Source organism: Saccopteryx bilineata, chromosome 1 (assembly GCF_036850765.1).
Source record: "Saccopteryx bilineata isolate mSacBil1 chromosome 1, mSacBil1_pri_phased_curated, whole genome shotgun sequence".
In the NCBI taxonomy this organism is placed as follows: domain Eukaryota; kingdom Metazoa; phylum Chordata; class Mammalia; order Chiroptera; family Emballonuridae; genus Saccopteryx; species Saccopteryx bilineata.
In genome coordinates, this window is record NC_089490.1 from 333,576,769 (window position 1) to 333,818,659 (window position 241,891).

The 241,891-nt window shown below is 44.1% G+C and overlaps 2 protein-coding genes and 2 pseudogenes across 2 annotated transcripts; all 4 read left to right on the forward strand.

Annotated features, from left to right (window-relative positions):
• The first annotated feature begins 5,690 nt into the window (after positions 1 to 5,690).
• ME3 (malic enzyme 3) lies at positions 5,691 to 232,965 on the forward strand. Its single transcript, XM_066248600.1, has 15 exons — positions 5,691 to 5,843; positions 6,199 to 6,396; positions 114,282 to 114,415; positions 115,841 to 115,990; positions 146,570 to 146,645; positions 156,041 to 156,202; positions 168,299 to 168,402; positions 201,063 to 201,172; positions 223,989 to 224,086; positions 224,374 to 224,487; positions 226,173 to 226,278; positions 226,878 to 227,020; positions 227,554 to 227,727; positions 231,239 to 231,337; positions 232,723 to 232,965. The coding sequence occupies exons 2-15, from the start codon at positions 6,214 to 6,216 to the stop codon at positions 232,882 to 232,884; spliced, it is 1,815 nt and encodes a 604-aa protein (XP_066104697.1). The 5' UTR covers positions 5,691 to 5,843; positions 6,199 to 6,213; the 3' UTR covers positions 232,885 to 232,965.
• LOC136320530 (polyubiquitin) lies at positions 71,727 to 72,354 on the forward strand. Its single transcript, XM_066253694.1, has one exon. The coding sequence runs from the start codon at positions 71,811 to 71,813 to the stop codon at positions 72,270 to 72,272; it is 462 nt and encodes a 153-aa protein (XP_066109791.1). The 5' UTR covers positions 71,727 to 71,810; the 3' UTR covers positions 72,273 to 72,354.
• LOC136320172 (protein cornichon homolog 1 pseudogene) lies at positions 173,140 to 173,740 on the forward strand (annotated as a pseudogene).
• On the forward strand, positions 218,671 to 219,717 carry LOC136316634 (succinate dehydrogenase [ubiquinone] iron-sulfur subunit, mitochondrial-like; annotated as a pseudogene).
• Positions 232,966 to 241,891: the final 8,926 nt, after the last annotated feature.

A 241,891-nucleotide genomic window follows, 5' to 3' on the forward strand; every position in this document is an offset into this window, starting at 1 on the left:
CTTTCTAACTCAGGACTCTCTCTGCCACTTTGTCCTTCCCTATTCAGGTAGATCAGACTCAGTTCAGTGGCATTTGTCATACACAAATCTGTGCTAGGTATTATGTAAGATACAGGGCTGACGAGTCACAGTGAGCATGATGGTTGAAGGCAGATAAGACTGTGTATTTGGTGCTCACCCCTACCAGGCCCGGCTTAACCCTTAGTGTCCGGGTGACAACCATGATCCCTGGTGCCTGAGTTTAAATCCTAACCCCACTTCAGATGAGTTATTTAACTTTTCCAGGTTTTGTTTCCTCATCTGTAAAATGGGGCTAATAATGGTACCACCCTGTATCAGGCAGAGTCCAGTCAAGAAAACCAGACCACATTATGTATACTTCAACAAAAAGTACTAAATAGAAAGATCTGGTTTTGCAGAAGCGAGGGCCCTTAATAGGAAGGGAGTGCTGAGGCCAGCACAGACTGTAACCATCGGAAGCAGCTCCCATCTCTAAGGCTGGAGGAAGGAAGGGAAGAAGCTGGGACCATCGGAAGCTGGACACGTGCAGGAAGAGACCTGCTGCTAAATTCGTGGGACCTGGTGAAGCTGGTTCTAAAATGTGGAGGAAGCTGGGGCCAATGGCTGACGGCGGCTGCAGGGCTGTGGCTGGGTCCAGGAAATACCGAAATAATAGCATGCAGACAGGAAGGAATCTCCCCTCTCCAGCCTTTGCTCTTCCTCTAGGGACCCTACTGGCATAAATTAACAGGAAATCTGCTGCCAAAGAACTGGTTTGCAGAGTCCAAGCTCCAGTAGGAAACCAGAGTATAGAAAGGTGTATCTGGAGCTGAAATACCTTAACAACCAGCTCAGTGTTTCATAAAAAATGTTATAAGGCTAAATGAGTTAATATTTATAACTCCCTAAAATAGTGCCTGGCATGTGGTAAGTGCATTATAATGCACTTTTAAGAAAACAAATAAATACATTAACCCACCAAGAACTCATGTGGGAAGTAAATGGGAATCCCAGTTTTATCCATGAAGATGATGAAGTTTCAAGAGGTCACATAAAATGTCTAAGGTCACACAAACTCATCACTGGTGAAGTGAGGACTGTCGGAATTCGAAGCTGTTGTTTTTAACCTCTGAGAGCCCCTTTGAGGCTGAGAGAAAACAAGCACATAAATCAATCACTTCACGGAGAGACAGACTGTAAAAGTGCAACCAGAGAGGTACAGAGTGTGGGGAGCCTGTGGGAGGGCGAACGAGCTGCTGGGGAAGCTGGAGAGAGGCCGTGCTGGAGGATGCGGTGTCTGAGCGGAGTCGTGAAGGGAGGACAGGGCTGCAACAGGCAGGTGCCCGGAGCAGAGCAAACAGCTGGAGCAAAGGCCAGAGTGCAAGGCATGTATCGGAGTGGTGAGTACATGGACAAGGAGGAGACAAATGTTCTTCATCACGCTCCTTTGGTGTAGACAAATAATAGAGTTGAAGTATCTCCAAATAGTAGCATCAGTGTGAGTTAAAGCAGTTGTTTTCAACCTTCTTACACTTGGGGACTCTTGAAAATAGGGGACCACTAAGGCAGAAATTACCCTGAGCATAAACAAATTCAATTCAGATCATTGGGTCTATAATCTTCATACAACATCAGGGTCGTTAACTCTTTTGTGGACCAGCATTAAATTTCTGGTGGACTGGTGGTTGAAAAATAGAGTTAAAGAGTTCTTTTAGGGCAAACATGAATACAAATGTTGTGGGGAAAAGTATACATTTGTGAACAAATAGTATTAACCAAAAAAAAAAAAAAATGAATTTTTAATGTATCTCCTTTTTATAAGCCCATATGTTGGGTCATTAAAATATGCTTATAGAAAGCAAATATTCTTTTTTGAAGATAACCAAACTCTAAAACTCTAACTTGAAGCTACTTAAATACCTTTTTAACAATGTACAATATTTGATTTCAATCAAGTCCACTCCTTGAAAGGCTATAAATCAAATTTTATTTGTACCAGTTTTAATTTAATACAGTGAGTGTATTCTTGGTACCAGGCACTGTCCCAGGTACTGGAGGTGCATTGACTTGTAAATTGTGGTTCCAGTCCTCAGGGAACTCCACCTAGCGGGGCAACAGATAGATATGCAAATCTCTGAAATCAGAATCGTAAAACAAAGATACCCAGTGGATTGGGAATGTGGAAACTCCGGGCAGAGAGGGTAAGAATGGGATTCCTTTCCTGCCACCCCAGCTAGCAGTGTTACGACGATGGCAGAAGTCAGTAAGTGGGATGTAAAGGAAGAGAGGCCACGATGAATCACGGAGACTCATTAGTTCTACCTAGTGCTGGACCAGACCACAGGGCTGACTAGCTAAGGAAGTTAAAGTTGGAGAAGGAAAAAGTTCTGGAACATTTTCATGACTCTGAACCTGGCCTCTCTAATCCTATATTCTGTTCCAAAAGTAAGGACGTTGTCATGAAACCAGAGATAAACCACATGTGTCAAAAATAATAGTTAACAGTTTCTTAGCATCCATTCCATGCCAAACACTTTAATATAAAATGAGTACCATATCAAGACTCGTGGTTACTGGTCCCCAAGAATCATTCTCTCCTTCCTTTTAGTAATAGGCCCTGCCACGGAGCTTTAGTAGCAAGTATGCACGCCTTACCCTCTAGAGACAATAGTTTCCAGGCTCTCTTGCAGCTTGATGTGATCTTGTGACTTAGTTTTCGCCAACGGAACGTGAGTAGAAGTAATAGTGTGTGCTACTTCCACATCACTTCCGTAAAGGAGACTCGCTTGTCCTCTCCTTCCTCTTTCCCTTTCCTCACTGGATGGGATGCTGATGTGCTATTAGTGCTTCTGTGGAGAGCAGGACACAGCCTGGATAAGAACCTGGGTCCCTGGATAGCTCAACAGAGCAGTCGCCTCCTCTTGCTCCTGCTCTCTGCTGCTGCACCTGCACCTGCCTTTAGCAACTTTCCTTTACTGTGGCCAAAGATTAAACACACACAAAAGAAAATTAGTATCGTTAGAATTATGTCTGGTTTAAGAGAATATAGTTCACAGGTGGGGACATGCAAGAGACTCATACATAAACTGTATGAGCTTTAGTGAATAGATTGTATAAAAATTACATTGGCTTGTTTGGGAAACTTTGTTGTTTACATTGTAGTTTCTAGCTGAATTTTAAATGACTTAAAGCAGGGGTCTCCAAACTTTTTACACAGGGGGCCAGTTCACTGTCCCTCAGACCATTGGAGGGCCGGACTATAAAAAAAACTATGAACAAATCCCTATGCACACTGCACATATCTTATTTTAAAGTAAAAAAACAAAACAAAACGGGAACAAATACAATATTTAAAATAAAGAACAAGTAAATTTAAATCAACAAACTGACCAGTATTTCAATGGGAACTATGCTCCTCTCACTGACCACCAATGAAAGAGGTGCCCCTTCCGGAAGTGCTGCAAGGCCGGATAAATGGCCTCAGGGGGCTGCATGTGGCCCGCGGGCCGTAGTTTGGTTAAAGGTTACCCATTAAATTGTCCTCCAGGTGAGAGAGAGGTCATTGTATCGATCAAAGGCAGATTCATTCAACAAATAGTTTTTGACAATTTGCTATGTGCCAGGTACCAAAGATGGAACACACACACACACACACACACACACACACATACACACACACACACACACATAATCTCCACTCTCAGGATGTTTGTCAACTGGTAGGAAGACGTGCAGATATAAAACAGTATTGGGAGAAAAATATCAGTTAATACTCTTGGTTGCGAGCAACCAAAAACCTGACTCAAACTGTTTAAGAAAAAAAAAAGATTATTTATGGGCTTATATAAACATACAGTTGCCCTGGCCGGTTGGCTCAGCGGTAGAGCGTCGGCCTAGCGTGCGGAGGACCCGGGTTCGATTCCCGGCCAGGGCACACAGGAGAAGCGCCCATTTGCTTCTCCATCCCCCCCCCCTTCCTTCCTCTCTGTCTCTCTCTTCCCCTCCCGCAGCCAAGGCTCCATTGGAGCAAAGATGGCCCCGGGCGCTGGGGATGGCTCTGTGGCCTCTGCCTCAGGCGCTAGAGTGGCTCTGGTTGCAACATGGCGACGCCCAGGATGGGCAGAGCATCGCCCCCTGGTGGGCAGAGCTTCGCCCCATGGTGGGCGTGCCGGGTGGATCCCGGTCGGGCGTATGCGGGAGTCTGTCTGACTGTCTCTCCCTGTTTCCAGCTTCAGAAAAATGCAAAAAAAAAAAAAAACCCAAACAAACAAACAAACAAAAATACAGTTCAAGAATAAAACTGACTTCAGTCATTTGAACCCTGGGAATTAGAACCTCCATGGGTAGACCTAGAAATCTGTATTTAGCCTACCCCATCCCCCCACAAGATAATTTTAATTATGTTTTGAAAACCACTGTTTTATATAGATTGTCAGAGCTGCAAATTGGTGATTGGGCTGGAAAGGGGAGAGACTGAAGGAGGAGACAGTCACTCCTGAGGTAGAGGAGGGGATCCTGATTCCAAACTGGGGTAGTCCTGAGCAATGCCATATCCACCGTGTACTTAGAACAGGGCCACAGTGTGTTCTGAAAGCTGCTTGAATGGGGAGGTTCAAAGAGGAGTCAGCAGAGAATGATCCCATCTGTCTGGTAGTCAGTTTGAGGGTTTACAGTCTATGAAAGTGGCTGTCACTTCCCTTAATTCTTCCAACAGCTATTTATTGTGTGACTATGTATCAAATACGGAGCTAAGCAATACAGAGATTATAAGCAAAGAGCCTTTCCTCATGAAGTTCATATTCTAGGGAGAGACAGACAATAAACAACTAGAAAAATCAGTTAATATTGGCTGTGCTGAGTCCATTGAACAGAAAAACCCTTCACAGTATAGTCCCTAGTACAGGCCAACACTGGATAAAGGGGAGGACAGGACTTTTAGTTGACAACTTAGTGGAAACCTGGGAGAATGAGCATTCCAAGTAGAGGCAACAGCATGTGCAAAGGCCCTGAGGTGGGAAGGGCCTGAATAGGGTGGAAACACAGGAAGGAACAAGTGTGGCTAAAACTCAGTGAGAGTGAGAAGAGAAAGTAGTGAAATGAACCTGAAAAGTTAGTAGGAGCCAGGCTATGGGATAACCTGTAGGTACCAGAAAGAGGGGATTTTATTCTACACACAATGAAATGTTAGCTTTAAAATGAAGCTTCTGGCTACCATGTGGACAAAGTATAAAATTAAATTCAGGACTAGATGGACACAAGGAACCTGTCTGGCCTCAACAATCCATGGCAGGCTCCACAGGGCCCCTAAGGACCCCAAAGATGGAATGTTCCATACCACTGCTGTTCAGTCCCATAGCTACTGTGTCCAAGTGGCTCTTGAGCATGTGAAATGTGGCTAGTATAGAGCCATGTGTGGCTCATGGCTTTTGTACTGGATAACACAAAGCGACACTGAGCACCGAGTGTCTGAGGATTGCTATTCCGAATCCCGGAGCCAGGACCCTCCCGAACAGAGGGAGAGTCAGAGGGTAAACGCTTCCTAAATGCTAATCCTCTCAAAGCATACAGCTTCTTAAGAGAGAGAGGCTTCGGGAGACAACGTTCTGAGCTTCACTACGTCTTTGCGGGGATTGGGGGCACGCGCAGAGGGCTATGAGGAGCTCCACGCGCGTTCTCAGGGGAAGTCCCGCACTACGAATAGAGGTTTCCAGAACGCGCGAGCCTCGCGCTCTCGCTGCTGCCGGTGCGGTCCAGCCCCCCCGCGGGAGAGAAAGGGCCGCAGCACCCTGCCCCGCCCGCCCCGCAGCCGGGCCGCGAGGACATCACCTTCGGGCGCAGCGCAGGTGGGCAGAGGATAAAGGGGACCGAGGCGAGCCACCGAGCGGGGTTGCAGGTTCAGGGGCTCCTCGCCGCGCAGTCTCTTCTTTCCGGGGGCTGAGCGGGGGTGGCGCGCCTGTCACCGCACAGATCTGCCTGCCGGCTGCTTTCGCTTTGCCGGGCGAGTGGCCAGGCCTGCGCGCCGCACGCCTGGACAGCAGCGCAGGTGGCCGCAGAGGAGGGCGGGGCCGGCGCCTTTAACCCTTCGGGACCCCCAGCCCTCTTCCCAGGACGTGTCGGGACCGCAGGCACGGTGCCCGGCAGCGCGCGCGGCCTGCCTGGCGTGAAGGCGCCCTGACCTTGGTTTATCCTCGGTGCCAGGTTTGCTCCAGGACCATGGGCGCCGCTCTGGGCACGGGCCCGAGGCTGGCTCTCCTGCCCAGCCGGGCCTGCGGCGCCATCCCGCGTTGGGCGCCCTCCGCACCCGCCCGATGCAGCCACTCCAAGCCCGGCCCGGTGCGCCCTGTGCCCCTGAAGAAGCGAGGATACGATGTCACCAGGAACCCGCATCTCAACAAGGTAACGGTCCTCGAAGGTAGCTCGGCCTAAGCCGGGATCCTGGGCCTGGGGCGCATCTTCCCAGGCGCTCTTGCAGCGATTTTCCATTTTTGCTCTGTAGGGGCTTGACTTAACTCGGTTTGGGTTTTTCCCCAACCCCTCTAATGCTTAGAAGGAGGTGATCAGTAACGCAGGGAGCCCAGTTTCTCCTGTGAGAACAGTGTAGACTGGGTTAAGGTCCTTGTCGCCAATCTGACCTGGTGTCAGATCTCCCCTTGACACATACTAATACTCTTGATCTTAGGCAGTTCCTCTAACCTGTCAGTCCATGCTTCCTTACCTGTAAAGGAGAAACAGTTGTCTCAGAACTGTTCTGACATTTAAAGAGAAAATGGAGGTAGAATTCCTTGCACAGTTACTGGCACCCAGTGAGAACTAATGTCAGCTGACGTTATTATTACTCTGAGAAAAAGATTAATGTGAAAGCAGGGACAGGAAAGTCTAGAATTATAGAATCTTTAGACCTTGAAGGGTCATCAAAGATCCTAATTCAAACCTCTGCTTTTACAGATGAGAAAATAAGACAAAGGGAACTTGCCCAAGGTCACCAACTAGTTACTTCTGGCAGCTCTGCCACTGGAATCCAGATTTGGATCTCTGGTGCTTTAGTCAAGTTCAGCCCACTGCTAATGTGGTGCTTAAAAGCACACACATTTGTTTCTGGGAATAGAGTTGGGTAGCCCTGGTTCAGATGATTGAGCTGAGAAAGACGGAACAATATTAAAACCCAGGAAGCAAGAAGGCTGGATTTTGACGCCTGTCACCCTACACCTTCTCAAATTAAATTTTTCTGAGGTTCAATTTTTTTTTTTTTTTGCTTGAAAGGGGAATTATGATAGACCCACCATTTCTACTTTATTTGGTTTTTGTGACAATCAAATGAATTGCTGAATTTGATATAATAGTTTAAATTATATAAACCCCTTGGTAAGCAATTACTGCAAAATAAAATTTTTAATAATTTCTTTGTCTCAGGATTGGGAATTCAAATGAGGAAAAGGTGTTTTACAGAAACAGAAACAATTATGTAGATACTAAGTAATGTGATTGTGAGAAAAATCTTTCTTTCAAACTCTACCTATCACACTAACTCCCTGCCTTCCCCACAAAAGACTCTACATCTTTTGTATATTCCTACCTGGAAATATTTAAGGTGTTTCACAAATTTGAATTTCTTTGGTAGAAATTATAGAAAATTAATTAGCTTAAGTAAATAAAATGTGCCTTTTAACTAAAACTATCTAGAGGAGGGTTGCAGGCAAAGCTTGATCCAGCAGCCCAGATGGCATTCCGCAGGATGACAGTTTTCTTTGGAACTCTGCTCTGCTTCTGCAATGTTAGCTTCATCCTCAGGCCCCATCCAGTAGAGTCTTTCACTTCAGTGCTGCCATAGTTTCACATCTCCTGTTCCACACCATCCAGGGAGAGACAGACACTTTCTTTTGGTAGCTTCTGTAGAAAAGATATTTTCTCTGAAGCCTCAGAAAAATTATCCTTCCGTCTCATTGACTCTGATTGAATTTCCTTCCTATTCCCAAACCAATCACCATAAGTTAGGCCAGACAGGGCCCACCCCTGGAGTTAAAGATAGAATTTGAGGTAAGGCCACCCACACTAACACTAACTGATTTAGAATAAAGGAGATGTGCTTCCCCCACAGTAAACTGATATGCTGTCATCAGAAGAAAGGATGGATGCTGGAAGGCAAAACAATAAATTCCCACTGTAGAGTCCAATCATTTCGACAATAATTGCCTTAGAAGTACTGGCATATTATTAATCAGCACTTAATGCTTTGTGAATAGTTAAAAATATAAAAGAAGGGCTCAAATGTCTGGGTGATTTTTTTTTTTAGCCTTAGGCTTATAGATCCCTAAAAGCTCTCTTGTCCCTGTCCCTTTTTCCTTCTAAATGATATAAAAGGGACATTGTCCATAAATTTAGAGGACTTTAGATTTCATGATGTTAAAAATAGTTGGATATCGCTAAAGTCAGTTGATGTCAATCTGGAGTGAAGAGGGTATCTAGGGCGGTGCCAGGAAAGCCCGCTGGTGTCTCATTCACCCTTGGGAGGGAGGGAAAGCAATGGAACAGCAGCACATCCTGGCAGCTGCTGTGAATGCTTTCCACTCCCTCCTCGTGCCAGCCTCTTGCTGTCCTGCTGACCTCCAGCACTCAGTCTCCAAGGAAGGCTTGAAGCCTGATGCTGTCCCTCAGCCACGTGGGGAGAATTACCGAATTAAACAGGATAACTGAGTTTATCATTGAGAAAGCAAGAGAAGGGTTGCTATGAAAGGGTGCTGTGTTTAGTGGGCGGGTCTGTGGGTAGTATTTTGTTCTGCAAGACTGAACTCCTCCAGGGCAGGGACTGATTTTATGCATTTGTGTCCGGCAGGATGCAGTTCTGAAGAATTCAGCAAGGGCATGGACATGTAAATTAACATACATTCTTGGAATGTGTTCACTAGATTTGTATCCCATTTTTGACAAACCAGAAAAGAGATTTAATTTGAAGGTTGAGGGAAGAGGACTGTCAGGAGGTAGGGTTCTCTGGGAGAGGAAGAGCCGCTGAACAGCCCATTCCTGGCTACTGTTGAGCAATGACAGAGTTTTGTCGTGCCCTTGCCGTGGGCTCTGTGAGGAACCTTAGGTGCTTCTTGGTCTATCCCACTCACTGCTACAAGGGTCATGGGCGAGAGCCCCTGTGGAATCGTTATGAAAACTGTGAAATGCTAAATATTTGATGATCATGACAATTCCCAAAGTCAGTGTTCCAAGAGCCCTTAGACATTGCTCTAGCCCGGAACTGTTCAGACTACAGGTCACCAACTGTGGGAACAGGAACTTAACTTAAATGGCTCTAATCAGCATTTTTATTTTAAATAAATGGATTAAAATAGAATAAAAACTAGTAAATGTACTGAAACTAATAAAAATAAGTATTATACCAGATCAGCAGGTAAAATGCTGATTTTCACTGTGGTTTGTAATAAAAATGTTTTTGAAAAATGTCATTTCCATTCATCATCTTATTTTCAGATAAAGAGACAGGCTAAGAAGGTCATGTGACTCTGCAGAGATTGTCATTGGTTGCAGAAGTGGGCAGAAGCTAATTTTAAGTCCACCATGTGGTAAAGACAACTCTCATTCATAATCTGCTTGGGCTGATGTAGGCATATAACCAATGATGACAGAAGAGGAACTAGATCAGGGGTCTCAAACTCAACTCAGCATGTGGGCCGCAGAGCAAGATCACAGCCATTCGGCGGGCCGCACTAGGTCTACAAAAGGCAACTGTTACGCAACACTTTTCTCACTGCAGTTGAAAACAAAAAAAAATCAGTACAACAAGCACAATCGTACATGCAGTTTACTCAGTGTCACAAAATGACCAGAAACTGTAGTTTGCATCACAACTGCTGTTAACTAAGCTAATATCTAGCTAGGATGCTAGAGAAATGAAAAATACAAGTAGGCCCCTAGGCTTACTTAATTTTAAATTTTTTTTATTTATTTATTCATTTTTAGAGAGGAGAGAGAGAAACAGAGAGAGAGAAGGGGGGAGGAGCTGGAAGCATCAACTCCCACATGTGCCCTGACCAGGCAAGCCCTGGCTTTCGAACCGGCAATCTCAGCATTTCCAGGTCGATGCTTTATCCACTGCGCCACCACAGGTCAGGCTAGGCTTACTTAATTTTATCCAAAATATTTTGAACTTCGTGGATTAGTCTGTGGGCCGCACAAAATTGTTCGGCGGGCCGCGAGTTTGAGACCCCTGAACTAGATGATTCTGAGTTCCCTTCAGGAATCATTCAAAGTCACCAATACATCAACTTCTATTTCTTTTTTTTTTTTTTTTTTTTACTAATATTCTGCCTTTCTTCTGAACTTTATGTAATGACTTCTTCTAATGTTCATGTAGATGGTGGCAACAGATTGATTACATATTACAGGATATCAGTTATATTTTACTTAAATTAAACAGGCAACTGTCAACCCTATTGTATAGGGATATCTTCATAGGCAGGTATCATGCCTGTTCTATTAATGTAGGAAGTAGGCCCTTAAAAGGCACCTGACTTCAGTTTACTTATAACCTCTCTTGGGAAGGGCTATCCTATTTCCGTTCCCCATATTAAGTGTGAGTCCCCTCTTGTTTGCCAGTGCTTCCTCTTGGCACTGAGCCCCCTGTTATAATGGCTGTTTAGTCTGTCTTCCATACCAGACCCTGAGCACCTTAAGGACAGACACATGACACTCTCTCTGCCTGACTTGAGACGCTCAATAAATATTAGCAGTTTATGACCCCTTTCCCCTGAACTTGATTAACTAATGCTACTACTTTACAGTTAGCCTAGTGTTCTTTTTGCCTAGAGAAATGATTACAATTGAGCCACTGGTGGAAATGCACTTATTAGACCCAAATCTTCCCAGACTTCAGAGCATTTCACCGATGGGGTGTGTGATCTTCCCGAGTGTGTCAGCCTTCTTTTTTGACCCACATGCCAACAATAATTTTTTGCCATAAAGTTCCACTGACTCTTCACTTGTAATTTTTAATCTCTTGATCTTCGTAGTCATGGAAAAAATGAATAATAGGGGTACTTAGTCAAGTCATTGTGATTAAGGACCAGCACATTTCATGCAGAAACTGCAGATCACTGCTGGTGACCACCTACCCTCTGATTGATCAAAAGAGAAGCAATGGATTATTAGGTAAACAGTTTTATAACCAGCAGTGTACTCTAGATTTGAGCCTCTTGTGCATTGACTCAAGGCACCGAAGCTCAAATATCGTTCAGGTATTTTAAGAATGAACAAGTGGAGGCAGGTTACAATAATTACTTTCCTGTCGAATACTGTCCTGGCTTTAATGGAATTGATAACATTCGGTATTAGAGCATTGTACTTGGAACAGCCAGAAGAACTTGTATTAGTTAGGCTAAAGGTTAGGCAACTGTAATAACATGAATGCCAAATACAGAGGCTTAAAAAGATAAAAGTGTATTTCTGTCTTATAAACAAGTCTGGGTAGACAGTTGCAGGTTGGTATGAGGCTGGATTTGTTGCTTGCCCTCCTCAGTGTGCCTTAACATTTCATCGTCCAAGTTGACTTCTGTAGCCTTTGCTATTAGTTCCCTACAAAAGCCAGTGGAAAAGAGAAATGCCTTTGAAGGGCACAAATTGGATGTTGCAAATATCACTTCCATTCACATCTGATTGGCTGGAATTTGGTCAGATGCCACACCTAGCTGCAAGAGAACCTGAGAAATGTAACCTTTAGCAGGCCACCATGTACTCAGCTTAAAGTTCTACCTACACTGCTCACAAAACTTAGGGGATATTTTATTGTTTCATATTAAGGAAAGAGAGAATGGATATTGAGGAACTGCCACAAAATGTTTATGTAAAAGTTTAATTTTTTTTACTGTCAATTTTACTCCAACCTTTAAAATCCATCAATTTTTCTACATCCCTATTACCACCAGCCCTGTTCACTCCTTCATCATCTTTTGTCTAGATTATGCAGGGGCCTCCTCACTGGTCTTCCATCTTCCAGTCTTGTTTCTTTCAACCCGCTGCTCTGTGTCTGTTAACCCTACCTTGAGAGGCTAAACCCTTGCACACATCCCTAACTACTCTCTTTCTTTCAGACCTCATATCTAATCCACCAGATAACCATGTTGCTCTCTCTTAAGACTAGACCTGGAATCCAAGCCCTGCTCAGCATGGGTCCCACTCTGTCCCAAGCCACAGACACTTTCTGCTAGATGCCTGCAGCAGACTCTGAGCTGTTCTCCTTGCTTCCCCTCTGCTCCTCTCATTTACTCTCCACATAGTAGCCAGTACGATCTTTTTTAAACCAAATTTGATCATGTCACTCTTATGCTCAAAACCCTGTGAAGTCAGAATCCTTACAGCACCTTGCAAGATCTTTCTGACCTCACCTTTGCTACTCCTCAGCCTCGACCGTTGCCCAAACCAGTCTGGCCTCCTCGCTGTGTCTCAAACACTCTAAGCATACTCCTACCTACAAACTTTGCACTGGCTGTTTAGTCTTCCTAGAACACATATCTGCTAAATAGCCATGTGGTTAACTCCCTCACCTTCTTCAAGGTTTCTCACTTTCTCATTGAGACTTATTCTTACCACCACCTGTGAAGCTGTAAATACTACTTTCAACCTTCTTGGTCACCCTTAACATGGTCTACTCTCTGCCATAGTAATTAATACTTCCTAATATACTGTTTAATTTTCTTACTTATTATGTCTCTTGTTTATTGTTTGTATTTCCCCACTATACTGTAAGCTCCAGATAGGCAGGGGTTTCTGTCTTTTTGTTCATTGATCTATCTGACATACTTAGAACAGTGGCTGGCTCATGGTTGGCGCTCAGTAAACAGGTACTGGATGAGTGAATTATTCAGAGAGATACCTGCTGGGACTCCTTCCTATCATCCCTCCCCTTCATCAAAGCCCCCCTTCTTTCACCATGGTGCCTCCCCTCCCCCAGAGACCCCCTCTGTGGAGTTGATATGCCCAGGACCACTTCTATCTGAACTGTGGATAAATCTCAAATCAGCCCTCTGTGTGCCCAGAGGCCCACTTTCGAGTAAAGATTGGAAGAACACAACTCAGATGTTCACTCTTTGTTATTTCCAGTTTTACCACCATTAAACCAAGCCCAGTGGAAGAAAGAGGACCTATTCAGGAGATGCAAATGGTGACTTGGAGGCAGAAATGGGAGAGGACATTCTTGAGGCTCATAGAAAAAAACAAAGGCTAGATGTGTAGGGAGTGGAGCAGAGAGGTAGGAGACCCCACTCTGTCAGCATCCCCAACTTCCTAGAACTCCCCTCCTTTACTCTGAATTCCTGGAGTCCCAATCCCTGCTCTGAACCCCTCTGATTCCATTGTCCTAAAGAACCACTACTTAAAACAAGGGAAGCCATTTTATGGACTGAGTGTCCCCCCCTCCCCAATTCATATGTTGAAACCCTACCACCCAATATGATGGTATTTAGCAGTGGGATCTTCGGGAGGTAATTTGATCCTAAGGGTAGAGCCCTCATGATGGGATTGGTGCCTTTTAAGAGATAGGAGAGCACTCCCTCTCCCTTTCTGCCACGTTAGAAAATGGCCACCTGCAAACCGGAAGATAGCCCTTGCTAGCAACTGAATTGGCTAGCTAGCACCTTGATCTTGGACTTCCAGCCTCCAAACTGTGAGAAGTAAATTTCTGTTGTTTAAGCTTCTCAGTCTCTGGCATTTCGTCACAGCAGCCCAAGAGGACTAAGACAGCAGACCAGGAAGCGCTTCATCTCCCTGGGGTTAGGAAGTTGAGGAAGAGCAGGACAGGTGCCAGAAGCTCAGGAGATAGGTTCGCCACTCCTGGAACCCAGAGGTGATGCTCAGAGAGTGTTTTCTCATCAACATGTCGTTGTGAACAGTAGTCGAATCGATCTCCAAAGACAGTATATTATTATGTGTCAGATTAGCATTTATGTGATCATTGTTTCAGAAACGCTGGCTTGTGTTTATGAATGCTTAATTCAAAATGCAAAATGCTGAGTGGAATCTATAACCATGAGTGTTACTGCAAAAATATGCAACTGTAAAAAGACTTGGAAGTGAAAGTGTGGATAGGATTGTGTTAGGGCAGCGGCATCCTGGGAGATATTTATTTCCTCTTTATATAATTTTCTTTAATGTTTTCTTGCCTTTTTTGATTTTAGGTTACAGTTTCTTTTGGGAATTAAGTTTCTAGAGCCAACTAAACATTCAGACCAACTTTTGCAAGCTGACCTTTCCGCAACACAGGGGTGATATTCTTATCCTATGGAAATTCCCCTAAAATAGTGTTATTTTAAGGGAATAGCTGCATATAATTAGCTATTTTTCCAGAGGTGATATGTTTAGATTCATGTAATAAAACATTAACATAGGAACTTGCTGCCTGTTCTAAAAAGAGTTGTAAACAACAATCTCTTGATTATGTAAGCGGCAGTGTGGAGGGCAGGTCCCATACAGAAATACATGTTGTCTGACTCAGACTTGGGCTGGCTGACATCTAAGCCAGTCTGAGTCTGGGCTCTCTGTGGATACTCTTTCAGGTTCATCTGTTTCTAGCTTCTCTTGGTCTTCTTGGGCTTTTGTAGGCTCTGGGAGTTATGACTGCATTTTACTTTGCATTTTTGTCATTTCTATCAAAGATTTCTTTTATTGTCTACCCTCTTCTTTGCAAATGCCAGTCTCATAGTGAGGGGGTGGGGAAAGGCCTGATTCATACAGTCATTGCAAAGGGGTCACTAATGTGCAGCACTTCTGTTTGCAAAGGCATGGGTTATAGTCAGCTTCAAAACCTTCACTTTGATGTGGAGAAAGTACATTGGGAAATCCTTTGGAGTGGTGTCTGACTGCCTCTCTGACGCAGAGTACAAAAGATGCTCTATGATTGTGCGATGAAAATCTGAGGTCTATCCTACAATTGGGATGCTGAGGTCAGTGGTTAAAAGCATGCATTCATTCTGTACCCAAATGGTTGCCTAGCAGCCTGGTTAAAACACAGCTCTAACCAAAAGGACAGAGTAAAGAGTAAAATGTATTCAGTCATTTGAGGAGAGGGATTTTTGATGGAAAGATCATCAGCTTTTGAGGAACTTGAATAAGAGAAAATCAAAGCTGCATTTGCTTTTAAAAGTGATATTGAAAGCTAGCGGGACCGTAGGGGATAAGGTTGAATGATGAGCAACTTGAGAATATTATTTTTTGAAAGCATTTTGTCTGGGTTCTATATTGTTGTTTGGTAGTAGATCTCCATGAAGCTCGTTGCGTGTTTGAAACATACTCCCCATGATGTGGAACGCTGGAGAAGGCAGACTGTTAGTTTCTGGGTTTTGCTTTACTTGGTTCTTTCACAAAACAGAAAAGGGAGCCAATGCCTACACAAGGCGGCATCCCTTCTGAGTTACTGAGCTGTCCGGTGACTCCCCCACAGGAGAAAGGCTGCCGGGAACCCTGATGACTAAGGTGGAGCTGGGTCTCCTCTCCCAGCAGGCAGTCTCCGTTACCCTTCCCCGGTATCTGAGGGAGGTGTTGAGGATTCCAACCCAGATTCCCGTCACACTGAATTTCCTGCAGTAGCAGAATGCCTTGTAGAGGGAATTCAAATTATGTGATAAGAGTTAGTATTTTTTTTAGGATATACAAGGTACCAGTAATTGTTCTAAGCAGTTTTTATACCTTAACTAATTTAATACAATCTTTTCAAGAACACTGTGATATTACAGATGGGAAATCTGAGGGTCAGGGAGGTTAGCTACTTCCCCTAGGCCATACAGCTCATAGTAGCAGAGCTGGGTCTTGGACCCAGACCGCCTGGTTTTAGGGCCCACATCTTAGTCCCCAGTGCTCTCCTGTCACTCCCTATGTGCAAGTGCCCTCTGACTGGACACTAATGCCTGGAGCCTGGTGTGCTGGAGCCTGGCTAAGTACGAAGGGGGACATGCCCTGCTGCAGCCCTCTGATGGACTGTTCCATCCACTACTTTTAGAATCAGAATCTGGGAGTTGGAGAGAACTTTAAAGATCTCTAGATGCCTTCTCTTCACCCTTTTTAAATACCTGTAATTCTCCCAAGACTCATTTGTTTATTTATCAAATTTATTCAGTAGACATTAGCTGAGTACTGATTACATTTTAGGCAGTGAAAACCCAATGGTGAAAACATTTCTTTTGCCTTCAAGAAGCTTACGTGTAAGAGGGATGGAGGTGGGTGCAGTTGGTAGGGATTTCAATTCAGTAGGTTGGTATAAGGAGAGGAGCATAGGCTCCAGTGGGCGTGTGGAGTGGAAATGCTTCCCGTACAGTGCTGTGGGCACTGACATGGATGGACGGACAGATGGATGGATGGATGAAAGAGGAGGACTTGGCAGAGGTAGGTACTGAAGGAGAAGCTGGCTGTATCAAACCATGAAAGGCAATGGCTTGTTCTGAGAACAGCCACTGTTTGTGCAGAAACTGAATAACAGACCTATACCCTATACAGTGCCCATTTTCAGAGAGCTAAATAGTAGTATAAAACCTCTAATTCTACAGATAGAGTCAATGATGGATCTCCAGTAGTGTGACATGTTCTTTGATTTTGGTCTTTTCCTTGCTTTTGTGTTGCACTGCAGGGGTCAACATTCCCAATAGGTTCACTTATCAAAATTTTTGGTACACTTGAGGGCTCAGCTCTCCAAGGACACCACTGCCACACTGCCTTCCTCATAGTGCCACATGGAAGTGACTCATTCATTCTCTGCCCCTCTGGCGTTTAGCTTGTCCCATGTTGTGGACGTGTGTCTCCATCTTGATGCCGTCCTCAGAGCCAGGACCCCATCTTAGGCACTGCAGGGCCAGCACAAAGCCTTCTTCACAGCAAAGGCTCCATAAAATCAGTTACATGAATCCCTTCCACACACACCCCCTACCCCGGACAGACCAGAAACCGCTGTGGTGAAGACTGCCAACACACATCCCCATCTGCTGTCTCTTTCATTTTATATAAATCTAAATTACACTTCGATCTCTCCATGAACCTTGAAGAATTTTGAAAGCTGAGATACATATTTTATTTTGGTCATATACATTACAGGAACTCACTTCCTTGAAAGAGTTTTCTGCTCTGATGCTGTCCCAGATGCCTGTGATCTAAAGAATAGCACCTTTATGAGATGGTTTATTCTCATTCTTGAGGCTTCTTTAAAGACATGAGCTTTAGACCTACTACAACCAGCAACAGGCTGGAGGACTATGGAGGTGAAGGAAAGTACTCAGCTGGAACTGAATGTGTGACCTACTACACACACACACACACACACACACACACACACACACACACACGTACCGCCGCAGCCCATGTCCAGGCATAGGCAACAGAGAACACTGGCTGTGATGTAGGGTTTTGGGGATCAGAAGAGCCCCAAGTTCTAGTACCAACTCTGCCATTCACTAGATTTGGGATCTTTGAAAGGCCACTTCGTTTTTCTAAACCTTAGTTTCCTCATCTGTGAATGGGATTGATAATAAAATGTCCCTACTTCATAGGGTGCTATAATGATCAAATGAAATAATGTATGTAAAGCACATTGTAAGTGTGTTTGCTCCATTCTTAACACAATGCGAAGCCCTGTGAACTGTAGAAGAAGTCACAGACATGGTAGGGCTTAGGCCTCATGCTTGCCCTCATACAGCTTTCAGTCCAGAAGGGAAGGGGAGGACTCAGGGAACCAAAATCATTCTCTATGAGCGTGAACATATCTGATTTTGGCACAGACCTGACAAGAGGCGAAAGTCAGGGAAGAAGCAGGTTGGCTGGAGACTTCAGTAGTAATGTTCCCATACTTGATAGAGTTGAAGGATAATCTAAACTTTGTCTGGAAGAAACTTAAATATATCATAACTGCAGAAAACACAAGTACCGTTTGAAGAGCTGGTATTTTGGGAAGTTGAGTCTGCTGCTGAAGGGAGTGGCCACCATTGTACCCGGCAGGAATCTCAGGATTTTGCACCCAATGTTTTGACACATTCTAACCAAGGTTTTTAAAACTTATGCTGGAAAACATATCCAAATTTAGCCAGATCTGTTTCCCTCCCCACCCCCTACCTGCCTGTCTGTCTATCTAACTGTCTGTCTATCTATCTATCTATCTATCTATCTATCTATTATCTATCTATAATCACTATGACACTCCAAATTTTATGAGATTATGATAGCGAAACAGCAAGGCAATAGAATGTCTGCTGTGGTAGTTTAGCATCAAAGTTAAAATGTTGCTGTAAAGCCAGCTAAATAGGGCATGCTGACCCCTTCACTGAGCAAGGAGTTTAAGATAGTCTTGCACTCTCTATATACTCTGCCATGGGTAATTAATAAATACTTGCCTATGTACATTTTTTTTATTTTTTAATTTCATTTAGAAAATTAACATTAACATGGTGACACTGATCAATATGTGTACAATTTAAATAAGCATCTCTCCTCTGTTAGAACTCAGAACGAGCCTTCACTAAGAGACCATTATGAAGTCATCTTGTCCAGCCCTTTGTCTTTGGGCAGATAATATCCTGACATGTTACCAGCATTTTACAGATAAGGTTTCAGAGACCCAAAGAGATGGAATGTCCTGCCCAGGAAGTGAGCTGTGGAGGCTGACTTTGGCCCTCTTTGGGTGGTGGTCGTCTCTTAGACCCACGCTGCTTGCCCTCTGGAAATAGTACCCGAGTCCGTCTCAGTCGACAAGCAGGGTGCTTTGAGTCTCTCCGTAGGAAGGAGGTGCTTTAATATGGAGCACTGCTGAGCACTGCAGACCTGAGCCCCTGCGAGCACAGCTCTTGCTGCCACTCCGATGTGTCCATTCCTGATGAATGGGCATGCTCCTGACTCCCAGCCTCCTGTCAGGTTTTCTATTTTTTCTCTGCAGTAACATGATCTTGAAGACAGTCCGTAAGCCATTTGACAGAGAGCTCAGCCCTCCTGTCATACTCTCCCTTCTTATCTCTTTTATTTTTGGTCTCTTCCAGCCCATAATTACTTGTTTTGACTGGCGAAATCACTTCAGGTCACAGGACAGCAAAGAGCAATGCGGTTGCCACCTGATAGAGCAGGAGTAAAGATAGATGCGGTGGAGAAAAACCTGTTAACAGCCATTTTTAGAAAGAGGCTTTACAATCTGCTCGTCAGAGCTGAAAGATTTCCCCTGTTCTCACGCTCCAGAAGCTGACAGCAGCTTCCGCTCACATCCGAGACGCCTGAGAATCGGTCTCACCACGCCTGCGGAGGTGATGGCGTAGGCGCCGGTTGGGCAGCCGGCGAGGTGGTGCCAGGAGGACCTGCCAAGCGGAGGGAAAGCCCTGCCTCCAGTAACCAGCCTCAGCCGCAGGCTCTTGAGTCATCTCAGCTGTTCTTTAGTTAACTGAGCTGCTCAGTGTTCTGTGACCTTCTACCAGGCAAATGCACACAGAGTCAGCTGCCTCCTCTGGGACTCATAATTGCTAGAATAATATTAGAAATAATAATAATACTTATATAATGCTTACTATGCTAGGTACTTTTACAGTGCTTTACATGTATTATTCCCAAGCAGAGAAAAACCTGTAGAGAAAATAAGCAGAAAATACTGCTCTCTCATCTCCTGTTTCCATGGCCTCCTCCTCTTTGTAGATATTTTTACAAGACACCCTGAGCATCTTCATAGTAGCCCTAGGCTTCTTAGGGCTGCAACTAAGTGGACCTTTTCACTGTACAGAGTTCTGTTTTCTGTCCTAGATCTTATCTCTTCTTTACTTACTTCTCTGCCTTCTCATCTATCCACCCATCCTTCCTTCCTTCCTTCCATCCATCCATCCAATATTGATTGAGCACCTGTTCTCTAGCAGGCACTGTTAGGTGTTGAGAATAACATAGTAAACATGACAGTTATGACTCTTCCCTTTATTGAGTCTATAATCTAGTGAGAAAGACAGTAAGTATACAAACAAATTTATACAGATGTGTTAGTGGTAGAGAAGAAATAAACAGGGTACAGTGTAAGAGAATAACAGGGTCTACTTCATCACAACAGAAGACCTCTTCAGAGGTGATATTTGAGAAGAGACCTAAGGAAAGAGGAGACAGCTGGGAGAAAAGGCAAGTGAGAGTGCTTTGGGGGAGAGAATAGCACATGCAGAGCCTGGAGGCGGCAGGCAGCTTGGCTAGCAGGTTCTGGAAACTGACAACAGGCAGTCCAATAGGAGTGTAATGAGCAAGGTGCGGCAACTGCCTTAAATCAGGAGAGAGTTCAGGGGTCTTAATTTTGTATAGTGGGGCCTTGTAGTCTGTGGGATGTGGGCTCAGTTTTAGTCTCTGAAAAATAGGACACTATTACAGTAAGTCCCCGAGTTATAAACATCTGACTTACCTACAACTCAAATTTACGAACAAAGTGCCATAAGGGCTATTGGTAATGGCTACTGGTAATCATCTGCAGTTGGACATCAGTGAAAATGATGTCATAGAGTTAGTTAGTCAACTCCACGGCAAAGAACTAACCAATGAAGACCTTATGGAAGTAGAGCAGCAGATGATAGCATTTAGGGAAGAAAACAGAGACCTAGAAACTCCAGAAGAAAAAAACTTTTCCACAAAAGACTTAGTTGATGCTTTTCATCTCATTGAAGCAGGAATGGCAAAGTTGGATGAACAAGATCCTGATACAGAGAGGTTCACTGAAATTTACTGTACAGTTACGGAAGGCCTGAGACGCTCGCTACAGGGCCATTTATGATGAGAAAAAGAAAAGCTCTGTACAAACCTCCCTTGATGCCTACTTCAAGAAACTGACTCCAGCAGCAGAATCAAACCCTGACTCTAACACCTGTTCCAGCCTCTCCAAGAAGTCCATCATCTCGTATCCAAGATTATTTAAGGTTTTATTTTAAAATGTATTTATATGCACAGAAAGGTAAAAAATAAATACTTGTTAAAACAAACATCTGAGTTGCATTTACTAGGTAGATGTACCTGTTCCAATTTACATACAAATTCAACTTAAGAACAAACCTACAGAACCCTGGGTGGTTGGCTCAGTGGATAAAGCATTGGTTTGGTGTGTGGACATCCCAGGCTCGATCCCTGGTCAGGGCACAAATGAGAAGTGACCATCTGCTTCTCTTCCCCTCCACCTCCCCCTTTTCTCTCTCTTCCCTCTTGTAGCCAGTGGCTTAATTGGTCCAAGTGTCGGCTTCAGGTGCTGAGGATAACTCCGTTGGTTTGAGTGTGAGCCTTTGGCACTGTGGATAGCTCAGTTGATTCAAGCATCAGTCCCAGATGGAGATTGCTGGGTGGATCTCCGTCAGGGTACATGTGAGAGTCTGTCTCTCTATCTCTTCTCCTTTCACTTAAAAAAAAAAAAACCCACAAAAAAACAACCTACAGAACTTATCTTGTTTGTAACCTGAGGACTGACTATAAAGGGTTCAAAGCAAGGAGGTGATTTGATTTACATGAATGAAAGATGTCTCTGGCTGCCATGTGAAGCACAGATCGGAGAGGCAAGAGTGGAAGTGGGGAGACCAGTGAGAGACTACAATTCTCACATGCTACAACGGGCATGTGAGGTGGTGGCTGGGGTCTGGGAGGTGTTGGGGCAGAGGAGAGAAAGGTTGGATTGGAAATAGAGTTTGAGGGTAGAATGGACAACATGTGTCTCTGTGTCCTCCCTTAGATGCAACAGAATTCGGTCTATATTTTCTGCTGCTGTGCCTTGCCCCCTTCACACAGGTACCACCAGTGTTCATTGCAATTTATCCCTATCCTTCTTCAGCATACCTCACAGGAATAAGAAAACAGAATGTTTGTGTTTTACCTTTGGCTCTTATGACATGCTTCCCAATTGGTCATCCCATTTGATCCTCACAGAAAACCTTGTAAAGCAGGCATCATTACCTTTGTTTTTACGGGAAGACCCTAGGGCCTAGAGAGGCTAAATTAGCTGCCCATGGCCTCCCAGACAGTAAGAGACAGCAGCGAGACTCAATCCAGATTCCCTAGGACCATTCACTGGTTTATCCAGCAGACATCTACTGAGTGCCTGCTGTATTTCAAGCACTCTTCTAGGTGTGAAAAATAGAACTAAATCAGTCGTGGTCTTTGCTCAAAAGGAAATTAGCCCTGTGAGTAGTACGAACGTTCATGTATGTACTTGTGCCTCCTGACCATCCAGAGTACAATCGATTTATTTTAAAAATGTGTAAGGCAACATTAAAAAAGGCAAATGTATGTTTTTCTTGTTTCCATAAATTGGTTATCACACAATCATGATTTTAAGTTAATAAAACTGTAACTGAAACTAATTTTATTTTTAAAAAAACCAAAACTCACTCCCAGGGGTCAGCGAGCATGAAAAAACTCACTACTCGCGGGGTTAAGTGTTCAGAGGACGAGATAGACTTGCAAGCTTATAAATGTAATAAAGTATTATAGGTTTTATACAGTATTATATTAAAGGTATGTTATTAATAATGTCCAAGGAATTTTTACCTTGGTGGGAGAAAAAAGGGTGAGCTTTCTTAAAATGGGTGATCTTTGATTCTTATATTAAATTACATAAATAATGTATTACATAAAGAAAAAGAAAAATCTACTCTGACTTCTCTCCTGAGATAACTACTTATTAGCCTTGGTGTGTCAGTGCTAAGACCTAACAGATCTATAGGGATTCCCTGGGCAGAAGAGGTGGGAGAAAGATATTCCAAGCAAATATAGCAAAACTGCATGGTATGCGAGGAACCGGAACCGTGGGTGGTTGTTAGGAGCCCAGAGTGTGTGGAGTAACAGGCGGGAGAGCAAGGCAGCGGTCAGACATGGATGAGAGTCTGGGGCTGCTCTTTACCTGGGTGAAGAGTTTGACCTTAGTCCTGAACATGAGGGGGGCACTGGGAAGTGACACTATGGGATTTGAGCTGTAGACAGACCATTCTGGCTCCAGGGAGGGGACAAGATCAGATTCAGGGAAAATAAGAAGGAATTCAGTTACCATTAGGAAGATGAGGAAGACCTGATATGTCTGATATAGTGAGATAGACACAGATAGATATGAGAAGTGGTAAGGAAGTGGAAGTTGTGTCCCAGAATTCCTTGGGCTCCATAATAGCAGCAATAGGAGTTCAGACTTATTGTCAATATTCTAAAAATGAAAGAAAGAAAGAAAGAAAGAAAGAAAGAAAGAAAGAAAGAAAGAAAGAAAAGAGAAAGAAAGAGAGAGAGCAAGAACGAAAGAGAAAAACCTACTGGGAACCTTATATTAATCCATCACAAATTTACACAGCTTAACCTTGGTCTTTGCCTAGAATTAAACAAAGTAAAACTATTAACACCGTTTCTCTCATACAAGTATCAGAACTTCTTCTTGGCAGTTAGTTGTGTCTTAAACATTGGAAAATAAATTATTACAAATGCCAGATTTTCAGCACATGAAATTTCTTAAGGGGTACTTTGGGACTGGTGAAAACGTGAGGATTTACTGACTTGGGCTGTCTTTATTTGAAGTGTTTATTGTGAATATTGGGGTTGTTGGTCTCTAACTAGCCGTTCTTATTCTGGTTCTGTTTGCACAAAGCAGCATGGTATTAATTTTATCCTCCACAGTGGAGAGAAGGTGCAGCCTCACTGAGTACATGGTCACGTTAGCAGGCATTTTTGTCCTAATGTGGACATCGCCCAGCCTCCTATGCAGAAACTGACATCTTTGCTCCCATCACAAAGCCCTATTGAAGCTCACGGGACTTCCTTCTTCTGTGTGTTTCCTCAGTCTCCTGGAAAAACAATAATTCTTTCCATTGAAAATAGAAAGAATGTTCATAGTTTAGAAAGTACTATGTTTTCTATATGAGAACTTCCTCCTTTTGGTTTTGTTTTTCTTTCCTTCCTCTCTTTTTATGGGAAGACCCAAGTGGAATAGTACTAAGGATTTGAAGTTCATGCAATATGAACCTTTCACAGATTTGGCCCACCCTGGGTAAAGTGTTACTTTCTCTATGAGATTGAATTCTATTACCTTTCTCTTTGCCGAGTCCTGGCTTGTCTTATGAACATGACACTGGAGAGGGAAAACAGAACCATCAGAAGTTTGCAGGAATGATTTTGTTGGCTAATTCAACACAATATCAGCTGCTTGTCTAGGTAAAAAGCTCTTTAAAACAACATTTTTAAGGTGAAGTTTTCATAGAATTAACACCAAGAATACCGTAGTAAGGACACTCATTTTTTCATACATTTTTTATGTCATCTGGGCAGGATCATCTAGTCATGAAGCTACTGACATCATAGAAAGTTTGATAAAAACAAATTTTCCAAAATGCAATTTCTTGGGAAGCTAGGTCTTACAGTTCTTACAGAATTGTGTAAGAATCTTTGGTTTTGTTCCATGGGTTTCTCAAGTCTTTGATCCTGGGTAACTCTGTGTAGTAAACTGCAGTGGTCATCTTTAATTCAACAGAATAAATTTTCGTAATGGGTCTTAACACTGTAAACATTTTCTAATATTGCAGCTTCAAAGAAGGAAGACTGTAAACACATTTGCATCCATTTAGCTGATGGTTTGTAGAGCTGAGAGACTCTTTAGGTGTCTATATTCCATGGGGGGAGGGGGGAGCATTTATTTTTTTGGCTTCGCCTCTGAAGTAGTTCCCATCAGCCCACTCAGAAAGTGCTACATTAGCATCCTTGGTCAAATAACCTTTTCTGAGGTATTCCCTTTGGTTCTTGTGTTTTAATTCTCTTTTCTGTCTTAAATGGTTTTATTAATTTTACTGTTGCTTTTTTGTTTTCCCTATCAAGTGAGTGAAAAAACTTTTCTTAATTTCTTTTCTACTTAGTGTCAGGACCTGCTATTTAGCCCATCAAGGTTGCATAAGGGTTACTAACAACTGTAATTCAAGATATTATGCATTAATTCTTTTGAGGTATATTACTATGTGCCTTTCATTGGCCCCAATGAAACAGAGACCAGATTATGTGTGCTCCCTAATTGATGACTGGTGTTCACCTTCAGGGTGTATGTGTGTCAGAAACATTTTATTCGGTGCAACATCCCAGGGGTGAGTCCTGGGGGCTGAATGGAAAGGGAGGGTGTATCCTGGAATATCAGTGGTGGAAACACCAAACCAAGAAAGAGAAAAGAAAACCTGAATGAGGAAGTGGGCCAGTGATGGAGCTCAAAAAGAACTGGGGTTGTGTGTCATGTTGACGAGCATAATTAGAGGTGTAACATGGCAGATGGGAAGGGATGTGAAGAGCGAGAATTGAGATGAGGTCTGAGACCATTCAGGATCAGAACAAACGACTGCTGGGTAACCACGGAGCTTACTGTTTTGGTGGGTCTTGACATCTCTTAAGGAGGTAGTGCGGCTCCTTAAGAAAACCAGACTGAGCCCTGGCCGGTTGGCTCAGTGGTAGAGCGTCGGCCTAGCGTGCGGAGGACCCGGGTTCGATTCCTGGCCAGGGCACACAGGAGAAGCGCCCATTTGCTTCTCCACCCCTCCGCCGTGCTTTCCTCTCTGTCTCTCTCTTCCCCTCCCGCAGCCAAGGCTCCATTGGAGCAGAGATGGCCCGGGCGCTGGGGATGGCTCTGTGGCCTCTGCCTCAGGCGCTAGAGTGGCTCTGGTCGCAACATGGCGACGCCCAGGATGGGCAGAGCATCGCCCCCTGGTGGGCAGAGCCTCGCCCCTAGTGGGCGTGCCGGGTGGATCCCGGTTGGGCGCATGCGGGAGTCTGTCTGACTGTCTCTCCCTGTTTCCAGCTTCAGAAAAATGAAAGAAAAAAAAAAAAAAGAAAACCAGACTGAGCTGGATAGCTGCAGCCTACCCAGTCGGTGCCAGAAGCCTGTGTCATTTAAGTACATGGTAGTCACACATTAAAGCTGATGTCCCAAACACTGGGATCACAGACACACACCTCTGCAGACCATAGCAGTTGCCTTATTCTGCTGTAACCTGAAGGATATTGGGGCCCTTGAGGTTCAAGGAAATAGAACCCACGGGGCTTCTAGCTTGGGAAACTCCATACTCCCTTTATTTCCATTACTGCAATGGCCTTTAGTACCAGAAGTTAATATGCTCTGTGGATATCCACCAAACCTGAATTCCCTGTTGCAGGATCCAGTGTACCAGAGGATGTCATTACAGGAGTCTTGCCTAAGCATCAAAATATCATCGTGCAGTCTTGAGTTTGTTGTCTCTTCTTTCTATGTCAAGGACCTCTCGAATGGTTATCCCTTAACTGTACCCCACTCTTAGTAGTAAAGGAATGGTGGAACCTGGGGCAGAAATTTGAAGGTGGCCAAGGTTTGGTCTTGAGGCCAAACATCAGTTCTGGCCTCATGCCCACTCTCTCTTCCTAATAGTAAGTGTTCAGGTCACATGCCCAGAAGAGGGTTCTGACTCCCATCAGCTCCACGCATTCAGCCCTCTCCCACCTCCATCTGACCACACCCTGCCCTCGGTCACCTGCTGATGCCCAGCACAGTTAGAGGACTGTGTTCCAATTGCCTGCCCATCTTAGAGAGCACATGCCTCTTAGAGCAAAACTACTACATTCAGATTTCTTTCACTTTTCAGTTCTCAGCTTTAATATGGAGCTTCAGGTTTATTCCACTATGCATTTCAGTTTCTAGAAAATAGAGGATATTTCTGTTCAAGACATCATTGAGGTCAGCATACCTGAGTTTATAAATAATTTTTTTCCTATTAGAGAAAGTTAGCTTTGAATCTGAACCCAACAGAAAGCTCAGGCCCAGGATTCTAGGACAGAAATCACCACACAAGGGTGTCCTACGAGCCCTTTCTTAGAAGTTGTCCTTTGTGTGCTGAAATGGGAGCTAGGATACATGCTGTGTGCCAGCAGCGATCGGTCATGGGCATGCGTGGGGGAGGGGGTGTTTATTCTTGGGATAAATATTTGGGTGGGAAGTGTTTCAAGATGCTCAACATGGATTGTAAATAAAACCATTTTGCTATGATTTAATCACTTCTTATTTCCTTGTAGGATCTTGAGAAAGCAGATTGTGTACATTAGGGTGCCTCCGCTCATCCATTTCCATTGAGTAAACCTGCTAGAGGAAAAGGCATTACATCTCCCATCCTTCTTTAGACTCAGGTGAGGATAGAAATCTCATTATTGAAAAGAACAAAAAATAAAATCAAAGAACAAAATTTTACAGGAAACCATTAATCACTGAGACAGGAATACTCTGCCTGATATAATGAAAAGAACATAGATCAGGCAGGAGACCTCAGACAGAAACTGAGCGGCCCTCCTTCTCCGCGGCGGGGCCTGGAGGACTGAACCGCACCAGCTCCGAGCTTCTGTTTCTCGGGCGTTGGAGTCGGTGGCTTCCTAGGTTCCTTCCCTTCTAACTGTCTCCGGACATAAGAATGGGCAATGTGAGAGCGACTTCCTCAGGGGCTCTCCAGGCAGCTATGGAGCTGTAGCCGTTCATAGTTCTGCTAGGAGACAAGCAAGGGAGTCTAAGTACAAGAAAAGAAGCTCAGGCTTTGGAATTCAAAGGACATAGGTCTGCACCCTGCGCCTGCCCCTTACTGGCTGTGTGATCTCAGGAAGCTACCTGATCATTCTTCCCTGCAGTCTCCTGTCTACTGAGGTTAACAATTCCCACCTTAAAGGTCATTTAGAGGATTAAAACAAATAATATATGTATGTCTAAAGTGCTTCCTTACCCCAGTATCTGTTCCTTAGCTGCCTTCCCCTTTTACCAATGTTGACATTATGTTAGTCAGCATTCAAGAAATTTGAAAAATAATGTGTCATCCACCCTCAAACTTCCTTCCACAAGAGCTTCTGTTTTTTTTCCCAGCAAGAGCTTTTGTTTTACCAAAGGCATGTTAAATATTACTGTTTCCTTCAGTGAGTTCTGTGGGTTGTGATTGTTTTTCATGTTTATAAAAATCAATAGTAAGCGCTGCTCTCCCTCTCTCTGCTGTAATTGCCACGTTAACGTGAAGGACTGATTGCACAAAGGACTGCAGCTGCCCTGCCTCTGTCCCCATGGCCGGGTGTGCTGTGTGGCATCCAGGCACACAGCACTCCCTGTACTTACAGCGTTTGGGAGGAAGCGTCCAGAACCGCAACCTCACAGGCAGTGTTTAATCACCTCAATCTCTGGGTTTGAGGTTAGTCTGGAAATAAAAGGCCATTTGGGTTTACCACAGCGGAGAAAGAAGAAGATAGGGTATGTTTGAGGTAACCCCAGAGGGGGCAGTCAAGCCTGGGGCCCCCTGGGGAGCTGGAAGCCAGGTGTGATTCATGCCAGGGTGTTTCAGCAAAGACAGGACAGCTGGTTTTGTGCGTGTGCATGTGCATGCATACTTCTGCATCACATCTTTTCTCTTCTGGATATTTCTTTTTCTTTCTTTCTTTCTTTCTTTTTTTTTTAATTAAGTGAGAGGCGGGGAGGCAGAGACAAACTCCTGCATGTGCCCTGACCAGGATCCACCCAGCAAGCCCATTAGGCGGGGCAATGCTCTGCCCATCTGGGGCTGCTGCTCTGTTGCTTGGCAACTGAGCTTTTTTTAGTGCCTGAGATTGAGGCCATGGAGCCATCCTCTGTGCCCTGGACCAACTTTGCTGGAACCATTTGAGCTATGACTATGGGAGGGGAAAAGAGAGAGAGATAGAGGTGGGGAGGGGTGGAGAAGCAGATGGTCACTTCTTCTGTGTGCCCTGACTGGTAATAAAACCTGGGACTTCCACATGCCTGGCCAATACTCTACCACTGAGCCAACTGGCCAGGGCCTCATCTGGATAATTCTATAGCCTCTTTACTGCCTTATCTCCAATCTCATCTACCTCCAATTCAACTTCTACTCCAACTCCCACCAGATGAAATTTTTGAAAACATGGACACTCCCTTCTTAGAAAGCTTTGTGGCTTCCTCACACCTATCCTAGGAAGTTCAGACTCCTTAGCCCCAGATCAAAGGCCCCTCTATGGGGACTCTCAGTCTAGCTAAGCTTCTTCATCTCTCCTCCCAGCCATGTGCCCTGTGCAACCTGCAGCACACTCCGTCCAGTGCTCATACACATAGCAGGCTGTCTGTCTTTCCAGGTCCTTGTGCCTGCTAATTTCTTCTCCCTCTTAACTGTGACAGCACTAATGTCACTTCCTCTGGACATCCTCCCTGACAGCCCCAGACCAAATACAGGCTTTTCCCATTGCATCTCCGTGTTTATTCCACTGCCACGGCTCTCTTATCACACTGCTGTGATGGAGGGTTTTTGTTTTGTTTTGTTTTGGCTTTGCTTTTATTTTTACCTTACTTACTGTATAGGACTCCCTACAGACAATGCCTGTTCTTTTCATTTTTGTAGCCCCAAGAGTCTGGCATGGTGCTTCACACACATAGCAGATGCTTCATAATATTTATTGAGTGAGTTCATGAAGACTCACTAAATGTGCATGAATAGATATTAGCTATGGATAAGACGCAGCCACTGTTACTCTTGCAATCCAAGACTGGATAGAGACACCAGTAGTCGTTTGCTCTTTTTGGAGTTCATTTTTTATGTCTTTTATTCTTTATGTAGACACAATAACAAAGGTGAGTAAACAGCAAATCCTCAGACACATATCTTGAGCTTCTCATCTCCTCCACTGAGCCACTCCTGTGGTGTCATGGCATCTGAAAGCCAAAGGCCTCACTGTGTAACTACAAGCGAGGCACTTAAGGAAAAATAGAAGCTAACATTTTAAGGGGCACTTTTCTCATTGAATCCCCACAACACCCTTTGAGGTAGTCATTTATCAGGTTTTTTTTAGGATGAAGAAACTGAGAATCTGAGAAGTTAAGTGTCTTGCCCAAGATCACACACAGAGCAAGCAGAAAAACCAGGGTCCATGTGCAGCTTTGATTCTCAGACTTGTGCATGTTCTACTTGACTGCTCTATTCTCTCTGAATCTCAGCGTCCCCATATGCAGCCTCACAGGATTGTTGGGGGTGGGGAGAGGAAGCAATGGCGGCTGAGCAGGTGCTCTGCAGGTTGCCACGTGTCTCTGGGTGTGAGGAGTGCAGTTACTCCGGCCTTCCCTCTGGGTGATGCCCCCACCCCAACCCAGTGCTGGCACAGTGGGCAGGTGATGCCCAGCCACTCCACTCCAGCCCAGGCCATGACCTTGATCCCTGTCTTTATGAGTGTTTGATTAATGGTAGGCAGCATCCTCAAAGCACTTCACAATCATTGTCTCATTGTATGCTCATAAAAACCCTATAAAGCAAATTCCATACTACTGTAATTAGTTCCACTTTATAGATAAGAAAAGCTGAGGTGCGGAGAACTTACTAGCCATCCCAAAAGACTTACAGGGAATTAAACCCAGTCTCAGGGCAGACCGCCCCTCCCTGGCCTCTCCCACCAGCTGTCTTCACCACTACACGGAACTGCCCTCTGTTCCTTCAGGGAGAGGCCCAGGTTTCCCCCCCCCCCCCCCCGTGACCTCGGTGGGCTGGTGAGAGGTCTCTGCCATCTCTGCCTGACACTGTGGGAACTTTAGTCCTGAATCTTTCTGGAACCTGTGAAAGGCCAGGTGAAAGAAAGCAACCCAAAGGAACCAGAAGGGAAACAATCAAGTCAAAAGACCAGGCTTCTGATCCTGGCTCTGCCACTTCACTAGCTTATATTGGTCCCTCAACCTCTCTGAGCCTGTTTCCTTACCCGTAAAATGGAAATAACGATATTATTCAATTGTTCTGGGAAATGACACAAGTGCTCTGCAGTCTGTGAATTCCCAGTCTTGGTCAGCTCAGGCTGCTACAGCAAAATACCATACATTGGGGGTTCAACCAACAGACAGTATTTCTCACAGTTCTAGAGGCTGGAAGTCTAAGGTCAGGGCACCAGCATGATCGGATTCCGGTGGGAGCCTGCTTCCTGGCTTGCAGGTGGCCACCTTCACACTGTGGGCTCATGTGGCCTTTCCTGGGTGCATGTGACCATGGGGATCAAGAGCTCTGGTGTCTCATCCTCATCTTATAAGGATACTAATCTAAGCATGAGAATCCTCCCACTCAACCTCATCTTAACCTTTTTATCTCCCAAAGGCCCACCTCCAAATACCATCACATTGGGGGTTAGGACTTCAACATATGAATTTGAGAGAGGGACACAAACATAACAGGCCTCAACTTGCAAACATTCATTATCATGATGTTAATGAGGAGGACGAAGGGGTCTATAAGACCAGTCACCTTCCAGTGTGGGGGACATATTAAGGGCACCTGCACAGCCCTCATGCCTCAAATACATGAGCAGTCCCTAGTTTTCTAAGTGCCTGGTGACATTGAGAATGGAGGAAAGGTTCATTCTCACCCTTCAAGAATTGCCTTAGAGAATTCTTTCTGAATTAACATTTACTGTTTCTTATCATCAATCACAGTTTCAGTTTGTCCTAAGAGAGCAAGCCAAGGATAGTGTTCAAAGGAACCTGCCAAAAGGCTTCCCTGAGAGACAACAATGGACAAACCAGCAGCTATCAATGCCCCTCATTTTTTTTTTTTTAGGATAAAAAACAAAACAGACAAACACAAAACTTAGAACCATTTTCCAGCCCATGAATGCGATCCTCTCTAACCCGAGCCTTCATGCACCATAGACAATGTCCCGTCTCAGGGGCCTGAGACTAAAATACTACCAGTCAACCTTTCTTGTTTGGATAATTTACTTTCAAAGACACAATCATTTCTTTCAAATCAAAAGCCACAACTTTGCTGAGAGACATGTCAGCACTGGATCTGACTGTGAGCTAAGAAAATGGGAAGCCTAATGTCTACGGGTCAGGCTGCCGCCAAGCTGACAGGATGCAGGCGTAGAGCCTCAGAGCGGCTCAGGCTGCCGGGGGATTAGGAGTCAGGAGAGCCCGCCTGGCAGGGGTGGAGGTGACTCACTGGGGACTCACATGTAGAAACATGTGCCCCAAGCTCTGGCTCCCATGCTCCCTGGTTCATTTAGGGGGATTTGAATTGGGGCCCTCACATCTGACTGACCAGGTGGAGACTTCCTGAACATATCCCTCAGGTGTTCCACCTCCTCCTCCCTCTTCTCTTCCTCTTCCTCCTTTTCCTTCCTCCTTTCTTTCCTCATGCCCAAGATTGCTGTGTGTTGCAGTGGAAAAAGAGGGGTGTATTTTGGGTGGGATTTGGGGACTGAATCAATGGACTATATTAGGGTCAATGGAGCATAAACATGAGAAGGAAATTCTGGTTCCTTCTCATTCCTCCACTTTGGACTCCAGAGGCCGGGTGGCGGCAGAGTCTGTGCAGTGAGGTGAACTGATGGCCCTGCTGCTGTCTCAGCCCTGCCACTGAAGGTGTGCCCGTCATTTAACCCTTCTGAGTCCCAGGCTCCCCATCTGGATGGTGGGATGCAACCTCACAGGATCACCGTGAGAACCCAGTGAGATGATAAAGAAAAATGGCTTGAAAATTTTATGTTAGCCTGAATTTCTGTTAGTACATACATTAGTTACACCATCAATTACCAGTCATAACACTTTCTGTGTGCCAAGTACTGGTCTCAGCATTTTGCATGTATTAACTCTTTTATATCTCATTACAGCTTTAGGAAGTAAGTACTACTATTATTCCCATTTTACAGAATTTGAATCTGAGGCACAGAGTTAAGAAACTTGTTTAAGGTCACGCAGTGAGTAGGTGGTGGAGCTGTGATTCACATCAGAGCACTCTAGCTCCAGAGTTTCTGCTTGTAACCACTCTTCCGTGAACACTAGCCACAATCTTACAGAAAGAAATAGCATGGGTCCTGGTAGAGTGGATGATGCCTCACTCCTGTCGGTGCTATTCCTTTGCTTCCCTTTGTCCAGTGGCCTCAGTCTTCTCTACGGGGAGCTGCCCGGGCTCCATGAAGCCCCACTGTATCTGCCACATCACTGAGATCTATTCCATCTCTGAGATTCTAAGCTGTCTCAGCTGAAATTCACCTGCTGCTGCCTCTTCCGCCAGACACTCAGGATAGGCACCTCTGTGCTGTTGGCTTCTTCTGTCCCTGGCCTCCCCGCTCATGTGTCCCCTCTCCCAAAGTCCTGTTGACTTTTTCTTCTCAGTGTACCTCTCACTTTTGCATTTCTGGTGCCACTGTCCCAGTCCAGCTCTCATTGCATATTGCCTGTCACAGCACCCTCCTGACCGCTTGCTGCTCTTCTCCCACTTCAGTGGGCCACACACGCTGCCGTGGCCAGCTTTTGAAGATTTTTCTCTGTCATACATTGTCCTGTTTGGAAAGTTGCCTGACAAATAAAACCAGTGGTGGGATTTTTTTTTTTTAAATAATTTTATTTTTTTAATGGGGCAACATCAATAAATCAGGATACATATATTCAAAGATAACAAGTCCAGGTTATCTTGTCATTCACTTATGTTGCATACCCATCACCCAAAGTCAGATTGTCCTCTGTTACCTTCTATCTAGTTTTCTTTGTGCCCCTCCCCCTCCCCCTTTCCCTCTCCCTCTCCCTCCTCCCCCCGTAACCACCACAGTCTTATCAATGTCTCTTAGTTTCACTTTTATGTCCCACCTATGTATGGAATAATGCAGTTCCTGGCTTTTTCTGATTTATTTCACTTCGTATAATGTTATCAAGATCCCACCATTTTGCTGTAAACGATCCGATGTCATCATTTCTTATGGCTGAGTAGTATTCCATAGTGTATATGTGCCACATCTTCTTTATCCAGTCATCAATTGACAGGCTTTTTGGTTGTTTCCATGTCCTGGCCACTGTGAACAGTGCTGCAATGAACATGGGGCTGCATGTGTCTTTACGTATCAATGTTTCTGAGTTTTTGGGGTATATACCCAGTAGAGGGATTGCTGGGTCATAAGGTAGTTCTATTTTCAGTTTTTTGAGGAACCACCATACTTTCTTCCATAATGGTTGTACTACTTTACATTCCCACCAACAGTGTATGAGGGTTCCTTTTTCTCCACAGCCTCTCCAACATTTGCTATAACCTGTCTTGTTAATAATAGCTAATCTAACAGGTGTGAGGTGGTCAGTGGTGGGATTTAAATAATTTAACAACCAGTTCTCTGCCCTAATGGCCATTTTAACTATTAAAAAGAACAATATTCCAAAGGTAGTTTATTATTTCACACATTTAATACTTAAATAAGAACACTAAAAGAGGTACACAAAACTAGATTATGTTTTAAGAAAAAGTTTTAAAGTATTTTTTTTCTTAAGTGAGAAGCAAAGAGGCAGAAAGAATCCCACCTAGCAAACCCCCTAATGGGGTAAGGCTCTGCCCGTCTGAAGCTGTTGCTCTGTTGCTCAGCAACCAAGCTATTTTAGCACCTGAGGTGAGGCCATAGAGCCATTCTCAGCACTCAGGGCCAACTTGTTCCAACTGAGCCATGGCTGTGAGAGGGGAAGAGAGAGAGAGAGAGAGAAAGAGAGAGAGAGAGAGAGAGAGAGAGAAAGAAAGAAAAAGAAGGAAGAGGGGGAAGGAGTAGAGAAGCAGATGGTCACTTCTCCTGTGTGCCCTGACCAGGAATCAAACTCAGAACATCTACATGCCTGGAAATGCTCTACTACTGAGCCAACCAGCCAGGACAAGTTTTAAAATATTAATGAAAAATTATTAAATAATACCTAACAAAAAACAATAATACTGTTATTTAAGATATTTCCAATGACAGCTTGTCACCCCCCTGGTTGTTTGGCACCTTTTCTCTTTATGTTATATGTTTATTTACTGAAGTAACAAATGTGAGGGAATTAAAATGTAGTATTTCATCAGAGGTATAATGAGTTTTATGAAATGAATAAATATCGCAAACATAGTTCCATCAAATTCTTTTTCATCTATGGATGGAATGAACATTACTACAGGCACTTAGAATACACTGTTGCACAGATGAACATTAAAAAAGAGTAAGGAATAGACCTGTGGTGGCGCAGTGGATAAAGCGTCGACCTGGAAATGCTGAGGTCGCCGGTTCGAAACCCTGGGCTTGCCTGGTCAAGGCACATATGGGAGTTGATGCTTCCAGCTCCTCCCCCCGTCTCTCTCTCCTCTCTCTCTGTCTCTCTCTCCCCCCCTCTCTCTTCTCTAAAAATGAATAAATAAAAATTAAAAAAAAAAGAGTAAGGAATGTAAATCTGTGATTTCCACATCGGGCAGCTGCCTAGGCACCCACCTTAGAACCCTGATTACAAGTGCCATTTTAACAACTGGTTCGTTGCAACTCAACAAAATATTGGGCATTGGTTCTGCTGAACTGGTATGAACTGGCTGAACCCCACCAGTGAATAAAACCCAACCTCCTTAGCCAGTTGTTTAGGTCTCCAGTGATCTGACCTTTACAGCCTGGCTCCCCTATTGCTTTCCTTCAGACATGCTATGACCCAGGAAAACACAGCTCCTCATTCTTCCTAAAAGTGCCTTCATTCCTGCCTTTTTGCCTTTGTTCAAGCCATTCCACCTCCAGAAAGGACCTCTTCCAACAACCACCCATCTTCACTTATGCCAGGGAAACCCTAAGGCCCATGGCAGATACTTCTTATGAAATCATTCATGATACATCAGAGAGACATACTCTCTTCCTCCTCTGGTTGTCTCTAGCACCATTTTGCCCTCTGGCCTGGAGAAGAGCATGTATTTGGGTTTCAGATCAACCTGGATTTGTATCCCAGATATCTGTGCAAATACCTTCTTCTTTCTCAGTTCTGTCCCTCCCAGTGAGGTCTCCACATCCTATCTGGTCCCCTTTTATTTCTCTTAATACGTTTCTCCTCCATGCTCTTATTTTCTAGTTATTTAACAAAATGGTATTTAACAACAAGGGCTCAAGCCAGCTGATGTGGGTTCAAACTCTGGTTTCGCCTCCCCCAACTATGTGACTTTGGGAAAATTGTCTAAGCATGTTGTGTTTAGTTTCCTGATCTATCAAATAGAGTCAATAATAGTACCCCTCCTGTGGTTATGAGAGTAAAAGGATTTCATATCGTGAATGTCTCAGTACAGTGCCTGGCACAAGGTAGGAGACTAAATTTCTATTTCTTCCTGGTCACATCTCTCCTGTGTGTCAACAAGCCACTGGACACCATAAAGCCACTTTATACTTTAAAGAGAGGAGTTTCGGTGGTCAAGAAAATAAGAAACCAAACCCTCAGCCAGGCCACACAATGCTCAATGGTGACTCAGTGGTCATTACTGGCATGCATAGCAGAGACCCACAGCAGTCCTCTGTGGGAACCCGCGACATCCTGACTCTGCGTCCCTGAGCCCAGGGGCTTGTGTGGTGCTCGGGAGGAGGGTGACTAAGTGTTGCCATTCGGCTGTGGTGACTGACTCATGAATGAGAGGGTTGAGCGATGGGGACCCTTAAAGCCCATGGCTCCTGGTTTGTGTCCCATAAGTACATACTTACCCCAGGGATTGGGGTTTTCATGGAGGAATGATGCCCAAGAGGGGTTCATGTGACTTCCCAGCACCCTGGTTACCCTGAAGGAAACCTCCTGCATTTACCGTCACTCACACCTCCCGTGCCACCCATTTCTGCCCTTGGTCTCCTCGGTACCCTTTGTAGTGAGTCCGCAGGTTGTCACGGAGGATTGATGCGTGTGGTGCTGGAAGGAGCCTTGAGGATGTGGCGCGGGCGGCTCCTCACTTTGCAGACACGGAGAGCATGCCCCAGGGGAAGCGGGATAGTTAGCAGTACAGGCAGGAACCCTAAGGACTGAGTTCCAAATCTGTGTTCTTTTCGGGAAACCTCATCAAGGTGAACAGATGGCTCTGCTTGACTGTGGTGTGAGGAATAGGCAGAAGCAGGTACAGGCGAGCAAGTCTCAGGTACACAGCTGAGCAGAGCCCACTGTGCCTGGCTCCACTGGGCTGTCTGGTTTTGCTTCTTAGCTCCTCCATTTACTGTCCCCCAGAAAGTGGGGATGCCATGTGAAGCAGCCCTTCTGGGAAGGCACTCTTCTCAGACTCTGCACCCCGGCCCCGTGTGTCCCTTGAACACATCTCTTTCCACGGTATCCAGGTCACACCACCATCATCTTGGTGTCAGGCCAGCAGAAGCCAGAATCGCGGCCATTGTGGGGCCCTGATCAAGGGGCTTATCCTCTTGGAGCCTCTGTCTCTTCCTCTTCGATCTTCCACATTAAAGATGAAATGAAATCACTTACAGCCAGTCCTCAGACCTCTGTTTGGCATAGAATAGGCACCCAGTGTCCAGCACCTGTTATTTTCCATTGCTAGTTATCTTTACATCTTTCTCTCAGATTGTCCTTATTATGCCCCTGGTTCTGGATGAACCACAATCACCTAAGGAGCCCTGTAGATCCGATATGAAGCTGGGGAGTGTTTGAAAACTTCACCGAGGAGATGCTGATGTGGATTTGAATTTGGAAACGCAGAGCCCCCTTGCTGCCCACACAAGGGGACGCTCTCACGGGTGTTGCTCTGGTTCTTCCATATTTTTTCATTCCCTGCAAAGTAAAGGCAGTTTGGTGGGTGGGCTGGCCTTGGCTTTGAGAAACCAACTGAGGTCTCTGATTTTTCTGTCCCTCTTAGTGAGCTGCTTCTCACCAGGACACTGATGGGCAGCGAAGGGGGCTATGTCCACTTAGGAGGCAGGAGAGCACAGAGACTGAAGACACTGGGCCTCTGGACGGGAAAGCCCCATGTTCAAATTCAGATTCTCTCATTTACTGACTGGTGACCTTGGGCAACTTGCTTCATCTCTTCAACCCAAGCCCCAGGACCACTGAGGTCTAGCCACTTGCTAAGCACTTTGTTCTACCCAGTACTTGCAATTCCATGTATAGCACCTCCCCACCAAACCAGCTGTTCTCTGGCCTCCCGTCTCCTGGGGCCTCAGTGATCTGGGCTCACCTGTGACGTGGTCTGTCCTCCTCGGCATCTGCCCCGTTCAGGCCCTTGCTGCTGTCCCTGCCACCTGTTGGAACCGAGACATCCACGAGCACCCTCTAACCCCTCACAGTCTCTTGCTCTGCCCTTTTCAAGTTCCCAGCGGCCAGAGAACCGTCTCCTTCAGGGGCTCTTGGTTAACTCTCACCTCCTCTGAAATGTCCCCTGCTTCCCTGGCGCCTGCAGACCCTGCAGCACTGCACAGACACCAACCCAGCCTGAAAAATACCGACTCAGGTCTCTGCCAGACTACTCACTTATTAATATGATTATTCAAGAAATAACAGTTTCTGAGCAGAAACGCTGGAAGTTGGTATTCTGAGAAGACACCAAGGAGCGTGTTTTCGCTAGGCCACAGGCCTGATTTGATCCAATCTGCTTCATCCTGTTGATTTTTCCTGGCATTTGGATTTGTTTAAGGTAACCACTGCCGGAGATTTGGTTTGCGCTTAAAGCTGTGATGTTGCTTTGGGGTTTGAAAGTTTGTATGTAAAGCAACTAGTCTCTGTTTAAACCTTTGTCTGTTTCTCGGAAATCCAGAGACAATGCAATGCATAGCATTACGAGGGTCCCAGGTGAGTCACTGGGCACAAAATTCACTTGGGCAGCCAGCTCAGACATCTGAAGTGGGAGGCCCGTGCCTGCAGAGTCTGGGTGCATTCGCAAATCACTCTTCAAGCAAGTGTTCCCATCAGGGGCTCGTGATCAGAAACCCATACTTGTGCTCAGTGGTGGGATTCAAATAATTTAACAGCTGGATCTCTGCCCTAATGACCATTTTAAGTATAAAAAAAAGATATACCAAAAGGTAGTTTATTATTTTATGCATTTAATACTTAAGAACAATAAAAGAGGTATACAAAACTAGATTATAAGAGTTTTAAAATATTAATTAAAATATTAAATAATATCTGACAAAAACAATAAAACTATTATTTAAGATATTTCCATATTCTTGATTTGCATCCTCACTTGCAATTGTTTTCACCTATGAACAGAATGAACATTACTATGGGCGCTTAGAATACGCTGTTGTGCAGATGATGTTAAAAAAAGAGTAAGGAATGTAAATTTATAATTTCCACATTGGGCAGCTGCCCAGGCACCCACCTTAGAGAGAACCTTGATTACAAATGCCATTTTACCAACTGGTTCGCCAAACTCAACAAAAAAAAAATGGTATGGGTTCTGCCGAACCGGTGCAAATGGGCTGAATCCCACCACTGCTTGTGCTGCTTGCTCTCTTTTCCTTTATTAATAACAGAGGTGGGTCAAGGTGGCTCAGCCCTCTGCTCATGTACTATTAGCATGGCCTTGGAACACTCGTCGTCAAAAGAACTCTTTTGGGAAACCCTGTACAGAAAACAGATAAAAGCAATGAAAGGTTTATTGGGAGGATTTAGATCTTCATGAGAGGAAGTCATTGTCTGCAGGCCCTTTGAAGTTCCCCAGGTTCTGGAGCTCTGAGACCAGTGCCCTGTGTGGGCGTTATTCAGATGCAGTGTTTTCTTCTGTGTGTCTCATCTAGCCTCATTGTTATGGTTCAGGTCTAGCAGAATTAAATCTTGACAGTTCAAATTTAGATTGTTATTCACATCCAACTTCAATCACAATTTCTCTCTCATCGAAGATGGCTAGGGAGGCCCCTGGCAGCAGCGGGTGCCTGGTAGCCCAGCCAGCAGGGTAATAACTGTTAGCCACCTTATTAGGTAAGAATGACTGCTTCACTCAAAACCTCAGACAACCATGGCCTGTGTCAGGCGGGCCACATTTGACTTCTGGAAGCACCACGGAAAATGCAGGACTCAGCAGACACCAGGACACTAAGAACTGACTTTTGGTTTGGAAGATAGTGGTAGACTGGCTGACATTTTTTCTATTAGAGAGGGATACTAAAGCTTTAAGTGGTTCATTTTTATATAGCGCCTAAGGCACCAAGAGAGATGAAGGCAATTGTAACCAGTGTTCTAGTAGGTAACGAAAATCTGGTGATCTTTATGCATTGGGAGGGAGGAGTCTTGTCTAAAGCTTGATACTTGGTCAACCTGCTTTCTTCAGTTTAAGAGAGGATCCCTCAGTTTTTAAAAACCATTGTAAAGTTAATTGTCTTCTTTAAGAAAACAAATAGATAAGTACAAGCCCTGAATCTCTCTCTTGAAGAGCATTTTGAAGCCCCATAGACAAAGCCATACCTCTGGGAATAGTCCAGCTGCTTTCAATGTTATGACAAAGGAATACAAGTCCAGGGACATGAACTCGTGATGCTAGACGTTCTCATGACCCCTGTGAGAAAGATGTTGGGCTCCAGTTTCCAGGTCTGGGTTTTCTTTCTCCCAAAGACAAATCATCAGTCAGTTCCCACTGAATTCTCTGTATCACCAGTTAACTGTCAGAGGAGCAGGGGCATGCATGTGGCTCACAGGCTTCTCTCCACAGAGACTGCTTAATTGGGTGGGTTAATATAAGACCTTGAGGAAGAAAAGTGGACTGGCTCTGTGCTTGGGGCGAATCAGATGACAACCACAGTCACCTTCTTTGTTTGGTTTTTCTATCCCTTACTTTCCAGTGGGAAATACCAGATCCAGAGGTCCGTCTCCATGTGAAGTTCCTTCTGAATTGTTATAGAGCCCTCTGTAAGAATGTGAAACCAGGGCTCAGGGGTCCCATCATTGCATTCAGTGGAGGGGTTGGAACTCTGGTCTGCATAAATTCAGTCTGAATTTCCATCTCCTGTCTTGATTACCTAACCTATTACCTAAAAAGCACCTAGGATCTTAGGCGGGCAACCAGAACAGAACCATTATTAAGAGCTTCCAGGCAGAACTAATCTCTAGATCAAGAGCTATTGTCGCCTGACCTGTGGTGGCGCAGTGGATAAAGCATCGACTTGGAAATGCTGAGGTCGCCGGTTCAAAACCCTGGGCTTGTCTGGTCAAGGCACATATGGGAGTTGATGCTTCCTGCTCCTCCCCCCTTCTCTCTCTCTGTCTCTCTCCCTCTCTGTCTCTCTCTCTCCCTCTCTCTCTCCTCTCTAAAAGTGAATAAATAAAAAAAAAAGAAAAAAAACTATTGTCAAATAGTCTGCGTCCCCAAACTACGGCCCGCGGGCCACATGCGGCCCCCTGAGGCCATTTATCCGGCCCCCTGCCGCACTTCCAAAAGGGGCACCTCTTTCATTGGTGGTCAGTGAGAGGAGCACTGTATGTGGTGGCCCTCCAATGGTCTGAGGGACAGTGAACTGGCCCCCTGTGTAAAAAGTTTGGGGACCCCTGGCTTGCCAAAGTCAGGGACAGATCCATTATAGGACACTGGTTCTCAATCTTGACTGCACCATATAATTAGTTGATGAATTTCTTAAAATACTAATGACAGACCCTACCTCCAGATACTCTGATAAAACATGTCTGCTGTAAAACATGTCTGCACATCAGAATTTTTAAGAACTCCCCAGGTGATTCTAATATACAGCCAAAATTAAAACCCACAGGCAGCAATGGTATTTTGGAATGGGAGGTTGGAGCTGCCTAAATATCTTCTGTGCCAAGGGCAGGACCCAGAAGGCTGGAGATGGCTGGAGACGGGGTCGGGCAGTAGAGTTTAGCTGAGGCTGGGCACCAAACTGTCACACTAAATGCCCATTGTAATCACTGTAAGAGCCTAAGGGTTGACTCTGTGTGCTGACTTATTAATGTTTCATGTACTTAAATCTGAACACATGAAATGGATTATAAGCTCCCTTGGAGTTTAAAATGCCAGTACCCAAAAGACATCTACCATCTTCCCCATTATATGCTATGCCCTGGAGGGTAGCGCTTACAGTTATTCTTCTTGATAGTTCCAGGCTGCAGAGCACAGGGCCTAGCATGTGGTGACTGGACACAGAGAGCATGGTGGGGGCACATTAGCCAGAGGCATGGCCATCCCTGGACTGGTCACATTTTTGTGTTAATTCATCCCAGAGGCAATTGGGAATGTGCTTAGGCATGATGTAACTGATGCCACCCTTCTTGGAGTCCACAGGCCTCCTGCCACAAGGATAGCCTCGTGCGCTTTGCCTCTGGTGCAGGGGCACAGGCTTCCGCCGTGCCGTCAGTGCAGGGCTGGCGAGAACGGCGTTGGCAGAAAAGCCTTAAGGAGATTCTCTGGATCTTGAGGGCTGTGATTTTGAGGTTGATACTAAATCCTTCAGAGTGAGGAGCAGAGGGCAGACTTCCCAAGTCAGCAGAAAAGTTGCCAAGAACGTGCTTGCCAAATGGCTGATTTGCCAAACATACATGATTCTCAGAACCTTGGTAATTTCACTCTGTGTCTGATTGAAAAATCACACTTGTGGTCTTGGGCAAGGCAATAATAATAATAAAAAAATGCACTTAATATTTGTATGCATATAGGCAGAGAAATGTTCCATTTGAAAAAGTCATCCTTCCAAAGTTGAAAATCACCAAGGGCAAGCAAATTTGGTCCCATTTTTGTCAGAAGGATTCAGCATTCATCCTTGTAGCCGTGATGCAGAAAAGACACAGAAGTTGCACACTAACATGTACTGTGCCTCCACCTAGACAAGCTGTTTTGTAAAGGATAGATCATGCTTACCACACTGTATGCTACCCATGAAGATAGTTTCAAAATACATACGTGAACCTTTAACCCATCTGCTGAATACCTTCAGTGGCTTACTTTCCAGAGCTCTTAGAATAGAATCCCTGATCCTTGATGTGATCTCCAAGGTCTTGCCTGTGTTGGCCCCACGCTGCCCATGGCCTCTCTGCTCCAAACACAGCAGCTCTCAAGCGAGCCCGGCTCCCTCCCCGTCAGGGCACTCACACGTGTACTTCCTTCTCTGGAACACCCCTCTCCACTCTCCACCCCACAGCCTCCAGTTGTTCTTTACCCATTGGTTCCAACTCTTCCTTCAGATCCCAAAGAAAGTATATCAGTCAGGGTCCAGGCAGGAAACTGAAACCCTGTTAGTGTTTTAACTGGGGGGGGGGGGGGATACAATATAACAAATTATTAAATAAGGGCCAAGTTATTAACTAGGTAACTAAAGGAGTGAAAAGAAACCTCTAAGCTGAGGTCCAAAACTATAGTCCATGGACCAAATCCAGCTCGTGACCTTTGGTGTTTGGATGACCAGTGAGCTCAGAATGCTTTTTACATTTGCTAAGGGTTGTTAGGGGGGAAAAACAACAAAGATCGTATGTGGCCCACAAAATTTGAAATATTTGCTCTCTGGCCCTTTACAGAAAATGTTTGCCATCTGCTGTAAGGCACACAGCTGTCGCAAATGTGGGATGCAGCTACCACCTCTGTGGGAACAAAAGTTGGAATTATTAAAACTTAGAAACTTAGAGCGTCAGACTGGGATATGGAGGACCCAGGTTCGAGACCCCGAGGTCGCCAGCTTGAGCATGGGCTCATCTGGTTTGAGCAAGGCTCACCAGCTTGAGCGCAAGGTCACTGGCTCCAGCATGGGGTCACTTGGTCTGCTATAGCCCCCTGGTCAAGGTACATATGAGAAATCAATCAATGAACAACTAAGGAACCGCAACGAAGAATTGATGTTTCTCAGCTCCCTCCCCTCCGGTCTCTCTGTCCCTCCCTCTGACTCTCTCTCTGTCTCTGTCAAAATAAATAAATAAATAAATAAATAAATAAATAAATAAATAATATATTTTAAAAAATAAATTAAAACTTAGAAACTTGACAAAGGAGCCCACAGGACTGAGACCCAGACCCTGAAGTGGGGTGACAAAGCTGGCTTGTCAAAGGGTAGTAGAAAAACTGTACCGTCAACCAAGCTGCTGTCACAGGAAGGAGCTGCTGCTGCACCAAGTGACAAAGCATGGATGTGCCGCCCGTGGGCACTGAAGCCCACAGGCCACCCAGGCTGTCCATCTCTCTCCTTCGCACCCTCCTGGTAGAGCCCAACATAAAGGCTGTTTGCAGAGCAAACTTGTGCTTTGCCCCCAAATCACAACACAGACTATAGAGGTGCCCTCTGTCTGTCTTTATTGCACTTTGTGTCTTTTCTCCTTAGCAACTTCCTACAATTATTCATGATAATAGCAAGCACTATTGTAGCACTTACTATGTGCCAACACAGTTCTAAATATTTTTCAAGATGTAATCCTCACAGCAGCCCCTGTGGAGATAGATACTCATATCCCCACTGTACAGATAATGAAACTGAGGCAGGGAGACGCAAAATAACCTAGTCAAGGTTATACTCAACTAAGTAAGAAAAAACCAGACTGTGAATTAGTTTTGCTCCAGGACTGTGTTCTTTACCCACTGCTGCCCCTCATTTTGAGTTTGACGTTTGTGAATCTTGACTCAGTGTGTGTCTTCCTCATGGGACTCATTCATGAGGGCTGGCCCTAAGTGCCTTCCTACTGACCACGGGGTCCCCAGTGCCTGTCATCCACAGGTGGATGAGTAAATGGACGAGCAGTCAGAGTCACAGAAAGTTAGCCCACAGTGAGCTGTCAGAGCTGAAATTCAAACCCAGATCTGTTTGATTCCAGGCCCATACTTTTCCCATCATGAGCTGGCAAACATGGGCTCTCCAGCCAGTGACACAGGAGGCTTCGAGGATGGCCCGGAGGCACTGTAAATGCACCACTGTTCTCTGTACTTAAACAAATGATAGTGTTCCTTGTGGCTGCGGAGTTATGCAGAATGTGTGACCAGCTCCATTTCTTGATCGGGCTGCATGAGAGGAACCACCGTGCTCTGTAAATCGTCACCAAACCCAGGGAGCTGGGTCATCTAGCAGAGCTTTCTCACGCACGTTCTGTGTTAACTAACAGTCACGTCTGGTGAGGAGTTTGGCATAAGGGTAGGGATTCTTGTGCTTTTTATTCCATATACTATCCAAGTACTTGGATTTCTTTTATAATGAGCATACTAAAGAAAAAAAAATTTTTTAATACTGGGGAAAAAAAAAAAAGCGCTTCTTCTGGCAAATTTGAACAAATTTGAATGGTGTTTATGGCTTCAGGACAATGTTTTTGCCCCTTAGCATGTCCTAGTCTCCTGTCTGCCCCTGTGGTCTTGCCTTCTCTCTACCCTATGTGGTTCCAATAGTTGCCAGGCTCCACATGCTGCATTTTCTCTTCTCTCTGTGCCTTTTGTGTCCACTCCAAGTAGAGCCAACATCCCCGTAATGCTGTGAGAGGCACTCCACGACCTGGCCTTCAGCGCAGCCCATTCGCCTGTCTTCTGTCTCATGCCAGAGTAGAAGTCAGAGGAACCGGAGGGGTTAACAGAGAAAGGCAGCAGAGCAGTAGATTTCAGAAACTTCTATTCATTCATTTAACCTTGCAACCAACAACTAAAATGTAACCAGCGTAATCAAACTTAGTCAGTTTTCTGTGCTAGTTATCTCAGATATTCCTATGACAGTAGCAGCTCCAGAAACTGTATTAGGTGTGGCATAGAGCAATAGCCAGGAGGAGGGAAATAAGGGAATGGCCTCAAAGCTGTCTTTGTATGGTAAGCATATTGTTTTTAATTGATTCTATGTTTGTTGGGCTAGAAGGATCTGTCAGAGAATCCACAGAGTTCACAGCCACTGCTAGTGAAACTATATAGATGCTAGATCTCTGCTGGTAAAAACAGAAACAAGCTTGATTGAGAGTAAGAAAAATAGAGACTGAAGGGTTCTAGGGAGGTCAGACAGATGCAGTCAGTGGGACGCAGGCAGGCCGTGGGGGATGCTGGCACCAGGGGCTGGGAAGCTCTCAGCCAACTCCAGTTTCTCTTCTCTCATCACCAATAAGCCAACTTCTTTTATTTCTCAATTTCTCCTTGTACGAAACATGGCTGCCCCACAGCTCCCAAATTTGTATTAAACTTCCAGCCTCAAAGAGAAACAAACTCAGCCATCTGTTGGTCTCAATAGTAAATTATGAGAGAAGGAATGGATTGGTCCAGCTTGAGTCAGGTGACCACTCCTGGTCTAATCAGTGGCTTAGAAGGAAGGTGTCACATTGTCACACTGCACATCATGGCTGCTAGAGGATAGGCAGGCACATGCTTGGGGATAGGGATGATTTTGAGCTGGACAGACATTCCAAAGATGTCTACTATACAGTGGTACCTTGAGATACGAGCAGATCAACATATAATTTTTTAAGATACAAGCTGCGACTTGGTCCATAATTTTGTTTGAGATCCGAGCAAAATTCTGAAATATGAGTCATGATTCGGAAAGCTGCCGCTAGTTGGCACACGGGTCCAGTATCGGCAGCACAGCACCAGCATCTCGATTTTCTCACGTTTTACCCGCAGAATCAAGTCAAAGCTCGAGTGCTGTACTTGTTCTTGCATCACTTTTGCATTTTTTACAAACTGTTTTTGTGTGTTATCATGGGGCCGAAGAAAGTGAGTGTAAAGGACAGTGGTGAGAAGAAGAGAATGATGTCAATAGAAGTAAAGCAAGAAATAATAGAAAAACATGAGCGTGGTGTACGGGTGATTGAACTGACAAGGCTGTACGATCGCAATATATCTACAATTTGTGCCATCCTTAAACAAAAGGATGCCATCAAAAGCACAAATCCAGCTAAAGGAACTACAATTCTGTCCCAATTAAGGACAAATATTCACAAAGAAATGGAGAAGCTTCTGCTGGTGTGGGTGAAAGAGAAAGAGTTGGCAAGAGATACAGTGATGGAGACTGTAATATGCAAAAAGACACGTATTATTTATGGCGACTTGAAGAAGAAAGAACCATCAACCTCAAAAGAGGCAGCAGAGGATACGTTTAAGGCAAGTCATGGCTGGTTTGAAAATTTCAAGTAGAGATCTGGCATCCACTCGGTGGTGAGGCATGGTGAAGCTGCGAGTGCTGACGTTAAGGCAGCTGAGGAGTACATTGCACGTTTTGCTTCACTTATTGCAAAGGAAGGCTACATCCTCCAACACGTGTTCAACTGTGATGAAACAGGATTGTTTTGGAAAAAAATGCCCCAGAGGACTTTCATCACTGCAGAGGAGGAGAAGCTGCCAGGCTATAAACCCATGAAGGACCATCTGACCCTTGCATTGTGTGCAAATGCTAGCGGTGACTGTAAAGTAAAGCCACTGCTAGTCTAGTGTATCATTCTGAAAATCCTGGAGCCTTTAAGACTCACAAGATTCTTAAAGAAAAACTGCAGATTATGTGGTGTGCCAATGCTAAGGCATGGGTTACACGGCAGTTTTTTATTGGATGGGTAAATCTCATCTTTAGTCCTGCAGTGAAGAAATATATTCAAGAAAATAAACTCCTAGCCCTGGCCGCTTGGCTCAGCAGTAGAGCGTCGGCCTGGCGTGCGGGGGACCCGGGTTCGATTCCCAGCCAGGGCACATAGGAGAGGCGCCCATTTGCTTCTCCACCCCCACCCCCTCCTTCCCCTCTGTCTCTCTCTTCCCCTCCCGCAGCCGAGGCTCCATTGGAGCAAGGATGGCCCGGGTGCTGGGGATGGCTCCTTGGCCTCTGCCCCAGGCGCTAGAGTGGCTCTGGTCACGGTGGAGCGATGCCCTGGAGGGGCAGAGCATTGCCCCCTGGGGGGCAGAGCGGTCGCCCCTGATGGGCATGCCGGGTGGATCCTGGTCGGGCGCATGTGGGAGTCTGTCTGTCTCTCCCCGTTTCCAGCTTCAGAAAAAATACAAAAATAAAAATAAAAATAAAAAAAATAAACTCCTAATGAAAGCATTTTTAATCCTTGAAAATACTCCAGCCCACCCACCTGGTCTTGAAGATGACATTCTTGATGAGTTCAAATTTGTGAAAGTCCTCTACCTCCCACCCAACATGACTTCAATCTTGCAACCTATGGATCAGCAGGTCATTTCCAACTTTAAAAAACTTTACACAAAGCACTTGTTCTGCTGCTGCTTTGAGATGACTGAGAATACAAATCTAACCCTTCGAGAGTTTTGGAAAGATCATTACAACATTGTGATATGTTTATGCATTATTGACTTAGCATGGCAAGAGGTTACAAGAAGAACCTTGAACTCGGCACGGAAAAGTTATGGCCTGATGTTGTTGCAGACAGAGACTTCAAAGGATTCGAACCAGAGACTGAGACCAGTAGAAGCATTGGAGGAGATTGTGTCCCTCAGAAAGTCAGTGGGTCTGGAGGTAGATGAGGGTGATATAAACGAGCTCGTTGAGGAACATGAGGAGGAACTCTCAACTGAGGAGTTGAAAGAGCTACAGATGATGCAACAAATGGAGCTTCTGTAAGAGATTAGTAGTGAGGAGGAGGTAGAGTTGGAGGAAGTGATTTCTACAGGTGAAATTAAAGACATGCTGGCAATGTGGGAGAAGCTTTCAAGTTTCATTGAAAAGAAACACCCAGAAAAAGTTTCAACTGGTTGTGCTTCAGCACTTTTTAATGACACTTGTTTGTCACATTTCCGTAACATTTTTAAAGGCAGGCAAAAGCAAACCTCTTTGGATAGATTTTTATTCAAAAGTCCTGCAAGTGAAAGTGCCGAAAGTACAGCCAAAGAGGCAAAAACAGGTGAGGATTAAATGAAAAATACGTAATGTTAAGCTTAGGTTAAGTTTATAGTTAAGAAAGTGCATTATTTACAATTAAGTTTTTGTGGTTTCATTTTAAGTAAAGAAAGTGCAGTTTTAGTTTTGTTTAAAGTAAAGAAAATGCAGTTTTAGTTTACATTTAGTGTTAAGAAAGTGCAGTTTTAGTTTACGTGTCTACAGTGCCTGCATCCCTTCCTCCCTCCCTCCTCCTCCACCATTCACCTCTGTTAGCCGCACTCGTTTGTCTCCAAGGTAAGAATACAGTGCTAAATAACACTTTTTTCTTTATTTCATATATTTTGTTATGCATTGGTAAAGTATACATGTTGTGTTTCTTAATTAAAAACATGTCTTTTTTTTATAATTTGAGATGGTTTGGGGATGGTTCACAGGGCTGGAATGGATTGAATCTACTTCATTTATTTTAAATGGGAGAAATTTGTTTGATATATGAGTTGACTGACTTATGAGCTCGGTTACAGAACGAATTAAACTTGTATCTCAAGGCACCACTGTATTAAGAAAAAAGGCAATTATAACTCGCAGAGGGGAAATATATGTTCACAATACATTTGGACACACAGAGAATGCTTGATAACTGCTTGCTTTGGAAGGACCCTCAGAGGCACCTTGAAATGATCTACTGATTGAGTTGTGAATTAAGCTGTTATTTCTATATAGTACCTTGGTTAATTGCCTTTTGACTTGCTGGTCACATCAAAAGTATGAAATAAAAAATAATAATAGCCAAAGACTTACATAGCACCATGATAAACCAGACCCTGTTCTAAGGACTTTACTTTCTGTTAATTTATTTAAAACAATCTTCACAACAATGCCATGAATAGGTACTATTATTTTTATTTTATTGATGCGGCATGAAGAAGTGACATCATTCACCCCGGATCACATTGTCAATGGAGGTGGAATTCAGTCTAGCTTCAGAACCCCTGCTTTCAGAGGGAATGAGATGGGAAGAGCTGAGAGCTCTATCCAAAAACAAAGCTGGAACAACACTCTGTGATCAGCTCTCTCTTGGTTGATGATGGCAGCCGGAGCCAGGAACAGGAGAAGCTGCAGGAAACAATGAGATGAGAGACAAGAAAATATCAAAAATATGGCTGGAAGGAGTGAGAGACTAGACAGAGAAGGGGGTGTGAGGATGTGAGGACAGTGTGAAGGAGGAAAACCATAGAACAGAACTGGCAAAATGAAAGGAAATACCATCTCGGTGCTTGTCAAATTGTGGTCCAGAGACTTCCTTAATTCGTAATAAAAATGCAGTTGCATGGACTCCACTCTGGACTGAATCAGAAATCTATCAGATATACCAGAAATCCACATGTTTTAACAAACACTGTTAGGTATTCTCATTTCATAAGAGCACTTAGTGAACAGCAAACGGTTTTATGAACCCCAGGACCCTAGATATGACAGTATCTTCCTTTGATGTGTACACAATGGTAGAGAAGTGTGCAATACATTTTGTAATGACTTCTATTAATAGGAGGATCTAAAATGAGAGCAAAAAATGCTGTGTTTTAATTCTAGCTCTGTCACAATATAGCAGCGTGACCATTAGCCAACACTTAAATTTTCTGCATTCTAAGATTTCTCCTCTATCAAGGAGATAGATTAAACTGGCTCAATAAAAGATATCTGAAATATGTTCTTTCACTCACGTCCTCAACATGTCCTGCAACATTCCACACTCTCCTCTGGCCATAGTAGACATTATTGCTCAATGGTGACCCTTCCCGCTGAGCTGTGATGTGGCTATCTAGTGTATTTCACGCAGCACTCCAGGCTCCCTTTATCTTAAGATAGCTTAAAGTTGACTTCTGGTTGAAACTTACTTGTTACCTATAGACTGAATGACCCACAAAGCTTCTGTAAGCTCTGAAAATTTATAGCTCTCTAAAGGATAAAAGTAACTTTATTTTTTGCTTTAAAGGGTTTCTTTTCATTTATATAAAAATTCATTTGACAAATATTTTAATATTTAATAGTTTGATATTCTGATTTTTTTGTCTTCAGCAGACATTTCTTTTTCTAATTATTTTAATATAGATTGTAATTATAATTAAATGCTGCTTGTCTTGAAAAACTTCTAAATCTTCATTATTAAATTATGCTAAGATGTTTGACGAACTTGACCTTTCTTACACATACGTTTTAGGTCAGCTTGAATTTGAACCTATCCTTATTCACAAAATACAAGTTCAAAGTTTAAGAATTTTAGATTTTAAAATAACGGGTGGGTTGACGGTGGGATGAGTTTTGAAGAAAGCCCTGAATTAAAAGGACTTTAGGAAAAACACATAAATAAAAACTTTCTAATGTGATAAAATCAGCCCTAGACTGTTGATTACTCAAAAGAAATTCTCGTGACAGTTGTAAATAATTATGAGTTGTGAATTTTTGCTTAAGAATTCTGAGAATCATGCTTACCAATTAGCCAAGACTAAGGGTGGGGGAGGTTTTAAAAATATGATGCACTTGACCCTTATTGTTCTTGAGGCCCATGAATCTGTGCCAATTAAAACATTGTTTTTCTTTCCATTGGCACTGGGTTGAAATTGTTGAAAATGATGATTTCTCTTTATTTATTAACCTCAAAGAACATTGTGTCAAGATGGGAAATGAATATTTCAAGAAGGCAAATAACTTCCCAAAGCAATTATGGAGAAATTTGGAGTTGGCCTGAATAGATGGGCTTTAATATTCTGATCTGGACTTAATACAGAAACATTTTGGTTCTGGACAATTTATTGTGAGGCCTGGAAGAGTTTCTTGGACATTAACTGTGCCCTGGACCCAAACCCAAACCTACTTCCAAGGACGCCTAGTCAGGAGCTTGGACTATGCTGCATTACTTAACCAATCACAAGGCCTGAGAAATCTCAGACTTTGATGGGAAAATATACCAGACAAGTGTCCCCTAGGTCAGATGGAGCCCATTATATAAAACCTCAGGAAATTAGACTGAGGTTCTAGAGGGCAGAGAGGTTGGCTGAACTAGCAAAATGTTTGGATTATAAAATATTTGACCAGAAAGAAATGTATTATATTAAGATACACAAATGGCTGGAACTAACTCCTCAACGTGTATCACCAGATGGGGCTGTCCGTAAGATGACTCCTTTGTAAGCGGCAGAATCAGTGTGTAAATGAATGGTGTGATCAGCTTCCTTAAATGGATGTTCCCTTGCATGTGGCCAACCCCTGTGACTATATTGCACTGTGCAAAGTTCCGTGCATAAAGACCGACATATTAGAAAACAAAAGACATATATATATTGTGACATATAAGAAAGGACCCTTAAAAAAAGGAAAAAAAGAAAGGACCCTAAAAAGAGGCAGTATGACACAGCTAACAGTGGTCGCTGATGCCTTAAATTTATGCTTAAACTTTCATAACTTGAGTTGGTTCATCTGTAAAATGGATCCATGGCCTCTACCCCATCTACCTCACAAGGAAAATTTCTTGGCTACAAGGCCCTACTTGCTTGTCCTCTCCCAGGCCAGCGTCAGATCCTCCTGGTCTTCTTCTTGCTCCTGCCACTCTGACCAGTGCTTTACCTCTGACCTGCTTGCTTTACTGGCTTTGTTGTGCTTTGCCCTCTGCTTTGAACCTGGTTCCTCCCAATAGCTGGTTGGCAAACTCCCTCACATCCTTCAAGTCTCCCCTTTTCAGAGGCCAATGTTGACCAACCTCGTCAGTGCCATGAACTGCTTTCTCCCCATGTCACACTCTAGACCTTTCATATCCCATTTGACTCTTCTTCCTTAGCACTGTCACTAACACACTTTTTTGCTAACTTGTGATGTTTATTACTTATCTATATCCTTTAAGGTAAAACCTTTGTGTCAGTTTTTTTTTTTAATTAATGTTGCACCTAGGACAGTGACTGACACCAAGAACATTTTTTAATGAATATTTAAATGAATATTTTTTTAATGAATAAATGAAAAGTAAGCAGCCAAACAAGCAGAAAAGCTTATTAAACACAATTCATTTGATTTATTCTGAGGGCACTGCTAGAGTCCCTTTCCTAAAGCTTTTGGCTCTTATTTTTAGATCTCATCCCAACTAGTAGGCTCTCTGGTTCCCTAGTTCACAATTATATTAGAAAAGAGAGTGGCCTGAAAGATGGCAACATAGCAGCAGCTAGAAGTCATTGCTGACACTTTGACAGTAAGAGAAGAGATTGAAGCCCTGGCCACTTGGCTCAGTGGATAGAGCGTTGGCCCAGCATGCAGTGGTCCGGGGTTTGATCCCCAGTCAGGGCACACATGAGAAGCAACCATCTGCTTCTCTTCCCCTCCCTTTCTGCCTTCTCTGTCTCTTCCCCTCTTGCAGCCAGTAGCTTGATTGATCCAAACATTGGTCCCGGGTGCAGAGGATAGCTCAGTTGGTCCAAGCGTTGGCCCCAGACAGGGTTACTGGGTGGATCCTGGTCTGGGCAAATGTGGGAGTCTGTTTCACTATCTCCCCTCCTCTCACTTAAAAAAAAGGAGAGAGAGAGAGGAGATTGAAAACTTAAAAAGCTTCGGAATGATAAGATCACATGTGTCTGAGACCATTTTGTGAAGGCAGAGAGCCTCAGGACTTCAGTCATATGAAATGATATGCAGTTAATGATTATAGTCATTAAGGTAAAATCGAATCATGTTTATTAAGCTACTTAGAAGAAGGTAGGAATGTTATACAGTGCAGTTAATAAACCATTTATTGACCTTCTATGAGGTGCCAGGCACTGTACTCAGTGCTAGAGATTTAAAGGAAGATATGTGTTTATAGTCTAGGGCAAGAGTAGTCAACCTTTTTATACCTACTGCCCACTTTTGTATCTCTGTTAGTAGTAAAATTTTCTAACCACCCACCGGTTCCACAATAATGGTGATTCATAAAGTAGGGAAGTAACTTTACTTTATAAATTTATAAAGCAGAGTTACAGCAAGTTAAAGCATATAATAATAATTACCAAGTACTTTATGTCAAATTTTCACTAAGTTTGGCAGAATAAATCTTTATGAAACAACTTACTATAGTTAAATCTATCTTTTTATTTATACTTTGGTTGCTCCACTACTGCCCACCATGAAAACTGGAAAGCCCACTGGTGGGCAGTAGGGACCAGGTTGACTACCACTGGTCTAGGGCATGAAAGAGATATTGTAAACAACTTTATCTTTAAATTTTGTCCAAAAAATTGCAGTTTCAGCACTTCATAAGGAATGATTAATTACACTGGAAAATATACTTTATATGGAACAACTCATTCCCTGGATTAATGATTCATTGCTATGAATTATTGTGAATCCCAAAGTTAGAAGAGCATTAGTCAACTAATCAGGGGCTGACACCAAAGGAATAAATTTGCTTCCCTAATTAATGTATGGTAATTAATCCAAACTCTTCCTTCTCTCCACTTCCAAGAGGTATTATGTTGACAAGTAAGGCAAAATTTGGCAACCAGAAGGAAGCTGACATTAGTTAGTGTCATAGTTTCAACACTCAATTTCATATTCGATTATGCAGTTTGAGTGATATTTTATAATTTTCATATGAGTACATTTTTACCAACAAGATGGCAAATTTCTTAACATTAGAAACAAGGACACAAATGTGACCAGGTCAGTGCTGTGTGTGTTCAGACTTAGATTTAGCTAATATTTATTTATTGTCTCCTATATGCATGCTTGTGCAAGGAATATTTCACGTTATCTCATTTAACTCTTACATTGTCTCTCAAAGAATCTTCTGATGGAGATATTATTATAACAATTTTTGGAGTGAGAAAACAGAAGCTAAGTGATTTGTGTTAAGTAAATTTATGATCCTATATTTTGTAGTAAAATTCAATTCAAGTCCTGGACGTCAAGGCCAGTGATGTTGAACAATGGGCTTTAGCCATGCCCATCCTAAGTCTTCCACCGAAGTTAGTTTAAGGTCACTTCAGAATATTTTTTAGATTTTTGGTTATTTATTTTCCTTTTGTCATTTGGACCCTAACTTGTAGATCAACTTTCACATCTGCGCTACAGCTTGGCACCCAAAATAGAAATTTTCTATGTGATAAAGCCAGAGTGTATTTTTCTTTATCTTTTGGTTATTATTTTTCTACTCACATAGTTTGTGGTAAAATTATTTTCCTTAGACTTTCATACTAAAATAATTTGCCTTTGGATAGAGGCCAAGCCCTGACCATTTTCAGTTCTCTACAAGATTATTTTGCTAGGCAGTGCTAGTGAAAGAATTTTCACGTCTTACAATGGGCATCTATAAATTGGTTATTTTGGGCAATCAATGCTAGAATGTCATCTATTTTCAAAACCTTGTATCTTCTACACCTACCCTCATGAAACAACTCAGTAACTACACAGAAAGCAAGTGCAATGACCCAAAAGTCCATACCAGTTACCATTTCCAGATTTATGTAACAGTTTGTTTCCTTTGCTTTGAGTTTGAAATTTTAATGAAGCTGTTTAATTTTCCACATTTTACATATCTGTGGCTAAAAATTCCTTCTTAGCTTACAGGAAAATAAGAATTGGAAAGAACCCTCAAAGTTAATAAAATAATCCCGTGGCTTACATCTGCCAAGCACCCATCTTGTGCCAGAACTAATGCAGAGTTCTTTATCTGCATTATAATGGTTAAGGCTGACAACCCTGTGTGGTAGGTAGTTTTCTTCATAAAACATAGATGAACCTACACTCAAAGAAATCATTTCTGTAAGATCACTCAGCTATAATAAATGCCAGATCCAGGACTCAAAAACCAAATCAGACTGGCTCCAGAACACTTGTTCTTCATCTTTTTGAAAATAGACTTTTATTTTGGAATATTTTAAATTTTCAGAGAAGTTACAAAGATAGTACCTCTCACCCAGTTTCCACTCGTGTTAACATCTTACACTTCTGTGGTACGTTCGTCAAAACTAAGCAATTGATGACAGTACTGTTAACTAAACTCCAGACTTTATGCAGGTTTCATCATTTTTTCCACTACGGTCCCTTTTCTATTCCAGGATCCAGTCCAGGGTACCACATTGTATTTGGTTACACTGCTCCACTCCCATATCTGTCTACTCTATGGAAGTTTCTCAGTCTTTCCTAATTTTTCATGACCTTGAAAATCTTGAAAAGTAGTGGCCAGGTATTTTGTAGAAGGTCCCCCAAGTAAGTTTGTCAGATGTTTTTTCATGGTTAGAATAGGGTTATGAGTTTTCAATATTGCAGAGATAGAACCCTTGTTGAAAACTACTTCCTGATACTGTGTCATCTATATTATAAGTGGACAGAGTATTTATATTTACCATTCTATCAAAAAATAAACTATAGCTTTAGTGTGAATTTGAACAAGTAAAACTATCCTTATTTGCTGATGATATGATACTGTACATAGAAAACCCTAAAGTCACAGTCAAAAAACTACTAAACCTGATTAAATTAATTCAGCAAGGTGGCAGGATGTAAAATTAATATTCAGAAATCAGTGGCATTTTTATACACCAACAATGATCTGTCTGAAAGAGAAATTAAGAAAACAATCCCCTTCACTATTGCAAGAAAAATTAAAATAAAATACCTAGGAGTAAATTAACTAAGGAGGTTGAAGACTTGTTCTCAGAAAATTATATTATAAAACATTGATAAAAGAAATCAGAGAATATACAAACAAGTGGAAGCATATACCGTGCTTATGGTTAGGAAGAATAAACATCATTAAAATGTCTATATTACCCAAAGCAATTTATAAATTCAATGCAATTCCTATTAAAATACCAATGACATACTTCAAAGATATAGAACACATATTTCAAAAACTCATATGGAACCATAAAAGAACATGAATAGCCTCAGCAATCTTGAAAATAAAGAATAAAGTGGGAGGTATCACACTTCCTGATATCAAGTTATACTACAAGGCCATTGTACTCAAAACAGCCTGGTACTGGCATAAGAACAGGCATATAGATCAATGGAACAGAACAGAGAACCCAGAAATAAACCCGCACCTTTATGGACAAATGATATTTGACAAAGGAAGTAATAGCATACAATGGCGTAAAGACAGTTTCTTTAATAAATGGTGTTGGGAGAACTAAACAACTACCTACTTAAAAAAAAATGAAACTAGACCACCAACTTACACCATTCACAAAAATAAATTCAAAATGAATAAAGACTTAAATGTAAGTCGTGAAACCATAAGCATCCTAGAAGAAAACATAGGCAGTAAGCTCTGTGACATCACTTGCAGCAATATATTTGCTGATTTTTCTCCATGGGCAAGGGAAATAAAAGACAAGATAAACAAATGGACTATATCAAACTAAAAAGCTTTTGCACAGCTAAAGACGATATGAACAAAATAAAAAGACAAACCACACAATGGGAGAACATATTCGACAATATTTCTGATAAGGGGTTAATAACCAAAATTTATAAAGAACTTGTAAAACTCAACACCAGGAAGATAAACAATCCAATCAAAAAATGCACAGAAGAAATGAATAGATACTTCTTCAAAGAGGTCATACAGATGGCCAATAGGCATATGAAAAAATGCTCAACATCACTAATCATTAGAGAAATGCAAATTACAACCACAATGAGATATCACCTCACACTAGTCAGAATGGCTCTAATTAACAAAAGAACACGTAATAAGTGCTGGTGAGGATGTGGAGAAAAGGGAACCCTCATGCACTGCTGGTGGGAATGCAGACTGGTGCAGCCACTGTGGAAAACAGTATGGAGATTCCTCAAAAAATTTAAAATGGAACTGCCTTTTGACCCAGCCATCCCACTTTTAGGAATATATCCCAAGAACACCATAGCACTGTTCCAAAAGGAGAAATGCACCCCCATGTTTATGACAGCATTGTTCACAATAGCCAAGATCTGGAAACAGCCCAAGTGTTCGTCAGTGGACAAGTGGATTAAAAAGCAGTGGTACAGCCCTGGCCGGTTGGCTCAGTGGTAGAGTGTCGGCCTGGCATGCAGAAGTCCCGGGTTTGATTCCCGGCCAGGGCATACAGGAGAAGCGCCCATCTGCTTTCCTTCCTCCCCTTTCCTTCCTCTCTGTCTCTCTCTTCCCCTACCGCAGCCAAGGCTCCATTGGAGCAAAAAGATGGCCCGGGCGCTGGGGATGGCTCCTTGGCCTCTGCCCCAGGCGCTAGAGTGGCTCTGGTCGCGGCAGAGCAATGCCCCAGAGGGGCAGAGCATCGCCCCCTGGTGGGCAGAGCGTCGCCCCCTAGTGGGCATGCCAGGTGGATCCCGGTCAGGCGCATGCGGGAGTCTGTCTGACTGTCTCTCCCCATTTCTAGCTTCGGAAAAAATACAAAAAAAAAAAAAAGCAGTGGTACATATACACAATGGAATACTATGGGGCCATGAAAAAGAAGGAAATCTTACCTTTTGTGACAACATGGATGGACTGGAAACTATTATAGATATTAAATGAAATAAGTAAGCCAGGCAGAGAAAGAAAAATATCATATGACCTCACTCATTTGCAATCCAATGAACAATATGAACTAAAGAACAGAATAGAGACAGAGGCAAGATCAATGGATCCAGAGGGAAAGTGGACAGAGGGAAAGGGGATGAAAGGATGGGATCAGAAAAGGGAAAGATATTGGTGAAATTATACACACATAACACAACGTTATAGAGAGCAGAAAAGCTAATCCTGGAGGGAAAGGGGGAGGGCGTTGGGGGAAGGAGAGAAAGGAGGGTGTTGTGGGGAACATGGGAGGGGTATGTATTTGGGGGGACACTAGAATCTATGTAAACACAATAAATTAATATTTTTTTAAAATGATGTTTATAAAAGATGGGTAATATATAGTATAGACAATATTTAGTGGAAAAAGCAAGCTACAACATTGCATGTTTGTTACAGTCACAGCTAACAATATAGGCATTGTTCATAAACGTCCAGAAGAAAAATACCCAAATGTCAACAGCGATTGGTCTTTGCATGGTGGGATTATAAATTTTACTTTCTTCTACTTTTTCATACATTCCATGCAACTAAGATGTTTGTTTTGCTGTGTTTAGAAAAATCTCTTCAAAGGAGTATACGCTTAAACCACTACAAGAACATTTTGTGATTTTTAAGAGGTGTTTACACAGAAGAATCCTTGAAAACAAGACAGATGAATTAGGCCTCATTCTGTTCCTAACCCTAAGCCATAGGTCAGGATGCTAACATCCTCTGAGTACGGGAGTTAACAAGAGGCAGGAGGTACCCCACCACTTCCCACCTCATACCACCATCAACACCCACATACACACACTCCCCGACCTCAGCAGCCCTCCCAAGGTAAGGTGCATACCCATAGCAGCCTAACTCTAGACTGAGACAGAGGTGGATACTTACTGGCTCTGTGATCTTGAATCAAGAAGCAGTATAAAGAAGTGGTTAAGTGAAGTCCCACTACCTGGATTTAAACCTGGGCAGGTTATTTAAATCTCTGTGCTTCCATTTTCTCATCTATTAAATGGGAATACTAACAGTATATTTCTTTTGAGATTTGGGGGAAGACAAAATAAGTTAATACATGCCTGGCACTTAGTAGGTACTCGATACGTGGTATTAAATATGGTGGCTTATAGCTGAACATTACTTTCTATTTAATAGGGATTTGAGAATCCTCTACTAAATGGTTTCTCAGGTAATCTCTAGCTCTAAAACATTATGTTTCCAATTATCTAGAGGCTACAGCTTCTCAAACTATGATTTTGAAAAATATGTGTAGGGTCCAAATCCAGCCAGAAGAATTGTATATGAATTCCAGCTTTGACTTCCGAGAGTCAAGAAGCATGTCCCAAAAGGACCTCCATCTGAAGGCCATAGCTGTTGATTTTTCATGCTGGATTTTATATATATATATATATATATATTATACAGACTTTTTAAATATGGTTTTGCCAGAGTGGCAGTATTCTTACAGCCAAAAACCCTAAACGTTCCCTCGAGGTCACATGCGACATGATTTAACATTTTAGGTGTTTTATAAAGATGTAGCACATTAATTCATTCATTTGAAAAGGTAAGTGCTATGGAACTAGGAGTGCCAAACCCTTAATATTTAATACAATATTAAGAATAATAGAAAGAGAAGTGCCTTGCCTGTTCATGTGAGTGGATACAGAGAAGCTATTGAAAAGCTTAATTTCCAGAGCACTTAATTCAGGAAAGTGTTTGGCAAGTGAAGTGAGTATTTGGGTTTGAGAACGTAGCTTGAGGAGACTACAAAAAACACCCTTAGGCATATGGTTGGTGACCATGGCCAAGACGCTGGGAAGACAGGGAACTGAGGTCCAAAGTAAGAGCACTCTGAGAATTGGTTGTTCTTGCTTTGGGAGGGAGCCTTTGATGCCCAGCCTGGCCCACTGAGGACCCAAACAGAAAGAAAATCAGGTCCCGGGTCTGCTCAGATGGACCAAGGGGGGTCTTGGATTCACAGCAAGGACGTAACCCAGCCTCTGTGTTTTGGATTTAAATTAATCCCAAATCAGCTTAATTTAAGAGAGGATGTTTTAATCTCGTTGAAGTGAGTTTATAACTTTTACATGAGTAGTGGAAATACTATTTGCCCCATCTCTGGTGGTATAATTGTCACTGAAGCAAGGAACACCTGGGTTTGAATTCCAGATTCAAAATTTATTAGCTGTAAGACTGGGGCAAATTGCTTAAGCTGTCTGTTCCCAAGTTCCTCTTTATAGGTGCTGGGAAGCTTCTGTGAGATGCTATTTCAAAGTGCTGAGCACAGAGCTAGGCACATAGTGAACATCCAATAAATGGTAGCCATGGCTATATTGTCCTTGATCCTGACAACAACTCTGTGAGGTGGTGGCTGTGCTGGTCCCTGTTCTAAAGATGGGGAGCCTGAGGTTTAGAGAAACTGAGTAGTTTGTCCAAGATCAGACATATAGAAGCAGAGGAAGAGCCAACATTCAAAGCTCCATCTTCACACTTAACTTTAAGGTTTTCCGATTGCCAGACAAGTCAATGCCTTCCTCTGAATGTAGCACCAATGAGCTGTTCCTATCAGTCAAACAGCAAGTGCATTTTGAGCAGCTGCTTCTCTTTGCATGTGCACTTGGGAAACCAAGGAGTAACAACACTTGCCCCAGAGGCTCTGGCAAAGTGATGCAGGCTCCGAGTTTCGCTGTCCCTGATTCTGATCCAGACTACAGCAGTTAAATGGCCAGTGAGATCAGGTCAGCAGTGTGGCCAGGTATGTGAGTCCCCATAATTACAGGTAGTTGTGGGGGGAGGCTGAAGTACAATGTTCAGAACAGTGTCTGGGAAGTCTGCTTGGCTTGCTGCAGTATCTGGAGCTTGGGGCAGTCCAGAACCAATACCACAGCTTGCTGAAACTGGACATCTGAGGTCTTGCACTGCACCCTAGCCTTTCTGATCAATAGTTGATTCAGTTTTGTTCAGCAGAACACTTACCCCTTATTGTCCACCAGTCACTGTCTGGGTTTCGAGTTGCAGCAAGTCCTCATCATACTTCCCAAAACTCAAAAGCAGGCAGTCTGTCATCATTATTCATGCTCATGAACACAGATGCCCACATCCCCACCAATCTGCCTTAGAGTAGCAAACAAACCTCTCCCATGCAATCTGAAAGAGAACCTTAGGATGCCAGTGGGTTCAATCATTTCCAGGCACCCCTGGCCACCTCCGGCAGAGAGGCTCCCAGTTCCCCAGCTACATAAAGAGGGCCAAGTTGATATCGGAGTCACCAAGCCCAGGGTCTGAGCCCCTCAGGCTGGACCTCCCCAGGGAACCTTGGAATGGAAAATGAAATGTCTTTGTAACACTCTGAGTTCCGTTGCACTTTCCTTGTCTGTGCACAGATCCTGCACTCAGTATACACACCAGTTTTCACACTTGCTGGTCCTACCCTTCATGTTTAGGTCCATTTTAAATGTCCCTATCTGTACAGTATCAGGAGCAAGGTTTCTTTCCTTTGAACCACTAAGGTATTTGTCTTCTTCTATTGATCACTTTTGTTACTATGAAATATTTCAGACATAGAAAAAGTATATATATAAAGAAGAGCTATGTGCCAGTCATCCATCTTGAGAAATGAAACATTCTAAATACATTTAATGCCTGACCTGTGGTGGCGCAGTGGATAAAGCGTCAACCTGGAAACGCTGAGGTTGCCGGTTCAAAACCCTGGGCTTGCCTGGTCAAGGCACATATGGGAGTTGATGCTTCCTGCTCCTCCCCTCTTCTCTCTCTCTCTCTCTCTCCCCCCTCTCTATAATGAATAAATAAAATCTTTAAAAAAATAAATAAATAGATTTAATGTCCACTCTATTCTCCTCCCTGATCACTTTCCCCTGCCTTTTGCCACCCCAATGTAATCATTGTAATAAATTTGGTGTTAGTGATTCCCATGCATGCTTTAATACTTATATTCTTAAATTATATAGTATTTTTGTATATGTTTAAACATCTTAGCAATCATATCAAAATAGGTATCCTTCTTCAACTTCCTCATTTCTATTATGGGTTTGGTGATAGTACCTATGCTCAAAATGTTATTGTAGGCCTGACCTGTGGTGGCGCAGTGGATAAAGCATCGACCTGGAAATGCTGAGGTCACCGATTCGAAACCCTGGGCTTGCAGGCCTGGTCAAGGCACATATGGGAGTTGATGCTTCCAGCTCCTCCCCCCCCCTTCTTTCTCTCTGTCTCTCCTCTCTCTCTTTCTGTCTCTCCCTCTCCTCTCTAAAATGAATAAATAAAAAAAAAAGGTTATTGTAAAGACTGAGTTAATACATACAAAGCACATAAAATAGTGACTGGAAATTAATGTGTTAAATAGATGTTAGCTATATTTTTTTCCACTTATCCATGTTATACATTTAGACCACTGATTTTAATCATTATATCTATATATAAAACATTTTATTGTATCAGTAAACTTAAATGTAACTTCTCCGTGACCTGTTGATGAGCATTTAGTTGTTCCAAGGTTTTGCTATTAGAAACAGTTTTGCAATCAGCATTCTTGTACATGTCTCCTTGTACATGGGCAAGTTTTTCTAAATTATATGAGAAAGTGGAATTGCTGGCATGTATCTTCAATATATCTTAAGTCACCTCTGACAAGTATTATAATGGTCTGTGTTTGTGTATGTGTGTATGCACACATGTGCATGCATGCACACAAATCTTTTATTCATAACAGATTGTAAACTCTTAGCAGACAGGCCTAATGACATTTAATCATTCATTGATTCTTTTAGCAAATATGTATTCAGCTCCCAGTATGGGCAACATGCTGTTCTAGGTGACAGGATACAAAAATTAAATGCCATGAATTGTCCCCCAGGGTCTCTGTACTCTGGAAGACACACTCAAGACACATGTGGTTAGACTGGTGGTTATTTCAGAGGGGAAGGTTTTCACTGATTATTCGAGATGAGCCAGGTATTGTATGTACACTCTCAGTCAAACCCTTCATTGATGACACTTCTTATTAATTGGGTGCCTGGGACTAGTGGTTAATCTTGACTCCAGTTTCTTCTGATGAGAAAGCACTATTTTATTATGTTAAGAGCACCTACCACATTTCCAGTCCCGGTGTCACATGTACGAACTGCATGAACTTGTACAAAGGATTTAACTTCACTAAGTTCCTGCTTCCTAGTCTGGAAATGGTACTAATAATATTGTCTATCTAAAAGGGGCTTGTGAAGATTACGTAAGAAAATGAATTAGAGTATCAAGTGCAGTGATTGGCACAAAATATATATGCTCAACAACTGGTGGCACAGTGATCATGTTGAATAGGTCATCCACTAACCTTTTAGAAATCAGCACAGCCCTGGTCAGTTGGCTCAGCGGTAGAGCGTCGGCCTAGCGTGCGGAGGACCCGGGTTCGATTTTCGGCCAGGGCACACAGGAGAAGCGCCCATTTGCTTCTCCACCCCTCCACCGCGCTTTCCTCTCTGTCTCTCTCTTCCCCTCCCGCAGCCAAGGCTCCATTGGAGCAGAGATGGCCCGGGCGCTGGGCATGGCTCTGTGGCCTCTGCCTCAGGCGCTAGAGTGGCTCTGGTCGCAAAATGGCGACCCCCAGGATGGGCAGAGCATCGCCCCCTGGTGGGCAGAGCGTCGCCCCTGGTGGGCGTGCCGGGTGGATCCCTGTCGGGCGCATGCGGGAGTCTGTCTGACTGTCTCTCCCTGTTTCCAGCTTCAGAAAAAAATAAAAAAATAAAAAAAAAATAAAAATAAAAATAAATAGAAATCAGCACAGTGGGAAATTTTTAAGATATTTTTGCTTTCCTCTTTGCACTGTGAACCATCAGCCTATTTACCTATGCTGACATTTTAAAATATTACAAGTTACTACTTCTTCTATATGAATGCATATTCCTGATATATTTGATCTCAGCCTTTCTTTAGAGAATGGGAGTACTTTGTTTTGCTTTCTAAATTTTTTCATCTGCTTTGGCTCTAATGAACAGAAAGAACTGATAACTCGCTGTGTTCCTTTTCATTCCCCTCTGCACCCTGGGTTCAGCTTCCAACCCATGAGCTCTGCCAGCAGCTGCACAATTGAACCTCTAGAGGGAGCTTAGCAAGTATTTGAGTCCATTGTTCTGCCTGCCTTTGGGCAAAACTGCCTTTAAACCATAACTGAAAATATCCCTATTGTGAATGGATCCTCAGAGAAAAATTCCAGTATGATTTTCCAAAATAGATTCAGACGCTGCCCAGATTGCTTCTATGACATGCATCTTTCATTTCACCAGAATTGGGTTTCGTTTCAGAATGGTCTCCAGCTCCCCACTGTGGCCCCTCCTAGGAATTTTTCCTAAATTAAGCAAGCGTGCCGGGGCTCCGAGAGACACAGAGGCCCTATCATTTGGGTGCCTCTTTGTCCTTCTGCAAGAAATAGGCATAACATTTCACAAATAATGAGCTTCAGCTGAACTGTAATCTGCTCCATCTATTGCAGAATGTTTAGAATTCATCTTGTCTCTCTAAGGAATACCTTCTGTTATTGATACTTTTCTGGATTTGTAACCTTATATTTAAGGCGTGTACTGCTTCTGCTTGAATTAATCAGTTCTGAATAAAATGTATTTCTATTCCCTCCAAACAACAGACTACTGTCAAACACTTGGGAAATAACCTGGTAGGCATATTTGGCTTGCAGGTACAGACACAATCCTCTTCCTATATGCCAGAAAGAATGATTCTGGGACCTGCATCTCCTTTAAAACAGAAAGGAGAAGAGAGTTCTCAAGTATTAATGGCCATCAGTAGAATGGGGAGGAGACATATTCTGCATCTGTACAGGGCTGACAAAGACATATAAGAAGAATTTATTGCAAAATCAACTTTTGTTCAATGTAAAGAAAAACTTTTTTTAAAAAAAATGCTGATATCTCCATGTCTTGAAGTGCTATACTGGAAGCTGAAAAAAAAGTCTCTCAAAGATGTTACAGAAGGGGGTGGCAAGAAGGACCAGCTGAAAATATCTTGTGAGAAGGACTTACTTTCCTTGTTGGCCTTTTTATAATGATATTGACTTTGGGGGGATATTTTTCTCCTATAGTGAAATACTATTTTTCTCTCTGGTGTTATACAGTACTATGGAGTCAGAAAGGAAGGATGCGTGCAGTGGGACACAAGAGAGGAAGTGATTAAGGAAGGTTTCCTACCCCTGAGATCATTGAAGGAAGTTAGGGAAAGTTGGGGGCTTCCAAGGCAAAGGTATGAAAAGATAAAATGTCTTGGTTATTCAAGACATGTTTTCTGGAATGCCTTGACTTATTACCATAAGGTTCAGAGTTAATACCATAAGACAGGGGTCAGGAAGCTTTTTGGCTGAGAGAGCCATGAACGCCACATATTTTAAAATGTAATTCAGTGAGAGCCATACAATGACCCCTGTATGTTATGCATTATCCAATAAAAATTTGGTGTTGTCCCCGAGGACAGCTGTGATTGGCTCCAGCCACCTGCAACCATGAACATGAGCGGTAGGAAATGAATGGATTGTAATACATGAGAATGTTTTATATTTTTAATGTTATTTTTTTTTATTAAAGATTTGTCTGTGAGCCAGATGCAGCCATCAAAAGAGCCACATTTGGCTCACAAGTCATAGGTTCCCAACCTCTGCCATAAGAAGTAAAGGTTAATACGTCGAGGTGATATTCAAAATATTTATTGACCTTTATGCCATGATATAAGCCTGTACTCCATAATTCAAAATGAAGGCCAGACACTTTACACAGCTGGTGGATATATCAGCCCAACGAACACATCTGAAATTTTGACCAGAATATCCCAACTAAGGAGTAGCAAATCATATCTGCAATTTTTTTTTCATTTTTTAGAGAGGAGAGAGAGAGACAGAGAGGGAGAGAGAGGAGAGAGAGAGAGAGAGAGAGAGAGAGAGAGAGAGAGAAGGGAGGACGAGCTAGAAGCATCAACTCCCATCTATGCCTTGACCAGGCAAGCCCAGGGTTTCGAACTGGCGACCTCAGCATTTCCAGGTCGACGCTTTATCCACTGCACCACCACAGGCCAGGCCATATCTGCAATTTTGAAATATCACTCTAGGAAGAGGATGGATAGCAAAAGTTCTTAATGATTGTGAATGTGATGAGTTGAATAGGATTTATTCAGCAAGTTTCAAGAAGCAATGCTACATTAAACCCTAAATCCAGCTATGAAAAATAAGCCTATCCTTCAGTCCAGAACAACAACAAAACCTACAACTTGCTAAAACGAAAACCAAGTTGTTGGATTACAAGAAATGTAACCCTATCTCCTTCTCTTGTTGTTGGTGCCAGACTGGTTTTCAGGCAAAGCCTAGTTTGGCATTGATTCAGAGCGAATTTGCTGAAAACAGCAACTTCACATGTTGATATTTCTTTCTCCCGGTGACACATGAATCAGAAAAAGAAGTAGGGATGATTAAGACAGGGAGGATAAGCATCAGATAATCCAAAGCCAGACAAATGACCTCCAAGTCAAAACCAGCCAACCAACCAAAGTCACCCTGTCACTCCACCCAAAGTGTCTTCCTTCACTTTCCGTACAGGGAGAGTCATCAGCACTGTGGACTACAAGTCATTTCCAAGGGGGTAATAATGAATGTTTCCATCATCCCCGTGTGGCAACATGAGGCCTGAGCAGCATTTGGTGGACATTGGTCACTGGGGTTGTCGGGGATATTTTGGGGGACTGTCAAGCTCATAGGGCACAAAGGGAAGTCTGGAATGTGAGAGCACGAAGAGGACCCTGAAATAGCTTCACTTAAGGCTCATCACTGGTGGATTATTTAGGGTCAACGCCAGGGTTTCACATGAATGGCACTTGTGTGTGTGGCTATAAATGGCCAGAGACACTCCCTTCCCTTTGCTGTCTACAAAGAGAACCTTAATGAGGCATATCTGAGCTCTCTCCCCAAACTCCAGCTCAATCTAGCATGTCAAGGAACTGAAGGGCATGAGCCTCAGTCTCCTCCTCTATAAAATCAATCTTCATTGAACTTATGGAATTGCTGTTACATTCACATAAGATACTAGGCTGTGGTGGACAAATTGATCATTGCTGTGTAAGGGTCACATCGCATTGTTATTGTCATTCCCAAATGAGCTCAGACAGCATTGAGGAGGGAGAAGAAGTGGAGTCTTCCCACTGCAACGTGGAGTGGACTCTCAGATTCTTCCATAAGAGGGACACGTGTGGGCTTCCAAGCTCTTAGAAAATTTGTGCAGTGGAGAAATAGCCAAACCCTTCTGGGCAGTTGTGGGAACACCAGGGGTCAGGGAGAAGAGACAAACTCAGGGAAGAGAAAAATCATTGAAAGGGTCCTGGAGGAATATATTTGAATTAAAAAGACTCCTGGCTTTGGAGTCATGTGGTCTGGGTTTGGACCCCAGCTAGCTCCTCCCTCTCTGGCTGTGTGATTCCAGAATATTACTTGCCCATTCCATCTGTAAAGCAGGCATGAGTTTTACAGGCCTATTTTTAAAGTGTTGTTACAAAGATTTAAAATAAGGTCTTTTAATTGAGCCAAAAATAATAAATATCAATAAATAATGACTATTACTAAAGACCACTGACTTCAGTGTAATTCAACAAAAAAATACGTGTTCATGCAAATATATCACTTGTATGTGGAATCAAAAAATAAAAAGTTGAACTCATAGAAACAGAGTAATAAAGTGGTTGCCAGAAGCTGAGGGATAGAAGTAGAGAGAGTACAAATTGCAGTTATAAAGGAATATGGCTGAGGACCTAATGTATAGCATGGTGGCTGTAGTTGATAACATTACTGTATAAGTGAAATTTGCTGAGAGTAGAACTTAAGTGTTCTCTCACACACACAAAAATGTAAACGTGTGAAGGGAATCCTTTCACAATATATAGGCATATCAAATTATCACATTGTATACTTTAAATATATTACAGTTTTGTCAATTATGCCTCAATGAAGCTGAAAAAAAAAATACATGTTCATAGTGGAAATGCCTGCTCATGGACTGTCAGGGCTTGAAGAAATCCTGTGTTCACCTAATTCACAGATGAGGAAGCTGAAGCCCAGAGAGGGTGGCTCAGGGTCACACAGCTATTGGTGACAAAGTTGAGCCTCCAACAAAAGTCTTCAAAAGCCAGAGTAATTCTTTCCTCATCATATCCCTAAAATACTTCCCAGGACTGGGATGCGCCCCTTAGATCCCATGACTGAGAAGCACATGCAGCCTTCCGAATGCTTGTGCCGCAGAGTGTGCAGATGCTCCGAAGGGCAGCAGACGGGGTGCAGGCTGGAAACCAGATTGGCATGGCCAGGCCTGGGACCCTGTGGGTCACAGCTGGGGGATGGGGGAGACAGAAAAGCCAGATCACCAAGTCTCTTTTTGAAGATGGGAAGCCACTGTAGGGTTGTAGAGGGCAGAATAAAACAGTCAGACCTGTGTCTAAGAAAACTTATTCTAGCAGTGCTCTGAGGATACTATTTGGCTTTGCTCAGGAAAACACCACCAGTACAGAGTATAACAGTTTACAAAGTGTGTGTGTGTGTGTGTGTGTGTGTGTGTGTGTGTGTGAGAGAGAGAGAGAGAGAGAGAGAGAGAGAACAAGACAACCCTTGGAGAAAGATAAGGCAGGTACCCATCCTTTGGACAAGCAAAACCAAGGGTCATATGTGAAGCAGTCTGTCTGAGCCTAACTGGCCATGATGAGGCTGGCTCAATCTCAGCCCCTTGCCCACTGCACCACACTGGGTTACATATGGTCTGCGCATGTCAGTCATTAAAGTCTCCAGCTAAAGTAAAATACATTGAGAACAGAGAACATTAGATGCTTTTAATATATTACTAATTTTTTCTGCTACAAACCACAAAGTTTAATAACAAATCGTTTATAAGAAATGTTAACAAATGTAGTTTTCCACAACAAACACTTAAAGTTTCAAGGCTGTAAGACAACAGTACTTAGAAATATTAAACAAACTTTTTAATATCAAAAGAAATCTCGATTTGTGTCAGCTGTTGCCCAAATTACCCATACTTTCTGTGTCATGTTTTTTTCATCTATAAAATGAGAAGAACAATACTATCTGGCCCTGGCTGGGTACCTAATTTGGTTAGAGTGTTGTCCTGATATACCAAGATTGCGGGTTTGATCCCCAATCAGGGCATATATAAGAATCAACCAATGAATGCACAACTAAATGAAACAATAAATCAATGTTTCTCTCTCTTTCTGCCTTCCTCTCTCTCTAAAATCAATAAATAAAATTTTAAAAAGAACTTCATAAAAAAGAAAAAGATTTAAAAGTGCTTGTAATAATAATACATGCCTCATTTAATTGTTGAGAGGATTAAATGAGTTAAGAGATGTAAATCTATTTACATCAATGTAAAACTATTTATGTCTGTATACGTTTACATTCATGTCATGTTTATATGTGTTCACATTTATACGATATATAAATTTCCTACTTTTATCCAGTTCTAAACTGTTTCTCAACAAAACAAGAAGTTATAATATGCAGAGAGCACTGGTTTTAGGGGGAAACACAGTGCTTTTTTCTTTCCTGGGAGCAGCTCCTTTGCAGCAAGGGATACTGTCTTGCTCAGAGGCATTTTCCATGTAGGTATGAAATGCTCACACTGAAAGGTCATGCTGGGTCTGCGGCTACACATGGTCCACTGAATGTACCTCAGGGAGTTGGGAAGGGGTAGACATGGAGCTGGCTGCGGGCCTGTTCTCGATGCATTTCTAGTGTTCCCCCCTCCCAGTCCAGCAGCAAGATATGTGGCTGCCGTGGTCAGGTCCCCACTTTCCCTCACGGTCCTTTGGAATGGTCAGGTGGCCCCATGCTAGCTACAGGGGAAACTGGGAGATATGCAGAAATATACAGACTATCTCATCAGCTACTGTTTCTACCACACTGGTCTGGGAGAATTTAAAGAACTCTGAGTCAGCAGTTCATTGCTGGTTCTACCTTTTAAACTTGTTTCTTAGAATTGAATTTCAGTTTTTCATTCTAATTCCACATACTTGGACCCCGTGGTGACATCCCTACAGTAGTTAGTACCTTGGGTCTTATGAACTCAAGTCCTGCCACTGAAAGGCAATTCATGAGTCTGGATCCTGGCTAGCTGCTGCTTACCTAATCTGCTCACTACCCCTCTAGTACCTGATGTCAGATTCCCTGTTCTACACATAGCACCTGTCTGTCTGGGCCTCTGCCTTCTGTTAGATTTGTCAGCTAGACTTTCTCTGGCTCTCTGTTGCCAGAACCTTCCCTCTGTTGCCTGTTACTTGCTTTCTGTGGCCTGTTCTCAACAGCCTGGTCCACTCTGGTTTAACTCTATTATTATCTAAGACCTGATTCTGACAAGGAAAAAACATAAAGAAAAAGGAGAAAAGATACCATGAAAGGAAAGCAGAAGAGAGAGGCAGAGTGATATTATAAATGAACATTACACTTAGAATGAGGTCCAAGTCTAATCTCTGCCATTTTCTGCCTATAAAACCTCAGCCAAGTCACTGAACCTTTCAGAAACTTTAGTTTCTTCATCTGTAATTGAAAGAGGCAGGTCAGATGACCATTACAGTTCCCCTTAAAGTTTCGTAGACTTTTGAGAGTAAGGAATAAGAAGGCTGAAGCATAAGCACTGACTGGGAGGTATTATGGGCTGCATTTTGAGTGAGAACTACTTAAGAGTATCAGTCCTTCTGTTTAAACATTTTCCTGGGCTTTACTAAGTAAAGCCTGAAACCTGGACCTTCAAAATGGAGAAAGAAAGGAGTTGGCTTTAAATATATTTCATCTGGCTATGATGAAAGTATTAAAATTGCACAAGTAAGAAACATATAGGGCACTTCACAGCCTGCTCATTTTTGCACTAGCTGGAAGAGACTGAAATACAGTACGTTCTCAAATTAAAGAAACTCCTTGTCAAAGACCCCTCAATCCATCTGGTTATCATTATTAAAGCATTATGGGGTACATGTGCTTTCCATAGGAAAAAAAATGAATAATCCCTTCAAATATGTAATTTCATAGGTTTTGAAATATGAAGGCAACTGGTAAGGGAGCTATCAAAGCAGTCTGAGGTCCAGTGTGAGTTGTCAGGGGGAAATATAAGAGAATTTTCAACAACTGACGGTTCTACTGATTCTAATGCCAAGGCCTAGTATTGTTAGAATGCTTCTTGGAATTCCTAAAGACTGTTGTTCATTGTATGGAGGCATCTGAACCCAAAAGATAAACTCCGAACCACCTGGACCATATTAGAGTGTCTGGGACCTGGAAGGTGTAGAGAGAGGCCCACCCAGATGTGCCCTCAACACAAGTACCCGCCCAAAGCACCGCACAGCTGAGAACTTCTGTTCCGCTGGCAGTGGCACTTGATTTCAAGAGCACTGTGCCCAGGGGCAGCCTGGCCTCTGAATACACCAACCTTAACAAGGAAACATTTGTCTTTAAGATACAGTAGAAAGAGTGAGGAATTCGGATGACCCTTGACTTGAGCCAGATCCAGGCCACCAGCCCTCTCATTTGTACGGTTTGTGACCCTGGGCCAGCACAGTGCCTGGTTCATAGGAGACACTTAGTAAATTCCTCTTGACCTGAACCACTGAACCAGGGCGATTACTTTCTTGATTTGATCATCAGCTTCTGTCTTATAAGATAGTGTTTAAGAACAGTGGCTTTAAAGGCATAACAATACAGAGGCGACTGGCGTTTGCTGCGGTGGCTTGTTTGCTGTTGTTGGAGCCACTCGACGTGGGCGGGCTAGGCGTTCGTTAGCAGGTCAAAATGCAGATTTTTGTGAAGACCCTGACCGGCAAGACCATCACCCTGGAGGTGGAGCCCAGTGACACCATCAAGAATGTGAAGGCCAAGATCCAGGATAAGGAAGGCATCCCCCCTGACCAGCAGCGGCTCATCTTTGCAGGCAAGCAGCTGGAAGATGGCCGCACTCTTTCTGATTACAACATCCAGAAAGAGTCTACCCTGCACCTGGTTCTGCGCCTGAGGGGTGGAATGCAGATCTTTGTGAAGACCCTCACTGGCAAGACCATCACCCTGGAGGTGGAGCCCAGCGACACCATCGAGAATGTGAAGGCCAAGATCCAGGATAAGGAGGGCATCCCCCCTGACCAGCAGTGGCTCATCTTTGCAGGCAAGCAGCTGGAAGATGGCCGCACTCTTTCTGATTACAACATCCAGAAAGAGTCCACCCTGCACCTGGTTCTACGCCTGAGGGGTGGCTGTTAATTCTTCAGTTTTGCTTTCATAGTGCCCAGTGATGACATTACTCTGCATTCTAGCTGTTTGCCCCAATTTAAGTTTAGAAATCACCATTTCAGTAATAGCTAAACCTGTTCAAAAAATAGATGCAGAAAAGGCTTTTGATAAAATACAACACAATTTTATGTTTAAGACTCTCAACAAAATGGGTATAGAAGGAAAATATCTCAACATGATAAAGGCCATATATGATAAACCATCAGCCAACATCATATTAAACGGCATAAAACTGAGGACTTTCTACCTTAAATCAGGAACAAGACAGGGTTGTCCACTCTCTCCACTCTTATTCAACGTGGTGCTAGAAGTTCTGGCCAGAGCAATCAGACAAGACAAAGAAATAAAAGGCATCCATATCGGAAAAGAAGAAGTAAAGCTATCACTTTTTGCTGATGATATGATCCTATACATCGAAAACCCGAAGGACTCCACAAAAAGATTATTAGAAACAATAAACCAATACAGTAAGGTCGCAGGATACAAAATTAACATACAAAAGTCCATAGCCTTTCTATATGCCAACAATGAAATATTAGAAAACGAACTCAAAAAAATAATCCCCTTCACGATTGCAACAAAAAAAATAAAATACCTAGGAATAAACATAACAAAGAACGTAAAGGACCTATATAATGAAAATTACAAAGCATTGTTAAGGGAAATCGAAAAAGATACAATGAGATGGAAAAATATTCCTTGTTCTTGGATAGGAAGAATAAATATAATCAAAATGGCCATATTACCCAAAGCAATATACAAATTTAATGCAATTCCCATCAAAATGCCTATGAGATTTTTTAAAGAAATGGAACAAAAAATCATCAGATTTATATGGAACTATAAAAAACCCCGAATAGCCAAAACAATCCTAAGGAAAAAGAATGAAGCTGGGGGCATTACAATACCTGACTTTAAACTATATTATAGGGCCACGATAATCAAAACAGCATGGTATTGGCAGAAAAATAGACACTCAGACCAATGGAACAGAATAGAAAGCCCAGAAATAAAACCACATATATATGGTCAAATAATCTTTGATAAAGGGGCCAACAACATACAATGGAGAAAAGAAAGCCTCTTCAACAAATGGTGTTGGGAAAACTGGAAAGCCACATGCAAAAGAATGAAACTCGACTATAGCCTGTCCCCGTGTACTAAAATTAATTCAAAATGGATCAAAGACCTAAATATAAGACCTGAAACAATAAAGTACATAGAAGAAGACATAGGTACTAAAATCATGGACCTGGGTTTTAAAGAACATTTTATGAACTTGACTCCAATGGCAAGAGAAGTGAAGGCAAAGATAAATGAATGGGACTACATCAGAATTAAAAGTTTTTGCTCAGCAAGAGAAACTGATATAAAAATAAACAGACAGCCAACTAAATGGGAAATGATATTTTCAAACAACAGCTCAGATAAGGGCCTAATATCCAAAATTTACAAAGAACTCATAAAACTCAACAACAAACAAACAAACAATCCAATAAAAAAATGGGAAGAGGACATGAACAGACACTTCTCCCAGGAAGAGATACAAATGGCCAACAGATATATGAAAAGATGCTCAGCTTCATTAGTTATTAGAGAAATGCAAATCAAAACTACAATGAGATACCACCTCACTCCTGTTAGATTAGCTATTATCAACAAGACGGGTAATAGCAAATGCTGGAGAGGCTGTGGAGAAAAAGGAACCCTCATTCACTGTTGGTGGGACTGTAAAGTAGTACAACTATTATGGAGGAAAGTATGGTGGTTCCTCAAAAAACTGCAAATAGAACTACCTTATGACCCAGCAATCCCTCTACTGGGTATATACCCCAAAACCTCAGAAACATTGATACGTGAAGACACATGTAGCCCCATGTTCATTGCAGCACTGTTCACAGTGGCGAAGACATGGAAACAACCAAAAAGCCCTTCAACAGAAGACTGGATAAAGAAGATGTGGCACATATACACTATGGAATACTACTCAGCCATAAGAAATGATGACATCAGATCATTTACAGCAAAATGGTGGGATCTTGATAACATTATAGGGAGTGAAATAAGTAAATCAGAAAAAAACAAGAACTACATGATTCCATACATTGGTGGAACATAAAAATGAGACTAAGAGACATGGACAAGAGTGTGGTGGTTACCAGGGGTGGGGGGAGGGAGGACATGGGAGGGAGGGAGGGAGAGAGTTAGGGGGAGGGGGAGGGGCACAGAGAACTAGATAGAGGGTGGCGGAGGACAATCTGACTTTGGGCGAGGGGTACGCAACATAATTTAATGACAAAATAACCTAGACATATTTCTTTGAATATATGTACCCTGATTTATTAATGTCATCCCATTACCATTAATAAAAATTTATTTAAAAAAAAAAAAGGCATAACAATTGGGATCGGATCCTGACTTTACAAATATTTAACCTCTCTTTGCCTCAGTTTTTTCATTTCACAGATGGAGCCTAAGTGCTGAAAACAGTGCCTGATACATAGTTAGCACTATATATTTACTTATTATAAAGAGAATATTCTGAAATTTTCTAGCACGTGATAAATACTCCAAAAATACTATATATAATATTTTCATTTTCTTTATTTTTTACTTATGTTTTATTTACTTATTTTATCTATTTTCATACATATTCTAGGCCCCTGTCAGAGTCTTTACACCCTCCAATAGCCTCCATGAAAAATTAAAAAAAAAACTCCCTTCAGCTGATCAAGTGCTTTCATGAGACAATCTCATTTGACCCTGACTTCAGCCCCCACTCCTGCAGAGGTCCCGTTTCCTGGCTTGTTCTGGCTGACCCCACAAGGGGGGTTGGCGTTCGGATGGAGAGACTTACTACTGACGTCTCTGAGACACATCAGGTCTCAACAGCATTTTCTGCTACCTTCAAGGGCTACTTTGCAAGGTGTGGGAGGTGATTCTGTTGTTGCCATTGCTGATGTTGGTGGGGGTTTGTTTTCTCACTGGGAGTAAAACAACTTTGAAACTTCTCATTTGGAGGAATTTAAATGTCTCTTCAGTTTACTTGTGTTTTGTTAGGTGGTGAATAACACATGGGGAGAGAAATGGAAGGGGCTAAATCCTTAAGGAATGCAACCTCCTCATTGAACGTTATGAAATTGAAAAACAAAATAAACCATTACACGCAGAGTGCTGGTGAAAATGCAGTAGGATGACTATATACTGCTAGTGGGGTTGGAAGTTGCCCCAGCCTTTCTGAAAGTGATTTGGCAATATACCTAAAGGAACTTAAAATTGTTTATATAGTAGTCCCCACCCCCTTATCTGATGTTTCACTTTCCACGGTTTTGGTTATCTGCGGTCAACCATCATCCAAAAATATAAAATAGAAAATTCCAGATAAATAATTCATAAGTTTTAAATTGTGTGCTGTTCGGAGCAGCATGATGAAATCTCGTGGCTTCCTGCCTCAGCCGTGAATCCTGCCTTTGCCCCTTCTGTAAACGCTGTGTTTGCTCCCCGCCTGCTAGTCATTCAGTGGCCGCCTCTGTTCTCAGAGCACTGTGCTGGGAACACAGTGCTTGTTCAAGTTACCCTTATTTTACTTCATAATGGCCTCATGGTGCAAAGAGCAGTGATGCTAGCAAGTCAGATAACCAAAGAGAAGCCTAAAGCACTTCCTTTAACATATATAGGGTTTGGTACCATCTTTGGTTTCAGGCATTCCCTGGGAGTCTCAGAACATATTCCTAACAGGTAAGGGAGGCCTACTGTAGTAACCTTCATGAAGGCAGGGATATTTTGTTTGCTTTAAATTTTTTTTTCTTATTAATGTATTATCAGTTTAAAATATTGTGCAGTTCCTAGTGTGTGTTCATTAAAGATTTGTTGAATAAATGAGTCATCAGTTTCTTAAGTCCACTTACAGTATTTCAATCTAAAAAAAATACATAAATGCAAACAAAGTTTATGTGTGCTCATCACAGCATAATTTATAATAGTGAAAGTTTGAAAAAAAAAGAAAGTTTGGAAACAATTATGCAAAATGTTTCTATTACAGTTTTTCAGTGTTTTTTAGTTTTTTAATGGTATGTCAGGTTGAGGTTTTAGTATATGAAAATGCTTATCATATAATTTTAAATAGGGATAAAAAAGAAGAGAATGAAATTTCTATACAGCATAATCCCAATTTTGTCTAAACAAAGATTTTTTAGCACAAAATAAATATTAGAAGAAAATAAACAAAATGATATAATGGTTATCTCTGAATGATGAGAATAAGAATAATTTTTATTTAATTTTTAACTTTTTAGAATGTATAATAAAATAAAATACTTAGGAATAAACATAACAAAGAATGTAAAGGACTTATATAATGAAAACTATAAACCATTGTTAAGGGAAATTGAAAAAGATATAATGAGATGGAAGAATATACCTTGTTCTTGGCTAGGAAGAATAAATATAATCAAGATGGCTATATTACCCAAAGCAATATACAAATTCAATGCAATTCCCATCAAACTTCCAATGACGTTTTTTAAAGAAATAGAGCAAAAAATCATCAGATTTATATGGAACTATAAAAAACCCCGAATAGCCAAAGCAATCCTAAAGAAAAAGAATGAAGCTGGGGGCATTATAATACCTGACTTCAAACTCTATTATAGGGCCACGACAATCAAAACAGCATGGTATTGGCAGAAAAATAGACACTCAGACCAATGGAACAGAATAGAAAGTCCAGAAATAAAACCACATATATATAGTCAAATAATTTTTGATAAAGGGGCCAAGAACACACAATGGAGAAAAGAAAGCCTCTTCAATAAATGGTGCTGGGAAAACTGGAAAGCCACATGCAAAAGAATGAAACTGGACTACAGTCTCTCCCCCTGTACAAAAATTAACTCAAAATGGATCAAAGATCTAAACATAAGACCTGAAACAATTAAGTACATAGAAGAAGACATAGGTACTCAACTCATGGACCTGGGTTTTAAAGAGCATTTTATGAATTTGACTCCAATGGCAAGAGAAGTGAAGGCAAAAATTAATGAATGGGACTACATCAGACTAAGAAGTTTTTGCTCAGCAAGAGAAACTGATAACAAAATAAACAGAAAGCCAACTAAATGGAAAATGATATTTTCAAACAACAGCTCAGATAAGGGCCTAATATCCAAAATATACAAAGAACTCATAAAACTCAACAACAAACAAACAAACAATCCCATAAAAAAATGGGAAGAGGATATGAACAGACACTTCTCCCAGGAAGAAGTACAAATGGCCAACAGATATATGAAAAGATGCTCATCTTCTTTAGCTATTAGAGAAATGCAAATCAAAACAGCAATGAGATACCACCTCACACCTGTTCGATTAGCTATTATTAGCAAGTCAGGTAATAGCAAATGTTGGAGAGGCTGTGGAGAAAAAGGAACCCTCATACACTGTTGGTGGGAATGTAAAGTAGTACAACCATTATGGAAGAAAGTATGGTGGTTCCTCAAAAAACTGCAAATAGAACTACCTTATGACCCAGCAATCCCTCTACTGGGTATATACCCCCAAAACTCAGAAACATTGATACGTAAAGACACATGCAGCCCCATGTTCATTGCAGCATTGTTCACAGTGGCCAGGACATGGAAACAACCAAAAAGCCCGTCAATAGATGACTGGATAAAGAAGATGTGGCACATATACACTATGGAATACTACTCAGCCATAAGAAATGATGACATCGGAACATTTACAGCAAAATGGTGGGATCTTGATAACATGATACGAAGTGAAATAAGTAAATCAGAAAAAAACAGGAACTGCATTATTCCATACGTAGGTGGGACATAAAAGTGAAACTAAGAGACATTGATAAGAGTGTGGTGGTTACGGGGGGGAGGGGGGAATGGGGGAGGGAAAGGGGGAGGGGGAGGGGCACAAAGAAAACAAGATAGAAGGTGACAGAGGACAATCTGACTTTGGGTGACGGGTATGCATCATAATTGAACCACAAGATACCCTGGACTTGTTATCTTTGAATATATGTATCCTGATTTATTGATGTCACCCCATTAAAAAAATAAAATTATTTAAAAAAAAAAAAAGAATGTATAATAAGTATATATTACTTTGTTTTTCAACAAATTGGATTGTACATGTTATACAATCCTTATTAAACTTAGAATCAGAGGGAGCCAGGCTTGTGACCCAACTCTGCAACTTGCTGGTTGTGCGCTGACATTCTGAAGACTCTGTGGGACTCGTACGATATACGATATGGAAGTGTTGTTTTGCAAAATATTAAGCATGAAGCCAAACTATGAAATGGTAGCTTTCATAGCAAAGTGTTGTGGCAAGGTGGCACTTCTGAGAAAGTTGTCCAGAGTTTCATAAGAGCCTTTTCTAATGGATGTAAAAATTCCCAACAAGTTGGGAATGACGTTGTCAGTTCCTGGAGGGAGGACCCTGTGTGTTTTCCACAGTACAATACCTGGCATTTTGCAGGTGCTTGCTAACTTTCACTGTGGGAGTATAGAAGGGTTAAGGAATTGCTGATCTGCTGCGTTAATTTGTCAGAGTAACGGTGAACTGTAACACTGGTGTACAGCATGAGTCATTTTTCTGGCAGTGAGCCTAACCTCTCACCATCATCTCCACACAATTCCTTTGTTCCCTCTTCATACATAATCACACTGAATCCTCATAGAACCCTGTGCAAAGGGGTCTGTATTATGCATGGTTTATAGATGAGGAAGCTGAGGCCAATGGAAGATTAAACAGATTGCCTAAGGCCACATACTTAAGTAACCATTGGAGCCAGGGTTCAAATTCAGGTCTCCTTGGCACCTACATTCTGTGCTCTCCCCCCTCACTGGGCTTCATTCCATGGGAGTGACGAGGTGTTGTGTGTTCTGCTGGTCTTGCTGAATGTGGAGGCTTCCTGAAATATTCCAGGCAGTCCTTTTCTAACCTTTTCTCTTGTTGCTAGCCAGAAACAAAGAAAACTCAACATCTCCAAATCTGGATAGGAGTTAGGTAAAATGCTCCTTTGTTACTGGGTTTAGTAAGAACCCTTAGATAAATGGCTTATCTCAGATATAGAGACTGAGCAAGCTACATCCATGAAAGCCATGTCTTCCCATTGGTTACCATGAGATTCCCTATGTTTGCCTAATTAGGGGCACAGGCCTCTCACTTCTTTCTCCTTAGATTTAGTAATGAAGTAACCACAGCTGGGGAAGTGCTCCTTGACCTCTCCAATAGCCTTTGCCTCTTGAAGATGGATTCCATTTATATTGTTCTTCCAAGTGGTATTTATTCAACAAAGCTCAGCAGTTATCTTGGTATAAGGGGGATATTCTCCCAACGCCTAAGAAACCAGCTCTGAGCCTATGCCAATAGCTGGGTATTGTAAGCTTTGTGAACCAATTGACTGGTTCTTTAGACAAAAGCAGCAGTCCACCGTTGGTAATAACCCAGTGCCATTCTTGTTCAAGAAATTGAATTCCCTGGACTTACATGCCCATTCGTTGTCATGGTGCTTGTGGTTGTAATAATGGAATAGGCCGGTGGATAAACTGGGCTGGCCGGAGAAATAAAAAAAGGGAACATGGTCCCAGATCCCAGCCTTTGTTTATCCTGCCCAGGTGGGTTCAGGCAGGCTTGGGCTGGGAGAGATTTTGTTCATGGAGGCATGTTCATCTACTCGAGTTGACATAACAGCACACCATAGACAGGGTGGCTTAAACAGAAATTTATTTCCTCACAATTCTGAAGTCTAGAAGTCCAAGATCAAGATGTTGGCAGATTTGGTTTCTTTAGAGTCCTCTCTGACTTGCAGATGGCCAGATGTTTCCTTGTGTCTCATTTCAACTCTCTCTGTCTGTTGTTTGTGTCCTAATCTCCTCTTTTTCAAGGACATCAGTCATAGTGGATTAAGGCCCACTGTAATGACCCCATTTTAATTTAATTACCTCTTTGAAAGCCCTAGCTCCAAATACAGTCATATTCTGAGGTATTAGGGGTTACGATTTTAACACATGAATTTGGGGGTGAACACAATTTAGTCGATAACAAGAGACCTACAGAGAATCAGAATTGAACAATCACTTGCCACAGTCCAAACCCTGTGGGCTAATGTTGGCAGCTCCTCCATGCTTGGGCCCAGGGCGCTAATCAACTCCAGGAGAGGAAAAGCATCACAGAGATAGTGAAGACCCCAGCACAGAGGCCTAAGCAGTGCTGAGGAACAGAAATGGGGGCTGGCCCCGTCTCCCAGGCTTGAAGCATCCAAGGCCTATACGTCTTCTGCCTTCCCCACATAATACACAGGAACATCATGTCTTGCTCTCTCTCCCTCTGAAATGTATGTTGGAGTTGTCCCTTCTCTTCTACACATTTCTGCCCTGGAGTAAAGTATCTTCCTCCTTCATAAGGATGGTAGTCACAGCCTATCACTGCCTCGTAGCCTCCAGCCTCCCCTCCTCCCTGGTCTTCCACTCAGCTACCAACAGGCTCTTTAATGAGAAGGTTGAATGGTACTTGTCACCTGATGACCTTCCTCATTGCTTATAGGATAATTTGCATTCCTTAACATGCCTCATGAGACCATGAGTCAAAACCTTCAGTGGTTCCCCAGTGACTCCAGGGTAATATAATTAACTTGCAACCTGGTCAGCCCTATCCCTCCAGCCTGACTGCCTAATGTATCCCACCCCTCAGCCCACCCCAGATGGTCTAGCTCCCAGATCTCCGCCTCTTCCCTCAGGCACCACAGGCCTGCTCTGCTTGAAGAACTTTCCTGCCGCTAGGTTTGAAGAACTGTTCAAAGGCAAGGTCTAATTTAAATGTCACTTTTCTGGGAAGCCTTCCCCCTGCTCTTCCCCACACTCAAGGAGAACTGTTTTCTCCCTACTCTGTGACCCTGTAGCACTAGATACATTGCTGTGTCTGTGCTTAAGATCTTGAATTGTTTCCTTTTCTTCACTTTAACACTAGGATGTGAGCTCTTTAACAAATGAACTTCCTCTTCTCCAGCTCTGTCTCTCCACTGCTCCACACAGCCCCACGTGTAGCAGGTAGTCAAGAGACAGATGCTAGGTGAGTGAAGAGATGAAGTCATGGGTGTCTCTTCATAACTTTGTTGGTGATCTAACAGGCATTATGCTGTGACATTATCAGGTAGTCACAGAATATAAAAGCTGGAAGAGACCTAAGGGGGAAAAATTTCTAGCTGTTGGGCAGATAAAATATATTATGCTCACTTTGTTAAAGATAGCACTGCCCACTTGGAGGCCATTGCCCAGGTGATATTAATGTGTGTTGGGGGCGGGCTGTGGGCAGGCAGGATCCTTGTAGCCTGGGGCTTGGTTTTAGGACTAAGCCTTTCCCACCCTTTTTGATGTGGGATGGTACAATCCTATCATGCCTCAGAAAGTAGAGACTTCCCTATTTTGTATATTGGATTAAAGGTTTGGATTTCTACACTATAAAATAGGGGCAGAACTGGAGCTTGCACTTTTGGTTCCTGAGATTAGCATGAGAGAGCAGAGAGAGCACAGCAGAGAGCAGAGAGAGGCCGTGGAGGAGGCCAGGAGAAGCAGCCAAGATGGCGGAGTGTTGAGTGAGAGGCCAGTTAGAGCAGAGTTTGTACAGGGAGAAGAAAGGAAATGGGGAACAGAGGTGAATAAGTCTGGTGAGCTTGAAACCTTTGATTCTAGGAAACTCAGATAAGTCAGTAGCTTTGTGAGCACTGAATGCGAGTGGGTTTTGGAGCCCAGTGTGTATTTTTTACTTGCCTGCCGGGTGCAAGCTAGAATTAAAGATGGCGGCCCACCAGTTTTTGGTTCCGTTGTTTCTTTACTGACTGTCCGAATCCAATGTGAACCTGCATGGGCCAGGCTGCTGTGATGGTGGCCCTGGCTACTGGCTTTACACTAGCGTAGTATCTTTCAAACAGTTCTCTCATTATCAGGTAGTCTGATGTTGTCCTTTTCAAATTTGAGTGGGGAACACTTCCTTAATAGTGTCCATGACCAACCTGTGTGCAGCAGCATGTCTGTCTGCTCTGGGCTGAGCCAACAGTTTGAGACAGTCCGCAGAAGTGCTATACAGTGCAGTGTAAGTTACGTCAGAAATAGACAGGAGAAAATGGATCTAGAGGCAGAGGCTAAACACACCACTTGCCTCAAGAGTCCCCACATGCCCCCTGTGTGATGGGGCAGCGCACACGGACACATGGAGGCCAAGCATGGCAGCTTCACGGTCTGAGCTCTGGTCCTAGTAGAACACACCGTGGCTACTTAGCAAGTGAATTCCCTTATTCGTGTTATTCCTCCTGCAACCTCCCAAGAACAAGATGCAGAAAAATGTTCTAACACTGGTCAAAGCCGAAAAGATACAAGTACTTACCCAGCACAGAACTTAAAAGCTGGAAGAGACCCAAGGGGAAAAATTTCTAGCATAGGATCTTTCAAACAGTTCTCTCAGCCATAGAACCTTTTATTCGAAATCTCAAATAAGGAAATGTAATGTGTAAAGCAGGTGAATATCATGATAGCTGGGTTAAACTATAGTGGGGAAGCAAGGCAGGCCTTATTCCCATGACACTCCCCATGTGACACCTCTGGAATCAACCTCTGAGGACCGAGCAGAGTCTCTAAACTTTGAATTGTCATTGCTAATCCAGTTGCCAAACCACGGAGACCAATATTCATTCATTGTCAGTCAGTCAATCAGTCGGTCATATTCTCTCTCTTTCCTTCTCTCTCCCTCCCTTTGTCCAAACATTTATTACACTTCTACTACAAGCCCAACACTAAGGTAAAAGAAAGACCTAGTACCTGCCTTAATGGGCAGAGAAACTTGTAAACAAACACTTGCTGTAAATCTGACCAATATATTCAGAGCTCAGGGCTGGGCAGGTGACAGTGAGGTAACAAAGAAAGGAAAGGGTAATTGATTTTCCAGCCCATGACAGAAATAAGGTTCCCTGATGCCCACGCCAGTGATAGTCATTCCCTACCCCACTGGTGCTGCAGGAATAAAGGGGAGCTTTCCTGCAAAGCGCCCAGGCCTCCGGCTCAGCTGCTTAGCCGTTACCCCAGCAGTGCCTGTGCAGAGGGCACGAGCAGCTGGCCCAGGAGGGAGGGCGGGCAGGGGGAGGAAACCTCTCTGCAGCGCCCAGGACCCACAGCTGCTGCTCCACAATGAGCAGGGCCAGAGCCTCAGCCCGATTCTTTTGTCTGGGGCCACTGGGGAGTTTGGAAAGCCTTTGTGCCCAGAGGTCTTTAAATAACGTTTTCACTCATGAGTAAACCTGGGAAAACCCAGGCTCCCTTTCAATAGAAAGGAACTGAGCCCATTAGAGAAGGAGGAACCCTCCCCTCCCCTTCACAGTTACTGGGTGGACAGGCGGCGGTGGAGAGGGCCAGGCCGCTGCTCTCAGTAGCCACATTCCAGGCCCCATTTGGGTCCACCATCTTTCCCTTCACACAGCTGAGTTCTGGGACAATGCCTTACCCACCCTGTAGTTGGACGTGTTTGCACTTTCTGCTCAGGAACCAAAGGTTTGAGACTGAGATATGTGACCTGCAGTCATTTTCTACTGGGTCTCCTTTGACTTAGGAGCCCGCAGCAGACAGGAACTTCGTCTCTTGCCATGGTTTCCTTGGTGCTCTATTTGTGTTTGCGTGGGCTGGAGATAATACCTACTGTCAGTGAGAGCCCCTGAAGATTTCTAAAATAAGTACTTATAGCGTGTGGAGGACCCGGGTTTGATTCCCGGCCAGGGCACACAGGAGAAACGCCCATTTGCTTCTCCACCCCTCCGCCACGCTTTCCTCTCTGTCTCTCTCTTCCCCTCCCTCAGCCAAGGCTCCATTGGAGCAAAGATGGCCCGGGCGCTGGGGATGGCTCCTTGGCCTCTGCCCCAGGCGCTAGAGTGGCTCTGGTCGCAACATGGTGACGCCCAGGATGGGCAGAGCATCGCCCCCTGGTGGGCAGAGCGTCGCCCCATGGTGGGTGTGCCGGGTGGATCCCGGTCGGGCGCATGCGGGAGTCTGTCTGACTGTCTCTCCCTGTTTCCAGCTTCAGAAAAAATGAAAAAAATAAATAAATAAATAAATAAATAAATAAATAAAATAAGTACTTAGTATATACTAGCAAGCAGTCCTGGTTACATTACTTTGACTGAAAGAAATTTGGAAAAGCAGGCTGCTAATCAATGTGTGTGAAGGGTGCGTTCTGGCTCCCCAGGTTATTATATTGGCAATTATTGTGATACTGTTTGTGTAATTCTCCCTCTCCTTCTGATCTGCAAGCACTGCCATGGCCCAGCTCCAGCACAATGCTGGCACATAGTAGGGCACACAGCAAATATGCTGAATGAATACACGGATGACCATATACGATCTTCCGATGACCTTGTGGCATTGGTATCAACCCATTTTACAGATCCATAAATTGAGTTTCTGAGAAGTTGAGTAACTTGCTTAAGGCCACACAGCCAGTCATTAACTGAGACAATATTACCTAGAGCTTTCCAAACAAATGCTTTTTTATACTTGAACCTGAAGGCACCCCTTTAAGGAAAAATAAATAAATAAAAACCAGAAAAGAGAAGAAATCCTTTTTCTCAGTGCTCTAGGAACAACTCTTGTTCTGCCTTCTTTCTAGGTGAGAGAGACAGCTTATTCTCTTATAATTATAATTGAATGTCCTATATGCTTGCTAACACAAGCGGTGAGTGTAGGCCTTTTTTATGTAGTGTGTGTGTGTGTGTGTGTGTGTGTGTGTGTGATTCTCATTATAAGAATAAAAACATTTGCGGAAGAGGAAGAAGGTGTAGACTGGAATAGTCATGAAGGGCGTTATTCTGGGGCTAAGATTTGAGTTAGGCCTTGGGGATGAGTATGCCTTACCCAGAGGGCTGAGGCTGAACTCTGCAGGGTCAATGTGAGCCAAAGTTAGAGGCAACAACGAAGGCAAAGAGGCCTACTTGTCTAGAACAGAGACGAACAGAGACCGTGCCTTGGACCACTTAAAAGCCTACAGAAGCTCCCTAAGCTCCGCCTCCCAGCTGGACCCTGAAGCCTTCCATGACTGGGGTCCGCCTGCCGCCTGCTTTTCCACGCCTCTGGCCTCATCACCCACCACTGCTCTGCCCAGTGGCCCCACTGGAACAAGCGGCACTGGCCTCAAGCAGCAGGTTCCCCGGGCCTCTGCCTCGTTGTGCATGCAGATCCTTCTTCCTAGACTCATTGGCCCCTCGGCAGAACTGCTACTTGATGTCAGCTTAGATAGGACCTCCTTTGCAAAACCCTCCCATCCACCTCCTTTGTAACTCCAAGCAGTGAGCCCCTTTCTTCACACTTCCAATCCCTTTTTTATTTGCATCTGTTTCTCTAACAAACTTTCATGTGTGTGCACCCTGGCCCCTGACCCAGCCTTCCATTCTCACCCTGTATCCCACTTGGATTTCAGGAATAATGACCTTCCCTTATATTTTCAATCCCTTCTAGAACAGTCTCTTCAACTCTAGCTGTTAACTAAATCCCACTTCATCACAGGTTGACTGCGTCTTCCAAACCCCTCTCCTATTTCTGTTTACAGTCCTCCACCCTCCAAGTCAGGACATAGGTGGATGATATCCTTTCATCTCCCAAGGCCACTTTTAGAACTCTTCCATCCTTTCTTAAAATACACTTCACAGCAACAAAGTCTGCTTCTCTGCTCCTTTTCTAAGAGTTGTGCTACTTAGAGATACTGACCTTTTCTACTTCTCATCACTGTTACTTACCACCTTTCATTCACTGAGGACCTTGGCATCAGCTTATAGATGTTCCCCACCCTAGTCCTGCCATCATCTTGGATGAGTTCAGCATCAATATGGCTGGATTCTCCAACATTCTGGCCTCTCCCAACTGGAATAATTTTTCTCTGCATTCCCTTCATCTACTCCCAGAGTCACGCCCTGGACCTTGGCATTGTGTTAAATTCCTCTGTGTGAGAAATCATAGAATCATCGTCATCAGTGATTCTAACACACTCTGACCAGAGATGCTGCCTGATCAGCTCTGCCCTCTGAACTCACTGCAGTTCTAGCCCATTCGGCCCTCTCTTTGCCCATCTATTTACCTGCTCCAGACATCGCTCCTGTCCTATAATCTAATCCAGACCTACTTGGATTCTATGATCCACCATTCTCACTACTCCTGACAGTAACCACACCTTTTTGCTCCAATATCTTTTTACTGCACTCTCTTGAGAAAAATCACAACCCTGAATAAACCCAGTGTTTGCTTTCTCCGTGCCTGTGGCAGGCAGCCAAGCCACACTGGAGGAAACATGCAAGAGAAAAAAAGTGTACAACTATACACTATGATCACCAACCTCAACTGGAGCTCGTAGCAAAGCCCAGAAACTTCATATGTTTCTCAGAGCACCTTGCTCTCACCCCTCCCCAATAACCCCCTCCTTCAGACTTCTCCACTCTGACATCTCTGCCCCTCACTCCCAGCAGATAACTTCCTCAGCGAGCCTGCAGATGCACAGCACCTCTGCATGTCCATCCCACCTCCCCTCGTGTTGCAGCAGCAGAGATGGTCTCCCCCATTCACAGCTGGCCCCTCGGCCTGCACTCTGGCTCCCATTCTCTCCCTTCCCGAGGAATCAATCTACATGCTCAAGTCTCTCCACCTCAAACCACTCCTCTTTGTAGCCAAACTTCTTGGAAGAGTTGTGTGCATTTGCTGTTTCTATTTCCTAAGCTCCTGTTCTCTCTTCAAAACCACTCTGGTCTAGCGGTAGCTGACAGAGACCCTCGGCTTGCGGAATCCAGTGGACTGTTTTCAGTCCTCATATTACTTGACCTTTCAGAGAAATTCAGCAGTGTTGACCACTCCTTCCTTTCCTGAAACATTTATCCTCCTTGGCCACCGCGTGACCACCCATCTTCTGGTTCCCCTCCCGTTTCTCAGCTGCCTCTTCTCACTCTCCTCCGTGGGTTTATCCTCCTTGTTCTAGCCTTGAAGTGCTGGAGTTTCTCAGATTTCAGACCTAGACACTTTCCTCACTCTGAACTTTCTCCATAGAGTTTCAGTGACCACAAATGCATTTGCTAACAATTTTCAAATTCATCCTCTAGCCCTTACTCCGTAAGACCCAGACTTACAGATATCCAGCTGCCTACTTACACCTCTGGATGGATGTCTCAAAGACTATCAAACTCAATTTGTATAAAGTTCAATTTAAGAGGCAGTCCTCTCATTCCTTCCCCTCCCCTCAAAAATTCTGGGCCTCATTGCTTAGTGTCCCATCTCAGTGATCCATCCAGTTATGATGACCATGATTCTTGACCCCTCTCTCCCTCAACCTCCACATCTCATACATCACCGGGTCTTGTGCGTCTTATCGCCTTCATAAATCTCTTACTCTTCTTATCTCCACCTTCACGCCACCGTCCTAGTCCAAGCTCCAGTACTTTAACCTGGAAAGTAAAGTTTGCAGGAAACTCCTAAAGCACCAGCACATTCTTACTGCCCTCCAAAAATTCCTCTCACTGTAGTCAAAGTGATCTTTTGCAAAAAATTAAAGATAGAAATAAATAATTTTAAAAAAAGCACAAAGTGAATTATGTTTCTATTGTTTAACCCTTTGAGTAGTATGAACATTCGTGTATATCCTTGTGCCTCTTAACCATCCAGAGTATGAGTGATTTATTTTTAAAATGTGTAAGGCAACATTTAAAAAAGGCAAATGTATTTTCTTCTTGTTTCCATAAATTAGTTATCAAACAAATATGATTTTAAGTTAATAAAACTGGAACTGGAACTAATTTTATTTTTTTGAAAAAAAAAAAACAAATTCACTCTCGGGGTCAGCGAGCATGAAAAAAACTCACTACTCAAAGGATTAAAACCTTTCAGTGGGTTCCCATTGCCCTGACGCTGAAAACCTAAGTCCTTAACAAAGTCACCCACACACTGCCCAGTCTTGGTCCTGCCTATGCTTCTTCCCCCTCTGAGCCTTCCAACACGCCATTCTTCTGCACTTAACAATGCTTCTCTGCTCTGCTCTACTGGGGCACTTGGCCTAATCAACTCTATTTATCTTTCCTATCTTATCTCAAATGTTGCTTCCTTAAGGAAGGCTCTCCTAACGGCCCTCCCTCCATAGGAAGCCACATCAGAGCTCCCAGTTCCTCTGCATCTGCCTTGTAGCATTTCTTATCATGAAATAATTACTTGGGCAATTATTTAATAACTGCGTTTCCTACTGGGATGTGAACTTTTTTTCACAGCTATATCCCCACTCTCTAGCTTATCACCTTGCACAAAGATAAGTGCTCAACGATTTTTTGTCAAATGAATAGTATTGCCTTGTTTTGTAACTTTGTTTGACATATAATCTTGTCTTATAGCATCTGTAATATGAGACTCAGGCTTTTTCATCTCTTTCAGTTGCACCTAGAATTGTGCATGTCACACAGTACAGCTAGTTGAATGAATGAATGAATGAGTGATGAATGAATGAATGATGAATGAATGAATGATGAATGATTAGATTGAGAAAGTAGAGTGGGCTAGATGGTAGACAGCTCAACAGAGACAGCAGTAAGAAAAGCATTCTTTAAGCCTTGGGTTATCTGGTTTGCATTAACTTGCAGCCATAAAAATGCTTCAGAGATTTGCTTCCTGTAAAAAGCCAGTCTCTCATTTTGACTGCTAACAAAAATTTAACTGCTCCTAACACCTAGCTACTTAAATTGAAGCTTCTACTCTCCCTTTCTCCCCTTACAATGCAGAATAACAAGGAAATCCCTTTGTTTCTGCCTCTGTGGAAATAACGCAGCTTCTGTCTTCTCCAGTTGGCATGGCAGCCAGCTGTTTTTCCCTTTGTTATACACTCCCCCAGCCTGGACTGTCGTGGAGGTTTTCCACTGGGGACAGAGAGCAGTCTTGCTACCTGCCACATACATGCATAATGCTTAGTAACATCATTGTGCTTTGGCAGTATAAAGTCTTCACGTTTTAAGGCAATAACATGAATAGATAACTATTAAATATATTATAAATTATAATATATTAAATAGAAGTAGTTTTCCTTCATGTCATTGCTGCTCATTTAAAAAGATACATCTTTATGAATAAATCAGCATCCACCCACCCCTTTCTTAGGAAATTCTGCTAACTGAGTATCTATTAAGATGTTTTCCAATGACAATATACTCATCTCTACTCCTGAATTTGTGTGTTTTGGGTTAGAGTTTGAGCAAAACTTTTATCTGCCCTGTGGTGCAGTTTCTCATAATCAGCAGGAGCACAGCTGAAAAGCTCTGGCTCTGCTGTAAGAGCATTTACAGGTTGAGGACCAGAACTTGAATTTTAAACTGGTAACCAGGTGCTCCTGATGTATGCTGCATTTTGAGAATCAGGATACTTAAATGGAAGTCTAAGTCAATGACCTTTTCAACCTTCAGTGCGCTAGAGATCAGCAACAGCACAAAAGGGCATTCTGAGCCGAGGAACCAGCAGTTGCATACCCTGAGGCACGAAAATGCCTGCTTCCTCTGGGAATGGGAAAGGAGTTTGCTATGTTGAAGGCTACCCAGGGATGTTGGCAGAAGATGAAGCCAAAAATGACGCACAGCTTATGAAAACCCTTGCAGGCTTTAATAAAGGTGTTTTGTATTAGGAAGTAAAATGATCAAATTTGGTCTTTGGAAAATGTCAGTCTGGCAGAAGTTCTAAAAGGTGTGTCCCAGGGGCAAGACAATGAGAGTGTGGGGAGGGAAGGGTAAGACTAGTGTCCAGTTCTAGTGGAACCATTAGTTTATTAGCAGACTAGGGTATTAGCAGATGTTGGTTTTGAAGAGAACACAACATTGAGAATGAGGAAAATAGATAACAGGAAGAAATTAGAATTACTCAGGAGTGAGAAAATCAACTGGACTTAGCAATGACTGTGTGTTTGGGTTGAGTTGTGAGGAGTCCAGGGTCCTCTTAAGTTTCTAATGGGCCAGTGGGTGGTACCATTGTTGAATGGAGGATGCAGGAGGAGGTGTTGGCAGGGACGATGAGTTTGGTTTGGGGCATGTAGTGCTTTGACAGGCCTATGAGACATGTAGATGGGGATGCCTAGGGAGCAGATAGATATATGCATCTGGAATTAAAATGATTCTGGGGATATAATGCAAAGTATTGCTCTTGCTTACCACCAACTGCTTAATTTAATATAACAACAGCTGACAGTTAGTGAGTACTTACTGAGCACCAGGCAACCTGTTGCACATAACACACATTATGAAGTAGGTACTATTATCATCCCATTTTACAGAGGAGGAATATGAAGCTTGAAAAGTTAGGCAACGTACCCAGAGTCAGCACTGGGAATCACAATGGCTATCTGACTCCATCACTCATAATCATTATCCTATGCTACAATGTTTCTCAAAATATTTGAACCACAACCTGCAGTTAAAAGTACACTTTACATCACAAGACACTAGACATACATACACATTAGGAATGTGTTCACACACACACACACACACACACACACACACACAGGCACCTGAGCCACAGTTTAGCAAAACAGAACTTGCCCTTACTAATGTGATGCAGCCTGATACGTTCTCTCAAGTTTATCTCACTTTCCAAAATGTTGGCTGCTCCCTTTAAATTGATTTCACAGCCAATTCTATTGGGTTTAACAAAACCGCTCTGTTTTATTCTCCAGGACAAAACATTTCATTTCTATTTCCAGCCCTTGTCATTTCCCCAGCTTTGGGGAGAGAATACGAGATGCTGCTGCTTGCTTCTTTCTTTTCCTTCAGGAGAAGGTCTTAAAGGGAAAAGTAGGATAAGATCAGCCAGGAAACACTCCCTTCGGTAGACTGATCATATCTTGTCTTTAATGTGGCTGACAAAGATGACTGGAGAACGTTCAGAACCACAACAAAGAGAGCAATGCACAACAGTGCCTGCAAAATAGTGACGACGAGTGGGGACTTCGGCAGCACACAGACCTGAGCTCATATTCCAACTCTGCAACTTATTAACTGTATGATCTTGGGCCGATGCTTGACTTCAGAAAGATGTTGTGGAAAGATAAAATTAAAATAGTGCATTGGCTCATTCAACACCTACCACAGGTCTGTTCCTTAGTAGGCACTAAAAAAATAGTATTAACAGCTTTATCAATTTAATGTAACTTATAAAGTATAGACTAATCTACAAATTGTTCATCTGTAAAAGAAAATTAAAGTTTTCAGACTACTCGATAATGACCCAATCAGTCAATGATATATTTATTTAATCAATATTAATTGAAAACAAGCTATTAGTAGGTCATTTAAAGGAGACTTTAAATATTGACTTTATCATAGGATATAGGTTTTAGAAGAGCCTGTAGCTAAATGTCACTAAATATAACCTTGGACATAAAGTTGTTTATTTTGAGACATTTGGAGGAAAGGTCACCCTGCAGGTCTCTGAATGTCAACATCACTTCCTTCAGGGTAGACAGGATAATTCTAGAATAGCCAAGCCACATGTGCAGGAATTCCAGTGACCTTTCAGAAAATCCTCAACAGAAAAGCGCTATTGGATTAAGTGCATGCGATTCTGACCCATATAGATTGTTGAGCTAATCATGTTTATGAAATAGGAAAATTTTTGGAAGACTCTCAAATTCATTTAAGTGCCAGAATTAGATTATATCTCAGGAGGGAATAAAGAAACAATTTATTGTTGATTATTAGACTAAGCACTGGTAAAGAGATAAACTCGTGTGTTTGGAGGTTCTACATTTCCCTTTCCCATTCTTTTAATACAAGTCTAATTTTATAAAAGGAAATACAGTTCTAAAAGCATTCCTAGTCTTGAACTTTTAACTTTCAGCCCAGTCCCTTTTGAGTTTCTCTCATTAGTTTTTATTTCCAGTTAAAATTTGTTGCACACTTACCCTTAGGTTTCAAGTATATGGTATCCCAACTGTGAGTATCAAGGAAGATGAATAGAATGGATAGAAGGTAGAATAGAGGTTAGAGGCGGAAGAATTATCAGGATGAGAAGCACGAGGTTTAGGAATCCTTGTGTTTCTCACTGTATCTCCATCTGGTAGGAACCTGCCCAGCTGTGTTTATTAAGTGCCTCAGATGTGCCAGCCACTATCTGGGCACACCACTCAGGGGAAATTCTCATGGCAACCTTTTGAAATAGGTATTACTACCTTCATTCCATGGATGTGGAAATTGAGGATCAGAGAAGTTAAGGGAGTTTCCAGGACCATACAACTATTGAAGGCAGAACCACAATTTTAATCCAGGACCAGCGACTTCAAAGCCGGATCTCCCTCTTCCATAGCCTATCATGGGCACATCTGCCCTGAAAACCTGAACTCCAGCAAAAGTAGCACTGGTGTTATTTTGCTGAGCACTCCAGCCTGCCAGGCACCAAACTAGCCTGCATAATTCTAAATTAATTTCCAGAAATAAAAAGTGGAAAGGACACTGATCTGGATGAAAAGATCACTGGACTGGGACTCCATGGGCAGAGATCTCTCATTGTGTGTCCAGTGGCTGGTACATGGCTAGTCCTCAAAACGTACCTATTAAATGAGTGATATTGTAAATGAATTAATGAACCAACAATTTGTAATGGAATTCCAGGTTCAAGTCCCATTTCTGAAACTTTCTAGGGCCTTGATTTTAGACAAATTATTAAACTCTCTGAGCCTCAGCATTACTGTCTGTGAAATGGGCCTGACACTTCCACAGCCTACTCCTCAGGGCAGTGATTCCTAAACTCTACTGTAGCTTATGATCACTTGTGAACCTGTAAAATCTCATCCAGGCTTCTAGCCCCAGAATTCTGACTTAATGGGGGTGAGGCATGACCTGAGCATTTATTTATCAGCTACTTAAGTGGTTCTAATAGCTAGGAAAGTTTGGGAACCACTGTTATAAGGATATTCTTTTTGTTTGGGTGAAATTGTCAAATATAACAAAGGAAATAAAACTGCTTTGTGAAAACCTTTTTTAAAAAGGCAGTTAAGTATAAATGGTTGTTATAAAATCAGTCCAAAATGACTCTGAACCTAGAACTTCTACTTCCTGATGTCACAACAGAGGAGGAGATCGGTTACCCTTTTGTCCCATTGGCCGCATCGGTCATTCTGCCTCCGGGTGAGAAAGGCCTCCCTCCTGGTTCACCTGACCAGGTGGCAGAGGTCAAGGCCCAGGAGAAGGAGAACTGGGTTAGCATCAGGGCTGGAACAGATTAACAGTGATCTGCTGGACAGTTGTCCTGTCAAATGAACTTGTTCTTCGCCAGTCTCCCTTCCAGTTCTGGCACCCCACCCACTCAACTGCACGCACAGGCATGCACGTACAATTCCTATTCGGAGACCCTCCCAACGTGTCTGTTTGTTTTATTCCTCCTGGTCATAGTTCACTTTTTTGACCCAACCCCCCCGGCTGGGCCCATCAAAGAGCTGTTGTGTTGTTGGAGGAAGGAAGAGGTACTCCCCTGTCCTCAACCGCTCCCCTGCCTGTCACCTTCCTCTACCGTCACCCTGTTGCGGTTCAGCTGACTTAGAGGGCCTTCACGGTGCCAAGAACAATATTATTTAATTTTTAAATAATAGTCTCCTGGGAAGAGAGGGTCATGAAGCATTCAAATCGCTGCGGGGAATTTTGCCAAGAGAATGATTCATAAGCCTTCCAACTATCCACCTCTGTTCCCTTGTTCCGTTAGGACAAAACCCTAGAGTTGCCAAGTATTTCAGGAGCAGATTCTTTCGTTTCTCTTCCATGTTGGTCCTTATCCAACAACTTTTCATAAAATGGCAGAACAATTGAAATAGTCATTATTCTCACATGCTTTTGGGAAGCATGTCCTAGCCACATGCCCTCAGCGTGTTGTTAACACATCTGAGTCTTAATTTCCAATTCTATAAACAGGGATAATACCACCGTCTCGGTTTAGGATCAACTGACATAAACCATAGGAGAAACAATAAAGCAGTAAAAATATGGAAGTTGTGCTAAGAAAAAGGGACTGTAGTTCATTTAGGCATAGTCCCTGTCCTTAAACAACATATTGTCATAAAGGGAAAAGAGACAAAAGGAAATAAACACTATAAATTGCTATGAAACTGCAATAAACTTTCTACCACATCTTTGATGTTACAAGGAGATCTCAATATAGAAGCTGTCGTTTGATGGACAACCACCGGAAAAGGCAGCAGACTCAGAGGTGAAGTAATTTCCCCAGAACCACACAACCAGAAAATGGAGGAACTAATGTAGAACTTCATCTTCCGATTTCCATTCACTCCCTGAGACTGGCTGTGTGAGCGCAGCACCTCTGTGTGCTGGTTGTTATACCCCGGAAGGAAAATTGAACTGTGTCTCTCCCTAGAACGAGAGCTTTCGTGTACACCATAGATGGAAAGATCAGAGGCATCCTCCATACATTTGCAGCCACAGCACCAAAGCCCAGTCTTTGAGCCCAAATCTGGTTTAGGGTTGGTTCTGGACAGTAATGAGCAGTGTGTCATCCACTCCCCTTTTGGGAATTTACGATGTGTTTCTGGATCTGTAATTTTGCACCTGATCACTGAAGTATGTCTGGAAGGAAGGTCGTTCTCAGCTAAGACTTGTGTTTCTCAGAACCCCATATATCTACCCCAGGAGTGTGCTTAGGGGCTCTCATAAACCTGGGGTTCAGTGAGAGAACAACAGCTACAGTAATCCCACTTCCTGTCTCCAACCAAAGTCCACGTCATCATCACCCTAGCTCATAAAAATCCCAGTCGTGAAGTACTATGCAAAAAGAGCAGGAAATGCCTTCCGGTCTCCTAACAGCTAATCAGCTTTAATTGTGCTGTCTCGGAGCTGACTGCCCACAGCTCCGGCTACTCTCTGTTGCAGCAACTGATTGATGGAGGAAGTTGCTTACAGCATAAGCAGTCAGTTCAGAGCATGACGTAATGATGGTGGAACAGAAGGCCATTACTTAACACGTGTGTTCATTAATCCTTCCAGTAATGAGGCTCCCTGTGTGTGGTGAACCATGTACATAATCACAGAGGTAAAACACACCTGTTTGCAGATGGGCTGACCAACCTGGCACTGATACAGAGGATCACTCAGCAGTGGCTGAACCATTAAGGTAACTGGCTCTGTTTGGAGAAGCAGAATAACTTTATCTCTAATCAAATAAAAGCCAACTCAGTCAGCAACCTGTTTAATATATTAACTTGCAGGGACAGTTGAACGCAAAGGGAAGAGTGTGCATTTTGGGAGCAAATGGACCTGGGTTCTACTTGTTCTTCCATCAACTTGCTCTGACCTTGGGCACATGTCTTAACCCCCTGGGCCCAGTTTCCTAGTCCATAGAGTTGGGATAATAATCACAGGATGATTAACTCAGGGCTGCCGTGAACACTAGAGATGGCAAGTATAAAGTGCCTGTCCCAGTGCCTGGTCCAGCCCAGCGGGTGCTCAGTACAAGGTGCTGTTTCCGCTATTACTGATGATGTTAATATTGCGCTACAACCTGTGTTAGGTGCTTCAGAGTGTCTGCTTCCCACTACCCCAAGGTTACAACCTAGTAAGTAATGCTCAAAAAATCAAACAGGAAACACATTTCATGTGCTCAACTTGATGACACGGAGAAAAGGGGGAGAGCTGTGTGAAATGGGGTGTCTTAGAAGAAGAGGCCTTGGCTGTGGACTGGAAGATGGTGGAGGGAGGTGGTCAGAGCATGGTGGGCAGGGGCATTAATGTGAGTCAAAGCACGGCAGCCAGAAAGAGTGCTAGTGGGGAACGGGGAGAGTGCCCGGGCTGCAGAGGCAGGAGCCTGGCACAGTCACGGACAAGCAGTTACAGTGGGGAACGGGGAGAGTGCCCGGGCTGCAGAGGCAGGAGCCTGGCACAGTAACGGCAAGCAGTTACAGTGGGGAACCAGGAGAGTGCCCGGGCTGCAGAGGCAGGAGCCTGGCACAGTCACGGCAAGCAGTTACAGTGGGGAACGGGGAGAGTGCCGGGCTGTAGAGGCAGGAGCCTGGCACAGTCACGGCAAGCAGTTACAGTGGGGAACGGGGAGAGTGCATGGTGCACAGGCTGCAGAGGCAGGAGCCTGGCACAGTCATGGCAAGCAGTTACACTTGGTGTGGTGACGTCACTTCACCCCTGTTTCTTCCATCCCCTCCTGCCAGACTAGCACCTGACTACCCTTCAGGCCTTATCTCCAACATCTCCTAATGAGCTCTCTTGTGCCACCTTGACCTGTGACCAAAACAGTAATGGTAATAAGGAGAACCGCTGACGTTCATTGAGGACTTCTATGTGCCGACACCTGTGCTGAGCATTTCACAGGCCTTATTTCATTTAATCCTGCAACATGTGAAATGGGCAACACTCCATTTTATAGGTGAGAGAAGTGGCCTCCCCAAGGCGGAGGCCCAGGATCACCTTTCGATGTCAATCCACATGTCTTGTCTAAGAGACTCATGAGGGTGGTGACCAGCACTGTTCCTTTTGGGGACTCCAGTGCTTAATTAACAAGGTAGGCCTGGCACTCAGAAGGAACTCATAAATGCTTGTGAATGAATGAGAAGATAGTGTCATGCGCACAGCAGGGCTTTGGATCCAGAGGCACCAGGCAGATCACCAAGCGGGGCTGGGGACCTCCCCTCAGCAAAGCTCCCTCATAGGAACAAGGAGTTAGGAACCCGGGGGTCTCTGAACAGCAAGAGGCTGGGGCAGGGGCTCAGCCTGGTGGACTTTCTGTCTCTGAGCCCTGCCATTTGATGGTGGGACCTATTCAGATATCTCTTCTTTCATGTCAGTACAATTTCTCCTGGGAACCTGGGCAATGCTCAGTCCACCAGTAGAGTTCTGTGACTGGGACAGAGATGATCACTCAGGGAAGGTGATTAGGTAAAGTTGGGGACGGCAGTTAAATGATAAACACTGGTACAGCATTAAAGCAGTCCCAGGCCTTGATGCAAGAGGAGGGTCTTGAGGCCACCTACCTTGCCAGACCTTAACCCACGGGTTGTTGGGTCTCTGGGAGGCCCAAAGGTTTCCTGGGAGAAGCTGGAGCTGGTTGAGAGGAACATTTGGCGGGGGGAGTGGTCAGAGCAGTGGTTGTATAACAAAACATTTCCAAAAGAGTAATAACTGGAAGGGCCCTACTGGTGTGCTCTGAATACCACTAGGATATGAAGTTGAAGTATAACTAAGAGAATTGGCCATTTTTCAGCCCTGGCCAGTTGGCTCAATGGATAGAGCATTAGCCCAACATATGGATGTCCTAGGTTCGATTCCCAGTCAGGGTATGCTTCTTCCCTTCCATCTCCTCCTTCTCTCCCTCTTCCCCTCCCTCAGCCAGTGGCTCAATTGGTCCAAGCATTAGCCCCAAATGCTGAGGATAGCTTGATTGGTCTGACCGTTGGCCTTAGACATTAAACTTAGATTAGTTGATCTGAGCATCAGCCCCAGATAGGAGCTGCTGGGTGAATCCTAGTTGGGAAGTGTGAGGGAGTCTGTCTCACTGTCTTCCATCCTCTTGCTTAAAAAACAACAAGAATAAAAATAAAAAAAGAATGAGCCATTTTTCAAAAGCCACTTGTCCTATTTTGAGGTCTTTGTTAAAACTAGATAATATGTATATATTCATAACTATTTAACTAGGCACACAGAAACTATAATTTCTCAATGTGCTAAGAATGAATAAGGACCCCACTGTCAATTTCTCCATGTTGTACACCAGGGGTCCCCAAACTACAGCCCGAGGGCCACATGCGGCCCCCTGAGGCCATTTATCCGGCCCCCGCGGCACTTCTGGAAGGGGCACCTCTTTCATTGGTGGTCAGTGAGAGGAGCATAGTTCCCACTGAAATATTGGTCAGTTTGTTGATTTAAATTTACTTGTTCTTTATTTTAAATATTGTATTTGTTCCCGTTTTGTTTTGTTTTTTTACTTTAAAATAAGATATGTGCAGTGTGCATAGGGATTTGTTCATAGTTTTTTTATAGTCCGGCCCTCCAACGGTCTGAGAGACAGTGAACTGGCCCCCTGTGTAAAAAGTTTGGGGACCCCTGTTGTACACTCTATTTTTACCCTTGAACTCCTGGTATGCTTATGGGAATTATAAATTTTTGATATACAGACGAAGAGCTGAGTGTCAATTAGCAGGTTGTCTTTTCTTTTGTAGAGAACTGTGAGTTCTAATACTTTCTCCCTGCAGCCTAGTGAATCCCCTTGTGCCTGCCCTATTTCGGAGGCCATGGTACAGCAAAAGTGCCAGAGTTACTGTTCTACGAACATGTAACTATGAAGTACCCTTAACATTCACTTCAGAATGAAAAGAAGCTTCTAGTGGTATTTTTTTTTTAATCCCTGAAATTACCAGTTGCTAAATGGTCATACTTTTTCCTCAAATACAGAAGTAATTGGTGGGAGTCAGCCAAGAGAAATATATACTTAGCACTGTAGAGAGAATCAAATTTCTACAAAAAGCCACAGGGGTCATTAACAAAGATGATGTCATCATTACATTCCTGGGCCTCCCTGGGATCCCCAGGGCCAAGGAGACACGGCCACAGTCTTCACCAAGCCGGCGAGCAGTTTCCTGCTCCACAGTGTCTGGTGAAAGTGCCCAGTCTCCAGGGTGAGAAGGTTTCCTGCGAAGGGACCAGCGACCTCTGTTTGCACCATGCTTGCAAAGCTGGCGGCCAGCACAGGGGATTTGTGAACTGGTGACTTTGGGCTTCGATGAAGAAAAAGGTTGGCATTTTCTGTGTGGAGAGTACTTTAAGAAGTCTCTGTGAGTCAGACTTTCAATCAGGGTCGAGCCTATCTTAGGAAGAGTGAGATTTCTTACGGTTCCAGCAGTCCTTCTGAGAGGAGGAAAGATTCTTCAGGATTTTCTTAAGCTGACTCATTATTTTACAAAAACACAAGAGGAGCCTGGTATTTGTAGTTTTAGAGAGCCCCAAGTTCCGAAACAAAGAGGAAATTGGAAGCAGTAACCAAGCAGCCTCTTTTATTCACTTTTTTTCCCTCCTTCTTTCTTTCCCACTCTTTTCTCACCACCTGCCATCCCAACTCACATTTTCTAATGTCCATCTCACCAAGATCTTGGCAGGGTGACCACTGGAGTGGCAGGGATGCCTCCTGGGATCAAATCTCAGTTCTGCCCCTTACCTCTAGTCAAAGAAATCATCAGGAAAAGAAATGACCACACCAAATATACTTATTAATTATTAAATCAGTAGCTTCCTGGTTTAAGAAACAGTAAAATTGGGGTGATAGCTTTGCAACTTTAGGAGCATTACCTAACCTCTCCTGCTTAACCTTTCACCTGTAAAATGGAGGTTGTGAAACCTCCCACAATGGGGTTGTAAGGAAACTAGAGAGTAACATATTTCCCCATGTATAAGACGCGCCCATGTATAAGGCGCCCCTTAATTTGGGGGTCCAAAACTTGAAAAAAAATGTACAGTATTACATAAAGTTATTGAACTCAAGTTTTATTCATCATAAAATTCATACAACTCCTCATCACTGGTAAAACTCCCATCCATTAGCTTGTCGTCATCTGTATCTGATGACGAATCACTGTCTTCAACAATGAGCACAAAAACTAGCACGAAAAAAGTGGGAAATGCAAGTAAAAAAATCTCAAACCACTGTATAAAATGCACCCAGTTTTTAAACCCCTACTTTTTCGGGAAAAGGTGCATCTTATACAAAACATGGGAAACACGGTAAAGTCAGGTATTCATCAGACTCCCTTCCTTAGAACTGATCCTAACAACTACTCTGAGGTGGGGGTGATCAATATATGGGCTTGATCTCCTTGTCATTATCTAACTCCCTGTAAAGGAGTTTGTAATCATTGTAGATAAGATAGTCCGCAGCTGGTGGGGAATGAGGGGAGCTTTCGTGCCCCTCCCTTTTCAGCTTCCCCTCCCCAAGGGAGCCTGGGGGAAGCTACATCCCATCAGCATCATTTAGGTCCACTTCCCACCCACATAGCCTTCTTCACTGCTAGGAGGAACCTGGAATTACTGGGGGCTCATTAACAAGTGTAGCCTCAGGTATCAACCGGGTCATATTAACAGTGTTAGTTTAATTCATTTGATAGTAGTTAGTTAATTGGTTGGTTGGTTGGTTGGTTGGTTGGTTAAAAACTGTTCTCAGCCCCCTGCATAATCCACCCATGAGAACTCTGGTCCCTTTCTTGTTGATGTCCACACCCAGGGAGCCAGTCGGGGGCTGGCCACTGTCTCCATGGCCAGGGCCCTCCGCAAGAAAGCTGAGGAGGCTGAGGCAGAGCCGCCTGAGTTCTACTCAGAAAAGGACTGCTTTTCACTGTGTGTTGCACCTTATCGTTTTGGGATAAAGGTGTGGCAGCTTGTGTCCCCATGTCTCACAGTGTTCTTAATGAGGACAGTTCCTGCTACTTCTGCCAGCAGACATTGTCCCCACAGGGCTTCACTGGGCCAGGAAACAGATTCCATGACATCCTCCTTATTCCCCTCTCTCCTGCCAGTGCTCAAACCAGAAATGCTGTTCTGTGCAAGACACTGACGAGAGAATAAAAAGACAAGCCACGTACTAGGAAAAATACTTACACAACATGCGTCTGATACAGGACTTATATTCAAAACATGCCAAGAATTCTTCTAAGACAGTTTTATTGAGCTATAATTCACATACCACACAATTCACCCACTTAAAGTGTCTAATCCATGTTGGTAATATAGTGGTGAGCATAGTTGCCTTCCAAAATATATAATTCGGTGGTTTTGAGTGTTAAATACATTAACTTTTTTAAGCTATGGAAAAGTATATATCACAAAATTTTCAATTTTAAGTTAACTGTACAATTTAGTGGCATTAAGTCCATGCCACTAAATTGTGCCACGGTCCACAAGTGTGCAATCATCACCATTATCCATTTCCAAAACTTTTTCATTGTCCCAAATAGAAAGTTTGTAGCCATGAAGCAATAACTCACCAATCCTCCCACCCCCTGACTAATATTCTCTAATCTACTTTTTGTCTCTATGAGTTTGCCTATTCTAATTATTTTATATAAGTAGAATTATACAATATTTGTCCTTTCATATCTGGCATATTTCTTTTTTAATTTTTATTAATTTTTAATTTATTGTGTTTACATGAATTCAAGTGTCCCACTGAATATAACTCCCTCACTCCCCACCCATGTCCATTTTTATACCCCCTTTGCCACCCTCCCCTTAACTCCCTCCCCCCTTCCCTCTAGGATTTGCTGTCCTGTTATCTATATCTCTGTGTTATGTATATATAGTTTCACTAATTCCTTTACCTTCTCTGACCCCATCCCCCCATCCCTCTTCCCTTTGACAGCTGTCCTCTGCTCCCTGTGACCCCGCCTCTGCCTCTATTTCGTTTCTCGGTTCACTTTGTTTGTTAGATTCCACATACATGTGAGATCATATGATATTTTTATTCTCTGCCTGGCTTATTTCACTTAGCATAATCAACTCCAGGTCCATCCATGCTGTCACAAAAGGTAAGGTTTCCTCCTTTTTCGCAGCCACATAGTTTTCCATTGAGTATATGTACCATAGCTTTTTAATTCACTCATCCACTGATGGACATTTGGGCTGTTTCCAGATCTTGGCTATTGTAAACAATGTTGCAATAAACATGGGGGTGCATATCTTCTTTTGAATCAGTGATTTGATATTCTTAGGATATATTCCTAGAAGTGGAATAGCTGGGTCAAAAGGCAGTTTCATTTTTAATTTTTTGAGGAATCCAATCCATGCAGTTCTCCACAGTGGCTGCACCAGTCTGCATTCCCACCAGCAGTGAAGAAGGGTTCCCTTTTCTCCACAGCCTCACCAGCACTTATTGTGTGTTGTTTTGTTAATGAGCACCATTCTGACAGGTGTGAGGTGATATCTCATTGTGGTTTTCACTTGCATTTTTCTGACGATTAGTGACATTGAACATTTTTTCATTTGCCTATTGGCCATTTGTATTGGGTTGGGGAATAAGTTCGTAGCGTTTTTATATTTTCTTTTATTTTACAACGATTTGTTTGCTGTTTGGCAAAGGGTAAGTATTCATTCGATAAAACTCTTTCTGCTCTACAAAACTATGTTAATTGTATTTTTGAGTTATTTAATTTTTTATTAGTTTTGAGGCTTAGAAATGGAATACCCAGGAGGCAAAAATCAACATTTTCGACACCTGCTCTTCTTTGCTTTTCATCGAGATCAAAAAGCTGCCGAAGCAGCCCGGGACATTTGCGACGTGTATGGAGAAGGTGTCATAGGCGAGTCTACAGCACGGAAATGGTTTGCAAAGTTCAAAAATGGCGACTTTGACGTCGATGACACGTGCTGCAGCCGAAGGCCTTCTGAATTCGATGAAGAACTGGGAAATGCTCGAAAAGAATGCCACGGTCAACAAGGAGCTCTACATTGCCCAGCTACACCGCGTGAATGAGGCTATTCGACTGAAAAGACCTGATCGACATGGTCAAACCATACTCCTTCATGACAACGCCAGGCCCCATGTTGCACAAGTCGTCAAAGCCGCACTCCAAGAGCTCGAATGGGAGGTCCTTCAGCATCCGCCGTATTCTCCAGACCTTGCACCGACCGATTACCATCTTTTCCACTCCCTGTCAAACCATATGAAGGGTGTTACCTTCGATAACAAAGAGGTCCTTAAAAACTGGCTCAACAACTTCTTTGACACCAGACCAGGCGATTTTTGGCGGAACAGCATCAACAAATTGGTCAAGAGGTGGGAAGAGGTTGTAAACAGCAACAGCGAATATATAATTGATTAACTTATTGATATAATTATTGTTTTTTGTTTAAATAAAAGTCTTCGGTAAAAACGCTACAAACTTATTCCCCAACCCAATATGTCCTCTTTGGAGAAGTGTCTATTCAGTTATTTTGCCCATTTTTTAATTGGATTGTTTACCTTCCTGATGTTGAGTTTTAATAGTTCTTTATAAATTTTGGTTATTAACCCCTTATCAGATATATTGACAAATATGACCTCCAATTGTGTGGGTTGTCTTTTTATTTTGTTCATGGTGACTTTTGCTGTGCAAAAGCTTTTTAATTTGATATAGTCCCATTTGTTCATCCTGTCCTTTATTTCACTTGCCCGTGGAGATAAAAATATTGCTATTAGAGATATCAGAGAGTTTACTGCCTATGTTTTCTTCCAAGATGTTTATGGTTTAATGACTTACATTTAAGTCTCTTATCCATTTTAAGTTTATTTTTGTGAGTGGTGTAAGTTGGTGGTTTAGTTTCATTTTTTTATAGGTAGTTGTGCAATTTTCCCAACACCATTTATTAAAAAGACTGTTTTTACTCCATTGTATACTCTTACGTCCTTTGTCAAATATCAATTGACCATAAGGTGTGGGTTTATTTCTGGGTTCTCTGTTCTGTTCCATTGATCTGTATGCCTGTTTTTATGCCAGTACCAACCTGTTTTGAGTACAATGGCCTTGTAGTATAACTTGATATCAGAAAGTGTAATACCTCCCATTTTAGTCTTCATTTTCAAGATTGCTGAGGCTATTCATGTTCTTTTTTGGTCCATATAAATTTTTGTGATATTTGTTCTATATCTTTGAAGTATGTCATTGGTTTTTAATAGGAATTGCATTGAATTTATAGATTGCTTTGGGTAATATAGACATTTTAATGATGTTTATTCTTCCTATGCATAAACATGGTATATGCTTCCACTTGTTGGTATCTTCTTTGATTTCTTTTATCCATGTTTTATAATTTTCCAAGTACAAGTTCTTTACCTCCTTGGTTAAATTTACTCCTAGATATTTTACTTTATTTTTTGTTGCAATAGTGAAGAGGATTATTTCCATAATTTCCTTTTCAGACAGTTTATTGTCGGTGTATAAAAGTGCCACTGATTTCTGAATATTAATTTTATATCCTGCCACCTTGCCGAATTTATTTATCAGGTATAGTAGACCTTAGGGTTTTCTATGTACAGTAACATGTCATCAACAAATTATGATAGTTTTACTTCTTTTCCAATTTGGATTCCTTTTATTTCTTCTTGTTGTCTGATTGCTGTGGCTAGGACTTTCAGAACTATGTTGAATAAGAGTGGTGAAAGGGGGCACCCTTGCCTTGTTCCTGATCTTAAGGGGATTGCTTTTAATTTTTGCCCATTAATTATGATGTTGGTGCAATGAGATACCACCTCACACCTGTTCGATTAGCTATTATTAACAAGACAGGTAATAGCAAATGTTGGAGAGGCTGTGGAGAAAAAGGAACCCTCATACACTGTTGGTGGGAATGTAAAGTAGTACAACCATTATGGAAGAAAGTATGGTGGTTCCTCAAAAAACTGCAAATAGAACTACCTTATGACCCAGCAATCCCTCTACTGGGTATATACCCCCAAAACTCAGAAACATTGATACGTAAAGACACATGCAGCCCCATGTTCATTGCAGCATTGTTCACAGTGGCCAGGACATGGAAACAACCAAAAAGCCCATCAATAGATGACTGGATAAAGAAGATGTGGCACATATACACTATGGAATACTACTCAGCCATAAGAAGTGATGACATCAGAACATTTACAGCAAAATGGTGGGTTCTTGATAACATGATACAAAGCGAAATAAGTAAATCAGAAAAAAACAGGAACTGCATTATTCCATACGTAGGTGGGACATAAAAGTGAAACTAAGAGACATTGATAAGAGTGTGGTGGTTACAGGGGGGAGGGGGGAATGGGGTAGGGAAAGGGGGAGGGGGAGGGGCACAAAGAAAACAAGATAGAAGGTGACAGAGGACAATCTGACTTTGGGTGATGGGTATGCAACATAATTGAATGACAAGATAACCTGGACTTGTTATCTTTGAATATATGTATCTTGATTTATTGATGTCACCCCATTAAAAAAATAAAATTATTATAAAAAAAATTATGATGTTGGCTGTGGGTTTGTCATAGATGGCCTCTATCATGTTGAGATATGTTTCCTGTATTCCCACTTTGCTGAGAGTTTTGATCATAAATGGGTGCTGGATTTTATCAAATGCTTTTTCTGCATCTATTGATATTATCATGTGATTTTTCTCCTTCCTTTTGTTTATGTGATGAAGCACATTGATTGATTTGTGAATATTGTGCAGCCTTGCCTCCCCAGAATAAATCTCACTTGATCATGATGTATGATTTTTTTTCATGTATTGCTGGATCCAGTTTGCTAACATTTTGTTGAAAATTTTAGCACCTAAATTCATCAGGGATATTGGCCTATGGTTTTCTTTATATATAGTGTCTTTACCTGGTTTTGGAATGAGGATTCTTCTTGCCTCATAAAAGGAGCTTAGAAGTCTTCCCTCCTCCTGAATTTTTTGAAATAGCTTGAGAAAGATAGATGTTCTTCTTTGAATATTTGGTAAAATTCTCCTGTGAAGCCATTTGGTCTAGGACTTTTTTGCTGGGAGTTTTTTGATAACTGTTTCAATTTTATTTGCTGTAAGCAGTCTGTTTAGGTTTTCTTATTCTTCCAGATTGAGTTTTGGAAGATTATATGTTTCTAGAAATTTATCCATTTCACCTAGATTGTCCAATTTTTTGGCATACAGATCATCATAGTATTTTCTTACAAGCCTTTGTATTTCTGTGGTGTCAGTTGTTAGTTCTCCATTCTCACTTCTAATTTTGTTTATTTGAGTCCTCTCTTTTTCTTTTCTTGGTGAGTCTGATTAAAAGTTCATCAATCTTGTTTACCTTTTCAAAGAACCAGCTCTTGGTTTCATTGCTCCTCTGTATTATTTCTTTAGCTTCTGTGTCATTTATTTCTGCTCTGATCTTTATTATTTCCTTCCTTCTACTAGCTCTGGGATTTATTTGTTGTTCTTTTTCTAGTTCTTTTAGATGCAGAGTAAAGTTGTTTATTTGAGCTTTTTCTAGCTTCTTAAGGTATGCCTGTAATGCTATGAACTTCCCTCTTAGGACTGCTTTTGCTGTGTTCCATAAATTTTGAGTTGTTTGTTCATTTTTATTTCTTTTCAAGAAAATTTTTTATTTCTGCCTTGATCTCATTGTTAACCCATTCGTTATTTAATAACATGCTATTTAGCCTCCAAGTGTTTGAGTGTTTTTCAGTTTTTCTATTGTAGTTGATTTTTAGTTTCATGTCATTGTGATCAGAGAAGATGCTTGATATGATTTCAATCTTCTTAAATTTATTGAGACTTGTTTTGTGTCCTAACATGTGGTCTATCCTAGAGAATGTACCATGAGCACTTGAAAAGAATGTATATTCTGCTGCTTTGGGGTAAAAGATTCTGAAGATATCTATTAAATCCAGTTAATCTAGTGTGTCATTTAAGGCCGCTGTTTGTTTGTTAATTTTCTGTCGGGAGGATCTATCTATTGATGTTAATGAGGTATTAAAATCCCCTACTAAACATATGTATATAATAGTATTGCTGTTGATCTCACCCTTTATGTCCATCAAAATCTGCTTTATATATTTAGGTGCTCTTATATTAGACAAATAGATATTTACAATGGTTATATCTTCTTTTTGGATTGTTCCCCTTATCATTATGTAGTGACCTTCTTTATCCCTTACTATAGTCTTTGTTTTAAAGTCTATTTTGTCAGATATAAGTATTGCTACCCCAGCTTTATTTTCATTTCCATTTGCGTGAAATTTTTTTTTTCATTTCTTCACTTTTAGTCTATGTGTATCTTTTGTTCTGAGGTGGGTCTGTTGTAGACAGCACATGTACAGGTCCTGTTTTTTTATCCATGCAGCTACCCTATGTCTTTTAATTGGAGCATTTAATCCATTTACATTTAAGGTTATTATTGATATGTAGTTTATTGCCATTTTATTCTTTAAATCTACAATTCCTTTTTTCTCGATTTTTTTTCCTTTGCTCTTTTTACAGCAGGCCCCTTAACATTTTTTTGCAGTACTGGTTTGGTTGTAATGAATTCCTTGAGTGTGGTTTATTTGTTTGTTTGTTTTTTTGTCTGAGAAGCTTTTTATTTCTTCTTCAATTTCAAATGATAGCCATGCTGGATAAAAGAAGTCTTGGTTGTAAGTTCTTGCTTTCCATCACTTTGAATATTTCTTGCCAATCCCTTCTGGCCTCAAGTGTTTCTGTTAAGAAGTCAAATGTCATCCTTAAGGGGGCTCCTCTGTAGGTAATTAACTGCTTTTCTTTTGCCTCTTTTAGTAGTCTTTCTTTGTCTCTTAATTTTGACACTTTAATTACATTGTGTCTGGCTGTAGACCTCCTTGGGTTCCTCTTTAAAGGAACTCTCTGTGCTTCTTGAACTTGTGTGACTTTTTCCTTCATCAATTTAGGGAAATTTTTAGCTATGATTTCTTCAAACAGGTTCTCTATTCCTTGTTCATTCTCTTCTTCTTCCGGAACCCATATGATGAGGATGTTGTTTCTCTTCATGTTGACACAGAGCTCTCTTAGAGTTTCCTCAGACTTTTTGAACCTCTTTTCTTTTTGCTGCTCTGCTTCCATGCTTTCATTTATCTTGTCCTCTAAATCACTGATTCAATCCTCTGCTTCATCCAGCCTGCTATTAATTTCTTCTAGTGCAGCCTTCATTTCTGATATGGTATTTGTCATTTATGATTGGTTCTTTTTTATGATTTCAATGTCCTTTTTGATGCTTGCTATGTCTTTATTAATGTGTTCATTATGTCCATCCATTGTTGCTCTAAGATCCTTGAGCATCCTAAAAATCATTGTTTTAAACTCTGCATCTGGTATTTTGGTTCCTTCCATCTCATTCAGTTATTTTTCTGGGGATTTCTCTTGTTGATTCACTTGGGCTGCATTTCCCTGTCTGCCCATTTTGTCTGTGTATTAGGTAGTTCTGTTTGACTTTGAAATTTTTGTGTGGCCTTTATGAAGAAGATGGGCTCGGTGGTACTGCCCTCCAGGCCACTTATTTTGCTTGTTCTAGGAATGCTTCTTGAGGCTACTATTTTCCCTTTTGTTGTATGTGAGTACTGGATGCAGTTGGTCTTTTAGTGGGTACAATTATCCCTTCGGGCTGGCTGGCTCTAAGGGTCAACCTTGATTATGTGTATTACACACTGTGCAATGTCTGTCCTGTTGAGTGTATTTATTCTCCACAGTGTCTGGTGCTTGCTAGACTCCACCTTTGGGTATGCTGCTTGTATAGGGAGTTGATTCTAGGGTTGGTGCTATCTGCCACCCACTAGTGTTGGCTCTAGCTCTTCTTGGGTTGGCATCAGCTGTTTGTAACTCACTGTGAGCTACCAGTCTGCAACTACTGCACTTTTTGCTGTTTGTGTCTGCTTTTTCTGTGTCTGGGTACTGTGAGAGAGGCCCACTTTTGTATAAGGATCAGCTTCCTCTTGCTTAGAGATGACAACAGCTCCATAAAAGCCCCATGCTCTGTAAGATTTGTCTCCACTTTTCAGCTTCTCCTGTTCCTCTTGCAGCTGCCTGGTCTTCCCACACAGTCTTCTGTATTAAGACTGTAGTGTGGGCTCAGATTGGCTTCACCCAAGCAAGCCCTCTACAGGCTGCACATTTGGTGGATTAGGGCAGCTGAGGTTGTGAATACAACATTTGTAGGACCCCCTACTTCAGGAGTCTCTTGGTCAGGAGTTCAGTACAGGGAATGTGGCCCCTACTCAAGAGCTTGATCCCTCAGCCACTGCTGGAGGATTTTATCTCTCCCCAACAAGGTGAGCAGTAATTTCAGACTGAGTGTGGCCGACAGTCCCCTCTGCAGAAGTTCTTTCAGCTGTTGAGACCTCGGTTTCAGAAAGGAAGACTGAGAGACTCCCATCCTGGGGCTGACTGTGGCCCTCCTGAAGGTGGCTAAGCCCCTCGACCAGATCCAACAATAGACTCACAGGGACCCATACTATATATGTCTGTGTTCCAAGCCTCTCTCCCTTCCCCCTGTGAAATCTAGCCTAGCAGGACAGGATATCCGATACTCAGGCCAGCTGACTGTGAAGTCCACCTTATCCAATGCACATGAGCTGCTGTGCTGGTGCTGATCACAGAGAGTGGAACTTGCCTTAGCTGCACCCAGTGTGAGGAGCTTTTCCTTAGGATAGCACTGTAGCAAGGGTTGTTAGGTCCTAAACCAATGCTTTCTGCAGCTGGCCCCTGGATGTGCCAGCCCTGGGTCTTCCAAGCAGGAACCCAGCACTGGCCAGTAGGAGACATTGTCTGTGCATGACTCGCCCTCAGCAACCTTCTTGGAGCTACAAGCAATTCAGGGTTTATGGCTACTACCTTTGCTGGGCCCAGGTGTACATGGAAATACCAGCTGCACACCTAGGCTGGCTTTTACCCAATCTGGACCTGGGGGAAAGTCTGCTCAAACAGCCAAGTTTCCCTGAGTCTCGCCTCCTGCAGCCTGTCTGCTGGCTGCATGTTGGGCTCAGCTGTTGAAAAAACCTCTGCTAGAATCTAGAGCCTGTGGCAATTCAGCAATTCAGAAGGGTAGTGGGTGGGCTCTGCCCCTTGGCCCCAGATGTCAGTCTGTCCAAACTTTTTGGCCACCTCAGTAAGGTGTGGGCCCAGGAGTCCAGTGAGTGTGGCCTCTGAGACCCAGAGATGTGGTCTGCCCCCTCTCTGGACAGTTTCAGCTGAGTCTCTTGTGAATTGGAAGCAGTCACAGACTTGGGAGAGTGTGGGTGGGGGGAGCTCCAGTCTCAACACCAGAAAACTGAGTCACTGAAGCACCCCCTACTTCAGGGGTCTCAAACTCAACTCAGCATGTGGGCCGCAGACCAAGATCACAGCCGTTCGGCGGGCCGCACTAGGTCTACAAAAGGCAACTGTTACGCAACACTTTTCTCACTGCAGTTGAAAACAAAAAAAAAATCAGTACAACAAGCACAATCGTACATGCAGTTTACTCAGTGTCACAAAACGACCAGACACTGTAGTTCGCATCACAACTGCTGTTAACTAAGCTAATACCTAGCTAGGATGCTAGAGAAATGAAAAATACAAGTAGGCCCCTAGGCTTACTTAATTTTATCCAAAATATTTTGAACTTCGTGGATTAGTCTGCGGGCCGCACAAAATTGTTCAGCGGGCCGCATGTGGCCCGTGGGCCGCGAGTTTGAGACCCCTGCCCTACTTCCTGGCCTCTCAGAATGACCCGTCGCCATCCCTGGGGTAGGAGAGACTCCCAACAGTGGAGCAGCTGCTTTTTCCAGGCTGATGCCACTCAGAGGGGATTACTCCACCCAAAAAAGATGGCAACTGCAGCACTGGGGAATGATTCAGAATAGGGGTTCTGGTGGCCATCTCCCAAATGTCTCTCCCTGGCCCTCCAACTTTACACTCTTCTCCTGCAACTCCAGTCCTCTCAGCTCTCCCCCACCAGAGCCCCAGTTAAATGGCTGTGAGCAAGGTTTTCTGCGCAGGACTCTTTAAAACAGAGTCTGCGTCAGAGAGGTATGTCTCTTTCTCACAGACAGAGACCCGGCTCTTTTCACAGCTATATGCTGTCTGGGCTCCTCTTCTAGGCTGGGGCTCTGGTCCTGGGGCTGAGGACCCACACCTCTCAGGGCAACCCTCCCCACCATGAGAGTCCCTCAGACAGCCACTCGCTCCTGGGAGCAGGGCAGCCCTTTCCATGTCTCTGCCCTTCCTACCAGCCTCAGTGTGGCTTCTTCTGTGATCCTTGGTTATAGATTCCTTTTAGTTTAGTCCAAAATTGGTTTTTTAAGGTGATGTTCTTAAATTAAGTTGTAATCCAATTTGGTCCTGGGAGGTGGCAGTTGGAACATCCACCTACTCTGTTGCCATCTTTCTTCTCTTGGAATCCTGGCATATTTCATTTAGCATAATTTTTCAGGGTTCATCTATATAATAGCATATATCAAAAAAAATTCACTTCTTTAAATTTGAATAAATTTTTTTCGTACATATATATGTTTTGTTTATCCTTCATATGTTGGTGGATACCTAGTTGATTCCACCTTTTGGCTGTTGTGAATAATGCTGCACTGAACGTCAGCAGACAAGTGTCTGTTCAAGTCCTTGCTTTCAATTCCTTTGGGTGCATGCCTAGGAATGGAATTGTTGGCATCATATAGTAAGCCTCTCTTTAGTTTTTTGAGTAACCACTAAAATATTTTTCCATAGAGGCTGTAACACTTTACATTCCTACCAGTAATGTATAAGGGTTTCAATATCTCCACATCACCACCAAAACTTATTTACTGTTTTTTTTTTCAATTACAGCCATCATAGTATGTGTGAAATAATATCTCATTGTAGTTTTGATATGCATTTCCCTAACAGCTAATGGTGCTGAGCATTTTTCACGTGCTATTGGCCTTTTGTGAATCTTCTTTAAAGAAGTATCTATTTGAGTCACACCCCTCTCTTTTTAATTGTTTTTTTCTTATGTTGAGTTATAGCAGTTATTTATAGATTTTGTATATTATATCCTTACCAAATGTATGATTTCTAAATATTTTCTCCCATTCTGTAGGTTTCATTTTCACTTTGAGATTGTCCTCTTATGCACAAAATTTTTTAGATAAAGCCAATTTATCTAATTTTTCCTTTGTAGTTGGTTCTTTTGGTGTCATAGCTAAGCATCCATTGCCAAATCCGAGGTCAAGAAGGTTTACGCCTATGTTTTCTTCTAAGAGTTTTATGGTTTTGGCTCTTATAGTTAGGTCATTGATTAATTACAGGTTAATTATTTTTATGTGAAGTGGGGTCCAACTTTATTTATTCATTTTTTGTTTGTTTGTTTGTATGCATGTGGAAATCCAGCCATACCAGCACTAACTCTTGAGAAAGACTATTCTTCACCTTAAGTGCTATTGCTAAATGACAGAAGGTCTAGATGATCTTGATTATATGACATTCTGGAAAAGGAAAAATTGTAGAGATACTAAGGGGAAAAAAGAGAGAAAGAAATCTCATTAGTTGGCAAAGGTTTCGGGAAGGAAGGAGAGATGAATAAGTAAGGCACATGGGATTTTTAGAGCAGTGGAGCTTTTTGTATAGCACTGTAATGGTAGATACGTGACTCAATGTGTTTGTCAAAACTCATAGAACTTTATGGTATAAAGAATGGATGTTAATATATCCAGATTTTTAAAACTCATTCAATAGGTTGGAGGATCCCATGAAGGAATGCAGACCATGACAAGGAATCTAACTGTATTACAAATCTGTGATACGACCTCAGCGAAGAGGGTGGAAGGAAAAATGATGGCCTAAGCAACTTTGAAAATGAGTGAAGTTTGTAAGACTAAAGATCAAAGGAACTGCACATAAGCAATGTACTTGAGTTTATAAAGTTGTTTCCATTGTGGTACAGGTTAACAATTTTGATGTCACTATATGTGTATACTGGAACTGAATAATTAAATAGCAGCTAGTGGGACCTAGGTCTGTCAGTGTTGGTGTGAGAATTTACAGCTTAGCCAAGTGATGAGGCCAGAATATCCACGTGATAATGAATTAGAGTTAGAGACATTAGTAAAAACTTACATTCAGCTTAATATATAATATAGATTTCTTTTCTTGCTGCCAGCTGAGAGGGACTAGAAACAATAAAACCCCAGTAGTAGGAAGAACAAGTAAGAAGTAGAGCCCAGATCTTGGTTTCTAATACCATGCCCCAAAAAAGAAATCAAACCTCTGAAAAAATGGCTGATTGTACACTGGGGCAGATAGTATCCAAGATGAGCCTGGAGCATGTTTTGTGGCAGATAAAGAAAGAAATAGAGTAAAAAGGAAAAAAAGAGATAAGGAAGGAAGGAAGGCTAGGTGGGAGGAAAGGGAAAAAGGAAAAAAGAAAAGGAGAAATAGAAAAATGGAAGGAATGAAAAAATATCATGGAAGTATGTCAAAGGGACACAGGAGCCAACTAAGAGTTCCCGATGACCTATTGGATAGAAAGATTGAGCAACAAAATCAATAAAGCAATATTGGGTTATAACCCAAAGTATAAAATAAATATCCTTGAGTCCATTCTAATATAAATAAATGATTGAATAAATAAATGAATGGGAGAGGAGAGACAAATCTTCCATGTAGAACTCTTCCAAACAATGAGTAACTTACACTGGAGAAACCTGACAAGCACTAATTCAGCCAAATGATCAAGGTCAATATCTCAATATCAACAGTGATAAATCAAATTGATAATATGTACCTTGATCTAATGTCATGTAAATGACACTTCATTCTGTGGTATTCCTCAAAAGAGAAAGGAGAAAAGAAAAAAGAAAGAAAGAAATATTATCCCAGCCTAATCATGAAAAAAAAAATCAGACAAATTTTAGTAGAGGGGTATAACTCTCAAGGGCATCAGAAACAAGAAAAGTCTGAAAAACTGCCAGAGAAGGCCTAAGGAGGCATGAGTAGTAAGTGTGATGTGGGACCCTGGACAGGCTGCTGGAAGAAAAAAGGGCATCGGGTAAAAACCAAGGAAATCTGAATAAACCATGGACTTATACTTAATAATAATGTATCACTGTTGGTTCATGAACTCTAACAAATGTACCGTAATGATGTAAGATATTAACAGTGGGGAAACTGGGTGAGGGGATCCACGGCAACTCTCCATACCATCTTCTCAATTTTTCTATAAAGGTTAAAGTGTTCAAAAAATAAAAATAAATTTAAAACAACAGAAATAAGCCAAAATGCTGATAAGGTAGGTATTTTCCCCGTTTCTCCAGGAGGAGGATGCTGAAGTGCAGGACAAAGTAGCTGGCACAGATGCCCGGCTACTTAAATGTTAGAGGCAAGCTGGAGTCCAGGGTCCTTTCTGTTGGTCACAGTGACTGTTGCCCGTCTGTGGATGGGGCCTGGTCTGCTTCTTGGTTTCCGGCATGTCTGTTAAGTGTGGGTTTTTTTCTTGCTCCCCCCAGGGCATGGCCTTTACACTTGAAGAAAGGATGCAACTTGGAATCCATGGCCTAATCCCGCCCTGCTTCCTGAGCCAGGACATCCAGCTCCTCCGGATCATGAGATACTACGAGCGGCAGCAGAGTGACCTGGACAAGTCAGTGCCTGAAGTTTGCTGTCCGAGCCTGAGCCCTGGGCTCAGCTGTTCCTTGTGGTTGGCAGAGTGTTTTCTGTCTGCTCTCCAGCTGGGAAAGGCTGAGTGAGGGTTTTTCCAAGAAATTCCAGACCTAGCCCTGCCTTCCAACAGGTTGATGATATATCTCCCTGAGGGACAGGGCTTGCTGTGATCGAGGCAGTCAACAAGTCCTGGGAGAACTGGGATAATAGCCAGTGGAATCTGGGAGGACCTCTGGGAAGTGGTGGGACCTGAGTCAGTCCCAAAAGCACCGATAGGACTTCAGCAGACAGCCATGGGTTCACAGATGGCATTTCACTCAGGGGGAAAAGTGAAGTAAAGACGTAGGGGCAGGTGTGTTGAGGAAGTGGTGCATTGGCCCAGGTTCCTAGAACAAGAGGAACGTGGTAGAGAAGAGGGAAGATGGACAGGGACACCTTGGGAAGCACCTGCTATGCCATATGTTGGAGGCTTATGGGAAACAGTTGATAATCCTGCCACCCTTCTGGGTTCTCCTCAGTAGGTACATAGACATGAAGAACCAAATGGGAATGACAGGGTCAGCTTGACTTTAATAAGGTAGAGACCCCCCAAGTCACATGGCAAAACCAGGATTTGAACACAGGTCATTTGATCCAAAGTCTGTGCTTTTAACAACTCTGCTGCACTACATTTAAGAGGCATCAGAGTTAATGCTACAAGACTAGACTGTAGTACTAGAACAAATTCAAATCATCATTTCCTCTTAATAGCGGAAGTTACTTAGATTACCTGGGTCAGAATGCTGCTATGCTGTTTCATTCATTAATGTCCACGTATAATAACGTAAATAACCATCTTAGCACAGTGGTTGAGAGCAGAGGTGGATTAAGGTCGGTTGAAGCTCCAGGTGCAGAAGAAAATATTAGGCCCCTTGTCATTAGAAAAAAGTATAAAGTTGGGGTCTTGTGGGGCCCTTCAGAAGTCCAGGCCCAGGGTGGGGTGCGCGTCTGGTGTGCCCGCTGTTAAATCCCTACGTCTGGTTGAGAGCACAGATTCTGGGGTCAGATTGCTTAGCTTCAAATGCCTACTCTGCCACCTTGGATGAGTTACTTCAGTTCTCTGTGCTTTGGTCTCCTTTGTCTCTCAAGTAGCAAGATTTGTAATACTTACCTCACAAGTTGTTGGGAATTTTAAATGAGTTCATGTAAAATACTTAGAACAGGACCTACACCAAGTATAATAACAAGCACCATAGGCAGGTAATATTCTTCACATTTCATAGAGAATGAGACCCCTGCTTGAGGAAATGGGTGGTTTTCCTGTGAACGTGGCACAGTCGGAGCCCTGGGGCTTTGCATGAGCAACCTCCCCTGGGCCACATATGCTGCTCATGTGAACAGCTTGGCTCTTGTCTCCCTTCCCAAGGTACATCATCCTCATGACACTCCAAGATCGGAATGAGAAGCTCTTCTACCGCGTGCTGACATCAGATGTGGAGAAATTCATGCCTATCGTGTATACGCCCACCGTGGGGCTGGCCTGTCAGCACTATGGCCTGACCTTCCGCAGGCCCCGGTGAGCCATCTGGGGGCCAGGGCTCAGGGTGGGTGTGGGTCTCAGAGAGGAAACAATTCGTTCTGCTGCCCTTGCTTTATTGAGACTGGAGACTACATCCTGATCAGGCCAGCAGCCCAATAAGGACACACTTGATTTTAAGCACATTGCTCAGGAAAATGACCCCATGCATAAGCCAAGATAGGAGCTGAGACTATCTAGCAAGAGGAGAACAGAACTTCTGCACTTTAGAAAAAATAATGTGTTATCCAGAGTTGGCTTGAGAGGCATTTCAGGTTTTTTTTCTCATTATCTACCTAACATCTCCCCCACTACCCCCTACGTCTCTGGTCCTCTCCGAAGAACCTGCAGCTCTGTTGCCAGTTTGGGCCAATGAATAATGGAGTGTTAGATAGCAAAGACTGAATTCTTTTGCTGACTCAAAACACCAGTATTCCTTCCTTTGGGCTTGACTCAGATTCCACTTAAAATATCTTTTATTAGGCAAAAATTTGGCTTGACATTTTCTTTTAGAGCCAAAGAATTTGGGGGCAATTTTCCAAAGAGATTGCTTGTTTGTTTTTTCTTTTCACGGTGAGTTCAGAATATTCATATAAAATAAAAAGGGGGAAATGAGAGCATTTTCAGAAGTTCCTCAGTGTGAGGTGCCTGGTAATTATCAATATATAAGCTAGCACTAACGATACAGGAACTGTCAGGGTTTATTATATGTAATGGGAACATTGTTTTAGTCTGTGTTAGAATATGTAAATACACGCTGCATGCCTGGTACACAGATGTGTCATTAACATTTATAGAGAATGTTAAAGTGTTTATAAATCATGTGCTATATGAGGAACATGTAATCATGGATCTAGAACATCTTTTGTTAATTTGGAGAAAGCGTCCTCCAGTTCTGAAACCGACCTTCGGGATGAGCGCTGCACCCAATCACAGCACCCCAGCCAGTTCTTGTCCTGTCCTGGTCCTGCTGTTACCATTGGCAGAGGACATTGTGTCAGGTCTTGTCTTGATGGGGGTGTCCAGCCGTACAAGCAGACATGTCCTCATCACTCAGAACAGCCAGGCTTCTGCAGTTCTACTGGGGAAGGGGGGCGGATGCTGCTCCAAGACCCCACAGCTGCTCTGGTGTTCAACCTGCCTCTTTCAACAGGAAAGAGATGCTTGTTCTTTTGTTCTTACCCCCAGAACCAATACTGGCAGAGACGTTGGGAGCTGACGGTACATTTCTAAACGATGCGGGACCCTATTTAGACCTCCCAGTGTCTGTCTACTCAGAAATAGTGCTTCCAGGTCCCTCCTCCTGCACAGTCCAGGTCAGCTTAGGTCATGCCCTCCTCCAAGGCCACCAGCAGTCCCCCAGGCCTTCAAGAAACAAGTCCAGCACGATGACAAAACTAAGCCTGTCATAGTCCAGCTCATACTCAGAAATCCCGTGTTCTAGCTACATTGACCTGTTCCATCCCCAAGAACACCTGGCGTTCTCCCCCTTCGTGCCTCTGCACAGGTGGTCCCCCTCTGCCTCAGATTTCTGCATTCTCTCCAGACCTCATGCTCTGAGGTGACCGTTCAAGGCCCACCCCAAGAGCCAGCTTCTCTGTGGCGCCTCCCTGGTCCCCTCGGGCTGAACGAATCGCTGCCTTCTCAGCCTCCCCCACAATTGGTTACACATACTTGTAGCCTAGTAGTTTTATTTCTTGTATTTATATTTTTAATTATTTTTCCATCAGTCTCCTCTACTAGAACACTAATTTCTTGAGGGGCAGGAAACATGTCAGATCCATTGTATATTCGAGACCAGTGCTTGTAAGCAATCACCTCTCAGATGGGAAAGTAGTATTGTGTGCTGACTGGGAGTTCTAGGCTCCTGGACCTTGGGCAAGCTTCTTATCCTCTCTCAGCCTTAACTGCCGCATTTATGAAATGGAGGTAATAATACCGCTACCTCAAATAAGCAGTCTGAGGGTAAGAGGTGATCGTAGATAAGGTGCCTGGCACAAATGTATGTGTCTGTTTTCCTTCAGTAACTGTCACAGAAGGAAGGAAGAGTTGATAATGTAGAGTCGTATTATACAAATGCACTTTTAAATTTGTACAAAGAAAACAGTCATTGAACATATAATCAACAAACACATTTAACTCCAGACACAGTTTGGCTCTTCCAAAACCCACTGTTACTTTAGACCTTAAGACATGGCTTTTCACCTCCCCTGGCTTGCAGCTGAGACCTTATGGAACTGCGAGGCCACCCCACTCCCACGTCCCCACCCCAGGCTGTGTGGGAGCCCTCCTTCCATAGACTCTATGTACTAGATTGTGGACTCTGTTGTTGGTTCCCGGCTAATGAGTTCCAGGGTCAGAAACCTGCCTATGCAACAGGCTCATGAATGTAGACTTTGCCTCCAGAGCCCACTCCACAATTCAGGGAGCACACAAGACTAAATCTGAATTCATGAACACTTATGGAGCAACTATACTGCTCACAAAAATTAAGGGATATTTCAAAATGAATATGAAGTGATAAAACATCTCCTAATTTTTGTGAGCAGTATACTAGGTGCTAGGCATCACGTAGGCACTATAGAGTTACCCCAAAGAACAAAATACAGTTTTTGACCTCAAGCAATTTACCAGCAGAGTGAGGGGCAGACAATAATAATATAAGTTAAATGTAATAAAAGTTACAAGGAAACAGGATATTTGATAGGGACAAAGAATTACACAGATACAAGGGAAAGGAAAACTTATTTTTTCCGTGGGCAGCAGGAATGCTTCACAGAAGAGATGATGTTTGAACTGGTCCTTGGACATTGCCTAGGAATTCCGTAGATAGAGAAGGAGGGAACAGCCACTCCAGGGAAGGGCTTGTTTCAGCAGCTGTACAGACACTGGGATGGCAGCTCACTTGGGTATCTGCCCATCTCCTGCACCTGGGAACGAGGGGGAGGGGAGAGGGGAGCCAGATCTCCACACCCATCGGCCTATACTGGAGCCTTCTAAGGTCCTGTAAGATTAGTTTGGTGACAGACTTTCCACTTTACAGATGAGGATATTGAGGTAGCCAGAGGAGAGGAACTTGTCCAAGATCACAATTGGCAAGGACTTGGTGAAATCAGAATTCTGACTGTGGGAACCAGGGAAAGCCACACCAAAGAGGTGACATTTGAGCTGGGTCATGAACGATGAATGCAATTCAGACAAAAAATTAATTGTCTATAGTGACTCAAGCATATTCACCTCCCTCTTGCTAGTATTATGGCCTCTGGGACCTCACGGCAGGTGAAACGGAGAGTAAGAGGCTGGGTAGAGGAAATGACCAAGGGTTCTGCTCAACAAAGAGGAGATATGTGGTCTCCTTCCCACCACTTGGGAGTTGGAATGATGGGGAGCTGTTTCAGACTCAGGTCCAGTTCCACTGGTGGTTCTCCGATGGGTCAGGGACAGAGAGGAACATGGCAGCATAATGGGCGTCCATGTGGGTGGAAACGGGGCTTTGCCAAACACTTGAGCTGGGAGGACCTGGTCAGCCCTGAGCTGCGGGTGCTGCAGAAGCTGGGCACGTAGCCTGGAAAATGGGCCCGTGACACACATGGAACCCAAAACGGGACCCACAGCTGGACAGCAACCAGGAGAAAAGCATACTCATAACTGCTTGCTAAGGACCAGATACTATCCTAAAACCTTTACATATATTAACCCATTTAATTATTATAATCCCCATAAGAGGTAGGTACTGTAATCATCCCATTTGTGGATGAAAAAACTGAGTCACAGAGAAATAACTTGCCCAAATTCACAGAGCTCATAAGCTGCAAAGCCAGGACTCAAACCCATGCAGTCTGAACCAGAGTGTAGACAGGTAACCACTCCACCTCGCTATCCCCCATCGTTTTGGACTGTGCACATCCGGTGGGCATTCAGGGAAGGGTGTCTTTGCAGCTCCAGGAATGTTTGATTGCCCAGGGATCTAAGGTGGGGACTGCTGGGCACCGTTTCCTGAGCCTCTCCTGGGAAGGAAGGACACAGCCAGGCCCTGGGCCCCAGGCTGGGTGGGGCTGAAGCAGGCTCAGGCAGACAGAACCGTCCCCTTGAATTCGTCACTCTTGGTACAGACTTCCCGCGTCTGTTTTGCACAAACCCTTCTTCAGGTGATTACCCAATTAAGTTATCTGACATGTGACATTTGAGCTGTTGCTCCAGGTTTCCAGTTGGCTGCTTTCCAGGTGTTGATTCCACACCTGCCTCGCTCCTGAGGGAAATGAGAGTTTGGGCTCCACCCTAGCCTCTAGCTTCATCTGAGGCCTGGCTGGGAATGGCGGTTATGGATTAGCATCTGAAGGGAGGACAGCTCCGAGGCCAAGAAGGGGAGAGCCAGCTCCTTCTCGGTTTCTGCAATGATAAACATTCCTGCCAGGTTCCCGGGAACAATAGAGTCCTCTGTGAAAGGGCCTGCCCCCACCAAAGCTAATTAGATCCAGCTGATGCTAAAATTGAACCTCCAACATGCCTGGGGCTCTGCATCGCCTCACTCGGGAGATACCAGAGGATCTCAGGGGCACCTGGGTATCCCTGGGCATAGGAGACACACAGAAGGTTCTGGGCTCTGTGCAAACTTCCCTGCCCCATCCTGCTTCTGCCTTGGCATAACCTCTGCACGTACCTTCATGGGCCAGGGGACCTGGCTAGCCTGGCTTGAAGGAATGCCCCCTGAAAGTTATTACTGTGGGACTTGGAAGAGATGAAAGCCACACGGAACTCCTCCAGAGGTGGGTTGCAGGGAGGAAGCCGATATGCTGCAGTCTGCTGTCCAGTGTGAGTGAATACTCTCCTCGCCCCAGGCCGCCTCCCTCTTGACAAGCCCTGTCTTTGCTCTTGTCCTCTGGAGCTCCCAGCAATGCGCACACACTTGCAGACCTAACGTTTCCCAGCCCAGCCTTCACGGGTGATGAGGGCTGTGTTGCCGGTGGTAGAAGGAGCACAGTCTTTTTGCATCCAGGAAGACTTGGCCTTGAATCCCTGCTCCTGGTGAATTCTGACAATTAATTCAGCAACCCCTCAGCCTCCCCTTGTGTAAAATGGGAATAATGCCCCAAGGGGCTGCTTGTGAGGACTCCGTGAGATTCCACGTGGAAAGGGCCCCATCATCTAGGTGCTCAGCGGCTGTGATCCCCCTCACCTGGCACCCCCAAGATCTGTCGCCTGACTTAGTCACACCACCCAAGAGTCTAAACTGTAAACCAACAGGGCATCTCAATCCTCCGGAATGCCTCCAAACCTTGTTGTCTGATTCACACCTTACATGATCGGTACTTGTGCATCACTAGCAAATCCTTTAGCAAGTACATGGGAGGACTCAGAGGCTGTGAAGTTAGAAAGATGAGGGTAGGATGTGGGACTTGGTTTTACCAGCAGAGGTTGACCCTGAGCCAGGTTGCTGTCTCTCTTACCTGCAGACAGGTGGGTTTCTGGACACAGGCCAGTAACATGCACACAGGATATTAACAGCTACCACTTATTGAATCCTTATGATGCTCATAGTGGGCCTTAGGCTAACTACTTCGTGTACTTTATCTCTGAGCCCCACAACAATCCCACAAGGGACTATAGATGGAAACAAAGGCTAATCTGTCTAAGAATTTGCAACCAACCCAAAGCCAGTTGCCTGTGTTTTTACAGCATTCACAGACCAGCTTCATGTGGCTGTGGTTACCATGATGCCTCAGAAATAAACCCTTGCGTTCCTGCCTTCACATAAACTCCCTTGTGTGACCTGTGTGCATACCTGAGGGTGTGTGTGTGCGCACTGGTGGACAGAGCTCTGGGGCTGGAGTCCAAAGGGCGTTGGCCTGCTCCCCCATTAATAGCCATCTGGGGCCCTGGCCGGTTGGCTCAGCGGTAGAGCGTCGGCATGGCATGCGGGGGACCTGGGTTTGATTCCCGGCCAGGGCACATAGGAGAAGCGCCCATTTGCTTCTCCACCCCCACCCCCACCCCTTCCTCTCTGTCTCTCTCTTCCCCTCCCGCAGCCAAGGCTCCATTGGAGCAAAGATGGCCCTGGCGCTGGGGATGGCTCCTTGGCCTCTGCCCCAAGCGCTAGAGTGGCTCTGGTCGCGGCAGAGCGACCCCCCGGAGGGGCAGAGTGTCGCCCCCTGGTGGGCAGAGCGTTGCCCCCTGGTGGGCGTGCCGGGTGGATCCCTGTCGGGCGCATGCGGGAGTCTGTCTGACTGTCTCTCCCCGTTTCCAGCTTCAGAAAAAGAAAAAAAAATAGCCATCTGGCCATGGAGCTCAGCTACCCGACCTCCCCAAGCTTGGAACACAGGAACTGCCCGCCTTGTGGAGTTGCTGTGAAGGTCAGATGAGCTAAATGCATATGAACGTGCTTTATTAATCATAAAGTTCCTCACAAGTTTAAAGGAGTATTACTTTTCTTATCTTTTCTCCCTCTCCCCTAATAAAAGGGAGTTAAGGCTCACATTCACTTCCCACTCACTATCTCTGGTGAGCCATTGCCTTGCTTTTTGGTTTTTGGTTTTATATTGAAACGCTTTTATCTTCAACCACCTCCACCACTACAGCCTCTGCCCACATGAAAACACACAGAAAGGTTCATGGGGCACGTGCCTCTGCTTCCTAAATGCCACTAACGCCGTTTCTAGCCATTTACAGGACAAACAGGTGTGAACATCTTGACCAAAGCCATTCTGGGAAACAAAGACAACCTTATCTCAGCCAGTGCCGGAGACCCTGACACCACGGCACAGTTGGCAATCTGGACACCACCCCGGCTGTCAGTTCGTCAGGAACACGAACACACATACTCCCAGCATAAGTAGGAGGCAGACAGAGCAAGGATTAGCCTTCTCAGACCAGGCACCTCCTCCCCATCCTCGAGACACAAAAGTGTTGATCCCTTTGGCCGAGCCTGCACCACGCCCAGCTGCACCCAGGTTCCTCTGCCAAATTGTCCCAGCTGCGCCGTTGGAAAGGCTTCCCAGGGCAGAGCAAGCACGAGGTCTGCAGCTGGGTCTGCTTAGCTCCTCATCTGGCCCTTTGAGTCCTCCAGGCCTGGTGCTGTGAACAGAGCACAGGGGTAGGAATCAGGAGTCTAGCCCTTCCCACCCTCTTTCTGACCATGACTCCATAGACAAGTCCCTTAGCTCCTTAGTCTCAAGTCACAATGATAGGGTTGAATCACAGGCTTCTGCGATCTCTTCCAGCTCTACCCATTATGACTAATAACCCAAACTCTTCAGCCAAGTTAGGCATGAGATCTCTGAATGAGCTGCAGTCACAGTATGTAGCCGAGCCTCCGTTTCCCCACCTATAAAATTAGGAGGGTTAAGTTAGAGCAGTGACTCTCAGCCACAGGTATGCATTAAAAGCACTTAGGAAAGGTGGGTTTAAATCAGAATCCCTGAGGTGGGGGCCAGGAAGACTTAGTTTTTAAAAGCTCCCCAGGGATTCTCATGAGCAGCCAGGGCTGAGAGCCACTAAGCTGGGTGATCTCTGAAGTTCTTCCCAGACATGGATATTCTGACTTTTGGGGAGTTGACAATCTGCAGCTCATATTTTTCAAGTCACCCCAGCCTGGCAGTATATTGAAGAGGGGGATCATGCTAATAGAACTTTCATCTCCACTCGACCCTCAGCAAGCCAAACTGTTGAACCCCACTGGCAAGTTCCCGCCTGTCTCATTCTCAGGGTTAGTTGTGGGGGGGGGCAGTAGGAAGGAGTCTCACATGTGCTTTCCTCCTCCCTCCCCCAGTTTCCTCCCGAAGCCCCCTCCCAAGCTGCATGCTCATCCTGTCAGTAGTTGATTAGATGGGGAAAAAGCATCAGACCAAAGGTGACTGATCATTTGGATGAGCATGTGATCCATGTGGCCTGGCTCAAAGGATGAGCTGGGCCAGATGGAGTGCTTTGCTGAAATGTGAACTGAGACATGGGAAATGCTATATGGAAAAAATTTTTTCCAGCTAGGAAGGGAAAAAGCAAAAGGATGCAATGGTTTAGACTTTAGATTAGGGTCATGGTAGACCAAAAACAAACATCAGCTATGAAGAAACAAAAATAAGGGTAGGAAGTAAAGGAGAGAGGACAATGGGACAGTTGGGAGAGAAGAGGGGAGAAGCCAGGCAGAGCGGTGACAGTCCCTGGGGCTTCCTCAGAGCACGATAGCTCTCCGCTCCATTTCCCCTTCACGATTTTACAGTGAGCTCTCTTTCTTCATAGGTAACTTAAGTGAACTTGTGCCTTAGGTAACCAGAAGAGCCAAACTGAAAAATGAGTTGTGAAATTAGATGGGTCTGACTTGTATCCTGACCCCCTTGCTAATTGGTAGGTGGGGCTAACATTAAAAGTAGGGCGTCTCAAACATTAGCATGCTGTCACACCACCAGCGGGCTTGTTAAAACACAGACTCAGCAAGCCTGGGATGGGGCAAGAGAGCTGACATATCCAGCAAGTTCCCCATGCTGCTGCTGCTGGTGCACGAAACACACTTTGAAAACTACTAGATTAAAGGCTGGTGAAAAGTTGCTCACTAAAAAATGAACAGAGCCCATCTGACAAAGCAGAAGGTGTAGTAGATACTTCCAGGCCCCGCTGAGCATTAGTAGAAAGAACTGGGAGTCACGAGACAGAGGTTCTGCTTCCAAAGTTATTGGTGTGACCCTTCAGTCAGTCTCTCTCCCTTTCTGGGCCTCAATTTCCTCATCTATACAATGAAAGGATTTTCACTAGGTGATCTCAGGAACTCCTTCCAACCCTGACAGTCTATAATTTCTGAGCAGATTAGAGAACTGTGCTATAAATTTGCCTCTAAATTTTCTGACATTTAAGGGAGGAAAATTCAGAAATAGATAAAAAACATGTACTTTTCACTTTCTGTCAAGAATAAGCTTGCAGGCTTATCTACAGAAGTGACACTTTTGCTGAGAGCTCTGACTCACACACGGGCATCTTCTCAGACAGACCATCTGTGCAGTCTGGGGTCTGTCAGGGGTTCGGTGCCATGGCTTGGGAATCAATGCTGGAATAGATCACAGGAAGGTGGCACGAGGAGTCCTTCCAAAGTCTGAGGTTGTTGGGCTCTTTGATACCAGTGTCACGATATCACGTAGAATCAGTTAAATTGTATCTGGAGCCTACATCACTGAAACACTTTGGAACAGAGAAATGGAGGAGAGAAGGGTTATTTATTTTTGTCTGAATCACATGGGTGGTTGCAATCACTGAAGGAATTGGTTTATACTTTTTTAGAGGAAGTTTTGAGATTTATATACAAAAGGAAAATACTTAATTCATGTGACCTGCCTGAGACTTTAGCCTCCAGAAGGAGCAGCTTGCTGCGTGGGGCCGATGGAGGACATGCCTCGGCCATCCGTAGTGTGGAGGCTAAGAGTGAAGGTGAGAGGGGTTGAGCAGTCCCACACCGATGCAAAGATTATGTTTTCCTACTCAAACTGGAGGCAGATGAGCTTTATTGACTGGAATGCTCTGGGTTTGACTTCCTTTAGTCAAAGGCACATTTCCCTGGCAATGTAAGCAAACTGACTTTTGTTTCTTTTTTTTTAATCTAACTCTGTCCTTTCCCTCCTTTGTCCCTGACAATCCCAGCCATAGTGATCAAAGTGATAGGTGTGGGAGAATTTCCTTCCTGAGAAGAAAATATTAATACATCCATATAGGCAGGAGTTGAGTAGACCTTTCCTTAAATAACCGTGATGTCTCATTAACCTGTAAAATGCACAAAAGCTTGCTTGCTCATACTTAGTCCAGAAAGAATGGCTTCTGAAGAGATGCTGCAAACAGTGCAAATGTTTTGAGAGGTTCTGGATTAGAGGAAGAGTAAAGGACCATTGTTGTGGAATTTCTAGAAGAAAAGCAGAGACTGTCTTCCCTAAAAAGAACCCCACCACCAGCTACCCAACCCCTGAATCCTTTATTGCATTCATGTCCTTGACAGGTAGGAATGAGAATAGATCAGGAGGATCCTGTCTAAGGTCCTGGAGCTAGAAACAGGGCTCAGGCAGAGACCCTAGTGTGGTGTCAGCATTGTCCAGAGGTAACTGGAGGGTGCAAGTGGAAAAGCTAAGAAGAACAAAGGCAACATGGATAGTGGAAGACGGACTTTCCCAACTTCATGGGGCTTATCATATGAGCTCACTCCAGATCACAAGGTTCGGGGGGAAATTAACTGTCTTGTTCTTCCCCAAATCTCTTATGTGCCAGAGAGAGCAATTCAAGACTATCTTATACAAATATTGATCGACTTACGACCTATGCAATTTAGGACTATTCTACTTTACGACCACAATTGCTAGCCATGACTGCTCTGCGTCTGGCAGCACAAGCATTGCCCAGCTGGGTGTACAACAGAGCAGACCAGCTTCCGGCAGCACTACCATCTCTGCGTGCACCATTTCAACTGTTATCCCAGACTCAGTACAGCAATTTGTGTTTTGTGTCTTGGATATTTTTTTTTTTTTAAAGAAGAATATCTTTTTTTTTTAATTTTTTATTTTATTTATTCATTTTTAGATAGGAGAGAGACAGAGGAGAGAGAGACAGAGAGAGAGAGAGAGAGAAGGGGGAAGGAGCTGGAAGCATCAACTCCCATATGTGCCTTGACTAGGCAAGACCAGGGTTTCAAACCGGCGACCTCAGCATTTCCAGGTTGACGCTTTATCCACTGCACCACCACAGGTCAGGCTTGTCTTGGATATTTTTCATCAAACCCATCCCAAGATGTCTACTAAGAGGAAATTGTCTTTGCAAATATTAAACCAGTTGTACTGGTAATGCAGTCTTTTACTTAAACCCGATGAATGTAAAAATAAGAAACAAAATGGTGTAGAGATGATACAAATGGCATAAAATGAACAAAGATAATTATGATATATAATAATAGTGAAAGAAAATTATGATAAAATATGACTTAAAGATTTTTATAACATCATTTCACAGTACTGTACATATAGCCTACTCAACTTATAACCAAATCGTGTTACTACCGGTCTGTCAGAACCAATCGTGGTCATAAGGCGAGCACTAGCTGTAATTAGGTTCATCCAGCATTGATCAAGCACCATCTCTATGGTTGGCCACCATCAGCACATGAAAGATCCAGATGGAATCGTTTACTTGTCCTCCTTGTCCCTGAGGAGTTTGCAGCCCAACAAAGAGGAGCAGCCCGAAGGTGGTACGAGCCAGTTGGTGAAGTGTGGGGCGCACTATCTGGTTCACTCAAACTATTGAGGTAATTCTTTATGGTAAGAACTCTCTGCACTGAATTGTTGATTCTTGATCAAAATCTTGAGAGAAAGACTTTGAATCACATCGGGAAGATAGCCCAGCACAGTCCCTGGCATGCAAAGGTTTTTTTATTGGATGGGTCCCAAGCAGGAGGAACTGAAAAAAGCAAAACATGTGGCTGGAATGAGCCAAGAACTGCAGACTGTCAGGACTGGGAATGTGGAAGACATTGCTGGTTGCCCCTTCGTCCTTAACAAAACCCCAGGTTGTTTTTTTCTAGTTATCTTTCCTTCCCTAAATGGCCACAGTGCTTTGAAGGACATTTGGCCCTTCACAGCACCAAGCAGTAGGTATTATTTTTTCCAGTTATAGTGTCCCTTTGCCAGGGACAATTCTGGCCAAAGAGATGTGAAGCTAATCTGCCAGAGGACTTGGGGAAGGTTTTTATCACAAGAGAGCTCCTTCTTCCCTGGACGTTTTCATGTCTGCCTGGGATGCCAGGAACTGATGGTCATCCTACAGTTACTAGGGAAACAGCCCTAGGAACAAGCCTGCAATGCCAAGGATGGTAATGTGGGAAGCCTGCATCCTTGGTGACATTGTTGAGCCACTAAATAAACAACTCCTGGGGCCTCTTTTTCCTGGAATTCTTGTTTGGTGATTAAATTTCCTCTTTCTGGACAGTTGAGTCAAAGTTTTGTTACCTGCAGCTGAAAGCAGTTTCCCTTCCTGATGGCATGCGTGAATCACTCTGTCACACAACAGTAGCTCACATTTGTCTATTCAGAGCTTCCCAGGCACCAGGTAGTCTTTAGGTCAGTGGTTCCCAACCTTTCTAATGCCGTGACCCCACAATACAGTTCCTCATGTTGTGGTGACCCCAAACCAAAAAATAATTTTGGTGGCTACTTCATAACTGCAATTTTGCTACAGTTATGATTCGGAATGTAAATACCTGATATGCATTATGTATTCTCATTGCTACAAATCAAACATAATTTAAACATAGTGATTAATCACAAAAACAATATTTAATTATATATTGAGAAATATTTATTACTAATGGACCTCCTTATCTAGTGTATTGGGGCTACCATTCCGTAAATAGCTGCTTAACTAATGGATCTGTTTTTTCCAGATTAGTGGCAAGTTTTCTATATAGAACAGTGTGAACTATGTCATAGGATGCACTGCAGTCTCTGCACAGCATGGTATCTTTCAGGGCTCTTTCACACTATAAAGCAGCAGTTTCTGCAGTGGAATCCACATCTCATTTACTTCAATGGGAGACCCATGGATTCCGCAGAAGAGAGATCCCCTGTTCGGCAGAAATGCAGTTCCGAGACATTTCTTCCTCTCCTATTCAAGTCAATGGGAGGCCGCAGCAGATTCCGCTCAAATATAGAGCATGTTGCTTAATTTTTCCACACTAGAAGTTTTCCTAGAGCAGAAAAATTCCAAAGGTGGAATCCGTCACCCCCAATAGACTTCTATAGGAGGCAGATCTTTTACACTGCAGAATCCGCACAGCAGATACCTCGGTGTGAGGACTTGTGCTCTAGGAAAAGTTCTAGCGTGGAAAAAATTAAGCAACATGCTCTATATTTGAGCAGAATCTGCTACGGCCTCCCATTGACTTGAATAGGAGAGGAAGAAATGTGTCAGAAACTGTCATTTCTCCACCTCTTATTGAAATCAAAAGGAAGCTGCGGCGGATTGTGGTAACCCAAGATTCTCGGGAGCTCTCTTCCACAAAATCCACCACACTCCCAATGAAATCAATAGGAGGCGGATTCAATGCCGGAAACCGAGGATTTCAGCAGTTTCCTCATTCAGAATATGGGAAAATAGTGGGAGATATGGGAGATAATTATCCATTGGGGAACAGTGTGAACTACATCTTACAGTGGTCTCTTATAGTATAAGACCGATGTAGTTCACACTGTGTAAATGTATGGTGCTTTGTGTAAGTGTAAGCTGCTTTGTGCACTGTGTAATGATTACACACAAAGCACCTTACACTTACACAGTATTGTGTGTATGGAGTGTGTACTGTTTTTACACCAGCAGGCTGTCTCACAGGCTCTCTTGGCTCTCCGCCTCTTGTCTCCCGCCTCCTAGGCTTCTGTCCTCTGGCGCTTGCTGCACCCGCCCACTGATGACGTCAGCAAGCGCCAGACACACGTAATGCGCTGCTATGGACTGTGGAGCGTTCACCCCGCTTCCCCCGCCCCTTAGGCCCCTGACGGATGATGCAATCACGTCTGCGCATGACCGCAGGCATTCAGTTTGGAATGCAGGTCCATAACTGTGTACATTCAAGCTGAATAGCCTGCTGCAGATGGTAGCGTGGCTTCTCAGTGGCTAAAACCATCGGAAATATGTATTTTCCGATGGCTTTAGGCGACCCCTGTGTTTTGGTCGTTCGACCCCCGCTGGGGTCGTGACCCACAGGTTGAGAACTGCTGCTTTAGGTGCTTGATTCTTTTTTTTTTTTTTTTTGTAATTTATTTTTCTGAAGCTGGAAACCAGGAGAGACAGTCAGACAGATTCCCGCATGCGCCGGACCGGGATCCACCCAGCACGCCCACCAGGGGGCGATGCTCTGCCCACCAGGGGGCAATGCTCTGCCCCTCCCGGGCGTCGCTCTGTTGCGACCAGAGGCACTCTAGCGCCTGGGGCAGAGGCCAAGGAGCCATCCCCAGCGCCCGGGCCATCTTTGCTCCAATGGAGCCTCGGCTGCGGGAGGGGAAGAGAGAGACAGAGAGGAAGGAGGGGGGGGGTGGAGAAGCAAATGGGCGCCTCTCCTATGTGCCCTGGCTGGGAATTGAACCCAGGACTTCTGCACGCCAGGCCGATGCTCTACCACTGAGCCAACCGGCCAGGGCCTAGGTGCTTGATTCTTTTAGGCCCTTCAACATCTCTTGTGGTATAGATACTACCAGGCCCGTTTTCAGGACAAGGAAACAGGGGCACTGAGGTTAAAGTAACCTGACAGAGGTTATGAATCCGGCACATGGTAGAGCCACTGTTCAAACCCAGGCTCCCGAGCACATGCCTCACTGCTGCCTGTCATGTCCTTCCTGAGCCTCTTCTCTCTGACCCGAGAGGGAGGTCCCACCACCATGTCAGCACACACCATGTGCAGCATGTGTGAGGAGATCACTCCACTGACAATGTGGGGAATGTGAGGCCAATGTGAGAACCAGGGAGCTTGAATTGCTTTAATGGGGATCGTGGTCCACTTTTGAGAGGGAGGCTGTTGCAAAGCATTTCTCAAGGAGGATAACTCTCTGAGGACTGGGCACTGAAGCACAAGGAGAGAAGAGCCTGACAGGGTCCTCGGTGTGGAGACGAAGGCTGCAGACACAGGGCGCCCAGGAAGAGGAGTCGGCAGCACACAGACGAGTTGGACATGAAGGCGAAAGTGAGAGGAAGAATTATCAGATGTGAACTGTGTCATGGTGTAATGACAGTCAATAAAAGTTGAGCATGGACCCCAGAAACGGGGCAGTGAGCTGGATTATAGTAACTGCTACCACTTCCTGTCATTGAGTGGCCAGTGCCACAACAGTCATGTTACCTTTATTATCTTGGAGTCTCACAACAGCCCTGAGAAATCGGAATATATTATTGTCCCCTTGTCACAGAGGAGCAGTTCAGCGGTGATGAGCGACCTGCCTAGAGCCAAGTGGCAGACTCAAACACTACTCTGTCCTACTCCAAGGTTGCTCCTTTCGTCCACAGGGGAACTCCCTCTAGGCCTGCAGCGCTAAAACTCAGATCATCTCTGAATCACTTGTTTCCAAATATGCCCCTCCAAAACTACAACAACAAAGCAAACATGGTCCTTGGACAATGAAATTAGCAAGAGTGCCCTGTGCCTTAGTCTCGGTGGTAGTCCCCTGCAGGGAGGTGGGCTGAAGTGGAACTGTGAACTGGAGTGCTGTGTTGAGGTGCCCAGTTAGGCTCAGGAAGGCAGCCAGGGCCTCCACCTGGGCAGGTCCCTCACGCCTGCACAGGCAGAGTCTCTTAGGCATGTAGCAAGGACATGCCAAACACTTCATGGCTCTTGTTCCCATGACACGCCCTTGATTTGGTGTTTGGATATTTAATATCCTCCAATTTTAAGAGCATCCTGCATAGCCAACACAAATGTCACTTGTATGTCCCCTACAGCCCACTACCTAAAGCCCCCAGACAGCTTTCCACGCTGGGCTCTAACACAGGCTGAGGCCTTTCCCTCCTTAGAGAACTTTGAAAACAGTCATAGTCTACCCCTTGGGTAGAACCCTGTCTTTAAAGAGATGAAATTGACTACCTTAAAAGAGCCTCAAGCTTTGTATTTCTGTAGGTTTTCTGCCTCCCTTTGCAGCATACAACAACAGGATCATGGAGCTGTAAATCAACCAGCTCAAACTGAGGCCAAGAGGGGACCTGACACATTCCCTACCAGGGGACAAGTCAGTGGAAACAGTAGGATTAGAACTCAGGTCTTCTGCTCTTCACTCCCTTCCACAGTCAGAAAAACAGGTGCTCCCCTGCCATTTTAATCAAACTTAATTTATAATTATTACTTATATGTATACTTTACTTTGAAGTTTTAGGGTGACTTCAAATACAGCCCTGCCAACCACGCTATGAAACAGACAGGGCAGCCCCTTTCACAGGAGGAAATGGAGGATTCTAGAGATTGACTCCCTGACGCTGTGCAGATAGTAAGAAATAGAACTGGACACAGAGTTGAGAACTTTCTGTTTGCCATCCAGGATTCTTTCCTCTGCTGGACTGTGAACCTCGGATGGGCAGGAACCATGTTTGTTTAGCTCACCACCGGATACCCAGCACCCAGCCCACAGCCTGGAGTGTGGTTCTTATGAGCTGGAAGGAAGATGAATGGGACAATGGATGGAAGGAATTTGGAGTCTTAGTTTCCTGATGACTTCTAATAGAATCATAGAGGAGTGATCTGCTATTATTAATGACTACTCACTTGAAAACAAAGAGCTTTGACTCTTTAACTTTGTTTAACTAAGATATTTTGAATGGTAATGTAAAAAGTGGTTTTGATTCCTTTAAAGAATCTTCATCAGGAAGACTTGACAGGACCTGGGTCACAGTAGGCACTTAAAAAGTTTCTGGAGTGTAATTGAATTTATAAGCTAGGCTGGAAAGGTGAGAATAATTGCGAAGTTCCTATGTTACTCCAATAATTCCAGAACAGACTTTATCCATTATTTGCAAAATAACTTTCTCTCAATCCAGGCCTCTCCATTGGGAAGAAATCAATAGCTATAGAGTAGAATGAGATCATGACCTGCATTTCCAGAATCCTTGGTCCTGGAGGATTAATAACTATGGTGAATCCTCATCACAGATGAGGTCCAATAAGTTGCCTTTGCCTGCCCAAGCAAGATGGACTCTGTGAGCCATTCGACGCTTCTCATGTGCAGCCAAGTGGAGAGACATAAATGTGAAGTTGTCATGGTAACATTTTACTGATTGAAAGAATAAATGAAGCTAAAACGAACCTCCTTGAATTGTATGTAGGTGGGAGTGGGGGTAACCAGTAGCAAGGGGCAGAGAAATTCTCTTTCTAGACAAGGACAGTGAAGCAAATTTGAATTCAAATAATAGTAGAACAAAATCAGGTAAGGCACTGGCTAGAATAATTAAGATAAATAGGTAATTAAATTATTTTGATTATCAAATTGGAAGAGCAGTGATTAGAGTAAACCTCTACCTAGGCCAATGGTTTTTAAATTTCCTAAGAATCCACTTATTAAGAAGTATAGACTTTAGCCTGACCAGTGGTAGTGCAGTGGATAGAGCATCGACCAGGGATGCTGAGGTCCAAGGTTTGAAACCTCGAGGTCACTGGCTTGAGCATGGGTCATTGACATGATCCCATGGATGCTGGCTTAAGCAAGGGATCACTGACTTGACTGGAGCCCCCCCCCCCAGTCAAAGCACATATAAGAAATAATTAATGAACAACAAAGGTGCCACAACTACAAGTTGATGCTTCTCATCTCTCTCCCTTCCTGTTTCTGTTTCTCTCTCTCTCTCTTTCTCAGAAAAAGTACAGACTTCAGTTCCCTTTCCCAAAATTCTGACTAATTGGGTCAGAAGTGGGGCCCAAGATTCTCCATTTTAAAACTACTCAACTTATTTTCCTGAAGAAAACTTATGAACTACACTGGTCACACATGGACCACATTTTCATCAACTCTAGTAAGCAGAAAGCATCAGAAATCAAACTCAAGCTGGAGTTGACCCAACTATTCTTGCTTAATGAAAAAACTTAGGAAAAATAAAGGCTGTTCTCTACTGAGTCCTTGTTTAAAAAAACAAACAATGGAGTTTAATTAGTCAGTGATTGATAACGGCTGAGTTTACAAAACATGTTACTTTAGTTTTACATTGTAGTTTTTTTTCATCTTACATTCTCCCAAATGCTTTACTAATTGACAGACATCAGCAGCAGTTGCTGGCTTTGCCTGCTGACCTTTCCTCATTTATCCACATGATAAACTCCTACTTCCCCTTTCAAATCTATTCCGAATGTCTTCCCCCCTTGCCACCTCCTCAGTCTCTGTCCTCTCTCCCTTGCTTGCAAAACAGGTTGCTCCCCTTCTATGTCTGTCCACAGTAGCCTCTGCTAATACTCTGACAGAATTTCCTGCATAATAATCCAATAGTTACTTACAATCTCTTCTACTGGACAAGGAACTCATCCGACAGTGTGTCATACTCATCTTTGTATCTTTGTCCTTTCCCTTCTGACATTTACCCTGTGAATGAATGAATGAATGAATGAATGAATATAAGCTCCATAAAGGTTGGGATTGTTGTCTGTTCACTGAAATAAATATCCCAAGTGCTTAGATAAGTGCCCATTACGTAAAGGAGTCTAATAAATATTTGCTGAAATAATTCATGAACAAGTACTTTAGCGTGTATAAGCTAACAGAAAAGACTGGACCTGCTCTGTTTCTCAGCATAAAAAAAATATGTTTCTAGTAGCACCCATACTATCTCAGTCTCCTGAACAGATTAAGGCTGAGATCCTTCTTTGATACTTCTGTCATCTAATAGCTTGGGGGTTAGCTTTATAGACTATGGGGCAGCTGTGTTAGGCTTACTCATAGGTTTATTGGCTGCAAGCACTTTGCTTGATTAGTGCGTGAGCACGTGGCAGAGGCACATGTGCATAGCCTATATAAGGCTATGGGTGCTCCTGATCGAGAGAGATGAGAGATTGAGGATTGTGGATGCGCGGATTGCCTGCCCACCGCGGTGAGGGGCCATTTTGCTGTTTGTTTGCCGGAGGAGAGGTGGTTTCCCCTACCTGTGTGCTTGTCCGCTGTTGTGAGAGTTTATTAAACGGAATGGCCCAACCCTCTCTGGCTCCGCAGTTTTTCTACTGTCTGCCCAAATCCATTATGAACCTGCCTGGTCTTGGCCACTGGCATTACATAGACCCAAGGTGTTCTAATAGAGTCAAAGCAACACTATTGCGAGCATTATAGTTCATACCTATATAGTTCAGATCAAGTCAACTTTTTTTTTTAGCTTTACTCATCACATTCTGTAATGGCAAGTCTGGGATGTAAAGGATTCTTTAGGATAGTTTACATGGAATAATAGTAAAAATAGCTTTCATTTATTGAGCACTCACTAAATGTGCCAGGCATTGTATTAACTGCTTCCTGCATATTATCTCTTGTCACATACAACTTTATTAGAAATGTTTTATTATTCCTAGTTTACAGGTGAGGAAACTGAGGTTTAAATGTAGTCGTTTGCCAAGGTCATTTAGCTACTAACTAGAAGACCTGAGATTTGAGTCTCAGTCTGTTTGAGCCTCTGCTCTTGAACTTCACAATAGGCTGGTGTTTTCCATTGAATGGGTCCACTGGGACTTATTTCTGACCAGTGAAGCACGTATCTTTCCCCAGTCACTTCAAAGTAAATACTTTCTTGGCCTTGAACACTTTTGATCTTAAGTTTTCTGAGATTTTTTTTTCCCCTTTAAAGATATTTATAGTTTAGACCTAAACTCAATCAAAAATGACAAATTAAGTCAAATGTGCCCCACACCCCCTTGCTTAATTACACCTGATGAGTGGCCCTTTCAGACATTTGATTCTGGGCATTTAGCTGTCTCTTCCCATTTGCTTCCAGCAATCAGGGTCCCTGAAGTTTACACATATGTTTTCCCAGTGAACTTTTGTCCTCTCTGAAAAAATGCATTCTGTTCTCCTTTATTAAATTCCAGCTTTCGTGACTAATAGGCAATGATAAGCTCCAGAAATGTTTATATGATAAATTAAAGTGGGCAGAGTCTTCCGCTTACAAATTGTTTTAAGATAGGACTCAGACGCCTGCATGTAGAAATGTCTCATAAATGCTAGCACAAAATGGATTCAAGCTTCTACAGTTTCATGCCTGGCCTTGGTTTGGGGACCTATTGTTTCAGTAACTCTTGATTACATTCTGATCTCCCCTAGCCTATTTCTCCCACTGAGACTCTGAGATTTATGACTCAGTGGGAAAAAATAGGCGTGACTACTCCTCCCACCTGCTTTGCAAAAACAAACAGGATGTTTTGTCTCCCTGTCTCGCATGTACCTGTAAACAAGCAACTGGTTGGCAGGGCCTGAGTCGGCGGTATAGCGATCCGCAAACTGTCAGGTTTGATGATTATTTGCTTTGGATGTTAACAGAAGTTCGTGTCAGAACAGAGCCACGTTCCAAAATACTTATTGCCCAGAGACCCAGATTAACTAGAGGCCCTCTAGACAGCAGGAAGGTGTTTGTTTATGTTATAAAGTGGAGGCATGTGTGGGTCTGTGCGATGTTCGCAGCCATGAAAGAAAGTGAAGAGTGTTAAGTGTGACTTCTCAGGGAAAAGGGGGCCTACAGCCTCTGTGATTATTATTTTTGGAGGAGTAAATATTTAAGTAGAAAAAGAAACTCCTTTGTACGAACTCTCTCTGAGTTTTCTTGGCACATTGAATATTTTCAAGTAACAGCTGAAACCACAGCTGAAACTCTCCCTGTTCTACATTAATTGGAAGCATCTGGGAGTTGCAAAATTAGAATTTTCGGATTTTGGAGTGATTTGCTGTTTGGACAAGGGTGTCAGTTTCAGCTGAAATCTCCGTCTATGGGGCTCTTTTTTCTCCTTTTCTCATGATGATAAATTGTTCCGTCAGCTAATGATGTGATGGACACACGGGCACTCCATCAGCTTTCCCGGGTACGCAGGCGTTTACAATGAAAACTGCACTCTCTTCTCCAGCTATTTGTACCCCGTATCAAGGTTCTTCTTATCCAAGCAGGACAGATGGAGAAATTCCCCCCAAACCCTTGGAATTTGATTCAAACAGTTTTCTCCTGCCAAAAAGCATCTCCTAATCAAAGACACTAGAGCAATATGTGGTATTTGCAAATTCCAGGAAGAAGAAAAAATACCAAAGACAATGAGAAACCTATTCCAGGTTTTCTCGGTTACTGGAAGCCCGTATTCTAAAGGGACTCCTGAAACTTCCACAAGAGACAGGAAGGCACAGCAGCTTCTCACCTGCTGTCTGAACCACTTTGTTTGCTTCCTGTCTCATTGATACTGTTTCATCAAGACTTCATATTCTCAGGTATAACTGAGAATGATACCAGCCTCTCCGACTCTTGGTGATGAGTAAATGATGTAGCATTTGCAAATTTCCCCAGTAGGAGCCATCTTAGTCTGCTTAGGCTGCTATAACAAAATGCCACAGACCAGATGACTTATAAACAACAGAAATTTATTCCTCACAGTTCTGGAGGCTGGAAGTTTGAGGTCAGAACACTGGCATGGTTGGGTGAGGACTCTCTTCTGGGTGTTAGACTTTCTGTTGCATCTTCACATGGCAGAAAGGGCTAGGGATCTCTCTAGGGCCTCTTTTTTTAAAATATTTTTTATTTTTTTTAATTAATTTATTTATTCATTCATTTTTTTAGAGATGAGAGAGAGAGAGAGAGAGAGAGAGAGAGAGAGAGAGAGAGAGAGAGAAGGGTGGGAGGAGCTGGAAGCATCAACTCTCATATGTGCCTTGACCAGGCAAGCCCAGGGTTTTGAACCGGCAACCTCAGCATTTCCAGGTCGATGCTTTATCCACTGCGCCACCACAGGTCAGGCTCTAGGGCCTCTTTTATATGGATGCTAATCCTCTCCATGAGGGCTCCACCCTCATGACCTGCTCACCTCCCAAAGGCCCCCACTCCAAACACTATTATATTGGTCATTAGCATTTTAACATATAATTGGGGGCTAGGGGGATAGTGAGGGACACATTTAGACTGTAGCAGGAACTAAATAAGTGTTAGCTTCTTTCTTACTTTTTATATATGGCAACTGAGATAACAATGACATGACTTAACCTGAGGCCAAAGATCAGTTCCAGAAGGAGCCAAGAACAGGCCTGAGGTTTGTGGCCTCACGCCTATAAGCCTCCACCCTTTGTCTGGATTCAATACCAATTCTGCAGAGTTTGACAAAGAGTGGCTGTAGACTGTTCCAGAAAGTCATGGAGAGCAAAAGACTATGGGTGATACAAGCCACTTCACAGATGCTTTGTGTTAGTAGGATTAAAATTAATGACTACACAGGGAAAGGATTCCAAGGGCTGCTACCAAAAAAGATGAGTTTGACTTTCCAGGTAGACACTCAGTGAATGTTTGCAGTATTGGATTTAATAGAGTAAATCTGAAGACCACAGTGAGTTTTTCCGAGTGAAAAAGAACACAATTTTATCAAGACAGAAGTGAACCAGAATACATAGTCACCCTATCTGTAAACCCTGGCATGACATCCCTGGTCTCCTGGAGGGGAGCGGACACTCATTTCTCTGACAAACATTTCTAAGGTTCCCACTTCAGATTTATGAGAGGCCTCTTTGTGACTGAGAGTAACTGAAATTGTATTGTTTTATTTAATGCTGACACAAACTCAGTGAGACAGATTTAATTATTAAATTAATTATTAAATAGAGCTCCAATTTAATATGAAGCAACCGAGACTCCGTGAGGTTAAATAATTTGCCATAGTTGCATAGCAAATAAGAGTTAGATCTGGGATTTGAACCCAGGTCTGTCTAGCTCCAGATTCATGCTCTTGCTGCTAATCCACAGATACCTGCCGGTCTTGCTAGATAACATCATAGAATCATAGATTTGTCTGACCTACCGTCTATATTTTTTCAATGGAGAAACAGGCTCAGAGAGGTCTGATAACTTTCCCAAGTCACACAGCTGAGTATAGTGTGGTAAAACTTCTACCACCCTTGTTTTAACTGCTCTATTTCCACCTTCAGGGGAGAAGAGAAAGGAATAGACCATCTGTTCAGAAATCTCTTTCTGAAGTGGATGTGAGGTTTATAGGGCTGCATTAGAGGCACATGGAAATCAGTGGAAGTAGAGGATATGGTCCTGCCCTTCTGATGCTGCAAGTCTTCTTGGAGAAAATTGTCCAACAGCAGCAAGAGGGAGGGAGCATGAGAAGGGAGGGGAGGGCCAAGAAGCCCTAGACCCAGCTTCCTACTCGCCCACTCTGCCATTTATCCTTCCTGGGCGTGCTTGTTCTGTGGTTTTCCCCATCCTCCAATAATGTCTCTGTTATACCCAATTGTACTGCATTTTTCCCGGTCTGTCTAGACCAGAAAACCTTTCTGGACCATATGGCTCTAGGATTTGTTCATTCTGTTTCCTGTGCCCAGCACAGTGTCTGGCACAAAGCAGGATGCAAGAATCCTGTGCCGGGGGCAGGACAGTTGTTCACCTCAAACGCGAGGAATCCCGGAAGCGCAGCCCACGCCGAGGTCCACTGATAGAGTCCCATGGCAGATGTCACTATCCACACCTTACACCTCACTCCAAAGACAGGAAAACTCCACATCTCTTGTTATCTGAGGGGGTCAGAAGGAAAGGGGCCTCCACAGGGTGGAGAAGGAGCACAGACCCACTCTTCTGTAACATCTCGGGAGGAGACAGAATGGGAACAGGATGGGCTGTCCGAGGTACAGGAAGTTAACTGTGTCTGTTAAGTGGGTTAAAATAATCAAAAAGTTCCTCAAGACTGAAAACAATACCAAAGGATTGCTAGCGACCTGCGTCTCTCTCACTTGGGTCACACTCCCCCGAGGGCTTTTCACACCACCAGGGAAGAAGGTGATTTTTAAGTTCCTCCAAGGCCTGGACAGTAGCCCCTTTTCTGTCTGCTCCGCTTCGCCAGGTGCTGGGCTGCGGGGCCCTGGGGTTTCTCCGGCCTACTCTTTCCCGCTGTGCTGTTGACCCTGGACACGCTGCAGGGCTTTAAAAATAACCTCTTGCGGGTTTTCAGACAGGTTCCCTTTCTGCCAAAAAAATGTGTGGAATGGTAGTTTCGTGGCAACAGTGAGTCTTTGTTCCAGAGTTGAAAGTGCACGTCTGCCCTCCCGAGCCCAGCCTCGGTGGCTTGCCTGATGTCACTGACCCGGTTTTAATTAAGTCCTCCTCTTTTGTTGGACTTGGTGCCAAGAAGCCTAAGTGAGTGTTGTCTATTCGAGTGAGTTTTGCTATTTTTTTTCTCCCCCAGTTCTATTTTAGGACACTTAGGGTCACTCCTCTGCAGGTCAAGATAAGGGTTAAGTGTCTTTTTCTTAAGAAATAGCATTCTCCTAAAGTGAACATTATCTCTGTTTTTCTTTCTCTCTCGTGTAACTGAATTCTAAAATTCAAGAGGATTTTTCTGGCTCCTGATGGAAACTGGAGATAGTGATGCAATTTACGGGCCTTTGTTGGATGGAGGAAACTTCACCTGCACTTGCCCTTATGAAATTCCAACAGACTGAGTTTTTAGAAATGTACAGAGAAGGAATTGTGATCGCCACTACTCATGGCTACCGCCTAAAAATTGGATAGTTGGCATATTAGCTTCCTAGAAACAAAACACCACAAACTGGGTGGCGTTAAACAACAGAAATGTATTGTCTCGGTTCTGGAGGCTAGAAGTCTAAAATCAAGGTGTTGGCAGGGTCGCGCCTTGCTCTGAAAGCTGTCGTGGAGAAGCCTTCCTCGCCTCTCCCAGCTTCTGTCTGCTGGCCCTGCTTGGCTCGCACATGCCTCGCCCTGCTCTCTGTCTCTGTCAAGAGGCATCTTCTCCCCGGGTTCTGTCTTCACTTCTTCTTATAAGGAACATAAACCATATCGGATTAGAGCCCTTCCCAATGACCTCATCTTAACTTTATTACATCTGCTAAGACCCTATTTCCAAACAATCACAGGCACCTGGCATTAGGGTTTTAATATATCTTTTTTCTTTTCTGTTTTATAACACAATAAGAAAGGCCCATGTTCTGAACACTAGGGAGCGAGTGCCTGTTACGTGCTTGATGTTATGTTAAGGTTACCACACAGAGAAGACAGGCATTATTGGCCTGCCCTCCTAGGACAGTGTGGTGGGAGGAGACAAGCATTAAAGACATGGCTGTCTGGGTACTGACCACAAACTCAGTGCCATTGCACTGTTTCCACTCAGGATCTGTTTCCTCTGCTATCACTGCCTGAGATCTGCTGTAGGAACAATGGCTGCTGAGATGAAAAGCAGTGAGGAGACCATCAAGGGAGGACCCTCCCCTCTGCTTTAACCAGAGCTTTAGGATCTTGTCTTTGATATTGGGCATCTCGGGAAGACTTTGGTGAACAGCGCGTCCCGTGGCCAGGTTATGCTGAGGAATGCACAACCTAAGATTTCAATTCCTAAGATGAGATGTATTCTGTGCCTCTGCATCCTGTCCCTTGTGGGTCAGCTGGGGGCTGTGCTCTGTCCTCCTCACTCCGGGACCAGGCTAAAGAAGGTGCCTCATCTGGAACTGTACAGGTCACTGTGGCAAAGAGAAGATGGCGAATCACACACTGGCCCTTGAACCCTTCCACACCGAATGTCACATCAACCCTGTTCCAGGATGAACGGCCATAAAAACACGTGACTCTCAGGCCCAGTGAGCCATGTATGTGAAAGAAGGGAGTGGGTGCTCAGTGCGGTTTTGGTGAAACATGAATCTGTCTCTTCTCTCTCCTTGCACTTACCCCAAAGCTCCGTGCAGGAGGGGCTGCCCCATCTCTCATCTCTCCTTCTCGGCTGTGGTCAGTGGGCCGTGATGACGATGCATCAGCTTAGAGAGACCTGTGTTCTGTTTCTAGAACCCGAACTAGAAAAGGGTTGGCATAAACCAGGGGACAGCAATTTTTGTTCCAAAAAAAGCTTTCTCTGTAGGTTCCCTTTGAACAGCAACCTCCCAGGTATACACACAATATAATTTTAAGCATAGCTATTTCACCCACAACGTTTCAGGAATATGCTGTATGTTATTTAAAGCAGGGCATGTATTCATTTAAACCCTGGATTCCATAGGCTGGCAGCTTGCCATATTTGTTATATATTCTTTTTCTTCTATCAAATTCTAAAAGTGTTTCCCTGAAGTAAACAGGAAAAACTTAAGGGAAGTAATCAGTAGCTAAAGTTATTTTTGCGTTTTTCCTGTTCCAGTTAATTACTATTAACAGCGAGACTCCCATGAGGGCCTCCACCCCAGTGCCCACCTTCGCAGCACCAGGAGCAGTGAAGGGCGTGCTGTTCTAGTTACTCAGAGGGGCTGTTAGCCTTGACAAATGCTCTGCTTGCATTAGCTCACTGCAGGATGTTCAGCACCGTGGGATCCCTGGGCAGCCTATAATTCACTCAAAAGCTGCAAGTGCTTCTACATCTCAGAAGGGCCAGGCCCAGGGCTTCCTGGAGCTTCCCACCTTCCTGCCTCCTTGTGCCCCAGAGCAGAATAACATCACACCAGCTGTCAAAGGCAGTGTTTCACAGGGCATCATTCATGCTGGGGGCTTGGCACCTTCTGAAGGAAAGAAGATTGAAACAGACCCAGCTGTGGAATACAGAGAGCTCCTTGACACCTAAATTACTACCCCATGTATCCATAAGGGGCCGCCGGGAAAGCAGACAGGGGCAGCCTCTCGGGGAGACTCACTTTAACGCCTCCTCTCAGATGGGCCATTTTGGGCAAGGTCGGATAAATATTAATATTCCCACTTCTGCAGGGCTTTACAATATGCAGAGTTTTCAGGCACTAGCCTTGTTTGATCCTCACAGTTTCTCTGTAATGGAGAAGGAGCCATTGCTCCCATTTTACTGACAACTAAGCCACAAAGCAGTGAAGTGTCTTGCCCCAAATCATATACCTAAAGGGGCCACATTTCTGGGATCCAAGAAACCTATGTTTGAATCTCACTTCTATCTTCACATCTCTACCACTTAATCTCATCTATAGAATGATGATGATGCCACCTGATAATGAGATAACATACATAAAGGGTTCCCAGAACAGAGGCACTCAAAACAGCCTACTGGATGGGTGGTCAGATGGACAGATGGATGGATGAATGGGTGAATGAATGGGTGGGTGAGTCAATGAATAGATGAATGGAAAATAATTTAGTGAATGAATGCCTATTGCCCTGCTGTAACTTACTTTCCTTCTCAGGTTGCCCTTGATCGTACTCTCTGAATATTAGCTCTTGCAGGGAGCGTGGAAAACTTTTAATCCCCACTCTGCATCACCAGGGACCTTTTCACTTTGCTTCCACTCAGTGGCCCACATAATGAAAAGTTTTCCACCAAACTTTATGACTGCCTTCCTGTTTCACGAAAAGCACATATAACTGTCAACGATGGCTCCTGACAAACAGCACACAGGCTTGGTATAATTCTAGTTAAAATATGAATTAATAATTAGCAACTAACATTTACTGAGCACTTACTATGAGTCAGGTACCTCCCTGGGCATTTTGCCAGCATCTGAATTTAGTTGGTATTACTCCAGAGCTTGCACTCTTAGCCCTACATCAGCTCAGCACCACTGAAAACTGCCTTTTGCTGAGTGTCAGTAGAGACCATAATTAGCTCCTTAAATATGCATTGTCTTAGTTAATCCTTATAACAAAGGTGTGAAGCCGCTGGTGTCCTGTTCTCCGTCTTACAAATGAGCAACTGAAGCTTGAGGAAGGGAAATAACCTGTCCATTGCCACATCTCTAGTGAGAAGCAGAGGCAAGCTTCCAGCCCGCGCACTGTGGCTGCAAAGCACAAACATTAAGCCCCCAGTCTGTGCTACCGTCAACCTGCCTTTTCTCTGAAACTTCACTTGAGTGGCAGCCTTGTCACTCTTGGTGCTTTGTAGTACTGAACTCACTTGACAACCCCATTCCAGCCTCAGGAATTCCCACGGGCCTGAGTGAGATGGAGTAGATATAGGTAGGAGCCCCTTTCTCGGCACCTAGAATTCTTCCTGAAGCCACTAAAAAGGAGTGCAGAAGAGTATCAGTGCTTCTCACTTGGCCAGAACCTCATGGAAGCTGAAATGAGAGCTAACCCCATCACCAGGGACTGCTGCAGAAAACAGGATCCCCCCCACCCCCAGTGAAAGCAGTTAATGCCTCAAGGCATTGAAGAGGTTTTCTTTAATGAAAGTATCTTCTTTCTGAGCAGGTCTAGATGCGGTTCTGCCAGGAAGCGGGTAGATGGTCAAGAGTATCCTGCTGGAACCTGGAACCCACGTGTTTACCATCTTAACCCCTCACTCCACACATTTTACTTCCTCACAACATGAATCAGAGAAAAATATTTCATTTGTGGCCTTAATGCACATCTCTGCTTGGCACATTTCACTCTGGACCTCTAGCAGTCTGTGGGGAAGCAGATCCCCCAGAGAGAACAGACAACCCGGGCCAGTGAGGAGAGCGCTGGACTCAGAAACCTGGGCCAGGGAAGGTTCTGCTGTTTCTGAGCTGCGTGACCTCAGACAGATCACCTCTCTGGACTTAAATGTTCTCATTTATAAAATGAGGTCTTGGACTAGTTACCTCAAAATCTCCATCCAGAGCAGTCCTTTTGGGATCGTTTGTAGCTGCAATTTAGATAATAGATGGAAAAGCACTTTGAGAAGTGATTAAATTATAAATACATCTCAAAAGGTGTTATTTTTGCAGCATGATCTCTACAGAGCATAAAATTGTTTTTGCAAAAAAAGAGAGGGAGAAGAGGGTCTTTTGAAATTTAGTAGTTCAAATTAAATTAAACAATACTTATCTTAAGTGTCTCTCCCCCCTCTCTTTATCTTTGACAAAGGGGGCCTATTTAAAAAAAACATATTTATTGATTTGAGAGAGAGAGTACAGAGAGAGAGAGACAGAAACATCCATCTGTTCCTGTATGTGCCTTTGCAAGGGTTTGAACCCACAACCTTTACATTTTGGGACATTCTAACCAACCGAGCTATTCAGCTAGGGCCAAAGAGAACCTATTTTAATGGACCAGATGTCTGTACTCACACTTTTCCCATGTTTAGAATTAACTACATCAGAGCTTTGCTAGAGTCTAGTGCCTAGACCCCCCCCCCCCTCTATAATATGAGAGCTTTTGCTACTACTAAGCCTCTTAACCAAACAAAGAGTAAGGAAAGGCAGGGTGTGCCAGGCAGAGGGAGCAGGATGTGCACTGGCCCTGGGGTAAGAAGCCATGCTCATGGAAGATGGGAAGAAGGCCAGTATGGCTGACAACTGGAGAATGGAGTAGAGTAAGGATGAAGTGAAGACACTGACAAAGGGCAGACCACTCAATGCTTTGTAGGTAGGCCACGGGCCATGTTAAGAACTTGGGTATTTATTCCAAAAGACATGAAGGATATTTTGCACAAAGGCTAACACAGTAAGACTAATTTCAAGAACATCACCCGTATAGAAAATAGACTAAAGACCCTGGTTAGTTGGCTCAGCAGTAGAGTGTCAGCCTGATGTGTGAATGTCCTGGGTTAGATTCCTGGTCAGGGTACATAGGAGAAGTGACCATCTGCTCCTCCAGTCCTCCCCTACACCTTTCTCTCTCTTATCCCTTCCTGCAATCATGGCTAGATTGATTTGAGCACATTGGCCCTGGGAGCTGAGGATGGCTCTCTGGAATCTGCACCTCAGGCACTAAAAATAGCTCGGTTGTGAGCACGGCCCCAGATCGGCAGATCATCGGCCCCAGACAGGGTTGCTGGGTGGATCCTGGTCGGGGCACATGTGGGAATCTGTCTCTCTATCTCCCTTCCTCTCACATGGAAAAGAAGATAAAAAATAGACTGGAGAGAGATAAGAAGAGATGTCACAAAGTTATTGTGGTACTTTAAGGAAGCAATATCAGGAGTTTGGCCCAGTGTATGAACCAGGAGCTATGTGGGAAGTAGAATTGAAGGACATGGCAATGGGTTGTATTAAAGGGGAGGGGAAAATATCAAGGATGACTCCAGGGTTTGGGATTGTTCAACTAGATGTATAGGGGGTAATATTTCCTAAGAAAGGGAATAGAATCAGATTTGTCTTAGGTCTTTATTTTTGTCTTGTTTTTGAGTCATAATGGTAGAAGATTAGATCGCCAATTTGGTTTTGGCCATGTTAAGTTTGAAGTGCCTTTAAGAGGTGCAAACTGCTTGCCATACTCTGTACTGCTCGCCACTCCGCAGCCCAGGTACACATGTTCTCTCACCCCTAATCCCAGGGCATAAGACTCAGGTCCACATACATGGTCTAAGTTCTAAACAAGATAATAAACTGTTAAGTAAAATATGTTTCAGCCTCCTGCCTTTCCAGACATACCTACCTACCTTCATAATGGTCTGGGAGGCCGAGTTTGAATTTAGAATTCTTAGACTCTAACAGTGCAGAAAAAAAATGGCTCAGGGCTGGCAGCTCACCCCTCCCCCATCCCAGCGCCACCCCCCACTACAAGAGACTTCATGTACATGTTTCTGGACACCCCAACCCACCTGTCCAAGTTCCAGTCACAGCCCCAGGCTTAGGGGTCCACCCGCTGCGGTGTGGTCTATACTCAGAGAGCGGGACCTGGAGAAGAGCCTTACACAGTCACTGAAAGCAGTACTGGGGCCATTCAGCCAGAGAATTCTGATGTCCTGTGTGCCTGGTGTAGAGGGAGGAAGGGGCGTGACGGGTCTGGCAAGCCCAGGCTCCAGGGGGGGGGGCACATCCCTCATCCCATGGGCTCCTTGCCCTGCAGAGAGGAGAAATTGAATGAGGACCAGAGCAGGACCTTCTAAACAGTCGGGACTTTGGGCAAGGATCCCTCTTGGCCAGACCTGTGGACAAAACTAAGTGACACAATGATACACAATACTTCAGTCTTTGCTCTGTTCCTAGTCTGACTGCCTCGTTTCTCTGTGTGTACGTGTTTTGTTTCTCCTAGTGGGCTGTTTATCACCATTCATGACAAGGGCCACATTGCAACGATGCTGAACTCTTGGCCAGAAGACAATATTAAGGTACGATTCTGTTTTCTTTGCTGTTGTTCTATTGTTGGGTGAATCCTTGCAGCCTGGACAAGAGTCATTCCCAGCTTCAGAATGAGCTATTGCAACACTGGCGTCAAGACACTGCCCCCATCCCCAGGCCCAGCCCACAGGCCTGGAGCAGCCAAATGCTGCTGTACCACAGGGCAGACGTTTGCACTAACCAGGCACTCACGTGAAATTGTCCTTTATTAATAGTTTAATATATTATTATCAATGCATTATAATTGTTAACAATAATAGCTGTAGTAGTCTGACGATATGTTCAGCATGTATGGAGCACTGCCAGCTGCTATGCTGGATACTGGGGGAAATCAGACACGGACCCTCTTCTCATGCAGCTGATTTTTCATGAGAACAATAAGATGGAGACACAAAAACACTATCACGGTGGAACTTGATTAGAGGTAAACAAGTTGCACAAAGAGAGCTAGGGGTGTTCAAAGAGGCAGAGATTACTTTTAGCTTGAGGGAAATCTAGGAAGACTCCATGGGAGAGGTGACATTAGAACAGGGCCTTGAATGGAGGAGTAGAGTTTGAACAGTTATTGGATAGAGTAGGAAGCAGGGTGGGGACATTCTGCAACAACAATTAAAAAGCTATGACAAACAAAACTTCACACTGGGTTGTAGACAGCAGGTGGGGGGGGGCTGCAGGCAGAGGAACAGCATAACTTGGCACTTCTTCCTGGAAAATCTATTTCACTAAAAAAAAATTATATCATAAACAGGAAAAAATACAGGATGCAAAATATATATTAATTTTTAAATATAAACCATGCAGCTTTGTAGAAACTTGTTAGCCTCTGGCTATAACCCCAGGTTTCCTCGTGCCTTTGAGATTTCTGTAAGTGTTGGAGGGGCTCTGGCGTCTAAGATCACTGTCGCTTTCACAGTCAAAATGGATGAAGCAAAAACGCACAACATCTGCTGACTGCCGGTGACAGCATTCCTGGCACCGATGCTGGGAGGGCCGCAGCTGACCGAGCGTGCCCTGTAGAAGCACCGCTCAGGGCCAGGGCTGGCATCGTCCCGCCTCTACTGGAACCAGGACACTCCACTGTTTGCTGGCCAGGCCTTCCTCCCTCTGTCCCTGCCCGTTCCCTGAGCCACCCCCGCCTCTGTCATCCTAGCCCCACGTACAGCTTCTCTCTCCCTACTTCTCTGTGTGTCCCGCTCACTTTGGCTTTCTCGGGGGTCTGGTGGCATTCAGAACCAGAGAAGGTAGGACGGGCCCTCGGACTTCAGACCCCCAGGAAGAGCTCGATTTCATCCATCTCCATCTGGCTGTGATTCCGCCCTGTGCTCCTCTTTCCTGCTTATCTGCTGAGACTCCAGTTACACGCAGGCCTTGGCCCTGCAGGTTTTGGTCCTAGTCCCAGAAGAAGCAAATTTCCAGGGTGTGCCCAGGATGAATCTATAATAAAATCTTGAGAACATTAAGGGAAGGCAGCTCGCTCGATGGACGTTAACTCCAGCCTGCCCCTCAGGGACATGCTACTGAGGTCCTGCAGACTAATCTTCCCACCTTCCTGGACAGCTCACCATGGTGAACCCTCATGCATAGCAGGCACTCCGCAGATGCTTGCTGAGTTGAATGAAGTCACTTGATGGACTTGGTGAGCGTCTTTCATGTACTGGGCACTGTGCCAGGAGTGGAGAGACGCAGTCTCCACCCACACATACTGTGCCTTTGTGCTAGTTACAAGAAATTAGAAAGAATGACAAAAGGCCTTAACCAGCAAAAGAAAGGTGCTCCTTCCTCCAGGTTGAAATGGGGGCTTGGAAGGGGCTCAGGGGGGCACCATTTCGGGTTCTGATCGCTCCTCTGGTCAGGGCAAAACTTGCAGACCCAGGGCCCTGCTGTGAGGAATGCAGAATGAAAACACAGACTGACCCCAACTCAATTCACTCCAGTTCAGAAATCAAGATATAAATTCAAAACAGAACCTTCGGCACCAAATATTTGTTAGTTTCAACAAACATAGTTGGAGAACTTTCTAAGTTCTGAATGCTAATTACTAGAGAGTTGAAGACAGCAACTGTTGTGATTTTAGTGGAAGAGAAGCTGGGCTTTGGGGTTCACTTTGGAAGAGGCAGGACTCAAATAAAGAGAGACACCCAGGGCCTCTGTGTAAGTTACATGAGTGACCTGGGCCAGTGCAGCCAATGCAGCTGCACTTGGTAACCATTCAGTGAGTAGCCACGCTGGACGAGTTTCCTGGGAGTTCCAGGATAAAGGTGTGCAGGCCCAACCTTGGGGAACCTGCAGTCTAGTGAGAGAGACTGACCTGGGAACAACCACAGTAGACTGTGCCTGTGCTGCCAAAGAGAGAACCTGGGGGTGAGGGGCAGACAGGCGACTGGCTGGCCATTGGCCCTGCAGTACCCCAGCGTGAGTGAGGGAATGCCTGCTGCCACCCCCCATCTTTTATTCCCATCTCACTTTGTAGAAATTTGGAGGTCAGTCTTGTAATCAGACAGAATGGGTTCTAGTCTTATCCTTCCACTTACCTGCTGTGTGTGCAGACAACCTCCCTGATCCTTGCTTTTCTGTTGCAAGGATTAACTACAATAAAGCCTGTTCGAGACTTAAGGGCACTTATGTGGATGTTGTCATTGCTGAAGGAGGAAGGGTTGGCCGGGGGGAGTTGTGGCTCACAGCAGCACAGGAAGAGACACAGAGGCTTAAGGAGGCCATGGAGGCGGCCCGTTACCTGGAAATCACAGACCACAAATGAGCAGCCATGTGATTTGGCCCCTGGACATGTTTAATTTGACCCTCAGTGGTTTTTGAAAGTTTTGAACTCGAAGTTAACATTCTAAAATCAGGAGACTTCATTTAAAGAGCAAACCACTTGAATTTGTTTCAATTAATGAATGAATGAATGATTTTGCTTCTCTGGAAAACCCAGGAACTCTGCGAACATTAGGCCTGTAGTTTGGCATGTAAACAATTAGGGCTGACAGAGCCGTTCCTGGCTGGCCCCAGTCCCCGCCCTGCCCTATCCACCAGCCTTTCACTGGAGCTCCGTCCTCCTCACCCCCGGACAGCTCTTTCAAAGGTTCATAACGTTCCAGGCTGCAGTCTCCCTTGTTTACTGGTGTGTGTTCTCCAGTTGCCTCGAAAAGAGGAGATGCAGGCCTCTTACTTAGGTAGGGAATCTCTCTGTTCCTTACTCCTTTCATGATACTTGGGAGCTGATGCCTCCTTCGCCTTCCTTATTTCACTTAATCCTCACAGTCCGAGACCAGAGAGGAGTAAGGAGTGATTCAGAAACCCCTGAGGTGGGTCCTAAAGAAGAGGTCGTGGTGTGCCTTTGCTCAGCTGAGAAAGCTGAGGGGAGGTGACTTGCCTGCGGTCACCCACGCGTTGGTGTTGATGCCACCCAGCTGCGGCCGAGCCGCCCCCTCAGCTGCCGGGCAGTTTTTCACGGCACAGGTAACTTTGGCCCCTGATGTTTGCTGGCTACTTGGCTGGAGGAAGGGGTGGTTCAGAGGAGCTTCTGACTCAAGTTGGAAGATAAAAGGTGATTTTCAGTGGTTTCCCAGCCAGAAAGCAGAGCCACAAACTGAGATGTAAGAGAAGGGGACTGAGAGGAAGTGAGGCCACTGCCCAGGGCTGAGGGGACATGCGGTCTTATCTTGTCCCCCCCCCACTACCCGCCCTCTTGTTCGGGGAGGAGGGGGCAGCCAGCATCCAGAGCTGCCCCACATAAATCACCAGGAGGGGTGAGAACTGCTTTTCTGACTTTTTCCCACAGTGGCCGTTGCCCAAGCTGGGAAGAAGGCTCAGCTGAGAACAGCCCTCCTCCCCAACATTTTCCCAAGCCCCTAAATCTCTCCCTCCCCCAGGCCAACAGCTTTGGGGCGAGGCACTGAGCGGCGGCTGGGGCCCTGGGGTCATGGGAGCCCCTCTGCCTCCGCGCACCAGCCACTGAGACGTATAAACTTGGACCAGATGCAAGCACCAAGTGCCGGCCTCTCACGCGTGGGCCCACCGTGTGTTAAACCCCACTCTACTCAGCGTCAGAAGTTGGATTTCCTGGGAAACAGTCTGAGATAGAAATTAGCATGTTAGGAGCCTATTAGAAACTGCTCGTGGGATTGGCACCAGCAGGAAGGAAGGAGGCAGGATGGAGCAGAGAGGTAGAAGGTGGGCTGAGTCGTCAGGATGGAGCCCATGAGGAGGCTCTGAAGCTGGGTCGGCCCTTCAAATTCATCCTGAGTTGGGGCAAGAGAGCCGGGCCTTCATCCCCTGCGCTTGTCAGTCATTAGCTGCTGCCCTTGGAAGGGGGTATGACTTTGGGCAAGGTGGCTCTCTTGAAATTCCCAAAGTGGGCTGATGGCTAAGGTTACAGTGGGGGAAATAACCTCTTCATTCCTGAAAGGGGTCTCAGCAGCGCATCGTCATGTCCGCCCCACATGGCATTCTGCTCAGCGCTGTGCACAGATGAACTCACTGGCTTCTCCGAACGACCCTGCCTGAGGCAGGCACTGTTATATCCACGTTTTATAGGCCAGGAAGCTGAGAGGCTAGGTTTTTTGCTTGTGAGAAATGGAACCAAGATTTGAAACTATGGAATGTGTATTATTGAGGCCGTTGAAAGAAAGAGGGGAAAAAGAGGAGGGGGAGGAGCAAAGGAGGGGTGAAAGGAGAGGACGCACACCGCGTGCTGTGGGCGCCTGTGACCACAGGTGTGAGCCCAAGGAAACCAGAGCCGGAGGAAGCAAGGACTCATGATCCTCAGATTAATCTGGGGTCAGCTCCATTGGGTCCACCTAGGCTAAGGAACATGGGTGATAAGCCAGAAGAGGCTGTCAGTCCAGGCTAGGTGGACAGAGGAAGAATGTAGCACACATAACTAGCCATATGAATCTTCCCTGAGTCACCTGAAATACAGAGGAAATGTGAGTTGTCAAAGCCATCCAAACAATGAAACTGTGATCCTGTGTTTTGCTGATGGTTGTTGCTGGGCTCTCAAACCCCACGATGCTGCTTGGGCTTGCCCTCAGCCTTCTGTCCTCCACTGCACGAGTGGCCCTGGCAGCAGCTGTGTTGATGTCGTGAAAAATAAGAGGCAGAATATTCTCTCTGAACTTTCATCTGCACCAGGTCTGCACTCAGTTTCATGGAGAAGATCCTTGGTTGTCTCTGGTGGACCCATCGCATTGTCCACCACTTATTAAGTTCATATCACATTGCAGAAGCCGACCTAATTGCTGCAGAATCAAAGATGATAAGGCCTGTTACTTGCACCAAAGAGCTTAGAGCTACTGCGAAGGCAAGGAAGCAACTATAGGAAAGCAAAAGGTGCTGTGCGAGAGGAAAACGCTTGGAGAATTCAGAGGAGGAGGCTTCATGGAAGAAGGTGTCTTTTGAACTGTTCTTTGAAACATGAAAGGGTTGTAGGATTCGGATCAAGAACTATAGGGAAAGAGAAGTAAAATGGCATATAGTCAAGAAAGTACAAACCTTTCTTATGTTTTAGTTTGAATACAGCATGGGGTGGAATAAAGGGGAATTCAAAGAGCAGATTGTACGTAGACCATGGAAAGCCTTAAATCCAGTCTGAGTTATTTGAGTTTTATGTTATAGGCATCAGGAGCCACTAGAGGTGTGGCGGCAAGAACATGACAAACCTGAGTGTGCTTTGTAAAAATGAAGTGGAATAGGGAGAATCGGAGAGTATTGAGACCAGTCCGGGAGCGCTGCAGTGGTCAGGTGATCGAAGGCAGTAGCGTGGATGAAGATCATGGACCAGCTGGGGAAAATATAGAGCAGGTCAAATCAGCAGAACCTGGTGACCACTTAGCTGTGGTTAACTAACGACAGAGAGGAGCCAAAGCAGATTGGACAGTTTTGAGCCTGGGAGATAGGAGGTAGCAAAGTGAGGGAGGACAGCAGAAGTAAAAGGTTTTAAAGGTGTAAAAGGGAAAAGCGCATTCATTTAGTTAAGGATTTGCAGAGTTTGAGAGGACTCTTGGACCTCCAGTGTCAGTGTCCAGCGGCCTATTAGCTATAAGCATCTGCTTAGAGAGCACAGTAAAAGCCACTGGAATGCCCGACGCTGTCAAGGTTAGAACACTGTTGAGCTTCACATAGCCAGGCTTAAAAGCTGCGTTTGCCAAGGTCGCCTCTTTATTTCCCTTTCATTTACTCACTTAACAAATAATCAATGCATAGTTTCTCTGTGCTAATATTGAACTAGAGGGATGAAACAATTAAAAATTCTAATATATAATCTTTACCCCAATAATCATCATTATATGCCTAAGAGCAGCACCATTTTCTGATCGCATACTTTATACAAGGCACCTGGTTAAAATAAGACATATTATTTTATTTCTTCTTTACAACAACCTGATGAGCTAGGTATTATTATTATTATTATCCCCATTTCATGGGAAATTGAAATTCAAAAAGTTACCTGTTGACTCAAGATTACATGTGGCAAATCATCAAAGAGCCGAATTCAAATACTGGTTATCAGACTCCCAAACCCCTGCCATTAACCTTTAGGCTATTTGTTGAGATAAAATCAGCATTTAAAAAATATATTAAATAAGAACCCAAATGCTATCACTATCAAATGTCTAAGTAGCAAATGTGGTGCTTGGAAGGCAGGCAGGCAGACAGGAAGGGTAAGCAGGCCAGGTACGTTGTAGACATAACAAGTGTTGGGAGAAATCACATTCAATTGCAACGGGCAGGATTGACACCACTGGGAAAGAAGAGAAGGGCCTTCTGGGACAGGGGAGTGTGGAGGCTGACCAGTCAAGGGTTGTTGGTGAAGGCAGAGGGTATCTGGCAGGAGCGAGGAGGTCAATTTGGCTAGAGTGGGCAATTGTGTATGGATGAGTAGCAGGAGATATGTTTAAGAAGGTATGTTGGTTTTAAGTCATTAAAGAGTTAAGCGTTTTGAGCTCTAGTTTATGGACAGTTAGAAGTTACTAAAGACCTTTGAGCCTGGGAATGGCATAATGTAAATGTGCTTCTGAGATAATGAACCTGACCCTGGTTGTCAGGAGAGACTGGGATAAAGATGAGAGTCTGTCTGTGAAGCTGTTGCGATATCCTAGCCATTAGCACGGTGGGATTAAGAGTGGATGACAGGTGGAGGAGTTGGGGTGCAGTAGGATGTCCTGGGACATTCCAGTCTGGGAGGGTGTTCTTGCTACCCCGTTACCATCTGGAAAGACCCCAGAGTTGTAGGGTTAACAGTTGTAGGGTTAGCAGTGGATTTAACTGCATGTCGCTCACTGGCCCTCGGCAGAGAGAAATTCTAAGGGAATGGGAACCAGAGTCGGAAAGCTTTGATTAGGGGAGATGGTAGAGAAGGGACCAGACAGAGTTTGGGCACCCAGGGCCAGCATGAGGGCACAGATTCCACCAGGGAATGCTGCCAGGGAGTCCGAGGAGGCTGTGGAGAGGGTGGCACTGAGACAGGGCAGAGCTTTGCCAAAAGCACAGGTGCTGTGACCCAGTCGAACGGGGCGGTAGAAGGAGTCCTGAGCCAGGAAGCCAAAGCTGATTAAAACCCCAGCCTGCCACATACACAGCAAGGCGGCCTGGGTGAGTCATCTAATCTTTCTAAGATAACTGATGTGAAAACATCAAATCCAGTTCCTGGCATGTGGCTGGTACTTAAATATGTACAGCACACGAAGGTGTCAGGGCTTCAGTTTGCTCACCTGTGACATGGGGATAACGATCTTAGACTTGCCTACCCCTGGGGCCATGAGACGACCAGGTGAGGTGTGGGTTGTGAGCACTCTCCCCAGAGGGGGATGTCATCTGTGTGGGTCTGTGGCACTTTCCAGAGCCCCCTTTCCAGAAGCAAAAGTGTTTTTTAAGAATCTCTATACCTATTTCTACCAAAAGGCAGCCCAGCCCTTGTGTGCACTCGCCCTTGGAGAGAGAGAGAAAAGATGAGATGCCTTGGGCCCTTTGGGTACTGGATTATAAATTCTTACAGGGCAAGGATGGGTCTTTATTTTTTCATTCCCCATACCCAACATTATACCTTCATGGATAGAACTGACCCCTATATTGCCTGTGGGCATCACGCTTGGGGTCAGACCACCAGGACATCCACAGCTTGGAGCTGGTCCTATGTCTGACCCAAAACTATTCCAATGAAGGAATGAGTGGCCCTTAAATTTAACTCATTTAAAGATGGAGGGACCCAGTGATGATGAGCAGCTTGGGGTGACCTATAAACAACTTCATTGTCACCTGCAACGGCTCTCCAAGGCCCTTCACAGTTTGATTCTTGCCTGACTTCCATTCCTTCTTTCCATGCCCTGCCCTGTACCCCACCCCACTTCTACCCTGGATCTTAGTTTCCTTTTGTATCAAATACCTTCCTCCCAACCACACCCCTGATGGACAATCTCCACCCGTCCAGATCTGGTGGGGTGTCCCCTCATCCAGGAAGCCGTTGTCCCTTCCCCAGTCTCTGCTGCCTGTGTCCTATTCCACCCCCTCCCACTGTCCTCCCAGAGTCATAATTACAAGTGCACACGTTCCATCTCTCTTTAGGCCCCTTACTTCTTTAAGGGCTGGGTTCTTGCTTTTACAGATGAGCTCCTTCCCCCAGGATCTGATACAGTGTCTTATGCACAGTAGGTGCTTCATAAATATGTATTAAGGGAATGAATAAATGAATATCCATCATAACAATATAATTCTTTCCATCATCACCATCAGCTTCCTCAGCATCTGCTCATTCACAGTAGGTCGGCCTTGAACTAGCACTATGTCTATTACCTAGTATCCCCTCAGTGATTATTTGCCAAAAAACAAAAGTAATCCCAGTACAGCTGAGAACCCTCTGGCTTTCGTGCGAAATAGTGGCCCCAGCACAAGTCCCAGGAGCTCTGTGCTTTGCACATTGGATTTATTATACTCCAGGAGCCCCGGCCCCGAGAGCAGGGTCTCTGAACCAGGGTTGTAGCAGCAGCTCCAACACTTGTTTTTCATTATCTCCTTTGCTCACGTCCTTCCTTCCTGCCCCTCAGATCTCAAGCTGAGAGTATCTGCCTGGTTTCTTTGAGGGAGAGTGACTAGATGTGTTTTTCCTCTAGCTGTGTCTGCAGGCCCCACCCCAAGCTCTGAATGCAAGACAGGTGTCTTTCTGTCATCTCACCTGGTGGGGTTTCTCACCAGCCTCCCAGAAAGGAGCCGGGTGGGAGGAGCACCCACCACCTGCAGTTGAATGAATCCTTTGGCTTTATCCCAGACAAGCTATTTCATTCCCCAGCAGAGGCAGTGATGTCAGGCCGGACGTGCTAGAGCTGTTAGGACCAGCACGCACTTGGTCATGGGAGGTGCTGTTCGTGATTGACAGGGCTTTGTTTTCCAGGCCGTGGTGGTGACTGATGGGGAGCGCATCCTGGGCTTGGGAGACCTGGGCTGCTATGGCATGGGCATCCCCGTCGGCAAGCTGGCCCTGTACACGGCGTGCGGAGGGGTCAACCCACAGCAGTGCCTCCCTGTCCTGCTGGACGTCGGCACCAACAACGAGGTAACATGCTGCCTGGGCCAGGAGCTCTGGGGTCAGAAGGTGACAGCCAGGATGGGGTGGGGAGCGCCGTTGTGGGGCAGTTATATCTACAAAGCAAAAGCCATGGTTCCCCTTTGTCAGGGCACTGTCGTTATACAGCTGTGGAGTGGAAGCCGTTCCTCCTGCCTGCATGCCCACCCTGCCCTCGGTCCCTCTTCCTTCAACCACTGCTGGGGCTTCTTGATCCTCTGCCTCTGCTTGGGCTCTCTTTGCTTCCTTGCTCCAAGATCCCAGGCAGCTGGCTTCCAACGCCCACAAGGCTTCTTTCTCTCTCTCTCTGATCCACTAGTGAAAAGGGCCGCTGATGGAAGCGGCTGCAGGGCGGGTGTTATTTTCAGCATTTTAGAGGGAACTGCCTCAGTGAAAGGATTAAACTCAGAGCTCCAGGGCCCAGGGCTGAACCATCTGCCCCAGGCAGCTGAGCGTCCTGCAGACCCAAGGAGCGAAACTGACCCAAGCTGTGAGTGAAACCCACCTGTAGGGTTCCAGGGGGTTTCAGATTGAAACAGCTCAAAACCGCCCTGGCCGGTTGGCTCAGCGGTAGAGCGTCGGCCTGGCGTGCGGGGGACCCGGGTTCAATTCCCGGCCAGGGCACACAGGAGAAGCGCCCATTTGCTTCTCCACCCCTCCCCCTTCCTCTCTGTCTCTCTCTTCCCCTCCCGCAGCCAAGGATCCATTGGAGCAAAGATGGCCCCGGCGCTGGGGATGGCTCCTTGGCCTCTGCCCCAGGCACTGGAGTGGCTCTGGTTGCGGCAGAGCGATGCCCCGGAGGGGCACAGCGTCACCCCTGGTGGGCATGCTGGGTGGATCCCGGTCGGGCGCATGCGGGAGTCTGTCTGACTGTCTCTCCCCGTTTCCAGCTTCAGAAAAATACAAAAATACAAAAAAAAAGAAAAAGAAAGAAACAGCTCAAAACCTCTGCGAAGACTGTGTCTGCTCTGAGTACCACCTCTGAGGAACACGGGGTTTATGCATGTCTGTGTTTTCAGCTCTATGTCCGTGTCATGAGAGAACATGAAAAAAACATCCAAGAATTTTTTTTTTTTTTTTTTTTTAACTGAGACAGAGAGAGGGATAGATAGGGACAAACAGACAGGAATGGAGAGAGATGAGAAGCATCAATCATCAGTTTTTCATTGCGACACCTTAGTTGTTCATTGATTGCTTTCTCATATGTGCCTTGACCATGGGTTTATAGCAGACCGAGTAACCCCTTGCTCAAGCCAGCGACCTTGGGTCCAAGCTGGTGAACTTTGCTCAAACCAGATGAGTCCGTGCTCAAGCTGGCGACCTCAGGTCTCCAAGCTGGTGAACTTTGCTCAAACCAGATGAACCCGCGCTCAAGCTGGCGACCTCAGGGTCTCAAACCTGGGTCCTCCGCATCCCAGTCCGACACTCTATCCACTGCGCCACTACCTGGTCAGGCAAGAATTCCTTCTTAATGACATTTATCTCTGAGTTTAAAGTGAGTATGTGTTCATGTGTTTAAAATTGAGAAAAATCTAGAGAAATATTAAAATAAAGTTATCAGTTGCGCAACCAATACTAATCACTGGTTACATTTTCGTATATTTCCTTCCAAACTTTTCTCCCCAAAGCATTTATAACAACAAAATTGGGTTTTTCTTACATATAGTGTTCCATCCTGCTTTTTTAAATGTAATGTACACCATCAGTTTTCTCCCCGGTGATTAGCCATTTGTCCACAGTGTTGTTGTAATAGCTGCGCGCTAGCCCCTGGATTACTTAAGCAACTCTCGCTGTCGGACATGTGGGTGGTCTCTAGTGTTCTCACTGATGTAATTGTGCTCTGATACCCGTTTCTGCAGATCAGTCTCTTTTCATCTATGATTATTTCCTAAGGAAAAATTCTTAGAAATGGAAATATTGAGGCAAAGGGAATGGTCATGTTTCTAAAGTCTTGATTAACATTGTGAAAAAAGTGATACTTCTATGCATTCTGTGATGATCTGTCTCAAGAAAACTGGCCGTGACTCTTTGCATGGCTCCTCCTCCCCGGACGTCGCACATCCCTGTTTCCAAACAGAATGAGCCCTGTATCTCGCACTGAGGAGTGATGCTTATTCAGGCTTCCTCCACAAGTGTGATCACATGAGGGGGCAGCAGGGCAGACTTTGCTTCAGAGCTGGCAAGCCATGTGGGGAGGCAGTAGACAGGGGCAGAAGGAGAAGCCGTGGACGGGAAGCAGGGCCATGGGGCTCCATTTTCCTGACAGCCGGTGAGTCCTGCTCCAATTAGATTTGATCCCCTTTCAGTACAATGAGGGGCAGGGCCCGAGGTCTCTGTGTGTTCTTCCATCCCTAACGCTCTTCTCCATATGCCTCCCCACCAGCCTACGGGACAGACAGCAGGCTGGGTGGTGGCATGAGACTTAGAATCGCTGTCAACAACAGTCTTCAAAGGGGGCTCTGCACCGTGGCCCCCTCCCCATAGCCAGATGCCTGAGTTTTACTAAAATTGTCCCTCAACCACAAAGAACATGTGTGGAACCATGCCTGCATGTAGCGGACTTTGTTTTAGTTTTTATTCCCATCTGACACCTCCTGCTACATTCCAGCTGGATTTATTTGAGACCTTGACTCTGTCTCCTGAAAGCTAGCTCTTGGCCCAAAATGGGACAGCTTGGGTTTGATTCTGAGGCCACTGCATCCCCTGGAAGGGTACTGGTTGCCTCTAGCAGGCGCATTAAGATCCTTTGTCACTGAAGGTCCAGCACCCAGCAATGATGTGCTGAAGTTTAGAGCTGGCCCCACTTACAACCAACTCACCAGATAAGATGGCAGGAAACCATGAGGAACCATGGCCATGCCCTTTACACAGACCACCCTGTGTGAGCCTGACCACAACCCTGTGAGCAGAGCATCTGTTATTAACCTGCTTTTACAGTGGGGGAAACTGAGGCCCCGAGACACTCAGCTAGAAGTGGGATCCTAATCCACACCACACCACACCACCTGCCTGGGTGTCCGTTGCTCTATAACTAAAGCTCCTTGCTTGATTTTTAGAATTTTAATTACTAAAGTAATTTTAAAACATTGCTTAAAATCTTCATTTTAAAAAAGGAAATGGCATTTCTCCCACAATGCTACATTTGTGTATTTCTCCCACAATGCTAATATCTGTCTATGTATATTCATAGATGTAGTTATTACCTAATCGTAATCATAATGTGCCCATAATTTCTGTTCTGACTTTTCTAATGAAGGTTATTTTATGAACACTTTCTCTCTACTTATTTAACAAGTTAAATGTATTTATTGACATTGAAATTTATTTATCTATTAAGTGTATTTATTGAGTGTTTAGTAGGTGTCAGGCTTGAGAGATGAGTGAGAGCCAGGCGTGGGTGGAATGCTGAGTTGACAGCGTTTCAACACTGTCACCTAATTGATCATTTTAATGGCTAATGGGTTACATCTACTCAAAGTGTCTGGATCGCCCCCTGAGGCTTTAGGCCTCTGAATCACCTCTCTCTCCCGGTTACAGCAGGGAGAAAGCTTCTCTGGGCCCACTCCCTTCTGTAGGGAAAGGCCGGAGGATTCCCCAGCTGGGGGAGCAGGGCCTGCCCTGTCCTTGAGGCAGCTGACACCCTGCAATGTGAGAAAGCAGTTCCCACCCAGTCCACTAAGACCAATACCAGCACCTGCCAGGGGCCAGCCATAGTTTTAGGGATATATGTTTTCATATCATTTAATTCTGACAACAGCTATAGGAGTCACTGTTCTCTCATTTTTACATGAGAAAACTGAAACTGAAACATGTTAACTACTTACTTCAGTTTTCATGGTTCTAAGTGTCAGAGCTGGGATTTGAACCGAGGTCTCTCTGGCCGCAGATCTGCCTTGTCCACCATGACACACTCCTCCAAGAGACCAGGTATTTGTGTTACAGGCTGGGGACAGAAGACTGGGAAAGGAGGTGTTTTGTGTAGTCGGGGTCCGTGGACCCTTGGGATCAAGTCAGGATGTACTAATGCTATTTCCATGGTCTCCCCACTTCAAAGAAAGGTGAACTCCTATCAGATCCTCTTCAAAAAACTCAGGACACAAAAATCCAAAGTCACAAAATAGCCAACATGTGGAAGATAGTAATTTATCTTCTTTCAAATGAACTCACTGTGTGACCTTGCACGCTACAATTCTTTTTAAAAATGAATCAATTTGCAAGATTTTTGCCCTAGAAGTCTTGGGGAACATCTTTCCTGCACAGCGAGCCAGAGCGGCAGGGAGGCCCGGCCTTGCAACTTTCTTCGCACATGTCAGTGCAGGAAGGGTGTTTGTGACAGTCTGGGATTTATTTCCTTTTTATTGAATTTATTGGGGTGACACTGGTTAACAAAATTATACAGGTTTCAGGTGTACAATTCTGCAACATATCGTCTGTACACTGTACTGTGTGTTCACCACCCCAAGTCAAGTCTCCCTCCCTCACCATTTATCCCCAGACCCTCTCCCACCTCCCCCAGCCCTGCAATCCCCACAGTGTTGTCTGTGTGCTGTGATGGTTTTAGTGCCAGAACAACTAGACCATCTGTGTGCATGTCTCCGTTAAAATCCCTGAGGCAACGGGAGCCTTCAAGTCAGAGAAAACACCCTCCAGGCTTCCTGCTGAAGGAAAACATCTGCTGTCTGCAGCCTGAAACTCTGAGTCACTTTTACCTGACACACCAAGGAGGTATGGAAAAACAAATATGTGAGGCAGTGAGCCCATGAAGAAGGGACATTCCTGATTAGGGTCCCAGGGGCCGGGGAGGGAGCTGTCCAGTGCGGCCGTGCACCTGCTACGCGCCCTTGCCTGGCTGTGCACGGCCTGCTGTGTGCGTCCCGTTTCATCCACACACAGCAGAGCCACACACTGTCTGTGTGAGGAGGGACCTGACATAACTCTAGTTCAACCCCTTTGTTTCACATGGGAAAACGGGTCCCAGGGCAGAAATGGCTTCCTCCAGGTTTGAGTCCAAGCCCGATACTCCTCCCCCTCCATGCGAAGGGTTCTGTGGGGCAGCCTGGGGACTTGGCTTTAAACTGGCCCCTGAGCCCTAGAAGGCTTCTCCTGGTGGAAATCTTGAGCCTTGATGGCCTCACCTCCCAAACAGGTGACATGTGAATCTCTGTGGGACCGGTTGATGAGGGAATGGAGCAGTGACGTCAGCTTCAGGGGAGACAGACAGGGGAAAGGATCATCAACAGAGCCTGGTAGCCGGTGCCCTGGGTGTCACTGGAGAGCTGAGGAGCCTGGGCTCGCCAACCCTGCTGGATGTTGAAGGGGTTCCTCGCCTCCGGGGTTGTCCTTTGGCAGCTGATAAATCGTCAGCGTTCGCCAAGTGTGCCAGCAGGGACGCTCCCTCTCTGTGCACGTGTGACCCCTGAGGATCTGTACAGCTCACCCCTGAGCTTACCTGGGATTCCAAAGAAATGTGTGGTAGGCATAACTGCCACCGTGAGGGAACAGTGAACTGTGTCCGCAGGATGAACCCAGTGCCACGACCTCCCAGGCCCCCAGTTGCTCTCTGAGTAACATTGTGTGCCTGTTGCTATGCAAGATAAATATTTTCCTGGACCAGGAGGTTCACCTCTCTTCCAGCTTAAATCTAGCGCTCAGTGAATGGCAAATGAAGAGGAGAAAACCATTTTGTTTTCTCTGACATTTCATCTCCAAGAAAAACCTTAGGAAGTCAGAACTGGGCAGACAGTCAAAGAGGGCATATTCAACTCCCACGGCAGAGAAAGTCCTGGCTCACCCTCTTTGGATAAAGGCCTTAACCTAAAGTTATAGTTATAGACTTACTTAGTTCAGAACCCTGATAACTATCTAACAGAGGGGAGCAGTGAGGTTTGGGGGTGACCGGGGAAGACCTCTGATCTAGATAATGTTCTCTCCACCCTGCTGATCCCACCAAATCTGCTCTGTGACTTTAGGCAGCTCATTTAACATTTTCAGGGCCTCAAAAACTCATTTGGAGGAAGCTGAACCAAGTGATTTCTAAGAACTTCAAAGTTCTTAATTCAGCCTCTCCTTAGCCCAGTTCTAGAATTCTTGCAACTCACATCAATAAACACTTTTTAAAAGCCTGCTATGTGCATAATCACTGGGAGACACAGCTGAATGAGGACCCTTTCTTCAATAAGCTTGCATTATGCAATAAAGATTATTATCATCCCCATTTGACAGAAGAAAAATAAAGTGGGGAGAAGATAAATACCTTGCCCAAAGTCACAGAGCTAGTTAAGTGACAGAGCCTGTATTCAAACCCAGGTCTGCCTATTTCAAAGCTCAGACCCCCTTCTGATTCTACAGCTTGGCCATACTGAGGGTGCTCCCCAGGGGACTGCCTGACCAGGGCCGCCAGCCCAGCAGCACCCACTCCTTTGCAGTGTTCTGCCTGTCAACTTTTTATTTAAAGATTTTATTTATTCATTTTATAGAGGGGAGAGAGAGAGAGAGAGAGAGAAGGGCAGGGGGAGGAGCGGAAAGCATCAACTTCCATATGTGCCTTGACCAGGCAAGCCCAGGGTTTCGAACCGGCAACCTCAGGGTTCCAGGATGATGCTCTATCCACTGCGCCACCACAGGTCAGGCACCTGCCTGTCAACTTTAAGATTCTGTCTGCCTCTCTTGAAAGAGTTACCAGATTTAGCAAAGAAAAATCTAGAACAGCAGCTAAATTTAAATGTTAGATAAATAGCTAATCATTTTTTTAGCATACGTACATTCCATGTACTACTTGGAGCATATTTATACTAAAAAAATGATTGCCTATCTGAAATTCAGATCTAACTGGCCATCCTGTATTTCACCTGGCAATACTACCTGCTAAAAACTTCTCTTCTTAACAATGTTCTGAGGAAGTTCAGGACAGAGGAAGGCTTCAAGGAGATGGTCCAGGACGGTTAACCATTCGAGACCTTGCCAGCAGTCACTCTCAGAGCCAAAGTGCTCATGGGAACACAGGGCACAATGTGGACTTCTTGTTCCATGCTGTGCCAAGACAGCTATGGGAGTTCCACCCTCTGCTGTTTTTAAGATGCTCTTTTCTCTCCTGGCTGGACATGTGGACATGGACTTCGTCCATTCAGGCCGCCACTGCTCCCAGCCTGGACCTCCCCAGCTACTACTGAACTCATTTGGGGAGACCAGGCAGAAGGTGAGGAGCCACCCCAGCTTCCCTAGTTGCCACAACATCAAATGATGGAACAGATAGGACACTGTCATGAGACTCAGATAAAGCAAGGCTCAATTTTGGCCAGAAAGTAGCTATTTTGGCTGTGTCAGCTTGGAGAATTTATTCCAACCCTTGAGCTCCACCTTCCTCATCTGTAAAATGGGGTCAAGAATATGTAAGATAAAAGGATCAAATTACTTTCGATTCAGAAGCAGTGAATTACTTGAAAGTTCCATACAACTGTAAGAAGCTATTTTTTCATTGTCATCTCCATATAGAAACTTTCCAATATTTTTGTGTGTTTATTTTTGAAGCATTTCAGCCATGAAACATCTTATTAAGGTAGTAAATATGAGAACTTTTTAAAGCTTTGTGTAGTCACCCTTATAGCGCAACCATACCTCATTATGATTGACCTTTCATCTTAAATGCAGATATGCTGAGAAATTTTTGGAAAACCCTAAAATTCGTCAGTACCACTAGAGAAGTTGCCTCACCCCAAGAGCCACACACGCAGCACTGAGTTCACTCTCTGCTGCCCGATCTACCTCCAGTTATGTCTGTGACTTGGTAACATTACAAACTATAACTTAATGTGGACCATTTTTAATCTCTATAAGAACGCAAAGAGTAAATATAAGGTCTACTAGAAAGTTCTGTCCATTTTTGGAATAAAACAAAATACAAATTTTTCTTACCATCAATAAACTTTACTAAGTAATATAATTGCCATTATTATTAATGATTTCTTGCCAGCGTGAGGGCAATTTGCATATCCCATTTTTGAAAAATGTTTTATCTTTTGATGCAAAAAATTGAACCAGTGCTTGTTTGATATCCTCTTCATTTTTGAATTTTTGCCCTTCAAAAAATTTTGTAAGGACAAAAACAAGTGATAGTCGGAGGGTGCTAAGTCCGAGGAATATGGTGGATGCGACAGACATGCTTCTGTAGCATTTCTTCCTTGTTGAAATTCGTAAAAATTACAGTGGCGTAAATGAACTTTATCAGTAGCCATGGGTACACTATCACTTCACACATAAGACTAACGTGAAACAACTTTGTTTTAGTTAATTTGCTACGTCAGTATGTATACATTAAGTGATAAAAATAGAGAGACACACATGTGCCAAATAAACATGTGCTTACATGTCGAAACTTGTGATAGAAACGGACAGAACTTTCCGGTAGACCATATATTTTCTGTAAGTGCCAAGAGTTATACTATTTTTACCATTTTTGTGTATGCCCTTCCAGGCTGTATTTGTGTGTTTTATACAACTGACAGTACAATATCAGTGCAGTTTTGTATCCTGCTTTTTTCACATTAAATAATTTTATCCACATTTGTCCAGGTGGCTGCATTGTCTTAAAAACCACAAATTTAAGGCCATGGCTGGTTGGCTCAATGAATAGAGCATTGGCCTGGTGTATGGAAATCTCAGGTTCGATTCCCAGTAGGACACACAAGAGAAGTGACCATCTGCTTTTCTCCCCCTCCTCTTCCTCTTCCTCTTCCTCTTCCCCTTCTCTCCCTCTTCCCCTCCTATAGCCAGTGGCTTGATTGGTTCAAGTATTGGCCCTGGGTGCTGAGGATAGCGCAACTGATTCAAGCATGAGCCCCAGATGGGGTTGCCAGGTGGATCCCAGTCAAGGTGCATGTGAGAGTCTGTCTCACTATCTCCCCACCTCTCAAATAAATAAATAAATAAATAAATAAATAAATAAATCCATCAATTTAAATGACTGTCTAGCTGCCAACTGACTCATTCATTACACCATCATTTATTTTGTTGTTTGCTTGAAAACCTTTTTGGCTGAATTTTTTCTGCCTTTAAGTGGTTTTTAAATGGTTACTTTGAAAGTGACATGTGAAATGGTAGGCACCATATATGTCCCACTCTCATTCTTTAGTCACACACACACACACACACACCTGCCAGGGCAGAATCCTAAACAATCTCATCAATGTATATGTAATCTGGTGGGTGAGGAGGTTAAGAAAAGAAGATAAGAACCCACCCTCTTTCTAACATAGACCTGCAGTGCCTTGGAGAAAGCATAGCTCCACCTGGAATTATATGGACCTAGGATTGGGGGTGGGGGCTGGGAAGGCAGATACTGCTGTTCTTTTCTATCCCCTGCGCCTTTGACCAACCACCTCCTACTGCACCATCAAGATAGTATAAACCTACAATAGTATCTTTAACAAAAAATAAGTCAATTCTGGTTGATGTGCAAAAAAGACGCCTAAGCAGCTTGGTGGTGAAGCTCGTGGACTGTGGAGTCAGGCAGCCTGAGTTACTAGCCCAAGGTCTGACAAACTGTTTCGCCTCTCTGTGTCTCATTGTCCATTTTAGTAGAGAAAATAACCAGACCTACCTCTCTGTCTGCTCAGGTCCTCCAGGAAACAGGTGTGCGAGGTGTGTAGAAAGAAACACCTGTGCAGAGTAAAGGGAAAGAGCAGGAGTAGTTGGTGAGTGGGCTGGGTCTTCAGGGGGTGACATCCCTGAAAGGGAGAAGGAAGGAGGGAGACAGCAATAAGAGCTCTGTCTGCAGCACAGCCCTGGGACAGTCTCAGGGCAATGGGAGTCCCCGACCAAAGACAGCCTGAGAGGGTCCCCGCTGGGCAGGACTGGCCCACCATAGCACCTGTCATGCTTGGTCAAGGCTGGGGGCCGCCCTGGGAGAATGTGGCCGCTGAGAGCTGTCCCCAATGACCCTGACTTGGCAGGTTCTCCGAAGGGAGCTCTGAGCTGCACAGCTCCATTGCCACACCCGGTAGGGGAGGTTCAGGGACTTAGACTGTCTCCTGGGATGCGGCACCTAGGACGCGCTTTGAAAGTTAAAGCTACTGTTTCTACTTGTTACTGTGTGTTATATGTATTTCACAAAGCTCCTTCGCATATATTATTTCACTTACTCATCACAATCACCCTGTGCCATTGGTATTTTATCCCCACTTGACAGAAGAGAAGAGGACTCTGAGAGGTCGTATGACTTGTCTGACCTCACAGAGCTAGAGTTGGTGGAGGTGAGACTTGACTCTAAGCCCTTGAGGGCACAGCCTATGCCACCCTTATCTCTGAATGCTGCAGTAGCAGTGCAAATGGAGATGAGGATCACACTAAACCTTGTTCTCAAGGAGCTGGTATTTTTGTGAGATAGACACAAAAATAGATAATTCCTAGAGACTAACATATGGAATTACTTCCTGTTTCCTAAACACACAAGGTACTTTTCCTCCATCTACTCTACCCTCAGCCTTTCTTTGTGTTGACCTCTCAGCCTGGAGGGCCCAGCCCACCTGTCAAAATCTGTCCTTTAATGTTTAACCTTTTGGGGATTACTTCATCCTTCTCTGCACTGCCCTGTGCCACACTTTGCTCCAAAGCAGTGTTCCTCTGCCCTGCAGCAGTTTGTTGGTTTACTCATCAGCCACCTGCAGTAGACAGAGCAGCTTGAAGGTGGCAACCATTTCTCAATTGTCTACAAATCCCTGTGAGGCCCAATGTCAGTGATAGATGGTCAGTAAATGTGTCATGCACAAATGAGCCCATTCATTCTCTGGAGGGATGTGGGAAGTATAGAAGAGGTGGGAAGTCAGCCAGTGGGCATGGTCATCACACCAATGCAGATAACAGAAGGTATCCAAACAGTGTGTTAATGCGCTGACAGAGAGCTACAAGAGGTGGAGTGGGTGTCACCTAACACAGGCGAGCCACAGGCTAGCATTAAGGATTAAGGTAGGCCTCTTTCTAAAATGAAACTTCTGGTTGTATCATTCTATTCTTGTATCCCCAGGGTATAGCACACAACCAAGCACATGGTAGGTATTCAGTAAGATTTTGTACAAGGAAGGGAGGGAGGGAGGAAAGAAGGAAGGAAGGAAGGAAGGAAGGAAGGAAGGAAGGAAGGAAGGAAGGAAGGAAGGAAGGAAGGAAGAGTTTTCTAATTTGAGTCCAGATCAGTGTCTTTGGATGAGACCTAATACTTCATTCAGTTCAGATGCTGCCTATAGTGGTTCTCAATCAGGGGCAATTTTGCCCCCAAAGAAGACATTTAGCAATGTCTATAGACATTTTTATTGTCACAACTGAGAGTGCTACTGACTTATAATGGCTAGAGAGCAGAGATCAGTGCTAAATATCCTACAATATGGAGGTCTGCCCTCACATCAAAGACTTAGCCAAGCCCTGGCCAGTTGGCTCAGTGGCAGAGCATCAGCCTGGCATGCAGGAGTCCCGGGTTTGATTCCCGGCCAGGGCACACAGGAGAAGCACCCATCTACTTCTCCACCCCTCCCCCTCTCCTTCCTCTCTCTCTCTTCCACTCCCACAGCCAAGGCTCCATTGGAGCAAAGTTTCCCTGGGCGCTGAGGATGGCTCTGTGGCCTCTGCCTCAGGTGCTAGAATGGCTCTGATTGCGGCAGAGCGACGCCCCAGATGGGCAGAGCATTGCCCCCTGGTGGGCATGCTGGGTGGATCCCGGTCGGGCGCATGCGGGAGTCTGTCTGACTGCCTCCCTGTTTCCAACTTCATAAAAATACAAAAAAAAAAAAAAAAAAAACTTAGCCAAGCCGAAATGTCAATGGCACCACTGCTCACAAACACTGAATAACTCCAGAGCCGCAGCCAGAGGTTGGAAGATGGTATTGGGGAGAGGCTTGACTATTCAAAAGATCCTTGACTTCTAAAATGGGGACCACCTGGGATACCACCCTCAGTCAGGGGCTTAGCCTTCATTCAGACCCTTCCAGAGACCATAACTGGGGAGTGGTGGGCATCTGGCTTCCTCCTCCCTTCTTCCCCCTCACCCCCTGGTCCTTCCCACTAAAGCAGGACACCTGAGAAAATGGCTGCTGTCTGTTCCAGGAGCTGCTCAGAGACCCTCTGTACATCGGCCTGAAACACCAGCGTGTGCGTGGGCAGGAATATGATGACCTGCTGGATGAGTTCATGCAGGCTGTGACAGACAAGTAAGTGAGTCAGTCTGTTCCTTTTGAAAGAGGGCTCTTAAGAGACAGTATGTCTAAAGTCAACATTGGTTTTGGTAAATACACAAACAAGGGGCAGTAGGTGCGTGCTTCTCCAGGTGGCCTGAAAATTCCAACTTGACCCCATATACTTGGAAGCCCCAAAGCCAAATGGGCTCGTTTTCCGGGAGAATGTTTGGGAGCAGAGAGGGGAGGGGAGAGGGTTGGTGGCTGAAGGCCTGTGATCTGGTGATAGTTAAGTATCTGATGTTTCAGGAGGAAAACCCCCTCAGCCTGAGCTGTTCTGGGTTCTCGGCATAATTAGGGATGTTGGGAGTGGTAGAGGAAAGAAGTGTGCCTTCCAGTAAAATGGCTTTGGAAGGCAGCTTGCCAAATCAGAGGGATCACTTTCCACCTCGACATGAGGACCAGGCAGCATTAATAAGCCACTGTAGGCTGAGCCTATGAGATTTATGAAGTGTCATCTCTGCACTGAGGTGCATGATATTGGCGCTTCCGCCCCCCTTTCCTGCCCCATCGGTCTGCCATCATGGCCACCCCTCATCCTGCTGTGACTGGCCTGCTGCTGGCATGGAGCTCTGGAAACAGACCCCCCACCCCACACACCCACATTTAGTCTAACAGGCCGGTCAGTCAAGAGAGTTTCAGCAGCTCAGCAGGTCACTGCAGACCCAGCAAGACCCCTTCTCTCTTGAAAACCTGCAGCCTTTCTTACTGACCCAGCAGTGCCCAGGTGTGCAGAGCTGGCCTGCATGTCTTTGGCAAAGTATCCCCTTACCTGAGTTCAGGCACTCGAACCAGGCAGTGGCTGGAGAGAACTGCTCCAGCCTCTGCAGCCCACGAAGTCTCATTCGGGCGGCCTTTGGGGTGGGAAAACTGACCCCCTACCACCAGTGCTACTTCTGTGACCTTACACACGTCACTGAGCTTTTAGTTCTCCATACCTGGGGATGAGAAAAAAGCATTGTGTTGTGTTGTGGGTTTTGGTTTTGTTTGTTTTTTTAAGATGAAAGAAAATGATACTGTAGTTATATAGCATGGGAATGATTCTGTAGAAAAAGGAAATAGGTAATGGAGTGTGGGATGTGGGGGCAAAAGTTCCTTAGGAAGCAAGCCGGCAAGGCTCTGGTGCTCAGTCTAAGCTCGAGCATGGAAGGTCACCCCAGGGGCAGAGGGAAGGCAGAGCACTGGCGGGCACAGTGCCGGCAGGTGGGGGGCGCATAGGGTCCTGATTGGATGAAGGCAAGCTCATCCGCTGGGAGTGAAGATGGTGATGGGGGTGGGGAGTTGGGGATGGAGGAGTATAATCTGGAATGTTCAATGTCCAAGCTAGGAAACTAGAGGAGGGTTGCCGGGCAGCTCATGGGCCCCCTTGAGGTCACTCTTCATGAAGCTAACTTGGGCCAGTTAGCCTATTTCTGTTTTTTCTCTAGCCAGTTTCAACCATCTGGATGCCATGTAGAAAGAGACAGAAAGTAGGATTTAATCAGCAATGGGGTTTTGCCAGGCAAGGAGGAAAAAGAGAGAGAAAGGAATTAGGAGTGTATTCAAGGGTATGCTTATAATGACATGTCATGAGTTCTAGGCTGGATAAGAAGGGACATGAGGACATAGTGGAGAAGTGAGGTGAGGGACAGTACTATGACCAGTGGATGGTAAGTCCTGGTGAGGTCTAAGAGTTATTGAGTTGGGTACCAGATGGCATGAGCTGGAAAGAAAGGAGATGATAATCAGAACATTAGGTGTTTGAAGCTGAGGTAATGGAGGAAGTGCTGCTTTTGAGATAGACCACCAGAGCAGATAATTCAAGGGTCAGCTATATCAATAGAGGCTTATCATCTAGAACAAGGGAGGTGAACATTCCACGTAATTCTCCTGCTTTCAGACCACCCTAAAAACCACATTTGGTTTGGGACAAGATACTTGGAGGGTCATAAATTCCCTAATGTGCCTTTGGAGAGCAATAATCGTGATGGTGAAAGAAGTTAAAGGCTTAGCTTGGAGGGGAGAAGACTTAGGAACGATCTGTCCATATCAAGGGCATGGTACTCCCTCCAGATACCTGAAAGCTGTTCTTTCAGAAGAAGACTGGACTGGTTTCTGTGTGCTCAAATGGAGAAAAACCAATTGGTAAAATGCCAAAGGAGGCAGTTTTCAGCTCAAAATAAATCAAACCTATCCCACATTTTTCTGGACCTTCTGTGAGAATGAATTCCTTGTTACAGAAAGAGTTCAAGAATAGGTTGCATGGCTTATTGCTGGTGCTCTTATAAAAGGAAATGTAAAATTTAAATATTCTTTAAGGCCCTGGCCAGTTGGCTCAGTGGTAGAGTGTTAGCCTGGCTTGTGGATGTCTGGGTTTGATTCCCAGTCAGGGCACACAGGAGAAGTGACCATTTGCTTCGCCTGCCTCCCCCTCCCTTTCTCTCTTTTTCTCTCTCCCCTTCCCAAATCCATGGCTTGATTGGTTCAAGCACACTGGCCCGGGGCATTGAGGATGGCTCTATGGAGCCTCTGCCTCAGGTGCTTAACATAGCTCAATTGCGAGCATGGTCCCAGATGGGCAGAGCATCAGACCCAGACAGGGGTTGCCAGGCGAGTTCCAGCCAGGGTGCATGTACGAATCTATCTTTTCTCCTCTCACTTGGAAAAGAAAAATAAATAAATACATGAGTATTCTTTAAGATGCTTTCCCACCCCAGCATTCTATTAGGACCTCTGAAGAGCCCTGGTTGGCAGGATAGGTGTTATTATTCTCATTTTATAGGACAGAAACTGAGGCCCCGAGAAGTCAAGGAGCCTGTCTCAGGTCACACAGTACCTGGCAGGTGAGCAAGCTGAACCTGGGTCTGCTGACTCCGAGGCCAGACTGCTTTCTACATGCTCAGTTACCTGTGGGAGGCAAGAGAAGGGAATGAGATGGGCTTTGAGAGCCTGTGTTTTGCTTCCTGTTTCCAGGGCTCACTGCTTATCTAATGAGTCAGTAGTCATTCCATGATTTCCCCACAGGGAAGTCTTGTTATTTGTGTGAGAAGGTTACATAAATTGGGATGTAAGAGGCTCTTCAAATTATCATTAAACCCAATTTATAGTCTCACAGATACACACAGCCCAGGGGTGAACCCTAGGGGAGAGCTGTGCATCAGCCAAGAGGAATGTGTCCTTCAGTGGAAAAGATGATGGTTTGACAGCTGGTTGTTTTGAATCTAATAAGTTAGCACAGATGTTTGTGGATTCTGTAGGTGGGAAAGGAGCTGGTCTCCCCTGCACGCTCTGGGGACTATAGTAACCCCAAGATGGAATGTCCGGCCTAGGGGTGAGTCAGCAGCCTTAAAGCCAAATACAATGTATTTTAAGAAAGAACCTTGGGAAACATTGAATTCTGCCTTCAACATATTTGTCTCTTTCCAAACATCCTATTAATAAAAAGCTCCATCTTCTTGTCCTTACCCACTCATCAGGATGTGTTGTTAAGAATTTTTTGGCCTGAAAAAGAGCCAGCATGGCTCAGTTACTATCCTGGACCAAACGGTCACTGGGGAGGACCCACCAGGACTGAGGGCATCTCCAGGTAAAGCTGAGGGCAACAGTGACAGGTGACTGCGAGCCTACTGCTCACAGCTGAGAGAGTGCTCAGTGAGCCTCTGGCAGACTCATCATTCCATTCTTCCTGTACTCTCCCTCCCGTTCGGTGGGACCGGAGTGTGGCACCCAAGGGACATGTTTTCCCCCATGGTTCTCACTTACATTGTCCATTTCTATTACTTACAGCAGAATGGATGGGAATGGTCTGCTTTAAGCTTGCACCTAGAGCCCAGGTTCTGTCTGACACTGGGCTTTGGTTGATGTCAGCAGCAGGTTCAGCCTTTAGACAGACCAGGAAGAAAAACCACCCCCTTTTTGTCTAGCTCCCCAAACCCTAGGATAGAGATTGCCAAGCTGCTGAGATAGAAGTGATAAAAAAGGGAAGTGATGGGTTTAAAAAAAATGGATTTTTTTTAAGTCATCTGCTTTTTAGCTCCAGGAAAATGTCTTCTTTTTTGAGTCCCTTCATCTCTCCATCTCTGATAAATTATCTGTACTATGCCCTGATCAGGATGGCAGCTAGCAAAGGTTTTGGTACTTGTCAGGACTTCGTACAAAGTGGAGCACCACAGCTCAAGGCTGGAAACCAGGAGGTGAGATTCCAAGACTGTTCACTGCCCTCAGGTCTGCCATGTCAAAGCGCAGACCCCGTTTCAGTTATCTGTTGCTGCGTAGCAGTTAGTGACTTAACACATTTATTTACTCTTGATTCTTGCAAGCTGAGCTGACTTAGCTGGGTGGTTCTGCTGCTTTTGCCAACAGTCACTTGTAGGGCTGCTTTCAGCTGGGCTTGGCTGGGACTGAAAGAAAGGCTGGGCTCCTCTCTCTCTCCAGAGTCTCAGGGTCTCTCCCTCTTCACACGAGCTGTCCATACAGTCGGTTCACTCAACAAGGTAACTGAATTCGATTCTTGGCAGTCCAGGGCTCCCAAGAGCACATAAATGAAAGCTTCCGGGCCTTCCTGATGCTAAGCCTTGAAACTGGCACGGTATAACTTCCACCACATTCTACTGGCTATCCCAGATTCCAGGGGAGAGGATAACGCAAGGATGTGAAGACCAAGAGGAAGGGTTCACTGGGGATCCACGAGTGTAACCCACTGCCACACCCCATCCAGCCTGGGAGGCACGAGGAATGGGGCAGCTAGTGTTAGAGGAGATTGTGCTCTGGAAATGCAAGAAGAGCAAGAGAAGAATGACACAGTTACTGACACAGAAACAGGGAAATGTATCCTACAGCACAGTGGCATCTGGGCTGTGCGCGGGCAAAAGTGAATGGTTTTACCCAGAGGGCCCTGCGCTGCCTTCTCCGCTGGCCAGGGCATGCACAGTCTTGGCCTCCTGCTCGCTGCTGGCGCTGCTGCTCACCACTCGTCTTCTTCGCTGTCTGGCACATTCTAGCACTCGATGAGCTGAAGACCAAATACAAGAATCCTAGAGCAGTGTGATACCTTGACTCCTCTTATACTTCCAGAGCACCTCTTCCATGCTCTCTTCCGGGTCATGTTTCTTTGTGCAGCGGAGTGACTAACACTGGGTCTCAATACACCCCTCTTGGCATGTCATATTTGGAGGTATATGGGTAGCCAGTGATGAGTGGGATCAGGATTCTATGGCCCTACAACCATCACGAATGCATAGTGTTAGAAAAAAGGAGAGTGCAAATTAGCTTTTTTATCTTCTAGCCTTTTTTTTACTACCTATACAGCATGATCTATGTTTCGGTCAGCTCTTAGAACAACACACAGAAGAATTGGTTCAGTTAAGTGCATGCAAAAAGCCACCAAACAAAGGGATTCTATCTAACAAGATCCTCTTTCAAAGAATAGCCTATGGAATCTGAGCAGTTACATTTTTTAAATATTTGTACTTTTTTTTTTTTTTTTTTGCTGCTTGTGGAAAGACTGTTTTCGTGTTATACTCAGATAAAGAATTTAAGTGGAATTACATATAAATTAATATAAAACAGCTACCTCTGATGTTGACAGGTTTGAATTTCCATTTTTTAAGGAACAGCTATAATCCCCTGGATGACTGCATTAATTAGACTATCCTTAGTCCGTTAGAAACTGTTTGTTTGTTTGTTTTGTTTTGTTTTTTAGCAAACAAGAGAAACAGACAAACAGGGACGGACAGACAGGAAGGGAGAAAGATGAGAAGCATCAACTCATAGTTGTGGCACCTTAGTTGTTCATTGATTGCTTTCTCATACATGCTGTGACGGGGGGCTCCAGCTAAGCCAGTGACTCCTTGCTTATGCCAGCGACCTTGGGCTCAAGTCAGCAACCTTGGGCTTCAAGATAGCAACCTTTGGCTCGAGCCAGTGACCATGGGGTCATGTCTATGATCCCATGCTCAAACCAGTGACACTACACTCAAGCCAGCAACATTGGGGTTTTGAACCTGGGTCCTCTGCTTCCAAGGTCGATACTCTATCCACTGGAGCACATCCTGGTCAGGCTGGAAGCTTTTGTTTATAGAAACTTATAGGGCTCATTTTGGTTTTATTGAAATGCCATCTAATTATAAATTCTTCCTATGGAAATAAATAAATTCTTTCCTATAGAAAGTCACAACACATTCCCAACAAATATTTCTATTTTTTGGAATTTTACTTTTCAAACTTATCCCATGAGGGGATGTATTTTTCTGACAAAGAGATAGGAGCAGTGGGTACTGTGTCCAGTGCTCTGAGAACTGAGTTTTATTTTCCCCACTGAGTTGAGAACACTTATCATAGAAGCTCTGAGAAAGTTAGGAGTAGCACAAACAAAACAAAACAAAAATGTGTCTAATCATGCATTTCCAGGGCTTTTAAATAATAACTACATGCCCAACACTCTATTAGGCACTATAGTGAGATTCAGCAGAAAGAAAGAACATGGGCCATGTCCTCAAGAATCTTACAGACCTTCCAAAATGACAAAAAAGAATTGAACAGGAAGTAATTAGAGAATAGTTAAAGTCTAACCTATTCAATACTGATCATCCGTTCAGCGGGAATTCAGAGAAAGGAACAGAGAAACTTGGGAAGTGATGGAAACTATACAAATTCAGTCTCAAATGTGTAGATAATACATTATGAGAAAAGCAAGAATACAGGAAAGGCAGAAGACTCTAGATAACTGGCCCAATTAAAGATGAATGTGTATTGGTTCAAAATAAGCATAAGTAGGAATGGAGCAGGCTGTGATAGGCTTTAAAACCTAGGCAGAGGCCCTGGCCGGTTGGCTCAGCGGTAGAGCGTCGGCCTAGCGTGCGGAGGACCCGGGTTCGATTCCCGGCCAGGGCACACAGGAGAAGCGCCCATTTGCTTCTCCACCCCTCCGCCGCGCTTTCCTCTCTGTCTCTCTCTTCCCCTCCCGCAGCCAAGGCTCCATTGGAGCAAAAGATGGCCCGGGCGCTGGGGATGGCTCTGTGGCCTCTGCCTCAGGCGCTAGAGTGGCTCTGGTCGCAACATGGCGACGCCCAGGATGGGCAGAGCACCGCCCCCTGGTGGGCAGAGCGTCGCCCCTGGTGGGCGTGCCGGGTGGATCCCGGTTGGGCGCATGCGGGAGTCTGTCTGACTGTCTCTCCCTGTTTCCAGCTTCAGAAAAAAGAAAAAAAATAAAAAATAAAAAAATAAAAAATAAAAATAAAAAAATAAAAAACCTAGGCAGAGAATCATAATTGTCAGAGCTCAAAAGTAGACAGGGCTTCAGCCATCTAATTCAGTGTTTTTTGTTTTTTGTTGTTTTTTTGTTTTGTTTTGAGAGAGATAGGAAGGGAGAGGGGAGGAGGAAAGAGATAAGGAGCATCAACTCATAGTTGCTTCATTTTATTTGTTGATTCATTGCTTCTAATACGTGCTTTAGCCCAGGGGCTCAAGTCAAGCCAGTGACCCCTTGCTCAAGCAAGAGATCTTGGACTCAATCTAGCGACCTTGGGCTTCAAGCCAGTGACCTTTGGGCTCAAGCCACTGACCTTGGGATCGTGACCTCTTGCTCAAACCAGTGACCTTGGGCTGTGTTCAAGTCAGCAACCCCATGCTCAAGCTGGCAAGCCTGAGCTCAAGCAGGTGACCTCAAGATTTTGAACTGGGGAACTCAGTGTCCCAGGTTGATATTCTATCTACTGCACCACCACCTGTAAAGCAAATTTATTCCAGTGGTTTTTAAACTAAACTTCCTCAAGCCCCAGGCATTATGAGAGGTTCATCAGGAGTGCTAGAAATGAAATATTTCCCACCTATCATATAAGATTTAAACTACTTGAAGAAACATGTTGTCTTTTATTGTTTTCTGTATCAGGATTCTGCTCAAGATTTCATTAATTAAATCTTCTGTGGCACTGGCCAGTTGACTCTGGTAGAGTGTTGGCCCAGTTTATAGAAGTCCCAGGTTTGATTCCCAGTCAGGGCCCATCTGCTTCTCTACCCCTCCCCCTTTCACTTCTATCTCTCTCTCTCTCTCTTTCTCTCTCTCTGTCTCTTTTCCTCCTGAAGCCATGGCTCAATTAGAGCAAGTTGGCCTGGGGCACTGAGAATGGCTCCATGGCCTCCCCCTCAGGCACTAAAAAATGGCTCTGGTTGCAATGGAGCAATGGCCCTAGATGGGCAGAGCATTGCCCCCTAGTGGGCTTGCCAGGTGGATCTGGGTTGAGGCACACCGGGGGTCTGTCTCTGCCTCCCCTCCTCTCACTAAAAAAATTTTAAAAATAAAATTTAAATAATAATAATAATAATAATAATAATAAAGAATTCTTCTGCTAAAAATGTTTGAAAACCATCAATCTACTCAAAACCTTATCTGGGACTGGATACAAAGAGCAATAGGGAGCCATGTTAGGTTCTTGAACCACAGAAGCATCAAAATTAACAGAATGCAAGAGAAGATTAGAACAGAAGCCACAGCAGAGCCCCTACTCAAATTCTGGCTTCCCCCAGGAAATCTGCCCTGACCAGCCTGGCCTGAATCTCCTTCACTGTTTGCAATCACAGAGTAGCTTATTGGGCCTATAATTCATTTCCTAATTGATTATGCTCAGCATTGTGACATCTGTTCTATTAATTGTCTAGAGCTTTTCATTAAAGCTTTTTTATCTTTCATTTTTTCACGAAGCAGAGATTAGGCAAAGATGCACCTGGACTGTTATAGAAAGGTTCGAGTATCACATGATCAAAGTATGGATTTTGTGAATCATTTCTTCCTCGGGTCCTATGAACCTGTAATGTCTCTACCTGACCAGTAGTTTTCAGGGGGGCAGGGATCATGACTTAGTCACGGTGGGCTCATGGTTATGTATGGGTGGGAGTTGAGTGGTTGGTTGATTGGTTGGTTGATTGGCTGGTTTGTTGAGAGATTAAAAGCCTTCACCAGGCTAGCTATCATTTAGAATGGACTGAAGATTATGAATTTGACCACATCTAAGGAAGGGACTTTGGGATTCATTCTAGCTTGTCTGGCCTCTGAAGGAGCAGGACAGTCTTCCAGTCTCTCCTGGATGTGGTTAATGATTGACAGTCCAGCTCCTACACATTCCCATCAGGATAGGAGCCAGGTGTTGCATGAGGACAAGATTCTCATGCCCACAAGGAATTTGTCCTGAATCACAGAAGGGACAGGAGGGCTGTAGCAAAATGCAATACAACACTCAACATTTAGGACCTATTCATTTCCATCGTGGCTGTGCAGACTGAACAAGTGAGAGAGCGTGCGATTCATAGTCAATGTCCAGCCTCAGTACTGAGGCCAAATGTGCTGGAGGAAGATTACTAACAGGGAAGAGGGATTCCGGGATGCCAGATGGCTGATGCCTTTTCCTTTTCCCTCAGCAGCCAGATTATATCACCTGGTATCAAGAATGGGAACAAAAATCATACCCAGCCCTGAAAGTTTCAGATTATAGCAGAGAATATGAAAGAATAGAAGGGGTTCCTTCTATTTTTTCCAGATTTTCCTCAATAGATTTAAAACAACTCTACTTAATTGCTTACTATGTACACACTGTGATATAAGCACTTAACACATGATTAATTCATATAATTCTCATAGCAATACTCTGAGGGTAGGTACTATTATTACCTTCATTTTAAGGGAAGAGGAAATCAAAGCTTATAAAGTGTAAGTACCTCACCCTAAGAAAAAGGACCCTGCCTGACCTATGTTGACAAAGTGGATCAAGCATTAACCTGGAATGCTGAGGTCACTGTTTCAATCCCTGAGCTTGCCTGGTCAAGGCACATACAACAAGCAACTACTATGAGTTGATGCCTTCTGCTCCTCCCCTCCTTTCTCTCTTCCTCTCTCTAAAATCAATAAATAAAATCTTAAAAATAAACAAATAAATAAAAACAAGAAAGGGGAGTGTATTAAGGGCCCACCCACTAACACTGGTTGTTAAGAAGACAAACTCTAGAGCTTAAACTTCACACCTGCCACTTATTAACAAACTACTTAATTTATCGTGCCTGCAGTTTTCTCATTCCTAAAATGCATTCCTTTTTTTTTTTTTTTTTCTGAAGCTAGAAACGGGGAGAGACAGTCAGACAGACTCCCGCATGCGCTCAACCGGGATCCACCCGGCACGCCCACCAGGGGCGACGCTCTGCCCACCAGGGGGCGATGCTCTGCCCCTCCGGGGCGTCGCTCTGCCGCGACCAGAGTCACTCGAGCGCCTGGGGTAGAGGCCAAGGAGCCATCCCCAGGGCCCGGGCCATCTTTGCTCCAATGGAGCCTTGGCTGCGGGAGGGGAAGAGAGAGACAGAGAGGAAGGAGGGGGGAGGTGGAGAAGCAAATGGGCACTTCTCCTATGTGCCCTGGCCGGGAATCAAACCCAGGTCCCCCGCACGCCAGGCCAACGCTCTACCGCTGAGCCAACCGGCCAGGGCCTAAAATGCATTCTTAAGGCTTCACTTATAGAGTGCTTATGATGGATAACTAAGATAATCCACATAAAATGTTTAACATTTTACCTGGATAATAGTAACCACTTAATGTTTGCTATTCTTCTTATCATTAATGTAATCAATTTCCAAAGCTGCTCTCCTTTAAGCAGTGCTTTAGCGGTGCCCCCATTCATGCATTCTTGCTTGAGCTAAATTATCCATTAATACATCCATCACTTCCTTCCCTAGGCCCCCACTCATCCATCCCCATCATTCCAATCCACTTTCCCTCTCTTCCCCAATTCTTCTTCCCCAGTGCTAATCTTAGAGCATAAAAACCCAAAACCAAAACAGCCCTGGAAACACTGGATGTGATTTGTTTCCATTGTCACCCCAATAAATTCAATAAAATGAAAACAGTTGGTCTTCACACCTACATCTAATCAATCTAATTATGCTCACACCCCTCTACCAGGTGTAGATACTTCTGTGCACATGTTGAGGTGAAATCTCCTATTTTCTGAGATTGTTTCAGCCGAGTGTTATTTGGACCTTACAGACCCACCACTCTGAGAACATTATCCCCTTACTTAATCAAACATCTCTTTACATGACACATTTCTCAATGCAGAAATGAAAAACAGAAACTTGCCCAAGGATAGAAAGGTATTAAATCACTCCATGATCAGCCCCCTGGTGCTGACTTACTGAGAGGCTGCACAGACAGTGCTCTTGGAGCTGGAAGGAAGCCTTGGATAGCTTCCCCTACTCCCACCCGCTGCCTTGCTGCTCCATTCCAGCCATGCTGACTGTCTTGCTGTTCCTTCAATGTGTCTTTTTTTTTTTTTTTTTTTGGAACTGCAGAGCCTTCCTGCTTGCTATTTCCCCAGCCTTGAATGTCCTTCCATTTTTGTGGCTGTTTCCTCCTCATCACAGGCTTAGAAATGGGTCTACACCTAGTCAGGGTCCAGTGCTGAGGCCCCTACAAGGCAGAAACTGGGAGTTCTGCAGAAAATTGGGAGCTTCAAATGACTGCCCCCCCCATGAAAAAGACATAGTCTTTGCTCCCCCACACAGGGAAATGACAAGGAACTTGTAAGGGGAGGAATGTTTCTTGGAAGAAAGCAAAACACCAAACCTTCATCACATGTAAATTTAGAGTCCACGTTTACCATAAACACATGGTGCAAAAAATTCTCAAGTTAAAAAATGAGTAAAAAATACTGTCCCCTCCCAGTGATGTGGCTAAAGAAGCTTGAGGGGAATAAACAATGCTCCAATAAAAATAGATTCACAATTCACAATAGCCCACAGGGGGACAATTCACGATGTGTGAAAATTAGAAGCCCAACTAATTGAATAATTACAACCCCAAGAAAAAGGAATGTTCTGAGAAAGATTATAAAGCAGCTATACTTTTTCTTTTGTAAGATATGTTTGTAAGAATTAAGTAATAAGGAAAGTGTCCAACACTGAAAAAAAATGTCAGGCAGATTTTAAAAAGAACCAAATAAAACTTCTGAAAATGAAAAGCAGAGTCATGGAAATTCATTGAGTGCTCTAGTGGGAAAGCAAGACAGCAAGACACCATCAGAAAACCCAAATCCTCAAAACTGAGTGGCTGCAGGCATTTCAGAGAGACCCTCCTACTCCTGGTTATCTGGTTGATACTCCTGATTATACTGATTATGTGCTGATTTTACTCCTGAAAGGAACTGAGACATCAACATGTTTTATTTTAAATGTCCTCTGAGCTGCTGTTGGTGAAACAGAGCACTTCTTAAGGGAAAGAGAGGGTGGGTAAGACTGAAATCCCCAAATCCCAACTTCATCACCCCATGCCAGACAATCATGGGCATGGTTTACTCACTCTTATTTTGTCTTCGCCTCTCTTTCTCCGTATCCTGCTCATGGAAACACACGCAGACGTAGTCTCGTTTTTATCTTGCACCTATTTTATTAGGCTTAGCTAGATTGTTTTTCAATAAACTTGGATAACTTTAGGAATAAAAATTCCTGAAATTCTTAAAGACAAATGACTCCATCAAGATATACTATGTAAAGAAAAAAGGGTCTGGACACATGTACACCAAACCGTTAACAATGATTACAGTAGAGACAGGAGATTGTCACAGATTTTTGTTAGCCAAGCCATTTTTTTTATTTAATTTATTGTGTTTATAGATTCTAGTGTCACCTCAATTGCATCCGCCCTCCCCCATATTCCCCTCAACATCTCCTTTGCCCTCCCTCCCAACAGTTCCCTCCCCCCTTCCTTTCAGGTTTAATTCCATTCCTCAGTTCACATTGTTCCTTGGATTCCTCAAATGAGTGAGGTCATATGATATTTATCATCTCTGCCTGGCTTATTTCACTTAACATAATAGTTTCCAGGTCCATCCATATTGTCGCAAAAAGTAAGATTTCCTTCTTTTTCATGGCCCCATCGTATTCCATTGTATATATGTACCACTGCTTTTTAATCCACTCGTCCACTGACGGACACTTGGGCTGTTTCCAGATCTTGGCTATTGTGAACAATACTGCCATAAACATGGGGGTGCATTTCTCCTTTTGGAACAGTGCTATGGTGTTCTTGGGATATATTCCTAAAAGTGGGATGGCTGGGTCAAAAGGCAGTTCCATTTTTAACTTTTTGAGGAATCTCCATACTGTTTTCCACAGTGGCTGCACCAGTCTGCATTCCCACCAGGGTTCCCTTTTCTCCACATCCTTGCCAGCATATATCATGTGTTGTTTTGTTAATGAGAGCCATTCTGACTGGTGTGAGGTGATATCTCATTGTGGTTTTAATTTGCATTTCTCTAATGATTACTGATGTTGAACATTATTTCATATGTCTATTGGTCATCTGTATGTACTCTTTGGAGAAGTGTCTATTCATTTCTTTTGCAATTTTTTGATTGGATTGTTTATCTTCTTGGTGTTGGGTTTTACAAGTTCTTTATAAATTTTGGTTATTAACCCCTTATCAGAGGTATTGTCGAATATGTTCTCCCATTGTGTAGTTTGTCTTTTTATTATGTTCATATTGTCTTTAGCTGTACAAAAGCTTTTTAGTTTGATATAGTTCCATTTGTTTATCCTGTCTTTTATTTCACTTGCCCGTGGAGATAGATCAGCAAATATATTGCTGCGAGAGATGTCAGAGAGCTTACTGCCTATGTTTTCTCCTAAGACGCTTATAGTTTCACGGCTTACATTTAAGTCTTTATTCATTTTGAGTTTATTTTTGTGAGTGGTGTAAGTTGGTGGTCTAGTTTCATTTTTTTGCAGGTAGCTGTCCAATTTTCTCAACACCATTTGTTAAAGAGACTGTCTTTACTTCATTGTATGCTCTTACCTCCTTTGTCAAATATCAATTGTCCATGAAGGTGTGGGTTTATTTCTGGGTTCTTTGTTCTGTTCCATTGATCTATATGCTTGTTCTTATGCCAGTACCAAGCTGTTTTGAGTTCAATGGCCTTGTAGTATAACTTGATATCAGGAAATGTGATACCTCCCACTTTATTCTTCTTTTTTAAGATTGCTGAGGCTATTTGTGTTCTTTTTTGATTCCATATACATTTTTGGAATATGTGTTCTATATCTTTGAAGTATGTCATTGGTATTTTAATTGGTATTGCATTGAATTTATAAATTGCTTTGAATAGTATAGACATTTTGATGATGCTTATTCTTCCTAACCATGAACACGGTATATGCTTCTACTTGTTTATATCTTCCTATCTTCCTTGATTTCTTTTTTCAATGTTTTGTAATTTTCTGAGTACAAGTCTTTAACCTCCTTGCTTAATTTACTCCTATGTACTTTATTTTGTTGTTGTTGTTGTTGTTGCAATGGTGAAGGGGATTGTTTTCTTAATTTCTCTTTCTGACAGTTCTTTGTTGGTGTATAAAAATGCCTCTGATTTCTGTGTATTAATTTTATACCCTGCCACCTTGCTGAATTCATTTATCAGGTCCAGTAGTTTTTTGACTGAGACTTTAGGGTTTTCTATATAAAATATCATATCATCTGCAAAGAATGTTAGTTTTACTTCTTTTCCAGTTTGGATTTCTTTTTCTTGTCTGATTGCTGTAGCTAGGACTTCCAGTACCATGTTGAATAAGAGTGGTGAAAGGGAGCACCCTGTCTTGTTCCTGATCTTAGAGAGATTGCTTTTAATTTTTGCCCATTAATTATGATGTTGGCTGTGGGCTTGTCATAGATGGCCATTATCATGTTGAGGTATGTTCCCTGTATTCCCACTTTACTGAGAGTTTTGATCATAAATGGGTGCTGTATTTTATCAAATGCTTTTTCTGCATTGTTGAAATTATCATGTGGTTTTTCTCCTTCTTTTTGTTTATGACATGAATCATATTGATTGATTTGCAAATATTGTACCAGCTTTACCTCCCCAGAATAAATCCCCCTTGATTATGATGTATGATTTTTCTCATCTATTGCTGGATCCAGTTTGCTAATATTTTGTTGAGCATTTTAGCATCTAAATTCATCAAGAATATTGGCCTATAATTTTCTTTCTTTGTGTTGTCTTTGCCTGGTTTTGGAGTCCAAATTATGCTCGCCTTGTAAAAGGAGCTTGGAAGTCTTCCTTCCTTTTGAATTTTTTGAAATGGCTTGAGAATGATAGGAGTTAGTTCTTCTTTGAATGTTTGGTAAAATTCACCAGTGAAGCCATCTGGCTCAGGGCTTTTGTTTGTTGGGAGTTTTTTGATAAATGTTTCAATCTCATTTGTTGTAACCAGTCTGTTTAGGTTTTCTGATTCTTCCACATTGATTTTTAAAAGATTATATGTTTCAAGAAATTTGTCCATTTCACCTAGGTTGTTTAAATTTTTGGCATACAGTTCTTCATAGTATTTTCTTACAATATTTTGTATTTCTGTTGTGTCATTCTGGAGTGTTATTTCTCCACTCTCATTTCTAATTTTATTTATTTGAGTCCTCTCTTTTTTTCTTGGTGAGTCTGGTTAAAGGTTCAGCAATCTTCCTTACCCTTTCAAAGAACCAAAGAACCAGCTCTTGGTTTCATTGATCCTCTGTGTTGTTTCTTTAGCCTCTATGTCATTTATTTCTGCTCTGATCTTTATTATTTCCTTCCTTCTACTACCTCTGGGCTGTACTTGCTGTTCTTTTTCTAGCTTTTCTAGATGCAGGGTTAGTTTTTTTATTTGAGCTTTTTCTAGCTTTTTAAGGTATGCCTGTAGTGCTATGAACTTCCCTCTCAGGACTGCTTTTGCTGTGTCCCATAAGTTTTGAGTTGTTGTATGCTTGTTATTATTCATTTCTAGGAATTTTTTAATTTTTTCTTTGATCTCATTGTTAACCCATTCATTATTTAATATCATGCTATTTAGATTCCATGTGTTTGAGTATTTTTCAGTTTTTCTGTCGTGGTTGATTTTTAGTTTCATGCCATTGTAATCAGAGAAAATGCTTGATGTGATTTCAATCTTCTTAAATTTGTTGAGACTGCTTTTGTGCCCTAACATGTGGTTTATCCTAGAGAATGTACCATGAGCACTTGAAAGGAATGTATATTCTGCTGCTTTAGGGTGAAAGGTTCTGAAGTTATATATTAAATCCAGTTGATCTAGTATGTCTTTTAAGTCTGCTGTTTCTTTTTTAATTTTCTTTCTTGAGAACCTATCTAGCGGTGTTAGTGGGGTATTAAAATTCCCTACTATTATAGTATTGCTGTTTATCTTGCCCTTTATATCCATCAAAGTCTGCTTTATATGTTTAGGTGCGTAGATATTTATAATGATTATATCTTCCTGTTGATTTCTTCCTTTATCATTATATAGTGACCTTCTTTATCTCTTACTATAGCTTTTGTTTTAAAGTCTATTTTGTCGGATATAAGTATTGCTACCCCAGCTTTTTTTTAATTTCCATTTACATGAAGTATTTTTTTTCATCCTTTTACCTTTAGTCTATGTGTATCTTTTGTTTTGAGCTGTGTCTCTTGAAGACAGCATATGTATGGGTCCTGTTTTCTTATCCATGCAGCTACCCTATGTCTTTTGACTGGATCATTTAATCCATTTACATTTAAGGTTATTATTGATATGTAGTTGTTTATTGCCATTTTATTCTTTAAAACTATCTTCCTCTTTTACTATATTATTTTTCCCTTTGTTCTGTTTACAACAGGCCCTTTAACATTTCTTGCAGCATTGGTTTGGTTGTAATGAATTTCTTAAGTTTTTTTTGTCTGGGAAGCTTTTTATTACTCCTTCAATTTTAAATGATAGCCTTGCTGGATAAAGAAGTCTTGGTTGTGGGCTCTTGTTCTGCATTTCTTTGAATATTTCTTGCCATTTCTTTCTGGCCACAAGTGTTTCTGTTGAGAAGTCGGAAGTCATCCTTATGGGGGCTCCTTTGTAGGTAATAGCCTTTTTTTCTCTAGCAGCTTTTAATATTTTCTCTTTATCTCTTAGCTTTGATATTTTAACTATGATGTTTCTTGTTGTAGATTTCTTTGAGTTTCTCTTTAATGGAATTTTCTGTGCTTCTTGAACTTGTGTGACTTTTTCCTGCATCAATTTAGGGAAGTTTTCAGCTATGATTTGATTGAACAGGTTTCTATCACTTGTTCTTTCTCTTGTTCTTCAGGAGCCCTTATGATGTGGATGTTGTTTCTCATGTTGTCACAGAGCTCTCTTAGAGTTTCCTCAGACTTTTTGAGTCTCTTTTCTTTTTGCTGCTCTGCTTCTGTGCCTTTGTTTATGTTGTCCTCTAACTCGCTGATTTGATTCTCAGCTTCATCCATTCCGCTTTTAATTCCTTCCATTGTGTTCTTCATTTCTGATATTGTATTTGTCATTTCTGACTGATTCTTTTTTATTATTTCAATGTCCTTTCTTATATTTGCTATCTCTTTATTTAGTTGCTCGCTATGTTCATCTATTGCTGTTCTCAGATCTTTGAGCATCCTAACAATCATTATTTTAAACTCTGCATCTGATAATTTGTTTATATTTGACTCATTCAAGTACTGTTCTGGGGATTTCTCTAGATTCATTTTGGTTGCATTTCTCTGCCTTCCCATTCTGTCTGTTATAAGAAGGGTGTGTCCACATGAGTCCAATGGGTGTGGTCTCTGTGTTCCCCAGGTGTGATCTGTCTGCAGGTGTGCCATCCCCTCTGAGGCTGCCTGAAGCATTCAGGTAAGGGCGTTGCCAGCGCTGGCCTGCTGGGGCAGTCACTGAGGTTTCTGCCTCTCCTCCATGGTCCAGGCTGTGTTCACGTGCTGGGGCTACAAGCCCTGGCAGACTTTGGCCTTTGCCCCACCCCTTCGAGTGGGGCTGCACTCCATGCTGGGGCCACAAGCCTTGACACTGCAGGTGGGGCCACGCACCTATGCTCAGCCACAGGTTTCTGCCCCCACAGGTGGGGCTGTGCTCACGATGGCCATAAGACCCAGCTCCAGGGGTGGAATTGTGCACCCTTGCTCAGCCATGGGTCTTCGCCTGTTCCTTGGCTTTTGCCCCACCCCCAATGGCAGGGTTGCATTAGCGCACTGGGCCACACACCCCAGCTCTCCATAGGGGCTGCCCACCCCTGCCCAGCCAGGGCTCTCTGCCAGTTTCCCAGCTTTCGCCTTGCCCCTGCAGGCAGGATTGCAAGCAGGACTGCTCTTTCTCACCTGGCCCGCAGCCGGGTTGGACCACTTTTGTGCGCCCCTTCTGCCCCCACTGGGCAGGACTGAGCTAACACTGGGCCTCAGTCGCAGCTTGCCCAGCTTCTGCCTCCGCTGACAGGACTGTGCTTCTGTGTCCTGCTGATGCCACCTGCCCTCCAGCAAGCCCTCAGCAGTGTAGGAGGGGGTGCTGCTGCTTATACCCTAGCACTCAATACTGTATTCCTAAAGGCTCCCTCTTTCTAAGCAACTCTGCTCTGAGTGCTGTGGGAAAACTTGTTTGGCTGGTGTCCTGCTTCCCTTTGCTGGTATTGCTGGTTCCAGGAGAAATAGTCACTTTAGATTTGGGGAGTGACTCAACCCAGGGGTTAGGGTGGCTGTCCCTCAAAGTGTTTCTCCCTGCACCTCTTAGATTACTCTCTCTTCCTGCTACTCTGGTCCTCTCATCTCTCCCCATCCCCCAGAGTCTCAGGTGAGTGGTTGTGAAAGAGGTTTTCTGCGCAGTCCCTATAAGAAGAATCCTGGGTCTAAGAAATCTGTCTCTTTCTCACTAACAGTATCCTGGCTTGTTTCACAGCTAAGTACTATTCATACACTTCTTCTAGGCTCTGGGGCTTCAGGCTGGGGCTTTGGTCCTGGGGCCCAGGACCCTCCCCTTTCTGCTACACTCACTTCCCACCACGCAAGATCTTCTAGGCTGCTGTTCACTCCCGGGAGCTGGGCAACCCTCTCTGCATTTCTGCTATTCCTACCAGTCTCAGTATGGCTTCTTCAGTGTTCCTTGGTTAAAGAGTCCTTTTAATTTAGTCCAAAGTTGGTTTTTCCAGATGATGGTTCTTAAAATTAAGTTGTAATCCACTTTGGTTCTGGGAGGTAGAAGTTAGTACGTCTGCCTACTCCATCGCCATCTTGCTGCCTGACATTCACTTATATAATAATCCAAGCCATTTGTTTTTATAATGTTTTATAATGTTGTTTGTGAGCAGGTGTTTCTTTTGTAATTGGAAAAAACTAGGTTTTTTATGTGTTCAGCAGCAATTCTTTCCTAAATATAGTTCCTTGCATTAAAATAATAATAATAAAGAAATATCCCTGGACAGTTGGTTCAGTGGATAAAGCAACAGCCAAGCATGCAGACATCCCAGGTTTGATCCCCAGTGAGGGCACACATGTGACCATCTACTTCTCTTTCCCTCTTCCTTCCCCTTCTCTCCCTGTTTCTGTTCGACAGTCAGTAGCTTGATTGGTTTGAGAATTGGCCCCAGGCTCTGAGGATAGCTCAATTGGTTCAAACGTTGCTCTCAGGCACTGAGGATAGCTTGGGTGGTCCAAGCATCGGCATTGGGCACAGAAGATAACTTGGTTGGCCCAAGCATCAGCCCTGGGTGCTGAGGATAGCTCTGTTGATTCAAGCATCAACAAATGGGGCTTACCAGGTGGATCCTAGTTTGGGTGCATGCAAGAATCTGTCTCTCTATCTTCCCTCCTCTCACTTGAAAAGAAAAGAAAAGAAGTAAGCATTCCACCTTTCCCCTCTGGTGAATTGAGTGCTCGGCTAACCTTGGCTCCTGTGGACAAAAAAGCAACTCACGTACATTGATTTATTTAATGAAATGATTATATTACATAGGTACAATAATGATTCTATTCCATTAAAATAGAAGTTCTAGAGAGAGATCTCTGTCTCTACTACTTGATGTTGATTCATCTCAATCACCAAGAACAATACCCAGTGCAGTGTGGATGCTCAATAAACACTTACTGAATGAATGCACACTTTACAGATGAGGAAACTGAGGCACAGAGAGATTAGGGAACTTGTCCAATGTCAAACCTTTAGCAAATGGTGGAACCAAGCTGTGAACCCAGGTAGTCTAACTGTAGAACCCACCCTCTAACTTAGATACTTCCCTTTCTTTTTTTTAACATGAAAAGAAAATCCAACATACTCTAGACACCTTCTTGATACAATAAGCAAGGAGGATAAATGGGAAGGTCTTATGGAAACTATCCTACTTAGCCTACTCATGTCTTCTAACTCAGGTTTGTTCTAGTACTGGGTTGGTGCCCCATTCTGCCTCACCATCAAAGGGGCTCTGGAGGGGCCACCCATCAACTCCCATTTTCAAAACTCTAGCTACTGGCAGTGAGGGAAGCATCTTTTTTTTTTTAATTATTTTTATTAGGATATAATTGACATATAACATTATACAAGTTTAAGGTAGATACATGTTGATTTGATACATTAATATATTGCAATATGATTACCACTATAGTGCTAGCTAACACCCCTATCATGTCACATTATTATCATGTCCTTTTTGTGGTGGAAAAATTTGCCAGCATCTGGGTCAGTTGGCTAGTGCCTCCTGGTTCCAACATTGTTTTTTCAGAGAGAGGAAAGGAGAAAGAAAAAAAGACATCAGTTTGTTGTTCTACTTATATATGCATTCACTGGTTGATTCTTGTATGTGCTCTGCCCAAGGATCGAACCCACAACCTTGGCTTATTAAGACAATGCTCTAACTAACTGAGATATCCCACCAGGGCTGGTTTCTCCTTCTTAACCACCCATGACTAGTGGTCTTCTTGACCCTCCACTCACCAGAGCTAGTCCCCCCTTGCAGGACTCTTCACAAACAACAAGCTCCCCTCCACCCACACCCACCCGGGTACAACCTACTCCCAGGAGGAGGGGGTGGGTAACTGACAGGCTCTTTGGGTCCAAGCTTCTTCTGGTGCATTTAAAATAATATAAACAAAGGAAAACCCTCAAGTTTATGGCATCCAGACTAGAAAGAAAATTTCAAACTTTTACTTTAATTTTAAAAGATAGAAAAAGTATAAACTGTTAGCTCTAAGCCTTGATTATAATGCTTCAAGGGGGCATTCACATTATGAGCCCTTCTCAGCAGAGCCAGTCACTGGTCAGTATTTTTATCTACAATGAATTTTAGGATTGTCTTCTGCAGATCAAGCTCTATCTCACTTCATTCTCCACCTGGTCCTCCCTTGAACTGCGATCTCACAGTCACAAAACACTTCAGCAAGACGTACTTGCCCATTTGATCCAAATCCCTAACTTTAGAAGTAAGGAAACTGAGACAGAGAGAAAATTATTTCCCACAGTCAGATAATGATAAAAGCATTGGAAAATTAAGGGCAGTGGTCGGCAAACTCATTAGTCAACAGAGCCAAATATCAACAGTACAATGGTTGAAATTTCTTTTGAGAGCCAAATTTTTTAAACTTAAACTATATAGGTAGGTACATTCCTTATCGAGGTAGCACCCACATGTGGTCTTTAGTGGAAGAGCCACACTCAAGGGGCCAAAGAGCTGCATTTGGCTCACAAGCCACAGTTTGCCGACCAGGGATTAAAAGGAACCTATCCAGTTGTTTTTGTCACTCACAAAATTTATGAAATTGTTCCCAAATTCTTATTCACCATATATCAATATTTATCATGTGCTTTCTCTGTGCAACCAGAGTGTGTCTAGAACAGAGAAAAGACCTGTCCTAAATAATTCAGTTCTCCCTGAGACTGTATTTTTTTTAAGCAGGAGAGAAAGGGACAGACAAGGACAGACATATGATAGGAAGGAAGAGAAATGAGAAGCATCAACTCATAGTTGCAGCACCTTAGTTGTTCATTAATTGCTTTCTCTTACGTGCCTTGACCAGGGGGTTTCAGCGACCTTGGACTCAAGCCAGTGACCTTGGGCTCAAGCCAGCGACCTTCAACTCAAACTAGTGACCATGGGGTCATGTCTATAATCCCATGCTCAAGCCAACAACCCTATGCTCAAGCCAGATGAGACTGCACTCAAGCCAGCAACCTCAGGGTTTTGAACCTGAGTCCTCAGCATCCCAGGTCAACGCTCTATCCACCACCTGGTCAGGATTCCTGATACTGTTATATGAACATATAAAATAATCAAAAAAATAGTTCAAGGCAGTATTAAGTTATCTATTTCTTCGTGTATACATTCATGCATTCATCCATTCAATGGGCAGATATTTATTGAACATAGAAATAAGTCAAAAATAGACTTTCTTCTCAGGGAGCTTATAATTGATTGAGGGGAAAAAAGATATGCTCAAAGATTTACTGCTGGGATGATATAGATTGATCTAGTGCCTAGTGAACAGCCCTACTTGCAGTGTCAATCAAGGCTAATAAGGGAAATCAGTGGTCGGAGGTCCTAGGACATTTGGTTGTATTTAAAAGTCACGGCCTTCTGCTCAGGAAAGAGCTAGCAACTCACTTTTACAGAGCACCTACTCTTGCTGGATGCTTCACATTTAGACCACAGCTACCCTTAGAGGTCAAACACTAAGGCTCAGAAAGGTTACGTCACTTGTCCAAAATCACCCAACTAGAAATTGGAAATCAGGATTCTGACTCCAAAGCCTGAGGTTGCTTACTACAGACTCTCTGTGCCTGCTCGTCCAGCCTGGCTGGGAAGGACTCCCCACAGTGGCCTTGTCTGTGCTGACTTGCATCCCTGAGGGTAAAGGAAATGCCCTGAGCTGTTGTGATACTAAGGTGCTTTGCCACTGTGGCCTCTAGAAAGGGACAGTGCAGCTCCAAGGAGAGCTGGTGATGTCATATGGGAGGTGTCCCACCAGGCATTTCTGTCATGGGACCACTCTCTGACATTCTTTCATTCCTGCTTTCATTTGTTCACCAATATTTAGGGAGCCAATCAGGCACAGGGCATAGGCACACAGCCACAAGGCTGCTTGGTCTTTTAACATGGGTGTCTGAAGCTGATTCGTCCAGAGGGCAGGAGAGGGGTCAGTTAGACCTCCTTCAGTCGTCCTGCCATGCAATGGTGAGTGAGACACCTCCGCGCCCTCCAGGACTCTGCCTGCTGCCTGCTTTGATCCAGTCTGCCGAGTGACGAGTGACGTGACAGTCTTCCCCTTTCTTCCCCTCCCTTCCCCTCTCTTCCTCTCTTCAACCTTGGATCAGTTTGGTCCCAAAAGCCAATGAACACAGACTGGCTTTTCTGACTTTATGGTCTTTCACCCCCAGACTGACTGTCATAATTCAAGGTAGAATATAGCCAGTTCGGAGTGAGGAGCAGTTTAGACTCTGAGGAGGTTGAGACATGATTGTATGGTGGACTATATGGTACAAATGCCATGGTGGTTCCCCTGAATAGAGAGATCAAAATGGGTGTAATGAATTAGAGAAGCTTCATGGAGGGTATCAGTGGCCTCGTGACAACTCAAATGCTGATGCTCCCAAGCCAGCCAGCTGGTAGGTTGGTGGCTGGGAAAAGTTCATGGACTTTATGAGCAGAAAGTTGAAGAGCCAGTTGTTGTGACCCTAGAGGAAAAGCTCGGTACTGGCCTCTGACCTTTCAGAAGTCAAGGGGTCAGCATATCAGCCACCATCCTCCTCCCAACACTGGGATTCCTGGCGCCCTTTGCATGCTTGCCCAGGAACTCAGACAAACAGCAAAACTGAGGAGGAAATCCAAACTGTTCCCAAGTGTTTTCTGTCTGGCCCAGCATTGCCGTCAGAACAGTGACTGACGAATGGCCACATTATTCTGGGATTTTTGCTTAGAAGTTCTGCTTCCTGTGACTGTCTTGTTACTTGATGGAAGGTTTCCCCATTGGGCCAGAACGCCAGCCACAGGAGCCCGCCAGTCTGTCTGCCGGGTCGGGTGAGCACAAGGGGGATCTCCAAGTGAGGGACCTGGGAAGGGAGGGGCCTCAGGGGTCCATCCCCCACCCCCTCTGGATTCCTTCCTCAACTCCTTTGCCAAGTGGAGCTCCAGGGATCAAGGAATCACTTCCAGGGACTGGCAGCCTCTTTCCACCCAGTGTTTGAAATCTTTGCCTTATTTGGCACTGAAATGTGTATCCTTCTGACTTCCACCTGTTGACTCTGCTTTTTCTAAGGCTACAAAAAACAGAACAGTCCTTCGTCTTTTTTGAAGATGGTCATTATGCTTCATTCCACTTGGCTTTCTCTTTTTCAGGCTCAATATTCCCGCTTTCTCCAGCCTGTGGTTTCCAGTTTCCTCACCTACAGAACAGTTCTGCTGTCATCCTTGTGGGTCATTTCCAGCCCCCGCCCCCAGCAGAGTGACTCACCCCTCATACATAGCAGTGGTGGAGCTGTGATGTGAGGGCTTCACATCGTCCCCTCCACTGGGCTGGGAGGTCTTAAGGAGAGGGACAGGTCTTCCTACTCTAGCTGGACTCCAGCTCCTTAGGGTCTCCCCATCATTACTCCTCTCATCTCTCTCCACAGTGGCTCCTTTATCTCATATGCACACTTCCCATCTCAAAAATGAATCCGTTCTTCAGTCCCACATCCCCCAATGGCTGTCACCTTCCCTCTACTTCATAGCCAAACTTCTTGAAATTCATAATCAATGACATTAACCCCCCCCTTCCATTTACCCTTTAACCCCCTGCAGAATGGCTCCCTCCCTACCATTCCACTTCTAAGTGCCAGCTCCCACAGACCCGTTTTTCAGGACATTTCAGCAGCATCTGACACTGCTCTGCCGGCCCACCTTCCGCCTGGACGGTTCCCCTGCTTACTTTCCTTGGCTGGACTCGCTTCCTGGGTGCTCTCTGCTCTTTGGGCGTAGGTGCCCTGGGGTTCTGTCATTGGCCCGGCCTCCTGCTCACTGCACATGCTCTGCCTGAAATCGCGTCTAGTCCCAGGACTTGCACTGCTCATGATGCCCTGGGCTTCATGTTCCTCTGCTCAGCCTCACCGAGTCTACTGCTCATGAACATGTCCCCTGGGGCATCTCAGCTCCTCTGACTCAGCACAGGCCAAGCCTGTCTCACCAAGTAAGGCTGCCTGTCCTTCCCCACCCCACGCTCGGTGGGCAGTGGAATCACCTTCCACCACCCTGGGCTCCTCTTCCTCCTTCATCTTCCACATCTGGCCCTTTATGGAAGCCTGTCCTTAATAACCGTCACCTCTGTGGACTGACTGCCACGCTACATCATCTCATTTAATTCTCTCAACAAGGCTGCAGGCCATTATTATCCTACTCTATTATCAAAGACAACAGAAATTTGGATAAAATAAGTAGCTTAAGGTCACACATTTAGTAAGTGATGGAGCCAGACTCTCCTGTCCCTAAGCTCACTGTACTCGCCTTTTCTCCTTCACATCTTCTCCTACCCTGTCCCCAAGCCTTTTCCCAGGACTTTGTATCTCTTACTGGGTGACACACCTCTTCGTCTCCGCATCTCCTCCCCGCTGCCAGCCCATCCTCCGCTCTGTTGCCAGAATGAACTTCCTAAAACACAGGCCTACAGCCCCTCAGTGGGTCCTCGCTGCCCTCCAGACTGTGGAGGCTCTTTACACAGGAGCGGCCCCTGGCTCCACCCAGCCTTGTCTCCGCACTTCCTCCCCTGTCCACACCCCTCTCCCAAACTCCTACTTTATTTTCCTGCAGCTGCAGGAAAGCCCCCTAGGCTCTTCACCCAAGCACAAGTGTTCCCTGTGCTGAGAGCACCCTTCTCCCGCCCCGGCCACACCTGCGCACCGTCTGCCCGGCCTCTGATCTTCCTTCTGCCCCCCCCCAGGCTCCTGCTCTGTGGCGCCCTCACTGCCTCCCCTCCCCCCCGCAGAGCTGCCTGCTCCTTTTGAGGCCTCCTTCATACCTAGCACAGACCTTTATTCCTACCCTTGCCACTGTATGTGGCAACTTCTTCTTTTTATTTTCTTGTGTCCCCATCAGACTGTAAGAGTCTTGGATTTGCCTTTGTCATCCAGCAGGTAAGACAAGCCCATACAGTGGACACTTAGGAATGTTTGCTGCTGAATGGAATGCTTATATCACACCTAAGATGGTTCCTAAAGCAAAGAGGATCCCCTGTTGAATACATTTATTTAATAATTAAAACAGAAATGTCAAGGAATAATTGTGATGCAATGTGATATGTGCGATTATAAAGATGTCTCCAGAGTATCACGGCAGCCCAGAGGGGGAGTTGCTGCTACCCTTAGGGTTGAGAAGGTGATGGGTCAGAGAAATCTTCCTAGAAGAGGTGACATTTCAGCTGGGACTTAGAGTTTGAGTAGGAGTTGGCCTGGTGAAAGGGAGCCTTCTAGGCACTTGAACAAAAGCACGGAGCTGGGCAGGAGCCCCCAGTGGTAGGGGAGGAGCAGCGTATGCCATGTTGGGAGACATGGCAGGGGTTGAGCATTAAGGTTGGTGCCAAAGTCAACACCGCCTAAGGAGTTTGGGCAGAATCTCAAAGATAAGTGGGAGCCTTCTAAGGATTGTCAGAAAATAAGTGGCCTGGACAGATTTGTGTTTAAAAAGATAGGGAGGATGGATTGGGGAGGCAGAATAAACCTGGTGGAGGTGAAATCAGTTATTATAAGGTCCTGGCCAGAAGTGGCGATTGCCACATTCCCAGAGAGAGGTGGTCTTGCCCTGAGTCCACCCAGCCCCACTGGTAAAGGGGGTGGCATCTCTTAAAGTGTGCTCCACCGTAGGTGGAGAGGGTGGGACTCAGAAGGGCAAGGTCTCCGGTCAAATAAGTTTAAAAAATGCTGGGTTAGGCCCTGGCTGGTTGACTCAGTGGGAGAGCATCTGCCCAGCATGTGGAAGTCTCAGGTTCGATTTCCAGTCAGGGTACACAGGAGAAGAGTCCATCTGCTTCTCCACTCCTCTCCCACTTTCTCTCTCTCTTTCCCTCCCACAGCCATGGCTCTAATGGTTTGAGCAAAGTTGGCCCCGGTGCTGAGGATGGCTCCATGGCCTCACCTCAGGCACTAAGAATAGCTCAGTTGCTGAGCAACAGAGCAGCATCCCAGATGGGTAGAACATCGCCTTGTAGGGGGCTTGCCAGGTGTATCCTACTGGGGCTCATGCAGGAGTCTATCTCTGCCTCCCACCTCTCACTTAATAAAAAAAAAGAAGAAAGAAAGAAAAGAAAAGAAAAGGCTGGGTTAAATAGGTTTCTTTTCATTCAAAAATGCAGGACTTTTCAGAGCCTTTAATATACATTTCATGTATTGTAGGTAGCATTCAGAGTTTTTCACATGGGGTGAGCCATAGAAACTCTTTCTGAGAGCATCTTGAGGGACTCGAGTCTCATGGAATGTGTGAAATAGAAACAAACACCCCAAGGTCTCATGACGTTGTCTGCTCTAGCTCCTGGCAGGAAAGCGTAAGTGAAAGAACTAGCTCTTCATCGGGACAACTGCTTCTCACGGAGCACTCTGCTGTGGGAGTCACGTGTGTGCACTTTTCATTGGAAGGACAGAGTGGGCTCCCAGGGAAATATGAGTGGTAGCTTTTAGTCATTCTGTTTGGAGGCAGGCTGTGCAAATTCACCTGCTCCTCCCAGATCCCTCATGTGTTTGTTCAGGCCTGAAAGAGGTCAGACCCAGGTGTTTAAAAGAATGGCAGGTCCTGACCCATGGAAAGAGAAACCAAGTCGGCAGCCCCTGGAATGTGCTGCTCTCACCACATCCCTCGGCAGCATCAGTTGGCTTGCTGGGAGCGAGGGCGGAATAGCCACCTCAGAATCCCTTACCCTTGGGAGGCCGTGTCCCAGGTGGCAGATCTGGCTCTATTGGCCCAAGCCTGGGTCTTATCACATTGTCACACACAGCTCGCTAGTTTGCAGGCTTCCTCTTGCCTCAGAGTTGGAGAAAAACAATGTAAACATTCACCCACCCAACAGCCTGTCTTTAGTGAGCCCTTGTTGTGGAATGCCCTCCCTGGCAGCCCAAGGCCCTTTCCCAGCTGAGTCCTCAGGCTTAAGAAATGCTGGCGCTCCATGTGTGGCTTGGGGAGGTGCCTTCTTCTCCATTGCAGGAATTCTGCCCTGGGAAGTCTCAGCTGCTCCTCAGCCCCTGCCAGAGCTTTGGAGCGAGGTGTTCAAAAGTGTAGAAGGGGACAAATAAGCAGGAGCCTCCCTGGAGATCAGTGAGCAGCGGCTTCTGGCAGCCAAGAATGTCAGCGATGTGCTGCCAGCACCCAAATCGGGAAACTGTCAAGGACCCTAAGGAGGGGCCCGAGCAGCGACCCTCCCCAGGGGCCCAAGCAGCGACCCTCCCCAGGGGCCCGAGCAGCGACCCTCCCCAGGGGCCCGAGCAGCGACCCTCCCCAGGGGCCCGAGCAGCGACCCTTCCCAGGGGCCCGAGCAGCGACCCTCCCCAGGGGCCCGAGCAGCGTCCCTCCCCAGGGGCCCGAACAGCGACCCTTCCCAGGGGCCCGAGCAGCGACCCTCCCCAGGGGCCCGAGCAGCGACCCTTCCCAGGGGCCTGAGCAGCGACCCTTGCCAGGGGCCCCACTGCTGCTCTGGCTGTACCACCCAGAGGGCGGCTACCTCAGACCTGCATACTCAGCCGTGTTTCAGCTCAAAGGGGATTCTAAAATACTGAATCTCAAGGCTGTCCTGCCACATGGTGCTCTGACTCAGGATCGTTAGACCTCCCTACCTTGGACTCATTGGAATATCTGAGTGAAGCTCGTGGTTGATCTACTCCAACCGTACATTAAATAGCCTGTGCTCCTCCTCCAACACTCTCAGAGCAGAAAACTCACCCCAAGAAAGGGGGCTCAGCCCCATGTCAGAGACAGGGAAAACTCGGTTTTGTTGTCTCCCAGTACAATGCACTTTCTTTCTCCATGGAGAAAGAAATCCAACTTCATCATCTGCTCTTTTACAAATTTATACCGCCATTTAAACTAAACTAAGGTGAGTTCTACAGGGATAAAGACCAGATTCAGATTCCTTCCCCACCATTTGGCAATCGCAGTGGAATCAGTAGCCCCCTGGCAAATAATATCTGTAGCAACTGCTTCACAAAGTCCTGTGAGGATTAATTGAGATAATATCTAAAGAGCTCAGGGAGATGTCCAGCGGGTAATAAACACTCAATAAAGTTAGCTATTTTTGTTACTGTTGTTATTAGTAGTAGTGCATTAATAAACATGTAAGGCAGTTATAATTAACATTTAAATTGGTGTTACCCTGAATGCTCATAACCTGTATTTGGATGTACATGAGTGAATTGAAAAAAGTTTCTTTTAACCTAAGCCATTTAAATTTTTACTTTAAAATGTTGCTATTCTTCTTAATTGGCTTTTAATTAGTTTCGCAAATTGACAGGCAAACTCATAACACTAAATTTTTCCTGCTCCTTTATGCATAACCTTTCCTAAAGCATCAATAGATGCTTTTGGATGGATGAATGGATGGATGGATGGATGGATGGATGGACGGATGGACAGTTGATTGAATGGACCGACAGATGGATAGACGGATGATGCTAAGAGAGCAGTTGAAGTGAGCACCCCTGATTCTGACTGGCCGGTGGTCTGCTTTAGTGAAAAGGAGGAGCCCAGGACTGAGAAAAAATGGCAAATGTCCCCAAGGTCTCAGTGGAGACAAAGAACAGTTAGTAGAAACGAGGGCGGTGGAGTGAGGCTGAGTTCAGAGACTGAAACAGGCAGTGTGGAACTCTAGAGGAGGGCGGGTTTCTGGTGAGGAAAGGTGCAGGGAAGCGGTGGGGAGGGGAGTCGAAGGTGAGGAGGGGTGTCAAAGGTGGGGCGGGTTCCGAGGCTCTTTAGTTCAAGGAGGTCTAGGAATGCTGTGTCTAGGTTATTTGGATGGGCGATTCCCATAGTCTTTTATACAGTGCCGAGTTACGATTAAAGAGGCCTGAACTAATGAGGGTTTACTCAGTGTCTCAGCAAATTGTTCCCTGGGGAGGTTCTCTTATATAAAACTGAATATAATATGAAAGAGTAATAGTGTACTGAGCAAAAGTGTTTATTTATTACTCTTGCCTTATTTTTATCTCAGAGTGGTGTTGTTTAAAGGTCAAATGTGTGTGTGAGTGTGTGTGTGTGTGTGTGTGTGTGTGTGTGTGTGTTTAAGACAGAGGGAGAAAAAGAAAGGAGGCCAGAATCACATTCTTTTGTTTTCTGACCTTTTCAGCCTCTTAGCTCCTGGCCAGTTATGGAGCCACACTGGGCATCTTGTGAGGATTATATATAGCAAAATGTCACCAGCTACCAAAGGCTTTCTGTTCCCCCTCCCAACCCAAATACTTGAAATTCACACCCTCAACAAAAATTCACAGTAAATTTTGAGTTGGCAAGCATAGCGTTATATTTGTGCACAGGGGTTTTTTATATCATTTCTCTTCATTGTACAAGGGGAAAGGGGCTGGATGGTGGGTCAGGAAACACCACGAGCCCCCACCACGACCCCCATAAGCAGTCTTATTCTGTGACTGTAAATAAGAATTGTGGGCCCTGGCCAGTTGGCTCAGTGGTAGAGCATGGGTAGAAGTCCCAGGTTTGATTCTCAGTCAGGGCACAGAGAAGTGACCATTAGTTTCTCCACTTCCCCCTCCCCCTCCTCTCTCTCACTCTCTCTCCCCATCTTTCCACAGTCATGGCTCATTTGAGCAAGTTGGCCCTGGGCGCTGAGGATGGCTCCATGGTCTTACCTCAAGCGCTAAAATAGCTCGGTTGCCGAGCAACAAAGCAATGGCCCCAGATGGGCAGAGCATCACCCCATAGGGAGCTTGCCGGGTGGATCCCATTTGGGGTACATGCAGGAGTCTGTCTCTCTGCCTCCCTACCTCTTGCTTAATAATAATAATAAAATAAATTTAAAAAACTGTGGCCAGGATGACACATGTATTTATTGCTTTACAATGTAAAAGCCACCGTCAGGTTTTAGTCCTCAAAACAGCCCACAGAAGTTGTCCAGGCAGATATTATTGTGCTCACTGATAGATGGGGAAACTAAGGCAGGATAGAAGAGTGAAGTGACTTGTGCAAGCTCACTCAGTTGTATTTGACAGAGTCAGGTCAAGCCCATAAGCCTGGTGATCTCAGCCCGGAACTCTTAGCCCTGGACTGTAGCAAGTTAACTGCTCCTCTCTCCATTTCTGCCCCTATAACATGAACCCACCCCAGATCCCCCACCAACAGCCCTAAATCACTGAGGTTCTGGGAGGACCATGGTAGAAGCAAATATTTGCCTGCCTACTGGCATTTCTACTGCACAGGGTAAGTCATGCGCAAAATGATGAGGGTGAAAAACAATGTTTTCTGTACCATTTCAGGGCTGCTCACCCTCCCGTCGCCACTAGCCTCATCTGAGACAGATGCCCCCATAGTACAGGAAGACCACAAAGAAGTGCACGCCCCACCCACCTTTTCAGCAAGGTCATAAATCATTCTTTCCACAGCTGGTCCCGAGCCGTAGGTCACACCTGGTTGGGAATGGCAGAACACCCCTCCTACCACATGCCCCTGACATTCCTTGCTAATCAATCAGGGCATTTTTCTCAATGAGCATGACCTCAGATACTATTAGTCACAGATTGATCCATGAGATAAAATCTTTTTTTTTTTGTCTGTGGATTAAGCTCTCCCCTTTCTCACAGATGGTGTCAACAGCAAACATAGGTGATGAATCTAGTCATTTTTTAAGAAATACAAACTTTGTCCTGACCTTGAAATCTAGGAGGCAGTTCTAGCGTAGATTACAAATAAGGCGTCTCAGGCAGCTTCGGGAGCCTGTCTGTAGCCACCAAAGCAGTGCTCCCCAGTTTCCTAGACCCTCAGATCAGAGCCATCGGGGTACTTACTAACCGTGGAGATTCCTGTGCAGCATGGGGACCACAGTTACTAATTAATACTGTACAGATACTTGAAGCTTGCTAACAGAGGACACCTTCAATGTCCCCACCATGCAAAACAAGAGGGGTAACTAACTGTACCGGTGATGGATGTGTCAGCTTGATTGAGGTAATCTTTCACAAGGGATGTGTGTATCAAATTATCACGTTGTACACCTTGAATATATGCAATTTTTATTTGTCAGTTATACCTCAGGGAAGCTGGAGGGGAGGACGTGCAGTTTCCAGAGCCCCACCCCAAGCTCACTGAGTGAGGTGCTCTGTGAGATGGGCCTGCTGATCTGCATGTGAGACTGATCCTTCCTTGCATCTTCTCAGGGGATAATGCCTGAACCCAGAAGAGTCTCTAGTGAGGAAACTGAGGCCGCAAGACCCACCCAGGGAGATACGAGGAGGCTGTAGAGGCTCCACAGGACCCAGTGCCAGAGAGGCTGGGCTCTCTGCATGCACTTGGGTTTAGAATGAGATTTCTGCTGGGATTCCAAATGGCCACAGGCCACAGGTCATAGGGAGAGCAGGCCCCACTTCGGCCCTTCCATCACCCTCGAGGATCTGCCATCCATAGCTCCTGGAAGCCACCACCCCACATTAGAGACAGTGATGTGGGCTCTACTGACCACCACGCCCAGTGCCCCTACTTGCTCCCTTCCTTAGCCTCAGCCATAACGGGGCAGGCAGAGCCAAGAGCCCCAAGACAGCTTGGTGGCAAAACCCCCAGTGAATGAGCCAGGCCACACACCCGGCTGGCTGACCTGAGTGTCCCTGCTCCCAGTGCCAGCTGGGATCTGCCAGCCATCAGCCCTGGGGGGCAACCATGTGCTCTTTCCTCTCCCGCCCCACAGGTTTGGAATAAATTGCCTCATCCAGTTTGAAGACTTTGCTAATGCCAACGCCTTCCGCCTGCTCAACAAATACCGCAATAAGTACTGCATGTTCAATGATGACATCCAAGGTAGGTCTCCGCCCCGCCTGACAAAGCCACCGAGGGCTAGTGCCTTCTCACAAGACTCACCCAGATGCCAAGGAGGCATCTCGCAGTGGCTTGCTGCCAACAGTTGTTGAAAGAGCAGGAAACTTGCATCCAACTCCCATGTGGCTAATTCTTAGCTCAGTGACCTCAAACAAGTCTCTTAAGTGGGCTAAGCCTCAGCTTCCTCATCTATAAAATGGGGATCATTACTATTTCAGAGGAAATAAAAATTAATATGATTTAATATATTAAATAAATACTAAACAACACGCATTTTCTAGGTAGTTGAACTTGGGCAGATCAAGTCTCTGAGCCAGTTTCATCCTCTATTCACTGGGGATAATATACTGCTCACAAAAATTAGGAGATATTTCAAAATGAATATGAATTGATAAAGAAAAGAAGCATTTGATATTTTTTTAATTGAACAGGAACATCAGAAAAGCAAACAAGTCAAAGAAAGTTGTTTGATTATGCAAATGAGATGCAAAACCAACTTTTATTTCATTGGTGAAAATGCACTATACAAAAGGCTGAAAGTACTGGAGAATCTACACGATCCCTGATCCCCTAATTTTTGTGAGCAGTGTAACTACCTTGGAAGGTTATTGTGAAAATTTAAAGAGCTAATATGTGAACAGTACTAGCATATAAGACCCTCAGAACAAAGCATCAGTTGTCATAAAAATGACCTTCCCCAGCCACAATAACTTGCTCTTGGATTTTCCAAACACAAGATCTATCCCCCTCAGGGAATCGGAACAGTTCCTTCTCTTAATTTGGCTGGAATGTGTACTACCCAGAATGATACGCCTGAAAGACATTGGCACTGGGGCCCCAGAGCACTCCAGAAGCCAATGGGAAGCATCTTCTAGCTCAGGGTCAACGTGGTTACCTGTCCTATGGACCAGAAATGTCTGAAGGCCCTTGCCTGTTGCTGTGGAGATACCAGCATGTGAAACTGGAGTGCAGGGGGTGATCCCTTCGGGATCATCTCTGCTGACCCAGGCATCACCAGGAAGGAGCTTTGTGAGCTATTCCTAGTACTTTATAAAGCCTTGATGACATGTGGATTATTATATAACAAGTAAAGTTTGGCAGGCAAAATCTTTTAAAATCAAGGAAGCATATGAGGTAAAAAGAACAAGCTAGTGGGGCACAGGTGTTGATCTTTGGGAGTGAAAAATTGGCCAACCCTCCGTCTTGCAGATGAGCTAACTTTTCATCGAATGAGCTAAGAAGATTCAACCCCAGGTAATAATAGCTAAAGTTTAGAGCTGAATGTTTATTATACATCAGGCACTGTTGTAATAAGCATGTTACACAGTTAATCTTATAAGATATTATCATCTCTGTCTGATAAATTTCCAAGTTTATAATCACTCGCCGTACTGTTCCCAGGTATTACACTCCTAATCCAAAACCAGAGGGCTCCTCCTTTCCAGGGGTCCACATTAAGAGCTAAAGAAATGTGGTAAATGTTTTTGTGTGTGTGTGTGTGTGTTGCTTATAAATTTTCGAGAGGCCGAATAGCACAGTTAAGCATATTTTAGATAATTAAAATCAAAATATATGACTGCAGTGCCTGAAGAGTGGGTGCCCAGAGAGGGAAGACCCGGGAGGGAGAGCTGACACATGGCGACTTCCAGGCCTGTCGCCATTCTCTTGCCCCACCCCTGACACAGGGCCTGGGGCCGGCACCACAGTCCTTAGGAAACACCTGCCGTCTAGCCCCTGGCCAGCTCCCCCATCATGGCACTCACCCCGTGAGTCAGCAGCAAGACAGCCATCCCCCTGAGCCCACTGGGCTGCCAAGGCCAGAGAGCGGAAGTGGCAAACAAGACCCTGTGGGCGGCACACCTGGTGCCCAGACTCCAGATGTGCAGATGCGCACTCAGCCACGTGTTTACACATCCTCATCGACACAGGCAGAGGGACACGTCCAGGTGCAGTCCGTCCCCTCCCGTCACCCCACACGGCTGCCAGAACACACCTCTAAGATGAGACTGTGGTTGCTGACCCCTCTTCGTGGAAAGTTCTTACTCCCTCGCTGGAAGTCGAGGCATGGGATCTGCTGGCTTGTGCCCCCCACCTACTTATCTCTCTCTGTCCTCTCGCCCACCTTTACTCTAACCCTCTGAGCCCCATCCCCGTCAGTTCTCTGCACATGGAAGTCCTGATCCTCAGCTTGAGACACGTTCTGTGCCTGAGTGACTCCTAACCACCCTTTACGACTCTGCTCGAGGGTCTCCAGGCCAGGGAAGGCCCCACATCAGCCCCGCTTCCCCGGCTGGTTTGGGTGCACACCAGAGGCTCCCCCGCCTCCTGTGCTCCCCTGTCAGCTTTCCCACCACACTGGTCCCCAAATGCCAGCCCTGGCGTTTTGGTCTCCTCAAGAAACAATAAGCTTTTAGAGGCAGGAAGCATGTCTAACCTATTCTCATTTCCCTGCTTCTAGCACAGTGCCTGGCACATTATAGATGCTTCATAAATGTTTAAAAAATGAATGAGTGAAGTATGCACATGCAAACTGACATTCTCATAAGCACACCCCCCAATCCATGGGTGTTGATCCCACAGCCACTTCTTGATACCATTCTGAACACGTCACGCATCGCAGAATCTGCTTCCTAGGGAACCCAACCTGGGCCAAATACTAACATTTGGCAGACGTATAGAACGTCCGGTTTGAGAAGTGTGTTCTAGTCACACTGTCTCAGAACTTCTTTGTAAAAACGCCCCTTCCCCTTGTGCTGAGGACAGACATTGCTGTCCCATGTCACTGCTGAGGAAACTGAAGTTCAGGGTTAAGTTCTGCTCCGGGTCACATAGCCAGACAGGCACAAAGCTGGGATGAGCTATTTCTGGAGAATAATAACTGGAACCTAGTTATTTCTGACTCAGAGCTCTCTACTCTGTCCCCATGACATCAGGCTGCCTCTTCTCCTTTGGGGAAGTAGTGCAGCAAGTCTTCTTGCTAAGGATGAAATTCCGGTCCCCACCTAAGTGGGGGGGGTCACTGCTCCCCAGGATCCTGCTGCTCTCCTCACCTTTCCCACTCCCTCCTCTATCTCCTGAAGTGTACAGACCCACAGAGGAACCCAGGGAGGGCAAGGGTCTCGCCCACCCTCACCAGCTGGTTAGTGATGGGTGCAGGACCAGGAGCCTGTGGTGTGCATGATCATTGCCTAGTGCAATTAGAAGACTGGTGAGGAATTCCAGGGCTCATGGGGCAATGTGGAAGATTAGGCTCCTGCTAGAATTACCTCCCAATGCTGAGTAAAAAGAAATGAAACGTTAGACTGCGCAGCTCTGCTCAGAAATAGAAAAGGAGCGCCTGCCTGCACAGAGTCGGAGAGGGTTGGGGGAAAGGGAGAGAGCCATCACAGCGGCGATCGGCAACCAAAGCCAGGCCACACGTGGGTGCTGGGGACAGGCCCGTCTGCCCCAACAGGACCAGTGGTCAGAATCTACCGGACCTCATACACGCTGGGGGCCGGGGTCAGGTTGCCCAAAGGAAAGTGAGACTGGGCCGCACCGCCTGCACTGGACATTGGCCCAGCCTCATGTCCTCAGTGGGACAAGAAGAGACACGGCTCAGGATCCCACCAGACTGAGCCGCACGAGAGCAGGGCCATGCCTGGAGCTCAGCAGGTGCTGGGCACAGGGCTTGAAGTGTCTCTCAGCCAGCCCTCCTGTGACACACACATCTGGGGACCACCGACCCCACAGGGCCAGCCATGAGGAGAGGCCTCTGGAGCCCCGGCTGGAAGGGGAAAGAGCTCCCGGGGCTGCCCGTGGTCTCCTGCCCTGCCCCAGCCGAGACTCCCGGAGAGCTCTGTGCCCTGCTGGGGAGCCGGGCTGCCCTGCAGTTCTGACTCATCGCTGGCAGCCTCTGCAGGAATTTTGGAAAAAGCAGAGGCTCAGGTGACTTTGTTGTTTCAGCTGAGACCAGAGAAGCCTCCCTGCTCTCGGAGGAGGAGAGACCTGGAGGCATAGGGCATAGAAATAGTCAACTGGAGGCCAGGCTGGCCATGTCCTTCTAAAGGAGCCAGGTCCAGGACACTGCTGCCTAGTAACCATGGGCCCCTGGCCACCCACCAGCCCACAGGGTATGGCTGGGACAGGCAAACCCAGCTGGCTTGTCAGCTCCAGAGCGTCCTCCTACTCTGCCAACCTTCCATGGGCCTGTACTGTGGCAACCCCGCCACATCCCCAGGGGCAGATGGCCCACATCAGGGTGCCTTGTGGCACATCAGGCCATCGTCACCCCTCACACTTTTAAGTTTTCATTTCTGAGCCACAGAGCTTAGCATCAGACGTTGGATTGAGACAAGTCTGGGTCTGCATCTCCACTCTTCTGTGGCTTTTCTTTCTTTGGGCTTTGGTGAAATGCCTTACATCCTCACAGCCTTCTTTTCCTTTTCTATAAAATGGACACAGTATCAACAACCACAACCAATAATCTGCCAGTACCACCAGAGTGATCAGGACGCTTTTATAAAGCCATTATCTGTTCCGGCTGGCTGCAGCCTACACTGATTCATTGTTACCTGTTTCTGTCATCACCCCTGTTTATGGCACCAGGTGGTTGTAAGGACTGCAGTGACGTACAGGCAGGAACAGGCACGGAATAGTACTCTGTTATAATACCTACCACTGAGACCTCCAGTTCCTAGTGGACTCCTGTCGCCCAGGTATGGGAGGGAGGAAGGGGAGAGCCCTAGGGAGAGAGGCTCTGGGGGAGGGGAGTGGACGAGAGGGACCACTGTGAGCACAGACCTGGGAGCCTGAGGCAGAGGGGGCAGGGCCCAGCCTCAGCTCTCCACTTCCCACATGTACCCTTACATTTCTATGAATTCTCTGCCAACTCTGTGATTTTAAACTTGCAGTTTCCTCTGTCCAGAACTCTCTCATCTGCTCTTGACTAATTTCTCTTTGTCCTTAAAGGCTTAAGCCGTACCTCCCCCAGGACACAACATCCAGGGCCAAGCCTGTCTTCACCTTTCCCCAGGGCTTGGAAGGAAGGGACACTGGGCAGTGGTCACCTTCTTTTCAGAATGCTTCAAATACCCCAGGGCTCAGAGCCATGGTGGGAAAGGGGCCCTGGGGGAGGAATGACCCAGCTCTGGAAACTTGGTGTAGCTGGTGTGTCCTGTTTCTGAGACACAGGGTTATTTCTGGTAGTCGGGGGTATGCTGTCCCTTCTTCCCCCCACCCCACCCCACTCACTGAGCAGCAGCTCCTGGCCTTTCTCTTCTCTCTCCCTCACAGCAAAACTCCCCCCGGATTCTTCAACTTGATCTCCCTCCTGGCCCCAGAATCTTCCTTTCCATCAAGTCCGGTGTTCTGAGGCCCCACCCTGAGGTTCCCAGGGGTCTTGGGCATCTGATTCTGGCTCCTCCGAGAGAACCCCCACCACCCTCATCGCCTGTCAATTCAGTTAAATCCCCAAAGAAGCCAAGAAGGTGGCAATTATTCCCTCTGGTCCCTTCCGAATTGTGCTAGAATCAGCCTAACGCCACCTTCTCCACGGGCCAGGAACTGCCTTCTAGAGAGTCTAAGGGCTCTAGAAAATTCTCTTCATGAAACAGAAATAGGGCTGAAGTAGTCGTAGAAGGTCTTTGCTTCCTATCCAATAAGGAGAACTTAAATTTTCTGCACATTTATGCTGTGAACGCCCTGGGAAAAAAACATTTCATTCATCCTTATGTCCCCAAGGCCTAGCCCAGTGAAGCCACAGAACTGGCGCTCAGTAGCTAGAGAACAAACAGATGGTGGTAATTCTGTGGCTCACGGAAGCAAGCCTGGCCTAGAGCAGAGGACAGCCAGTGTCCCCCTGGCCCAGGCCTCCAGAGCCACCTCAGGCAGACCCTGACAGAGCCGAACTCCCTGTCCTTCCCGCAGTCTGGCCTCACCTGATAAATAGCTACTTCTTTCCCTTTTCTCCAATAACCTGCTGTTTAGCATGGAAAGCATGGAAACTCCTTAAACTTTGTCAAATGTGACTACTAGATGCAGAAGAGAAACTGCATTTTCAACTTGCGTTTTTGTGCTTTTCCTGAACCTTCCACCTCCAATACTTACTCAGTTTGCAGGAAATGCAATTATGGAAAGCTCCCTCTGAAAAGGAGAGGTTTGTTTTTCTTTCATCATAAATGAGGAACAACCAGTCACGCTTTCTGCTGCCCCTAGCATTTATGGGCACAAACCATGTTTCAAAACAGCCTGGGATCCCCGGGCTCCTGCAAGAGTTTCCTGCAGAAAGCTAAGCAGCTTCCTTCCTCTCCATTTTTAAGTCCCTAACATGTTACCCAAGAGTCCCCCAAAATGAGAGTTAATGGTGGAGATCACTTTATTTGCCAAACTTTATAATATGGGGTTTAAAAACTGCTGTTTTTCCTCTTGAGTTCTGGTCCACAATTAGGATAACTTGCCACGTCAGGGGATGGCCGCAGAGGAAGATCCCAGAAAGGCGCTGGGAAGAAGCAGACGGTGAGGCAGCCAGTGAGTGTGGGGTTCCAGAGCCAAACGCCAGGAGAGCTTCCCAAAGGAATAACGAGCAACAGTCTCACCTGGCGCTGAGAGGTCAAGGACAAGAGGGCGGAGGCCCTCCCACTAAGTTTGGCAAGGTGGGGTGCTGGTGACTTGATAAGAGGTGGGGACAGTCACCTGACCAGACTGGGTTCCAGGGAGACCAAGAAGAAAGGAAACAGGCAGTGAGGAGATTCAGCTCTTGAGAAGAGTCGGACTGTAGAGGGGAAATAAGAAATAGGTTCGAGAGGAGGCTTTTTTAGGAAGGGGACTTTGTGACCTGCTTGTATACTGATGGCAGTGATCCAGTAGAGAAGGAGGAATTTAGGATGCAGAAAAAAGACAGATTCCCTGAGTGGGCAGAAATGACGGGGTCCAGCACACATACTGGGAGGCAGTTTTCGCTAGGAGCAGGGACGTTCATCGCTTGTTATTAATAAATGAGGAAAGGCAAATATAAATATATGGACTGGGAGGTAGAGAGTTCATAGACTTGCTGGTGAGAGGATTCAGAAGTTCTCTCCTGATAATTTCTCTTTTCTTTGAATTTCACTTTCCACTTTGGGGCGGGAAGGGAGACAATAGTACCTACTTCACAGAGTTGTGACGATTCAGTGAGCAAATGCAGGTAAGTACATGCGTAGCACAGAGCCAAGGTCAGGTCGAGAATGATCATTAAACGGCAGTTGCCCTGCATCCCTTTACTGAGATTTTCAACTCCTTTTTATCAGATTTTCCATTGATTTGTACTCTCCACCTCTTCTAGGGTCACAGCTGAAAATTTACATCCACTGCCTAAACTTACTTCCCTGTACTTCAACTTCCACGCACCCCTCAGCCCTCCCCCAGGGAACCCCACAAAGGCCGTTCCTGCCACCTTCCACTTGAGAGTCAGGAAAGGCTGTATGAGTGGTATAGACTGTGAAGGGCTGGAGCACCCCCAGGCTTCCCTGCTTTGCTTCCACCGGGATGACTGACAGGGGCAAGCCACTACCTCTCTCTGGCCTCAGTTTCCTTTTCTGTATAATTGTTGGATGTCATCCTCTCCAATCCCCACCCAGCACTGAATTGCAGCACTGAATCATGCACCTTCCCATAGTAGGCCACTTAGGTATTTTACAGGTAAGCCATTATTCAACCTGCAGGTTCTAGCACAAATAACCCAAGGAGAAAAAAAAACCATCAAGAGCTCCATTGATGGCATATCTTTGGCGCCATCTGGTGGCAGGTGCTTTGTACATCTCCTCCTGTCAGAAGGCAGAAGATGGTCTGGAAATAGAATCTCACCAGCAGAAAACTCCTTCTGTCCAATATAAGGAGACTATTCAATAGTACTTCACCTAGCGAAGCCATCTAGCTCACTGGATCTCAAACTTCAGTGGGCCTAAAAATCATCTGAATACCTTTCAGATTATAGACTCTGACTTAGTAGAACAAAGGAAAGTGGGTTTTGAGAGGCAAAAAGTAAGACAGATGAAGTTGTTTGCCGGAAGACAGAAAAATAGGGAATGGACACCACAATAAGTGGACTTTGAGAAAATGATGGACAACCGGTATTTGGGGATTTGGGAGGAAGGTCATACCGTGCAAGTCTCACCACCTCTGTGGGTGATTTAAGTAAATATTTAGATCACTTTTTGATGCTTTCTTGGATTTCAGGTTGGTGTTCATTTTAAATGCAGTACAGAGATGAGCTGGCCCATGGCATAGCCAGCTTTATTCAGATTGAATAAAAAGTAGATCTCAGAAAAGAAGGGTGGTAACGATGCCTGGGAAAAGTAGAGAATGCCTGGCAGGGAAGTCATTTGGGTTTACTCTTAAGGAAAAAATAATAAACTACATAGAAGGGCCCGATGGATGATGGGACAGCAGGGTCAAAGCACAGAAGTAGAAAAAAATAGAAGAAGCCTCTTAAGGAATGGTGACTAATGTGATTGGTACATAGAGCATACGTGGAGTAGTGAAGCTATAAAGAGCTCCATAACATGTAAAGAGCTTCATTACGTGTAAACTAACAAAAAGAGCATCGTTAACAATGTCTTTATAACAGTCATCACACTTGTAATCATTTGATAATAGTTTCTTTCTTTCCAAAGCAGTAATAAACCTATGTTGTTACCAATGGTATCCTCAGTTCCAGAATCTGATACATAATTAATGCTCAATAAATAAATGAATAAATGCAATTATTTTTTTTTAATAAATTTTTATTAATGGTAATGGGATGACATTAATAAATCAGGGTACATATATTCAAAGAAAAGAAAACATGTCTAGGTTATTTTGTCATCAAATTATGTTGCAAACCCCTTGCCCAAAGTCAGATTGTCCTCCGTCACCCTCTATCTAGTTCTCTGTGGCCCTCCCCCTCCCCCTAACTCTCTCCCTCCCTCCCTCCCATGTCCTCCCTCCCCCCCCCCCACCCTTGGTAACCACCACACTCTTGTCCATGTCTCTTAGTCTCATTTTTATGTTCCACCAATGTATGGAATCATGTAGTTCTTGTTTTTTTCTGATTTACTTATTTCACTCCTTATAATGTTATCAAGATCCCACCATTTTGCTGTAAATGATCTGATGTCATCATTTCTTATGGCTGAGTAGTATTCCATAGTGTATATGTGCCACATCTTCTTTATCCAGTCTTCTATTGAAGGGTTTTTTGGTTGTTTCCATGTCTTGGCCACTGTGAACAGTGCTGCAATGAACATGGGGCTACATGTGTCTTCACGTATCAATGTTTCTGAGGTTTTGGGGTATATACCCAGTAGAGGGATTGCTGGGTCATAAGGTAGTTCTATTTGCAGTTTTTTGAGGAACCACCATACTTTCCTCCATAATGGTTGTACTACTTTACAGTCCCACCAACAGTGAATGAGGGTTCCTTTTTCTCCACAGCCTCTCCAGCATTTGCTATTACCCGTCTTGTTGATAATAGCTAATCTAACAGGAGTGAGGTGGTATCTCATTGTAGTTTTGATTTGCATTTCTCTAATAACTAATGAAGCTGAGCATCTTTTCATATATCTGTTGGCCATTTGTATCTCTTCCTGGGAGAAGTGTCTGTTCATGTCCTCTTCCCATTTTTTTATTGGATTGTTTGTTTGTTTGTTGTTGAGTTTTATGAGTTCTTTGTAAATTTTGGATATTAGGCCCTTATCTGAGCTGTCGTTTGAAAATATCAGTTCCCATATAGTTGGCTGTCTGTTTATTTTGATATCAGTTTCTCTTGCTGAGCAAAATCTTTTAATTCTGATGTAGTCCCATTCATTTATCTTTGCCTTCACTTCTCTTGCCATTGGAGTCAAGTTCATAAAATGTTCTTTAAAACCCAGGTCCATGATTTTAGTACCTATGTCTTCTTCTATGTACTTTATTGTTTCAGGTCTTATATTTAGGTCTTTGATCCATTTTGAATTAATTTTAGTACACGGGGACAGGCTGTAGTCGAGTTTCATTCTTTTGCATGTGGCTTTCCAGTTTTCCCAACACCATTTGTTGAAGAAGCTTTCTTTTCTCCATTGTGTGTTGTTGGCCCCTTAATCAAAGATTATTTGACCATATATATGTGGTTTTATTTCTGGGCTTTCTATTCTGTTCCATTGGTCTGAGTGTCTATTTTTCTGCCAATACCATGCTGTTTTGATTATCGTGGCCCTATAATATAGTTTAAAGTCAGGTATTGTAATGCCCCCAGCTTCATTCTTTTTCCTTAGGATTGTTTTGGCTATTCGGGGTTTTTTATAGTTCCATATAAATCTGATGATTTTTTGTTCCATTTCTTTAAAAAATCTCATAGGGATTTTGATGGGAATTGCATTAAATTTGTATATTGCTTTGGGTAATATGGCCATTTTGATTATATTTATTCTTCCTATCCAAGAACAAGGAATATTTTTCCATCTCATTGTATCTTTTTCGATTTCCCTTAACAATGCTTTGTAATTTTCATTATATAGGTCCTTTACGTTCTTTGTTATGTTTATTCCTAGGTATTTTATTTTTTTTGTTGCAATCGTGAAGGGGATTATTTTTTTGAGTTCGTTTTCTAATATTTCATTGTTGGCATATAGAAAGGCTATGGACTTTTGTATGTTAATTTTGTATCCTGCGACCTTACTGTATTGGTTTATTGTTTCTAATAATCTTTTTGTGGAGTCCTTCGGATTTTCGATGTATAGGATCATATCATCAGCAAAAAGTGATAGCTTTACTTCTTCTTTTCCGATATGGATGCCTTTTATTTCTTTGTCTTGTCTGATTGCTCTGGCCAGAACTTCTAGCACCACGTTGAATAAGAGTGGAGAGAGTGGACAACCCTGTCTTGTTCCTGATTTAAGGTAGAAAGTCCTCAGTTTTATGCCGTTTAATAGGATGTTGGCTGATGGTTTATCATATATGGCCTTTATCATGTTGAGATATTTTCCTTCTATACCCATTTTGTTGAGAGTCTTAAACATAAAATTGTGTTGTATTTTATCAAAAGCCTTTTCTGCATCTATTGATAAGATCATGTGGTTTTTGTTCTTTGTTTTGTTGATATGGTGTATTACGTTAACCGTTTTGCGTATGTTGAACCATCCTTGAGATTCTGGGATGAATCCCACTTGATCATGATGTATTATTTTTTTAATATATTGTTGTATTCGGTTTGCCAGTATTTTGTTTAGTATTTTAGCATCTGTATTCATTAGAGATATTGGTCTGTAGTTTTCTTTCTTTGTGCCATCCTTGCCTGGTTTTGGTATGAGGGTTATGTTGGCCTCATAAAATGTGTTTGGAAGTATTGCTTCTTCTTCAATTTTTTGGAAGACTTTGAGTAGAATAGGAACCAAGTCTTCTTTGAATGTTTGATAGAATTCACTAGTATAACCGTCTGGGCCTGGACTTTTATTTTTGGGGAGATTTTTAATAGTTTTTTCTATTTTCTCCCTGCTGATTGGTCTGTTTAGGCTTTCTGCTTCTTCATGACTCAGTCTAGGAAGGTTGTATTGTTCTAGGAATTTATTCATTTCTTCTAGATTGTTGTATTTGGTGGCATATAATTTTTCATAGTATTCTACAATAATTCTTTGTATATCTATGATGTCTGTGGTGATCTCTCCTCTTTCATTTTGGATTTTATTTATTTGAGTCCTGTGTCTTTTTTCCTTGGTGAGTCTTGCCAAGGGTTTGTCAATTTTGTTGATCTTTTCAAAGAACCAGCTCCTTGTTTTATTGATTTTTTCTATAGTTTTTCTGTTCTCTATTTCATTTATTTCTGCTCTGATTTTTATTATCTCCTTTCTTTGGCTGGTTTTGGGTTGTCTTTGTTCTTCTTTTTCTAGTTCCTTAAGGTGTGAAGTTAAGTGGTTTACTTCGGCTCTCTCTTGTTTGTTCATATAGGCCTGAAGTGATATGAACTTTCCTCTTATTACTGCTTTTGCTGCATCCCAGAGATTCTGATATGTCGTATTTTCATTTGTCTATATATATCTTTTGATCTCTGCGATTATTTCTTCTTTGACCCATTCATTTTTTAGAAGTATGTTGTTTAGTTTCCACATTTTTGTGGGTTTTTCCCCCTCTTTTTTGCAGTTGAATTCTAGTTTCAAGGCTTTATGATCAGAAAATATGCTTGGTACAATTTCAATTTTTCTAAATTTGCTGATATTGTCTTTGTGGCCCAACATATGGTCAATTCTTGAGAATGTTCCATGTACACTAGAGAAAAATGTATACTCTGTCGCTTTGGGATGAAGTGTCCTGTAGATGTCTATCATATCCAGGTGTTCTAGTATTTCATTTAAGGCCACTATATCTTTATTGATTCTTTGTTTGGATAACCGATCTAGAGCCATCAGCGGTGTATTGAGGTCTCCAAGTATGATTGTATTTTTGTTAGTTTTTGTTTTAAGGTCAATAAGTAGCTGTCTTATATATTTTGGTGCCCCTTGGTTTGGTGCATATATATTAAGGATTGTTATGTCTTCTTGATTCAACTTCCCCTTAATCATTATGAAATGACCATTTTTATCTCTGAGTACTTTTTCTGTCTTGTAGTCAGCATTATTAGATATGAGTATTGCTACACCTGCTTTTTTTTGGGTGTTGTTTGCTTGGAGTATTGTTTTCCAGCCTTTCACTTTGAATTTGTTTTTATCCTTGTTGCTTAGATGTGTTTCTTGTAGGCAGCATATAGTTGGATTTTCTTTTTTAATCCATTCTGCTACTCTGTGTCTTTTTATTGGTAAGTTTAATCCATTTACATTTAGTGTAATTATTGACACTTGTGGGTTCCCTACTGCCATTTTATAAATTGCTTTCTGTTAGTTTTGTATCTAGTTTGATTCTTCTCTTTTGTTTTTCTATCATTTGTTTTTGTTTGTTTGTGTTCCATACTTCTTTCTTCTGTTGCTACCTTTTTTAAGTCAAGTGTTTTTGTGGTGGTTTTTTCAAGGGTGGTTACCATTAAGTAATGAAAAGGGTACCTACCATATTCATTGTAGTACCCTATCTTATAAGTATTTCTGCACTTCATCATCCTTTGCTACTGTTAATCTCCATCCTCTCCCCCCTTTTTTTCCTTTGTTGTCACAGTTTAAGTTTGGTTTTATTGTGTTCTTGGTGGAGCTGTTACTTGTGGTGTTGTTTTCTTTTGTTCTTTGAATCTGGTTGGAAAACCCCCCTTAGTATTTCCTGGAGTGGGGGCTTTCTGTTGATAAATTCTCTCATCTTTTCTGTATTTGTGAATGTTTTTATATCTCCTTCATACTTGAAGGATAGCTTTGATGGGTATAGTATTCTTGGCTGAAAGTTCCTCTCTTTCAGGGCTTTAAATATTGGGGTCCACTCTCTTCTAGCTTGTAGAGTTTCTGCTGAGAAATCTGATGATAATCTAATAGGCCTTCCTTTATATGTGGTACTCTTCTTTTCCCTGGCTGCCTTGAGAATTTTTTCTTTGTCATTGGTTTGTGTCATCTTTATTATGATGTGCCTTGGAGTGGGTTTGTTGGGGTTAAGAAAACTTGGTGTTCTGTTTGCTTCTTGAATTTGAGGCTTTAGTTCCTTCCACAGGCTTGGGAAGTTCTCGTCTATTATTTGTTTGAGTATATTCTCCATTCCATTTTCTTTCTCTTCTCCCTCTGATATACCTATTATTCTTATGTTATTCTTTCTGATGGAGTCAGACAATTCCTGTAGGGCTTTCTCATTTTTTATTATTTTTGAGTCTCTTTCTTCTTCTCTCTGTTGTGCCTCAAGTTGTTTGTCTTCTATTTCACTAATCCTATCTTCAATCTGGGCTGTTCTGTTAGCTAAGCTTGTTACCTCGTTTTTCAGCTCGTGAATTGAGTTTTTCATTTCTGTTTGATTTGTTTTTATAGTTTCAATTTCCTTGGTAATATATTCTTTGTGTTCATTGAGTTGTTTTCTGATCTCCCTATATTGCCTTTCTGTGTTTTCTTGTATATCTCTGAGTATTTTTAAGATTTCTATTTTAAATTCTCTGTCATTTAGCTCCAAGGCTTCCAATATGTTAAGTCTTTTCTCCATAGATTTTTCCACATCTATTTGTGTTACCTCTCTTTCTTTTGTATCCATAATATTCGATTTCCTCTTTCTTATCGGCATCTGAGGGTGGTCTTATTGATAGCACTAATTAGAATTAATAAAGAGTAAAAAGTAAAAAAAAAAAAAAAAGGGTAAAACACCCCACAAAAAAAAACAGTAATAATTTATTATTTCCCCCTTTTTTTCTCTCTTCTCTTTCCCTCCTCTCCCCTCCTCAGGGAAATATCGTGCCTATAATGGAGGGCCTGATTTGGGGTGAAGAGTTCAAGGGGCAAAAAAAAAAGGGAGTAGGGACCTACTAAATGCAAAAAAAAAAAAAAAAAAGGAAGAAAATCTTAGACAAGCATAAGATGATTTGCTTGTAAGTGATGGTCAACTAAGAGATATAATGAGAGGGATAAGAGGGAACCAGAAAAAAGGACCAAAAAAGAATAATAAAGAAGAAAAAATAAAAATAATAAGTAAAAATCTGTTGTATTAAGTGGAGCGAAGACTAAATACAATGGAGACCTTGAGTTGGGAGGACCCAAAATGCCACAAAAATAAACAAACAAGAAAAAAAATAATAAAAACAAAAGCAAAAAAGAGAAATAAAGCCTAAAAAAAGCCTTGAGTCCCAAATTAACTAAGTTGTTCGTGATTGAGGATTATATGGGAGGAAAGTAAAAAGAGAAAAGAAAAAACGAATAGAAAGGAAAAAATAAGAAAAAGAGAAAAACGAAGGAAGAAATAAAATAGGAAGAGAAAAAAAACAAAATAAAGCAAGACAAAAAAAAACAAAACAAAAGAGGAGAGAGTGAGAGTTAAGTGTTTTGGAGTATAACCTTAAAGGAGGGTGAGGATGAAGAAGAAAAATAAAATGCAACACTCATGAGTAGTGTAGTTCAAGAAAGGGGAAGTATAAGATGGACAGAGAATAGAAGGACCGAGGTGGAGGAAATAAAGGCAAAAAGATAGAAGAAACAAACAACAACAACAACAAAAAATTAGTGGATCAAGTTGTAAAGTCTGTGGGTTTTTCTTGATTTTGAGAGGTTAACTTCTTCCTTTTTCTTTTCTCTCCCTCTTCCTGGTCAGTGACTCTGTACCCCAGGCTCTGCCCCTGTGTCACTCTTAGGTAGGGATTTGCAGTTGATGGGATTCTATGGCAATGTCATATAATTGGCTTTAGTCTTGCTGGAAGTAAAGGCTTGTTGGCGTTTGCAAGGTTCAACGATGAGAGTTTGCTTTCCTGGATTCTCTCTCCTAGTCCCCCCTTTCTGAATTAGCAGCCTGGTGATCCAGCTATAAGGCTGCAACTGCTTCTGCCTGGGGAGTAAGAGGCTCAAAGAGCTGGGAAATCCCCACTCTATCCCCACTCAGTGCAAGGCTTTGGGAAAGGCTCTGACAGTCAGGGCCTCCAGTGTAATCAGGCGGGGGTGGGAGTCAATTGTTGTCAAGGTGACTGATCAGCGCCTATCATTTAGTTGGACCTCTCAACCCAGGCTTTCCACACTTTGTAGCCTGTTTTTGCAGGGAAGAAGAGGCACTAGTCTCTGCTTACGACTAGTGTAGTATAGACCTTATTATCTGCCAAGTCCTTCTTGTTAGCGTTTATCCCTGAATATGGAGGCTCTATCAATCAGAAGTTGCCCCCGCCCCTTTAGCGAGAGGCACTAAAAAATATCACGCCTCTTGTCTTGGATCGCTGAACTGAGAGAGATCTTATCAATTAGAACCGAGGGTGCGCAGATTTCATGGGTTAAGCTAATTTCAGTGATTGGGTCGCAGCTGTGTTTCCGAAGGTATTTTAGGCTGCCTGCGCGCGCCCCTCCCCCAACGCTTGATTGTTAGCTTGAATGGCTGGGTGAGGTGCCCCGCCCACGGAGAGAATCTCCCAAGCCTCTCCCGCTCGCCCCGCCGCTGGCGGCTGGACCGCACCAGGCACAGGATAATGGAGCCCCCTGGGTGTGCGGGCCAGCAGGGCGCCCTGGGCGCGTGGAATGCCCAAGGCACGCGAGCGAATGGGGCGCTCCGGGCACCGGTGGCCGGCGACCCCCACTCACAGTGTGCGGGCCGCTGGGAACGTCAGCGGTGCTCAACCGGACCGGGCGCGCGCGGTTGCTCGCGGCGGCTCGCGGCGGTGGCTCTTGGCGGCCGCTCGCGGTGGCGGTTCGCGGGGGCTCGCGGCGGCTTGCGGTGGCGGCTCGTGGCGGCCGCTCCCGGCGGTGGCTCACGGGGGCTTGCAGCGGCTCGCGTCGGCCGCGCTCGGGCTCGCGGTTCCCAAGTATATGGGCTGACTCACCACAGGCGCACTTCCTTGCGGTTTGAAAGAACGTCCCTGTGGTAGATTTCTCCACACCCTCGTCTCTCAGATTCAAGTGATAACAGTCCTTTCGCTATCAGTTTGTGTGGAACTCCGGAATGCTCTGAGGATAAATTTTTCTGTTTCTAGTTGATAAATTTGTTGTGATTTAGGGGAGAGCTGTCGGACGCGCTGCTCACGGCGCCATTTCCGTGACGTCACTCAATTGCAATTATTTTTGAAACAATGACCTCTGACCACCAATTGTGTTGTGGTAATAGTTATTTGTGCCCAAGCCTTGGTGAATTGGAGTTCCCTGAGTGCAGGAACTATGTTGATCCAGCTGTCCTCTGTAATGCCCACCATGGTGCTTTCACCTGGTAGGCCCTCAGTAAAAGCACACTGAGCTCCTTTGGGACCCTCAGACAATGTTAGAAAGCCCCAGTAGTCCTCAGCCCCGGTTCTGCGACCCTGCTGACACTTCAGTGGTCCCTCCAGGTCATAGTTGTGTGAAGGCTGGAGAGCCTGCACCTCATCTTCTGGGGCATATGCTCCTCTCTCAGGTCCTGCCTTCTGATATCCACAGTGATGAATGTGCATTTATTAAGCTCTGACTTTTTGCTGTGCCCTCTACCTCAGCCCATCAGACAGCATCTAAGCCAGGCACAAATCCAACACATGTTCTGGGGAAAGGCCCCACCCAGAGATACAAAAAAAACAACCCCTTTGGAAAACAGAAAACAGAAAATTCCCTCATACTTCCACCCTGCAACCATTAGTATTTTGTAGTTCCTTCCAGATTCTCTGTGTGCGTGTGTGTGTGTGTGTGTGTGTATGTGTGTGTGTTTTACAATTAGAGTCATGATATGTAGACTATTTAAGGTTCTCCTCCTTGCTACTAACCCAATCAAGCATAGTTCAGGGGTTAAGAGCACAAGTCCTGGCACCTGATTCCTTGGGTTCAAAACCTCATTCTGTTATGTAATCTTGGACAAATCAGCAAACTGCTCTGTACCTCATTTTCCCAATCTGTAAAATGGGCACAGTAACAGGATTTAATAAATATCTTTACATTAAGACATATAAAGAGGGCTCACCGTCAGGAGCCAAGATGGCAGAGGTGGCCAGAGTGTCCTTAAGGTGCCTGTTTCCAGCCACAGCCGTTGGTGGAACCTGCCTGCAGGCCTGCCAAGGAGCCCAGACAGCTGCAGCCACAGCTCTCCGAATCAAGAAATTTTCTATCTACTGTTGGGACCCGGGTAAGACTGAAGATAAACCTCATGTGCAAACTTATGAAATTGATCTGAATAAATGTGGTCCTGTGGTGCTGGATGCTTTAATCAAGATTAAGAATGAAATTGAGACCTGACCTGTGATGGTACAGTGAATAGAGTATCGACCTGGAACACTGAGGTTGCCAGTTCAAAACTCCAGGCTTGCCTGGTCAAGGCACATTTGGAAGTTGATACTTCCTGCTCCTCCCTTCTCTCTCTCTCTCTCTCTCTCTCTCTCTCACTCTCTCTCTCTCTCCCTCCTCTCTAAAATAAATTTAAAAAAAAATAAAAAACAATGAAATTAATTCTACCTTGACCTTCCGAAGATCATTCAGAGAAAGTTATCTGTGGCTCTTGTGCAGTGAACATCAGTGGAGGTAACTAACACTCTAGCTTTCACCAAAGGATTGACGCCAAACTCAACATCTTAAAAATCTACCCTCTTCCGTGTATGTATGTGATAAAATCTTGTTCTTAATTTGAGCAACTTCTATACTCAGTACAAATCCACTGAGCCTTATTTTAAGAAGGAGAATGAATCCCAAGAAGGCAAGCAGTATCTGCAATCCATAAAAGATCTAGAGAAGCTGAATGGGCTTTGTGAGTGCATCCTCTAGCTGCAGTACCTGCTGCCCTAGTGTCTGGTGGAGTGGAGAAAATATTTGGGATCCCAGTTTTCATGCAGGTCTACTGCTGGATGATCATTTCCAGAGACAACTTCATTAAGGAACACCTCACCAACCTGTAGAACCCCTTCTCTCTGTACCACTACCACACCATCAAGAACTGCACAGGACTTGTCCCAAGGGGCTGAGTCCAGGGAAAGCTATTGTTGAAACAAGAAAATGAGGGCAACCCACAAGGAAAAGAAAGCTTCAGCATAACTGTTCTCACGCTACGCATGACTTGTAATCAGCTCAGCTGAACATAATATATGTGTATCTAATTAGAGTTCCTTCAAAGGTCGTAATTTTTCATAAATGCAGCATGTATAATAATTTTTTTAATAAAAGACATATAAAGCACTTAGAAGAATATACTAACTTTATAGCATTTTCTACACTACTACACCATCTCTATAATGATAATTTTTAATGGCTGCAATATAGTCTACTGAGTGTCTACACTATCTAATTTACTTAAGCATTACTCCTTTGTTAGATTTTTATTTCCAGTCACTTTGTATTATAAATAACACTGTCATAAATATCTTACAACATACATTTTGGATTTTTCCATACATAGATTCCCAGAAGTAGAAGCGTGAGGTCAAAGGGCAAAAACATTTTATGCCTTTGGTCTATTTTGGGAAAAAATAGTTTTCCAAAAAGGGCTGTAGCTCTTTAAAATGCAGTGTATGCTAAAACGTTCTACTTTTCACTGCGCCTTCACTAACCTTAGACACCATCAATTTCTTTGTTGTGTAACTTTAACAAACCATAAATAGTCCCAGTTTAATTTCCTTTTCTTGGAGCATCATAGAAGCTTATCATTGCCAGTTTCAATTACTTTATTGTGAACTCTTATCAGGCAAGGTCTATACCAGTTGCTTTAAGAGAAAAAAAATTAATATAAAGAATTGTGAATTATGTATTAAAGAATTGAAAAAGCCAAATAAACAGTAAGCCTCTGCTCCCACCCTGAGGCTGGGGAAACAAAGGAAAGACAAGGTGGCTGCTGGCTAGTGTCTGCGCCTCTGACAGGCACCGGATGAGGCTCGTTCTGTAAGTGACGGACATCTGCACCCTGGACTCAGCTGCTGCTTCTGGAGCAAATTGCTATGGTAGGAGTGAAAGCCAAGGCGATGGGTAGCCAGATTTAGCAGAAACAAAATTGGGCAGATGCCCAGTTAAATTTGAATTTCAGTTAAATAACGAATAATTTTTTAGAATATTTATGCTATCTTCTGAGACATCCTTACACTAAAAAAAAAAAAAAAAAAAAAAAAAAAAAAAAAAAAATTTCATTGTTCATCTAAAATTCAAATTTAACTAAATGTCCTATGTTTTACCCGGCAATCTTACAAGGCAGGGATGATGCTGGGAAAAGTATTCCTTCCCCCAGGCCAGCCTTTCAGTCACCCTCGGGTGCCCCCTATCCAGCATAGAGCCAGTTGGCAAGGCTGAAGTGTTCTGTAGACAAAGCAGAGTAAGGAAGGGTGGGTTTGAAGCTGGGAAATAATGACTCAATAGTGACACAGCCCACCCTTTCAGCTACTCAGCATCCATATACATCATCCTAGAAACTGGTACTTCCAGACAATAACAAAACAACTCTTAACAAGATGCCTAAGAAAATGCAACTATCCTCCCAACAAATGAAGACATTCTGACCTTCTCCTCAAAACAGGAAGAGGTGATCTTAAAAGTCCGTTTGTTCATCTCTGGAAGAGTCACACTATCTATCTCTGGGCAGGATTAACTACCCTTACAACTCAGTCACAGTCATGTTTGAAAATTCTGTTACCTGAAGACTAAACTATAGAATTAACCACCAACAAAACTCATATAAAATAATAAGAGGAAGAAGAAGGGAGAAGAAATCAGCTAAAGTATACCATTATGTATAATCACATAATCAAGGAAGAAAATATGCATGGCTGCTACATTCCTCATTTCTATAACCAGTCATAAAGCCATAGTTGATGTTTATAAATTTCTTCCTCAAGCTCCCATTCCAATTTTCTTGCCAGGATTCTTGACCTAGCAGAGTGACCCAAACCTTCATTTCTAAAGGATCACAATTCTAATGGTCCTACCTCTCTTTAGTTGCGGTAGTATATATTAACATTTACTATTGAACATGGAAGTACTAAGATACACTGCAGAGGACCCCCTGGGCTCAGATATAGTCCTTCCTACTCCCAGTTTCCCTTGGTTATCAGGATGAATCACCACAGCCAGTAAAGTAACCCTCTTCTTAGCACACTGGTTTTGTGGTTAAAAGAGCATCAAATGGCCAGATGGCGGTCTCAAATCCCAACTCACTAAAACAATTTTGTTTGTGAACCCTGATGGAAACATTTGTCTCTTGGAAATTTTGGGAACCAAGACCTCCAATCCAGCCTGACCAGGCAGTGGTGCAGTGGATAGAGTGTCGGAGTGGGATGCAGAGGATCCAGGTTCAAAACCCCAAAGTCACCAGCTTGAGCGTGGGCTCATCCAGCTTCAGCATGGGCTCATCCAGCTTGAGCATGGGCTCACCAACTTGAGCGCAGGGTCGCCGGCTTGAGTTTGGATCATAGACATGACCCCATGGTTGCTGGCTTGAAGCCCAAGGTTGCTGACTTAAGCAAGGGGTCACTCGGTCTGCTGTAGCCCCCTGGTCAAGGCACATATGAGAAAGCAATCAATGAACAACTAAGGAGCCACAACGAAGAATTGATGCTTCTCATACCTCTCCCTTCCTGTCTGTCTGTCCCTATCTGTCCCTCTCTCTGTCTCTGTCACAGGAAGAAAAAAGACCTCCAATCCAGAGAGCACAGAACTAAAAAGACAGAATGCAAAAATTCTGCAAGTGAGTTATTTGTTGAAATGGTGGGAGGTGCCACTCCCACTTCAACCCCTTGACTTCCAGAACCAAGAGTTCTGGCTATGGGAGAAGAAGCACAATATATTGTTTGCTGAGTCAAATCATATGTTGCATTCGGTAATATAGAACCTCCCTGTCTCCATGGAGTGTCACCTGAACAAAGTCTCAAGTAAGCCTTCAGGAACCCATTCTAGTGATCTATTAAGGCAGCTGCTCCTGGGTGGTAGAGTACATGGTAGACACTGAATCTATGGGTGTGAGCCCACTGTTACACTGCTACTACTCTGAAATGAATTCCTGATTAGAAATCTTGTTGTCTGGAATATATCAGGATGGTGAATGGACATTCCAAACATCCACAAGTGATGGCACTGATGGAGCATTATAGACAGGGAAGGAAAATCCATATCTAAAGTAGAGGTTTATTCCAGTGAGGACAAAACTTTTTTCTCTGCCATTGACAGGTTAATTGTTTGGCAGTAACAATAGCAGCCTTGGTGAGAGAAGGTCCATACATAGCATCCGTCCTGTCATTATGGCTACTTTGTACATAAACTCATTGAACAAACCCTAAGTAACTGGGGAAAGATGCTGACTGACATACACAGGACATGCCATGCTGTCTGCCTGATTATAATGGACTTATTCTCACTATATGGTGAGTTTTCAAATAAGGCACAAATATTTTCACACTCTGCACCTGTTCCAACAGGTCCATCCACACACCCTTTCCCCAGATTTTCTCATCATCAATCTTACTATTGTGTTCTAATTCCCTGACCATCCAGCTAAACCAACGGCAACTGCCCATGAACCAGTGAAGATCTAGCCATCTCTTGGATCAAAGTGGACAATGAAATTTGCCATCTGAAGTTATGTCCATTGGAAAGTTTTTTTTTCATCAATACCCTTAAGGGTACCTTTATATTAGGACTGTGAAGCTACATCCATATACTTCTAGTTGATGGCAGCATATCATTAAGAATAATCTGTAAACCAAGTCCCAAGTTATTTTCTCCCTGGGCAACTGGTCATGAGGAATCCCTGTTGAAGCCTAAGGTGCGGATTAAGGGAGAAGAAGTCATGCAGTGGAAGTAGGTGTCAAACAACTCTGAGCCTTCCGGACTGCTCAGGGCATTTGATGATAGTATGCTTCTGGGTACAGCCAACCTTATGACTTGGTGGATAATAAAGGCAGCTCCAATCACACGGTCACTTAATGTTTCATGGTTAGTTTGTGGTCTCATGTTTAATGTTTTTTATTCACTTGTCCCTTAACCAAAGAATTTCTATGAGGTTTATACTCTGTTTTGGATTCTATTACATTTGTCCTTGTTATTGCATTTATAAATGATGATGGTAACACCACCTGACTTTCTGATCCTCTTTCCCAAGGTCAAGTAGCAAACCAGGAGCTGTTTCTCAAATAATAGTTATTTGCAAAAAAAAGGGGAAGGGGCATGAATTTGCTTTAAGGACCTCCAAGCCTTCAGGCGTGACTTCTAAAAAGCTAAGGAAAGTGTCTGGTTCCACCACAGGTTGTAGGCATGGGAACTCTGCCAAGGGACTTCTCTTGGGGGTTGGGACGCAGTGACAGAACACTGATCTTAGTCCTCTGTTGCAGGCACAGCCTCCGTCGCTGTGGCAGGGATCCTAGCTGCTCTGAGAATAACCAAGAACAAGCTCTCCAATCACGTGTTTGTTTTCCAAGGTGCAGGTGAGGTGAGTGCTATCAGGGGCTATCTTCTATTGTCCCAGTAGGAGAATAAAAATAGGTGGAGGGGTATCAAGGCAGGAAGGTGTTCTAGGTTCTGAGAAGAGGAAGAAGCACAGGTGCACTCTGATCACTGCAGCGCCCTTGGCCCCAACATTTGGATGACTCAAGGTGAGGTCTTAACTGGGTCTCCCAGAAGTAGGGGGACAGGAGGGAGGATCTTGGTGAAGCATCTGGTAAATGCTGAATAGCTATTTGCCCCGTTTCTGAACATTCGCCATATTATATGTCCCAGGCAGCCATGGGCATCGCCCACCTCCTTGTCATGGCTCTAGAGAAAGAAGGCGTACCAAAAGCAGAGGCCACAAGGAAGATCTGGATGGTGGATTCCAAGGGACTCATTGTCAAGGTACTGTCTGTCTAGAGACCTGGAGGTTTCCTGATACCTTCAGCTATTAGAAGACGACAGGATGAGGTCTCCAGGGGCAAACTGCTGAGACAAAATAGAGGGCAAAAGGAAGGCAACACTCTAACCTCCAAAGCAAAAAATTCATCACAAAGTAGCCTTAATTTCTTTTGTCCAAAAGCTTTGAATATGGTTGTGTGTGGATATGTGCTCAACCAGCCTAATGTCCCGCTACTTCCTGCCTTGCACTAACCTCGAGCCATAGTGAATCGTAGTTGTCCACAAGTAACATGCACCCTCTTGTCCACATCTCTGCACACTTTGTCCCTCTGCCTGAAATGCCTTTCTCTCTTTTCCCTCATACCCGTTCTCAATTCCACATACCCATCTCGTTCCTCCTTACTCTTCTGACTTAGCGCAAATGTTACCTCCTCCAAGACACTTTCTCTGAGCATCTAGGTCTCAGTTTACTACATCTCTGCTCATGTTGCCCTCTCCCCACAAATTGCACTAAGCACATTGTAGAGCAGTTGCCCCTCTACTAGTCTGTCTCCCACTAGGCTATGTAGTCTTGACGTCGATATCTGACATGGTAAGTGAGTAACTAATGTTTGAGGTGTAAGTGAAGGAGTGAATGAGAGTGAACGAGTCCAGCTTCTGACCGGAACGTGGTGAGGGGCACAGTTGGTTGGATGACCTCCCCGCTTAAACTTTACTCGGAGATCCATGTTTTCATTCCCAGAATTTCACTAACATAGAATGTCAGTGAGAGATTTAAAAAAATTGGCAACAGAGATAGGAATAGGAGAAGTATATGGGACCACTGACAAAAATAGCCAAGACCCCTCAGCATAACCTGACCTTCCTATTGTTCCCTATAGAGCCAGGTCACTGCTGGAGGGAACTGAGGCCCGGAGTCCTCCTCCCAGCCTAGGTCATTCCAGAGCATAATCCTGGATAGAGGCTGCCACACTTCCCTCTTGCCCACCTTTCAACATCATTTTGGTAACCCCATTGAGCTCACCCCTATTAAAAAGATCTCTCAAAGCTGATGTCTTCACTCTGGTTCTCATGAGGGCAGCTAACCCAAATGAGTCATCAGAAATGTCTGTACCCACTTACCAGCCTATCGTCCACCAACTCCCATTTGCTGAATTGAAGGAATATGGCTGGTTTGTCCATTGTAAGCCTGTTCCGGAGCTCAGCCTGGTATTATTCACAGGGCTGTTAATGGCTCCAATAAAATGCATTCCGATTATTTCCCTGACCCTAGGTGGCTAAACCCCTAGCTCTCAACTGGACCTGGGTGCTAGATGCTTGGGTCCAAGGGCATTGGTCAGACTTAGGCATTTCCTGAGAGCTTCTGGGTTCTGGCCCAAGAAGCCATGACCCCAACAGATCAAAGAAAGGCTTTATAGATTCTTCATATTTGGTTTGGGTTAAATAAACACATAACAAACACACACACATATACACACACACGCACACACACACACACACACACACACACACAATCCTTAGAATTCTACCAGGAAATATGATCAAGAGGACAGGCCCCAAGGCTTCTGATACTCAGACCAAAGCACAGGGCTCAGCGGGAAATGCTCTCAGAGTCTCCAAAAGCACCCAGTCCCCTGCCTAGTGGTTCTCACCACCACAGCTGCTTCATGTTCTTTCTTTCCCTGCAGGGGAGAAGCCACCTGAACCATGAAAAGGAGCTATTTGCGCAGGACCATCCTGAAGTGAACTCCCTGGAGGAGGTGGTGAGGCTGGTGAAGCCTACGGCCATCATAGGTAGGAGGAGGGACGCAGCCCACTGCCCAGCCCAGCTAACTCTCTTGACTTGCAGGTGGAGACTGAGGCTCAGCAAGGAGGGATAAGTGGTCCATGGAAATGCAGCTCTTTCCCCTATCCCATGTCCAATAAATGCCACAAACATTTATTGAGTGACTGCTGTATAAAAACCATAGAACTAAGGCACCAAGTTGGGGTTTAATGATGCAGTTGTACAGTACAGTAGAAGGGCACAGGGCTGGTCTCTAACCAGGATGCAGTGAGCATTTCCCCCGCCCCGGGACAGGGACCCTGGCATCCCTCTCTGTACTGACAGACTAACCTACAATAAAGAACAACACCCAGAAATGCCCTCACAGGTGCACCTGAACTGGGCATGGACCTCAAGTGGACCAGTGGACCCTTAGGGAGCAACAGGAGGTCTCAGCCAGCTCAAGCAGAAAGACCCTTTTCTCTTCTGCTCCCTCTGCCCATGTGGCAGACAGGCATCCCCAAGACTCCTGAGTCTTTCGTGGGCACCTAGTTCCTCACCACAGCCAGGAGAGGAATGGGTTGTTTATAAAGAGTAGGCATCCCCACTACCCACCTTTTCCCTGTAGGTGTTGCTGCCATCGCAGGAGCCTTCACGGAGCAGATTCTGAAGGACATGGCCTCCTTCCACGAGCGCCCTATCATCTTTGCCCTGAGCAACCCCACCAGCAAGGCTGAGTGCACGGCTGAGAAGTGCTACCGGGTCACCGAGGTCAGCGGGGAGTCCTTCCTTCCCCAGGCTGAGAGGATGTAGTAACAATAACTATGGATAGCCCTAAAAGGGTGAAAAAATCCCCACATTGCTGAGGAGCAAACGAGGTTCAGGTGAAGTAACTTGCCCAAGGGTACTGAGCTAATAAGAAGTGGAGCCTCAAAGCCAGGTCTGACTCCACAGCCTCAGCTCTTATATAAATATTGCACATACTGCTCAGAGTTCTTCTAATAACACGGAGCTTCGACCAGAGCTCAGAGCACTTGCACATACCTGTCATGTCCTGGGTTGGCCTCCCAGGAGGAGACAGGTAAAAAAGGTACACTTTCACCTTTCAGCAGTTTCTTGGCTACCAGGTGACTCAGTGGGGCTAACCTTTCTGGTCAAATGAGCGAGCGCAGTGTGCTCCGCACAGGGCTGAGCATCTGGGAGAGGATGAAGGAAGGCCCAGCATTTGACACATAGGACTAGGCCACCATTACTGCCCAGAACGGATCTCCAAGCTGCATCTCTGATTTTCTTCCCGCTTCCAGGGCCGAGGGATCTTTGCCAGTGGAAGTCCCTTTAAGAGTGTGACTCTGGAAGATGGCAGGACCTTCATTCCGGGGCAGGGAAACAATGCCTACGTGTTCCCTGGAGTGGCTCTGGGAGTCATCGCCGGTGGGATCCGGCACATCCCCGATGAAATCTTCCTCCTGACCGCAGAGGTATCTGTCCCTGCTCCCTCGCATCTCCCAACAGGGCCGAGGAGCCACCTAAGCTCCTACACCAGGCCCCAAAGATTCCCCCTTTTCTCTTCTACCCACCTGCCCCCAAACCGGCAATGGATCCCCAAAGTGCTTGCACCTCAAGTTTCTCTCAACATCACTTTGAGGCTTGAACTTCCCTCCAAACACAGGGTTTTTAAGGGGGGATGAGAAATAGTTAATTGGTGGGGTGTTAACCGGGGGTGCTGACAGTGAGGAGACACCCTGTACAGCTCCCTGCCTTCCAGTAGTGCCCATCCAGGTGCCTAGAGCAGAGGAGATTCTACCAAAGATTGTGGCCTGAAACTGCGGGCCTGTGAGCCACCGCAGGCAATGGATGCTTCCAGCCATGGGTCTGGGCCACGTCACTGGGATGGCTGCTGGCAGAAGAAGCCCCACAGGGCAGCTTTCGGTAACGAAGGGGATAGGTGGCACGTGTGCTGGGCCTGCCTCTCTGAGCACAGATATGGGGGTGTAGGGTGCTTCTGCTCCAGGTACCTCACTATAAAAGCTCCCAGAGGGGATCTCTACTGGATAGGATGAAAACAATGAAAGAATTCATTAAGAATGACAGCCCCATTCAAACTGTTATTAATAACAGTTACAGCTGATGTTTATCAAGTGCTTACTAAATGTCAACACTTCACATTTAACCTCACTCTGAGGCATAGAAATGTCTCTGTTGGGAGGTTAAGCTAATCAAAGTTAAATACAAATACTAAGTATATTTATCCCCAATGAGCTCCAGAGGCTCCGCTGTGACCTCGGACATCCATTTGCACTTCCCCCTTGCCACGGCGGCACTGGCAAGCGCCCAAACTGGTAAGACATGGTGATGGCCAGAGGCAAATTTAATAGCAGGCGCACCCAGCACACCCTAGGCCCGGACTTCTGAGGGGCCCCGCAAAATCCCAACTTTACACTTTTTTCTAATGACACCAAGTTTGGTTTCATATGTGCAATTTTAACATTAATAGTATATAATAGCATGCCGAAGTCCTGGGTTCGATTCCCGACCAAGGCACACAGGAGAGACGCCCATCTGCTTCTCCACCCTTCCCCCTCTCCTTCCTCTCTGTCTCTCTCTTCCCCTCCCACAGCCAAGGCTCCATTGGAGCAAAAGATGGCCCGGGCACTGGGGATGGCTCCTTGGCCTCTGCCCCAGGCGCTAGAATGGCTCTGGTCGTGACAGAGCGATGCCCCAGATGGGCAGAGCATCACCCCCTGGTGGGCAGAGCATCGCCCCCTGGTGGGCGTTCTGGGTGGATCCCGGTCGGGCGCATGCGGGAGTCTGTCTGACTGCCTCCCCGTTTCCAGCTTCCGAAAAATACAAAAAAAAAAAAAAAATAGTATATATTTTTTATTTATTTAAAAATATGGTTAACATGTATTTTTATTTTTCCTGTCTCTCTTTTTTTAAGGGGCCCAATATTTTCTTCTGCACCAGGGCCTCAACCGACCTTAATCTGCCTCTGGTGACGGCTTCCACGCAGTCGTGTTTGGCCCCACTTTTATGAGTCCCACAAAGTGCCACCAGGTTCCTTCTTACTATATCTTGGTCTTTGAGTCCCAGCTCTGCACGGCCACTCAGATAATGTCACACAGGAACCTCTCCTCAATCTACTCACACATCAGCTGCTATGAGCAGAACTAGGCTCCTCCCCTCTAGGAGCTGACAGTCTGGTCTTCAAAGACCTGACAAATTATATTTTTGAAAAGGGTGTTTTTAGTGAAGACAACTTAAGTTGTATCTGTTTTTCTTATGAGAAAAGAAATAAGTTTTAGGAGACTTACATGCACTAACGCATTTCACCCTGAGAACTCTGTAATGTAAAATAAGGATAGTGATTATCCCTATGTTACAGACAAGGAAAGGGAGGCACAGAAAGCTTAAGTAACTTGTTGAAAGTCACTGAGCACATAAGTGACAACGTGAGGATGACCCCGGGCAATGTGACTCCAGGCTGCTGCAGAGCATTACCAGCATGCAGCGTCCTGGCAGTGACCACACACGGGACGCTGCTCCTCACTCTGCAGGGCGGCCTTTTCTCCTGCAGATCCAGCCTTGGAGAGCCTGCTCTTTAATCAGCCCATCTTATATACCTCCACACCGAACATCGCTCCACACTCGAAGCAGGCCAAGCCCCTGTCCTCGTTTCAGACCTCTGTGTGGCTCCTCCGTGCTTATGAGATCAAGTCCAGACCCCTCCACACAGTTCCTTGCAAGATCCTTCCTCACCGGCCTTCCTGTCCTTTCCAGCCTCACTTTTGGCCTTGCCACACCGTCCTTCTCACACTCTTGCTCTCTCCTGCTCCGTCTTCTCTCCCACCTCTAAGTATTAGTCTTTGCTGGTCCCCCTCCTGTTTTCAAGTAATCCGTACATGGTCGTTCAGGTCTTAGCTATGTCAGTCACTCTCTCGGGGAAGCCTTTCCTGTGCATGGAAGACTGGGCCCAGCCCCTTCTGTGTGTCTATGTCCCTCCCCTTGCCTTCACCTCATTACAACTGTTACAATTTTGTTAACTGCCCACTGACCCCAGTCTCCAGTAGGGAAAAGCCTTCCCGGCCTCTCCACCACGGGTCCTCAGCCCCGAGCACAGAAGCCCTTCATAGAGCTCAGTGAACTTCCCACTGAATGAAATGGAGAGAGAGGAATGTGAGAATACTGTCTGCCAAATTCTGAGGCAAGACTAACTCTTTTGCCTTCCTCATTCTGGAACACACAGTTCTCAGAAAGCACCATGACTTTCCCCAAATTTAAATGTGACACAAGATTTTGTAGCAGTAGGATCAGAGCTACCACATGAAAGAGGCTGTTCTGCAAGGCAGGACCTGAGGCTGGAGGACGAGGTTGTGGGGTGAGCTGGCCCTCAGAGACTGGCTCTGAATGAAGAAGAAATGTGTGGGCGGTGCTGTCCCCAGGGTGATGTGCATAGGGCATTGATCCAGATAAAGCCTAAGGCTTGTCTGCAGTGTCGGTCCTGGGGTAGAAGCATTTCCCCAGTCTGGGACCAACGCAGGAAAGGAGAGCTCAAGGAGCCTGGATTTCAGAGAAACAAGATGGGCACCCAGAATGTTACTAAGCATATGGAAGAGGCTGTCACTTAGGAAGTGAGGGGCTAGGGACCCCTACGCAAGAGGCTTAGACTAGCCAAGGGAAGTTCCCAGAGTCTACTGTGCGAACCTTGAGTTTATTCACCTTGGTCTTAGTGATTTTCCTTTAGAATTCAGAGAGCCTCAGGTGGTTCTGCACTGTGAGCCTCAGCCAGTCTCACAGTGCAGAAAGGAAGTGTCCTTAATGCTTAAGCCCAAGCATTAAGGTCCTGTGGGCCACGTGGTGGCAGAGACAACAGTGGGAGACAACATAGGGACTGGCCACCTATGGGGGTAAGGGGAGTCTTTGGTGTAATGGGTTGGGCTTGTTCAGGGAAGGCAGAAACTGAGCTTATTTCTCTTGATTCTATCTCCCCAGAAAATTGCCCAGGAGGTCTCTGAGCAGGATCTGTCCCAGGGGAGACTATACCCACCACTCAGCACCATCCGAGACGTGTCTCTGAGAATTGCCATCAAAGTAAGGAAAATCCTACCCTTTTCAGTATGGGTAGTGAGGCCCATTGACTTTCTCTGTGACTTTCAGAGTGCTAAGGGGGTGGCAGCTGTGGCAACATCCTGAGCTCCTTGGGCTGCACTGCACACAACCCAGAGGCTGAGTGACAAACTCCTGCTTACAGCTTGAGCCCTACCCCCAACACCCACTCAGGCCAGTTCTGGGAATGATCCTGAATTTCCCCTCAAACACCAAGCAGAAAAATCATCAAAGTCCATAGTTTTGTGGACCAGAATGTGGGTGGAATTTTTTTTAAGTGAATCATAAGTGCCCATTTATACAGAAAGGTCAACTTGCATAGCATCGTGGAAAGATCTAAGCTGTGGGGTCCCAGCTCTGCCAATCAGCAGCAGAGTTACTGGGGCCAATCACTTTACTTCCCATAGTCTGTCTCCTCTTTCTCCAAAGGGGCCAGTAATGCCTCTCTTCCAGAGTCCCGGAGAAGTTTAAAAGAGAACATTGCAAAAGCTCCACACTCAATGCCTCCTGGCCAGACTAGATGGTCATTCCTCTCCTTTCTCTCAGAATGGCTGGGCCATGGGCTGATCAGGTTCATGGAACATTCCACGGAAATATCTCACCCTAGAGACCATGCAAAGATGATAGCTTTTCAAAGGATGAGAATGTGCTGCAATAAATACTGGCCGAGCATTGACAATTGTTGAATCTGGATGATAAATATATGAGGATTGTTATACTATTACTTCTATTAATATATATTTTACATTTTCTATATTCAATTTAAAAAAATCATTTCAGAAAATGCGTTCCACAACAGCACTCACTCCCCATGAGTTATTCATGGGATCCAGAATCAATCCTCCTGCTCAGAGTCCAGCATCCCCTTGTCCAATACCTTCCTTTGGGGGAAATTTGGATTAATGCGCTTCTGAAGCCAAATCTAATACCCAGAGAACAATATCCAGGCTATTCTCCCAATTCAACCCACCACATTTGAAGGGGGCAGGAGTATCAGGCACTGAACACTCTTGCCTGTGACCTGACTTTATCTTCACACCACTCTAGAGAAATATCTCATTACCCCCACTTCACAGATGAGGAAACTGAGGCTCCACGGGATAATGTCACTACTGAGAACCCATAGGCAGTTAGAAGCAGAGACAGACTTTAGTCTGAGACCTTTTGACCCTGGATCAGTGTTTATTCCACTATGTCACAGCTTCCTATTTGGGTAGAAAGCTCAACCTCCTTCCTAGCCGGGGGCTTCATGGGCTACAGCTCATGAGAGGCACACATCTGGTTTTTCCTGTCCACAGCTTCCCAAACAAGAGTCCTTAGACAGGTTTCTCCTCAGATCCAATTCCTTAGCCAAACATGTTTTTCCCTAGGTTCTTGACTTCGCGTACAAACACAATCTGGCCTCCTACTACCCAGAGCCCGAGGACAAGGAAGCTTTTGTAAGATCCCTGGTCTACACTCCAGACTATGACTCCTTCACACTGGACAGCTACACTTGGCCCAAGGAAGCCATGAATGTTCAGACAGTCTGATGCAGTCCCATAGACCAGTGTGGGACTAGACGAAGCCCAGAGTAACGTAACACTGACAATATAAATGGATTCCAAAATGGCCATCCTTGTCACTGTGTTTTTCCTTTGAACTTTCTGGTGTGAGGGCAGATGCCCAGGCATACAGTGAATGAGAGCCTTGTCCCTGAAGGCCTTGAGTTCACTCTTCTATAACCCTCCTCTGACTTCCTTCCAAAGAATTTCCTTATATATTAATTGCCACTATTGACTAGCCCTGGTGGAAAATCTAGAATTCTGCCTAAAATTCTGCTTTTCAGAGCTCAAGGCCTAGTGGAAGAGATGAGAGATATGGACACAATTCATTTTTCCAAAAAGAAAATGATAAGTCCATGAAAGAAGTACAGATAACAAAAGTGCTCAAAGAAGGGAGAGGATGCTTCTAATGGGGTCATAAGAAAAAAGTTTATGGGGAGCAGTGTTTGTTTTGCACTGAGTCCTAAAGATGAAGGTTAGGTGGGAGCCATTGGGAAATGAGGAATGTGAAGGCAGCCACTGGCCAGAAAGCCTGGCCCACCCATTAGAATGTTCAATCTCTGTTGGAGGAATACACACCCTTCAATTCTCAGATGGGTGTGGGCGATGACTGGCTGGAGGCAGCTCACTAGTCAGAAAGGGTCACTGCTGTGGGTTGCTGAATACTAGACATTCCTTTATGGTTACTACTAAAAGGAAAACCAGAGAAATGTGGGCAGGGAGGGTCCGCTAGCCAAAGAGGAAGGAGGAGGAGATGTACTGAGGGGAAGAGCACCATGGGGAGCTCTAGGAATGACTTGATTTCATTTTCCTGGCCTTGGGACACTCTTCCACCCTTCACTCTCTTAAATAATTCAGAAAACCAAACAATTTTCTTATAGAATAGTTTCAGTCTACTCTTTGTGTTTCTTAGACCAAGTTCAACCATAACCTTCATCTCCCTCATGCTCATCAGAGTCCATCACGGGTTGGGGGAGGGTTCTGAAATCAAAGACTGCTAAATTGCTAAAACCTATTGGAATGGTAGCTTCCAACCTCTAGCTTCACTGTAGAACAAAAGAAAAAATAAGCCGTGCTTAGGGATCTACCACTGCCTACCCCTGATGCCAGCTCAGCTTCAGGACCCGCACTGCCCACAATAAATAGATCCTATATGGCCTATGACATAAAAGTGACAGGCTGTGAACTATGGACTTCTAGAAGAGTCATTAGCAGAGACACCAGTCACCCCTTGCCAATGTCATATTCTTTTAACATCTGCTTTTTCTGGTGCTGGTGCTCAGCCAAGAATTTCCTGAGAAAACATTCCTGTTCTATCATCCCTAGGCTCATAGAGAATGAGAAACTGTTTAGAAGAGGGTTGGAAGAGTAAAATTGGAATCTAAACACCAGGGAACCTTTTATACTGTTTTCTACATTCTGTTCCACAACTTCCTCTGAATCCCAACTATGCTTCTTTTATCCCAATGTAAAAGAAAAGAAAAATAGTAGAGAAAATCAATGAAACAAAAACAAGTTCTTTGAAAAGATCAGTTAACTTAACAAACTTCAGCTAACTATCTAAGACAGTGGTTCTCAACCTTTCTAATGCCATGACCCCGCAATACAGTTCCTCATGTTGTGGTGACCCCAAACCAAAAAATAATTTTGGTGGCTACTTCATAACTGTAATTTTGCTACAGTTATGATTCGGAATGTAAATACCTGATATGCATTATGTATTTTCCAATGGCTTTAGGCGACCCCTGTGTTTTGGTTGTTCGACCCCCGCCGGGGTTGCGACCCACAGGTTGAGAACCTCTGATCTAAGACAAAAAGAAGATACAAATTATATTATCTTTATTCCAACCCCACTGAACATCTTTCTGGCACTAAACACACATACTCTAGCCTGTGCCCTTTTACATGCTTGGTCTCCACCTAAAAAGTCCTCCCCTCTGCTCCCCTGCACTTTTTACCAGTTAAATTTCAGTTCACCCCAGCTCTCTACCTGGAGACAATGCAGATTGACTCAGTGAAATCTTCTTGGACAGAATTAATAATTATATTAGAAATCAACTACAGAAAAAAAAATGGGATATTTTCAACTATTTGGAAATTAAACAATACATTTCTAAATAACCCATGGTTCAAAGAAGAAATCACAAAGTAGATTATATATGTTGTATTGAATGAAAAAAATCTGAATTAATGAGTTTTAACTAAAGAACTGCTTAGAGGGAAATTTTATAGTGCCTATATCAAGAAGAAAAAAGAAAGGTCAAACATAAAATTTCTCAAAAAACTTCTACAAAAAAGAAAAACAAACAAAATCCAAAGCCAGCAAAGAGAAAAGCAGAAATCAACAAATCAATTAAAAGTAAAAAAAAAAAAAAAAAAAAAATCAATTACTAATTAAAAATCCTCCCAGATGCCCTTATTGGTAAAGTTTTATCAAATATTTAAAGTAGAAATAATACCAAGCCTTCACATACTTTTTCAGAAAATAGAAGAGGAAACATTCCCAAATCCATTCTATGATATTGATATTAACCAATCAGTATCAGATAAAGACAACACAAAAAAACTGAAGACCACTATCCTTCATGAATATAGATGCAAAATCCTAAACAAAATATTAGCAATCCATCAACATAAAAGAACTATACACAATGAACAAATGGAATTGATCCCAGGAATACAGTTGTTTTAACATTTTAAAATTGATCAACGTAGTATATGATGCTAATAGAATGAACCAAAATCACAAGATCATGTCAATGGATGTAGAAAAAGCATTTGAAAAAAATATATCTGTTTATGATTTTTAAAAAATTTAACAAACTAGGAATAGAAGAGCACATTCTCACCTAGTGAAGAACCAAAGTCTAATATCATGCTTAATGGTGAAATAATGAATCCTTTCTCCCTAAGATCTGGAACAAGGCAAGCATGTTGCTTTTACCACTTCTGGTCAACATGGAGAGTCTAGCCAGTTCAGTAAAGAAGAAAAAAGAAATGAAAGGCATCCAAACTGGAAAAGAAGAGTAAAACTGCCTTTATTCATGGATGACGTAGTCCTGTATGTAGAAAACACCAAAGAGTAGAACAGTGCCTGCCTCCATCTCCCAATCTCTCTCCCTTCTTTTCTCTCTCACCTCCCCCTCCAATAAATAAGTTTATAAAGATCATAGAATGTAAAGTAAATTTTAAAAAATTAATTGAATTTCTATATACTAGCAGAAAACAATCTAGAAATAAAATTAAGAAAACAGTTCTATTCAAAATAGCATTCAAAAAATACTTAGAAATTTAAGAAGTACAAGCCTTGTACACTGAAAACTACAAAACATTACCAATAGAACTTAAAGAAAATCTAAAACAATGGAGGGTGTTCAATGTTCATGGATTTGAAAACTCAATATTGTCAAGGCTGCATTTCTCTTCAAATTATTTATAAATTCAACAATATAACTACCATAATGCCTGCAGGCTCTTTTTGTAGAAACTGAAGGGCTAGTCCTAAAATTTGCATGGATATGCAAAGGACCTAGAATTGCCAATTTTTTTTTTAAAAGAACAAAGTACACTATCCAGTTTCAAAACTTTCTCTAAAGCTACAATGATCAATACTGTGTGGTCATGTAAATCAATGGAACAAAATTGAGAATTCACAAATAAGTCCTTATATTTATAGTAAATTGATTTCTCAACAAAGCTACTAAAATAATTCAAGGAAATAAAGGATGGTCTTTTGAACAAATAAAGCTGGGACAACTGGATATTGAAATCTATTTTAAAAAATGAATTTAGACATTTACCTTACACCATATGCAAAAATTAACTCAAAATAGATCACAGACCTAATAGTAAGTGCTAAAACCATAAAATTTCAAAAAAATAGCAGAAAAATCTGTTACCAATTGAGTTCTTAGATACAATTTTAAAACATGATTCATAAAAAAAATATTGATAAATTTTACTTCATCAAATTTGAAAACGTTTTCACTTGGAAACATACCATTAAGAGAAAAAAAGACAAGCAATAGACTGGGAGAAAATATTTGCAGATTATACATCTGAAAATCCAATTGAAAAAATGGGGGAAATATTTGAATTGATGTGCTACTAAAAAAGATATGTGAGTGGCTAAAAAGTACTGGAGGAGATGCTTTAACTTCATTAGTCATATGAAAATTAAAACCACAATGGGATACCTTTTTACATTCACCAGAATAGCTATAAATGAAAAAAAAAACGACAGAAAGTAAGTGTTGGTGAAGATCGAAACCTTTATATCTAGCAAGATTTTGTCTCCTAAGCGCAAGATTAAGGATGATTTCTGCCTGTACCACCCAGGCCCCTCCTCAGATCTGAAACACTCATTGCACCAGCTGGCAGGGGTAGTAGCAGGTGAAGATTCACAGGTGCATCTTTCTTCTTTGGAATTGCACTTGAGTAAAGGAAGATGCTTCATCCAAGGTTATACTCTCACCCTCAGGGACAGCCTGCATCCAATGACTAGTTGATTTAAGTCCACAGGCCCAACCACCTTACTTCAATTAGGGACATCCCTAAATAGCCATCTCAATTTCAGAGCTCCCTGCAAGATTGGCTGAGGCCATGGTTAAACCCTATATATCACCACTCAAGTTCTTCTGCCACCTCATTCTCTTGTTCCCACACAGGTGTTGTCAAGATGGCTCCTCCAAATGCAAATCTCAGATTCAGTATCTGTTTTCTGACTCAAATTGCAAAATATGGAGGAAACTGGTCAGTCAAGCTTCTCAATTTTCCAATCTGTTGCATCACCCCTACATGACCACCAGAAGCCTTGCTGGGTTTCTCTCTCCCTCAGTAGAGAAACTCTGCATGAACCAAGCCTGATCAGAATCAATACATGCTGTCAGCAAACAAAATGGCTGCTCACCTAAAGAGAGCTCCTCCTCCTCTGGAATTCTTATTTACCTAGTCCTTGATGCTTTCACAGCTCTTTCATGTCTTTAAACTTATGACTTTTTTTTTTTTTTTTTTTGCAAGAGAGAATAAGAGAGGAAGGGAGAGACATGAGAAGCATCAACTCGTAGTTGTGGCACTTTATAAACTTAGGAATTTTCAAACTTATCCCTATTTTTCTGGTTGTTGCAGGGTTAGTGTTTTCCATGACCTACCACATCCTATCTAGAATGGAAGTCTCTAAACATAGATTTTAAAGATTCCAAAGGTATAAATATTAACTTTTTTCTTTTTTCTAATAATTTTATTTTTTAATGGGGCGACATCAATAAATCAGGATACATATATTCAAAGATAACATGTCCAGATTATCTTGTCGTTCAATTATGTTGCATACCCACCACCCAAAGTCAGATTGTCCTCTGTCACCTTCTATCTAGTTTTCTTTGTGCCCCTCCCGCTTCCCCTTTCCCTTTCCCTCTCCCCCCTCCCCCCGTAATCACCACACTCTTATCAATGTCTCTTAGTCTCACTTTTATGTCCCACCTACGTATAGAATAATGCAGTTCCTGGTTTTTTCTGATTTACTTATTTCACTTCGTATAATGTTATCAAGATCCCACCATTTTGCTGTAAATGATCTGATGTCATCATTTCTTATGGCTGAGTAGTATTCCATAGTGTATATGTGCCACATCTTCTTTATCCAGTCATCTATTGATGGGTTTTTTGGTTGTTTCCATGTCCTGGCCACTGTAAACAATGCTGCAATAAACATGAGGCTGCATGTGTCTTTACGTATCAATGTTTCTGAGTTTTGGGGGTAACTTTTTTCTTAATGTAATTGAATTATAGTCAGAAAAGTATTTGTATCATTCAAATATTTTAAAATTTGCTGAAATTTTTATGGTTGTCTATATAGTCAAGTTCAATAAAATATTTGACGTACTTCTGAAAAGAATATGGATCCTCATTGTTGAATATAATGCCCCCTATGTCTTCATGAGATCAAGATTGTTTTGTTTAAATCTGTATTCTTACTGATTTCTGAAAGTAAAATTTTCCACCACTATGAAAAACTTATCAAATTTCCTTGTAGTTTTTCCATATTTGCATTATGTATTTTTGGATCAATGTTGTTTGATGCACAAAGTTTAGAACTGTTATAACTTCCTGGTGAATTGAAACTTTAAATAATGGTTTTCTTTATCTTTAGTAATGCTTTTGCTTCTACTTTTACAAATATTAACACAACTATACCATATTACTTAGATTGTCACTTTCCTTCATTTCCTTATTTATTTAGATGTTAAAGTTCTTGTAGCAGCAGGTAAATAGTGAACACTGACATGTTATTTCTCCAGCACAACTGTATTCCCAGACAGAATGTAATGGTTCAACTAACATTAAACATGTCACTGTTTTATCAATTATATAATAAAACAAAGTATCAAGTACCCAAATATTACATTACATAGTTCAAAATGCATGTAAACCAAAAAACAACTAGATCAAATAAATGAAATTGGCAAAGTATCGGGATACTAAGTTAATATTTAGAAATTGGTGGCATTTTATACATTAATAATGAACTATCAAAAAGAGAAAGTAAGAAAACAATTCCATCTACTTTTGAAAAAAAAAAAAGTACCTAGGAATAAGTTTAACCAAGGAAGCTAAAACCTGTACTTGGAAAATTATAGGATATTGAAGAAAGAATTTGAGGGAGATATAAATAAGTGGAAGCATACACTATGTTCATGGATTGAAAGAATTAACTTTATTAAATGTCCATACTATCCAAAGCCATGGCATATTTCACATTTCTAGAACAAATATTCCAAAAATTTATGTGGAGTCAAAAAGGAACCCAAATAGCCTCAGCAATCTTGAGAAAAAAGAACAAAGTCGAAGGTATCATAATAGCTGATACCAAACAATACAACAAGACCATTGTAATCAAAACAGCCTGGTACTGGCATACAACAAGCAAATAGATCAGTGGAACAGAACAGAGAGCCCAGAAATAAACCCACACCTTTATGGTCAATTCATATTTGACAAAGGAGGTAAAAATATACATTGGAGTAAAGACAGTCTCTTCAATAAATCATGTTGAGAAAATTGGACAGGTACATGCAAAGAAATGAAACTAGATCACCAACTTATACCATACACAAGAATAAACTCAAAGTGGATAAAAGACTTAAATGTAAGTCATGAAGCCATAAAAATCCTAAAAGAAAACATACACAGTAAAATCTCAGATATCTCTTGTAGCAATATTTTTGCCAATGTATCTCCTCAGGCAAGGGAAACAAAGGAAAAAATAAACAAATCAGACTACATCAAACTAAAAAGCTTTTGCACAGCAAAAGAAACCATCAACAAAATGAAAAGGGAACCCACTGAATGGGAGAACATATCTGCCAATGATACATCTGATAAAGGGTTAATATCCAAAATATATAAAGAATTTATACTACTCAATACCAGGAAGACAAACAATCCAATTAAAATATGGGAATAGCCCTGGCCTTGTTGGCTCAGTGGTAGGGTGTCAGACCAGCATGTAGATGTCCTGGGTTCGATTCCCAGCCAGGGCACACAGGAGAAGCACCCATCTGTTTCTCAACCCCTCCCCCTCTCACTTATCTCTCTCGCTCTCACGCTCTCTCTCTCTCTCTCTTCTCCTCCCCTCTTGCAGCCAAGGCTTGACTAGAACAAGTTGGCCCCTGACTCTGAGGACAGCTCCATGGCCTCAGGTGCTAAAAAATGGCTCCGGTTGCAATGGAGCAAGAGCCCCAGATGGGCATAGCATCGCCCCCTAGTGTGCTTGCTGGATGGATCCCATTTGGGGTGTATGTGGGAGTGTCTCCTTCTGCCTCCCTTCCTCTCACTAAAATAAAATAAATATATAATAAAAATATGAGAATAGGGACTGAATAGATGCTTCTCCAAAGAAGACATAAAGATGAATAATAGACATATGAAAAAAATGCTCAAGTCACAATCAAATTATATTAAATTAGATGCAAATTAAAACCACAATAAGATATCACCTCACAGCTGTCAGTATGACTGTTATTATTAAATCAACAAATAACAAGCATTGGTGAGGATATGGAGAAAAGGAAATCACTCGGCACTGTTGGTGGGAATGCTGAATGATGCAGCCACTGTAGAAATAGCATGAAGTTTCATCAAAAAATTAAAAATGAAACTGCCTTTTGGCCCAGCAATCCCACTTCTGGGAATATATCCAAAGAATCCCAAACCAGTAATTTGAAAAAACATGTACACCCCCATGTTCATTGCTGCATTATTTACAATAGCCTATATCTGGAAACAGCCCACATGCCCATCAGTACATGAGTGGATAAAAAAGCTGTGGTACATTTATACAGTGTAATACTACACAGCTATAAAAAAGAAGAAACTCTTACCTTTTGCGACAGCATGGATGGACCTGGAGAGTCTTATGCTAAGTGAAATAAGCCAGTCAGGGAAAGACAAATATGATATCACTTATATGTGGAATCTAATGAACAGAATAAACTGACAAAATAGAAACAGAGGCATGAATATGTAGAACAGACTGACAGCTGTCAGAGGGGATGGGGTGGGGGGACTGGATGAAATAAGGTGAAGGGATTAGCCAAAAGACATATGTACATAACACATAGTCACAGACAACAGTATGGTGACAGCCAGAGAGAAAGGGGGTGGGCATAGATGGAGGTGGGCAAAGTGGGTGGGGGATTGGGAATGGAAAGAGACTTTGGGGCAATGGGCACACAATTCAGTGTGCAGATGATGTTTTGAGCTGTACATTTGAATTCTGTATGGTTTTATGAACCAATGTCATCCTAATAAATATAATTTTTTTAAGAAAGCATGTAAAATGTCTGATCGATTCATTGGTAGAAACCCACTTTTTTGGTTGGGAAGACAAGGAAAAATAACATACTTCAAGCAAAGATAACTTCTAACCAGTATGGCAAAGAATTATAAAATTTTCAGAAATTTTATAATTAAAATTGTTTTAGCTAAAAAGCAT

What these genes read in the sequence shown, in the direction of transcription:
- ME3 (XM_066248600.1), top strand. Translation starts at nt 6,214, where the DNA reads ATGGGCGCCGCTCTGGGCACGGGCCCGAGGCTGGCTCTCCTGCCCAGC. An exon ending in GAAGCCTACGGCCATCATAG is followed by an intron (nt 226,279 to 226,877) that starts GTAGGAGGAGGG and finishes TTTTCCCTGTAG; the next exon opens with GTGTTGCTGCCATCGCAGGA. An exon ending in TCTTCCTCCTGACCGCAGAG is followed by an intron (nt 227,728 to 231,238) that starts GTATCTGTCCCT and finishes CTATCTCCCCAG; the next exon opens with AAAATTGCCCAGGAGGTCTC.
- LOC136320530 (XM_066253694.1), top strand. Translation starts at nt 71,811, where the DNA reads ATGCAGATTTTTGTGAAGACCCTGACCGGCAAGACCATCACCCTGGAG.